The sequence below is a fragment of the Sarcophilus harrisii genome, chromosome 1, assembly GCF_902635505.1.
Source record: "Sarcophilus harrisii chromosome 1, mSarHar1.11, whole genome shotgun sequence".
Lineage (NCBI taxonomy): Eukaryota > Metazoa > Chordata > Mammalia > Dasyuromorphia > Dasyuridae > Sarcophilus > Sarcophilus harrisii.
The window spans coordinates 584118962-584407319 of NC_045426.1; the positions used below are offsets into that span (position 1 = coordinate 584118962).

The following is a 288358-nucleotide window of genomic DNA, read 5'->3' on the forward strand; positions in this document are numbered from 1 at the left end:
TGTTTCTTTATAATCCATATACATAAAAGCTTTTTTAAGTTCTTAAAAATCAGATTTTTGATAAGCTTATAACTGTGTCTGGTGTGTACTGTTGTTAGTTTAAAAATATACAGATTACATAAATAAAAACTATTGTTTCTTCAATATAACTTGACATTTCTTCTGTAATTTCTTTATTTAAAAAAGTAAATGTAACAAGATACTTAAAAAAGGCTAGATACAAAAGTAGTTAAGCTGCTCACGAACATTAAAATTTTCCAAAATGTATCTTCAATAATCATGATCTTATAAAACATTTTACAGTTATCAGAAAGTGCCCAGGCTGAGTTTACATAACTGAAACACCTTAGTACAAATGTCTAATTAGAACTGAAGTGGAGTAACCTCCTGACTGACTGCCCATTGAAACAGGGATACAAAAAAAAATTTTTTTTTTAAATAAAAAAAAAAAAATGTTGATTGTGATATAAAGTATTGTGCATTGGCCCCACCTTATGTACACAAAAAACCCTCACTCAAATGAACAAATTACATGCAAAATATTAGTGATATTATCTAATGTCCTAGAGCTCAATGCAACCAAAACAAAACGCAATGAAAGTGGTCTCATAGGTAAAAAGTGATTTCAACTCTTAAGGTCTGAATGTCAAGAACTTTTTACAAGTTCAATATACATGATACACAACTGCAGCCAACCACAAATTAAACACCATAAAAAAGTTAAAAGGAAAACACAGAACATACTTAATTTTTTATTTTGAAATTCCCTACTCCCTCTATACAAGAACCTTTGCTGAAACACTTTCCACAAAGGCAGCAGTGAATTTTCAGAACATTTTACATTTTTCCCCCTCAGCAAAAAGATAAATCACAGTGTAAATTATATTGTTCTGCTGTCATCTTTGGCTGGGGTTAGGCCAAGAAGTTATTGACTAGCAAACAGTTACAGACAAATGTTGCTAGTGCTCCTTAGACCTATAGGTTACAAACTTGGTATAGGAATGTTTGCATTTAATCATTAAAGTACCACCAGGGGTATGACAGCATTAACTTTCATAAACTTTTATAGACAAATGGAAAAATCTACAAAACTTAGCTAGTAATATTACACAGCAATACACACTTTTTATACTCTACACAAAACCAAAATTCTTGGTCTTAATGGCGAGTAACAATTTTTGTTTGAGAATCTGTTTAGAGGAATAAAGTGGGACGTAAAGTCGAGAAATGCAAGTGTTTGCTGTAGGAAGATGTTGGTCATCTGGTGGTCTTATTGTGATTGACGGCATAGGTTGAAATCCCTCTTCACTGGCAGGCAATGATGGGCTTGATGTCCAAAAGTAAACCTAAATAGAAATAAAACTAGGATTATATTTTCTGGTTTTGTCATATTAGTTGTTACTAATTTACTATATTTTTATATAATTCTTACACACTAGAATTAATTTAAAATTTATTCAAAGTGGTGTTATTATCTCCCTAGATGTTTGTTAGATAGATGATACATACTTCCCTGCACTAAAAAACTAATATAGTGGAAATGTTTTGAACTAGCTTGGTAAATGAATATTTAAGGAATGGTGCTCCTCCAAAGAGAAAGATTAATAGAGCATTTTCACACAGTGATATGTTACCCTGCTACAAGGTACTCATTTAATTCTACGGTCAATTTTCAAGCATTTTCCCCTAATAGATGGCAGTGGTATGATAATGATTTCTCTCAGTCACTATCAAAAATGCCCAGAAACACTTAGGAAGATCGTCAAAAACAAGGGTTTCATATACACCAAAATTTTTATAGTATTCCTTTGTGTAGTAGAAAAGACCTAGAAAAGATGTACATCTACTTATATGAATTAAATAAAAATGTGGCACATGAATGAGATGAAATATTACTTTTCTATGGGAATAAGAGGAAATATTTCATTAAATAACAAAAGTATGAGAAGATTTATCTGAAATCATGCCAAATGAAAGCAAAACCAAGAAAATAGTATGAATGCCAAAGAAAAACAAACATAGCACAAGATAAAACAGATGTGGAAATCACCAAGTAGGGAATATTATTATTATGTCTTCCCCCCCCCTTCTTCCTTTTTTATTTATCTATTCATTTGTTTGTTTATTTATTTATTTCGTATTCTTGGTTATAAAGAAACACTCTTGAGAATGGAAAGGTAAAGGGAGGGCTAAAAAAGAGAATGCTGTAAAATAATGTTTTGGTCATGTATACTTATTGTGTATCTAAGTTATATTTTAATATATTTTAACATCTACTGGTCATCCTGACATTTAGGGGAGGGGGTGGGGGGGGGAAGAGGTGAAAAATTGGAACAAGAGGTTTGGCAATTGTTAATGCTGTAAAGTTACCTATGTATATATCCTGTAAATAAAAGGCTATTAAATAGAAAAAATTAAAAAAAAAAAAAAAAAAAAAAGAGAGAATGCTGTGAAATCATAATGAATGACTAAACTTCATGTCAAAGAATATATAAAAGAAGACATTTCCCAAGCTTTCATTTTAGAAGTAAAGGAATAAAGGTAGAACACTATAGGATCTGTTTGTTCATCTATCTATCAATCTATCTTGAATTATATAAATGTATTCCCCAGTTTTGCTGAAGTTTTATTTTGAGTTGGCAATCTGGGAAGAGGGAGAAATTAAACTGAAATATAGTAATACGAATTTTAAAAGAATATAAATATGTCAATTGTATGTCTAGTATCACGAAGTCAATAATAGATCCAGTTTTCTGGTTCTGACACAGAACTAATATCTGTAATATTAGTACATGCAGTTTACATATGACAAACCATATTCAAATTATGATTCAAATTAAAATGGGAGTTTTAAGGTACTTACTTCCATTCTTTGTATTTTTTGCATTCAATTGATAATAAATGCTAATATATCTGAAGATGAACTGTCTCTAAAAACTGGTTATGCACCCATCCTCTTGAATTAACTAGGAAGCGCGCATGTAGACTAATTTTGTTCTTTGCAATTCCAGTTAGGAATCAGATCAAGAAGCAAAGTTTTAGGGAATCTAGTCTGAACTTAGTCTGAACAAAAGTGAACAGTTGTTCTATTTTACAGAAAAAGATTAAAAACTGCATGGCTAGTTTACAAGAGGAAAGTGAATATATAGATAGAAAAATGAATTTATAGCTAGCAAGCAAAGTAAAATTTTTATGGCAAGAGCATCCTGTGCAGGGAGGAAGTAAAGGAAAAGAAGAGGTAAAAGGTAAACGTGTGAAGCATTCTTAAGAGCCAAAACATGTATTTTATTTAGATGTAATTTCTTTGGAATTGGAGAAAACAGAGAATGTTAGAATGGAAAGGAGAGCTTTTAAAAATCATCTAGTCCAAAATCATTATTTATAGATGAGGACAATGAAACCCACAGAAACGAAAAATGATTCACCCAGTTTAAAAAAACAAAGCTGGAGACCCCAGGTCTCTAGAGTCCCACTAGCATTAAATAACATTTAAATGTTTCATTTGCTAAATGGAAAGGATTCATTTGGATAATAATAAGTAGCTAACGTCTGAATTTATTACATAAAAGGGGTGAAAAAAAGATTGTTAGTGTTTTCTAAAGTTCAAGAAATATATGACCCTTTTTATACTTTGCATGGTAACAGAACTTTTAAAGACTAAAGAATTTTTCTCCACTGGACACATGGTTTTTATGTGTTATGAAATTTGTACACCTCGAGGAAGTACTAAGTTTAATTCTGAGTATAAATGTGCCCTAAATGGTTTGGAAGAAGGCAAGTCACATATTAAGTAAGGTAGCCTGCTATAAGATTAAACTGAGGGGTCTCTTATGTTGTTTAAGATAGGGATTGAATATTGCGATTCATAACTAATTGTTAATCATTTCAGTTGTGTAAGTCTTTGATTTAAGGGCTATCAAAAAAGCCTTAACCATTTTAGGGAAAGAGCTACCACTTGAAACTATTTCTGACTTCAAAAGATAAGATTCTTAGTGATAAAAATGTGACCTAATCCCTACTAAGGATATAAGGATAAAATATTTCATAGAAAGCCCCAGGCCTATGAGCTTAAAGTAAAAAACAAACAAACAAACAAACAAACAAAAAAAAAACCTTTTGTATTTGACAAAATCCTAGTTATCTTTTTTCGTGGTTTCCCCCCTTCCCTTGTGTGTGAAATGAAGAGATGAGAATTCTGCTCTAATCTGTTGAAATTCACCTTCAATGATCAACTGAGGTAGTATTAGCTATTCCATAAATTGTTTTTCTCAACTCTACTTACTGTAAGCAACTTTTCACATTCTGATAATTCTCAGAGAAATTTATTTGGGACTTATTCTAACTTTGTATTAGTAATCCGTGTAAAAGTCCCTTCTACCCTCAACTACAAGTCTGATCGAGAGATCACAGATTGTGCCTTAATCCAGCATTATTAGGCTTTATCACAGTGCCTTCTTCATGGTAGACTAATAATATCTGGCTAATATTTAAGGGAAGGAAATATATTTCCACAGACCTGAGACCACTTAAAAGGTGGTCCTAAGAAGTTATTAGTGAGCTTCTCAACATGCAATGGCAGAATTTAAAATTCAACTTGATAAAAGGATGAGTTTTTTAAACTTTCAAATTCCACCTTTGGAAGGAATTAATCCCAGGTCTTTTTCTCCAAGAGAAACGGAAATTTATGTGTTGACATATATATGTTATCTGGCAGTCAATTGTCTTAAAGAATATATTTACATATACAATAATTACTTCTACTTGGACTAAAATTTCCTAAGACAACACAGATGAACTATAGGTATATAGTTATATAAAAAAAAAAATAAGCATACGTAACTATAAAGACAACTATATAGTGAGCTAACTACTATGGCACACCCATAATTAATGGCATAAAAAAAAACTATCTATTTTAAGAATCTTTCTTAGGCAAATTACTCACATATTTACATATTTGAGGCTGAAAAAGAACATCTGTACAAAAACTTAGTGAGGTAAAATGGTGTCCATATTATTATAATCTTCTTTTGCATGTGAAGAAAGAAACATGCTATGTTTTAATGACTCACCCATAAGAACCCATGATTATACACAGCCTTTAAAAGGTTCAAGATTTAGAGAGGATAGTAATTATTTACTGTTTGATTAAAGGGTTCAGCCTCAGGGATCAAAATCCTGGAAATGGACCATGGAATGGGAAAAAGGTAGTAGAGGTAGTGAGGGAAGAAAGAAAAATATGGCTCTAGACCAGAATTTAAATGAACCGAAATGAATTGCTATTCTCTATTTTTTCCCAAAGGATAAGTAAGCAGGTATCACAACTATCAATTGTTAATAGTCCTCTAGTGGAATGTTTTTCTTGTGAATTTCTACGGAAGTAAGAATTTAAGAGTAATGAGTGAAGTTTCATACAGTAGAAAAGTTTCAACAAATTAGATTAAATACCAAACTTTTATACTCCCATTTTGGAAAAATATTCATTGAAACAGATAAAGTTTGCCATTTTCTACCACATTCTTTAAAAAACAAAACCAAAAAGAGCACAGAATGCCCAGTTTTTCATTAATGTCACTAGTATCTAGTGTATACCTACTTTATATGTGTATGTGTATAAATATCTACTGAATCAAACTATATCCATTAAATTCACTTTATCCTTTATAGACTGTAACATTGATTAAATTAATAAATACTAAAAATACATGCTACTAATCAGAAGAAATAAGGGAATATAAAATAATCAATCAGACCTATTTGAAAAACAGAAATGCACATATATTGTCAATGACAGATCATCACTGTTTTCTTATATCAAGGAAAACATATTAGTTAAGAATTGACTAGACCTATTGATCTGTAGTATACATTGTAAAAAGATAAGTCCAATAAATTTTTGGACTTTGTTCTGTCCTTAGTAAACATTCCTCACTCCCCCAAGGAAAAAACAGGATTAACATTTCAGTCTCTTATTTCTAGATTCCAATAGAAATATTATTCACAATCTAAATCTCACCTTAAATTTCCTTCTAAATATTTTATAATACATGCATTTGACTTACAAGGTCTTGCCGTTCTGTCATGCTCATCTTCTCCACTATTGACCAAAACCACCGCTTGAACTGTAAGAGTTTTTCAGCATTTTCTCCTAAGAAAAAATAATTTAAATGCAATTTTTTGAAACATACTATTTTTAGAACACTATGTATTTTCTCACAATAGAAACAGATTCAATAATGAAAATTATGCATGTTCATATGTAACATTTTAGGTACATGACCCACACAATAAAAGCTTCTGAAGATGCGTCAGAATCTAAATCAATTTGAACAAGCACTCTGAAAAACATAAGATTGTGATTTTTCTTGCATAGCATGGTAATTATGGAAATGTTTAACATATATTGGATTACTTGCCATCTAAGGGAGAAGATGGGTGGGAGAGGAAAAAAATTGAAACACAAGGTTTTGTAAGGGTGAATGTTGAAAATTATCTATGCATGTGTTTTGAAAATAAAAAGCTTCAATAATAATAATAAAAACCCATAAGATTATACTTGAAATGAAACAATGACTCTAATCTTACTTCCTAAATGCTCCAACCTATCAGGGCAATTGATATGTCTATTTTGGTTTTAGATTTGGGTTTTGAGTTCTGATGTCAGTATTAGTACTGATATCATAAAATATTAGGAGAAGAATGTTTTACTACCTTGATAGTAATTATTTACTAATATATTTAAACTATCTTCATTATCCTTCTCCAAATTCTCCTTTATCAAAAATGGGGAGATGGGAGAGTTATCATGATATACACTTAATCTTAAAAATACAGGTAAAATTCTTTACCATCATATGTCAAAATATTTTATTTTTGTTTTATTTAAATAATACATTGTTAAAAAACATTATTTCCAGTATGCAGAACCCAAAGATAGTGCTATTAACCAGTAGGAGAATGGAGATGTGTGCCACAATCATCACCTCATTCTTCCTTATAATTTATTACTCTGCATATTTTGGCAGTACATTATAAGTTAGTTTTAAATGGATGGCATATTGAAAGTGGAAAGATGAAGAAAGCCAAAGTATTATATAGCATGATAAAAGTGCAAAACAGATTGGATTCATTACTTTATGAGACAAGTGTCATATTCAAATTGTTGTGAACTCCCCAAGTTCAGTCTGAACCAGATAAAAATATGATGTTATTTTGTAGTTTTCTAAGTCAATATGCAGCCTGGAGGGATCCATTTCTATTTGAGTCTGACAACACTGATATAAGAGATGGGAGGCAGAGATAGCACTTAATATAGAAAATGTTTTGTATGTATATTATGAGTTTTCACCATAATGAGGTTCTAGCTACACTGATTCTAATATATTTATTTAAAACATTGGCATGAGTTGTATTTTTAAAATAAAAATATAACATTCAAATATATGGTACTGAATGAAAACATTCAAAAATATTTCTATTATACATTTTAAAAGCAGAGTGGTAAAAAAAATTCAGAGTGGAATATAATGAAAAAGTGCTGATCATTCAAATCATAAAATTCAGGTCTTGCTTTTACTAGTTTAAGACTATGACTAGGTCATTTTATTTTTAACAGCCCAAGATAACTTTCTAAGACTCTAAAGTTGCAGAACAGGTTCAAATCAGCTTTTAGTCACTGGAAGTTCCTTAAATCAATGAAATCATAAAAGTGGTCCCCAAAGGAGCTAACTACAATTTTTGGGAAGGAAGAAACAGGGCTTTATACCATTTGAAGATTTGGGAAGACAGGTATTTCTCCTAGCTTAATACTAATTTATGCCTTCCTAATCATGTGTGTAAATTGTGTGAAAACAGGAATGAAAGAAAAAAAAAAAATCAGAAGACTGTGCCAGAAGACATCCAAGAACAAAATCTCTTCATTTTACTGGTGCGAAATATAAAATTAAAAATCACATAGCTGTTAAATATTAAATTAAATTAAAAATTAAATATAGCTGTATTCTCAGTTTAGCAGACATTTTTTAGTAATTTGTCATTAAGATAAACAATTAATAAATGTCAACAGACTGATTACATTAGCAACAATATCTCATTTCTTAAAGAAATAAACAAAACTATACCTGATTCATCATTGAAAGAAGTGAAGCTGATCAACATTTGCACATTAACTTCACCACAACCATTTACCAAAAGTCTAAAATCTTCTGCTGTTAAATCTTCTAATGAATTCTTTGGAAGGACATCCAGCAGACCTTTCCTCATCGCCTATAATGAAAAAAATTATTACTTTCATTGTTCTCCCCTGAATATTAGTCAATTCAATTACTTATTTATGGGACAGCTAGATGGGACAGTAAAGAGAGTGTCAGGCCTAGAGTCAGAAAGCTCTGAGTTCAAATGTGACCTCAAATACATACTAGCTATCTGTGACTCTGGGCAAGTCACATAACCCTGTTTGTCTCAGTTTTTTCATTTGTAAAAGGAACTGAAAAAGGAAATGGCAAAAAACCACTCCAGTATCTTTGCTAAGAAAATCCCCAATGGGGTCATGCAGAGTTAGATGTGAAACATCTAAACAATCAGCGTTATCTATTATTTTAATGAGGCAGGAATGTATCGTAAGTTTAAGAAAAAGAAATAATTTTGAAGTCAAGTTGTGTTATGAACATTTTGTTTAAGAATGAACTAAAAGTTTAAGGTGTTGCAAAAAGTGAAAGATCAATTAGGCAACAATAGGAGGAAAATGGTAGATCAATTAAATTAATATACAATAGTCAACTGCCATAAAAGATGGCTTTAAGTCAAGTCATTACCCTGTTGCTTGGTGATTTTTAAGATCAACTAGAACATAGTTCTCTGCACTATGGAATTTAGAATACAGTGGGTAGAAACAACATTTACAAAGATAAGCACGTTATAAAATTAAATGCAAACGTAAACCAAATGCTATGCAAGGACAGAGAAGGGAAGAAGGACTTATATAGCACTTATTCTATGTCAGTCATTTTTTACAAAGTTGATTTCATTTGATCCACAAAACCCTGGGAAATAGATGTTATTATCATCTTCTTTTTATAGATGGGGAAAGTGAGGCAGAGATTAAGTAATCCAGGGTCACACAACTATTAAAAAGTCTGTAGTCAAATCTGTATTCAGGTTTTCTTGACTGAAGGCCCAAGGTCTAACTGCTGTTGACTTGTCTCTAAAGAAAGATTATCTCTGATTGTGGAATATCAGAAGTCTTGATAGTGTTTCAAATGGAAACTGGGAGAAGAGAACTGTATAAAGAAATAGGAATAACATCTGGCCTAAGCACAAGATTTTTTCCTAATTTTATCATCACAACCCTATGGATAGGACAGTTCTAAGAAACAGGCTTAAAGAGGCCTGGTCCTGGTGACAGATAGTGAGGGTCAATAGTGGAAGGCAGAGAAGGGAATCTCAGAAGATAAGCTGGTGGAGTCAAGCATTAGTTCCCACTGACATGGCTATCTGATGATCTTCAGATTTCTTAATCAACAACAAATGAATCTCATCACTCAAACGTGAAAATGCTTCTTTCCACTACAATTCTCATTTTAAATGAAGTGGACTGTTCTACAGATATTTACACAAAGCAAGTTATACATAATGTGACTATTTGTCCGTAGAGAGGGAGGAAGGGAGACAGAGAGGGCAGGCACAGAGCTGAAGGACATGATGGAGAGCTACACGAGGAGGGTGGGGGCTTGGAGCTAGGGACTGACACACAATATCTAAGTGTAGACCGACAGAAGACAGACACTTGAGACCCAACACATGGGCAGGGGGGCGGGCAGAGTAGGGCAAAGTTCTCAAGACAAGCCTTCAATCCAGTGCAGCAGTCTCTTGTTTGTTCAGCTTTCACTTGAAGGGATACATTTTTTTTAATAAGGATTTTTCAGGGGGTGCAGGGAGACACAGAATGTCAAGCTGAGGGGCACAAGTGATAGAGAAAGCAGAGTACTCTAAAGTTATCAGGTGTATTTTTGGAATGCAGATTTCTTTCAAAATTCTTTCAGTTGAATTTGAATAATGTGAATTTACATAGAGCTAAAATTGTTTTCATATTACTTGAGTTTAAAGAATGACGACACATACACTCCTGCCAAGATTTTACCACAGCTAAGTTAGAAAGCCAAATGATGGCACTGATTTATCTATTAATTATACCAAGTTTTTTTTTTTTTAAGGCAAATAGAAAGTGTGTCCCACAAGACCCTACTGGACCTCTCATGTTTAGCACTGCTTTTGAGGTGTTGTTCTCTCTCCTTTGTTTCTTGCTTTCAGTAATATATACAAAATTTAGGCAATGCTATTATTCAGCCTTGCATTAAAATTATAATAAACAAGAAACACCAAATATATCGCTAAGGCTAAATAGACTTTAGGTTTCTATACTTCATGAATACTAAGACTATGCAAAAAATTCTAAAATAATAATAACTTACATGTAGAGGCTGTTCAGCAACTACCAACATTCTGTGCTCAGCATATTTCCGTACATACTCATATACATTCTGAGGGGTGACGGGTATATTTACACCATTAGGAATTAGTTCAACCTGTGCAAAATGAAGATGCAAAGTTTTGCTTAAAAATTTGGAACCAAAAAAATAAAAAAATCTGATGTAAAAGATACACTAGCTCTTAAAAACAATTAATAGACTTTTTAAGTTTAAAAACAATTCAAAAGCCAATATATATATACATATATATAATAAAACCTACACTAGAAACATTAGAATATGTTCATTATTAATCATTTTATGTAATTCTTTTCAGGAATTCAATATTTTATGAATAATAATATACTTTTAATAAATACTTCAGACAGAATTTTACTTACCTGTCCTCCACCCTCTTCTTTGCACAGGTCTATTGCAAATGCCAAATCCATTGCTGCAAAAACAGCATCAGCATCTGCACTCTGTGAGGCTAGGATAAGTTGACGCAAACTTTCATACATAACAGGATCAAAGAATGCAAAATCATGCCAATTAACCTAACAACAACAAAAAAAAAAGATATTTCATGATATTACAAAAAAACTTCTTATATCACTACATGAAATTATTCATATTGCTGTTTAGAGCAAATAACTTAGGCCAAAGAAAAGAAAAGAAAAGAAAAATCACAATAGAGAGTGCAACAATAATTTTCCTCTGGAGAGGTTAAGTTTAATACACCTATGGTTCTAACAATGTGCTCTAGGGTCATGTGACACTATAAATTAATTTTTTAAATGAACTTTTACATTTCTTATTCTGTGCTTATTAAACAGAGAGAAATTTAGTTTATAAAGAAAATCATCAACATTCTTATGTTCTAGAGAACTGAATCCTTTTTCATTTATAACGGTATACCAAATAAAATTTTTGTTATTTCTTTTTGAATGGTGGCATATTAATGTAGATGAACACATATGAAGAGAAAATGCAATAAACTGGAGGCCTGAGTTGAAATGTCAACCCTAGTATTTGTTATCAGTGTTCCTTTGGATTAGCTCCCTTAAGTCTCTTAGGAATTTAGTGTCTTCACTTGCAAAATAAGTGGATAGGCCTAATATCTATGATCTTTAAGACCCTTTGTCCAATATTAAAATTTTAAGTCTAAATTACATTATCGTGGAATATTATAGCTAATGTTGAACTTTAGATGAATTAATTTTTCTCATTTTTTTTTTGTTATAAATGAAAGCTCTTGGAGAAGAAAGAAGAGGAAGAAGACTGTATTGATAAATGGTGACATAAAAAGGAAAGCAATCAATCTTATTTATAAGACATTAATATAACAAAATATTCACTAGGATACCAATTAATATGAATTTATTAAGTACCTATCATGTTCTAGGCACAGGGGATAGAGACAATAATATCCTGATCAGGGATACTAAATAACAATATTCTCTCTAAACTTAGCAACTAAAAATAACATTCTTGAATTATACATCTTCCTAATTTAGGAAACTCCCATTCTTCTTATCTTCCAGAATAAAAAAAAAAAAATTCCTCTTATTGACACATAAAGGCCTTTCCAATATGGTCCCTACTTTGCAAACTAATTTCCTAATTACTTTTCATCATATATCTGGTATTAAAACCAAACTACACATGATATTCTATCTCTCAGATTTATAACTTCACATGGACTGTATCCTCTTTCCCTTTTCAAAAAACCTTCTCTCTTCTTATTTACACTACTAGAAATTCCAAGCTCCCTTACAAGTTTCACACAAGTGTTATTCCTATATTCAGCCTTTCTTGAACACTTCCCCCTTCCCTCAATAGTTAATAACTTGTCTATCCCTTCTATCTAAAGCTTACTATCTTACTATTCCTTCCACCTGAAATTACTTTATATGTATCTAACTCCCCCTTCTTCCCCAACCCCTAGAATACAAGCTCTTTACTAGGAAAGTTTCATTTTTGCCATGGCATTTACTACATGGTCTGGTACATAACTCAATACTTAACAAATGCTTGTTGAATTAAAATATTTAGCTGTGCTTAGTAAATTCTATAACCTGGCAATGTTCACACTTTCACCCAGACTGGAATAATAAAACCAAATTTCTACATGTAACACTTGCTGATTATCAGGCTAATCATTTCATAAAAGTCTGTTTTAAGGAAATCTCCTCGGATATCCTGTTATTCCACTTGTAATTTTCATTTTAAATGAACATCTGTCAATTTTGTCAGCACATAAAAAGTAACTCTGCACAATAGTATACAGTACATTTGATTTTTTTTATATTAAATTATGTACAAAAAAAGATATGTAAATTATTTTATCAATTGTGGTAGAGTGCAAAAATGAACTTGGATTTCTACTCAGTGAATTCAATGGGTAAAGGCTCTACCACTTAGTAGCTACTACTTTAGGAAAACCACATCCCTTCTAAGCCTCCAAATCCTTATCTATAAAATGGGAATAATAACACCTACCTTTCAGGATTGTTGTGAGAATCAAAAGCATAATTTAATGTACGTAAAGTGCTTTGTGTACTGTAAAGCACAACATAAATGTGATGTATTATTAACACTATTGTTTATAAACATTAACAAAATCAGGCTACTTAGAATCACTTACTTTTCTACCAAGCAATACTTTAATTACATGCCTATTCAATGTGATAGGACACAGTTCATTCTGTAGCAAGCAGAGTCCAAGGATTCTGAAGATGAAAAATAAGAGGAAATTTATGAAGCTGCAACTTAAACAATACCAAAGTATGGCATTAACACATACTTAAATATTTTCTAAATATGAAACATTAATTTTACCAGGTAACTTCTAAGGGCAAAATTCATATTTAAGATTTGTGATGCAAGTAAAGTGTATGTGCCTGTATATGTATGTATGGCTTTATAAACCAACTGAATTTGATTCTATAGTGAATGTATGTATGTAATTAAATCCAAAACCCAACATTTTTTAATAATCAAAATTTAAAATTAGTTATTTTCTTACCTGCCAATATTTCTGAAACAATTTAACCTTGCTTCTGTGTTTTTGCCAGGTCTTGGAGTATAAAACCCCCTTTTCCCAGGCTGGTAAAACAATGGAGCATTATCATCACCATCATCAGTATCATCTAATTCCATATCTACTACACTTCTACTGGAGCCATGTCGTTTTCGGTTCTCCTAAAACCAAAGAACACACCAGAGATTAATTTATAGAGATTACTTATGGAAGGGCACACAAACTTTTAAACTCATATATATAGTAATAATACTAGAATGTTTAACCATTTGGGTTTTCTGTACTGCTGACTACATTCAATATATGGAAAAATCTCATCTCATAATCTAGCCTAAAGTTCCCTTTGTATGGAGACTATTATTAGGATAATTCTCCTCTTAAAAGTTATTCCATCAAAACAATTCAAGTTCTCTTAAAGCCATGGCAAATCAAATCCAATTTTGAGTTTGCTTTAAATTAGGGCCCATTTTAAGCAATGTTGCAGGATGAGCAAACAGTGTGGTCAAATTCTCCTCATTTGCTAATTTGCCTTTCTTCTAATATACTTACCTTTGTACCCTACTTCATTTATCTTTAACTATATTAATTTAAAATACCAATTTCTAAGTTACAGAGCTCCCTATGCATTATGTTCTAAAATGTACTCAAGTATACAAAAGGCTACTAATGACGCTATTAGTTGAAAGAGGAGAGAATAGGAAGAATGAATCAAGTAAACAATCTGAATTTTGGTAAAATAAAAAACAGTGAGAACAAAATAAATTCTACTGTTATTTTTTGGACATTCATTTAAAATATTAGGGAGAACAAGTAGTGATAACTAGCTAATTCCAAGTTTCTTTAATTACTTTTGCATAGATCCTGTTAATAAAAAAATAGATTTCATACCTGCACCTTTTCTGAAGAGTCTAGTAACCCAAGGTCTAGGATACTATCAGCTCCATTTTCCCTTGAGAGAAAATAATAATGATGTATATTATATAAACATGAAAAGGACACAATCAGAACATCTAGAAAAGATTAAATGCACAGAAAAGTCAGTAAGAATGCATAGCTATAGCTATAGAGTGCCAAAATGCACACTAGAACAAAAATTTTTTGGAACAACAAGACAGAATCAACATTGTCTTTGTGGAGAAGAAATAAACTGGATCTTAGAGAATGAGTAAGAATTTTCCAGGACAGTAGAATAGCACTTCATACAAGTGGGAAGTAAAAGGAAAATAAAAAATCAACACTTTGAACACAATGAGACCCTACTTTCTTTGAAAACAGGACAACAAAAAGGGATAATTAGGAATTTCAGCTAACAAGAAAACACTTTTATATGGAACCATCTCAAAACCAAGCAAAAATTTTATATTCTTATGCTGGAACTTTAGGCATCTGATTGTGAAGTTTGTTTAAAGTGAATAGGGAGGAAGAAGAAAGGAGACGAAAGGGATAAGACTTGGTGATAACTCAAGAATGGGGTTTTATGGTACAAATTAAATATAGTACTAACTACATAATATTTTAAGTAGAAAGTCTTCAAATAATATAAACATGAAATGGTTCCCTCCCTCCACAAATATATATTTACCTTCCATGTGCAATAATAAGTTCCATAGCCTCATCTACCCTTGCTCTCAAAGAGTCCTCACTTGCTAGTAGAAGTAGCAGCTGAGCAGGGGATAATTCCAAAAGCATACCTGTAATTTTACTTGCAAACGCCTATAAGCAAGAAAACAAAGTTATTCAAACAGTCCTCCTAAAGCTTCCATGTTTAGTCACAGAAGACTATTCATAATATACATATATTAAGTCTAGATACAAGTGACATAAGTAATAGAGGCTTTAAATGGCAAAAGAGAGAAATCTAGATCCTTTGCTTCCAAATCCAATACGATCACCCATATTTCATATATTTCCAATTGTATTTAAGGTTAAACATTTTTACTAAAACAAATGCACAACTTTCATAACAGAATTATAACTAAATGCTACCTCATGATTGGTGGTAGTTCTTTCCTGGAATAATTGTTCATCTTTCCCCAATAACTATATAGCTATACATACATAGAAATAGTGGCTGAGTAACTAACTATATCATAAAGAAATTTCTTTGACATTCTCTATTTGGAAAATTGGCTTGTATATTTATCTTTCAATAAATATACTTATTTACAAAGTTGTAAAATAAGCATTATCTGTAAACTTCTAGTTAATTACTTAAAATAGTAAACATTTGTACCAAATGAAATCCACAAATGATTTACTCAGTTAATTAGAATCATGCTTCAAAATCACTCATAATGAGAGAAGAAAAAACCCAAGTTGTTTGATTACTGTTACTGTATGGGCCATATTTCCCATAGCATTTCCATAAGCCTACTGCTTGATGAAAAACATAGATAACTCTGAGAACATATGAATGGATGACTTCTTGACAATAACAGATACAACTCTAAACCAAAGATATTGGGAAATAATACAATTAGTTACAATTTCACCCATGCATTCTGGTCTTACTGGTTGCATTGCTTGAACCCGGGGGTAAAGCCTCTCGCCAAGTGCCTGACGATGTGCTGGAAGAGGATCAGGGTCATCACTAGGATTGCCTTCAGATGCTGGCCTGAAAGGCCTTGTGTCAATGGAAAGCTGTCTCCTAAAATCCCTGAACACCAAAGAAAGCTACTAAATTTTCCATATAACTTTATGTCCCTCCAGTACAAAGTGAAATCCCAATACTAGAAGCAACAGTATTAGAACATAAAAATGCATTAATTCCAATTGTAGTATAAAAGGTAGTTTAATAAAATAAGTTAACTTGACTTTGCTAGATGAAAAATTTTATAAAGCACTACATGGCCAGTTTACTTTTGATTATGACAAGTATTTTTATTTAAATATCATAAAATTTTATTTCTTTAAAAATATACTATGATTCATATTTTTCATTAAATGATAAGCATATTATATACTTATTGGTTAAAAGCAGTGAGAGTACATTATAATTCAATAAAGAGATAATTAGTATACCTGTCTCTATCTCTTCGGGAACCTGCTCGCAAGCCACTACTTCTCCGCATTTCCCTTTCTCGTTCTCTTTCCCGATCTCTCTCCCCTCTGTTCCTTAATCTCTGCATCAAACCTAAATAAAAGTAATGCAAGTAATAAGCAAGTTCAGTGATCATGAAAGGTCACAAAGATCTACTTTTGCTAACACATTAAATCTTCTCTAAGAAAAATGTAGAAACAAAATGCTTACTCTATAGATCATACTAAGTTCACAATTGTGGTTGAATGGTATCACGAAAACTTCTCAATGACACTCCAATTTATATGTTATTTTTTGCTAAATAGATCAATGTTCCAAGATTTGGCAAAAAGAATTTTTGTACACCAATTTTTGCAAACCAAAAAGGGATGCTGGCTCATTTTCTGGTTAAGGTGCTAGATTCAGGGATAAAAAATTGTACCTCCTTCCCCACAAAAAAGAATCCATCACTCCTTATAACCCAGCATAATGCTGGCATACCTGACAATTCATATTTATTACATCCATAATTTATGCCCTTAAAATACTTATTTATGTTCTTCATCCTAGTTCTACTACTTAAACTATTACTTATATAAGAAAAAGATACTATATATTCTGTAGTCACCAAATATATATTAGAGGCCATTTTGTTTAATCTCCTTTAAGAGTGTCATAAAATGTGCCAAAGAGCAAAATCTGCCTCTTGCTAAGAATATTTTCTTCTGACCAGGTTTACATTCTTGAATAAACAGAAACAACTATACTATTTAAGAGACCATTATTGTTTGCTCAAAATATCAGATAACCAAGGTTATTTTTCATAATTAATTTTAAAATTGGACTAATTATGTATTTTTTATATAAATATTCTGTGCAGAATACTGGGAGAAGTGCCCAAGTATTTAAGAATGAGTAAAGCATCATCCCTGCCCTCTTGAAGATTACAATCTGGTTGTATGATGCAATACATTCATAGATATCCATTTCTTAGAAAATGGAACAGAAGCGGTATACAAGTAAAGTAATGTGAACTGGTATATAAGTTAAGAAAGTGTTATATGAACTCTAAAAAGAAAAAGATAATTTTCAAAAAAGAAATCTTTAATTTCAAAATTTCAATCTTTCCTCCTGTTGCCTAATTAATCCTTCCTCTATTTTTTCCTTTAAATTAAATAATCAAATAATCTTCCTCTACTCCCTTTGTTATGTTTTTAAAAAATCGTACCTTTTTCCTAAAAAGTATTTCCTCCATCTCTCTCTTCTTTAATAATATAGATTGTGCTTATTATAGCAGTTAATAGGCAAAGAGAAAAGAATGCTTGGTCTAGAGTCAGAAAGACCTGAATTCAAATCTGATTTTGGACAATTTCTCCCTGTGTAACACTGGGCAAGTCACTTTCTCTCTCTTAGTTTCATAATTAAGTGATACATAAATGCTAGCTAGTAGCTATTATTATTATTAATCATCTCTTTAAACCTCAAGTAATTAAATTAAAAGAAATTCCTTTTATACTGCTAGAAAAAATTGTAAAGTACTCTGGAAGAAATTAGGTTTAGCCCTACATCTTCTATGACATTCCATAAGATATTCAGAATAGATATGACCTTAGAAAATTACCATTCACAACTGTGGGGAGAGGTTTCAGCAAACAAGGGATAAAAACAATCACCAAAGATAAAAAAGATGACTTTCATTACATGAAACTGAAAAGCTTCTGAACAAACTAAATAAATACATGTAAGGTAACAAAATATACATATGTGTGTGTATATATATATACACACACACACGCAAACACACATATTCACACTTACTGTCCCACCCCAACCTCCAAAAGCCATTCCCCAACAAGTGGTCAAAGAATATAATAAAATGAACGTTAAAAAGAATTGTAACCTGTTAAACAAAGGGAAAAATGCTCCAAACCACTAACAAGAATATGCAAGAAAATGAGAACAACCCTGAGGTTTCCCTATACACTTTGCAAAATGACAAAGATAGGTACTCTCAATATGTGAAGGAAATGTAAATAGGTGGTACAGCTGTGAATCCAAATAACCATTTTGGAAAGTATTTATAAGTTTAAAGCTTAAAGTGGAAGGAGGAGAGAAAAGCTAGCAAGCTGTCTCAGAAAGCTAACTGAAGAACTTCAAGTATATCACAAATAGAAATTCTGGACCAGAAAAAACAGAAAGAAAACCTTGGGAAAAGCATGTTTCATTTGACCTTTTTTCTTAACTGTCAGTTCAGATTAGATAGGATGCTTCACTTTTCTCTTAGAGGGGAATAAAAATGAGGTAAACATATTTTCTGAACTGGAATGAAGGTTGAGAGAGTACAGGAAAATTTAGAATCTTAGAATTGAGAATTTTAAAATTTAAATAGATGCCAGATAGTGAAACACCTTATTTTACAAATGAAAAACTGTAATTCAGAGAAACTGAATATGTTAGGAAGGAAGGAATAAAGAAAGAAAAGAAGGAAAGAAGAAAAAAATATAAAATATCTCATTGGAAAAACAACTGACCTGGAAAATAGATCTAGGAGAGATATTTTTAAAATTATTGGTCTACTTGAAAGTCACGACCAAAAAAAAGAGCCTGGATATCACTTTTCAAAATTTTATCAAGGAAAACCATCCTGATATCCTAGAACCTAAAATAGAAAGAATCTACTGATCACCTCCTGAGATCCCAAAATGAAAATTCCCAGGAATGTTATAGGCAAATTCCAGAACTCCTAAGTCAAGGAGAAAATATTGCAAGCATCCAGAAAGAATTCAAGTACAGTGGAGCCACAGTAAGGATAACACAAGATTTAGCAGCTTACATTAAAGGATGGGAGGGCTTGGAATATGATATTCCAGAGAGCAATGGAGCTAGGATTGCAACCAAGAATCATGTACGCAGCAAAACTGAGTATAATCCTCCAGGGGAAAAGAGGTGAAAAAGGAATGTACTGGGAGAAAGGAAAAGGGAGAACTGAAATAGTATAAATGATCTGCCATAAAAAAGACACAACAAAAAGCTTTTATAGAGGAGGGGAAGAAGGGGAGAAGATGGTGAGGAAATGAGGCTTACTTTCATAAGAATTGGCTTAACAAAGAAGTAACATACACACCTAATATGAATATTGAAATCTATCTTATCCTGCAGGAAAATGGTAGGAGACTAGGATATGGGAAGGGGAGAGGATAATAAGATACTAGAGGAGGGAGTGGTTAGTAATAAAACACTTTTGAGGAGGAACAGGGTGAAAGGAGAGAGAATAGTATAGTATGGGGGGGGGGAGGGGGGAGGGGGGAGAAGGGGGAGAGAAGAGAAGAAATACAATTAGCAATAGTAAAAAAAGAATTTTGTATCAAGTTTTTCTGATAAGGCTGTATTTCTCAATCATAGAGGGAACTAAGTCAAATTTATAAAAAATAAAGAGACATGCCCCAATTGACAAATGATCAAAAGACATAACCTATTCGCAAAGGGGTATAAATTCATGCCTATCTTTTGATCTAAAAATACCATTACTTAGCATGAATACCAAAAGATTTAAAAAGAAAAAAACAGGGGGTGGGGGCAGAGAGAAGGGGGTCAAGGGTGAAAGTCTAATGTTCAAAAATATTTGTATCAGCTCTTTTCTCAGGGAAAAAAATTGAAATTAGAGGGGGTGGCCATCAATTGGAGAAGGCCTGAATAAATTATGATAGGTGATTGTCATAGAATAATTACTGTTCAATGGGAAATGATGAGTAGGATGCTCTCAGGGAAAAAACAACCACCTGGATAATCCTATATGAGCTCAAACAATTTGTACAAAGTAATATCCATGTTCTGGGATGGGAAGCTAAATGACTCTGTTATACTCAGCAGAACAATGATCCACAACTACTCTGAAAAATTTATGTTGAAAAATACTATCCATATGGTTTTTATCTATAGAGATTGAAGCATATGCATTCTCGCCTGTTATTTTTTCTGGGTATTTGTGTGTGTGTTTGCCTTTGTTTTTTAGGATGGGAGATCTATGTTTTCTTTCACAACATGACTTTTATGAAAATGTTTTGCATAACTTCAGTGGAAGGGAAACATTTAACTAAATGAATGGATGAATAAATAAATAAGGCTGTGACTTCTTGGCATGAATGGGAAACATGTTTATTTTTGTGCATGTTAATGCAAAAGTATAGAATGTCACCTACCTTAACAGACACTACTGATGTAGTTTTGTACATAGTTTTTGGTCTAAAATTCAAATATAATGACTTTTAAATCCATAACATGTGTTGATAAGTAAATAAAAATTAAAATACCATGTTTTTTTTGAACATAGCTGCTTAAGCTAAAGACAAAACTAAATATCTGAATGTCCATATTTTAAATTATTATGTTATATTTCATCATCAACATGGACAGAGTTTACAATGCAAAATACTTACTGGTATGTGTACCCTTGTTGGCATTTTGAATACAATCTAGATTTGGCAGTTTTTCATTTGATAAAAAAGCTTGTGCTATAGCAGTATAGAAACTTCGCGCTACTCCGCTGCCCTCTCCTGGTTCATCTTTAAATGTAACTTTTACTCTATGTACAGCCATTGGAGTAGTAGCACATCTGCGACCAAAATGGTTGTTAAGCTGCCTCATTGTCTGCTGAATCAGAAGATCTCGATCTCGATCAACCTAATGAAATACATAAGCCACATTTAGTGATCACTTTTCCTGGGTAAAATGACTGAAGATATAAGTAAATGTTTTCTTTCATTAACAATTTCGAGTGTTTTTTATATATAACTAAAAGTTATCAAAATTCTTAACTTTTCCAAAAAGTACTATCTCAAAACACTAGTCTTTGGTAAACTGGTAGTACAGCAAATAGAATAATGGGCCCAGAACCTGGAAGACCCAAGCTCAAATCTGGTTTCACTTAACCTCTGTTTGTTTCAATTATTTTGATTGTAAAATGTAATATAGCAGCACCTACTTTACAGGGCTGTTTTGAAGATCAAATGAAGTAAATTTTGTAAAAGAGCCTAACAGATGTCTAGCACACAGACATATGTCATATGTCATAGCACATTGTACAAATGCTTATTCCCCACCCACCCTCATACAAATTAGAACAAAATTATCTCACTTCTAAAGTTTCTCACAACTTAAATAGTAAATGTGTTTCTCAGACCTATTATCATTTACATTCAATCTCAGTACGTTGACAACTGTCACAAAAAGTATAAAACTTATACTAAATTTATATTATGAAAATGTCACCATGTAAAATTATTAAGCTTCTTTTAGATCAATTTTTTTTTCTTCAAGTTGAACTTTCAGAAATATATGCTGTGTGTGTACCTCTAATGTTAAATCTCTTGATTGCTGATTTCTCAGTTTTTCCATCTCTCTACGGAATTTTGATTCTTTTACTTCAAAACCACCTAATTCAGTGAGAATCTGAAAACAAATGCAAAATGATGGCATTAGTTTCTCAAATGACTCTGACAAAAGTAAAACAGAATCTTCAAATGAAGAAATTACATACTGAACCAGGTTCTGCTCCAACATCCTCCATGAACACTCTGCCAAATAACTCTAAAGAAAGGCGCCAGCGTCCCAGCAACATATCATGTGAGATAACCATTCCCATGAAACTACACTGAGGCCTGAAAGAAAAAAGGAGAAGTAAGAATCATTTAGCTAACACTATAGATCAATGAGGAATATAAACTACAGATTAAGACTTCTGCTTCAACTTCAACAATTCAACAATGCTCTGCATTGGTCATTGCAATTCCAAAAGACTTACAAAAAAGCACATTACCCACCTGTAAAAAGGTGATTGAAGAATGCAATTCGAGACTTTTTAAAAAAACATGCCAGATGGTGAAATTTGTTTTGTTCAACTACATATTTAAAATGGTATTCCCCTACTATTTTTTTCTCAATTGAGGGTGAGGGTAGAAGGGAGAGAAGATAGATTTTTATTAACTGAAAAGAATTAATTAAAAAAACAATTCTATATTCATTTATCACTAAGGAAACACACAAACACACTCAACACAAACTGACTTTTAATCCACGAACTCTCGGAGCTACCAAAAGTGAAAATGACTTGCCTTGGGGATCACAAGGTTATTAAGTTTTAAGAGTACAGAGTCTCTATGAAAATTATATTCATATTTTAAAAATACCTGAATGATGTTAAAGGAGGCCCTTCACTTTCCGTCAATCCTATTTCAGCCAACAAACTACTTTTCAATTGTGCTGCAAGGTCATGAGCAGATGGCCCTGGCTTTGAACTCTCAGATTCTTCTGTCAGCAAATTTTGTTCTTCCCCTTCTTTCTTTTGCCGATTTTGCATGTTCATTACATTTTTCAGGTTGGCAGCATAAGACATTTTAGTTGGAAGAACCTGAAGAATTTCAGAATGAATGATAGATTTCAAAATAAATTCAAGACATCATTTCAACTTAATAATTCTCTAAAGTAAGTAGTCAAAAGAAACAATTCTCATCAAATCTGATTATAGTAATTCCATTTACTGACCATCCTGGCTACTTAAACTTACCTTCTCTTTTGGATATCAACTACCATTTTAAAAATTCACATTAGCATCTCAGAAATTAATAAGATTTAAAATGTGGTGGTCATTCAATTTTAAAATTTGTGGTCATTCAATTCCCCTTATCATTCTTGTCATTTTCATTTTGTACCTTTTGTTCTGTCCCTGAAATACTGGTTACACCAAATCCTGAATTCATTAATTATGAGTATTTACTTTTTTGACTGCCAAATATACATATCAGCAATGTGTTTTGTTTTTTTTTTTAAAGCAAAAATTTACACAATCATTTTATACAGCAAAGGAAAATCCTTAGCGGTAAAATATATCAAAAATCTGTGTTTAACAAAATTAGCTTGGAAAAAAAACCTGGACAAAATTATAATTAATATAAACTGTAAGTACTATTAAAAGTGAAAGTGGAGGAAATCTCCTGTTAAGACAATTTCAAATATAGCAGAATTTGATTTTAAGACATTTAAATTTCACAACAATTTTCCAAGGTAAACACATCTTCACTCTCCAGAAGATGTGAAGGCCAGAGCCAAGATTACAACTATGGTCTTCATACTCCCAATATAATACTCCCCCCACTTCCTGAATATATCATATTATCAGACTCCTATTTTATGGATCATGTTTCATTTATCTACAATTTTGAATCTGACTTCACTAGTGAATATTTAGGTAGCTCTAGAAGATATTTGTTTAGGTATAGAATATACCTGAAAAAAAAAAATTCATCTTAAGAATTATAATGCCATTTTTTTTCCCCTAAAAAGGTAGTAACCTTTTCAATGACTGACACTCTTTTCATGTCAGTGTGGAATTAAAACTCTTATGCCCTTGCTTTATACTTTTATGGCAAATTCTACATTTCAAAAGATATGCCTAATCCCATTTTAATGTAACATTGAGGTGTCAAATTCTAAGAACATCCCCTTTTAGAGAGTTGGTACTTAGTAAAGAACAAACAAAAAATAAAAACAACCAAAAAACCCACCCAAACCCCACAAGATAATAGATGTTTGATGATAAAGGGAAAAAAATAAAAAGTTGCTAACAAGTTTCAATCAATTTATTAGAATTCTAACACAATCTATTTACTTTTTTATTCCATATGTAATGCTAAAAGTCAAAGAAATATAAATTCACCCCACTTTCTAATAGCTTCACCTCCCAAACACTTCCACTGATAACAAGAAAAAAAAAAATCAAGATTTAAAGAAGTACTACCTGTAGAGAATGTGTGTAAATGTAAATAAACAGTACTTTTGAACACATTCATTAGTTTTTTGGGGTTACTTCACACTTTCTTTAAAAAAGGTGCCCAAGTAAAACTGCATTAATTTCTTTTAAAAAATGGTTCAGATTATTGCAGCCTTACCTCAAGGCAGTTTCTATCCACTGTAACTTCCATTAAGCATTTCCCACTACTGGCAGATGATGAATAGAGACCCTGACTGGGGCGGCCAAAAAGATCCTCTTTTCTAGCATTTGGCTGTAATTTTAATAGAAACATTCTAGTTATGCTACACATTTAATTTAGTTAAAATTTAGACAAACCAAAAAGATTTTAGAACTGGCCTTTAGTTTCACCTGTAGTAGATGTGGCTGATCAGCCAAAGGGATGGCTTCAGCCAAAGGTACTTCAAAAGGATTTGGAGGTATACATCCAAGGAATGTCATGGAATCTGATCGTCGGAAAAATGGATGATTCTGCCCAGTTTCTGCAGTAAGAGTATCATCATCTTTATCATTTAATGTAGCACCTAAACAGAAAGAAACAAAGTTTTGTTTTTTAAAGTGATTTATGACCTGTTGCTTTTAAAAATCAAATTTCATTTTAAATTTCTTGATCTTGTTAGGATAGAAAAGTGACACTTAGAAATAATAGACAAATAGTTCCAAAACTTCAGAAAATAAAGTTACTACAAAGATCTGAGTCTTCAGTATAAATTATTCAAACTCTACTAAGAAAGTTTTCAATAGGCCTTTATAGTAACAATGGCAATGGCAATGCCAAAAAATTTTTTACTTGTTTCTTCTAAAATTGCTATAATTCTCTCCCTTTAGAGGAGACAAGAAAGCATGTTCGACAATTTAGACCTAAAACCTGAAAGAAATGGAAAAACTGCTAAAAACCTTTACATGTGTCACCCTATTCCCTCTGTCCCTCAAAAAGAAAAACCCAAATAGAAAGTCAGAGGCAATTTGTGCAAAAAAAATCACCCAAGGACTATTGTGTTCATAATATGTGCTTACATGGTATTGTGATATGCCCATGGAACAATACTGAAATAATAGTGAATTGGGTGTTAACTACAAATATGGGAATATCCAGTTGCTTTACTCTCATTGGCAGAGAAAATTTCCAATAAAAAATTGATAATCAGAATTTCACAATAGTGACATTCTTGGACTAAAAGTTATAGTTGAATGTACAGAAGTCATGATTCCCTGACCATTTTCACTGTCATATAATTTATAATTATAACACAGTAAACTAAACTTAGATTTTTATACTTGGGTATTTTTGTTCTTTTATATTTTTACTTCATTTATAAGATAAATTCATTAATGGAAATAATTCTGTTACTTTTCTGTTTCAATTAATTCCTTAAAAGCATGCCCAAAGGAGAGGCAAGTTAAAAGAAGAAATACAAAAAGAGATGTAAAGGAAAAATTAGGAAATAGGGAATTTTGGAAAGATAGGACATACTTCCATATTAAAAAAAAAAAAAAAACACTCAATAAAAGTAAAAATACCCAAAAGAGGCATACAAGTAAGAAAATAGTTGGAATAAAGAATGAAGAAAAGGAAAATTCCCAGTCAGACAAAAAAATGATGAAAGTTAAAAATATGAAAGAATAATACTGAAGCAGTCATTTCTTGAAATATATTAGCGGTTTTTCTGTGCACTAACTTTGATTCGTGTCATCGTCATTTTCATGCTCTGAATCTTCATTATCAATACCTAGTTCCAAGAGCTCCCGTGTCCTAAAAGAGAATGAGTCAGTCATTTAGCATGAACTTTTTTGGGCTGCATTAGCACCAGCTAAAGTGAGGTCATAGCAAGTAGAAAGGATTGGAAACATCACTTTGAGAAAATACTGAAGACCATCAAAACATGGGAAAAGAGTAACAACTTCAGGAAGGAGCAAAAAAGTTAAGTTTGTAAGTTTGCTGATAGCATTTCGTTGGTTGGCTGGATTTTTTTTTTTTAATTTGTTTTGTAAGGGATTTCTTTATTAACTTTAAAATATTTGCATTTATGATTTATATCATGTCTACAAACTAGTTTGGTCATTCACTCAACTGACAAGTTGATTTAACTTTTTAAAGGCAATTCCTCCCATAACTAGCAACTCATTGCCTGTGTAACGAAATAATATTATTTTGTTCTAATTTATAATGATTCTTAAATTTGTTCCAAATCTTGAAAGAGAGTATATGCTAATCAATTATGAATACTAAAAACCTCATTTCTTCTTCTAAAACAATGACACTGTACAAATCATAAATCTTTTGAAAAAAAAATTAAAAAATTTCCTATATTTTCTATTAAAAAAAAACCCCACCATTTTAATTTGAATTTTTAAAAAGGCAGGCAGTTGATTAAAGCTTTACAATGTTAAATTTTAAATCAGGCATAGATAATAAACGAGCTCATATATATGTTAGTAAGATTAAGTATGCCTAAACCTCAATCAAGTAATAAGATATATAACCTATCAACTGTTTTAGTTTAACAGAAAACTAACACAGAATGAATATCTAACATTACCACAAGTTAACTATAAATATATCCTTTAAAAAACAAAAAAAACTTTGTACTTTTAAGTCTGTTGGATTTTGCTTATCTCAATTAACAGAGATAAGAAGAGTCTGATTTTATGTGAAATTGAAAATTCAAATCTTTCATTCTCCTTAGAAAACATGAATTATAACATACAATATAAAAGATCCTGCAGTCAAATATTGTATTCTAAAAACAGAAATAAACAATTGTCAACTTTGATGTTCATATAGAAGTGTTATTTGACTAAAAGACGTTTATGATCACAAAAGGTTTAAAAGTAGGCTCCTACTTGTTACTATTTTTTCATTGATTCTAATTTAGAATTAACAAAGATAATTGTGTTGTAACCTTCTCCTTCAAAGTTTTTTAATACCTCTACTCTGTGACTAAGGAGTGAAGATTAGGATAAGGAAAAAAAAGCATATTAAGAATATGAGCTTTGTACTACTGGATAACAAAGAAGTAATAAATATTTGTGTCTAAATGGAGGCAAAACCATAATACAATCACTTCAAACAGCAAACTCAATACAAAATATAATATTATTGGCTAATGTATTAGGTATAGGAGAAAGTGAATAAGGAATATGGTCCTGTACACAATCAAGAATTGATGTGTAGCCTACTTTCCGTGCAACTTTTCTTCAAGATTTTCTTTGCTTGATTCTGTCTCCTGGCTCCAAAGTCTGATGACATATAACTTTTAAGACTGAAGTAGTTTACCTTTTACGTTCCAGTTGAGGTGTATCCAAGGTTGTCTGTTGGTTCATCGCTTTAATCCAATAAATAAGGGCTTGAAAAACATATGCTACATGTTTCAGTGAACAAACATCCAAAACGGGAAGAACATCAGAATGTTCATCATTATGAGATCGCATTAAAGAAAGGGCGTAATTTAAGAAGTCACCTCGAGCAGACATCATTCCTTGGCGGGCACTAAGTAAAGTGGCACGCCTGTAGAAACAAAAATAAAACAACTGAAACAAAAAACTGTGAAATTATAAGGACCAAGTGTGTCTACAAAGTAGATATATAAGAAGACAACACTCCCAGGTTGTTTGCAGAGATGGGAAAAGTTATGAGTCTAGAACACTAAATATACTGTCAAACTTTGGATATATTGATTAACTTTGATGAACAGTTTTGTATTCCTCGTTTTTATTCTATAAGGGACTGTTCTCTGGCAGTAAAAGGAGAGCGATAAACTTGAAAATATAAATGATGTAAAAACAAAATAAATCAATAAAATTTACTCAGCAAAGAAAAATGTATATGTGATTAGCACAATTTTCTCAATTAGTAGACTAAAAACACTCTTTAATAACAAGAATATAAATATTTTTTCATGGCAAAGGCTTTTTGGTTTTGTACCCCAAAGATAGAGCTTTCCTTAAACACAGTAGAGACATACTAGATACTTGTTGAAATAAATCATTCTATCTCTCTAAATCTGCTTCCTGATTTAGTAATGTCTATTTTTATGGCCAATGCTTATCACATAGTTAGCACTTAATATGTTTTTATTCATTGACAATATATACTTCCACATCTACGTAGGAAGGAATTTTCAAGTGTCTATTTTGTAATGGATCTCATATTCTCTGAAGGATACTGATGAACTGTAGAGTAAGAAGGTAACCAGGATATGAAAGATCGTGAGGATAAGCTGAAAATAAATTTAAAAAGAGAGAGAGAGAGAGAGAGAGAGAGAGAGAGAGAGAGAGAGAGAGAGAGAGAGAGAGAATGAGAATATATATCCTTGAGGGGGAAAAGAAAAGGGAAACTGATATAGTATGTGAGGAGGGAAGAAGAGAGATTGGAAGACCTGATGTAAAGAAAATATCTAAACACATGGGAAGGAATTATTCCTATCTACCTCTTTGGAGGAGTAGATGGGATTATTCTTTCTCAGGTATGGATTAGATAAGTGTCTTCTAACTCTTTACCTTGAGTACTGTGTTAATGACAAAGAAAATATGTTCCTGCTCAAAAAGAAAGTCCAGCATATTACATATTACAAACGAGTCAAACACTTTAAGTTAAGCTTTCAAATTGCTGCTATTTAGTGCTTTCACTCCTGTTGACCTCAGCTATGGCTTGCCTGGCAAAGATGCTGGTAGCGAGTGCTCCAGCTTCTGGGCCTAGCACATGACCTACGACCTACTGCACTAGACCTGGAGTCGGGAGGACCTGAGCTCAAACTTATGTGTGACTGTGTGCAAGTTTTAACCCTTTCGGCCTCAGTTATTTCAGCTATGAAAAGATCTGGGAAACTAGCATATTATTTTGCCAAGAAGAGCTGGAAACAACTGAATAACAAAAATTTTATGGAAAAGAAAATGACAAACTTGTATCTCTGTCCTGAAAACCCAATGTGAGGTCAAAAAGTGTTGTGGTGACTGGAAAGCAAACACTCTGGCCAGCAGTTGGTGGCACAGTGGCTAATATGCTGGGAGACATGAGTTCAAATCCAGATCTAGACATATACCAGCTGTGTGACCCTGGGCAAGCTGTTTAGCAATCTCTTGGGGACAATAACAGCATCTACCTCCTCCAAGGGCTGTCAGAAGGTTTAAAAGAGAGAATAGCTACAAAAAAGTGCTTAGCCTAGTAGCCAGCACATAGTAGGTACTGTATAAATGCTTATAAATCCACTTTATGAATATTTATTCTTCACTAAAGCTATACATATTCTCATGGCCAGTATTTAAGTTCCATGATGGAAGGCAATGTATTTGCTTATAGTTTTTCTTTCTCTAATACTTGCACAATGTTTTGCACATAAAGTGCTTATTTAGAAAATATGTTTATGAAAGATGTTCCTCAATTTAAGCCCACTACTAAAATTCCATCCTTTTCTTCCCCTCTATACTTCACTACAAAGATCATTATCAATATGGCTAAAATTGACCATTTAATGCTGTCAAATATCCTTGCTAAGACAAATGAAAAATCGATCCAAGTTTAGGACACAATTATATATCGTTTTATTCTAACCCCATACTTTACATTTTAAAGTAGTCAAATATTTGTTTTCTTGATCACAAGCAAATTTAGATTATTAAAAAACAAAAGTATGAAAATATTCTTAAATTCCTGTCTACAAAATTTTCTCTTTCAAAACTGAGGTGAACTTTAAAAAACAAAGCAAAACAAAACAAAACTTCATACCGTCTGCCTTCCAGTGTTCTTAAACTGGCCTCCTCACGAGCAGTCATTCTTTCTCTCCTGGTTGAATTCTGAGAAGCATGAAGAGGATGGTTTGGATGCCCAGGATCACCAGCAGATGCTAATGCAGAACCGTAACGCAACTGGGCTTCTGTAGAATCCATAATACTGACCATCCAATTCCATGTGGGAATCAATTTTTCTTCTACATAATTCTGTTTTAAAAACAAACAACAAAATGATGATCCAATGAAATAAGACACAGTAAGGCTAATTCAAGAAATATATTTATAGTCTTGAGGATTGTTCTACATATTAAGTTGACTGAATAATATGCCTACTGACATTTTAATCATTTATAATATCCTATTAATAGTAAGTGGTACAAAGATAATGTACATTTTAAGCAGACTCATACCTGTAAGTTTACTGCATCTTGATAAGTCAGTTTCACAGCTGCTGGGATCTGAGAGTATACAAGGTGGTTGTATTTAGGAATAAGACCCATCAAGTCAGAGATCTGTCTGATGACAATGCTATATGCCCTTGCTAAACTGCTTGCAGATGTTAAGTAGCTGCTGGCATTGCTGGCTTCAAGAGCAGCTGCAGCAGCTGCAGCACTTGTACTGATGGTACCACTCCGGCGTAAGTTGGATGGATCAATATAAATCAAACCTGCTGAGCTGGCTAAAAGGAAGAAAAAAATCCATGAGGAACTGTTCATCTTTTGATTGTTATCTTTTTCTTATTCTTTAAACTCATATATAATATTAAAAGTCCCACAACAAATCTATCTATACCAGTCCCAGACATTCAATGAGGATGCTGATCATATGCTGATTTCTATCTTGTGAATAAACTACATAAGCTATGAAAACAAATTTGGATTTTTTTTTTGTTTGTTTTAAAACTCAAGCCATAACAAAACAAGTCACAACACAAACTATTCTAAGATTTCATTTTTCTCCCATAAGATAAAAATGTTTTAGTAAAAATTTATTTAATCACTAATTGGAAAATACAGCATTTAGACTTGCCTGCTGGTGCTGATGTACTGGAAGGAGTTGTGCTGGTAGTTCTCTGATTTTGGGTGTTGCGTACAGCCCACTGCATAGAGCGGGGTGCCTGGGCAGCACCATTAGCATGAGAACTATTTGTGGTTCTTTCCAGCGGTTCATCAAGCATAAAGGTTTCCTGCTCTATGTCATCACTCTGGCTACTGCTGCTGTCTGAATCACTGGAGTCATTGGACTGAGAGTCATCTTCAGAAAAAAAGGCTGGTACACTGCTGGCACCTAAATTTATTTAAAGAAAAATCTGTCCTGAATTTGTTGGTAGACTTAAATGTAATTATTTTACTATTACAGCATATTTGCTTTTGAGAAAAGATACATGTACAGCAGAATACTCAGAATGTGACCAGTGGTTTATAAAACCAATTGCTAATAAGTGCCGATTACAAACTTTTTAAAGCTAATGAGAAAATAAGTCAAAGTATGACTGGCAACATAAAACTAAAATACTGCTAAAATAACTTCTAATACTAAATAAGTAACCCATTTTACAGATAGTATAAATGAATCACTGTCACATAACTTGACATATATCGATCAGGGTTGAGATGCAGTAACACCCAAATTTTAAAATAGCAATTATTAACTATATTAAAAACATATCAGATGTTGTAGAGCACATGATCCTGGAATCTAGCCCCTTGGCATCACTTAGGAGCCACATGATGCTCACAGGCAAGTCATGAGGCTTCCCCAAATCTTGACTCTTTATGTGCAGAAAATAAGGGGGATAATATTTAGCTCTTTCTTTCAGGGAGCTGTAGGGAGAAAAATCACTTTACAACTGCTAATGTACTATATAAATCTGAATTATTATCAAAAATAATAGAGGAGAAAAATAATGTAAATATATGTGTGCCATTCACTGCCAGTGAAATGGAGGAAAAAAGGGCTGATTAACCTTAGGAAATTTTTGAAGGATATTATAGCATATGTTCTTTACCTCATAAAAGAACAATGAGAAAATGAAATCAGTAATATAAATAATAAAAAATATCAAAAATTGTGTCTAAATATTATGTATGATGACTACCATTAAACAATCTTTAAAGATGACTGAATTAGGGAGGAAGAGAAAAAAATTTCATTGGTACAATTCAGAGAAATAAAAATATGACCAAATATTTAACACAGTGTTACTCTTCACTAACTTTCCTAATTCTAGCACAAATTATATAGAATTAAGAGATCAATGCAAACCAAACATTTAAGTTAGAGTTTATCTTATGCAACCTTAGTCACAAATGGTCTAGATGCTATACTTCTTCCACTGGCTCAAATGCTCAATACAAGATCATGTTGCCATCACTTCCCCCATTCTATGACTCCCTTCAATAAATCAGTGCAATTGTCAGTAGTCATTTACCATCCAATTTACCTACTTACCACAACCCAAGTATTCTTAGAAAATATATTGAGAATATCCCTTGAGATTTCAACTGTGCTCTCTTCTGGCCCTACATAGTATCCTATTCTCTTTAATACCACAAAGACTGTCTTCTTAAAAACAACAAATGGGGGAGGTATGGGGAGAAATTTAACAAACACTAAAAATAATTAAATAGTTTCAAGAAGTGAGAAGTCTGGTGCTCTTCCCCCATGAAAAAATAATGCTAATAAGATAAATCTGTAAAATTATCTGAACTCTTAAAATTAAGATGGGGGCTGGATCCTTCAAAACTAAATCTAGTACTTATTTCAGATAGGAAATTTTCAGTTTGATTTTGTATATATCATTAAAGAAAAAAAATTTTTAAAAAGGACTCAAATTAGCTGTTGTTGATACAACAAAGCTGTATTCGAGGGTTTTCAGTGCACAGGAAAAATTGATTTCCCAAATTAATCATTCTTGCCCACTCCCTAACATTTTTCCAAATTCCATGGATAATATGGCAAAAGAATAAAAAAGTGATGAAAACAAGAAAATGATCATTAAAATGACTAAACATCTTTTCTCTGAATTTAAAGAGCTCTTACATGAATGTTAGAACAAACAATTAACAAAATTGTTTTTCAGAACAAACATTTTGGAGAAAAAAAAAAATCAAAGGCATCTATCTCATTTCAGGGTTTGATGTAGTTAAGTGTGTTCAGAATGAAAAAGGCAAAGAGGAAGTATGAGGAAACAATATACCTGCTTCTGAACCTGCAGTAGCTGCAGTCACAACACTTCTTCGTCCACTAGCATTATCTTGGTTGCTGTGATTACTCTCACTGTCACTTTCTGTTTCAGCGGCTGCTAATAAATCCAGTTCCATATCACTCCCTAATAATATTTCAAAGGAGAAATATCAGTTATTCTATGGAATCAAATTAAAGACCAGGAGACACAGGAAGAAAAAAAATTAAGGGAAAAAGACAGTCACAGAAAAAGATGGAAATAAATTTAATAATAGACAACCATAAGCTCAAAGAGATTAGATAGGAACAAAAACAAGGATCTGAGCATAAATGTGCATACATTTATATATGCATCTAACACTAATTTATATGAAGAACTATTTAAGGGCTTGAATTCAAGGTATTCCTAAGATCCTTTATTTTTATGCTCCCTATTCCAACCATTTCAACAAAATAATTCCATTTTTAAAGTGTTTTTCAAATATTAAATACAAAGAGTCCCTCCCCCCTTCCCACTCTACTACAATAACTACAGGAAAAACTCAACCCTCATACCATCTTCATCATGCTCATCATGCTGACCCTCTGCTTCAGCATTTTCTTCCCCATGTTCTTCTTGCTCGTCATGATGATCTTCCTCTCCAGCAACACCTTCCACAACTTCAACCTAAACACAAAGAAAAAAATGCATCAACACTAATGTTCCTTTATAATAATTATTCAAATGAAAACACATTCCATGTAAAAAATGAATTGTATAATAAAGTAGGTATGAAAGTATACTCTGCTATTAATATCTTTGTTTCAGAAAGGGAAGGTCTTTCTAATTATATGAAAAATACTGCTTTACAATAATAAATTAAAATCAAGTTTATTGGTATTTATCTTCAGTCAGCACCTTCCAGAAAGACACAGATGCCCTAAGACAGGGGTCTTCAAACTATGGCTCATGGACCAGATGCAGCAGCTGAGGACGTTTATTCCTCCTCACCCAGGGCTATGAAGTTTCTTTATTTAAAGGTCCACAAAACAAAGTTTTTGTTTTTACTATAGTCCGGCCCTCCAACAGCCTGAGGGACAATGAACTGGCCCCCTATTTAAAAAGTTTGAGGACCCCTGCCCTAAGACATCTAAATAAGAATAACTATTTTCTATCAAGTCATGAATTAAGGAGACCAGGTATTCAACAATATATAGGATGGTTATATCAGAAAGCAAAAGCTTAAACATTAGTCAACAAGACAGCTGATTCATTTATGTGATTGCATATTACAAATGCTATCATATTAATAAACCATTTAAAAATTAATCTGATAAAACAAAACAACCTCTTCCACATCTGCTGAAACTATGTCATCTTGCTCTTCATCTCTGCCTCGAACAGGTTGGGATTGACTAATACGTCTCTGTTGAGGATTTCTTATAATGTAAGACGACTGAGATTGACTAGAACTGCAAAGAATTAGAGAAGTTTAAATATAGTGCTAACACAAACAGTTTACATTTCAACAATTGTTTAAAAAGCATATTAATTTATTTGGGGTCATAAGAGAAAGATCATTAATAGCCCAGAAATACTATTTTATATATAATATATGTATGTATATAAAGACTATTTTTACTTCATTAATAATCAATCTAGAAAATCGACTTAAAACATAAAATCTTTATATTCAATATCTCAATAAAGGTATTTCAAATACAATGTTTTAAATTCATAGAGCCAATAAATCTACATAATATGCCCTACACCAATCTGACCACAGAACTTGGCCCAAAATATATTGAAAGAATTAAAAAATAACAGCCAGAGTATAAATGCACTAAACATCCACACAAAATTGAAAGAGTGGGGCTCTAGGGAAGTGATTAAGGTATTTTTATAATGAAAAACTATAACAGCATTTAATTTCATATTAAATATTTTGGAAAAGAAATTAAATGTTAACAACAAAAACTTCCCCAAAAGTCCCTTGATAAAAGACACTAAGCTATTATCTTCTTTTTTATATTAGTATATCAACCCTAAGCATAGTGCCTGCATAGAAAGATTTAATACATGATGATGGATTTGGGAAATGTTAAAGAACTTTGATGATCTGAAAACATAAGATATAAATTTTTATCAACAGATAAAATTATGTTCTTACAAAATCATAAAAATATTATATGCTAATCTCAGTGTTTTTATTTTTATGTGGGCAATCTTCCTTTCTTAATGGATATTAGATTTTCATGACCTTCAAGCTACCTTCAAGGTAGTACCTGCATACTTCTTAGGATAGTAGTTCTGTCAGTGAGAGCACGTCTATTCCTGATGGAGATAACAGCACCTTAAGATTTTCTGAGTTGCTAGGACAACTTTGCAACTAATGCTTTGTTCAGTTGTTAATCAGCCGTGTCCAACTCTTCATGATACCACTTGGGATTTTATTGACAAAGATACAGGAATGATTTACCATTTGCTTCTGCAGCTCAATTTAAAGGTGAAGAAACTAAGGCAAACAAGATTAAGTGAGAATTTTCTGGGTTTACATAGCTAATAACGGTCTAAGGCCGTTAACGAACAAAAAATGAACTGCCTACCAGAAAACATGTATTTTAATTTTACTTTTAAGTTACTTTTTTTTAAAGTAGTTTTTGAGGCAACTAAAATGAATTTATCTTACTAGTTAACCTTCCACTGACTAATAATAGAGCTGGTTTGGTCCTTAGAGGGAAGATTTTATCAAGCATCAGGTATTTAAAAGTCGCCATCTTTATCTTCATATATTATACTACATTGGTATAGCTTTAGAGATTTCAAGGTCTTCCTAATACCACAATAAATTATATAAATATATATAATAGAATTATAAGTAAATTTAATGGCAATTTGGAATAGATTGTGTTCAAGATATAATTACAGCAGCATAAGAACCCTCAAGAGATGATGGACTACCTTCCCCTTTTCAAGGTTTTTAATGATGTATCTCCTAAATTCCCTTTCTTCTTGCTGAACACTTCTTTGCTGGCTTCATTACTTACTCCATGCCTTTTTCCAAATCTCTGTTTTGCACCTTCTTTTCATTTTTCTCAAAACTATTTTTGGGAAACCTAACCAATTCCCACTGGTTAATTATCATCACTCTGCAGATAACTCAAATATATATTATAGCCCAAATTCCTCCCCGAGATGGATATCTTAAATTGGATGCCCCTGAAACACCTCAAATCTGATGTCTTAAAAGGAATTCATTACCTTTGCAAAAATTCAATTCCTCTCTTTCTCTCTTTAAAATTTTCCCATTTCTGATGGACCAAGTTTCATAGTTCATTCTACTTTCAAGTTCATAAAATTGTATTTCTTTTTTTTTTAATTTTATTTTTTATTGTAGCTTTTTATATACAAAACATATGCATGGGAATTTTTCAACACTCATCCTTTCAAAACCTTCTCTTCCATCTTTCCCCCCCCCCTTCCCCCAACCCTCTCTCCTAGATGGCAGATAGTCCATGTATTTATTTTCAACCTCTCATCCCATATATCTGATAAGTTGTCAAATTTTATCATTCCTACTTCCACATCTCTCTGACCTGAGCTCTTCTCTCAATTCAGTTATGCACTTTAACTCATAATTAAGATCTCCAGTTCTACCCATTCTGCATACTGTTACAAAAATGATTTGCCTTTACTAGATAAAAATTATTTCTTTCCCCTCCTCAAACTTTAATAGGTCCTTGATAGATTCCATGATAAACTATAAAGTCCTCTGTTTATTTATTTTTAAATCCCTCAAAATGAGACCAGAATCTTTTTTCTCCAAGTCTCATTGTACACTGTTGGCTTAAGGACACTATGTTTCATCCAACTGGTATTTTTTTCTTTTCCTAAAACAGTTTTTCATTTCCTGCTTCACAGCTTCCTTCTCATCATCCCCTTGGTTGGAATGTATTCTCTTAGGGAGAAAGGTAGCCCAGTGCAGCCAGCCAGCAGTAGACCTGGAGTCAAGAAAACCTCAAGACATAACTTGTATACCACTGGCAAGATAGCTCTAGTTTGACTATAAAATAGGGATAATAATAGCATCTCTCTAGGCAGAATTGTTGCCAAGGTTCAAATGGGACACTATTTGTAAAAGTGCAGGTAAATATAAAGTATTTATTAATGATAATTTCCCTTCCTTTTCCATTCTAAAACACTACTTCCTATTCTTGGTATCTAGTACCTCCCCACTCTGAATAAGGTACATTTTAAAAGACCATTATATTCAAATACATACATATGTCATCTTTGAAAGAACATAAGCTCCTTCAGAGCTAGAATTGTTTCATGATTTGTATTTGTACTTCTAGCTGCTAAAACAGTGTCTGGTAGATAATGAGAATTTGAAATAAATGTATATTGATTGACACACGACTATATCAGTAAACCAAGTTACTATCTTTGTACTAAGTATCTGGCATGACATTTTTCTTTTTCTAACAATTTCACCAAGAATCTTTGAAAGGAAAATAAAACAATGTTGCAAAACAATGTGCTGACTGAAAGTAATTGTAAAGAGTCATTCCATGTTTGTGCTTAAATTCTTTCTTATCAAGTAGATCTGAAAACTCTGGACTTAGTGATGCTAACAGAATGTTATTCTCCACTTTCATAGATAAAAATAGTCTACAAAAATCAAAGATAACCTAGATGTAAAAGGTGATATACGCTAAGATGATAGATACTCTCTATAGAAGAGAACTAAATACTTTTAAACACTCTTGCCATTTAAATATACAAATTGTGATTACTACACTAAAGAGAATAATGTAAATTATTCCATCTGAAATTAGCACACAGATACTAAATGGTTGTTAAATGCAAGATTTTTTAAGATTTACTCTTTTACGGAATAGATAAAAAATATGTCTCTACAGAGTCAGAGTTTTTATTAAATATATCTCTATAGAGCTTTTATTTTGCAACTCCCTTTCTGTTTTGCACTTTGCAAAAAAAAAAAAAAAATCAAACCAAAAACTTTCTGGCTTTTTTTTTTTAAAACAGTCTGAAAGCCTAGTAATGTTGGATCCTTAAAACAAGAAAGCCTGATGAAATTAGAAACAATTAAGGACAAAAATGCCTTCATTATGAAAGATGAAATAGAAAGTCACTCTTGGCAAACTAAACACAAGATGGGTGGTGCCCTAAGAGTTAAGAGGGAGGGGAGGAAAAGGCCAAACAACTAGATGGAACTTAAAACCTTCTAATGGCCAGGCACTATTAATGTGATATTTAAACACTGGAAAATTGACAATTTATTTGATAAAAAAGTGAAATGAGTGAGATCTAAACAAAATGGCTCTAAGGAGCCTACAAAAGATTAACATATACTCTCCTTATCTTTAGGGGAAAAAAAAGCAAGCAATCTTCAGACTCCACAGAATGCCCACAAAGTGATATTATTTGTGAATAATAGGGTGACTCAAAGGCATTGAACTTTATAATCAGGAGTCTGCTAAAAGACAAATAAGAGGCAGCTAGTTAGTATAGTGGATAGAGCACCAGTCAAGAGGACCTGAGTTCAAATCTGATCTCAAGACATTTAACAATTCCTGGCTGTGTGACCCAGGCCAAGTCATTTAAACTCACTTGCCTCAAAAGACAAACAAACCCTATTTGGGCTTACCAATCAAGCAACTGGTACTTATTAAGCACTGATTGGGATTACCAAAGTCAAAAGAAAAACAGTACCTGCCCAATGAGAAATTTTAAAGTCATCAAGATGAGCAATTGAATATCACTTTGTAGGAACAGTAAAAAGATCAGTTTGGTTAAACCTCAGTATGCAAAGGGCATAATGTTTATTAAGGTAGGGTAGAACCAGGTTATTAAAGACTTTCAAGTGTCAAAGAGAAAAGACTTTATCTTTGGTTCTAGAGGTAACAGGAAATCCTGACATTGTATGCGAATATATGTAGCTACTTCATCTTTCTTCCTCTTGGCAGTCATATAGTCTAATTAAGACAATAGTTTTGAAGACCTGTGTGTTATGAATAATTCATGATGACACATGGGATTTGGAAGACTGCTGCTGCTGTCACCAAGCTACTGTGATAGTGAGAACAAGCACCAGAAGTGTAATTTACCTGTTGGACTGGTCAGATGATGGTCTTGGTGGTAGAGGCTCTACAGAAAAGAGCTCTTCACTTCCTTGCATGGCATCTATACTTGTACTAGCTAGAGTAAATGGGGCAGTGGGACGAGCAATCCCCATCCTAACTGGAATAATCAGGGATTCTGCTACATTACACAGTTCTTCCACAGCATATGGCAACAATGCTTGAAATACTCGCTTACACTTCCCAATTGGTTGTGGAATAAAGTTGCTGAAAAAATAAGAGTAAATTATTTTATAATCCTTTGAATATAACAAGCTTAAAAAATATATGCCAAAAACCCCACAAAGGAATACTGAAAATAAACAGAATCTTACTTTTTCTTTTTAGATGAGGCCATTTCCACACTAAGAATAACAAAAACTCTTGCCACTGAACGAAGAAACCTCATTGTGACAGCAATAGCTTCTTCTCTACGACCAGGTGTGTATTTATTTTGTAGTTCTTTCACAAGAGTGCCAAGCAGTGTATCTAAAAGCTAAACAAAAAAGAGTGCTCCAGTTATAGCCACTCTTCAAATGCTATGAAGTTCTCATATATATATTTTTTATTAATCACTATTATGAAACACAGTATAGAGTTTTCATTTGATCATGACTTCAAATAAAAATGAAATCCAATTCAACCATAAAAGAACTATAAAACTGGCCATTAGTTGTATGACAAGAAAGCACTTTGATTCAACAGAAATCATCTAATTTGGAATCCACCACAAATAAGAACTATGGAGGTTTTTTGTTTTGAGATGGGAGACAAAGGCTAGAGAGGTGAAAGTCTGATGAAAGACAATTTTGGAAGGGTATGGCAAATGGGGGAACAAAATCTATAAGAAAAAAATTAACTACAAAAGTACTACTAAATATTATATAAAAAACACTTTCCAGGGGATGTTCCCCGAGAAGTATAGAATCAATCCAATCTTAATACAGCATCAACATTTATGATAATATATACATAATAATCTTGAGGCTCTACAGAATAGTTCAAACATTTTTCACAAAAGTACACTAATTTGTAAAAACAGACTTAGTATCTATCTCAGAAGAATGTCATTAAGTCCAAAACAGGGAAGCTCCTGTTTAATTTTAAGCCACTTAGAATATCTAACTTCAAGCAACACTTCTTACAAGAGGCTTCTTCCTGGCTAGCTACTCCACTCCCTTGAAACTACATTAGAAATATCTATACGACTAAAAATTCTTTTCTGTGAGTTCCTTAAGGGTAGATAAGTTCATTTTCCTTTTTATTACCAAGTCTGAGAAGTTCTCTGGTTAAGAAAAGTTTTACTCAACTTAGTGCTTAAATTAGTAGCATTTTTCACTGAGAACCGGCATATAACTCATTAAGTTAATATTTTAGGCAATAAATTCCTAGCAAAGATATGAATGTAAACATTCAAGTTACTCACCAAAATGTCTGCTGTACACTTAACTATAAGGCAGTGTGTGAAACAATCTAACCGAATTGTGCCACTTTGCTGATTAAGGTATACTTGCTCTTCAGGCAAAAGGTGCCCTATTCTACTGCTGGCACTGAGACTTGAAAAAAAAAAAAAAAAATAATAGATTCAAGTATCTTATATAAATACAAATTACTAAAATGAAAATTTACTCATTAGTACATACGGATCTTTATTCTCTTGTGAACCAAACATAATCATAGATTTTAGGGCATTCCAGTCCTGTAAAACTCTCTCCAAAGCAAGCTGAGCAAATCTTGGTGGCTCTAAATCATGATCAGGCATATCTGAGTCTGGAAAAAAAGTAAAAGTAGAAGTTAAGAGTGATGAAGACCTGGGATTTTACTTTTCATCCTCAAACCACTTGTTTTGCTCACCCTCAGGATTTGCAGTTTTCCTATTGCGGTCTTCTCGGATTCTAGGTGGCCGATACTGACAGTGCTCCACTGTTTGCCTGGCTACAGTCTGGACTAAAAACAGCAGAAGGTGTTCTCCCCTAAGGTACAAGAGAACGAAGAAGCCACATAACACACTAAAATAGAAAAGGCTGCCTTTACTATTTCCTGGTTGTCTATGTGTATACCGATTTCTATACTTGCCTGCTATTTGGCAGAGTGACCAGGTTAGTGGTAGTGAGCAGCCGGTAAAGCAGATCAAGACGTGCAGACTTCTGCCCAGCAATAAGGGTTTTACATTTGCACTTCTCCCAGCAATCACAGTAAGCTGTTGGGGAAGTCCGCTTGAGTCTAGAATGAAGCCATACAGAAGTTTTCAAACTAAATTTCTGAAAATATTTCTCAAGTAAATGTCATTTCTATAAGTACATATTAAAAGTAAAGAATCCTGTAAAACTTTTGAGCTCATTTTGAAATATGCAGTGGAAAGTATTACATGTACAAGATGAAGAGGTAGCAGAGCTGCACACACTGCACAATTGGGTAACCATATACAACTCTTGCCTAAGTAGTACTGATCAACTGCCTGACATTTTAATCAAAGAAGCTGGTAAGGAAAATTCTACAAAAATCACAAAAATACTTACTTGTAGTCATGCCCTTTATGACAAACTCTTGCACATTCTGTACAACAGCAAAGTGATTCTAGCAATCCACAAGTTCGGCACTCAAAAATATCCTAGAATCAAAATGTACAATATAAAAATAACAATTGTCTTAAAAATCATATGGCTGTAAAAGACATCAAGTACTTTTTTCCCAATGTTTGATAACTGTTCAAGGACAAGGAGAATAGAAGTCAAATTATAGGATCATAAATTTTTATCATCTCAAAAGATAAAGAGAGTTGGGCCCTGGAGATTCAGTGACTTGCCATAAATCATAAAAAATATATATCACAAAAGTGTAATTTGAGCTTGGGTTCTTAAGACTCCAAATCAATTCCTCTTTCCACTAGAGAAAGCCACTGTTCACGTATTACATACAGAGAAATAAATGAAGTGTTAAAGCTAGCACCGTAGTTTTCTGAAAACAGTTGTTATGCTTGCTAGATGGAAAAATGAACATCAAATTACCTAATCATGTTATACAGACTAATCTTTGTAATATAACAGTATATGGCATGAACTCAAGATTTTGTTAGCATCACCTCTCAAGGAAATTGCATAACTTGCCCTATATCTACAATGAAAATTTTAAAAAAAAAAAAAAATTGAGAAGGGAAGGGGAAGGAGAAGGAAGAACTCATAACCAGATATTAAGCTAAGAAGGTTTTTTTCCTCTTCCTTTTCCCCCGAGGGAACAAACTAAATCACTAAGAATTCTAAAGTGTGGCTGAGTTATAATCTATACTAGTCTGTCAAGACAGAAAAAATCATGGATCCTTTAACTACAGAAGTAAAACAATTCATTTTTTTGTGAAAATTTTTAATATCTCTTAAAAAAAACTTTACTATTTGATATCCAGTTTATGAATTTCAACTGTAAATGGAGAATAGAGAAGCAAATTGGAATTGGAGAAATATTTTTTTTTAAATCTTAATTCTGTTCTACAAATCAGTATTTCAGGTTCCATGCTAAATAGTATTGCTTACCTGATTAATGTGTTCTGTTCCAGTCCAGGTAAAACTACATGTATCATTGCAACACAGGACATATAAAGGAGAATCATCAGGATTTGTGCCAGAAGGACAAACCATCCCCATGAATACATCATCTTCTTTTTCACTTGAAGATGCCTCTGCTACAAGGATTGAAAACAATGATTCATATAAAAGGATTCTATCACTAGAACTAAGTTCTTTCCTCAAATGGGACAGTTAAATATATAGTACAAATGTTAAACTATTATGTATGGAAGTCTAAAGAATATGTATAACTCAAATAGAATAGCACATCATGAAATAGCAGTGGTATATAACAGTGGTAGGCTAAATAATTCATTTGAAAAGATGAAGTGTTTGACTAAACATAACTGTAACAAAGAATTTGTTTTTCTTTTCTTTCTTTTTATTCCCAATGGAGTGGGAGTGAGAAAAAAAACAGATTCTGTTCATTAAATTTTTTAAAATAAATTCTCATCTAAGAATAGAATTCTGAATCTTAAATTCCTTATTATAACTGCATTAATTTGGTAATGCAAAAGCCCTTTAATTATATTTAATGCAAATGTTCTATTTTATCTATCTTTCATGGTCCTCTCTATTCCTGTAGTCATAATATCCATATAACAAACAATGGACATACCCTTCATCTTCCCATCATCCACAATGCATTATCTTTATATTCAAGAATTCTAAAATCCTCTTATGTGATCATAATCTCCTGGCTTTTCCTTTCTTTGTGTCTTTCCTTACATAACCCTCCCCTCCCATCCACCATGATGTTCAATTCTTTGACCCTCAGTTTTCTCCCAGTCAATCTCCTTAAAACGAACACTCTTTCTACTTAAAGGGTGAGGAAGATACACAAAAGAAATTAGTTTCACTCTTTTCTTTTCTTTTTTTTTTTTTTAAGTTTCTCCATTATAGCCTAAATGCAACAATACCAATAGAGAGGATTACTAAAGATAAAGTATAAAGCTGCAAAAGGCTGAAAGATCCTTAATATTTAGATGAGCAACACTTTAGTATGGGGTTTTTGTGCTCCTGTTTCTGTGCTTTACAAACAAAAGTGAAAGAATATTACACAAATGGATTTTGATATTAGATATGATATTGAGGATTTTTTGTTTGTTAATTTTGTTAACTATTAATAGTTTAATTTGTTCATTTTTTACACTAATTTTGCTTAACTAGTGCTCCTTCCTCCTCCTTTATCATTAAAAGGAGCAAGAACTGGGGAGAGGGAGAGATAAAAACAAAATTTAACAATAAAATGTATTTGCAAAAGAGAACACAATGTAATAAACATGTTATCTTAAGGATACAGGAAAAACAATTCAGATGAAAAGAACATTCATAACTCAGTACATTTAGGAAATTTAAAAATTTTACCTTTTGCAATTTTCTGTGCTGTTTCTAAGATAGTGATTGCAGCAGGATAAGCTCGGCCACTTACTGCTGACATAAATGGTGTCATACCTCTTGCATCCCTGGTATAAGAAGAATTTAACGTTATAAAAAACTATTGCTACTAATTTTTGAAACATTTAATTGATTTCTCAAAAGAATTACATTCAATTTCAATGGAATTCAAAGAATTAAATTTAAATAATAAATATTAAGTGCCTACTACATGCACAAGACTAGAAATTCAAAAATTAAAAAAGCAACAATAGTTAATGTTAACAAAACTATACAAATAGAATAGATAACTATTCAGAGGAAAATAATTAATATTCTTTAATAATTAAATAAGTTAATAATTAATAGCTAATACTTAAATAATTAATACCCTTTCTTCTTCCTTGGATTTGATGACTCATTATCATAGTTATTAATTTAACTTAAAAATGTAGACACACATGTTAGGTACCAGGCCTCTTCCTCATTTTTTCTTCAAGGACTAGAACTAAATTATTTGCCACTTTCTCTGTATACTCCTTTCCCATTCAGAGATTTAATACAGCTGCAATAATTACTATGACAGAAATAAAGATTTTGTATAGATCATCTGCCAAGCTCTCATCACGTACCACATCTCAAATTGTGATTTAAATAATTCCACTCTAATGAACATCTACTTGAACTTAATATGTCTAACATGAAGCTTGTAAGATTTAGGATTAGACCTGATGGAACAATTTCAGATTCCTATCCCCTCGTTTAACAAATGAGGAAACTAAAGTACAGCAAAGGGACAAGTGATTCTAAGTCCAGTACTTTTCCCACTGTAATAGTTCAACTTTTTTTTTTTTTTGATAATTCCATGGTTTTGCACATAGGTATAGAATTAGTAACAAAAAGGAATATTAAGCTCTCCACACCAATTTTAGTATTGGTGACATTATGACAGAAAATTCAAGTTTCCACCACTAAATTAAAGTGAAAATAATTCAGTGCTGGGATTTTTTTTTTTTTTTAAATAAAGGGAATGAGAACCTAAATATACAAAGAACACTCAGTTATAAGTATATTAAAAATGTATGCTAAAATATCAGTTTGAATATAAAATTAGATTCAAGGAAAAGTAGACTGCCTCTTCATTTCTTTCTTATAGAATTTCTCTTCTTTATTTTAGACACAGATCAAGCATCATCATCTAAATGAAGCACTTTTTTATACCCTCCCAAAGTTGTTATTGACCTCCCCAACTAGTTTATCTTATTTTCTATATATCTTCCTATATATCTATATATACCTATATACCTCTATATAGCTTTTGTATATCATATGAAAGATTTGCAAAGCACTCTACATACATAATTCTTATTTGATGCTCACAATTATATGAAGTAGGTTCTATTATTATCAATGTTACAAGTGAAGAAATTAAGCTAAGAAAAGTTAAGTGACTTGCCTAGCTAATAAATATCTAAGGGCAACATTTGAACTCAGGTTTTCTTAAGGCTTACTAATATTCTAACTACCATGCTACCTCATATATGACTTGTCTTTTATGAAAAACTTGATATAGTTTCATTTTTTATATTTGTATCCCCAGCAATTAGTATAATTCCTAAAATATAGCAAATATATTTCCTGACTGAGATGTCCATATATATATATACACACACACATTCTTATGTTTGTCATAATGCATGTCAACAGCAAACACAGAAATAACTCAAGTTTATCCAAGTTATAAAGGGTCCAAAAGCAGACAACTGTCTTTAAAACTTAATGATTTAGTTTAAAGGTAACTGTTGCCATCAAGAAGGGCAGTGAACACACAAAAATCATGTTTTCTACAATCACAGTTCAAGTAAGCAAAGGAACCATATAAGTAATGCAATCCATTTCATTAATTTTAAGGGAAAAATACCAAGATCCATAGATGATAAGTAACTTGCCTAGTATCATACCAAGAAGCAGAGGTAGAACTGAAAATCAGAAGCATGAAATCTGAAGACAGAATTATAACTATTCTCATGAACCTAGCAAACAATAAACTATACTCAGTTTGCTTTTGATAAGCAAATTAATTTGGATTTTTTAGTGTACATTAAATAAATAATGGCAAGAAAATAAGAATTCTGAACAAAAGACAGGAGAACCATGATAGAAATACAAGATTAGAAATTTTTTATAAACAAAAGATGTTAAGATACAAGAACTGCTAATATTTCATATAAAGACATTTTAAAGAGTTAAATTAAAATCTCTTACTTGGCAGAGAGGAGTTCTCGTAAATAAGGCTGTAGAACAACACTGTCACATAACAATTTTAGTATAAAGTGAGCATTTGCTTTTCGATCCTTTGACTCTACTACAGATGGCTCTGTGGAAGGACCTGTAATTAAACACATGAGATTTGTAACAAAACATCAAAATCTGTGTTATATAAAATATAACCCAGAATTATATATTAAATCAAATGGTTAAATAAACCATTTTACGGGGAGAAAAAAAAAAACTAATATTAGTAGTGAGTTGTTATTTTCATTAAAAGAATTTTCATAAGTTCAGAATACTTTTTACAAACCTGAAATAAATTCTAAGAATATCTACATATATGCCCCATTTTTGCTGGAGTGTAAAATGTTAATTTAGAGAAGATTAGAAACTTTTCCAATCAAGACAAGAGAACTACTAATATTTATGTATATTTAGAAGCTTCTATGCAAAGCGAACCCTCTCTCTCTCTCTCTCTCTTTTTTTTTTAATAATGCCTATGCAGATAAACAGTGGATTCTCACCTGGGATGGTGGAGGTGCTTGGTCCTTGACCAGTGCCAGTCGCTGCTGTGGTAAGAGATCCCACAGCGGGGGCCAGGATAAAATCAATGTCACCATCTTTCAGTAAACAGAACAGCAGGATGTACATCATTATATAAAACATATCCCTAACAAATTGTTTTCTTAATTGACCTTAAGGCTTTTTACTGCTAGCCAGTGGTCGAGTCAGAGGTCAAAATGGATTTAAAAAAATACAATAAAATGAATCCACTTAGATTAATGACTGTTCTAATTTACTTACATATAAAGGGTTTAACTTTTTAAGAAAGAATATAAAGAAAATATCCTAATAGAGAAGTGATGCTTGAAGGGCTTTAAAAAAATCTATTTCTAGCATTTCAATAAATTTTAAACTTAATCCCTTTCTCATAGAAATTATTAGATTACTAAAACTGTTGTGTTTTAACATAACGTAAATCAATGACATTCTTTACTCCAGAGAGGACATCAGTTTCTTTAAATATCTTGTATTAAATACTATATAAAAGTAAGAGCTCTTACCAGGATCCATGGCAGGAGGATCAGGAACCCAACTGGGTGGAGCTATTGGGGGAGAAACTGGATCTTGATGGTCACTAGATGAAGCTCCAGCTTCATGTCTACCCAAACCCGCTGCTCTCAAGGAACGCCTCATCATTTCCCTTAGTCTCATACTAGAAACAACCAGATAAGAAAAGAGGTGAATGCTAACATCTGGCTGTCAAACTACAACTTAATGAATACTCAACTTTTTTTTTCTTCGAAGTTCAAAAGATACTCTACAAATAAGGATTATTCCAATTTAAGAACTCTAAAAGTACATAAAATGTCAGAGCTGGAAAGAAACTTGAAGACCATCTAGTCCAAATCCATAATTTTGCAGAGGAGCAAAGTTGAGATTAAAGGGACTAAGTGCTTTGCTCATACAGCAAGTTAGTGGCAGAGTTAGGAATAAGAAGCCAGGTCTCCTAGTTTCTAGACTTGTGCTTTTCCCATTATGTCATATGCTGCTTCTAGATAGATATATAACAGCTCTAGATTCACAGAGCAAGAAAGAATGTGTGGGAGTAAGAGCCGAGTTTCCAGTTCAGACTTAAAACCACTGTGTCATGCTCCCATATTAAATAGATAAGGGATTATAATTAAAAACTCCTTTTACAACTTCAAGAAAAGTGAAAAAGATCCAAGTGAGAAAATGAAAAAGATGAAGTCAAATACTGTATTCCCTGCTTTATAATTACATACAACAGGGTACATTGCCTCTATCTAATCTAGTTTTATGAAATTATATAACACCACATCTTTGTGTTCTAAAAATAATAATGATGAGGCAAATTATTATTTTAAAAAAATTCTGATCAATTTTCAATAAGGAAGCTTAGTTTTTGAACCTATACAAATATCAGAAAGAGATGATTCCAATCACAAGGACATGACCAAAGAAATTAGATCTTTGAAATATATTTTTAAATGCTATTATTTTTAGTACTTGGTCTTCAAAACTGAAATTGTATAAACATAATCCCCCAAGGAAAAAAATTAAAATAATCACAAAGGCAACAAAATATTTACAACTAATTAATCTATTATAAACAGCAAAAATCCTTAGTATCCCTAAAATCTTTAAAGCTTTATAGAACAGAAAGTCAAACTGAAGGGCCAAGCAACATGATTTTAAAATAGTAATAGTAAATAGTAATTTAAAATAGTAAAAATAGTAATATTATTTGTAATGGTATTTTATGTTGAGACTACGTATCTCCCATTACACCACCAAAAATTAAAAAATTCTTACAGAAATTCTGATTGTTGCCAAATTTTGAAAAAATATCTTCTGTAACATTTCACTAAGTTTTCCTGTATGTATACGTGTGTGAATATATGTATTCTGAAGTTACATGGAGGTATCCATGCAAACTGAATAATTTAAAATATGCATAAAAGAAACTCAGTGGCTAATATCTTCTGTAAAGCAAACAATTCTTCTGTAATATATCTTGTTTTTTAAATGATTAAATTGTGATCTTAAGACAACATAAAGACAATGTAAGAAATTATGTCAGTAAGTCCAGATGACCTCAACTCCTTACTAAGTAAAATACTTACACAGAAATCCTAGATAGGTATCACAGCTCTATAAGTAGGACATTCTATCAGGACAATATTTATCTACTTTTTTTTTTTTTTAAACAATGACATTTTTACAATTTTAACTTATTAGAAGTAGACCTTTGGTGTCTTTAAAATGCCTCAAGATACAATGAACAATAAGTAGGAAGTACTGCATATCTGATTCACATATAGCAAATACATGATATCATTTTATCAACAAGAGAAAAGCTTAAGAGTGTGTGAAGAATGCATGAAGCTTACAAACCAAGAACTTGTAAATTCCCACTTTTGTTGTTCTGATGTAGTCAAATGCTTATAAAAGAGAGGGACAAGAAGTCATCCCTCCCCCTACTTTTTTTTTTTTATTTTAAATTGTCCTTAGCCTCTTTTCTTCATTTTCTTTTGGGTAAAGATTTTAACAGAATGCCCAGGTCCTCTTACAGATTCTTAAAAAAGAAAATTATTCTTCAAGACGTTGTACACAATTCATGAAGATTCACCTGGATCCTCAGTGGCTGAGGATTATACTGAGGAGATACCATCTTGGCTGCTAAGATTCAGAGTTTTGAGTTTTCTTCTTATAGGCTTGCCTGCAGTCATCGTATTTTCTGACAATATGGAAGAATTCAAGGATGGTGTAATTTCCTCTTTGTAACCACGTTATATCCATACTACAGAAGCCTTAGTATCCAGTCATGGTTCAAATACACCACTGTGACAAAAAAGCGAAGGTCATGTGTCTTCGAGATTAACGATCTCTAGAGTAAATACACCTGCAATCAGATGCATCAATCATGTTTTCCACTAAATCTGCCCTTTGTACTCAAGGACCTATCCAGTCACATAACAAAACTTGAGGTAAATCATCATCTGAAGAAATATAACAGTACTTAACACTGAGAGTACATCAGTTTTGGGCATACAGCTCATGATTCTCAAACCTGCATACACATCAAGGGGAAACTCATATATAATCCATTGTTGGCTACATGATGACATCAATGAAGTCTGTGGATTTCCTATTGTCAGACGTTGGTTAAGATTCCTGTGCTTTCATCTGTTTCAACAGACAGCCCTGATTTTGAAACTGGTTAAAAGAACTGCAGTAATATCTTCAGCAAATTCCTCAAAGGAGCTTATACTGCAAATTATTTCTGTGAGCCATTCGTTACCCACTCCTGAAGCTCCTTTTAGTGTTTGCCTTCAAAATAATCCTCATATGAACAAAGGATGGCAGCAGTGGCATTTGGACCAACCATATCAAAGAAGCCAACTTGATTTGCATCAGTACCTTCCCCGAGGAAGTAAAATGATTGAAATAATTCCAATAGTAAACTTCTGAATAATCTTTCTATAAATTTTAGACCCAAATCTTTCCTTTAATCTAACTTCTAAGCGTAAGTTTTAGACAAAAATCAAAATACTTTTTATTTTGTACATTTTACTTTCTGTGCCTCATACTGAAGTCATAATATGGGACACAGAGAGATAGTGTAGTAGTGGAAAGAGCAAAGGATGTGGAATTATACAACTTGCTCCTCTCTTAAATTTCTCTGACTCTGGCAGGGCAGTACGGGATGAGGAATGAGGGAAACAAGTGGAGAATGGGGCAGCAAGTGACATAAGCTACCTGAGATTCAATTTGCTCACCTGAAAAAAAGAGGATAAGACTTCCACTTTCTATTTCATAGGACTGTTGTAAGGAAAATTTAGTAAAATGTGTGTGCATGTCACAAACACCTACATAAAGGTACAAATGGGTGTTTATTTCTTTTTGTACCTAAAAAATTTATTTATAGGGGCTGGGTTTTTGATGCAATTAGGGATTTAAAATTTTTAAACAGAGGTTTAAGTCCTTATGTTTTATAGTGACAGGCACACCAGTAATCAGAATTTTTTTTGAACATGCAACACATTATCACACAATTTAGAGATACTAACATGGAGTGAATAATTTTTGCGTAACTAAAGTGCTAAATTAAGTAAATTTTCCTAGTATTTTCTTTCATTAATAGGATATGTTAACAAAGACCTAGAATGTGCATAAAAGAATAAATAATGGGAATTATTTTATTTATGAATTATTTATGAAAAAATTATTTTCAATTTGATATCAATTTCTCCTGTGCAACAATGACTAATTTAGTGTGTTGGATTATATCCGGATTAAAAAGTCACTAGATTATTAAATTTGGGACTTTTTTTGGGAGGAAGGAGGAATGGGGGTGGTAAGAGGTAAGATACAAATAAGGTTGCTCTCAATCATGTCAGACATTCCTTTCTATTGTAAAACTAATTAGAATTACAACCGTTTCAAAAAATACGATACTATTTGCTTCTATTTTTCTGTTCTCTAAATCAAAATTTCTGGTTGAAAATCACTTTACCTTCGGCTACTTGATGATCCAGTCCGATTACCTGGGCCATTACTTGAAACCACGGATATGGCATTTGCAATAGCCTCAACTGCTGAAAGTCTTTCTGCAAATGTATTTCTTTCAGAGCGCTCTGCTTCTGAAACATAAGAAAACATTTGGTACCAAAGGCAAAAGATAAAATTTTAATTAACTATAGCTAATAATTTTATTTATTAATTTTTAAAATCAATCTAACATAATAAAAATAGAAAGTGTTTCTATTCTTTAGGAAATAACATCCAGTTAAGAACAACTGTACTACTGTTATCTTAAGTTAATTAATATTTATCTGCTTTACTGAAACACTAAAATTCAGAAATTAGCATATGTACAAAAACTAGGCTACCAAAACAGTACTCAAAATGAAGTAAAAGCTCAAAATTTTTCTCATCATTTATACCCTGAATATTCTCAAGGGAGTAAGGATGATATGTTTAACAATTAACATATTACAGGTATAACCTTTTCCAATCAAAGTAATTTCAATACCAATGAGTTGAACCTCAAAAAATTTTGTAAAACAAAGCCAGGCAGCAATGATAGATAGATATCAGTGGTATTCACTGGCTATCAAGTACACAGTATGAATTGAAATGTTCCTACATATATAAACAAATCTTTATTTTGTCCCTCCAAATGAAAAGCTACTACTTTTATATACTTTTTATTAGATAAAATAATCTTTACCTTTTAGGTAGTTTTTAAACTTACCTTCTTCTTCCTTGGTTTCTTTGTTGCTAGTTGGAAAGCATACAGATACACAAGCATGCAAAATATTACGATTTCCATCACATCTATGACTGAGGAATGTCTGCAGGATCTGTGGATTCTGATCCAAAACAACTGCTTGCTCAAGATTCAAAAGATACTGTCGACAGGCCTCATAGTCACATCGGAGAATATGCTGCATTAAGGTTTGTTTCTGTACTCAAATAAGAAATAAAAATGATTACATTAAGTATCAAGACTAAAATTTTAGATCATATCTAGAAATGAAAATAAACTGCTGTAGTACAGGAAATTCCCTCACACATATTAAAAAAACAAAACAAAACAAAACAAATCAATCTTTTCCCTAATGATGTTAGGGGGAAAATTAAGATACTGATAAAGGTAAGATCACTAAAAATTGTGTCTCATGTATATTCAGTTATTACAGTAATAACCTTGTTTATCCGACATCTAAAGTGACTAATATGTTCCCCATGATTTTATTTTCTGGAACCTTTTCTTCCTGCCCCTCCCCTTTCAAGCACCAAAATGATCTTAATCATTTTGATGCATTTGCTTAAGCAGCTCCAGAATAAACAAAATACTCCATGTCCTTAATTATAAACAGGACCATGATACCATGGGTGGCTTTAAAGTAGTCACTAAACATCTCCACAACACTATGCTTTCTTTCTTTGATTGTTTTCTATTACCCTCCTGTTATTATGAACACCCTTGTCATTAACAACAAACAGTATACCTCACTGATAGCAATGTTACGTTACCAGAGACCTTTTAGAACTCTCCCTGAAAAATGATTCAACAAGGGCTCAAAGTCAGAGAAAAGACAAAGACAGAATCTTAGAATCACCTACTTGTCCTATGAATCACGAGAGATCATGAAGCATAACTGCTTTATTTATAAATGGGGGAATTGAATCAGAGAGGAATACAAGGTTACATGGAGAATAAATGGCAAGATCTAGACTTGAACCCAGTTTCGGAATCCATATGAAGTGCTTTTTAAATTGGGCCATGTTATCCCTGAGAGGCTTATAATAACTGATGTAGAGGAGTTTTGATTTTCAGATTTAGTAGCTCAGACATTTGGTTCTGGTGTTCCAAATAATTGGCTTCAATGTGAAACATACTGCGTCTTGTTTGATTTCTTTTAATTCAGTAAACTACACTTTTCTTTAATTAACATTGATCAGATTTATTTAAAAGTGTAGCCCTTACTAAGAGCCCAAGGGACAAATACTTTAAAGAATTAAATATGTGAACTCTTCACAATATCAAAGGAAGCATGAATGGAGACATGCTGGAATTTCAATCATAGCCAAATTTATACAGATTTAATGATTTTAATTAGACTTCAAGTATCAATGCTCCAAAACATTAAATATTTTTGCCTCATAGTGGAAATTCCAAAAAAGATTCTAATCCACTTTAATTACATTTTTTTTTTAATGATTGCTGGAATAAAACAAAGATGTGAGCAAACTCAACATTTAGGTATTTTACGTGTTGCCAAGAAACTTGTTAAACAAAATACTTCTAGAGATAGGTTTCTATTTTAAATATCTAAACAGATTCTCCTTTCTTGTAGAAAGAATATCAGCAAGCATGAACACCAGATTGAGAACATTCAACAAATAGTTCTTAGTGACTTTTTAAAAAACCAGGGCACTATGCTTAGCATTGGGGGAGAGAAAACAAAAATTGAAATATTTCCTTCCCTAAAAATCTATCCTTAATTTAACCTCATCAACAGTTACCTACAAATCAGGACAATTAAGTGAAAAACAGTGGAAAAAATTCAAACATTGGTAGAGAAATAAGAAATACTAATTCCTAATTAATGAATCAAAAATGTAATAATAAATCAAAATTATCTGTAGAAATGGTTATTAAGTTAAAAATAAACATTGTTTACTGAATGTCTATTATGGTAAATCACAGTTCTAAGTGTTGGGATGGGGGAAATACAAGAGTATAATTCCTATCCTCAAGCAATTTATAACCTAACTGGGGAAATAATTGACAATCTGCAATTTGAGGGTATGGGGATTGTGGAGAGGAGAGATAAGTAGCTTCTAGGCAATAGTAAGCACCGTCAAAAAAGACAGAGTTACGTTTCAGACCTGATTCCTCTGGAAGATGACAGAAGCTGGGAGGATGGGAGAGTGTCCCTCTATCCCTAACCTGGTTCTTTAATTCTCTTTGTCCAGACCAGGAAGAGCCATAGGAAAAGCATGTGTTTCCTGCTGCAAGAGAAATTGGAGGGCTGTCTCTACAGGACAGACAGTGGGGGATACCCAAAACACAATATACTGCACATGACCTGTGATCTAGGCATAAATTTCAACTTGCCAAAAATCAGGTAGAAGGCTTATCCATTAGCGACAACCAATGCACTTCACTGTTCAAAGAATCTGAGAATACTGATGTAATTACTTGCTAAACACATTCTCCTAAGCCTATGGGATTTAGCATTAGACAATATGGATTCTCCTGGCTCTATCACTATTTTTATCTGACCTTTGGCAAGTGATTTCACCTCCTAGGCCTCAGATCTCTCTTCTTAAAAAAGAGTTTGATCTAAATGGCTTTGAAATTCCTTCCAGCTCTAAAAAGTATGCTAAAAGTAGCAGAAAACAGATTCAGAAGGTAAAAGTCCAGTTCTTTCTATGGGGCTTAGAAAAGCTAAAACAACTTTTACAAATTCCTTTTAATTAAAATTTCGTTTCCACTTAATAATTATCTAGGAATTATAAAAATACTGAAAAGCATCTAAGTCACTGTGATGTCTCTCCAATATTTTAAATACCCTACCATATTTAGTCACGGCAATTAACACAACACAATAATCAGGTCATTTGATACACCAGCTAGTACTGTCAAATGAGCACTTGCTCAACTGCAAGAGGCCCCAGTGTGGTCTAAGATAAAGATTCAAGACCTTTACACAAGCTATAATTGGTCACATCCAAAATAAGGCCAAAAGGTCAGGAGATTCCCAAATATTCAACCCAACAAGTGCTTACAAGCTTTCCTACTATATTTCAAGACTACTCTGACACAGAGCTATTATATTTACACAGTAAATCTGAGGCATTCTGAAATGTAAAAACTTCTATACCACTTCCTGTTTCTAAAATGAACCATACCATTGTTGGATATTCAATAGGCATTTAACACAGAGTTGAATAAATGAATTTTTTAAAAAAAAGTGTTCAATTTGAAGCTCAATGAAGAAGATAATTGTAAATGTTTCATTATTTAGCAGAAACTTAAGTTATGACTTAACATCAACCAAACTTTTTTAAAAAAATATTCTTTTTATTATTTTTACACTCAAGATTAAAATTACTATAATGAAAAAGAACCAGAGAAAAGTGTGAAATCCCCCCCCCAAACAAACAAACAAACAAACAAAAACCTAACACCAAACCAAAACAGACAATCTAAGTTTTCCAAAACAAATTTAATACATCTCTGGCAAAATATGCTACCTGGAAATGAAGGTAGATTTGCTAATAGACTGATACTATAAGGAAGACTCTGTATACTCCTAGCTTAAATACAGTAAAAATAACTAAACACTACTTGACTATTCTTTTATTTGTTAGGCATGTTCCTCACATGAAATTTTAATCAAATGACACGCTTGAGATTTCTTTTTGAAAATTTAAACTAAAGAGAAAACCCATTACATACAGTTATTAAGAAACCTTAATATTTGAAGAGTCAAAATCCAGGTAACAATATTAAAATAAATGAATAAATAAAGATCACCAGCAAAAAGGATCTCAAAATCCCCTGTACAAAAGCTTGTGAATATTATTATGAGAGACTACATTCATCGTCACATTCACGGTTGCTCAAAGTCTACTTGTTAGGCAAATCTAACTGACATGACAATTGGATTTTTCAACCCACAGCAAATTAAAAGTGGGCATGTATCAAGAAAGAATTATTTAAGAAAAGGATGTAAAACATTGCTAAGATTTAAAATGACAAAATAAAAGCAATCAGAGTCAGATAAACAAATTGATCAGTCTAGGGAGCATATAATACAGAAGTCCCAAGACCTCAAAAGCCCCTGAAAGATATGTTTGTACAATGAAGTAAGATGCCTCAAGGGCACATACAAAAAACTGATAGTCATCAGAAAGAATATGAGTCACCAAGAAAAGGCTAAATAAATAGTGCAATGTAGTTCTGATGAAAGAGTAGTTCTATAATACCCTTAGAACTATTTCTATCCATAAAATTATTCTCAATAGGGTAAACATCAATAATCTGAGACATTCATATAGATAAAAAGTCTAGTGGCACATTTATGATATTAGATTAAAAGGATATTAATATAGTTAGAATATAAGAATACACAGAATTTGGTACTGCCAGATTTAAACATCTAAACTTTAACTTATTCAAAATTTGTAGAGGAAGGGAGGTTATGTTCTACAAATGAAGACTTGTTATAACATGTTAAAATGTCAAATTATTTCTATGGATGTACTACAACAAAATAATTCTAATTTATATCTCAATTTCAATTATTATTCACAACTTAGTTACATCTAAGATTTTATTCTGATCATCAAGTCCTTTCTCAAAATGTTGACCAGATTTAAATTAACTTCAAACTGATGAAAACGATGTCATTGTCACACAAATTAAGTTCCTGCAACAAAGCACTATATCACACTGCTTCATTAAATTCTATATTTTAAGAAATGCTACAAAGGCAAAAATGTTAAACCAAAGAAAATAAAGAATGTGCTGGGTCAGGGGAATATCTTCAAACTTTACAAGAAATATTTCATAAAAAGAATATGAAATATTACCTCTACAGCCATGATGATAATAGCAGCTTTCTTTTTGATGGTTGAATTAGCAGGAAGATTTGTTAAAGAATGCACCCCCATTCCAAGACTACTGATAGGTGGAAGATCAAGCCAGTCGGGATCCCTTATTCCTCCCATACAATCTTTTGCCATAGGATAGATAGTACCATTCCCATCTCTAAGAATAATGGGTGATTCCTGTATTGAGGAGAGAGGAAAGGGAGAAGAAAAACAAAAACAAACAAAAAACAACCTTAAGTTATGTTTTAAAAGGCTTAAATTCAAACTGAATGTTAAAATGAATGTAAGAGTTCTATATTAAAATATGCTAAGGATAAGGAAGGGATAAGAATAGCAATTTAACTTGTCTCAGAAATGTCCTGGGCCAGGCACTTTTACTGTCAGTAGAGGTCAGTACATTCCCTGCAATTTTTAGTCTTAAACATTTACCAAGAGACTTTTCCAGGGTCAGAAAGAATGTCTACTTCAGAGGCAAGACTTGAAACCAGTTCTTGTTGATATTAAAGTCAACATTAAATACAGTATACCTCTTGTCTCTTATACTACTGATATTTGTGAACACAGGAAAGGGGGATCTTAAATTTTTAGCATTTGCGCATTTGTAATTGTTGAAATCAAGTCACTGGAGAATAGGTTGGAAATCATTTTTTTCTTTGAATAAGGAATACTGGTAAGAACTAAACCCAAGATTCCAGAGCACATATAAAATAGGCTGATTGCTTTTTTAAATGTTGCTACAATTTACTAAGAAAGCACCCTGAATCCACATTAACTTTATAAAGTATCTATGTTACTCCAAATTCCATGTCTCTTAACTATTTCACCATCTTCATACCTGTCCAGCAGTGAAAATAGCAACATTCCTCTCATTCTGACCCAGGAAGGCAATACTGCTAGTAGGAAAATTGTTTTCTTGTTCTGCTTTTCCTGTAGCGAGGTCAAAGATACAGTATCGCACCCAATTCCCAGTCTTTAAAACAGCGTGCACACCTTTAGTAGCATATAAATGAAGAAAAAAAATTAAATACAAACATTCATTGATTTATTTAACATCAACACCTTCATTAGAAACCCAAAAATCTCTAGCTAGTCAATATGAAAAACAATTCAAACAAAAGCAAACATTCAGTAGGCTTTAGAACAATTTAATAGCACCACCACAGTATCCCATATCTGATACCCATCTCAAACATCTTTTTTTAATTGCCTAACTTGATCTTGAAAACAACCACTTAGGGTATTTTAGGTGGGTAATATTCCAATTTGCAAAGACAGAAACAAGCTCAGACTAAGTAGCTTATCCAAGGCAACATTAAAAAATGATAGTCAAAACTGAAACTGAGACTTTAATCCTATTACAATTTTCCTTTCACTACACTGTCCCTCTACTGCTATGGAATGCTTCAAATCAGTCTGAATTATTTCCCCATATTACAAAACTATTCCCAATGACTTGCTTCAAAAGCATTAAGAAGATAAAAAGAGAGATCAGCTAGGTGGTGCACCAACCCTTAAGTCAGGATACTTGGATTCAAATCTGGCCTCAGACACTTAACATGGCCTAGCAGTGTGACCCTGGGCAAGTCACTTAACTCCAATTGCCTCAGGGGGAAAAAAAGATAATGAAGAGGCAATTGGAAATAGTGAAATAAAAAAAATTATAGGGGTGAAAAAAGCTTTACCTTTTGAATCTACATTCACTGCTAAAATTTCTGTCTTTTCAGGAATACACAACTTCTTAGGGGTTCTTTGGAAACAATCGGGAACCTTGGGTGTACCACCAGTTTTGACCACCTACATGGTAAAAAAGAAATTAAGTTTGAGTCAATATACAATCACAAGATAAACCAGAAACTTCAGCTAAAATTAGTTTCTAAAGTTACTACAATGTGACTTCAAACATACCTGTAATTCATCAATTCTTAGAAGCCTACAATCTTGAAGAAGAGAAGATGGATCAGGATCCGAACTAGAGCTGCTCTGACAATTTGTATTACTGGAAGTGCCTGGAAATTTCACAGCAACATAGGCACCATCTACTTTTAGTACCTAGGTGTGTAATATATTAAAAATGTTAAATCACTAAATTGAAATCAATATACAAATGCTACACATTAATACTATTTAAAATTAATAAAGTTATGATTCTTTGTCATTTTTATAAAAGCAAACAAAAAAAAAGACTACAAAATTACTTAAACTATAATTTCAAACTAAAAAGAACATTAGAGATCATATCTCTATAAACCCTTTCATCTTACAGATTAGAAAACCAAGTCTAACAAAGGAAAAGTGTTTTGTCTAGTCACACATGTATTAAACAGAAAAGCTAAGATTATTCTAGTTCACATTTCATTTTCTGGAAATCTTAATGAAAATACAAAATTAAATGTTTAATTGTAGACATTCAGTCATCACTAAACAACTGTAAGAAAGAAATCCACAAAATTAACCAGCTTTTTTTTCTCCATTAAAAAGCAATCAAAAAATAACCATTCTTTCTTTTAAACCAAGGGATCATACCACCATGCAAACCTGCACTGAAGCTTTGTTTAATTCCCTATTGTGGCATAGGGGGGTCAGTGGCCCCCAGCTTTCAAAATCAATGGCAAAGAAGCAAAAACTATCCTAGATCCTACCAAACTGTAAATAAAAGACTTTGATAACAGGTCTGGTCAAATGCTGTTTGGCTAGGATTTTTGGTTTGCTTTGCAATAGCAGGGCTCAAAAATCATCTATCAAAATTGTAAAGGAGGAAGGGTCAACAATCTGCTTTTTAGTCACATCTGTGCAATGATGGATCCTTTTAAAAGCTCAAATGAAAGGATAATATCCCCTTTACAAATTGAATAACAACATAGAGCAATTTGACAACTCAGCATATAAAAATGATAAGCAGAGAAAATAGTTCCTCACCTCCTCCAAAACGAGTTTTAATAAATTCAATGAAGATTATTGCAAACTGCAGAGACCGTGTTTTATAGAAATTTCAACATTTTTAAGATGAAATACCAAATTTTAAAAAAAGTTTCGAGCTAAACAAATTATTTTGAAAGCAATGTGTTTGTATTCAGTAGCCTGTCACATTATAGGTCAAACCTAAGATATAAATAAAATTTGATAAAATTAAGATAACTGAATTTAAGATAAAGCTGAGATCATTAAATGTATATATGAAGAAAAAGTTTTCTGTTTATAATTATTTCCTTTCCTTTCTTAAAAGGACAGCTAGATAGTGTGGGGTCTAGAGACAGGAAGACCTTGTCTGGAGTCATCGAGTATCTGTTTCCCCTGTTTTCTCAACTGTAAAATGGATACAAAATGGAAATAACAGCACCTAAATCCCACAATTGCTGTGAATATCAAATGAGATACTAAATTATATAGCACTTAACACAGTACCTCCTCTATATAAATGTTAGCTGTCATTACTATTAAGCATTATTATCATTACTACTACCAACACCATTGTAACTAAAACTTCTCAGAAAATTTTATTCAGTGCTGAAATAGTAGCAAAGGGTTGCTAGGTGGCACAGTACATAAAATGCTACACCTTGAATCAGGAAGATACAATTTCCTGAGTTCAAATCTGCCCTCAGACACTAACCAGCTATATGACCTTGGTTAAGTCACTTAACCCTGTTTGCCTCAGTTTCCTCATCTGTAAAATGAGCATGAGAAGGAAAAGGCGAAGCTCTTCAGTATCTTTGCTGAGAAAACCCCACATGGAGTCGTCAACAGTTAACTGTTTTTTGAATGTTCAAAGTCTTATCTTCAAAACAATGTGTCAAGTCAGGAAGCTTTTTAGCAAGCACCTACTATGTGCTAGACACTATGTTAAATGTGGGGGAAACAAAAAAGTTTAAAAGGCCTTGCCTTCAAAGAGCAATCAATCTTATATGAGACAAGAAGCAAATATGTATGAACAAGATTTATACAGAATATATTGTACTATATAATCACAAACGATCCTAAGATTACCTGTAAGATGATTATTTTAGGGATTGTCTGCTTTACAGAAAATTAAACACTGAGAGGGCAAAGTAATTTGCTTATGGTCACACAGCCTTTGAGTATTGGAAGCAGGATTCAAATCTGGTTTTTATTGTCCAGAGCCCTTTATGTTATAGAAAGTAGCTTTGCATCTTAAAAGATTTCAGGGATCCTTGTTTGTAAATTGTGACCAAATATTCAAAATACAAAATAAAATTACATCACTTCAATGTAGATACATCCATCAGCAATTGGTATCAAAGTTAAGAAAAGCAAGAATTAAATGTAAGAAAGCAAGAATTGCCTACCTTTTCTTAGTTTTCTTTAATAGCCTGCTCCCTATTGGTGTTTGTCAGAGATTTGGTATGAATAGCAATACCCAGGGAATAAATTAGCAAACACTCATTTTAGCCAAGAATACATAAGAGTTGAACCCAAATGCAAAAGCACAACAAGAAATCACTGTTGTTGTTCAGTTGCACCTGACCCTGTGGACCATACTATCCAAAGGATTTCCTTGGCAAAGATGCTGAGGCAGCTTGCCTTTCTTTCTACAATTGGATGAAGACAAACAAAGATAAGTGACTTGCCCAGGCCCAGCTAACAAGGGTCAGAGGATGGCTTTGAGCTCAGCTTTTCCTGACTCCAGGCCGGAAGCTCTAGTCACTGAACGATCTAAATGCGACTGAATATAAAAGAACAAATCTCAAAACTATACCCAAACAGTTGGCTCTAAGTTTCTAGGGAAAAACAAGCACTTCTAGGAGAGAAAGGTTTTTGTAGAAACACAACTCTACCAACCCTAAACAGAAGGGACCATAATAGTTTAATTAAAATAAAATAACCCCAACATTTAGGCAGCTCAGAAGACTAGCAGCAACCAGGGCAAAATAAACCAAAAAACCACAAGTCAAAGGTACTATTATCTTACAGACAAATTAAAATAACAATGTAGTCAGACCACTTTTGTTTGATTTCTTGCATTTATTAAGACCTTTTAAAATTTTATATTTGTCACTTCCTCCTACATTCCCCATCCCATACAGTCTTTCCTGGTAGCAAAGAACAATTACATAAAAACACACTGGGGTGTGAGTGCACGGTGTGTGTGTGTGTGTGTGTGTGTGTGTGTGTGTGTGTAGTCTGTTTTAACATTCTACAATTATACGTCTCCATCCCTCTACTACAGGAAGTAAGGAGTTTCTGATTGGACTTTCTGAATAACTTTATTTTATAAAGTTGACTAAAACCTTTTATTTTTAGATCAATCTTTTTCAAAAACAGCAATTTCCCCTACAATTAATCAAGCAACAACAACAACAACAAAACACCTAATCCTGATAGTATACATGATCATTCTGTTACTTCTCAGCTGAACACAGAAATGTTGATTATCTGTTCTCCAAAAACAAGGGATCATTATTCCTGCTCCTTTTAATGTTCTTGGCATGTAAGATGCTTTTTCTGGTTTGCTTCCTTTTCTTTTCATCATTCCTTATGTCACAGTGTATGAAGATATCAAAAAATTTGATCACATAAATTCAATTTTGCAAAATTAATTATTTCACACCTAATACTAATATTAATAGCTGTGCTTCCAGTACCCTCCAACAATGATTACATCCATCTTTTCCCACTGAAAAGTAGGAAGTGAAAACTAAGAATTGTTTAAATTACAATTCTCTTGTTAATGATTTAAAACATATTTCAAATATAGTTGTTGAAAATTTGTAGTTCTTTAAAAAAATATGTACTTATTTTCTGGGGTATAATCCCTTAACATTTTCTATTATTATTTTCTACTTTTAACAACTGAGCTTTTTTATTCTGGTTACACTGCAAAAACTTTTAAAAATTTAACCATAAAAACTGTCTCTAATTTCCTGTAAATTTTAAGTCAAGAATTAACAAACATTTGTAAGTGCTTACTATATGTACCAAAAACTGGAATAGGGTACAAAACCAAAAACAAAACAGTCCTCTCAAGAACCTTACATTCTGGGGGGACCAGGGGAGAGGAGAGCAAGGAGAGGGGGGAGGAAAGGAGGGAGTTTTTTTCTCTATATATAGAATGTTCAAAATAAATAAAATATAAATGCAACGGGAGAAAACATTGTACTAGTTGGGCAAGTAAGGGCTAAAAAGGCTCCATGAAGATACTTTTAAGCAAACTATAAGATGCCAATAAGTTAGAGAAGGTGAGTACTGAGCATTCTAGGCATGATGAGGCCAATTAATTAAGTAGACTGCCATGTAAGGAAAACATCTAGAAGAGCTTATGGGCAACTACATTAAGTGAAAAAAAGATAAGTAATTTATTATGCTGATTATGAATTCTCTTACTAACTAGAATTCCAAAGCACAGTACCAGTTTCATTCTAAAAATGTGCTATTTATTATCAGGACATTTTATATATTTAGAGCTTATGGGATACATAAAATAAATTGCATGGTTAAATTTATTTCCTGATTCATTGATTTTAGTTTCCCTGACATTTTCTGTAAGATACTATGTGTTCCAGAGTTAATTAAATTTTGAAATATTATGTTAATTTTCTCTGGGCCTTGCTTATCTATTTTGTTCCAATGATCTGCCATGCTACTATTCACTGAGTACCAAACAGTTCTCATGATTATTGCTTTATAATATTCCATGATAACTATGCCCTCTCCCTTTGGATTAACCTTACAAATTCTACCCCTCCCCCATAATTTTCTAGACCTTTTGCTCATCTATATGAAGCTATTATTTGTCTAATGTTTAAAGTATCACCCTCTGGCAGACTGAATGATACAGCATACATTTCTAATTTGATATATCTGTGCAGTGTTACCACAAGTAAGCATTTCATAAATTACTTATTCCAGGAGGGACTAATTTATATTTTTCTTTATACTAAGCTTTGATTATGTCTTCATGGGTCAATCCTAATGTTCCTCTCACCCGCCATTCTCAGCAAACCCTGATATTTTGGTGTATTTTGTAAAAAGTTTGTATTCATGACTAATAGCACCTAGGAAAGGTCAAATAATAGGGAAGATGAAATTGATATAAGAATAACAATTAAAAAACTGAATATTTAAAAACCTAGAGAAAAGACCAAGTAGTAGTATAATACCTATCTTCCAACAATAAGTGATGAACAGCAATATGTAACAGGAAAGGGAGGATATTTGGGGTGCAAAGATAAAACATTTGTAGCAATTCAAAAATGGAGGCAAAATGTTCTCTTTGACACTAAGTCTTTAGAGATTACAGTTACTCATTTCCCAAATATTTATGAAGCACAAATTTTACGAAGTGTTCAATATACTGTGTGAGTTCAGAAGGTAATGCAAAGTCTATGTTAAAAAATTTCTTCCATCATGGAACTTTTTCAAACTAGTTAACTCAATAAAGGTTTAAGGAGCTCATAAAGCTAACTAAAATCAATACTAATAATAGGGAGTTGTCAAACAAAAGTAAGATCATTTCTGACCAGAAGTTTCCAGAAAAGTTCATGGAGGCTATGAAGCTACTTTTGCAGCAGGATTCACAAACTGGTTGAAATACTGTGCTAGATGCATTCTAAGGGTTCATTTCAACTCTAAGATTCAAGCAGTAAATAAAACACCAATAACAGAAAACAAAGGTAAAAATATACCCCAAAAAAAGTATAACTAATGTTTTTAAATTACTCAAAAATTCTTTAAAATTTGAAAATGGGGTAAATAATACTATTACAACATTTTAAATTATTAACACCAACATCTCAAAAAGAGAGAACAAAGGTTTCCTCCAAACCTTGCCAACAGGAACATTCTTCACATCTTCTACGAACACCACCTCCCTAAGAGACCACTGTTCTTCATTCACCTTCTCCTCTTCCTTTGGAGCAGGAGTAGACCTTCGTCGTTCTTAGACAACAACAAAATGGTAAGTACTACTACTACTAATAATAAAAAATTTTATAGATTTCATCTAAATATGAGAAAAGAATTATAATGCACATATATCCACACAATCATTACTAAATAACAATAAGGTATAAAAAGATGAAATGTCCAGAGCAAATGTCTAATGAACTGTTGTAGACAATGTCTTTATAAAATGGCGTAAAGAGAAAAAATTCCATTGGCAGCCAATGGAATAAACTTGTCAATTATTTGATTACAAGAAAAAAATTTTTTATTATTTGATAAGAAATTAGAGGGAAAAATAAACAAACCCAAGTAAGATTTAAGGAGTGGAAAATCTAGTAACTGTGTCACATATTTACTATATAGAAATTAATGTTTCACTAAACACATTCCCAAAAGTTTTTCATAGCCAGAGCCTAAAGAAACTACCTGTGTGAGATAGAATTTGAAATGCACAGCATTTACTATATGTGGTTTCAGATTTTTCTAATGCTTTGATCAACTTTACTGATTTTTCTTTAAAAAAAAAATTTTTTTTTTTTTTAATGGGAGAGGTACAGGGGGAAATGCTGATAATGTAAAAAGAATTCAATAAAACAATTTCTTAAATTTCTATTTTCTAACAGTTCATTATATAGATTACATAACTTCTACAAAAATCCAGAAACCTATGAAAAATTACTAGATAGCACAGAAACAGTTGATAGAGCCAGTCTTTCCTTCCCTTGAGGATCAAAGAATTAGCTGACAAAATTTCCTACTACAAATTCTATAAAAATTATATGGTTTTGAGAATTACAGCTCAAAACCATGTTATATTATCATGTGCCATTCTAATTCATATTATCCTACAGATCTAGCATAGAGAATCTATGTAATATACTTAAAGTCATCTTCTGGACTTCATACATTTGCATTTTAAGTTATGCTTCTTCATTTCTTATTTTTCACTCTCACATGATTAGCCCGCCTTGCGATTCCCTTGATGAAGTTTCCTTACACCACTACTTCTTAAACATAGGTCATTTAAAGAAGTACAATAAAAATCTACTTAAGCCCATTACTCACCTATTACTTTTTGAGTAATTTCAACTCTAAGTTAGATTTTCAAGTTAGAAGCCTCATAAACAGAAAAGAGGACAAAGTTTTTAAAAACAGGTTGTAGGTACAGGCAGCAGTTTGGTTCATTAAAAGCCAAGCACAATTTTCCAAACGCATTGCAGCCTACTTTCTTCCTCCATAAAACCAACTTAAATTTTATTAAGTAATACCTGTTTCAGGTATTTATATTATTGGATACAGTAATTCAACAAAAGAAACATACAACTCTAAATTGTGGGACAACAGAACTTAATCTAATTTTTAGTTTTTTTCTTTAGGAGATTAGGTCAATCTCTTGAGTCAATTACAGAACTCCCCAAAAGAGGCCAGAAACATCATGCTAAACTATATACAAAAAAGTAATGCACCATACTTTGGAAATTATTCCTTCATTTAAATCCAATAGAGAGAAATACTTAAGAACAAACTTTTTTTTTCTATTTCATCATTCACATCTGATATTCATCAGCAGAGATGATGACTGTAACTGAAGACTTATCTATGTGATTGGTAAGGAATCCTATATGGTCTCAACATGTGAGAAAAGAACTACTTTTTTTGCCTTTTACCTTACCAACCCAAGTCTTTTGTCACAGAGTGTAGAGGGATGGAACTCTGGAGAAGCATACTTAAAACAAGGTTACTTACAGCAAGGTTTTAACTTAGTGGAATTGAGGAGATGATGGTTTTCAAATATACATATACTTAGTACTTAGCATGGTGGTGTAATGGTTCTCTAGTTCACACACAATCAGTATGCTGTAATGATGTAATTACAATAAGGTATATAAGGGCTAAGAAGGTACTAGAAATGGGACATTCTATTTTTTACCATCCTCCTGGTAGCTCTTGAGCCTCCCCACACTAAAATCAAGACTGGGCCAGAATAAACTCTAGATTCTGTTCCTGATCATTCTCATGATGTCTATCCTGCTGAGACCAAGGCCTATCCGAAGGACCTCCAGAAAGTTAGCCCAAACATTACAACAGAGAGCTAGCATTCTTTAACTCTATGTAACTTGTGAATATATGGCATGATATAGAGAAATGTTTCTGAAAGTCTACTGGTTCGTTTCTGACATTTTCCATCTGGAGTTTTATCATTAAGAGGCAAATGGATTATATTTACTCATTTTTAAAATTACTTTTTGTTTCTAGCAGTAATAATACTTGCTTTCCTCCCCACTGCTTTTTTAATCTCCTCCCATCCTGACCTATGTAGTGAAATGATACAATATTACTTTTAAGAGTGTATTGCATATACCACCTATTTACTTGATGTACGGTTTATATTCTCTGGATGATATTCCTGATTATACTTTTGATACCAAAAAAAAAAAAAAAACCCACTAAACTAAATTTATAATCACAGGTCCCAAGTTCAAATCCTAGCTTTGTCACTCTTTTACACTATGGACAGTCACCATGCCTCTGAGTGTAAGTTTTCTTATCAATAAAATTAGGAAAATGATTCCAATAATCTATGAAATCCCTTCTAATTTGAATCTATGATCCTATAAACTTATTAACAGAATATCTAGCATTGAGACTTGACAATAAATAATTGAACCCTATCATCTTGGACTACATATGCCAGACATTTGTTCAGCTGTGTTCAACTCTTTCTGACTCCATTGTGGGGTTTTCTTAGCAAAGACACTGGAGGGATTTGTCATTTCCTTCTCCAGCTCACTTTTCAGCTGAGGAATCAAGGCAAACAGGGTTAAGTGACTTGTTCTAGTTACACAGATTTCAACTCAAGAAGACATTGGTTCATCTAGCTGACCCTCAAGTCATAGAATACAAAGAGAAAACAAAACAAAACAAAACAAAGTCCCTGTCCTCAAGGGGACATGATATATATTTATGAGATCATATATGAAAGCATATATAACTATACTAACCAAAATTTCGGGGGAGCAGATAGGGGGATGAGAAAAGGTCTCATTTATTAGGAGGTGGCATCTGAGTTAGAACTCTAACGAACACTAGGGATTCTAAGTGCTTATGGGAAGAACTGAGTTAATTCCAGGCAAAGGAAACAACTGGAGCTAGGACAAAGCAAAAGGAGATTTTAAGATTGCCAGGTCATGTGAATAATAGAGTATATGAATAAAAAGTAATTGAATGGAATAGTACAAGCCCAGAAACTGAGATTGGAATGGGCTTTAAATGCCAATCAAGGTCAGTGGAACTGAATTAGCAAGGGAGGCTCTGGAACCTATGCTCTAAAAGTTAACAGCCATAAAAGATAAATTATAGGGGGATATACTTAAGGTAAGGGGGACCAATAAGGAAGCTATAATAATAGACTAAAGAAGAGGTAATAATGTAATAAAGTAAATAAAGAAGTAAAAAAAAAAAGTGTGCATGTGATTAGAGAAAAAAAAGATAGGTACAAGATGTTGGAAAAGTAGAATCAGTAAGACATAGCATATGATATGGCAACCTAATTCAAGATTCAGCTCTACACCTGCCCTTCCCTCCTTTTCCCCCTCCCCTCTCATTACCTAGCTAGCTATAGAGATTATGAGTATTTGACAAGTCTCAGGCTGGCACTCTTTGCACTATATAATGATGCCTCAAACTCAATAAATCCTTTCTGTCCTATTGATGACAAAGTATCAGAAGGAGCTTTTTAGAGATGATTCACACAAACTCTCCCATTTTCTGGCACAGAAAGGTTAAGTGACTAGGATCACATGGTTACCACAAAAGCAAGCCAAGATCTTTGATCTGGAGCCTGAGTGACTTGAGAAGCTTTTAGACAAAGTCCCTCATTTCCATATAAAGAAAATTGATGCCCTGAATAATAAATATGCTACCTAAGGTCATGCAGATGACCCAAGTCTTCTAATTCTAAGGCATGGTTTTTGCTAATTTGAAATGCAGGCCCTTATCAAGTTCTTCATAAACTTTTTCTAGCTCCCATAAAATTGCAATTGCTTCTTTTTCTCTTTTGTTTTTCATAAGCACTAAAAAATATGGGCCCATGAATGGTATTCCTTTTGAACCAACAATTTAGTCTGCCTGTGAAGCATGATTTAATTTAGGTACTAATTAAACCAGATTAAATTTTCTTTAGAAGAAGAGAGGGGAGGGTGGAAGAAAAATTTGCAACTCAAAATATTGTAAACATGGAATGCTAAAAATTTTCTTGTAATGTTTCTGGTGGAAAAAAATAGCGTACTATTATAATTAATTTAGATATACTTAACTAATGGTTTTACTTTATCCCTGAATTATCAACATCCACTCCACTATTATAAATAAGAATATTGTCAAAATTATTAAACCTTTTCTTACTTTTAGATTGCTTCTAAGTTATATTTATGCCATTAAAAATATTACAGTCTTTGTTAAAGCCTATGCATCATTTAACAAGAAGTAGACTGAATAGTTACATAAAAATAAAAAATAAACTTTTTAGACAATTTATATGAGCTATATAACTTACTATATGGCATTGATGCACTGCTTGCAATTGAAGATGCATCACTACATGTGGAAGCTGGAGAGGGCGGGGGACCCATTTCAGTTTTCACAGGCTCCTGTTTACTTTCAGGTCTAAAATTCAAAAATAAGATTTTATTTCTCAGTAAGTAAAGAGATACTGGAAAAAGAACAACACAAGAATTAGATAAAATGGCTTTTGAAAAAGTAATTTTGTGTTAACCCATACTTCCTAAAGCTTTGAAATTTGCAAAATCTACATGAACTTTCAGTGAAACTGGTACTTAGATGAGAAAACAAATAGAATTTGCCTACAAATCAAAATACAGGCCAATACATGTCATTGTATGCATGTAATACGGCATTATCTTATTAAGGGAGACAGTATACTAAATTCATCAGTACTTTCAAGGGTTCAAATGGAGACATCTGGCTAATGCTTCATGACTCCCATTTAGGGTTTTCCTGGCACAGATAGTATAGGGGATTGTCATTTCCTTCTCCAACTCATTTTGCAGATAAGGAAACTAAGTTAAGTAGTATTAAATGATTTACCCAGGCTCACACAACTAGTAAGTGTTTAGTGACCGATCTGAACTGAGGAAGATGAAGCTTCCTGACTCTAGGCCCCAGCACTCTATCTACTGTGCCATTTAACATTCCTTTTAGAGAATGACTAAGGATCAAATTATGTAGCACTTACTCTTTAGCTTTTTCTTAATCAAGCGATTCCCCCCATTTTGATCATACAGATCAAGCAAATTCAATGATTTCTAGCTTTGTAATCTATACACCAGCAATACAGAACCAAATGCTCAAGAGTTAGAATCCACCACTCATACAACATGTGCAAATAGATCCAAAGGATGTCTAATAAGGGGTTACCAAACATTTCAGTGGACTAAAGAAATAAGACTTGAATTCAATCATTTCTAACTGAATAGCTTTAAGCAGTTTATTTAACTCAAGTATGTGAAATCAATAGTCTATATGAGGAAAAAAAGCTTATATAATATCCCATTTTTATGTTCATTAAATAAATGCCATAAATGAATTTTCAATTCAAAAAAAAAAAAAAAATTACCATTTCATTTCTTGAACCATTCTAACTATCTAGAACTATATTCTGGAAGCTTAACTGGTAAAAGACTTCACCATTATAAACAAATTAATAACATTGTTCTCCAGCAGAAAAATGAAATAAATTATTCTTATATCTGCAAGGCTAAGAATAAGGAAAGAAAATAAGTCCAATTTTCACAAAAAGTGTAATGAACTGAACCCTGAATGTTTCCAAACCCAAATATCAGGTAAATATAAAGTTTTAAAACTATACAACAATTGAGAACATTTTTCATCAATATTAGAAAATAGACCAAAATAATTATCAACAAACTTTAGAATAAATACCAAGTAAATACACACAGCTGCACCACCACCACCACCACCACCACCACATAACTATGATGGTATATCAATGATGAGTAGTGACTTGCGTACTTCTACAAGAAAGTAACATAACAAAGCCCAAGTAGAACCCAGTTCTTTATTTTTCAACTTAACTACCTTTTCAATTGAAATTAACAAAACTGAAGAAAAGCAGTTATAAAACTCTGCATTTGCGAGTCAACTTTAAAGATTCAACAATAGCTTTAGATGAACACAACAATCTCAGATTTTGGTGTATTTGGTAATTTCCTAAATAAAGTAGTATTTATTTTTATTAATGTCAAACAGTTGGCATATAAATAGTTCAGATGTGTAACAAATGTATCTAAAAATATAGAGAAATTGAGAAGTAGGGATAAGGATAAAGTTTCAGAATCTTAAATTTTCTTCAAGATCTTCTATGATTGAAGAAGGCTGAGTAAGGAATAGAGGCATCAAATAGCCTATTTCTTTATTAGGTACCCACATTTTAATAGTTGATTTCCACAAGGCAAAAAAAATATATAGTATTTCCTGCAAAGCAAACAGTTCTACAAATTGTAACCTACCATCTGTGAACAAGATATATTAAGAAGGGTAGAGGGGAAGAAAACAACAACAACAACAACAAAAAACAGGCTCTTCAAATTTCCCCCACAAATATCACTTCAAAGTGAAGTTAGAATGTGGCAGAAATAATTAAAACTCAGGGTGAAGTAGTTGTTCTCTTCAGACAACTTAAGAAGATACTTAGGAAAGACATAACCCCTCTCCAGGGGAACAGAGGCTTGTCCAGTGCAAAAAGGGAAAAGTGAAAACACTTGAAGGAAGACTGCTGAATCAACAAAAAAGTCCTACAGGTCTCTGTTTACCCACCTTTAAGTTCATAGAACACTGGGCTGACCAACTAAGCCCTAAGTTGTAGCTGTGGGTAAGTAGAAGTAAGCTCACGTATGGTGGGTGTAGCAGCACAAGAGTGGAACCCCTGCTGGCTGTAGCTACTTGCAGGAGAGCAGAGTCCCTGGTATTGACTCCAAAGACAAGGGATGAGCAGTGAACTTGAAGCCTGAGGCATCATTCCTCACAACTCAGAACTGGAAGCTGATTATAAAAGCCACTAAAAAATTAATGACTAAGCAAAGGAGAAAGAACCAGACTATAGCAACTATGGGGATAGAGAAGTCTGGATTAAAACATAGAAAAAGATAATAAATTTTTAAATGCCAGAAAAACATCAAATGTCGATGGCAAGTCCAAGATAGTTTTAGAAGAGCTTAAAAAGTACTTTAAAAATCAATTAAGAGAGGTGGAGGAAAAATTAGGAAGAAAAATTAAGTTTTGAAAAGAAAGCAAACCAATTCAAAAAAGAGATCCAAAAGCTTATAGAAGAAAATAATGCCTGGAAAATTAGAATTGGGCAAGGAGAAGCTAATGTTGTAAGACACCAAGAAATAAGAAAACAAAATCAAAAGAAAAAAAAATAGAAGAAAATATGAAACATCTTATTAGAAAAACAACTGATCTAGAAAAGAGTTCAAGGAGAGATAATATTAACAATTATACGCTTATCTAAAAGAGATATTTTTAAAAAGGCTAGATACAATATTATGAAAAGTCACTATGGAAAATTGCCTTGAAATTCTAAAGTGAGAGGCTAAAACAGAAAAAATAAAACAACCATTGACCACCACTTCAAAAAGATTATTCCTATAACTATGCAGTTTTCCCAGAAAAAGTAATCAAGTATAAAATGGAAATGAACCTTATTTTTATGATGTAGTGAACATGAAAATGTTTTTCCTGGGAACTTTTTTGTTTTAAGTTCAAAATGAATAAAAAATATATTGATAAAAGATTGTGGAGATGAGGGGAGGAGAGGAAGAATATAGTAAGAAGCTGTAAAATGACTCAGGAGAGTTAAATTAGGTGAAAGAAATCACTCAGTGTTAGTCTAAAATAAAGAATATTTTTAGCCAAAAAAATAGTTCTGATCTTATTAATTGTTCTTAATCCATTCTTAACAGTTCTATTTTAATAGGCAGACTACAAAGATTACTCTAAGTTAATGAAGGCCCAAGTGAAAATAGCAAATGACTAATAATTTGGTCCTCACAACATATACTCACTGTACATAAACTTTTAGGTAAATATACAAAGTTGTTCCTAGGTAGTTTAGTATTGTCTTTCCTTGATTTCATAAGACAAAACACAGACATTTGATTTTCACTTGGGAGTAAAAAGTTTTGTTTTTTGAAAATAAGTTTTTCAAGAAAAAAACGTTTTCATAGGATCTTTTTAAGGGCCCAACATGTGAAGTTGTTGCAGTTCCTTACAAGGTTCTTAATTTTAAAAAATGTTTTCAAATTAACATTTCATCAAATTTACTTACTTAGTTTCTGTAGTTTTGCTAGCTTTTTCCATGTTTTTCAAGCTTTCAGGTGACCGAAGTTGGAATCTACAGCTGTCATTCATATTCCAAACTGACTCCATTAATACACCAACTTTAGGAATTCCAGCACTAATTGAAAAGGCAACTGCTCCAGCATGATAGAGAGGATTATTTCTTAAGCACACCTGATAAAAGAAAATTAACATCTAAATCAAGACATTATTTTAAAGACCATATTACAGAGAAAATTAAGAATGTGAGAGAGAACTACAAAGCATCTCTTTCCAAGTTAAAGGAATATGAAAGGAAAATAAAGACTATAGATAAAATTATATAGCTAAGTAAGTTAAGTAACTTAAGCAATCTTTACATAAGCCTCAATATTATAGTATAATACCAAGTTTTTGTTGTTGTTTTTAAAAGGAGGTAACAGTAAACAGGTGAGCATCTAACTTTTTTTTTAAAGGCAGTTTTATAAACATCACAGAAGGAATAAGGAGAAAGAAATATGAAAACAGAGAGGCAAGTGATACAATTTAAAATTATGCCTAATATAATAAAACAGTACAGTATTTGGTTAACTGATTTTTGAAACAAATAGGTCTTCTCTTTGGCTTTATCATGTCTGGTACTGTTTAACACTTATTGCCCTGCTTTAGTTTTCTTGATTCTAAAATGATGACAATATGCTTCCTAAGGTCATTGTGATTTGGCAAACCTTAAAGCCTATATAAACATTAGTATGAAGAGTTTGTGAATTTCTTGAGAGAAAGCGAGAGGTACAATGGGGCAAGGCATTAGAGCTGGGATACAATACTGATACAATAACCAAGGTGAGAAAACTTCCCTAACAAAAAGAAATGGGCACATAGGAAGTATCCAAAAATTTTTACAAGTTAGTCTAGTAAAGACCCCATTTCTCAAATGTATAGAGAACCCAGTCAAATTTATAAAAAAACCAATCCACAAATTGTCAAGGGATACAAATAGGCAGTTTTCAGAAGGAAAGCTATCTATAATCCTACTAAATCACTTTTGAATAGAGACACACAAATTAAAACAACTCCAAGGTATCACCTCATACCTATGAGAAATAACAAAAGATGAAAGGAAAAATAGGTACAAGAATGAACTGTTGGTGGAGGTGTGAAATGCCTCAACCATTCTATTAAATAATTAGGAACTAAGAATCTGTGATGAAGTAATACCACAACTAGGCCTATAAACTAAAGAGATTTTTTTAAAAGGAACAAAGCTATATGTTCAAAAACTCATATTACAACTCTTTTTGTGGTGGTAAAGAATTGGCCATGGAGGGGGATGCTCAACAAATGGGGAATGGTTGAGTAAGTTTTGGCACATGACTGTGATGGAGTACTATTGTACTATAAGAAATAATTAGGAAATAGTTTTGGAAAAACACTGGAAGATCTATATAAACCAATGAAAAGTGAAATAACCAGAACCAGATTATTGCATATAGCCAACACAAAAATTTTAATGATAACTAACTGTAAAGAATTAGCTACTTTGATCAATAAAATATTCCAAGAAAATTCCAAAGGACTCATGATAAAAAAAAGTTATCTACCTCCAAAAAAGAACTGATTAACTGAGTGCAAGATGAAATATACTTTTCTCCCTTTATTTTCCATGCTTTTAAAAAAAAACAAACAAAACTGAGTGTTAAGTCTAATATAGAAATGTTTTGCCTAAGTACACATCTATAATTGTTTGCCTTCTTGGTATATGTTGGGGAGGGTCAAGAGAAATAAAAATTATTTTAAAAACTATTAAATTAAGTAAAAGGAAAAAAAAAGAGGAAATATCCCTATCTTCCCAAAGCACATAATTGCTGAGCTTATTGCTGAGGTTATAAAAATGAGAAGCAACATAACAGTGAAAAGAAATGATCATGGTCTGATCCAGGTTATAAAACTTAGTAGCTAGCTATATTACTTAACACGAGCCTAATTTTTTCCAATCTATAAAACAAAATCAGGTTTGTCTAAATTACAATTTGGAGAAATCTGTGGGAAGGTGTTAACTGGTAGAATTTTGGAAGAATAAACGAAGCTAATGCTGAGATTAGTTTAGTTAAAGGAACCAAAAAAAGGAAAGTGATTTCAATAAATTTAGAATTATGTGGGCAAAAAATTTTGAAGGTTCAATAAATATTAAATTTTAAAAAAAATTAAGCTTGGAAACTTAATTTAGAATCTGAAAGAAGTAATTTATTTTTGTTGTTTTTTCACTTCGAAGGCATGACTGAAAATTGCATTTTCTATGAATGCAAGTATTGTTGAACATAACAACCAATATATCTCTTTTCGTATTTGCAACCTAGAGAAATGTCTCTGGTAAATGACTCTTGTGGAAGAAACTGTTTCAATTTAAGTGCTTTAAAACCTACTTTACCAAAGAAATTTTTTAAAAATGCTATTTTATACAAGTTCTTTCTCTGGGTAGATAGCATTGTTTTTTTTTCATTATTAGTACTTTGAAATTATCATGGGACATTGTATTGATCAAAGTACCCAAATCTTTCACAGTTAATTATCATTAAAATATTGATGTTACTATATACAATGATTTGATTCTGTTTATTTCATTTTTCATCAGTTCAAAAGATCACCAAATGTTTTTCTGAAACTATCTATCTGTTTCTTATATTCATCAATCTGATCTAATTTCTTGCTGATTCCAATCTATCAAAAACCATTCCAAAATGTTTAATACTGTAATTTCATGAATTCCCTAGGTATTATTTCTGGTTTCTCCAAATACAGTTACATCATTTAATTTTATAATAAAAAAAAGCTACTTTGTAATTTGCTACAAAATAGGTCTAGTTGAAAAAAAAAGCTGAAAATATTAAAATTGTTTATTTTGATTCAATCAAACATATATTAAGCACCTATTCTATGCAAATCTAAATCTGAAAAGCCAAAAAGGGATATGCATGATTGATTTAAAAAAAAAAAAAATCACTATAGCCAGGCATAGCATGGAACAGGTATGTGCTATACAGAAACCAAGAACAAAATTCGGTGAGATTAATGTATAAGACTAGAAATGTACAGCATTACTTTTGAGATTTTCTGCATAAACAAGCAAAAAATAAGAGTGGCACACTATATAAATTAACAATGAAGAAAGCTTCCAGGAGAAAAAAATTCATAAAATTAAAATTATTTTAAAGCTGTAAATGACTTTAAGGTTCATCTAGTTGATAATCAAAATCATTTATATAATACTTTAAGGTTTGCAAAATATTTTATGTATGTTATCCCATCTGATCCTCACAACAACTTTTTGAAGTTTATGTTATTATCCCCATTTTTAGATGAAGAAACTGAGATTCAGTGAAGTTGGGGACTTGTTATCAAATTTAAATGTACCTATCAAATGAAGCTAACCTTAAATATATATTTAATCTTTTGACTAAATTGCTTTAAAAAGTGTAAAGAAAAAAGCAATTTTTAAAAAGAGGTCCTCTTCTCTCTGTCAAACATACTCTCTAGGTGGAGGCAACATGACAGAGTAACAGAGTAAAGGCAATAATGTGCCCCACTTCTTCCCCCAAACTGCCCCAACTATCCTTTAAATAATGACTACAAAAAAATTTAGAGTTGGAAAACCCCAAAGATAGAATAGAACATTTTCCTGCTGAAGGTCAGCAGAAAAGGTCAGTTACACCAAGGTGGGACTAAGTGCAGCCTCAGCCCAAGTGACAGCAAAGGAGCACCTATGAATCAGCAGCAATATTGGTGGTTTCAAGATGTCTCAGCCCAGAGACACCAAAGAAGAGTTGAAGGTCACCAGAAAAGGTCTTTGGAACGAGGGTGCAATCCCATCTCAGGCTGTACTTGGGAAGACTCAGACCCAACCCTGGGAAAAAGCAGGACTGCTGCTTTAAAACATTAGATCTTCCACTTACAGTGGGACAAGGATGCACCTAACTATTGCAGGGCAGAAAAGAGAGTTTGTGGTCAGGTGGCTAGAAGGATCTCTGAAAACAGATGCACAAAACAGAGCCCTACTATAACAGAGTTAAAAGCCAAGCAATAGGCTGGAAAATGAGCAGAAAGCAAAAGAAGTTTCTGACCATAGCAAAGTTAATATGGTGATAAGGATAATCAAAACACACTCAGAAGATAACAAAGCCAAAGCTTGTGTGTGTGTGTGTGTATAGCCACCAAGTATAAAATAAGAATGGGGCTTTGGTTATGGAAGAGGTCAAAAGGGATTTTCAAAATCAAGTAAGAGATAGAGGAAATATTATAAATAGAATAGAGTGGCAAAAGGAAATTATTGGACTGTCTCAAAGTCATGATTTTAAAAAAAAGAAAAAAAGTCTAGACAACATCTGTCAAGAAACCATCAAGGAAAACTGTCCTGATATCCTAGAACCAGAGGGCAAAATAGAAATTGAAGGAGTAAACCGATCTCCTGAAGGAGATCCCAAAATGAAAACTCCCAGGAATATTATAGCCAAAATCCAGAAATCCCAGGTGAAGGAGAAAATATCGCAAGCATCTAGAAAGAAATATTCAAGAACAGTGGAGCCACAGTCAGAATAACAAAAGATTTAGTGATTTCAACATTAAAGAATGAGAGGGCTTGGAATATGATATTCCAGAAAGCAGTGGAGTTAGGATTACAACCTAGAATTACCTATCCAGCAAACCTTCAGAAGAAAAGGTGGTCATTCAATGAGATAGAGGATTTTCAAGCATTCTTCATGAAAAGACCAAACCTGAATGAAAATGTGATTTTCAAATACAAGAATCAGGAGAAGCATAAGGAGATAATCAGGAAAATGATATCAGAAAGGACTTAATAAGGTTAATTTGTTACATTCCCACATGGGAAAATGATACTTGTAACTCATTAGAATGTTCTCATTACTATGGGAGTTAGGAGTAGTATTTATAGACCCAGGGCACAGGTGTGAGTTGAATATGAAGGAATAATATCTAAAATAAATGATGGAATTAAAGGGTGAAAGAAGAATGAACTGGAAGAAACGAAAACGGAGAAGTGGCATGATGTAAATGATTTGCCATAAAAAAGAGATAAGAAAAAACTTTTTTTACAGAGTAGGGGAAGATAGGAAGAAGATGGTGAGTGAACCTCACTCTCATCAGAATTGGTTCAAAGCAGGAATAATGTACACACCTAAAATGAACATAGAAGTCTATCTTATCCTGTAGGAAAATAAGAGGAGATTGAGATATGGGAAGGGGAAGAGGGTGATAAAAAATACTGGGGGAGAGAGTGGTTAGTAGTAAAACACTTCTGAGGAGGGACAGGGTAGAAAAAAGAGAGAGAATAATATAAATGGTGGGGGGAGGGGGAGGCAATAAGAGGGGAGGGAGAGAGAAGAAATGCAATTGGCAATAATAAGAATTTTGTAGCAAGTTTCTCTGATAAGACCTCATTTCTCAAACATAGAGGGAACTGAGTCAAATTAATAAAAATTTTGTCCTAATTGAAAAATCATAAAAAGATATGATCTATTCTCAAAGGGCTATAAATTCAGATCTATCTTTTGACCTAACAATACCACTACTAGGAATGAACACCAAAAGAAATTTAAACAAAAGGTAAAGAATCTATATTTACAAAAAATTTTATAGCAACTCTCTAATGAGGGGAAGAATTGGAAATTGAGGGGATATCCATCAATTGTGGAAGGCTTGAATAAATTATAGTAGATAATTGTCATGGAATATTATTGTTCTGTGAGAAAAGATGAGAAGGATGCTCTCAGAATAGGGAAAAAAAACCCAACTTGGACAGTTCTACATGAAGTCAAGCAACATATACCAAGTTATTAGCAATTTTCTGGGATGCTTTGCTATTCTCAGTACTACAATCATCCACGACTACAAGGAATTATAATGAAAAATCCTATCCATATGCACAGAAGGCAATGATTGTGTGTCAATACAGATTGAAGCATTTTTTTTAAAACTTTATTTTTCTTGAAGGTTCTTTTTCTCAGGGTGGGAGATATGTGTTTTCTTTCACAACTTGACTTTTATGGAAATGTTCTGCATAATTTCATATATAGTTTAATAAGGTTTGGGGTAGGGATAAGGGAGAGAACCTGACAATCTAAAGTTTTTAAAACAAATGGTTAAAAAAAAATTGTTTTAAATGTAACCAAGGGAAAATGTTTAATTAAGAAAAACAAAACAAAACCCATAGTCTCAACTCTTACCTGAGTGCCAACTGTGATATTAGGCATTGAGGAGATACCAGCACTGGACTTGGGCTTTTTATTTTTTGCCCTTGCTTTTTCTAACATCTTCTTCCTCTGACTAAATGGAACTACACCCCTAGAAAAGAATACAAACACCAGACAAATGGAAGTTAAAAAAAACCAGGAAGGGTTATTTTAAAACACTTTATTCCAAGAATTTTAAAATCAACTGAGCAAAGGCTTGAAAGATAAATTCCAGAAAAATAAGAAGGAAAACTGTTGTAATACCGAATAAAATTTTAAATATTTTAATAAAAATGTGAAAACCAGTCCTAGGCTCCTGGGCCATTCAAAAAACAAGCAGTTTGGCCAACCCTGCTATGGAGGAAAAGAAAGAATTCATGTGTTAAGCATAATAGAAGGCCATATAATAATGTCACATTTTTGCATAACATGGACACTATTGTCATATCTTCACTAGCTGATAATCAGATATTTTCTGCTTCCTTCCATTATCAGGATGTTTTTTAAAAATAATATATAATAAAACAGAACTTGATTTTTAAAAGAAGACATGGATAAGAATCTCTCATTAATGAATTAGCTGGCATCTCTAATCTAAGTCGCTTAAAATTAATTCATTGTTAAAATTGCCAATCCCTGGCCAAGATGACAGAAAAGGATAATGATTGATATTAGAGGGGATGTGGATAAACTGGAATAGTAATACACTCCTGGTGAAGCTGTGAACTGTTCCAATCATTCTGAAGAGCAATTTGGAATGAGGCCCAAAGGGCTATCAAACTGCATGTCTTTTAATCCAGCATGTCTCTATTGGGTCTGCTTCCCAAAGAAAACATGGAAGGAAAGGAAGGAAAGAAGGGAAGGAGGAAAGGAGGAAAGGAAGGAAGAAAGGAAGAAAGTAAGAAAGAACCCGCATTGCAAAAATGTTTGTAGCATTTTTTTGTAGTAGTGAGGAATTGGAAACTGAGCCATTCCCACTGGGGAATGGCTAAACAAGCTATGGCAAATGAATGTTATGAATTTATTATTTTTCTATAAGAAATGATCAACAGAATGATTTCAAAGAGGCCTGGAGAGACTTACATGAATTGATGCGAATGAGTAAAACCAAGAAAACATACACAGCAACAACAAGATTATGTGATGATCAATACTGATGGACTTGGGCTCTTTTCAACAATGAACTGACTTCAGGGCAATTCTAATAGATTTGTGATGAAGAGAGCCATCTACATCCAGAAAGAGGACCACGAGGACTCATACTATTTTCATCTTTTTTGCTGTTTCTTTGCTTTCCTCCCCCCCCCTTTTTGAAATGTGGAAATATGTTTAGAAGCACTGCATATGTTTAACCTATATTAGATTACTTGTTGTCCAGGGATGGGAGAAAGGGAAAAAGAAGGGAGAAAAATTTGGAACACAGGGTTTTGCAAAAGTGACTATTAAAAACTATCTTTGCATGTATTTTGAAAATAAAAGACTTTAATTAAAAAGAAAGATCATAAATAACATGGGAGGAAAAAAATTACCAATCCCCAAATCACAACTTCAAAGTGAGAGAGGTCCCACAGGTCAAATAATATATCATTCATTTTATTATCTATATACCTTCTAGAGATTCATTAGATGACCACTTCACCTCAAAGCAGAGCTACCTTAGAAATCTGTATGATTTTAAAATGTTGACAAAAATCTAATCTCATTTAAAATCCATTACATTTAGAATGCTAAATATAAATTATCAGGCCCCAGGTGTTTAGAAAACTTAGATGTAAGAAATCTCTGAACCTTTTAAACAGCTACTCAATTAATTACTTTTGAAATTTTAATTCTTTATTTTCATTTACATTAAGATTAAGTACTATAATTAAACTTAAAGGGTACATAACCCAGTGTCAATAAATTAGGTTTTTACAATTAAAATTAAAACTTTTTTTTAATAACTATTTCAATATATTGTTTTCTTTGACTCTATGTGTTCTATTTCAGGCATTTAAAAATATTATGCTAAGAAAGGATATACAACCTTTGCCAGACTGCCACAGGAGTCCATAACACACAAAAAAATTTAGCTTAGACTCATCAGTTAAATTTGAGAAGTGAAGCCCCTATATCATAATGACATCTTCTAGATCCACAAGTTGCTGTAGCCAATGTTAAGACTATCTCTTATTCTCAGGTAGCTAAAAAGTGAGTAGTAAAATATGGCACAAGAATGATATACAATAAATAAATAACAAAAAATGATAAACAATAAAGACCATAGGGGGACATAGTCATTTCCAAATGAAAGGTCAGAAGGAAAAGCATGAAAAAGAATTTCTAAAACAAATACAAAGTAATGGGAGTATTCTAGATATGGAAAACAATATGACCAAAGAGAAGATAAGTTACAGGGAATATAGCAGAAGTGGCAGATTGTCCAATTTAGTCATTATATAAAGTGTGATGTGTTATTACAAGTTTGGTAGGAATACATTATAGACTCTGAATGCCAAGTTTTGAGTTTTATTCAATAATAACAGCTTGAACACAATATCTAAAGTATTCATAAGGGAAAATAGTTTGGCAACAAAATGAAGAACAGATTTGAGGAGAAAGAGAAGAAAAGGGAGAAGGAATATTGGAAGCAAGAAGAATAATGAAAAAGTTAACATAACTCAGATTCAGATACATATAAGCCAAAGTTAGGTATGACAGAGGTAAGGATAAATGAAACATTTAGTTAACAGGATTTGATTTCTGGTTAGATGATAGTAATGAATAAAGATAAATCAAAGACAAAATTGGGTTAACTGAAAGAAATGAAATTAGAAGGAAGAATTCTAAGTGAAGTTAGGAAAAATCAGTAGCAAAAAAAAAAAATTAGACCTATGTTCATAAATTATCAAAATGCTTGTGTTACGTAACATAAGCATTTTGATAATTTAGCATATCATATTATAGGCACTGTAGAAAAAATTTTTAAAGAGAAATCTATTATACTGACTTGTTTTGTAAACAATAAAAGTCTAGTCATCTAATCATTATATTCTATCTTTTCTAGAAACAAAAACAAATAGTTATTCCAGTTTAAACCTAAAAAAAGTTTATAGGCACTATAAAAATGTTTGTTATATATATGTACTCATTATTATTTCATGCTCTTCAACAACTAGCAATAAATCAAAAAGTCCTTATTAATTTCATACACAAGTCTGAAAAATATTGTTAACTTTTTTATTGTTGTTTTCTTAAATATCAACTCAGCCTCCCAAGGACTGCAAAATGTGTAAATTTTCAGGTGTGATATTCACTGATAACATAACTTCATCTTTTTACTTACCACCAATACAGATTATTCTCTAGTTGAGCACAGGTGTAAAGAGCACAACAATGTAATGAAACTATCCGTTCTCCCTGAAGCTCTGAATAAGTTTGTGCAGTATGCTCTAGCTTAGAAGCAACAGAACTTAAAGTTTCATCCACCCATGTAGCAACCTAAAGAACAAAATATAGCTTGTTTAGATAAAAATTTCTATGAAGTTCCTCACAAACATATATGACTGACCACACTTGATTAATTAACAAGAAAGAACATAATAACTGAAGTTCTACAATGAGTCTGACTAAATGCTTCAAAACAATTAAATTGCAATTCTTTCATTATATAAGCAGGAAAAAAAAATTTTTTTTAGTTCTTTTACATACCAGAAATTCAGACATGCATCTAAATTACTTGCAAATTATTGCAATTTCCAACTGTTTTTGGCATTAACTCTAAATGTTCAAATCTGTTGCATTAGTGTTAAAAATATGAATTCTTCAAATATAAAAATTTTACATGTATTATGTATAATTTTTATATGCATTTTGTACATCTTTCCTTCTTTTCTCTCCTTCCCTCCCTACCTTATAGCAGAAATGTGTTGGTAAAATCTTAAATAGTTCAAAGATAAATCAAATAACAGAATTGTTGTTAGAATCATACCTAATTTTAGCCAAAAATCTATTTCAGATTTTTCACAATACAGAAATTTATATAGCAAAAACAATGAATATATATTCATATCTGATGGTAAAAAAAAAAGAAATAAAATGAGTTTAATTATGAAATCAATAACAATGTGAAGGTTTCATACCTTGTTATTGTCTGTAGCTACAGTTGCTCTGATACTATTTGCAGAAAGGAGGACTATCTTTTCATTGGTTAACCCCAAAAATGTTGCTCGTGGATGATGTAATGAAGGATTCTTTGAAAGCATAAAAAAAAATGATTACTAATTTGTAAACTGATTTGTAGGACTAACCAGAATTTGAAAAGGTCAAGTACCTGTGCATTCCTATAAGGCTCTGATTCACTCCATTTCCATTGATAGAGCTCCCCTTTATTGCTAACTGCTAAAAGCTCAGAATACAAAGCTCCAATAGATGTAAATTTTGTTCCATCCTACAAGATAAAAGAAATTAAAACAATGCAATGTTAAAATGAGTAGTTTGCACTTTAACTCATCAAAATATTATCAATCAGGGAAAAAAATGAAACAAAAAGGAATATACTTGAAATGTAGAAAGGAAAGTTGGTTTATATAGCAAAAACAATTTATTCACTATTACCACATTAAAGAAGGATAAGACAGGAATATCCCTATCAGCTTGGAAAATTGGGAAAGGAAGGGAAGCAAGAAAGAGCTAGAAAGCATGAGCTTCTGGGAAAAGTCCTGGATTTGAAGCATAGAGTCTGCATTCAAATCCCACTGTTAATGACTTATGAGCTATGTAACACACAAATTACTACTACTCTCTGGGCCTCAGTTTCTAATTTATAAAATAGAGCTGGGGCTACAGGGGAAGATGGTACATTAGAAGACTACCAAAGTCCCTTCTATCTCTTCTACCATCATTCCTTCTATCTCCTATAAATACATGATCCTGAAATAAATTTCATTTATTCCAACTCTTATATTTTATAGGCACAAACTAAGGCCCACATACAAATTAAGTTGGCAACTGCCCAGAAAAAGTATCAATATTCTAGATCTTGAGAAGAGAAACTGAGGTTCATATTAAAATACCAACAGCACTAGGATAATGGGCCTTAAGTCTCACAGGTTAAAGTAATTATGGATCCTTTAAAGCAAAGGAACAAAGATTTCCAAGCAGTACAAGGAAGCTTGTAGGACATTTAAGTCTATTCTCAAAATAGGGATAATAAATTTCCCCAATACCCACTCCTTTCAACTAGGTTATAACTATAACAGCTGACATTTATGTAGCACACCAAGTTTGCAAAGTATTTTATGTGAATTATCTCATTTGTTCTTTACAGCAGCCTTGTGAGATAGTATTATAGACATTATTATTCATATTTTACAAAGGAAGACACTGAGACAACTGACTGGCTCTCCCAGTATTGATACTGATCTCCCAAATACTAAAAAGTATTTCTAAGTCATAGTGAAGACTTTTAAAAAGAGCTATACTACGTTATATCCTCTTGCCAATGAACAAGACCTATTTGCTCTCTGAGTTGGTGGGAATATGATGATTGTTATAAAATGAGACTCTTAAAAGACATGTTATAGCAAGTGGTCCAAATACAAGGACAGACATTGAGACTATTGAGAAAGTTGAAAAAATGGTTTGATTCAGGACAATTTCAAGACTAGCACAGAGATTTTTAATACATTAGGCACCAGCCTGCAGGGAGGTAGGAAAGGGGTATAGTGAGTGGGAAAAACAAGATAAATACATGAATTTCCTTCAAGCATCATGAGTCTGAGTGATACACACACACACATATATGCATGTATCAATACATACATGTATGTAACAGAATTCTGTGTGGGAAGCATTGGTTTTAAGGTGAAGATTATTACAAATAGTTTTCTGAGCAATTCATCTGAAATCCAGAATTCTTTTCCTAGAATATTTTATATTTTCAGGAGAATAAAACATTGTTGATTTAAGTTCTCCTAGTTCTAGTTCTTCCTTATCTAGTCTGTTCTAATATCCTACATTTTTAACTTGTAAAAAATTGTTTTGTTTATTGTTTAATAAGTTTGAGGTCTTACAACAAAAAAAAAGTATATTAACTTAGAAGAAACTTTTTTGTTTTAAGACTCCATTTTACAACTAAGTATTGATTTAAGCTTTAATTTTTCTGTATAAGAAGTGGAATGATATTAGGTGCTATGTGTAGCCTACAAATTAGAAGAACTACTACTAGTGTTTTAGATTTGATAAACACCTCATAATGACATTAGCTTTAACTGAGAGTTTCCTTTAATTGTACGCTTAGGTAATTAATCACTAATAGGCGATAACTTGCAAAAAACAAAAACAAAACACCCAACCATTACAATCTGCTTTTGAGGTCATGACTAGAACATAGTCCTGAATTCTCAGCCTGGACAGGTAAACATCTCATTTTTGCTCAAAAGCAATACTAACTGATAAGAGATTTTCTAGACTGCCATCTCAAAGTAAGACACAGTTCAACATAGAGAGAAACCTGGTCTTAAGTACCAGTGCAAGATATGTTTGGAAGAATTTTAAAAATAAGATTAGTGGTGTTTATAGACACTTTGATGTCTGGATTTCTGGAAAACTCAATAAAATTTGGCTGCATGTATTGTTGTTTCTAAGTCTGTACTGCTGTTTGTAAATCTTTTACTAAATGTACTATCAACTCTAATAATAGAAAAATTGGTTTTATATATATATGTCACATGTCTATAAACTTTTTCCCCACCTTTATCCTTTTTTTTCATTATGTTCCTTAATATTCTAAACTTTTTCTTCCTGTAAATGAATACTGTTGTTACACTAGCTTGATAAAATAAAATCTGTTGTATCATAATTTCTACCATATCATTGTGGCCATTAAAAAACTGACTAGCAGACATTTTATGTCATTTCTAATTATTTTAAATGGGATTTTTTGTCCAGTAAGAGTGAGTATGTGTGTACGTGTATATATATATATATATATATATATATATATACACGTACACACATATAAGTCAAAGCTAGTTTAGGCTTAAAGAGTTTCAAAACAATAACAAAAACCTTTTATGATTGACCCAGAGAATTAATTTCACTTTGTGGTGGCCTAAGTATAAAAGAACCAACAACAATTACACTCATGTATATGTGACTACTAGACCATGAGGGACAACTCAGGAAGAGATACTTTATTAATCAGCTCAGGTTATTCCCAGTGCATATCCTTGGTGAACAGCTTTCTCTTACAATAGCCAAGTAAAACAATTATTCAATTACCTCTAAGTTTCTCTTTTTGTCTCCTAACTATCAAAAGATTGGCATAAGTCAGGCCCAGATCTTAATAACTTCCTTTTCTATTATTCCTTTTTGGACAATATTACTGTTATTTAGAAATGCTGTAGATTTTTGTTAAGATTTATAACCTGCTAGTGAAACTGTTATCTTTATTAATTTCCTATTTCTTGTTTTTGCTTATTTTTATGTATTTATTCAGTATCTTATCTTAATGGATTAGTACCATTTGAAGAACTATGTTAAGTAATGGTAAGCAAAAGAGTTTTCTTTTTAATAGGACAACCTCTAATTTTCATAATTGCATAATTATGCAATCAGTTTCACACTGACATTTACTTTTATTATATTAGAAAATAATCCTTCTAAGGTCATGCTTTGTAATTATTTGTTTTAAAAAACACAACTTAACAACTGACTGGATATAAGAAATCAGAAGAGTCAAATAATTGGAGAGAAAAGTTGAAATTCAACGTGGACGTACTAATTATAATTCAGGCAGACCATCAAGGTGAAAATATCTAGTAATCATGAAAACGCATGAATGGAATGGAGTTTAAAAACAGAAATCAGTGTTACAACAGATTCAGTACATATATGACCTCCAGATTTAAGAATCATTTTCATAAATGTGACTATTATTGCCATGTGTTCACTGGAGTACATAAAACATGGGAAAAAAGAGACACAATAAGCAAGCATTTATTAAGGACCTACCATATATCAAAGTCTGCAAATTAATGAGACTACAAAGACAAAAGCAAAGATTCTTCCTTTCCAAAAACTTAGATTAAATGAAGAAGCAACATGCACACGTGTAACTATAGATAGGAAAGTAGGAAATTAGAAATTTGAAGTGTCACATAAAATTTTACATAGGCCATGAGTCTGAGTAAAATCTCAAAAGAAGTTAGAGCAGTCCACCACTATGCATAACCAGTGACAAAAATGTGGGGAATCCCCACAATTAGGAGAATAGAAGAAGAAACATAAGACACATAAAATCACCCAGGATAAAAGTGTCATAGAAATCAAGTGAAGTGAATATTGAGAAATGTACAATTAGAAGAATAGTGTGTGAAAATTAGAATGGATCAAATGATAATTAATGACTCATGAGACAACAGAAGTATTGTTTAAAAAAATAAAACACCAAAAAAATAGAAGACCGAGAAATAATTTAATAATTTTCAGATCATTGAAAACAATAAAAAGGCTACACGCCACATTTTCAGAATTACAAATGAAAACTGCCCAGATCTACTAGAGGACAAAATGATGATAGAGTTGACCCAAATGCCTGTTAAGTCTTCTGAATGTTACAGTCAAAATCCAAAAATCCCATACATCAAAGAAAAAACAAAAATACCAAAAAACCCTTCAAGAATCTAAAAAGTATGCAAATGTCAAGTAATCTCAAAGAGGATGAATAAAGATCATGGTTTGTTTGTTTAATTTTAAATAAACTACTCCTTGAAATGCAATATTCTTGACTATCATGAAAATTTGATTCAATGAAATAAGTGTTTTCAAAACATTTCTGATGAAAAGACCAAAGCTGAAGATCTCTGATGTCTAAGCACATAACTCAACAAATCAAGCCAAAACCTCTCACCACAAAAGGACTAGAATAGATAATCCAGCTGAAATTCCTTTCAAGTTTAAAAATATAAAATTATTCATATTTGATCACAAGTTCTTAATTACTAGATATTTATAATGATTTTCTCAAATTGCAAGTGATCACAAAATTCAAAAAATTGCTAAGTACCTGATCCAAAACGTATTGATTTACAGATTAGGAAACCAATGCCCAAATCACCAAAAAAAAAAAAAAAAAAAAAAAAAACACCATAGCCCTAATATTAGAATTTTATTATTATTATTTTTTCCCTATGTATGTTCTATGTCTCAAAATAGATCATGAGTATCACAAATCAGGAGTATTATCTCATATACAACACTCAATATAAAATAGGGATCTAGTAACTTAATGGTGCTGTTGGAAATGTTAAGTAAAGCAAAAGTTGTTTACTTAAATTTCAACTATAATAGATATTCCAATTATAAATATAAATAACTGAAAATTTAATTTTTTAAGTTGTTCTTTTTTGCTTCAAGTTTTTTTCCACAGGAGCTAACTATAAAGGAAAATGAATCAACTATATCTACATAAAATTTCAGAATAATTTGAAAATGGCAGGAAAACACTAAAACTTGAAGATTGGCTGTTTTTGTACAGATTTTATATACATTAAAATCTCAAAAGTAATATTTAATATGCAATTACTCTACGTTATCAAAATTCTTAATTACATTAGTTATACATTTCCAGTGTCCTTGATTTTGCCTTGAGAAAATAAAAGCCACACTTGAGCTATATGTAAAAACCACCTAACTTTCCAAAAGAATACAAGATTTAGATGATTTTTAATAGCCAGGCACATAGTAGGTGCTTAATAAATGTTTACTGACTAATCAATGGAATAAGAATGAAGATGTCATACCATTGTGTAGAATTTCTTTTTTGCATCAAATGGTTCTCATTCATTTTAAAAAATATATTTAAAATAAAACAGAAAAGCCTTCAGAAAAATAAATGGAACATAGTTAAGTATTATATAACAAGTATAGGGAAATTTCAATACCTTATCTGGCCACCACTGCAAATCTTCTCCTAGAGATACTGGGCTTTGCACAGGTGTATTCTTCTTATCCAAATTTGGTTCTCCTTCCTTGCTTGTAGAGCCTCTTTCATTATCAAATGAGGCTCCATCAAGCCACCTTCGCTCACGCAAACGTAAAACGGATTCACGTTCACGCAACAGCTCAGAGTCTCTCTCTAAGGGAAGAAGGAGAACTGGTATGCAATTGGGTCACACCAGTGGGATAAAAGTAAGCCACTCTCTAGTAAAGACCCTTCAGGATGCAACTAACAGCAGTTTATCTACTGACAAAAATTTAAAATAGACTTAGGTCTCAGAAGTCTGACATGCAACATTCTCAGTATTAACCCTTTCAAGTACATGTACCGAAAATTGCTATAAGTGGCAAATTAAAAAATTGTGGAAGGACACAATTGTTCCAGCAAACACAATGCTTTTTTGGTGAATTTTTTAAAATTACAAATATTGTGATACATTATACTAAGCAATTTTATTAAAATATTTATCAGCCTAAAGGCAAACTAGCTTAATAAATCAAAACTCCAACTTCTGTTAGATAAATTTATGCAAGCCAAAAAGAGTGTTTAATAGAGAGTCTCTAGTAGTAAAATAAAGCTGCACAAAAAAAAAAAGTATTCTGAAAAAGTTAAAACAAATCAAATCACATTAAATTTATATAAAACTTTGATAATCCAACCACTTTCTTTAAAGTAGTATTTTATAGGACTGGATTTATAAAAATTTTTAAATAATCAAGAATATTTAATAATTCAAATTAAAAAGTCCCAAAGAGCTAAACAGGTTTTAAAAAGGATCCTTGTAGGAAAGAGTTCCTTACCAAAATGCTTCCCCTCCAATTGGCCTACAAACTGTCTAAAGCCAGTACTCTGCAGTTCGCTCATGCAGATTTTTTTTAAATGAGGTAATCAAAACTAACTTGCCAAGAGTCAACTATGCATGGAAAATAAGGATTAGAAACAATTCGTAGTAACGTCTTATAAATAACCTTAGGAAAGGGAAAAAAAGGAGGGATTTAGAAGGCGTTATGTCAAATGTCGAACATCTGAACATGCACATGATGTACATTAGCCATTATGGAAACACTAACTAAAACCAAGAGGTATTACATATTGATATCATACATATCAAGTAACCATCATTTCCTCTTTTAAAAAGTAATGTTTAAATCTTGGGTCTTTTTACTAAAAGGGAACAATCTCTAAAGATATAAAATAATGGCTTATCATAATGTGACCAATAATTCCTGGAATTTTGACCCAAGCAGTTATAGATATACTTACTGGTGCAATATTAATATAGTTAAAATAAAAGTGAAAACAGCAACACTAAATCAAAAAACAGAGGTTGGATTAACAATTTAAAGCTGCTCTGTTCACTACTGTGTAAAAAGCACAAAAAGACTTAGAATCTCCAAAGGCAATATTTTAATTATTTGTTTTTAGCAATTTATTATCATTTATAAACTGTTACTTGCAATCTAGTTCTAAGAAGTCTTTCATGGGTTTAAACATTCCCCAGTCTCTTCTTCATGATAGTGAGACTAAAAGAAATGAAATTATCATGCAAACCTAAGAACGATGGAGAAGGGCTTTCTGAATGCTGCATGTCATTATAAAATAGTATTTGGTTTTTAGCTCATAACTAGTATTCCTAATGAAAAATATAATTATGTAATGAAAACTTGATTATAAATCACAAATAGTCCTAGATCATAAAACCACAATCTAGATAGATAAAATCATGAACATAATACTACTACTACTACTGTGGCTCTTTGAAGAAAGTGAGAACCACCTACCTGTTCTTTTCCCAGAATCCTATGCAAATGCTAGTTGACAATAATTCAATTTGTGATGATTAGAAAAAAAAATTAAAAGGAAACCATCATGCATTGTCACTAATGTTCTACCATGCTAAATACTGAGCAAAAAAAAAAAAAAAAAAAAGTGCAAAATTACCTCGAGATGAGCCTAGCCTGGAAAGTGATGAACGACGAAAGGAAGGATAACCAAAGTAGCTAATGTCTTCTGAAAACATAGCATCAGCATCAATAATAACACTTGGGTGTGCAGAATGAATATCAGCATCAAGAAGAGACATAAGATCCTCTATAAGGAGAATAAAACATTTAAGTCCAATATTCACAGATCCTACTCAATTAGAAAAATGGATTGATAAAAACAATTTTATAACAAAATTAACCTAAATTTCATGAGTTGTTCAAGTAAATATATACAAAATTTGAAAAATAATCAGCAGCACACAAGCAATATTCAGGGCTCCTTTTTACTAGTTATCAAAGTAACATTAACTAAGAAAAACCTGAATGATTACACCACTAACATTTTCTCTTCAAAGTGAAATTTGTAAGTAAATCAATTATGCCACTTCAACAAGATGCTAAAACCCATAAAGGATTCAAGAGAAAACCTGTGCATGAGCAATCAATTAGGATAATCTACTAACCTCCAGGTAAATACGATTCACTTGCAGTATCATCCCCATCATCTCCATCTTCATCATCACGGCTGAGCAAATTATTTACAGCAAGGTTTACATCAAGATTTGTTCGCTGAAGTTCCCGAATAATAACACTTCTAGACTTCCCCTGTAAAACAACTTGAGCCTTGGGAGAAAATACATAAGAAATCATCTTTTCAGTCTTTTTTTTTTTTTTTTTTGGGTGGGTGGGGGAGGCATTTCCCCATTTTGTTATACTGAATTAGAATACCAAAGAACATGTATGTGTGTGTGTGTGTATATATATATATATATACACACACAACACAATTTTTAAAAAATAAACTATGAAATATCTTTGCTTGCCTTTAAAAAAAGAAAATTCACAATAAATTCCAAATTTATAGGTATTCTTTATTCTATGCCATTTTTCAATAATGGCCCTTTTCAGGGGGGGGGGAGAAGAGTTATACTAATCTACCACTTTGTGATGTTAAATCTTGCAAGAAAAACGTTTGGCACAGGGATTAAGAAGAAGGGCTTGGAGCGAGGACCATCTGGGATCAACTCCTACCTCTGATATCAGATGACTAACCCTTGGCAGGTAACCCAATCTTTGTGTGCCTCATCACACAATTCCCTGTATTGATGAGTTTTCTCTAACTCAGTGCACCTAAATACCCTTGAACATAATCAATATACCTGTGAAATGAGTTCTTCTGGAATGACAGATGCAGGAATAACAGGCTGGGGCTGACTGCCTAATAGGCCAGACCCTCGATCTCGTCCTGTCCGAATAACTCTGGTCTGTCTTCGTGAGTCTCGAGCTCCAGCAGATGACCTGCCAGAAGATCCTCCTCCACTTCCACCCACTCCTGAACTCCAGCGACTTCTAAATATTTGAAAAATGATTTATACAATCAGTATCTTTAATTTTTGAAAAGTTTCAAAAAAGATGTCTATTTCATTGAATTTAAATAAACTTACTTATCCACATATCATGGTAGTTCATCCTGAGAGAAGAATCAACTGAGGTTTAAATTAGCTTTGTCCCAAGACAGGGAAGGTTAGTAAAGGGAAAAAAATGTTTTTAGTATACAATTTGTTTTAATTAAATGCTTTTACAGCTACCATGTAGTGCTTATTTCCAAAAGCAACACTAAGATATGATTAGGAGAAACAAAATTTATTTTCCAAAAAGTTTGAAATATTTTCTATTTCTTTTAATAAAATATAAGGTAAGAGTGTATAAGAAAGTGTTTTGTACTTAGCAAGACTAGAGAAGAAAATGGCAAGTGACTAGTATTTGCCAAGAAAACCCGAAGTAAGTCATAACATGACTGAAAAACAGCTCAACAATAGTTGTTATAATGACTTAGAAACCCCAAGTAAGTCACAAGATGAGTGAAAAACAGCTCAACAAGTTGTTATAACAACTTAGAAAGATACTCCAAGGTGCCAAAATACATTTTTCCATCTAAACTAAACAAAAACTTCACAGATAAATACAAAAACAGTGTTCAAATGAGTGATTTCATGATTCCTATATTAAATTTCTAAAATTAATCTCCCCCCATATTTCTGGAAACATGACTTCGAGATATGAGCAACTTGTAAAGGGTTGTGGGGTCAGAAATAAGGAAATAATGAGAGGCTACCCTAGAATAAATGATTTAAATTTTACTATGAATTTCAGTATTTTTTTTTGCATATGGATTGACACTACAAAAATATGTGCATTGTTCATATTTCCTTTCAATTAGATCAGAAGAGACAGGCGAGAACAAAACAGAAACTACAGAGAACTCAATAGAAACAATAATCCCTCTAAAAGTGCTAGACAAAATTTGCTCATTTTAAAATAACAATCAAACAACCTAAATGAGAATATATTCAATTTTTTTTCCAGCTTTCTAAGTCATGTTAGAACTTACATTCTATTGACATTTTCTACTTGAACTTCCATGCCATAATTATGCATTTAAGAATGACTTGAACAGTTTATATTTCACATTCAGTTAAAAAAAACTTCAAAGTTTACAATGCTAATGAATGTGAGAATAAGACTCTGATACCTTATTTTCTGACTCAAACTTGAATGTTCTTTTTCATTATATCATGCCTCCTAGAGCTATGTCACCAATACTTCCCTCTTCTTGTCATTCAGACATTTTTCAACTGTGTTCAACTCTTTATGACCCCATCTAGGGTTTTCTTAGCAGAGATACTGGAGAAATTTGCCATTTCCTTTTCCAGCTTATTTGACAGGAGGAAACTGAGGCAACAGGAATAAGTGAACTGCCCAGGGTCACATAGCTAACAAGAGTCAAAGATCAGATCTCAACTCCAAAAGTCTTCGTAATTCCAGGCCTAGCACTCTATCAGAATTCTGCACAACCAAGTTGCCCCTCAATATTTTCTAATTGAGTTTAATTCATTTCAAGTCTCTCTCGACAACAAAGCATTACTAACAAACCAACAGGTGGCAATCTTGTCAACACAATGAGATGGACACGTGTGCCTACAAATTATATATACATGTATGTGTGTATATATGTATAAAACATATGTTTTGGAAATCTCTGTTGTCCTAATGAATTTTCCTTTTCTTTTGTCATTTCAACGTCTATCTGTTATCAAAAGCATTTTTTTCTTTTCTACCAAACAAAAACAGAACAAAAACTACTGAAAATAGTTTTGAGCACAGAGAAGAAATCTATACTAGAATCAACATCTACTTTAAAAAGGAGAAAAACCAAAATCTGTCAAAACATCAATCTTGGGTATTTCAAAGTTATAGTCACTTTAGCATCCATAAAAATATTTTGAAAGAGTTAAAACAAGACTCACAAAAAAGGAACACATTTAAATTTAAAAATTAAGTAAATATATTAAGTTGGCCTTAAAAGTAAGAAAAATCAACATGTCTCCATTTTTGTTACCGATTCTATTCTGTATCACCACTGACATTCTGTATTAACTGCATTTCTTTGTCTGAATTAAGTTCAGAAGTTCACAGGTTCAGAAGTTCAGGCTTCCTGAGTTAAGTATAAAAGTTCAGTTTCCCTATAAATCATTTTAATTAAAAGAAATTTGTTATTTCTATAATACTAGCTGCCCTTGACCAATTAGAAGAAATGTGTTATCTACATACCATTACTTAATTCTTGCAGGTGGACTAAATCAATCGGAATTTCTAAGTTTATAATAAGGTGGAAAAATGGATTGCTAGCTCTGCACTCCCAATTTCCACCCAAACATATTGTCCCACATACCAATGATCTTAAAGGCTTTGTAGCCACTCACAATGTTTTCCTACCAATGATGCTGCCTTCTGTCTATAAACATGTTAATTTTTTAAAAAAAGTAAAATTGGTCAAATGAAAAAGGTGATACAAAAGCTCAATGTAGAAAATAATTCCTTAAAAATCAAGAGACTGGTGATGGAGGGAGTTATCTTCATCCAGAAAGACGACTATGGGGACTGAATGTGGATCACGACATAGAATTTTCACCTTTTCTATTGTTGTTTGTGTGTTTTTTTCCATTTTTTCTACTTTTTGATCTGATATTTGTTGTGCAGTATGATAAACGTAGAAATATGTTTAGATAAATATGAAAATGTTTAGAAGAATTACATGTTTAACCTATATTGGATTACTTCCTGTCTAGGCAAGGAAGTGGGGAAAAGGAGGGCAAAAAATTTGGAATACAAGATTTGGCAAAGGTGAATGATGAAAAATATCTTTGCATGTATTTTCAAAATAAAAAGATATTTAAAATTTTCAAAAATATATAGCTTTTCTACCACTTTATGTCTGAGGAGCATAAAAAAAAATATTTGTTTGCAATTATCTTAAACTACTATGTGACAGGATACTAAGTTTAAATTTTGAGCTCTAAAACCAAAATTTCAACATAACTTCTATGGCAAAGTTAATTACAAAAGATTGTCATTTTCCCTTTGTTGAAATAACCATTCAGTACAGAGATCTGCTCAGACTGCTTACCAACACACAAGTGAGAAGGGGGGAGAGGGGAAAGGGGGGGGGGGGAATGGAAGGAGATTAAACAGACTATTTACTGAAATATATTTCATAATCCAAGGATCATTTTTTACTTGAAAATGATCTAGCAAGCATGATATTACTAATAGAAGAACCCCATTTTTGTAAACATATTTTTAATAAGAAAAATAGAATACAGTGATCACGAAAGTAAGAGATAGTAGGAAAATGTCATACGATTATCAATAAGATACCAGGGTATTTGCAAATCCAGAAGAATGAAAGCCTTTGGGGAACACAACAGTCTTCAAATATTTGATGTAAAAAAATTTTTAAAGAAATTAGAACTGTCCAAAAATGGAATAGAATGCATCAAGAAGCATAATTACCCTGAATTCAGGTCTTCAAACAGAAAACCAAAAGAGATATTGGAAAAGAGAGCCTTTTGGGTCACATACAACTAAAAGTCTCTTAGATTTTCCAGTTTCATCTATAAATACTCTTAAGTAGCCCACCTTAATTGGATTTCTTGCCACTATCTACTTACCAATCTATTTCTATATATGTTCATTTCTCTTCAGCTTTTCAATGTTGGTAGTTTGCAGGACAATACTACTCAATCTTTTGTTAAACTTCCTCATTGTAGCTTTTTTTTTTTTTTTTTTTTTTTAATTAACAATATTGCCCTTGACTATACTGGTAAATCTCTATTTGGCAAATAAATAATGATAAAATAATAATGTATTTGCTGGGTACAGGAGTCATAGGAATCAATTTCTTCTTTATGCTGAATATTTGGTATTACTTAAAGCAAATGTCTTTACCTTTGTCCATTTCTGACTTTGTGCAGTTGGGCTCAAACTACTATAATCAAATACCTCCCTTTATTCCTTTTAATTTCTGTTCATTCAGTTTAACTATTTGGTGGATTTTATTTTATATATATACATATATCACTGATTCTGAAGTTATTATATGTGTTGTGTATGTATTCATTTATTTTACTGTCAAAAGAAATGAGTAATTTTTCACTTCTCTTATAAATTGTTCTCTATTTGCAAGGCATTAACTTGCAACTCTATTTAAAAATTTACATTCTTCAAGATAAGACGTTAGAAAATTCCACAAACATTTGATCTCTTTCAGTTCTTGATCTCAATTGATATCAATTGATTTAGTCATGAGGCCCTTGTCTAGCTTTGCATAACATTTCTATTCTTCAAAGGTATTTTTTGCAATGCACATATTGTTCAATAAGCTGCAATAGCATGGATGACAAAGCTGAGTTTGTGACTAACTGTAATCCAAAATGCCCAAGCATGGAATGAAATGATTTTTATACCATTTGAAAGCAAAATGAAACAATTATTAGTACCTCAAAATCTTCTCAAATACCATTGGGGGTCAAATAAGCATTTCACATACCCTCAATCCTTCCTTGTCTATCTCTCCCTTATACACACACAAGTGTGTTTCTATAGAAAAATATCCACCAGATAAACCACACCACAGGAGATAGCAAAGAACTGTCTGGAAGAGTGAAAACCATTCTTGGGTGAGCAACACAATTTCAATTTTTTCCAAATTTTCAGCATATACAAGTTTATGACAGAATAACTTTAATGATATCTTTAAATGTGAACTATTCTCTTTCTTCCTATATTCCTATCAGAACATTTCAAGTCTTCCAATATTTCAATGACAATAAGAACAAACAATAAATGTGATGCTTTCAATCTTGATTCTCAAATATTCGCTGACACCAGCCTCTACATAAACCCTTCTGCAATGCCATCTGGTTTTTCCTCAGGTTCTATTCCTCTACCAGAGACAATCCAATGATCATATGAATATCCACTGATACTTCACTATGTCTGTAGAATATATTAAAATTTATTTTTTTGTTGAAAGTATGTATCACTGATGGAAATCTAGTGGAGTTTGCAGAAGGCAATTTTAATCATCTAATTTGTAGAGTTTTTACTAGAAAATATTACTAACAAAAATATATTTCTGGATATTGCGATCTGTTAGTCTACCTTCTACGAGGATAATATTGTTTCTCATAATGCAGGGAACAATTAGAAGCCAATGAAGTTTCTAGCTCTAAATTTGTGGTAGTCTAGACCTTCATAAAATGCAATTTTCCTTTGTATAATGTATAATTTGTATATTTGTATAATATATAAATGTATAATTTTCTTGTCAGTAACAGAAAAATGTACTTTTATTTTTCTGCTAAACTAAATCTAAGATTATTTTGATACCTATTCTTTGGCCTTAATTTAAGACTTTCTCTCCTCCAGTAATGCTATTTGTAAACAAAAAAATTCCAAGAAAATTCCCTTTGGACAAATACTAGAAAGTGAAAAAAGGATTGCATAAATTGTCACTGGTTAGCTACCCAACTTTGACAGAATTATTCGATTTTTCTGGGTCTGTTTCCAAACATGCAGAATTGTGATACCATTCATTATGTATAATCCATGCCTACCTTTTAAAAACATATTTTTAATCAGCAAAAATCTAACTTTTCCCACCTCCTATCCTAACTTACACACCGCCCCCTCCTAATTTCAAAAGAAAAATAAAATCTTTGTTACAAACATGCATACTATTCAAAAATAAACAGAATTCCCCAGTGGCCATGTTCAACTAATTCGATGTTAATTCTGTGCTCTATATCCTTCACCTCTAACAGGAGGTAGGTAGAATATTTCATCATTAGCCTTCTGGAATTGTGTTTAGTCATGACACTGTTCAGACATTTTTCAAGTTGTCTTGTCTACAATATGGATAGCTAAACTGTGCAGTGGATAGATAGTTTTGCATAGTAAATAATTCTTGGCTATATGACTACCTATATGCTTTACCTTCTGGAATATGGTATTCCAAGCTCTCCATTCATTTACACTATGTACTGTATGATCCTGGCAATGAATCCTTGGTTTTTAAATTCCTTCCTTCTGGATACTTGCAATATTTTTTCTATGAGTTGGAAGCTCTGTACTTTATCTAGCAAGTTTTCCACTTGGAGTTTCTTTAAGGATGTGACTGGCAGATTCCTTCTACTTCCACTTAGCCTTATGATTCTAAGAAATGAGAAGTTTTCTTTAAAGATTTCTTGAAATATGTTGTCTAGGCTTGTTTGATCATGAAACTCAAGTAATCCAATGATTCTTAAATTGATTTTCCCTTGATCTATTTGCCAAATAAATTGTTTTTTCCTTAGTCTTTTAACTTTGTTGTCTAAATGCCTTTTAATTGGTCTGATCTTATTGTCAGAGTTTTTGGTACTTGGGCAAAGTTCTGTGCCTCCTTGGCTAAACTATTAATTCCTTTCCCAATTCTTTTTTCCATAGTTATAGTTTAAATTCTTTTTAAAAAATTCTTGTTTCACCTCTTCCAGCTGAACTTGGGCTCAAGCCGTATTTTTCAATCAGTTTTTGCTTGTGTTGAAGTCATTCTTTTGTTCCAACCTTGTGTCTTCAGCATCACTATCACCAGAACACCTTTTTATGAAAATAATTTGTTTGCTCAACCTTTCAGCCTACTTCTTGATTTTGGACTTAATGTTTTAGCATTCTCAAAATAGTCTAATCCAAGATAAAGTCACAGATTGTTCCCCAGTCCCCAGACTCCAGATTGAACTGTTAGTTCCTGACCCAAATGTGAGTCTGAGAATCAGGATATGTTACTGGACTCAGCCACTCTCAGCCACTTGGAAAGTTCTGGTTCAGTAACAGTACTACAAGTTCCCCTTTTGTCCTAAGATTCCTGCCTAGTTATTTTTCTACAAATTTCAGGTTGGGCTGGAGACTGGAATTAATACTTCACTCTACTTTTGAGGTATTGGCCATATTGTGAATGCCTGCTTCTGAATTTGTTCTTGTTGTAGTAAACTCTCTAGGGCCTAAGACTAGCTGAAGTGTGGGAATACAAGCCCCTGTCAATGTGTCCTGGATCTATGACCTAAAACTATGTACTGGGCAAGAAAAATGTTAGTTTGCACCTAGTCCAGTAATAGTGTCCTGTTATGACCTAGGATGCCTACCTGCCCTGATTCTCAGTACACTTCTGGGTACTCATCCCTTATAGGGAGAAAAAAAAAAGTTATAGCTTTTTCTTGAATTTCCCTAATCAGGATTCAGTTTAAAGTTCTAAATCTGCTCCTCCACCACCAACTCGCTCCCCCCCAGAGTCACTGCACTGCTTCCTCCTAATGTACCATCTTGACCATCGGTAATCCATGAATACTTTACAGCATTAAGAAACTCTCTACCAAGAAACAACACATCATGGAACTGTCAGCTACTAGATAAGTTTCTTGAAAACCAGATTATCCAATTTAAATTTTTGTTTTCTAAGTACTTTCCATGGAGCAAGAATTTAATAACAATTTGTTAAATAAAAAATTGTTTTTAGAGAGAGAGCATCAAAATACAGTGAAGAAAAGCACTGACTCTGGAACCTGAGAATGCAAGCTGAGGTAATAATTCAGCCGCCTCCTCTCTGTGTGAATTTGGGCAAATAATGGCACTACTCTGGCCCTCAGCTTTCTCTGTGAAATGAAGGTCCCTTACACATACACATACTTTTTTTTTTCTTTGCTGAGGCAGTTGGGATTAAGGGACTTGCCCAGGGTCACACAGCAGGAAGTATTAAATGTCTGAGGCTGATTTGAACTCAGGTCCTCCTTACTTCAGGGCTGGTGCTCTATCTACTGTGCCATCCAGCTGCCTCCCCATATATATTTCTAAAAGGCTCTTTAAGTTTATAGCACAACCTGCCACTCAGTAAAAACAACAGAAAAAAAGATGAAAAGATTACAGGAAAACAAATTTTTATTATTTAGGGTGGCACAAAAACAATTCGCCAAAACAGCAATTTATCCATGATAAGAAATGTAACAACAATGTACAAAAGTCACTCATCCTAGTCTTCGAAATTTATGAATGCTATGATATTGCCTCAACATTATACATCTTTTCGTTTCAATCTCTAGACATAGAATGATAGGAAGGTGGTCCAAGTCAATGAGAAAATTCTACTCATCTTTTGAAAGTCAAGATAGAAATACCTAAGTTGAACATTTCTAGGCAGGCCTTGTATTTTGTCAATTATACTTATTTTATTTTACATGCATACATTATAATTATACACAATTACTTAGTTTCCTTATATAATTACCAACTGTAGCATAAATAATTTCTTCATCAATGTAATAGTACTGTCCTTCCATAAAAGTGAAAATTAATCATTTATGGGTCCAAATTGTTCCAATTCAAGGAAAAAACTATTTTTTAACAAATATTACTGAGCCTCAAAATAGCTCTGAACAGTAGGTTATTTTACAGCTATTATTATACCTATTTTACAGCTGAAGAAACTGAGGCAATTTCAAATGAACCGTCCAGGACCACATAGCTACTAAGTTTTGAAAGATGGATTCACAAGTCTTCCAAATCCAGTGATTTATCCCTTGCACCACCAGCTGAGTATTTTGTACAGGTGAATTATCAGCAGTAAGAACTACTTTGAATCATAGGACCACACATTTAGATCTAGATGGGATGGTGAGAAGACTAAATGAGATGGGATGAGAGAATAAGTATTTTCAATGACGCTATAGACTGAATAAAAAAAAGTAATGAGGTTACAGAGCAAAAGTAGAAAAGTAGAAGTAAAAAAGAAAAAATATTTTCACTGACTTAGGAAAAGAAGAAATGCAGAACTGATACAGTAAAAGCCTTTACTGAATTCTAGTAGAAGCAAAATTTTGAAAAATAAGTCTTTCCAAAGTCTATTATTTCTTCAGAATTAGTCCTACCTTGTTATGACTGATACAGATTTTTACTTAAAATAGCATATTAATTTTGATTATGTTATTATTAAACTAATTCCTTTCTTTGAAAATAATAAAACTCCACTATAATTCTTTCCATAACTATTTTCTAAATAAAATGAATAGGGACAAATGCTCCCATGCTAAGGAGATTTTACAACTCTTCTTCTTAAATTTTACAAGTTTTACAATATTTAGATTAAAAAAAAATTGTGACAATTCATAATTTTAGGCAGAAATTAAGATACATCTTCTTAAAAGGCAATTGTCCAAATATTGTTAAAACTGAGTTTACATGAACAATACCACATTTACAAAATGTTCTACATTCTATGCCCTCCTTAAGACCAGGAAACTAAGATATTTTAAGATTACAGTGTTAAACTCAGTTTTATAAAAGCTTAGAGAAGAATTATGAATATAAGAGGTCATATACATTTAAATACAAGTGTTCTTAAAGTCAATCAAGACTGCTGAGAAAGAAAAAGCATTTAATATCTTCAGTTAAAATTTTAAAAGCTCTTTAATAAAATCTGGTGGAACTTATGTCTATTATGTATAAATCATTGTGCTAAGGAGGAGAAAGACCATGTTCAAAATATCATATTTACACTAGCTATATGTTTTAAATATATTCAATACTCACTTTTCTTCTAATAAAATATTCAACTGTATATTTTAGTCATCTTCAAATTATGTTTTTTAAGTTAATTTTATACTCTCACTTTTACCTCTTCAACCCCATTATCAAATATATTTAAGCTATTTTCTTTGACCTGTCTCATTAAAATCAATCTTATGATTCTTTATCAAGATATTTCTCTTCTTCCTGGATTATTTTTAATTTGTTAAATCCCTCATCTCCTAGTATTTCTGATCATTTCTTCTAGAATTCACCTCATAAAAAGCTATTAAATATATCTTAAAGCCACAGAATTGATCAAATTCAGAATTTTTTAGTTTTCAAAATCCAGAATTACTCTTATGATTTTAAAATGTATTTAATATATTTTTAGGGATCTTATTTATCGACTGCTTAATACATTAAAAGTTTTCATTACAAATCCATCTGTCTTTTTTATTCAAATTGGATAGTTTTGTCTTTCATCTAGGAAATTTCTTTTGAATGAAAATGGCCTGACAGGAAGAAATTCATGTGGAGAAATAATGTTAATAATTTAAAAAAAAAAAAAATGTTGGTTTACATATGATAGAGGTAAAACACTAGGGTCACTTGTTATTTTGGCTACAGTTTAAACCTTCAATAAAAATAAAGCAGTTACTATTTAGCATTTGAAAACCAAACTGTTTATAAGACAGATGGTTAGAGAGAAACTTAAAAAAATAAAAAAAAATAAAAAAGAACAAAGGTAAAACTTGTCTTTATTTGTGGTTCAAATTATGGAAACAACAGAGTATCAGTTGTAGAATTTTAGAATGCTCAATTAACTGATCCAAAATAGCTATAATCCTTAGATGATAAAAGAAATTAATGATTGGCTTGATCCCCATATTAAAAAGGTAAAATGAAGGGCACACAGATCTTATCATTATTTCTTAAAATCCTTCTTTGGTTCATTAAGTCAAATACCGATCCTTTTTTAAAATTTTTAAGAATACTGCTAACACTAACAACCTAATTGATTTCACTTCTACATATACTGTTAGTTTTTATCTAAATGTTCTAGAATTAAACATAAAATCACTGCCTAGATCTCTAATCAATAAATTGACTCAATCCCTAGCTAAACCATTACTGACTATGAGTGTTTTTTATGCATATGGTAAAACAGTTTATATGTGTATAGACACATACAAGACTATGATACAAACAAATTGCAGCCTCAATCCTATCAAAACTTACCCAAGGGTGTTGCCTGCCAGTCTGCCCAGAGTTTCAGAACCAGACAGAAACCATGGGGAGTCACTAGTCCTGCCTGGCCTGGATGTCCTTCCTGCCCCTGAGCCACTGCTCAACTTTGAACTGAAAATAAAAGACGGTAGATCAGTCACAAAACAATCCCATATGGGTTAGGAACAAAACCTGGAATCCCAGGTCTCAATTTTCAGGGACTTATTCTGGTAACATACCAGCTTAAGCAACACCCTTGGGGATTATTCCATGCTAATCTAACTAAAATTACTAAAATTTTAACTTGAAATGAGAAGACATAGCTAACATTTTTTATTCACATTAGCAATTCCATTCTGTTCTCACTATAAAAATGTTCAACAAAGTAATTACAAATAAATGTTAAATGTAACATTTAAGGTTAACCGTTTGATATTCAATAAAATAACATACAGGCCATCACCCATCAGTTTTTAAGACCCCCAAATTTAGGGTCCATTTAAGCACTCTATAGTAAAATTAGTTTTCTATGTCATTTAAAAAGTTAAGGCAAAATTTTAAAGTAACCTACAACGTCAATCCAGTCAAACAGACTGACACCAAAAAATTTTTTTTCTATCTTAGAACTAATAAAAACTTCAAAGCATTCCTTTAAGGAAGTGATTCTCTGCTGATTTTAATTTTACTATGCTAAATACAAAATTAATGAACAATCTGCTGAAAAACACACACACAAAAAAAACCTATATCTCTGTTTAGATATAATGCCTCACTTTTAGTTATGGGAAACAAAAAAACAAAAGACTATTCAAAATGCTATTCAAAGTTAAAACATTTAGAAAAGATGGACAGACTTACCCATCATTATTATCAGGTTTACCCAATTCCAGTCTGTCTGGCTGTACTGAAAAACCAATCCTGCAGACTCTGCCATCCTAAAATCAAGAGGGAAAAATGAAAATTTCAAAACAAAAGTGTCAATATATAAGCATTCCTTCAATGAGCATTTATACTGGCCCACCTGGACCTCCAAAATGAGCTAGCACTCTGAGAGAACTTCTGCCCAGTCTCCCAAAAAGAATATCCTTTACCTCAAAGGACCTTATATACTTAAGACATGATGAACATATATGAAATTACAGAATAAAAATATCAAAGTGTCTTAAGTTTTGTAGAAATGCACAATAAGAAAAAGACAAGGATTTTAAAAAGCTCTGAAAAAATGTGGTTTTGGTAAAATGAGGTATCAGAAACATGCTCAGTCCCTTTTTTTAAACTTAAAAAATTTTTATATGTCTTTAATTGAGGAAAGTGCGGAAAGCAGTAATGAAAGATTCAGGAAAAATGTAATTTTACTGGACTATTATGACTTTTACTAGATAAATGGAAATAATACAAAATGACAGATTATTTTCAATAATTCTACATAAACATATTAATATTTACCTCAAGGAGAAATGCAGCATGATTTGGTCCCACCACACACTGTTTAATTGTAGCCTGTTCCAATACATTCAATGGAGGGTGACTGAAAAATTTAAAAACAAATATAACATTAAGTAAATTTTAAGCTGGGGGAGAAGGGAAGAGATTAGTAGAAAAGAAAAACTGGCATTCAAAATTACTATATTACTAAAATGTATATATCAATTAATAGTACTTTAAATATTTATTTAAATGTATAAAATATAAATATTTATGCATATGGTAAAACAGTTTATATGTGTATAGACACATACAAGACACATACAAACAAATTGCAGCTTCAATCCTATCAAAACTTACCCAAGGGTGTTGCCTTTAAATATTAATATTAATTTATTAAATTTAAGATTTAATTTTAAATATTAATAGTGATGAAGTCAATATGCATGACATCACACATTTCATTCTTTCAAACAAGACCCAGGGAATCAAAAGATCAAACTTATAAGATCAATGCCTACATGACAAATACCTTATATTAACTGCTAGTTAAAACTCGAACTAGTCTAAAATGAACGAATTGGGGAATTCTAGGAAGCATGCTACTGTGGCTTTTTTACATGGAAGGAACAAAATATTTTTAGATATAAAAAAGCAAGTAAAAAGTCTTACCTGTTTAAATTATATTTGTTCAGTTTCTCTGACACTTCCCGTAACCTGGGAAAAACAAACAAACTTCTATAGTGAATATGTGCAATATAAAAACTTATTACATGAAAACAGTAGAACATTCCCATATGACAGGTAATTTATCCATTATTCCGACGACACTCAGTGTAGTAGAACAAACAGGCTGATTTGATTGAGTCATGGCCAAGCAAGCTGTTGTTCCATAAGGACAACCAATAATAACTAGACTCTTTCTCTGCTCCTCCTACCATTGTAAAACCTTTTTTTCCCCACATCTACTACCAACCCTTTATAGTACAGCAATACATGCCATGCCAATTATATGGTACTTTTCCCTAGGTATATGCCTCACATAAGATTTAGAATGGAAAAATAAATAAATAGGAAGAAGTTATGGATATTTTTGAAATACAGATCTGATCTAAAACAAGGAAAAATGAACTTTAAAAAATTTGGGATTCTGGTCTAAACACCACAGTTTACCAACCTTGTGAACTTAAAATCATAGGCTCAATTTCCTCATTTGATAAAGATAGAATATTCAAAGATAATATAAATGTATTTAGACTACTGTAAACCACAATGTAGAAGAGTATTAATCTATTTTCCACAAAAATAAGCAAAGATACTCAAATCAATCAGAATAAAGTAACTCAACTGTATCTTTTTAACCTATATTTTATGTTAACATTTTAAGGAATGTCATGTTTTAGCTCAAGATATCAGAAAGTTGATTTTAACAAATTATATTTTTAAAGCTATTACTTCATGAAAGTAGTTTATTGACTTTATTTTTACATTTGGCTTAGCAGAAATTACAAAGTTTCTATTACAAAAAACTTAACTCAATTGTCTTTATCAATATGGGAGTAGGACTGACAAATAAGGCTGCCTCCAAACGATGCAAAACAAAGAAAATATAACTTTAGGTAAACAATCTGCCATGGTCTCAATTAATTAATTGATAAGAATTTACTAAGCACTTACTATTTGTGCCAGGAACTGTGCTAGATAATATTGGGGACACAAAACCAAAAACAGTACTTACTCTCAAGGATAGCAAGACATTCCCCCTTTCTTAGTGGAAAGTGAGAGAGAAACTGAACAGAACCTGTGATATTATTGGTAGAGGGAGCCCACTGTTACCAATGAAGGTCTGTAACCGAGAGTGACCTACAGTATTTTGAGATCTACTAGGAAGTAGCAGAGGCTTCACTGAGAAGAGGCATTTCTGGATTTAAGAACAATTCTTTACCTAGTATACAACTTTGGCCTTTCTAAGTGACAGTGCTGATAAAAAAAAATAAATACAAAGTAATAAGTCAAATTATGTATATTCTGGAGCTGAGCAGTGAAGAAAGCTAGGAGTTCTAAGAGGAGATACTGAAGAATGGTAAAGTAAATTAATGATCAATACCCAATTATCCTAGAAATGGGCAGAAATCAATTTAAGATGAAAAATTTACTGAAAATCTAAGTGTACTCACATACTCTTCTGGATACTCTCTTCTTTCTAAATTTTCAGAGACTGCTTTTTCCTGGTCCTTCTACCTCTCTGATATTACTCCCTTTCCATCTCTTTTGCTGGCTAACCATGGGTGTCTCCCCAAGTCCTATCCTGGCTCCTCTTCTTTTTTCCAATATACTTGCTTGACTTCAACAGCTGCTTATGGATTCAATGTGATTGGTTGCTAGATATAGTTGATAGATACAGATACAGATTTCCAAATCTATTTGCCAACTCTAACTTATTTCCTGACCTCAAGTTTCACATCTCCAACTGCCTATTGAAAATCTTACTGTGGATGTCTGGCAGACTACTTAAATTTAATACACTCAAACTTTCTCTATTACTATCAAAGATACCATCTACCATCCTCCTACACAGTTATCCAGGCTCACCAACTTAGGTGCTATCCTCAGTTCCTCACTCTATCCTCTCACAGCCAATTTATTGCTCAGCCCTTTAAACTCTACCTTGATAACATCTTAATTATATGTGCCTTCTCTCCTGTGATATTACTATCATTTTAGTGTAAGTCTTTATTACTTCATGTAAAGATTATTAATAGCAGGCTAGTTGGTTTCCCTGCCTCGTTTTTTTTTTTTTTTTTTTTCCATCCCGGTAAATCTTTTACTTAGCCATCAGTGATCTTCCTAAAGTCTAAGTCTGACTCTCATTATCCCTCTTTCTCCTACTCAATAAACTTCCCTGGCTCTGAATTATCCCCAAGATCAAGTATACAAGCCTTTGGCCCTTCATAATCTGGTCCATTCTTACTTTTGAAGTCTTCTTGTATCTTACCCTCCCCACTCCCTCCTTTCTCTCCCCACCGCCCAACTCTGCCCACTACTCCAATTCTATAAACACAATCTTGCTTTTTTATTCCTGAGACATCACTAGGCATTTTCATTGGCTCTTCACATGAGAAATATTTTTCCCTACTCATCTCTACCTCCTGGAATTCTTTAAGTCTCAAATAAAAGCACACCTTTTTAGAAAAAAATCTTTTCGAATTCTTTTCTTAAATGCTAATGTCTTCTTTTTGCTATCTCCAATTACAATCACAATCACAATCACAATCACAATCACACAATCACACACACACACCCTTTCTTGCTGTATATAGCTGTTTTGCCCATTGTGGCCACCATTAGACTGTTAACTCCTTAAGATCTGGAACTAATTTTTTTTCTTTTCTTCGTATCTCTAGTGTTTAGCACAGTCCTTGGACTTTAATGATTGCCTATTTGACTTGTGATTCTGTATAAAAGTCTAGTTTTTTAAAACAGAGCCTTCCATCCAAATTACTTTTTCTCAAAAAAATAAATTCAAATTCAATAATGATTCTCTTCTCTGAAAGAAGATGCTAAATATTCTATTATGCTGTTGCTTCTGATATATGAAATGAATGACCAAATTATAGATTAATTTTTTCTCAAAAATCAGATGTGGGTAGTTTGTAACGGATACTTCTATGTACTAGCTGCAAAACCCCATCACTGGCCTAGATTTTTTTTTATATATACTTGCATTGGGGTTTTATCTACAATAGTAAAATAAACAGTAAAAAGTCACCACAAACTCCCAAAATTTATAAAAAGGCATCCAAATAAAAATTATTTTCTGGAAACTCAAGTATTTTTTTAACCAAACTCTAGCCTGATGAATTAATAGCTAGGTGACTCTAGCTATTGTTTAATCATCTTTCACTTCAATCATTAATTAATCATAACCATAGTTGAAATAATACCAGCAGTAGAAGGGGGGAGGGGAAAGTAGAGAAGCCAAATATAGACAGTTTATTAGAAAGTCAGGATATGTGAGCTGTAGTCTCAGCTGCAAAATTACATTACCAAGTAACTATATCACTTTAAACAAAATATAACCTATCCAGGATCTGTGTGCCATCTGTAAAGGTGTTGGGACTAGACCATTTTTATAGTACCTTAATAATTAAATATTTATGATCCTGTAATTACCAAAAATATAATTTGCTAAGAGCTCAAGCATTCTATGATTCTCTAAACAGTAGTCAATGACATTTTCATGGCCTATGGCACTTTTAAATTCATGAGAAACCTGGCAGAAAAGACTCAAAATTATGGGCTCAAGGATAGCCCAGTCGGGTAAGTTAGTCAATAAACATTTATTAAGCACCTAGTAAGTGAATCACTGTGCTAAGCCCTAAGGATACAAAGAAAGGCAAAAGATAGTACCTACTCTGAAGAAATTCACATTTCTAATGGGTAGAATATGCAAACAACTATGTACACACACTACTTTTTGAATGACCACACTAAATGTATGTCAATCAATGTATTGAAATCACCTGGACTACTCTCTAAGAGCCTGCCATTATAAACATGAGATAGAAAGACAGGACCCTTTACACAGGACAATACTATATGTCAATCAATTAATAAGCATGTATTGAGTGAGCCCCCTATTAGGTACCAGACAATTTAGGATACATACCCTCAAGGAGTTTACATTGTATTGGATACCTATAGAACATAAATATAAGATAAGTGAAGGATGAGGCAGGGGATGAGAAGAGATTAAGAAAGGCCTCATATAAAAGATGATATTTGAGCAGAATTTAAATGGAAAGAATAAAAGGGAGAGAGGATTTAAGAGTAAAAGGAGAGGAGGGAGGAAGCAAGGAAATGCATCATATACTCTACTCACTTCACATAGTGAGTTAGTTGCCAAATCTTGCCATTTTTTTCCTTCATAGTATTTTTAACATCTGACCATCTCTCCCCCCTCCTTTCCACTATCACATCTACCATTTCAGTTCAAGCCCAAATCACTTATCTATTTCTGTGGAAATCACCACCATCCTTCCAGGGTCCCACAATCATAACCTCATCATCCTCAAATCTTCACTGCCCCCTCACTCCACAAATTCAATCAGTTGCCAAATCTTAAAATACCTACCTTCATTATGATCTCTCATCTGACCCCTTCATGACACTCACACAACTATCACACGACCTAGTTGAGGCCCTCATTACTTCTCACCTAGATTATTACAAGTTTCCCAATTGTTCTCTCCACTTTAGTCTATTTTACAGTTGCTAATCCCGCCAAACAGAACTTTTCTGTTTTCCTCTCATGACACTTCAGCTCTCATATTCATGCTTTTGCACAGATTATCATCCCTCCACTCCTAAAATGCAATCCTCTGATCATCTATACCTCAAGAAATCTCTCTTTTTTCCAAGACAAAGCTCAAACACCAACAAGAAACCTTTTGCAATTTTCCAAATACAATGGCCGGTCCTTTTTGCCAATTTGTATTTATTCTGTTTAAATGAATTCTATATGTTTATATGTGTACTCTTTGTCTCTCCTATTGGAATATAAATTGCTTCAAAATAAAGACTGCTGCATTCTTGAAACTCCTTAAGGCCTAGCATAGTGACTGATATCTATATATTATGTTTTTAAAATGCTTGTTGAAAAATGCTTCTATTTAAACTTAATTTTACTCTTTTGCTTTTCTACTATGTTCAGATTTTTTAACTCTGGATAGTGGGTAAAATGAACACATAAATGTAATAAATAAAATCTCTCCTAGTTAATAACATTTCTATAGAACTATAAAAAAAAAGAGGGATGTCAGTTTGATAAGATGATTTTTTAAAAATGATGTTTAAGTGTTTTATCTATGCCCAACTAAATTACTGAAAGAAAAAAAAACTATATGCACAGTTTAAAAGTTATTTTGAAAGAAGGATTGGGAGATCACTAAAAATTATATAGGTTCACGAAAAAGTTTGATGTAAACAAATTACATCAAAATATGTTTCCTCTTTTGATATACTTATTAGACTAGTAAATCATAAAAACTGTATAGGCATAACTTCTAAATTTCACCAAGTCAAGTGCTAAAATTCTCCCATGATATCTTTGTATAAGTGCCTAGCATACAGTAGATATTTAAATAATGCTTGTTGAATTGAAGATAAAAAAGATTGGGATACCAGGTACACATATACACAATCTTAGCTAGATAAAGCATCATAATTAAAATGTTTTGACTTCTCTATTAAATGTCAACATGGAGGATGATATCAACTCCGAGATTGATTCTGTATCTTTTTAATTATTTCTACTGTATGGATGATGACCTAAAATACATGTTTACCAAAATGTAGAAGACACAAAACTAAGAAAAAATAGATATGATAGGTAATAGAATGAAGGTTAGAAATAAACAGAAAACACTGGATATCAAAATCACTGAGATGACATAATAATAGCAAATGTTTAAATCAGCAATTAAAGATGAACAATTCAACTGATCAAGTCCAATGTGTGTTAAAAGCATCAGTAGTAAGAACTAAGGGATTGCATAATCTGATTTAAGATTTAAAATGGGTCAGAATGAATGCCGTTATTAAACTGTATTAGCAGAAGTAGAGTGTTGACAAAAAGGACCCTTTGAAAGGTTAGTGGAATATTCAGCAATGAAAATGATCTTAATTAGGACACCATAAAACCTGAATCACCACAAAAGTAGTCTAATTTAATGAAAATCTAATGAACATGATAGTTTTCACATTTTTAAAAGACCTATCATGTAAAATTTTTAACTCATTCCATGTAGATTCAGCAAGTGGAAGTTAAATTATTTTGTAAATATGATACTGAGCAGATCAAAAATATAAATGTCTGCTTTATGAACTGCCTGGTACCAGAAGATTTCAAGCAAACAAATTATTGGAATGCTGTCAGAAGTCCTGCACATAAGTGGATAGAGTTAGGCTATCTTACTTCTCAGGTCTTTTCCAACTTTTAAGATTTTAAATAAATGAAGCAAAAATGGATTTTAATGTTGAATACATTTCTAATAGACACTAAGCAGTTATATGAAAAACTTATTTAAAAGTCTTGCTTAAATACCTATCATCCTACAAAACCAAATTTCCGAAGTCTCAGATATCAATTTGGATAAAATGTTCTTGGTAGATTAGTAATTACTAAATGAATATAAACAGGAAATTTCCTATATGCATAACAGAAGTAAACTATAAAACAGGAAGTAGCTTATATTAGCAATGAAAATTATGAAATCATTAAAGACCTGACACCAATTCATTTAAATCTCTAATTATCATTTTTAAGTGTTATTTTATATGGCAAAAAAAGAAACTTATCCAGACACTTAAAATGCTTTAAATTATGAACTGTTTTCCAACAGCAGCTTTTGGAAATATCTCCTCTATATACACAGAGAAAAATTAAAAAAAAAAAAAAATTTGTGTCCCCACAAGTCAAATACCATTTCACAGGATATCTTTGCATTCACTTCTAATGGAAAAAAACACTTGAGAGATGAATTTTGCTGTAAAGCAATGTCAATTCTGCATTTAATCTCATTGAAGCACAATCAATAAAGTAATAAGATAGTTGGATAAATTAGCATTAAGCTTCTAACAATGTTCAGTACTTTCCTGGCAAAGATTTTGTGGATAGATTAAATAATACATTTTATCCCTTTAAAGTGATTTAATAGGACTGCTTGCCATCTGAGGGAGGGGGTGGAGGGAGGGAGGGGAAAAATTGGAACAGAAGTGAGTGCAAGGGATAATGTTTTAAAAATTACCCTGGCATGGGTTCTGGCAATAAAAAATTATTTAAAAAAATAAAATAAAATAAAGTGATTTAAGTTATTTCAGAAGGCTAAAGAGGTAAGGGGGGAGGGGAAACAAGGGGTAGAGAAAAGAAAGTATCTGAATTAAGAATATTTCATCAGAACTCAATCCCAATTTAACATCCTAAAACGTTTTCTCAAAGCTGACTTAAAGCTTACAACTTTTTCTTCTCCAAATTGCAGACAGGGCAAACAGATATAGTCACAATTTTCAAACGGAATCAGTGATGTCCACCTTAACATTGTTTCAAACATGTTTTGTTTAGTTTTCAAGTCTCTCTACCACATTGTTAGTATAAAACAAAACCTATAAAATAAAACAAAGCGCTAGGGACTTATAGAGTGAATTCTTTCAGAGTATGACCTAAAAAAATAGCCAAAAGCTCCAACTCTTCAGAAAGGTAAAGACAACACATGCTAATGCATTCTTTCAAGATCATGATTTCTTTTTTTAATTTATTTTTAATATAACTTTTTATATACAAAACATATGCATGGGTAATTTTTCAACATTTGACCCTTGCAAAAACTTCTCTTTCAACTTTTCCCCTCCTTCCCTCCACCCCCCTCCCCTAGATGGCAGGTAGTCCCATACACGTTAAATATGTTAAAGTATATATTAAATACAATATATGTATACATATTTATATAGTTATCTTGTTGCACAAGAAAAATCAGATTTAGAAAGAAGGTAAAAATAGCCTGAGAAGAAAAAACAAAAAATGCAAGCAAACAATAACAGAAAAAGTGGAAATGCTATGTTATGATCTATACTCATTTCCTAGTGTTCTTTCTTTGGGTGTAGCTGGTTCTGTTCATTACTGATCAATTGGAACTGATTTGGATCCTCTCATTGTTGAAGAGGGCCACGTCCATCAGAATTGATCATCATATAGTATTGTTGAAGTGTATAATGACAAGATCATGATTCTTATACGTCTATATATGTCACATTCAATCTTGATCACTTCATTGTATCAAAAGGTTTCAACTAGTACAGCATATGCATTAAGTGGTTCCTAAACTTTTTTTTCTTATGGTCCAATATTATTTTCTGCTGTGAGAAACCTAGGTAAATTACATACAACATACACTCATACATTCATGCACAGGTAATTATAAAGGTTCCATATAATTCATAACATATTTGGTGCCATGGCACATTATCTAAGAATCATGGCCTACACAATAGACTTACCTAAGGCAGGCATCTAACAGAGTTTTCCTTTCATGCTATGCTAAGAGTAATTAAGAGTATCTTACTATCCAAACATCTCTACAATGTCTCTAACCACCATTCCACTATTAGCTCACACTTCACATATAAATTAATGCAATGACCTCACCAAACTAAACTACTTGCTATTGCTCAAATAAAAAAAAGTCTTATTGTAGAAGAAACACAAGATTTGTTGCCAGACATACTAGTTGTTTTCTGTTCGAGGTCACATAGACATAAAATTAACTTCTGAACCTCAAATTCAACATTTGTAAAAGGAGTGAATAAGCTAACTTCTAAGGGTCTCCTACTCATGCCTTTTACTTTCCAAGGTCTGAACTTAATTCACAGAGCTGAATCAAGCTCCTAGACTACCCATCTGTACTTGAAACCTTTCATAATCTCTCATTCATTATTGTCTTTCCTTTTGTTATTCTTTTATATACTTACCATATTCCCATTTATATTACAGCTATTGGGGCATATGCTTTAATCACTGTGTAAACTTAATGAACTTGTTTTATTTTTTTACTACTCCAAAACCTAACAGTGTGCAAATTATAACTGCACACTGTTGTATGAGGAAAAACAAGAAATGTCAACAAACAGAAAAGGTTATCAGAAACTACATTGATGTGAAATGCTTTTATAATTAGCATTATTACTATTACTTATGTTTGTGACAACAGCAAAAGACTTACACGAACAAATAACTAGCCTCCAAACTGTTTCATGTAAGTGGTTTTTCAGTCAAGATACCCTACTTCCTATCCAATTAATTTGCAAAGAAAAGCAAAGTGATAATGTCTTTATTGATTTGGAGTTAAGCTCTTAAAAAAAAAAAAAAAAAAAAAAGTTACAAAAACATCTATATCCTTTAACCCTGAAATTCAATTGCTAAGCACATACCCTAAGAAGATCAAAGACAAAAAGATAAAAAGTTAACAACACTTTTTTGTAATAGAACTGAAAACCAGATTCCCATCAATTGGAGAATACACAAACCAACTTTAATAGAAGTATTTATTCAATGCCAAAATTATGACTTTGCCATAAGAAATTAGAAATATTAAGAATTCAAAGCAGTCTATCTTAAAAGACAAACTAAAAATTCACAAAGTTTACAATGTAAATAGAAAGAACTTAAGGGGAAAAAAGCAGTCCACTAAACAAACACAGTATGTATTTCAATGATAACCCTGGCCCTAGAATATACCTTCTCTTCTTCGCAGAAGTGTGTGGGGGTCCGATATACAAAATTGAACATATCGTTTAACTTGCTTGATATGCTGTTTAGTTTTGAAGTACTACCCTTATCCTCACCCTCCCCCTTTTTTAAAATTCTCTTTCAAGGAAAAATTCACTATGAAGTGGGAATACACTAGGAAATTATAGTGATATAAAAATAAGAGAGAAAATTAATAAGTGTAAATGAATATAAGGAAAAAAAGAAAAACCCAATTCCATTGAATGGAAATTCAATACTTCAGTTAATATCTCATTAAGTAGATTATAACTAGAATTATAAATTATTTATGGTAAGTTTTATTACCTTCAAAAGTAATACCTAACTACAACTAATGAAATATAGGGTAAAGGCTAAATACCTAAATTTTACCCCTAATATTTTAATTATAAACTAAACTCAAATCAAAAATGATCATCTTCCCAAATAATTTTTTTTGCCTCGTTAGTCCTCCTTTTTAACCACTCTATATCAGATACCACTTGATTAAGAAATGGGTTCTAATTCTTATTTCCACCCTAGACAAGTAAATGAAAATCACTGGATCTCAATTTCTATTATGTATTCTTAAAAGGGGATCTGAGGAGAAGGGAGGCAGAAAAGGTCAGACAATAAATGTTCTCAAATATTCAAATGAATTAAAAAAGATTTTAGGAAGATACTATCTACGTCCAAAGAAAAGAACTGATATATATATATAAATCAGTATTATATGTATCGTATGGTTTCACATATATATTCACATCTTCTGGAATAGCGCTAGTTTGCATACAACATTCCTAAAATAACAATACTTGAAAATTTAACACAACAATCAAGATATGGTCTGACCAGGACAGTAGTAGTAACTATCATTTTCTTTATTCTGGACATTATACTTCCCAATCTAGTCATAATATAACAGCTTTGATAGTTAACTTGTCATAGACTTATTTTGAACATGTAATCCACTAAACTCCCTGGACCTTTTACACATGAATCCAATTCAACTTAGCAATGTCTTTTATATCTTGTATCTCTACAATTTATGAAACCAAGTTAACAACTTTACCGTTATCCCTTCAATCTAAGTGAATTCTGTCTCTTCTTATATAGCCTGGGAAGATCTTTTTGGATCGTTCTTCAAGCCAGTTTGCTAATCTTAAAATATGTTCCTTAATGTTTAGGGTTCACGAATAAACTCCTTGAGTTAACTATATCACTGTATTTATGCTTATTGACTCCAAGACTCCCTTTTAATCCAGTATAATATAAAAACTTGACAAGCAGCCCATTGAGGTCTTTATCCAAATTAATGATTAAAACGTTGAACAAAGAGTCTGCCAAAGGCATACATACTTCTAGAAAACCCTACTGAAGGTTTCCCTTTAAACTGACCCATTAATGACTACTCTTTTGGTACAATAGTTCAACCACCCAACTCCAAATTAACATACATATGCTATTATCTAGTATCTCTTAGCACAAGTAGCCACAAGTGTAGAGCATGAGCATGATTCTATTAAATGATTTACTGAAATCCAGATATACTATATCTACAAATCTAAAATATATAGCCTATTTCCCAGTTAAAAGAAAAATCTAATACTAAATGCAATCTAGTTGGACTTTTCAAGTCCTAGGGAACTACTGGAAATTCATAGAAATTGGGCGAAATTGGGCGACTTGCAGGGTTGCATTACTAGTAAATGCCAGAAGTGAGACGAATACAGCACCAAACCCAACATTCTATCCCCATCATGCATCTTATCTCTATCAATCTATTTATCCTATCAAAAAATCAATGAGTTTTTAGTATGGTATGACTTTATAAAGTCATCCTGATTCAGTGGTTTTCCTAAGCATGCTCATAAAAATCCTTTTAATGTTTTAGAATTTTGCCAAGAAAAATCAAAAATTAAGGTAATATTTGCCTTTCTCCATTCTTATAATATCTGTCCCATTCTTCATGATCAATATAGGAAAGGAAGCGCAGTAGACAGAAAACTGGGCCTTGGAATTAGGAAATCTTGGTTCAAATCCAGGTTTACATACTTGCTATCTTTATGACTAGAGGTAAGTGATTTAATCTGTTTGCCTCAGTTTCCTCAAATAAAATGGGAATACTAACATTTATTTCTCATAGTTGTCAGGATAAAATGAGAAAAAAATTTTAAATGCTTATTAGCACAATTACCTTGGTACATAGTAAAGATTCTTAAAATATTTGTTTTCCTCCTTTTTTCTTTCCTATAAAATTGTCAGTAATTTTTAGGCACCTAGCTGAGAGATTGTTGAGCTTGAAGTCAAACAGATGAAATCAAATCTAATCTCAGAAACTTACTGGTTATGGGATTTCCATAAAAATCAATTAATCTGTATGCTTCAGTTTCCACAACTGTAAAATGGGGACTGATAATAATAGCAAATTTTGCACAAGGTTGTTGTGAGAATCAAAAAAGGCATTTTAACAACGTTTAAACTGTGCCTGGCACATAGTAGGCACAATATATTGCCTAACCTATCCCTCCAGATGCTTTTATAGCTCCCTCTTAATTATTTTGTCCCTTGTAAAAAAAAGTATATATTTCCTCAGTCAAATGGCAATTAACAATAGGACTGAATGTTTTGCTTATTTTTTGTAGGCTCTCTTCCTGCATTACTTTCTCTAGTAAATTGTTCTCTATTTTCTTCCTCTATCCCTAACAATGGTTGTTTATAAGAATAAATCATTACTCTTCTGAATTTTTTAATAGCAAGTATTAATTAAATGATTTGATCCTGCCTTAGCTTTATCAGTTCCATTCTAACATTCAATCTTTCAATCTCCTTCTCTTCAGAGTATCCAACTTAGAAATTTTTACATGTGGGAATCTTTCTCTTTTCTCTCCATTTTCAGGTAAAAGACTTCATTAGATTCTCAGAACTCCAAGAAATTCCATTTTTCCTAATTTTCATTAAGTGGATTTCATTCTGAACCATTAATCTTATATTTTAGGATGTGATTAGAAATCTGAATCCTGACTTCTGTTAACTATTACCTATTTGCTTCCTCTATTCCTAACAATGGTTGTTTATAAGAATAAATCATTACTCTTCTGAATTTTTTAATAGAAAGTATTATTTACTTCAAGGATTTGATCCTGTCTCTTAGCTTTATCAGTTCCATTCTGACACTCAAATTTTAATTCAAATTTTAACCAAAGTTCCAGAATTTCCAACTACCAAAATGTCCAACAAAACCATCTCTCCTTTGATATTGCAGACCATCTACTCTCTCCCTTCACTTCACTGCAACTTCTTTAATTCTATCAATGAACCAACAACTCTTCAAGTATATTTAGAGAGTAAGAAAGTGTATTTGCATAGCCTCCTTTACACATTTTCTGTCACATGAGCAAAAACCTCACTTTTGTCATCACTATAATCATGCTTGTCATGTAGTCATATATAATTCAGATATACAGACAAAACTTTTGAGGAGAGTCAAGTCCTCTATTAAAATCAACATATCTACTCAAAAGTCACATTTTATAATTTCTGTATGGGGCGGAGCCAAGATGGCGGAGAAGACACACGCGACTTTCTAAGCTCTTCTCTTACCCTCTTTATCAATATTATATCGAGCCTCAAAAATAGTCTTGCAGACGGGGAGAGAAATTAGGTTCTGAGGAGAGCCTCAAACCGAAAGTGAAAGCACAGATCGCCAAAAAAAGGTTGGTTCCGGGGCCAGGGGGGAGATCAGCGCAGACGGGGAGAGAAATTAGGTTCTGAGGAGAGCCTCAAACCGAAAGTGAAAGCACAGATCTCAGCACAAGCGCACAGCCCCAACCCGCAGTACGGGGCTTTTCCTTGGGGCAGTTGTGATCCTCCACGGCAGGAGGACGCAGCCAGGGTTAGCCTCCAATCTGCGCAGTGGGGAGCTCGGCTTGGGGCCATAGAGCTTTTCCAGGGCCGATTTGCATTGGGCAGAGACACTGGGGCAGAGTTCCGGGCGGTCTGCGGTCGGCGGTCTGCGGTCTGCGGTCTGCGGTCTGCGGTCAGCTGCTAATACTCACAGTCCCACAAGAGGCTCCGGCCTGGGGCGGTGACACTTTCACCACTTAGTCTCTAGCCGAGGGCAATCGATAATCCACTCAGCCCTACTAAGCAGTTTGATAGCTCGGCCAGTGCTGAATCCACTTCCTGTTGGGGGAAGGGAAAACTCTCACTCAGAGCACTCCCATACCTCGGAGCCGGAAATCGGTTTACATCTTTCCCTGCTCTGCAGAGGAAGCTGGTAACCCCCTTGCCTAGGAGACCTACCCTAAAGGCTTTAAAACATGAATAAAAAGATGAAAAGAACAATCGACAGCTTCTATGCAGAAAAAGAGCAGGTCAGCAAACCTGAAGAGACCTCAAACAGCAAAAATGCATCAGACTGTCCTCCTTTACATGATGCTCTCATAGAAGAGACCATTAAAAGTCTCAAAAGAGAGTTAGAAGATAAATGGGGAAAGGAAAGAGAAGCCTTACAAGAGAGCAACAACTTCCTGAAATACGAATTGGAAAAAGTAAAAATCTCAGGAAAGTAAGAATTGTGAATTGAAAAATAAAGAATTCACTAGAAAGTAGGATTTGTGAATTGGAAAAGACAAAGAACTCGCAAGAAAGTAGGATCCGTGAATTGGAAAAGACAAAGAACACGCAAGAAAGTAGGATCTGTGAATTGGAAAAAGAAAATAATTCACTAAAAAAAAAAATTAGTGAAATGGAAAAAAATTCCACAGACCAAAACAATACATTCAAAAACTCAATTGGACATATACAGAAAGAAGTAAAAAAAGCTAATGAAGAAAATAATTCTTTAAAAATTAGAACTGAACAAATTGAAACTAATGATTCATTGAGACAGCAAGAATCAGTCAAGCAAAAACAAAAAAATGACAAACTGGAAAAAACCATGAATTATCTACTTGCAAAAACGACAGACTTGGAAAATAGATCTAGGAGAGATAATCTGAGGATTATTGGACTTTCTGAAAACTATGATGAAAAAAAGAGCCTAGATACTATTTTACAAGAAATCATCAAAGAGAACTGCCCAGATGTAATAGAATCAGAAGGTAAAATAGGCATTGAAAGAATTCATCGAACACCTTCTGAAAGAAACCCTAAAATAAAAACCCCAAGGAATATTGTGGCAAAATTTCAGAACTATCAGATTAAGGAAAAAATTTTACAAGCAGCCAAAAAAAAACCATTTAAATACCGAGGTGCCACAATAAGGATCACCCAAGATCTGGCTGCCTCTACATTAAAGGAAAGAAGGGCCTGGAATATGATATTCCGAAAGGCACAAGAACTTGAGATGCAGCCAAGAATAAACTACCCAGCTAAGCTGAGCATTTTCTTCCAGGGAAGAAGATGGACATTTAATGAAACAAATGAATTCCATTTGTTTCTGAAGAAAAAACCAGAACTAAACAAAAAATTTGATCTCCAAGCATAGAACTCAAGAGATGCAGAAAAGGTAAAAATAACTCTTGAGAATTGTATTTCTGTTGTGGATATACAAAAAGAATACATGTATAATTTGATTGTACTGATATAACATAAAAAAGGGAAGTAGATATGGAAAAGGGATGATGGCAGAATAAGGTGGGAAGGAGGGATAAAAAGAGGGAAACCACCCCCCACAAAGAGGAAAAGGAAACTTATCATATCTGAGGGAATTTAGAGAGGGGGAGGAACATTGTGTGAATCTTACTCTCATCAGAGTTGGCTCAAAGAAAAAATAATTGACATTTGTTTTAGAGAAAATTCTCTCTCGCCTCATTAAAAACGGGGGAGAGGAAAAGGGAAAAGAAAAAGAGTAATAAGGGAAGGAAGGGGGAAAGACTCAAAGGGGGGGAGGGAGGGATTATAAAGAGGATAAGTATCGTGATACAAGAGGGGTACATAAGTTTAAAAGGGGGAAAGAGGGTTGGGGGAGGCAAGAATAAGTAAAGCACAATCTGGGGTTATTAGGATGGCAGGAAATACAGATTTAGTAATTCTAACCGTAAATGTGAATGGGATGAACTCCCCCATAAAGAGGAGGCAGATAGCAGACTGGATCAAAAGTCAGAACCCTACAATATGTTGTTTACAAGAAACACATTTAAAGCAGGGGGATACATATAGAGTAAAGGTAAAAGGCTGGAGCAAAATCTATTATGCTTCAGGTGAAGTCAAAAAAGCAGGGGTAGCCATCCTTATCTCAGATCAAGCAAAAGTAAAAATTGATCTAATTAAAAGAGATAAGGAAGGAAACTACATCCTGCTAAAGGGTAGCATAAACAACGAAGCAATATCAATATTAAACATATATGCACCAAGTGGTATGGCACTCAACTTCCTAAAGGAGAAGTTAAGAGAGTTGCAAGAAGAAATAGACAACAAAACTGTAATAGTAGGAGATCTCAACCTTGCACTCTCAGAATTAGACAAATCAAACCACAAAACAAATAAGAAAGAAATTAAAGAAGTAAATAGAATATTAGAAAAATTAGGTATGTTGGATCTTTGGAGAAAATTGAATGGAGATAGAAGGGAATATACTTTCTTCTCAGCAGTTCATGGAACCTATTCAAAAATTGACCATATATTAGGACATAAAGACCTCAAAATTAAATGCAAGAAAGCAGAAATAGTAAATGCTTTCTTTTCAGATCATGATGCAATAAAAACTACATTCAACAAAAAGTTAGGGGGAAATAGACCAAAAAGTAATTGGAAACTAAACAATCTCATCTTAAAGAATGATTGGGTGAAGCAGCAAATTATAGATACAATTAATAATTTCACTCAAGATAATGACAATGATGAGACATCATACCAAAATTTGTGGGATGCAGCCAAAGCGGTAATAAGAGGGAATTTTATATCCTTAGAGGCTTACTTGAATAAAACAGAGAAAGAAAAGATTAATGAATTGGGCTTGCAACTAAAAAAACTAAAAAAAGACCAAATTAAAAACCCCCAATCAAATACTAAATTGGAAATTCTAAAATTAAAAGGAGAAATTAAAAATATTGAAAGTAAAAAAACTATTGAACTAATTAATAAAACTAAGAGTTGGTTCTATGAAAAAGCCAATAAAATAGATAAGCCTTTGGTAAATCTGATTAGAAAAAGGAGGGAGGAAAATGAAATTAGTAGTCTTAAAAATGAAAAGGGAGAACTTTCCACCAATGAAGAGGAAATTAGAGAAATAATAAGGAGTTATTTTGCTCAACTTTATGCCAATAAATTTGATAACCTAAGTGAAATGGATGACTACCTCCAAAAATATAGACTTCCCAGACTAACAGAGGAGGAAGTAAATTGCTTGAATAGTCCCATTTCAGAAAAAGAAATAGAACAGGCAATTAAACAACTCCCTAAGAAAAAATCCCCAGGACCAGATGGATTTACATGTGAATTTTACCAAACATTTAAAGAACAATTGGCCCCAATGCTATATAAATTATTTGATAAAATAGGGAATGAAGGAGTCCTACCAAATTCCTTCTATGACACAGACATGGTACTGATACCTAAACCAGGTAGGCTGAAAACAGAGAAAGAAAATTATAGACCAATCTCCCTAATGAATATTGATGCTAAAATCTTAAATAAGATATTAGCAAAAAGACTACAGAAAATCATCTCCAAGATAATACACTATGATCAAGTAGGATTTATACCAGGAATGCAGGGCTGGTTCAATATTAGGAAAACTATCAATATAATTGGCCATGTTAATAACCAAATTAACAAAAACCATATGATCATCTCAATAGATGCAGAAAAAGCATTTGATAAAATCCAACATCCATTCCTATTAAAAACACTTGAGAGTATAGGAATAAATGGACTTTTCCTTAAAATAATCAGCAGCATCTATTTAAAACCATCAGTAAGCATCATATGTAATGGAGACAAACTGCAACCATTCCCAATAAGATCTGGAGTGAAACAAGGTTGCCCACTATCACCGTTACTATTTAATATTGTATTAGAAACGCTAGCTATAGCAATAAGAGCTGAGAAAGAGATTAAAGGAATAAGAATAGGCAATGAGGAAGCCAAATTATCACTCTTTGCCGATGACATGATGGTATACTTAGAGAACCCCAGAGATTCTGCTAAAAAGTTATTAGAAATAATCCACAACTTTAGCAAAGTTGCTGGTTATAAAATAAACCCACATAAGTCATCAGCATTCTTATATATCACTAACAAAATCCAACAGTCAGAGTTACAAAGAGAAATTCCATTTAAAGTAACTACTGATAATATAAAATATTTAGGAATCTATCTGCCAAGGGAAAATCAGAAACTTTATGAGTAAAATTACAGACCACTTTTCACACAAATTAAGTCTGATCTAACCAATTGGAAAAATATTAAATGTTCTTGGATAGGGCGAGCAAATATAATAAAGATGACAATATTACCTAAACTAATCTATTTATTTAGCGCTATACCAATCAGACTCCCAAAAAACTATTTTAATGACCTAGAAAAAATAACAACAAAGTTCATATGGAAAAACAAAAGGTCAAGAATTTCAAGGGAATTAATGAAAAAAAAAATCAAATATAATTTCTGTATCAGTCAATTACCTAACTCTAAAAAAGTATTCCACTGCATAAAATAATTTGAAAAGGTTTTGTTAAAAATTGCCTAATCTCTTATGAGATCTATCATGGTACAGTAACCAACATGGCAGTTTCCAGAGCCAGAAAGTCTAAGTTCAAATACTGCCTCTAAGACTTATTTGTTGAATAAATACAGGAGTCATTTCATCATTTCTCTAAGATTTCTCTCATTCATCAACCAGAAGCCAGTTATGATTACTCTAATCAAATAATATAATGGGCTGAAGTTCAAGTTGATGCACTGAGGTCCAAAGCACGTGAGGCTAAATAGTAATTGAACCATACTCTATTAATATTTATGCTTGGAGAAAGAATGGCCCCACCCACTCTTTGTGCAAGTCCTGATGTGTTGTATAGGAAATGACGATTTTGGTGGGTGGAGGCAGAGGGGCAGGAAGAGAGGCGGGGAGAGACTGCTGACTGGTTCCTGCTGCAGCTGCACACATTGCGATCGTGATCCCCTGTTCACCTCTGATCCCTCTTCACCTCTACTAAGAATAAAAAAAGATTTTCCCTTAACCTGAATTCCTAACTCTGGCTTTTTTTTAAATACCCGGTCATCACATTTGGCACCCAAGTGTGGGAACCAAGGACCCTACCCTTCACTGAAGAAGTCTCCAGTGACCAGGAACTTGGGTGAGTATTGTAATAGATAAACAGGGAACTTATTTTCTTACAGACTAAACTAGTAACCTTTTTTGGCTGCAATAGGACAGATGCTAGCTAAAGATTCCCCATCCCCACCCCACCCCCAACCTCCCCACCCCCACCCAGGAGTGGGGTTATAGAAAGCATGCTTAAGCTGATAGAAGAACAAGGGCTACTTATAACTTAGGAACAGATAGCTAGACTTCTGGGTACATTAAAACGCACCTCCCCTTGGTTCTTAGAGAAAGAGCAAATCTCTAGAGATAATTGGCCATTAATTGGGTGACAGCTCTCTGCATATTACAATGAGGTCCTCATTCAATTTCCATCAAGGCATTCTATTTATACAATATAATACAGTTGGCCTTAAAGAACCCTATGATTTCTAGAAGAAAGAAAAAAAGACAAATGGGGAAGCCTGAGATAAAGGAGGAAGACAATGAAGAGATTAATGACCATATCCCTATAGGGCACCCTAAAGTGAGCAAGGGTGTGCTGACTTTCCACCTCAGCAGGCAGCTTCAACCCCACCTCAGGGGCAGGTGATTAACTCTCCATCAACTCCACCCTCCGGGATAGAGGGAAGAGGGGACCTCCCCCCAGCATCCAACTACTCCTATGACTAGATTGCAAAAGGGACTAATTAAGGCCAAAGCGGAAAGGAGAGATGTAACAGAACTTCAACATCACATTTTTTCTGTAATTCAACAGTTTAATTCTTCAGGTCAAGAAAGTAGAAAATACGCTCCTTTGATATAGAAATCCTCAAAGACCTGAAAAAGGCTTGCACTCTTTATGGGGCTACATCAGCTTATGTTAAGATGTTATTACAGAATTTGGCTTTTGAAATCTTGACCCCTAATGACTGGAAATCTATAGCAAAGGCATATCTAGAACCTGGACAAAACTACTTGTGGCTTTTTGAATATAGTGAGCTCTGTAGCATACAAGCCCAACAAAATAGTCAAAGTGCAGTTCATGCTGCAATCACCTGTGATCTACTAACAGGTATAGGTTCCTATGCACACGTCACAGTACAAATTAATTATTCCATAGCAGCATATGAGCAAATTGCTGCTAATGCTTTCAAAGCGTAGGCTTTGTTCCACAATAAAGATGACAAGGGTGAGGCCTACACAAAAATAACACAAGGGCTAAATGAACCCTTTGATGACATTGTGGGATGTGTGCAGACTGCTATCACAAGAACTAATGGTGAAAATGCATCAACAGATGTTTTGATAAGGCAATTTGCTAAGGAAAATGCTAATGAGATTTGCAGAAGAATTATACTAGGACTGCACAAGGATGCTCCTTTAGAGGAGCTCATAAGACGCTGTGCTACAGTGGGCACAAATGCCTTTTATAGCCAGGCTATGATGCAGACTTCCCAAGATCCCAACATGGGAAGAAGACAGGGTCCCTTCTGGCAAGGGACTTCCAGAGAGAGACTCGTCAATGCTTTCAGTGTGGTAAAATAGGGCATCTGAAAACTCAATGTTGGCACAGAGACAGAGTGAGAAAACAGGGTGGGAGAACAAGACCCAATACCCCATGTCCAAAATGCAACAGAGACATCCATTGGGCCTCAGAATGTAGACAGATTCAGGAAAACGGGATGAGGGGCCCAGCCCCAGGGCCCCAGACAAAAAACACTTGGGGCATGATGGCAGCCAATGGTGCACCCAGAGAATGCCTATTAGTCCAACACCCAGACATGACCAATCAGCCAGGAAGCCATATGATGGGAGAAAGGGATTACACAATCAATCAGCCAGGAAGCAACCTGATGGGAGAAAGGGATTACAATTAGGGAGAAGAGAGTTTTATGCAGCTGGGAAAACTGAGATACCCCCTGGAGAGATGAAATCTGTTCCTCTCCAGCCTATGGATCCCTTGCCTCCAGGCACAGGTTGGCTTGACCGTTTCACCTCCTTTTTGTATGTACAAAACAGTGTCCATCCACACACTGATATAGGAAACTGGGAAATGTGTAGATAATATCCCAGTCCTTAATACAAGTAGACAATGTGTGATTTACCACCAAGGAGTAGTAACATCAGGTTTACTCATACAGAATCCTAATAAGCAATCTAGTGATAGTCACCCAGATTCTGACTCCAGACCACAAAATCCAGGAATATACTAGACAGCAGCTGTAACAGCTGACCAAGCTATGCTCACGATCTATATAAATGGCCTTCCATTGGAAGGATTGGTAGAAACAGGTGCAGATCATACAGTCATTAGCGGTGCCAATTGGCCCAGTCACTGGCCAAAGATTAAAGCAGAAACCTACATGTCTGGCGTAGGAGGATCAATAGCAGCTGAAGTTAGTGCTGCCCCTATGAGATGGACTTTTGAAGGCAAAACAGGAGTTTTTACTCCTTTTATAGTTGAAAAAATCCCCAGCAATCTGTGGGAAAGAGACTTTTTTTTTGTTTGTTTTTTTTTTTTTTTTTTACAGCAATTAGGGTTAAAAATGAGTACTTCGGTTTTTTAAGCAGGACTGCTGGTGAAGGCCTGCCAACACTTTCACCTGTTCCTATCCAATGGAAAACTGATACACCAGTGTGGATAGAGCAGTGGCCCTTAAGTAAAGATAAAATTCAGGCCTTATTAGATATAGTACAGGAGCAGCTTGATCAAGGACACTTACAACTTTCTCTTAAGTCCTTGGAATTCCCCAGTGTTTGTTGTAAAAAAGAAATCTGGAAAATGGAGGATGTTGACTGATTTAAGAAAAGTAAATGAACAGATGGAAACTATGAGAACTCTTCAGCCTGGACTTCCATCTCCTACTCAATTGCCTAGAGAATGGCCTCTTTGGATTATAGACATTAAGGATTGTTTCTACTCTATCCCTATCTCTATCCCTACTCTATCCCTATAAGGAGGATATGAAAAGATCTGGCTTTTCAGTGCCCAGCGTTAACTTAGCTGAGCCTTATAAAAGATATGAATGGACAATTTTGCCACAGGGAATGAAAAACAGCCCTACTATGTGTCAAATGTATGTTACTGCTGCTCTTGCTGCAGTAAAAAAATTATTTCCAAAAGTTATGCTATTACATTATATGGATGATATATTGGGATGTGCACCTGAGGAACAAATGTTAGAAGCATGTCTACTACCAAAGACCATAGAAACACTAAAGAATTACAAATTGTATATAGCTGCAGAAAAAATTCAAAGACATGCTCCTTTTCAATATTTAGGATATGAAGTATACCCTAAGGTACTACAGTACAAAAACTGTCCTTAAGAACAGAGAAGCTAAACACATTGAATGATTTTCAGAAATTGAGGAGATATTCAATGGATGCGACCAGTGTTAGGCCTGACTACCTATCAATTGCAACCATTGTATGACATTTTAAGGTGAGACAGTGCTTTAAATTCACCACGCCAGCTTACAAAAGAAGCTCTAGAAGCTTTGAGAAAAGATGAACTGGCTTTATCCAATGTGGTTGAAAGAGTCACTCAAAAACCCTTGGAAATATCAGTTTTTGCCACACAAGAGGCACCCACAGCAGTCCTTCATCAAGGAGACAGTGTGATAGAGTGGGTGAATCTCCCGGCACAACCAGAACAAAGCCTTACTCCTTACCCAGTGCTTGTGGCTAGAATTGTAATAAAGGCCATTAAGCAAGCAGTACAATTATCTGGGACAAGACCTGACAAGATATACACCTTTTATACCAATGCACAAATTAATGTATGCTGTGAGACCATCCCAGAGTGGCAAATTTTATTAGCCATGGCTCCAAATTTTACACATGAGTCTCCATTAAAGATAACCAGACTATTACCAACTATCTTCACAGATGCATCCAAACATATTTGTGCTGTATACTCTCATGATTTAACTATAAAGAAGAGTAGTCAGAACTCCTCAGTCCACTCAGCAGAATGAATTGTATGAGATCATTCTAGCTCTTACTTATTATCCAGGAGACATAAATATAATATCTGATTCGGCCTATTCAATAGGTGTGGTAAAAAGAATTGCCACAGCCCAAATAAAATTTGCAGCCTCTAATATAGATCAGCTCTTTAAGAAACTTCAAGAGCAAGTGAGAAAGCATCCAGGTAAGATTTATATCTTGCTTGTTCACTCTCATAGTGGACCTTCCAGGTCCCATTTTTGATGGTAATTCAAAGGCAAGATAGCCTTTTAACTATGTTGGTCAATACTCCTTTATTCCAAGAAGCTCGGGCATCTCATTTTAAATATCATCAGGACGCTCGAGCTTTACATTTACAATTTGGAGTAACAAGAGAGGAAGCTAGGAGTATAATAAAATCTGTACGGCTTGCCTTCCTTTCCATGCTCCTACACTGCCTCCAGGAAAGAACCCTCTTGGTTTGAGACCCAATGAAATCTGGCAAATGGATGTGACCCATTATAAATCTTTTGGTCGTCTGTCTTTTATCCACATTGTGGTAGACACCTACCAGCAGCAAAAGAGACAGCCCGAGTGGTCACTGAATTCCTCACACAAGCATTTGCTATTATGGGTGTGCCACAAGCAATAAAAACAGACAATGGTCCTGCATATACTTCCAAACATTTTGCACACTTTTGTGCACAGTATAAGATTTTACACATCACTGGCATACCTTTTAATCCTCAAGGACAGGCAATAGTAGAGAGGAGAAACAGAGACATTAAGACACTCTTCCAAAAACAAAAGAAAGGGGGAGCCACAGGTAACCCTAGAGAACTTCTAAATCTAACCCTTTATACTATTAACTTCTTCATTTTTGACAAAGATGCACTGGCTCCGGCAGACAGGTTTTATAACCCACCGGAAGGGCAGTGTCCAGTGCGAGCAGCTCCACTATCTTTAGATAATCGCCAACTGATGTGGAGAGCCCCAGAAAGTGGTGAATGGAAGGGACTGGATAGGTTAACTACTTGGGGGAGAGGTTTGCTTGTATCTCTACAGGTGGAGAAGGAATCAGATGGGTGCCAATGAGCCGTATTCACCTTGTCCATCACAGAGACACGGAGCAGACCCTTGAAATGAAGGAGAAGACCCAAGAAATATCAGGTGGTTCTGTTGCTGATTGTGCTCACCATTGAAAGTGTGTGGCAGTTATGGTGTTTGACTCATGGACATCGAAAATTGTAGGACTTGAAAACCCTCAGGAATCATTGGATTCTCTGAGAAATGATAAGACTGTTACAGGACTTCAAAAACTTGGGGGGATCATTGGATTCCCTGACATGTGAAGCAATGGACAATAGATTGATTTTGGACTATCTCTTGGCTGCTGAAGAAGGCGTATATGTGACTGTTGTTTACATACCCTCCTTCTAGGACTTCTGGCGATCTTTTACAATATCATGTTGATTTTTATTGTTTGCTATTCCACTACTTGCATGTACAATTCATGTTTGTTACACCACATCGAGCATGCACTAACTGAGGAGAGGGTCATCACTAATAGCCTCTGCGTTATTGCTATGTGCTTGTGTAATACCTCCCATGATGATGGGTTTGTGCATAATAAGACCCTTCAGCCCAGAAACCCACTAGCAACCCCCACTTCCCTTTGTTGCTTTTCATCTCCCTTCCTGAGATGTCAGGGAGGGCGTGATCATCTCCTGTTTAGTGCTTTCACCTCCCTTCCGGAGAAGTTAGGGGGGGTCGTGATCACCTCCTTTTCGGTGCTTTCACCTCCTTTCCTGAGAAGTCAGAGAGGGTGTGATCACCTCCCCATGGGGGCTCTGACCTCCCTGAGGAGTCAGGGATGGCATGACCACCTGTGTTCTAAAACAAAAGAAAGCGGGAGATGTAATGGGCTGAGGCTTGAATTGATGCACCGAGGTCCCAAGCACGTGAGGTTAAATAGTAATTGGCCCATACTCTATTAATATATATGCTTAGAGAAAGAATGGCCCCCGCCGATTCTTTGTGCAAGTCCTGATGTGTTGTATAGGAAATGACGATTTTGGTGGGTGGAGGCAGGGGGGGCAGGAAGACAGGTGGGGAGAGACTGCTGGATGGCTTCCTGTTGCAGTTGCACACATTGCGATCCCCTTTCATCTCTGATCCTTCTTTACCTGTACTGAGAATAAAGATTGAAGATTTTCCCTTAACCTGAATTCCTGACTCTGGCTGATTTTAAAATACGCAGTCATCACAAAATAATATATGCAAAAATGTTTTGGAAATCTCAAAATAGATAGAAATTTTAACTCCTCATGTTTTCACCAAGAATGACCATAATTTGTACAATAGATAATACTCAAAAACAGAAATATAGATTTTTGAAGTAAAATGTAGGTAAAAAAAGAATATTCACTTTTATTTTTAAAAAGCTTTTATTTTTTCAATTACATGTAAAGATATTTTTCAACATTCATGCTTGTAAGATTTTTAGTTCCAATTTTTTTTCTCCTTCCTTCCCTCCTCCCCAAGACAGCAATCAATCGGATATAGATTACATATGTACATATCATTCTCAAAGAAAAATCAAAACAAGAGGGAAATACCACAAAAAAAAAAAAAAAAAATCAAACAAAAAAGATGAAAATAGTATGCTCTGATTGATACCCACTCATTTTCCATAGTTCTCTCTCTGAACGGGGAATAGCATTTCCCATCCCAAACTATTGGAATTGTCTTGGATCAGGTAATGCTGAGAAGAGCTAGGTCTTTCACTGTTGGTCACAGATTTCACATAATCTTGCTGTTTCTGTGTACAATGTTTTCTTGGTTCTGCTCACTTCACTCAGTATCAGTTCATGCAAGTCTTTTCAGTTTGTTTGTTTGTTTGTTTGGGGGGAATCAGCCTGCTCATCATTTCTTATAGAATAATAATATTCCATTACACTCATACACCATAACTTCATCCATTCTCCAATTGATGGACATCTCCTTAATTTCCAATTCCTTGCCAACACAAAAAGAACTGCTGCAAACATTTTTTGTATATGTGGTTCTTTCCCCTCTTTTAAGATTTCTTTGGGATACAAACTCAATAGTGACACTACTGGATCAAAAAGTATTCACAATTCTCTAGCCTTTGGGGCATAATTCCAAATTGCTCTCTAGAATGGCTGGATCAGTTCACAACTCCACCAACAATGGAATGTATACACTTTTAAGCTGTTTTTCTTTTTGTGGAAAAATTTTGAACCTTGCTACTCCAAGAGAGCTCAACAATACATGTTCAAGTTCTTTTACAACTGTCAAAGCACAGATTTCATTTGAGTGTTTCTGGAGAACAAGATATTCTCGTCATATAGAAAACAGACTCTAAAAGTGAAAGTATCCAAATAGGGATCCACTATTGTTATAAATGAGAAAAAAAAATTCACTATTAAAAACCCTAATGGAGGTGAGGAAAAGAAGGAAGGTGAGGTACGGAATAATTTACATTAGATGAACATCAACTGAAGACGTATTTTCTTCAATTGTTTTTCTGTTTTGTTAAGTGATATTTCTCAAAAGCTCTGTACCTGCTACTCTTCTGTTTTTGTTTTTTGTTTTGTTTTGTTTTATTTTTGGTAAGGGATATATTTAAGATGGTACTTTCTACCTGAAATAGTTTCATTCTGGCAACTACTTTGTATCGGGGTAAAACCTACCTAGAAAATACTAGTAACTCCATCTTTGCTCATCCACTTAATTATTCAAAAGGATCTACAACTGTATTGATTCAGAAGCTGCTTTCCACAATCCTTCTAGACCCACCTAATCTTGCCCATATTCTGTACAACATGTCCAATTACTTCCAAAAGTTCCACATATGAGTCCATACAACAAGATGGGTGCCTTCCCGACTCTTTCTACATATTATGGGACTTATCAATTGATTATTCTGGGTATCTACCTTTCATTTCTCATTCCTGTCATAATCATCTTTAGTCATTTGGCAAGCGTTATCTCATATTTGATAATATTTGCCTGAGCAATTTTTCCTTCCTCATAACTATACTGGTATAACTTCTACATTAATAATAATGTGATTATCCATATTCCAATTTTTATTTTAATTTTTTAAATTAACTTATGAACAACCAAAAAAGTTATTTCAATATACAAATAACAAAGGGATCATACATCAAACCACAAACTCAAATTTTTCTTGATTGATGGCTAACGGCAAAATCAATCAATACATCAAAAAAAGTATTTTTTCACAACTATGGAGTTCCCATCTCTGCAAATGAATTATTGGAGGTATTTTCTAATGGCTCTTATTTGGAGCCAAGCTTGTTCTCATTCTGGAACATTCATTTTCAACTGGTTTCATGATGGTGGTTCTTTCTACTCACATTGCTCTTCTAGCTCTGCTTGTTTCACTTTAAGTTCATAAGCAGTTTTCCCCTGTTTTTCTATATTCATCATATTCATGTTTCTTATAGCACTCTAATATTCCAGTATGTTCACTCTCCATTTGTTTAACTATTTCTCATTCAATGGGCACTTATTTCTAACTCTCTGCTATTATAATTGCTGCTATAAATATTGAGGTTCAGAGCTTTCCTTTTTGTCAATTACCTTCTTGGGAGGTTTATACCTAACTAGTAGAATCTCTAAAACAAAGAATATGGCTTATTTGAGTCACTTTATTGACATAACTCCAAATTGTTTTAGAAAATGGTGGTACTAATAAAAAGCTCCATCAATAACATATTGTTATTCCTATCTTTACAGTTCCCCTCCTCAAATACTGAGTTTTCCTATCCTTTGTCATCTTTGTCTATGCTGTTTATGAGATTAAAACTTTCAAGGTTCTTTTTATTTACATTTCTCTTATTAGTAATTAGAGGTATTTGTTCATATTGCAATTTACAGTTTGCAAATTTTTCTGAGAATTGTTTGTTTATATCCTTTATTCATCACTTATCTATTGGGCTTTTGGGCATCTAATCTAATTCCATTAATTGTTTCTATATTTTGGGTATACTCTTACCTAAGAAATATGATAACAAAGAATTTTTCCTATTGTTAATGAACCAATTTTATTTGTAAAGACGCCTTTCAATTTCACATAATCAAAAATATCTTTTCTAAATGCCTTTACCTCTAGTTTGATTAAGAATATATATATTCTTTAATTTTCTAGTCATGTAATATAATCAGAATGCATAGTGTCTACCTTAAACCCTAACCCTAAAAAGCCTAACTTTTGCCAGAATGGCTTCCAGTTTTCCTAGGTTTGATCCAAGAGAAAATTATTTTATAGTAAGTAAAAATGTAGTTTTCCAGTTTACTGAATACTAGATTACTAAGCTCCATAATTTCTGATTCTCCTTTTTTTTACAGAACATTTCTGATCAAGTTCTCTATATTGATGCAGTAGGTGGTATGCTGGACCTGGTTGTTAAGAAAGACTTGAGTTCAAATCTAGCCTCAAATATTTACCTATTATATGACCCTGGAGAAGTCTCTCTCAAACTCCTGCCTTTGTCTCTTCTGAGAATGGGGGTTTGGGGGTACAGGGAGGAGAGGGGGTGTATATGTGTGTTGTGATAATAATACCTACCTTCAGGGGCTACTATGAGGATCAAATGAGATGATATTTGGAAAAACTTTGTCAACTTTAAAGAACTATATAAATGCTAGTTACTAGTAACCAATATCAAAGGGTTATGACTGTTTTTATATATTTTGAGGTCTGAAAATGCCCTCTTCCTTTCATGTCCACACTTCTTCATAATTTCCTTTGGTATTCTAAGAATTGTATTTCTCCAAATACCATTTATTATTTGCATCCACTTCTGCAAAGTATCCCTTTGATAATTCAACTGATGTAGTATTAAAGCTAAATGAACTCTGGTGGTATTATATGGACATGATTCAGCCACGAGCATTGAATATTCTTGTAGTTATTTAAGTTGTTCTTTAAGGAACATTTTGTAACTGAATTTATACAAATTCGGTATAGTGTACTGAATGTACCTTAGATTGAGTGTACTTTAGTGTACCTTAGAATAGCTCCCACATATTTTATACATGTTTGTAATTATTTTGAAAAGGATTTCCTTTTCTAATTTTCTTCTTAGATTTTATTTATTATTACTCACTTTCATCATATAATGACCCAATGCTTTTTTGATTCCATTTTTAAAGGCAATCATTTATTTTAGTTCTAATTCATAGCTCCTTACTTATAAAATTAATTTATAAATCCTTTGAAAAACAATAAACACAATAATAAATAGCATTTGTCTACACGTTAAAGTTTACAAAGCACCGTTTATCTTTTTGATCCTCACAAAATCCCTGTAGCAGAAATCTTAATACTATTCCCACTTTACCAATTAGGAAAATGCAAGTCTCAGAGTTGAGTTGCCTATAGTCACACAGTTAGGGCAAAAATGAGATTTAAACCATATCTGACTCCGAGTACATCTTCTTTCCACTGTATCACAATGTAACATTATTTAACCCATCTACTAAAGACGGAATTTAATTAATATAATCTTTATTATACTGAATATTCCTACTTATTGTTTGAGCTAAATAAGGTTGATAAATAACTGGATTCATAAATTCTATGCAATAACTTCATTGGCTACCACCGTAGGGTCCAATTACAATATAGAGCTGTAGAGCATCCCAAAAATCTTAGTGCAATGTTAACTTTAATAGCTTATACAGTAATTTTTCCTTAATCCCCAAAGGATGCTATTAGTCACTCATCCAGTCTAACATCTCACAAATTTAGTAGTCATCTCCCTGTATCTATTTGCATTCTCTAATCTTTCTTAAGTAGTAATGCCAGTCTTCCTAAAACTTCCAATTTCATTCTATCAATCCCCTGACCAAGAACCTCAAACTTACTCCCCACTGTCTCTAGGATAAAAGTCAGAACTGTTCAGTGTCTAGTAGTCATGGCTATCATTTATTAAGCACTTATGTAGTAGACACTGTAATAAACAATGAAGATACAAAGCAAAGAGCAAAAATAAGTACTTACTCTCAAGGAGCTCACGTTCTAATGAGGGAAACAATATGCTAAAAACTATGTACAAATAAGATACAGCATAAATACAAAGTATTTATTTGTATTTAAGTTCAGAACTTTTTTTTTAAGATGGGAAGCAACAAAGGGAAGGGAAGTGAAATACTAATGTATTTGTAGGTAGTAGAAAGGAGTCAGTAGATTTGGAGAGAAATAGATTTGAGAAAGTGGGGGTAAATGTAGATTCAATACATTGGCTAGAACATACATTATTGGAGCACTCTGTATGCAAATGGAAGAATATTCTTTTAGTTTGTGCCTTTAAAATGAGTTACCATGTTTAGTCCAGTCCCCCAATAATTTCCTTAGCAAATAATATTCAATTCAATAAACATTTATTTAGTACCTATCATGTCATGTACCAGGCAATGTGCTAACCATTAAGTAAAAGGTAAAATTTAACATGATTCAACTGACCAAAAGTTGCCAATTTATAATGATTTTTCTTTCATGTTCATATTCCAAGTGATGGCTTTAATTTGATATCATTTAACAGAAAATTCTCCCCCTCCTCCACTACCAAGTGCTATACCTCAGAATTATGAAATTTGGAGAATTGGCAGTGGTCCCCTCCCCATCAAAAACTCTCATCATATAGACTGCATAACTTAGTTGTTATTTGGTATTAGTACAGATGCAAACATAGCTGCTTATGTCACCATCACTATCAAATTAAATATCAAACACCAAATATTTAATTTGGCATTAAATATCGAATTCCTCAAATAGATTCACAAATATGATGGAATTTAACTTAACCACAAAACTACGCTAAAAGAATGATTAGCAACAAACTCAAACAAAAATAAATAGCAAGCTTGATGGATTACTATCCCAGAAAGAAAACTAATGTCTATAAAGTATCTAAATTTTGAAACACATATGTCAAATGAACATTTGAAAATCAAACATGAATGATTACTTGTATAATTGTTCCCTTGCAGAAATAATTAAGATATCTTGTCTCTACCCCAATTCTATTTCTATGACTTTTTCCTATGATAGATTTTGGAGAACACTACAAGTACTCTAACCATTTTAAAAATAATTAATTTTTGTCCATTTAAAAGCACTTCATAAATTTGTTCATTCAACTTAAATAATGTCATTGAGACAAAATCTGTCGAAATTTGGAAGAAGTATAAATAAACATTCTTGGCATTTCTTCAAAAGTCACTTTTCCTTCTTCACTTTTCTTTACTAAGAATAGGAAAACAACACATTATACATCCACCTTGTGAATAAAGTGAACAAAACTTATTAGCCTACATTCAGAAACTTATCCTCCTAGAGTGTCCACAGATAGCTAAATGGGGGAGGGAGGGAAGAGAAACCTAAATAAAATTTGTATTCTCCAACTCCTTCAAGATGGCTTAACTCACACAAGAACTACTCCGCCTCGAGGAGTCAAATTCTTAGGAAACTTGGCTATAACTGGTAATATAAAGGCAGATTGATGTGGGAAGAATAAACAGAATTATTTTACTTCCCCAAAGGGAACCAATGAGAAAAAAAGTTAAGCAGAGCTCACCCCAAACTCTCTACTCATATTTTCAAACAATGTGATGATTCTCTAGTTTATATCTAGTTCACCTATTTCTCACATGTCTGATGGAAAAGGTTTTAACTTCTGCTAAGAGTTGGGAGAACTGTACTTTGATCAATGCCCTTCTGGTTTGTTTATAATATTATCATCAAAAAATCTCAATGTTATATTTTAGGTACAGGGTTCACTTGCCACAAAAAACATCTCTTACTTTCCCCAAAAGCCGATATCTAAATATAAACAAAAAATGCAAACAAAATTAACCAGAAAGATGAGAATTGGCATTACTTCTAAGGAAATACCAAATTTTAAGGATATCATCAATCCAAAATTTTAAAAAAAGACATCATGGTATTAAAAATGGTGAGACTACATGAAAACAAGTAGACTTTTTAAAAAATCACTAGGAGCTACTCAACCACTTCTGAAAACAAACATAGTTTGAGAAAAGTTTTTAATTTCAAATAAAAGACTTCTCAGTATGAAACACCAAGTTCAGACACTCTTGAGAGAAGAACTTTGCTTTAAGTACTAAAATCCTTTCCATCAAGAAAGTATGTGTTCCATATTGTTCAGCTTTAGGAAAAGGGTGAGCAGAGTAAGAGAGAACAGAACAGTTAATAGTTTTCCAACATCTGCCGAGTCAGAACTCTGAATTAAAACTTGGTTAGTTTGTGATAGTATGAATTCCCACCACAAGAGCACACACATAAAATAAACTTGCCCAAAACCAAACATAACAATTTATTATTTGTGCCACTGTTTTCTGAGGAAAATAATTCAGATATCTTGTCCTCTTGTTCACTTCTAGTTTTTGTGATTTATGTCCTATATTAAATTTCATATATGATGCTACTCTAAGTGAATAGGGCCAATTGACAAAGAGTGGAAACACACCCACACACACCCACCCACACACACACACACTCTCTCTCTCTCTCTCTCTCTCTCTCCCCCATTACTAAAAGTAGCAATTTAAAATACAACAAATATTATTTGTCCACTTAGAAAGATTTCATTTGTTCAATTGTTTAATCTAAAGCAATCATAGCAACTTATACTACTATTGGGTCTTTGAATGGGATTCAGACCACTATGCCAACAAAACCTAAAGCAAAGTAAAACTACAAAAATAGCCTAGTTACTGAAAATGCTACTGGTAACAATACAAATTATTTTAAGCACCCTGCAATCAAGGTGTTCCTTAATCTCCTTAAATATCTATATTGTCATCACCATGAACTTATGTCAATTTTTATTCAATTATCAAAATGTTTTTTATTTAATGTGCAATAGGTCACAGATCATTAAATGATAAGAGAATAAGAGAATAGCAGGATAGTAATTTGGCTTGGTTTCATTTTTATTTGAACAAGAGATGAGGAAAGAACAAGAATAAAAATAAACATTTATATAGCACTAGGCTTTCAACAACAGGAACAAAATTGGCTTTAGTTATTTTGACACTACAGAACTCTTATTGTATGCTAATCTATGTAAGCTAACTTTCTATTAACAAAGAACTAATTTCTTTCTTTACCATAATTGTCACTTTGTTTCAATTCAACCTCTTTCCCCCTTCCCAGTCTATTAAGGCCAAATTGAAATATTGCTTCCTACATAAGACTTCCTTCATTTTTCCATGTAGAAATGATCTTTATATGATCTCATCTCAAAGCACTTAAAAGCGTTTTAATTCAATTTAGATATCAATATTTTGGTGACTGTAAGAGAACACTTCCACAGAACATGACAAAGAATAATAAATTGTCTACTACAGTACATTAAGTAGAAAAGTATGAATCCTGGACTTGAGAGCGGGATGACCACTTATTATGGTTATGGGATGTTGGACTAGTCACTTGAGAAAATCAAAGCTCAGATTTCTAAACTAGAATATTTCAGAACAGAATATACAGTGGCATATTACTAAATAACTGCATTTGTATTTCTACTAGTAGCTCAGTTCCTGAAACAAAATAGGCACTTGATATTTACCAGCATATACCTTACAGGTCTATTGGTCAATAAAGTACCATATAAGTATGAATTATTATTGTTAATTTTATTCCTATACATCTAGACCTTAACATCACATATTTTGGTTTGGGTTTTTGGTGGGTTTTCTTTTTTTTGGAAGGGTGGAGTGGAGCATCATATTTGGCTTATGTTTAAATATGTTCATAGTCTATCTAGTCTTTTCCAATTTTTTGATTATTTGAAGAAAAATACATTACTTAAAAACCTGAAGATATTTAACTATAAAAGACTTAACTCATACCCTCTTTGCTAAACTTATTTGTATACTGCTAAGGATCCATAATGAAAAATTCTATCCATTTCCAGAGAGATGTTTTTTTCAACATGGTTAAAATGGAACTGTTTTGAATGACTTCACATATATAACTGATAAGCTTTCTCAGAAAGTGGGGGAGAGGAAATAGGGAAAGAATTTGGAACTCAATTTTTTTCCCCAAAAAGGGAAAGAATCTTTTTAGGAAATAAGTCTGCCTCTGAAGTATCACTACACAACTCTCAGATTGGCTAAGATAATAGAAAAGATAATGATGAATGTTGGATGGGATGTGGGAAAACTGGAATACTAATACATAGTTGGTGGAGTTATAAACTGATCCAACCCTTTTAGGGAGCAATTTAGAAAACTATGCCCAAAGGGTATCAAATTCTGCATACCTTTTGATCAAGCAGTATCTCTACATGGCCTATATCACAAAGAGATCATAAAAAAAAAAAAGGTCAAAGTGCAAAAATGTTTGTAGCAAGGAACTGGAAGCTGAGTGGATGAATGGAGCTGAAGCTCTATCAGCTAGAGAAATGGCTGAATAAGTTATACCTTATACATGAATGTTATAGAATATTATTGTTCTATAAAAAACGATCAGCAGGATCATCTCCAGACCTGGAGAGACTTATATAGACTGATGCTAAGTGAAGTGAGTAGAACCAGGAGAACATTGTACATAGCAACAGCAAGATTATATGATGATCAATTCTGATAGATGTGGCTCTTTTTCAACAATGAGATGATTCAGGTCAGTTCCAATGGTCTTGTGATAAAAAGCCATGAGCACCCAGAAAGAGGTCTGTGGGGACTGAGTATGGATCACAAGATATATTTTTGTTATTGTTGTTTGCTTGCATTTTGTTTTCTTTCTCTTTTTTTTTTCCCTCTTGGATGAATTTTCTTGTCCAGCTTGACAATTGTGGAATACATAGACATATATAAATGTGGAAATATGTATATAAAAACATTGGATTACTTACCATCTAGGGGAGGGGGGAGTAGGGAAGGGAGGGTAAAAAATTTTGGAACAAAAGATTTGGCAAGAGTGAATATTAAAAATTATCTATGCATATGTTTTAAAAATAAAAAGCTTTAATAAAAATAATGGAAATAAGGTTTGCAATCAGCATTTTTTTTTTAATTCTAAAATACAAAACTTCTGCAGCAGGACTTTTGCACAATGTCAAAAATACAGTTTTGTCTAGCATGTCTATACATGTTTTTTAAAAGATTAAATTTTAAAAATACTGTTCCATTTCAAAAGTTCATGTCACTACAACATTACTACTCAACAAACAGAAAGATTCTTTTCCTTTAAAGCTTTATTAAAGTTTCATTCATAAAAGGAAAAAGGAAACAATACATATATCAAAACAATACATATCAAAGTATAAGAAAATTAACTTTTTCTTAATTTGCAAAATCTTTAAGGATGTGAGCATTTTGGGGGAGGGGGGTATTCTACCATCTCTCATCCCTTTAATGAAGTTTAAGGGAAAGATAATTAACATATTAAATAAGCTAGAAAGGTTAAAAAAGGTAATCTTATAGAAATGTTTAGTATAGACAATTCTCAAGAAAAAATGGCCTGTTTTCCAAAAGTTTAACTGCCAGTCAGTTGTTTGTAATATGAAAAGTTTCTGAAATATTATATTAGTACAATATACTTAACCCCTAGGCTAGCCCACAAGACTTTTTAATCTACAGAATCATTTCAGAGTTACAATGGAACCTAGAAATCACCTAATAACACTCTTCATACAGAGAACTAAACTGACTCATAGAAATTAGCCGAAACCCAAGATCTTCAATACCTGGGCTAGGAAGGATTTACTATCAACATTGTGAATAGGCTCACAATATACCGATTAGTTTTTCATTACAAGTTACTGTCAATCAACAATGAACAATCATTTAAATTTAAACACAGCCTGAGTACCATGCACTATATGAAGGATACATAAATAAAAATGAAATATCCTGCTCTCAAGATCCCACATTGTAATAAAGAAAACATACATGTATTTAAATATATATATATATAAAATTCATACAAAGTAAGGAGGAAGAGGGAATACTAGCCGGTGGGAATGGGAAAATTCACACTTTGTAGCATCTCAGTAATATTAGATGTAACAGAATCTGCCATTGATAACCAAAGTTTCTATGGGAAATTTATTGAATTTAAATTTGACTTGCCAGATGTAGCTTTTCTTTCTTTCTTACTATCTCACTATATGCCTGAAGTAGTAACATCATCTACTCCAAATCACTAATGCTGGGCCCTGATGAGGAGGAGGAAATGGTTCAGGATAATCCTAAAATTTCTCCTATTCTATGTACTCTAAAAAAAAATAATAATTTTCAAATTTCCTAACTAGAAATCAGGTTATTTCTTCTTTTTTAATAAATAAATAGATGAATAAATAAAAGTTTTTGGAAACAAGATAGGCAGTATGGTATAGAAATCACACACATACACACAAAAATCAACAACTACTGATTAAGTCTCACTGTTCAACTATCTGTAAATACAAGGACCAAAAAAAAAAAAAGAGCACTCTGCTCATAAAAAGCTTACTTATGTTATTCTCTCATGTGAGATGATATGTATGCCTACAAGTACGTGTACACACACACACACACACACACACACACACACAAGATAGTTTGGGAAATAATGGCAATAGCAGCAACAGAGGAGGTTTCCCATACAAAGCAGAATTTGAATCTTAAAGAAATAAGGAAGTCTACAAAGTGGAGGGAAGACAAAGCAAGGTAGGTTGAGGCTAAATTGTGAAGGGTTTTAAAAGACAAAGTTCTGGGATTTTGGCGAGTTTTGTTTTGTTTTTAAATCCAACTGGCAATAGGGAACCATTGGAAAATTCACAATCAGACGAATAATTAAGGAAAAATCATTCTGGCAGCTGGGTAAATCATGGATTAGTATATAAAGACTAGAGACAGGGAGCCCTGAAATTAGAACACTTGCTGTTGACCACTAGGCTAGAGATTTTGAAAGTCTTGAATTAAATTGTCAGCTGTATAGGTAATGAGAAGTAGATGGTCAGTAGATGGCCTTTTTTTTTTAATTGGCTTAGAGACACATGGATGTCCTTTGTATACTTCAAAACTTGATATATCCATCTTTATAAAATCTACTTCTTATTCCCAGTCCAAAATGCTGTCCAATATAGTGCGATTATAATGAAAAAAGCACTGGATGGAGGCAATGGATATCAGTTCAAATTCTTCCAATTTTTTATTTCCTATAAAACTTCTGGCTTCTGTATGACTAACTAGATGGCTTCTAGTGCAATTCCTACATCCTTTTGATTAGAAAAGTAATACTCCATTTCCAATTGATCTGTAATCAACAAAACCAGCTACACCCACAGAAAGAACACTGAGAAATGAGTATGGACAACAACATAACATGTCCACTCTTTCTGTTAATGTTTGCTTGCATTTTCCCACCCCTCAGGTTATTTTTACCTTCTTTCTAAATCTGATCTTTCCTGTGCAACAAGATAACTGTATAAATATGTATACATATATTGTATTTAACAGACCTACCTGCCATCAAGGGGAGGGGTGGGGGCAAGGAGGAGAAAAGTTGGAACAGAAGTTTTTGCAAGGGTCACTGTTGAAAAATTACCATGCATATGTTTTGTATATTAAAAGCTATAATAAAAAATAAAATTTTAAAAAAAAGAAAGAAAAGTGATACTCAGAAAATTACCTGCCCAAAGTTATGCAGCACTAAAGGTGAGATGTTAACTCATGTCCTCTTTATTATAGAGACAGTGCTCTTTCACTAGGCCATACTTTCTTTTTACCTTTTTACCTCAGTTTTCTCATCTATGATTAAGTAAAAGTAGTTGGCCTAGATGGCTACTAAATTCCCACCAACATCCACATTTCTATTAATACACTATCTTCCCAGTCACTGGCCTCAAAACATCAAAATCATCTGATTCTTCATTCTCTTTCTTCATAGGGGAGTAAAGGAGGGATAAATTAAGGAAAAAAATCTTGAAGATTGAAGTGGCATGTGAACTTGACTTTAAGAGCATTTTATTTAGAGTTGGAAAGAACCTAGGCATAAGATATAAAATTCTTGTTCAATTCTATTTAATTCAATATTTTTTCCATCAGGGAAAAAACCCCAACTAGATAGTATTTTTCGTCATAAAACAAAAGTCATCCAAGAAATTTTAATAACTAAATATACTAAATTTATTTTTTTTTAACTTTCATATGGTATCAATTCAGGTAAAAATTCTTCACCTCTAGTGAACAGTTCATTTCTATATAGACATAGGTATTTGCCATTATAAATAATGCTCATGGGATATGAAAAGCCCTATTATACTAATAAGCTGATATAATGGACCTAGAAAACTCTAAGGAATAGGAAAAAGAATATAAAAGACCCTAAATGACTCTAAAACCTCGTGATCACACAGGCAACATACAGAATTAATAAAACCCTATTTATTGTACAATACTACAATTTCTCCATTTATCTATTCAATATCAAAAGGATCACAAAAAAATGAGAAAGGGAAAATCAAATATGTAACAGTATTAAAAGTATCCTAAAATAACAAAAAATGATGGATTTTTAACACTATACTTAAATACTTTCCTTTGAAAGAGTATATGCACCCAATCAAAACAATACTGAAATTGCTTTATCATAAGTTTCTTGAAAATCTGTGGCAGTCATTTAAGTTAACAGTGGCAACTTTTCAACCTTTGGGTGAATTTGATTTTCAACATCATAGCATTCAAAATTAAGTCTGATAAATTAGATGCTCAATCTAGTTTTTGTTTTCTTGAGCAAAGAAAATACATTATGAGCCATTATACTGTGATGACAAGCCAATAATTCGATAACCTTTCATTTTTTTGTATAAAAATAATCTCTCATTAAAATATCTATGTTAAATTGTATGTAAAAATTAAAACTGTCTATGTAAGTCAGACTGACCTTTTAAATTGTAGGATAATTTATTATCAACTCATGATTACAATGAAGTAAATTTTAATAAATTAACAGTCTTCATTTATGGTGTTGATATGGGTTCTTTCTTGTGCTAATCTTTTTTTACTATAAACTTTGATACTTTGATACATTATTTTCCTCAAAAAAATTCATACTTTGTCAAGCTCTTCTTCAAAGCATTAAAACAAAAAAATATTGAAGTTTTAATGATGTTCTGGTTTTCTTTTAGAATAAACTCTTTAGCCATTGTTCCCCTAATTCATCAATTACTGAAGGAAAGGTTTCTTGGTATTTTGTAAAATATTCTCTGGTACCAAGGATGATTCTAATAACCATTTTATGCATATAATTATGGGTGAAATTTTCTTTAAACCATCTGTGCCAGTAAAGACTTGCTATTTAGTATCATTTCATTCTTTTGAGATTCTTTCAATAGGTCACTTATCTCACTTGCAAATTTGCTCTACTTCCATATAAAACTAAGTATTAATTCGCAATGCTAAACAAACAGTAACTACTTTTTACACCAAAACATTTCTTTTCATTATGTATGCTACCACAAAATTTAACCAAGCTTTAAAGATACTGCTGTGACAAACTAAAACTGTCCTAACATGTCTCTCCTATATAACCATACTTCCAATTCTATAAACCCCACGCACAAAAAAAGAAAATTCATTGCTACTTCATAATTACAGAAACATGCTTCACTAGTTTGTCTTTTTGCACTTATAATTCCGCTAGATAGTACAGGGACTTGAGGCAGTTAACCCACCAATAGACTACTACAATCATCTAGGCATGAGATGATGAAGGCCTGAAGCAGAGTGGATAGAGAATGGTATGTATTGAAGGAAACTGCAATGGTGAAATCAACAGGCCTTGGCAACAGAGTGGATGTGAATAAGTGAGAAATAGTGAAGAGTACAAGAAGGATCAGGAGGATGGTATCTTCTACATAGTAAAAGGGAAGACAGACAGGTCAGGCAGAAGGTTTTAAGGAGAAATATAAGTTCTGTTTTAGATATGCTGAGTTCAAGATGTCTACTGGACATACAATTTGAGAGATCCGAAATGCAGCTAGAGATGTGACATCAAAGTCAACAGAGAATTTAAAACAGTATGGATAGATTTGAGAATAATAGGCCTAAAGATGATAATTAAAGGTTAAGTGAAGTAGTATAAAGGAGGGGTAGGGGAAAGAGAGCCCAAGACACAACTCTGCGGGAAACCCATGGTTAGAGTGTGACATGGAAGAAGAAGCCAGCAATGGAAACTAAGTAGGAGGGATGTAACAGGCAGAAGGAAGAACTACAAAAAAAAGAGTGGTATCTCAAAAACATAGAGAAAAGAGTTATCAAAGAGAGAATGATCAGCAATGTCTAAAGCTAAAGGAAGGTCAAGAGGAATAAGGTTTAAGAAAGGCCATTAGATATGACAAGTAAGAGATCATTGGTAACTTTGGAGAGCACAACTGATAAAGGTCAGAAGCTGGATTGAAATGAGCAACTGTAAGAAGAAAATGAGTAGAGAAAGCAGAAATACCTATATAAATCTTTTCAAGAAGTTTAACCACAAAAGACAAAGAGATATATCTCCTTGGTAACTCTTCTCTATATTTTTGTGACATCACTTTGTTTTTCCTACTTCCCCCTCCTGTCTATTTTGGCATTGAAATGGTAAATCAAGGCAAGTAGAGAGATGATAGCATAGATTTGTGAATTAGCAATATAGAGATGGATAAGAGAAAGATTTGAGGTAGGGAGAAAACAATTAGGAGGTGCAGCAAGAGTCCAAAAAAGATTATAAAGATAGAAAGACCCCCCCCAAAAAAAAGAGATTATAAAGACATTTTAAAAAAAAAACCACTAAGTTTAATGAATGAATGGTGATAATTTTATAACTTTAAGATAACTATCAATTCCTATGTCTACTTTCTCATCTCTCAAAAATTTTTAGACTTTGTATTTGCATACCGTCTCAGATAATGCAGGAATCTGTTTATTTTAAATTATGCAAACAAGTATGAATGTTAAATAAAGGTCTTGTTTTTCTTTTTTCTTGATGAGAGAAGTAGATGAGGAAGATCTAAAGAACTGATTGCCCAAAACAAGAAAAATAGTAAAGAGGTTCAAACTTTTTAAAAAAATATACAGAAGACACCATAAACAAGCAGCATAGTTTTGCAAGTACCATTGATTATATTGTATTCTTATGTGAAACCCAAGTTATTCATAGTTTCATATACAACTTGCCTGGCACTACTGTTCATGTCAGTTGATGTATAAATTCAGAATTTTAAAAAATATGCTCTACTAAGAATTCTCAAGTTGGAAAAAAAATAGAGTTTTTGCAAACGTTTTTCTAGAACCAAGAAAATCATAGTAATTTGAGGAGGTATCTATAACCCTAGTGGAACCTATAAACAAAATATTTAGCAAGTGATTCTTTTTCTTGAAAACTTCCAAAGAAAGGGAGATCTATTGCCTTTTTTCTGGCATTCTGGCATCTACATTCTTTTTCTGAATACTCAACAATTTCTCATGTCCTTTCTCACCTGTAGTATACAGAATTAAACAATACTCCAGATGAGTTCTCAGGGCAGAGTAAGAGTGGAACAAATGCTCTTCCCAAAAGTTATACCTCTCTTAGTGAAGCCCCAAATCACATTAACTTTTTGAATGCCACACACACCTCATCCTAAGCTTGAAGTTCAGTCCCTTACAATAGTTTTCAGATAAACTGCTTTATAACTATGCCTTCCATACCTTTTATTTGAAAGTTGATTTTTTGGTACATAAAGTTTAAAACTTCATTATTTATCCCTATTGAATTTTACCTCTTTAGATTCAGCCCAATGATCTAACCTGTTCAAATCTTTTTGGATCCTGACTCTAGCCTGGTTTGTTAACCAGTTCTCCCCTCCTTTTATCACCTATTCTGATGAATTTATGCCTTTTATCCAGGTCTCTGATAAAAAAGTTAAACAGTACAGAGCTAAGCTTTAATCCATGGAATACTCAACAGAAAATCTACTATCATGACAATGAAATAAACCAGCTACTATGAGTTTAACCATCTGATCAATTAATTAGGAATCTAATTGTATGATCTAGTTCACATCTCTCCACTTTCCTCATAAGAATAAGAGATAAATTTGTCAAAATCTTGTCTACAATCTAAATGAATACAGCATTACTTTCATCATTCTGTCAAAATGTCCATATTATATCTATATCTATCTATATACATATACAGACAGACTGACAGACACACACAGGAATAAAACCTGTGCAAAATAAGGAAAACAAAAAAAAGTCTATTGTGGAGTATGACATCTCAAGCATCTGGCTAACAGTTGTTCCCCACTACAAAATAGTGTTCCCAGCCCTGTTCTCCGCCCCCTTCAATTTAGTTGTTGTATCAACTGCATGTCCAGCAATTAGAAATTCTTTTGATTTTAACAAGCAACTTCTTTTAAAATCCAAATACTGGGGCAGCTAGGTGGTGCAGTGGATAGAGCACCAGTTCAGAAATCAGGAAGATCTGAGTTCAAATCTGCCTCAGCCACTTAACACTTCCTTGCTGTTTGACCCTGGGCAAGTCATTTAACCCCAATTGCCTCAGCAAAATAAATAAATAAAAATCCAGATATCTCTGGCAGAAGAGTTGAGTTAAAAAAAAAAATTAAAAGGATTAAGAGTTAATTCACAATTTGTCAATGGAAAGTGATTTAAAATTACATTCAAATAGTTACTACTTTTATATGTACTTTTAGACATACTAATATTATTAGGCCTGTATCCCAGAAAGATAAAAGAAAGAAGAAAAGGACCATTGGAATAAAAATATTTATAATAGTTCCTGAGAACTAAATGGAGGTACCCATCATTTGGAAAAACCGGACAAATGATGATTATAATGTAATACAATTATTACATTGTGATGTAAAAAGGCACAATCATGCCATAAGAAATGAAGAATTTACTGGAAAATATGAATCAATACAGAGTGAAGTATACAAAATCAGAACAATTTATACAATAATAATAGTATATAAACAAACAACTTAGAAAAATTAAAGAACTGAATAACAGGAACCAACCAGGATTTCCAATGATGGAACTTGCTTACCTTGGAGTAAAAAGACACATTTTTTGGACAGGCTAGCTAGCATGGGAATGTTTTATTTGACTACATATTTATTAAGGTTTTGGTTTTATTTTTCCCTACCTGGGGCAGAGGGGAACAGAGGTAGGATGAAGAGAAATTTTTTTATTTCAAAAACAGAATTGTAAAAACTTAAAAAAATAATAATAATAATTCTGTCAAAAAAAACAAATTTAGTCCAGTACAAACCGTTCTTGATGAACTTTGCTGGTACTCTGTAAATACTACATCTATTTCTCTTTTTGTTGCTCAGTTGTTTCTACTACTTTTCATGACCCTTTTGGGGGGTTTCTTGGCAAAGATGCTGAAATAGTTTGTCATTTTCTTCTCTCATTTTTTTCATGGTATTCCAATGTAACTTTAATTTTTAAAATATTTTAATAGTATTTGATTTCTCCAAATACATGTAAAGATAGTTTTTGATATTTTTGCAAAACTTTGTATTCTAAATTTCTTTCCCTCCCTCCCTTACTTCTCCCATCCCCAAGACAGCATGTAGGTTAAATATGAACAATCCTTTTACACATATTTCTTATATTTGTCATGTTGTGCAAGAAAAATCAGACTAAAGGGGGGAACAAAAAAGCAGCAAGTAAGAAAAATACAAATAAAAAGATGAAAATACTATGCTTCAATCTATAGTGAGTCTCCATAGTTCTCTCTCTGGGTACAAATAACTGTCTTGAATTACCTCATTGTTGAGAAGAGTCAAGTTCATCACAGTAGTAGATCACATAATTTTGCTGTTACTATGTATAATGTTTTCCTGGTTCTGCTCACTTCACTCAGCATGAGTTCATGTAAATCTTTCTATGCTTTTTTGAAATCATCTCCAGTTCATTTTACAGATGAGAAGTGAGGCAAACAAAACAGAACTCTGTCACTCAAGTGACTTGTCCAAGTCATACAGCTAGTAGTAAGTGGAGCCAGATCTGAACTTGGGGAAATGACTCTTCCTGACTTCAAGGCTGGCATTTTACCCAATGAGACACCTGCCCCTACTTCTCCTTCTAGATATTCACAAGTGATTTGTTTAAATGAGTACTTTTAGAATTTTCCTAGGAATTGAAGTCAAGTTCACTAACTTAAAATTTTCAGATTCTTTGCCTCAGAAATCTGCCTTTATGTTATCTCTCCCAGTTTCCATGACCTTTTAAATTACTGACAGGAGCTCAAAAATCACACTTGCCAGTCTCCTAAGTACATGAGGATACAATGAGATGATTTAAGTCAGCAGTTTCATAGTGACTTAGAAAACTACAAATGAACATTGTGTTATAACATTTTTATTCATTTTGTTAAACCATTCCCAATTACATTTTAATCTGGTTCAGGTTACACTTGAGAATTTTGCATGTAGCCATGATGCCTCTACTTTAAAGGGCTCTCCAATTGGCAGAGTATTTCCCATGCACATGTTAAGATCACATACACATACACATGAAGAAGTATGACCCAGAGAAAGGGTGTTAAATTTCAAGTCAGAGGATTCAAATTTTAGCTCTACTAATTACCACCTATGACACCTTGGCTTAAGTTAAGCCAAGTTACTTAAACTCTGAGCCATTTCTTCATCTATAAAATAAGAGGGTTTAACTAAATGATATCCAAGACTACTTTATAGATACAACCACAAGGTATAACTTTGCTCAATAATTCTTTGTTTAACACCCAAAAGGGGATGAAACAAGGAAAAATATTTACCAAATGTGTTTGCCAGTGTCATTCAGAATTGTCCTAAACAGAAGAATCCTAATGTAAGTAGGATATCTATAGACTATAAAGTATTCCAGATGCTCATTTACAAATTATACTATGACAACTGCATCAAACCTCAAAACTAATTACAGGGTGCTCTAAATGCGATTTATGGTCTTTAAAGAAATAAATAAATAAATAAAAACAAGAATACCCACACAAGAGTAAATTAATGAAGGATACCCTGTGCAACCCAGTGAGGTAGCCTATCAACACATATCTCAGAAACTGCATGTGGACAATGAGCTACATTCAAAATTGAAGGGAGCAGACAGACCGGCTTACATTTGGAAAACTGCACAGTACATCTACAGCTGCTGCTGTGTTTACCCATAATGGCTACTAAGCAAGGAATAACAAAAGATTCAAAACTGTATATGATCCAACAGGCAATAAAAAAAGATACATAGTAGGTTTAGGTTCCAGTACATTAGTAATATTAAGATTTCAGTACTGATGTCTTACATACAAATAATATAAAATGCACCATCGATAATATGTCTCATTGGAAAAGCTAGGGTTTAGCAGTAGATAAAAAACCCATGTTTACACCAGTAGCCAAAAATTAGAAAATTTTGGGGAAAATTGGCCTCCAGTGCACTGAGATGATCCTCTGTGAAGAAATCTATGTAAGAACATGGAAAAGAATCTTATAGAATATGAAAGCATGGGTAGTGAGGGAGTACAGAAGGATGAGATCATCATCAAAAAAGAAAGTATTACATACTTCATCTAAATATAGTCACTTGCCCAACTACACAAAATTTCTCATTCTAACCTTTTTTTATTACAGCTTTTTATTTACAAAATATATGCATGGGTAATTTTTTCAACATTAACCCTTGCAAAACCTTCTGTTCCAAACTTCCCTTTCTTTCCCCCTACCCCTTTTCCCCTAGATGGCAGGTAGTCCAATACATGTTAAATATCTAACATTTTTTTAAGACCATACATTTATGTTATATATAATTCAATTAAAAAAAAATAGTACTATCCTTCATTCACAATTATACTGCTGGGCATAGATTATACCATTGGGGTATAGAGCAAGCTTTTTCCCCATTAATGATGATAAATTTAAACTCATCCATTCAAGTTGGTTCTTTCTCCTTAAGAAGATCATTTATTCAAATAATTTACTGAAAAGAGCTGGAAATACTAGGATCAAACTCCTAACTTTGATCTAATGGTCAAGTACTTTAATAACCAATCTAAGTTAATCGATCACTACAATTTGTAATTCTAAGAACTACCCACAGGAAAATTTAGTAGCATTAGTCCAACACTAAATTACTACTAATTAATAAATGCCATTTTCTGAGTGGATACCCATCAATTGGAGAATGGCTGAATAAATTATGGTATATGAATGCTATGGCGTACTATTGTTCTGTAAGAATAAATGGCTCTCTGAACAACATGAACTGATGCAAAGTGAAATGAGCAGAACCAGGAGATCATTATAACAAGACTATATACAACAGTCAATTGTGATGGACGTGGCTCTCTTCAACATTGAGATGATTCAAACCAGTTCCACTTGTTCAGTGAAGAGAGCCATCTACACCCAGAGAGAGAACCATGGGAACGGTGTGGAACACAACATAGCATTCTTACTTTCTGTTATTTGCTTGCATTTTGTTTTCTTTCTCAGTTTTTGTTTTTCTTCCTTCTTGATCTGATTTTTCTTGCACAACAAGATAACTATAAATTTATATACCTATACTGGATCTAACATGTATTTCACATATTTAACATGCACCTGCTAGCTGGGGGGGAGGAAGGGGGCCAAGAGAAATTATGTAAGGGTCAATCTTGAAAAAATGACCCATACATATGCTTTGTAAATTAAAAGCTTTAATAAAAATTCAAATAATTAAATGCCTTTTCCACTCTTTTTTGTTGTTTGCTTGCATTTTATTTTCTTTCTCACCTTTTTCCCCATTGATTTGATCTTTCTTGTGCAGCAAGATATAATGTATTATTATTGTATAATGTATGCATATATTGGATTTAACATATATTTCTACCATGTTTAACATATATCAGATTGCTTGCCATCTAGAGGAGGGGTTGGGGGAGGTGGAAGGCAAATTGGAACACAATTTCCAATTGTTGTTAATGTTGAAAAATTATCCATGTATGTTTTGAAAACAAAAAGCTTTAATTAAAAATAAATGAAATTCACCTGTAAACAAAAATGCTGAAAGACAAAACATGAAAAGTCTCCAAATGATATAAAGCTCTAAGTTTCATCTATCAGAAATGAAACAACGAATTTAGACAATGAACATGCATTACAAAGTAAAACTATTCAAGTATCAACAGTTTAGAAAAGATGGTAGAAATAGTTTGTTTTTAATACATTAGAAAAAGTGATGGCCTCTGCCTCTCCACTTCCCTAAACTCAAACTTAGTTTAACTCAGGTTCTAGTTCCAGTTTTAACACTAACTAGTCAGGCAACAATCTTTACTGACTGTCTTAGGTCTATTTGTTTATCTGTAAAATAATGAAGATAACAAAGATGGTTAAGATTCTGAAATTCTAGGTGATATACAAAACATCCTGACTCATAAAATGACTTCTTAATAATTTTAAGTCAAAATAAGTAAATGATAAAGCAAAATGTGGGAGAAAATGTTATATAATCATTACTTAAAAGAATGAAATTAAGAACCTTTCTTTGATGAATCTTTGGCAGTTAAAACCTCAACAAACCCTCTAAGAACCCTCTCCAAACGTCTAAAAATCGAATGAACTCCTAGCCAAAGGAAAAGATTCATATTCTTATGTTTTTTCCCCATAGAAATTTCTTTTTAATTTGTACTTTCAGCAAATTAAATTTAAAATTAGTTTGACTAAGTTTAACTTTACTTTTTTTTCCTTTTCTGAGTAAAGTATATTAGTCTTTTAGAATATTAACATAAAGGAATTTCCCCCCAGCTAAAACAGATAAGCAATAAGCTTTAGGAAAGCCTGCATTCTGTCCTCAAGAACTTATTAAAACTAATGCAAAAAGAAATTGCTTAAGAATAGTTTTACTACTTGTCTTGTACAATATATAAAATGGTCTATAAATGCTGAACTAGTCGTTCCTTGAACAATCTACAACAGCTAGAAAGGGCCTTTGAAATCATATAGTCCAATATTTTACAAATAAGGAAATTGTGTCCCTTAGAGATTAAATGACTTGCCCACACTGATTAATAGCAGAGTAAGGACTAGAATCTTCTGGACACTAGGCCACCTCCTATGGTGTAACTTAATTCAATCCTCAACAAGCTAGGTGATAGTCAAGATATCAGCGGGACCAAAGGGGATGTTCAAATCCTTATCTTACCTTAATAGGGGATAAGAATTGATAAGGAAGAACCTTAAAATGAAGACTTTTAAAAGCTTAGGACAAGATAAAATTGACATATTTATATACTAAAATTTACATAAGTCATCTAATTTGACCGTTACAACCTCTGAGGTAGATATTACAGACATACTTATGTTAGAGGAAAAAAAAGAGGGGGTCACATAAATTAAGTCATATGCCCATCTCTCACATAGCTAGGAAATGTCAAAGGTTAACCATTTGAACCAAGATTTTAACTGATTTCCAAGTCTAGCACTTTATCCAGAAAGCCCCAAGGCTCTCTAAATCCTATTCATGACTGGGAGTGGCAAAGGAGAAAAGATTGGGAATACTTCTGACAGTAATCCATCTTTTTCTTCTCACCTTACCCAGAAAAGGTGTTGGTTTGGGAATTTTATTGTATGGGGAACTCCTATGCTGAAAATTCTTCTTACTGATACAAATCAGTAACTCAGATTTTGAAAGATTTATCCATAGAGTATTTATACCAAATAGGCACACAAAAATGGTCCTATTAAACCAGGGGTCCTCAAACTACGGTTCGCAGGCCAGATGCGGCAGCTGAGGATTTATCCCCCTCACCCAGAGCTATGAAGTTTCTTTATTTAAAGGCCCACAAAACAAAGGTTTTGTTTTTACTATAGTCCGGCCCTCCAACAGTCTGAGGGACAGTGAATTGGCCCCCTATTTAAAAAGTTTGAGGACCCCTGCATTAAACTTTAAAATATATACAGCATATTGTCTACCTAAATTCTGATATGTATGGGGTTTTTAGGAATAACAAGTTTTTCTGAAATGCAATTCTACATCAACTAAGAATAATAATATGAACATTAAAATAACTTTGAAATATTTATTGACTTTATAATGAGGCATAAATATTTTAAATAACGATAATATTAACATTAAAAGGAACTGTTAAGATAAACTGGCAATTGTGGCCTCATACCCAAGTGGTTATATGGCGATTGGTATCCCCAGGCAGTTGTAGACTTGAGGTACATGTTAATAGTCTGCAGGGTGAATTCTCTAAAAATACTGAGGGGAAAAAGAAAATCAGTCCTACAAAAATCCCAAGGACTTTTCCCATCTTCCATTTTTGTTCCGAACACACATCATTAAGCTTACTCAGCAATGGACAAAGAAATTGGATGCATCTACCCACTGCCCACATTTCCAAATGGAAAAGGATATTCTCAGCTATACCACTCTGGCTCTGCAAAGAGACTGAACCTCTACTCTAAGTAATCCCCAGGGTAAGGAAACTTCTAGTACCAATGCAGGAGGCTACCTTCTCTGCAACTTAATCCAAGAGAATTGCCTAGTACAGTGGTGTGAAACTCAAAAATAAAGGGATCCTAGGTGGCCATATATTGACTTAGAAGACTACAAATTCATAACATTTATGTTGCATTTGTATTTCTTTTATTAGACATTTCCCAATTGCATTTTAATCTGATTCAGGCCCTAATCAGGAGTTTTGCAGGTGATGAGTTTGACTCTTTTGGCCTATAGCACAAAGTTAGTGTCTTACCTGGGTAGCCTAACCAATAAGCGTCAGATGTGAGATCAAAACCTAGGTTTAGTCCTAACTTCAAGACCTACTTGTCTTGAATCACCCCAATGTCTCTTGGTTCTTTATCCTAATATTATATATTTTGCATACAAAAAAACTTACTCAAAACCAAAGTAATACAGTGTTGAAACTATTTTCACTCAAGTTATAATAACTAGTATTTATACTTTGAGGACTTTTACTTATTTAAATTAATCCACAAAATAACACCGTGTGAGAGATGTTATTATCCCCATTTTACAGATTTAGAAATTGAGGCTGAAAATGTTGAGTGATCTGTCCAGTATCACGCCTGTTAAGTGTCCCAGGCAGGTTATCCTAACTCAGATCAATACTTATTCATTATGGTGCCCATATTCAATCTCAGTACATAAAATGCCGACTTATATATGAACACAAACACCTGGTTGCTGATACTGTCTCTGATCCTTGTAAATCTCAACTTTTACTAGCAAAATAGGTAATGTAAAGACAACTCTGGCCACTGTTTTCTATTACAAGTCAACTACATTAAGAGGCAGCAGTTGAAGATTCTTTTTCCCACCCTTCACTGTATGACCAATTAAGAGGGAAACTTATAAAAGGACAGACAATGAAGTCTACAACCTCAGATTTCTCCTTCACATAGATCAGAACTAAAATAGATATGTTTTTACTTCTACATCCATCACACATTTATGTTCTACTTTTATACTCCAATTTACATTTTATCCTATTTTCTCCTGTACCCAGAACCAGACTGATAAAAAGTTTCAGGGTTTAATGTCTTTAATTTGTGCCAGGCATTCAGGGTGTTAATTTATAGAGAGTTTCAAAGATATTTGTGGGAAAGAGAGAAGAAAACACTATTTATTAGCAGGACACTTTATGCTTACAGTGGTTCATATAACAACTTCAATTTGTAAACAGTTTAAAACCAGGGAAACCACTCCTGTTCAGGGTCTTTCATTATCTGTTGTCATCAATAAAATAAAGCAATACCATAAAGAAATCCCATGCTTTGGAAATAAAAGTAGTAACCTCTCTACTCAAAGTTAAATGCACAAGTCCATATTTTTCAGTTAAATGTTGTTATATTTTCCAACACTATCCAAGGATTGAATTTCATAAAATTGACTTAATTATACCATTTCCTCTATCAGAAGTTCCCCGCCTCAAAAAACTATTATTCTTTAAAAATGTCCTAAAATGTTCAAAAGGAAAGTGTGTCATCATAATGCAGATTAAAACAGAAATCTCTGGAAACTTTTTATTTGTTACAAATAATAAAGTAGTATAAGGAAAAACCAAAAAAGAAAAAAAATTGCATTAGCATCAACTCTACTCATGAAAGCTATATAGAGAAGATACAAAAATTTAAAAAAAGAAAAAGAAAAAACAATATGCTCAAGGTTCTTATCTTTTTCTTCCCATAATAGAATATATATATATATTCAGAAGTATGCTGACTCTTAAATAGGAACCTTGACCACCATGTCATAATAATTATTTGCACAAGTGTTAAGGAAAGGTCCTAAGAAAAAGCTTGCCAATGTTATAAATATGTCAATGTCAATAATATAAAATATATATTAATATGAATGTACATACACATAATGTGCTATCTCCAATTTTCTTTTTGCCTAGTAACTTATTACTTTGGAATTGTGATGTAGAAGACAACTGTGGAGTCATGTGCCTTCTTTTGGAAACCACAGAACAACAAAATAGCTTTCCACTCTTCCAAAAAGAGCAACAATAAAACTCAAACTTAACATCCTGAAAAAAAATTTTTTTTAAATATTTCTTTCCTCCCCTCAACCGAATCCTCCTAAATATGTTGTTGAACTAAGGAATAAGGGATAAGAGGTAAAACAAAGCAATCACTGTTGAAAAAAAGATTTGCAATTGTTCACATTTATGTAGTAATTCAAAGTTTACAAATAGCTTTCTTCACAACCACCCTCTAAATTAAGCAAGCATTATTATCACTTCACACCCAAGAAAAAGTCAGAGAGGTCCATGGAAACAGAGATAGCTGACATAATAGAAATATAAAATCAAGTACATGCATATAGTTCTCAGACTTTTTCTGTCAAAAATCTACAATCCTTAATTTTTTGTAACTAATTTCAAAATTTAGACATTTAAGTAGTTCCATGCTAATTTCTCTACATCAGTTCAACTTTTAACTTCTTCCACAATTCTAAAGTTTGCTCTTTTTTAACAAGGTAATAAATCATTGCAGATAGAGCCTACTAAACAAGCCATTTTTCACACTGTGATGTTTTAAGTGCCAACAGCAAAGCAAATTAACTTGGGAAAATGCCCTGGCAAATTCTGCCTTACCTATTACATACAAAGGCAGCCTTCAGGGTTTTGGATTACTCTAGAGAAAACCCAGAAACCTCATTTAGCTTAAAATTCCCAGATCATCACAGAATGAGCTACATCCTTAAAGAAGCTAGAAAAATTTAAGGCCATCAGATTCCTGACCCACATGTGATTAAGGAAAACATCAAATTCTACCAAATACCTTGTGCAAAATCATGTCCTTAATTATTTTGCTTCAGTCTTTATGTCATCAAGACTAGACTAAAATAAGAGTGATCAATTGATCAAACAATGCTCAAGGAGAAGCAACAGAAAAATTCTTAATTAAAGCATTCAAGCATTCAAGTGGTTTATCTAGCAATTCAGATTCAAACTGAAAAATCTACAATTTTTCGGTTTACTGCATTTGCAAAGGTTCACTCTCTAAAAATCAAGCAAGAATCTGTATCCAAAAAAAAAGTCTTTTTTTTAAAAAAAGGATGCCCAGTATACTTGCTGATAAAAGACTTCTTAATATTAATAACAAGAAAATTAACATCTAGAAAAGCTGAAATCATTTTAATAAGGAAAGAAATCATATCAGCAACTAAAAGAGGTACTATTCAAAGCTTTTTTTTATTTAACTATTTATTTATCATTTATTTATATTTATTTTTTTAACAATTATTAATTGTTAATTAAAAAATTGAATATTTATTTAACAAAAATATTAATATCTAATATTAAAGCTAAGATGCTCCAAAAGTGCAGTAACTATCCATGTCATGATTTTTATGAATTTATTGCTACTAAAATAATTAGGAAAGTCACAATATAAAACAAATTTCTCTTTAAAAAAAAGTTTTGCAACAAAACTAAATTTATACTGATTTAGTCAAAGACATAGATTGATATGAATTATTTTTAAAACTCTTTTTGAATTACTCAATCACTAGATGAAACCATCATTTTTAATCTCCTATACTGAACCATCATAACATACCCATTATAAGTAAATGCTAATAATACACACTGACGTGAAACCTTTCAGAACAACAAACTGAACTAAGAGTGGGAGAGCACATGAGGGGAAACTGTAGAGAATCACAGAAACAAAGATAGAGACTTCAAGAAATTTTCCAAGCGCCCTTTACCTTTCTTCTGGGGAAGATCACATGTGAACTTGATGAATGATACTGTGTTCACAGAAATATAGACCTAGACCCCTGAAAGGAATATTAGAGACCACCAAATCCAAACTCTCATTTTACCAATGACAATGCTTAAGCCCAGAGTTGAGAATCTATAATTATTTCTTTGCTCTTCTGCACCCCCAAAAGGCTATTTTCAAAAACTAGCCCAAATAACCGCACCTTCCAATTTAGAAGAAATAAGTGGAACTTATAAAAAACTTTCTCTTATACAAAATTTAACTGACACTTAAGACTATTCTACTAGCCTTATAATAGTGTTCCCTTAAATACAAACTATGTGGTTCCCTTCAGTGTAATCCAAAATAGTCTTAAATGGCTCAACTTCCCTTTGGAGACTTTTCCCTAACCCTAATCATTAGGTCAGGAATTTTTCCTTTCCTAATCTTATCCCATTACTCCTAGATATTATACTCCTGTGTGTATTGTATTAATTATCCACTCAGTTTTGTTTACACCTTTTTTATTAGGCATTTACACACTTAGGTTTCCTTTGGTCAATTTTTTATTTGCAAAACTAATTTGTATTTGTCTTTTCCAATCTATAAGTTATACATACTATACTTGTTTTTTAATCTTCTTCTCCTGACCAACTTTCTTTAATTTCTAAATTCTCATAGGCCCAACTTCTTTCCATACCAAGGAACCACAAATTAAATACTATTAGATCCCCTTTTTTAGGCATATCACATTGTGGAGCCCCAGAATGGAGGGGTATTTTTTCATAATACATGACTATAACAAGGCATTAAGTTTAAAAAAAATTTCTCTAATTCAAAATTTAACTGATACTTAAGACTTAAGACCTCCTTTACAACTTCATTTATTTCATCTTACAGCAATGTATCTTACTGGATACTATGCATTTTGTTTTCTGTTATTTCAATATCATCTGACTCTTCATGATCCCATTTGGGATTTTCTTAGCAAAGCTACTGCTACTGGCATGAGTTGCCATTTCTTTTTCCAGCTCATTTTACAAATGAGAAAACTGAAACAAATAAGGTTAAGTGACTCAAGCAAGGTCATATAGTAAGTATCTGAGGCTGGATTTGAATTCAATCTTCCTAATTCCAAGTTCAGTGTTCTACCCACTGTCCATAATAACTATATATTTACTAAGGGAAGGCCCATAATACGCTACATATCATCCCTTTTTAAATTTTAATACAGACTGAGAATCAAGAGTAGAACAAAATTACCTATCAAAAAACATCCAGTAGCATGTCCACACTCAATTTCTTCTCAGAACAGGTATCAAAATAAAAATTACATTATATTGTTTTAATACCCTTGCATAAGAATTTTAGTATAGTAAGTATGGGACAGTGGTTTTCAAAGTTTTGTTTTCCATCTTTACACTATCAAACATTATTAAGGACCTATCCAATTTACTATTACTAAAAATAAAGCATAATTTTGAATTTCTGAAGACCCTCTGAAAGGGTTTCAGAGACTCCTAGGATTCTCTGGAGCACACTATGAGAATCACCAGAACTCAAAAGTATTTTTTCATGTGAGTGGTGTAATGTAAATTTCTGAAGCAACCATTTAAAGTAATTTCTTCCTTTAGTTTTTCCTCAAAGGTTCAGGTTTTCTATCAAACCACTAACATCAAGTTTTAAAGCACTAAATGTCAAATCCCCAAAATATTATTTACTAACAGAAAAAAAGGCAACATCTTAACATAATTTTGACAAGTAGCAAGAGCAAAGACCATTTTGCTCTAAATTGTAAATTAAACCCACTTAACTGTGGCAATAATTTAAAATCTTACAATTACCTATATCTGTTTGAAACATAAATCTGAATTTTAAGCCCTTGTACAATACAAAGGAGAGCTAGCATCAGGAATGGGAGCTCAAGTCTAAAAATGACAATCTTCAAAAGTCTCTCTCTGGGCTCTGGTTCTATATGGAAAAAATGAAAAATATACCACCTGTTATCAGTTCATCTTAGTTGAGTATTGTTAACTGGAAATAGAGATAATTCCTCAAGTGTATATTGTTTATACAAAAATCATTAGGGAAACCTTGTAAAAGTATCTTATAAGTGAAATTAACTTATAAAACAGTATCATTCTGGCACTTCAGTAATTAAAGTCTTTGAATATACTCTAATTTATCATTTAAAAAAAAAACTAAATTCTTTTCTATCTCGAATACTAAGGCATTATAGCTTACTGGGAAAAGTGAATTTGCTGAATTTGGAATCAGAGGATCTGAGTTCAAATCCCAGGATCTGCCATTTAACCTTAAGCAAAACTGCCTAGAAGCCTGGTGTTTCCTTATCAATACAAATGAAGGGATTTGGATTAGATGACCTCTAATTTCTTTTGACTCTAAATCTACATATATCCTTGTAATCTTAAAAAGAGAGCTTTTAAAAATAAGTTATTCTAAAAATTCAAATTTTCTTAAAAATAACAACATATTTCACTGCCCAAAAGAAAAATTACTTTCTGCGTTGCATTTCAAATAATAATTTCACTGTTTGTTACTAAAATTCTAAATTATTTTCAATTCATTCATGTGCCTATATCTGTATCAATCACACTCCTTTCACAAATTATGCATTCCTTAAATTATCTTTGCCTTTAACCTAGGCATAGAAATGCTTTAGAAAAATACTTTAACCATCCCCAAATATGGGCACACCTCATCCCCTACTTCAAGAAAAGGATTAACAAATCTAATCTCTAATTCTTTGATCAAATTGTGAAACTGTCCCCAAGAACTTAAATGGGAAGTATAGGATCATAGAAAACACTCCAAGAAGAGTCATTTATTGGCAAGATCACTAGACTGAGTTTGCAATTGGTTGCTAGTTCTGATCTGGCCAGTTTAAGACTGTGTTATCTTCTACAAGTCACTTAACCTCAGCGTACCTTGATTTCCAGTCTGCAAAATGAAGAGGTTGGATTAATCTCTAAAAGTGCTTATTTATTACACTTTTAATTTTTTATATGATCTATACTTTACTCAAACTTGATAAGAAAAAACTTCTAATTATTCCTCTGAAATGCCTTAGGCATTTGAGGCTTCTCTTAGTAGTCTACAATTTGTTCTTTGCCTAAACCAGGAATTTTTAACAACACAGCTCTAAACCAATTAATTAATCAGGGGAAAATCTAATTCAAGGTATCAAGTAAGTATCTGTAAGCATCTGATTCCCCACTTTAAGAACATGACCAATTCTCTCTCCTATTCTTTCCTCACCAAGTTATTTTCATTCTTGTCTCCCCGGTTAGAATGTGAACTCCTCCAGAGCAGAAATTTTATTTTTGCCTTTATTTGTATTAAATCAGCATTTTGCACAGTACCTGGCACATTTCTGCTGTGCCAACAATTTGCACAGAGTGCTTAATAAATGCTTGTTGATTGAAAAGCTTCAAAACATGACAAGATATCAGTACAAGGCATCCTCATTGCTTATGATGGACTTTTAATTCACTCCAAGACCCACTTCCAATTAGCCATCAAGAATTAACATTTAGGTGCAAGTGACAAGAAGGTAATCTGTTACAGGGCAGTTTTAATCAAATCTGCTGTAGAACTTAGGTGGTCCAAACTATTGTTTCAATATGTAAAAAACTACATGCAAGAACCAACAAATCAGAAAAAAGAAAAAAAAAAAATCCGACATTCTCCTTGTTCACTGCAATATGTTCCCCAATTCCTGAAATTTCAGAATAGGCCAAGCAAAATGTCTGACTTATAGGAATCTCCAAAGAATATATATTTGTAAACAAATATATAACTATATAATTGAAGTTGCTATGACAAGTGCCTTTTTTTAGGTGATTAGCTCTAATTTTGCTGCTTTACAGAAGAAATTTGGGTATTTTTAAAAATGTACATCTCTCCACCCAAAATGTCAATGCTGAATTCAGTATTTGTGCTAATTAAGTAAGATATGTCTATAGAATCAAGTACCACAGTAGGAGAATAATTATGGCCAATGATTGTCCTTTTTTATAAAACTACTAAGTGAACCCTAATAAAAATTCACTTTAAGCTATGAAACAGTATTTTCAGTTAAAGCCTCCTTTTAACTTAAAAGAATTCACAAAACAGAAGTCTTTTTTACTTGAAGTATTAGATTTTAACAAGCAATGCCACAATATGTTTGGTCCTAAAACTTGCCTGAAACAGTCAAATGTTTCTTTCCAAAAAGTTTCTCTAGACTTTTCCCAACAAAGTCAAATACTTTAAAATTACACACACACACTATATATATATATATATATATATTGTGTGTGTGTGTAATTATATATACTATACACTATATTATACACTATATATATACACACTATATATATATATATAATGTGTGTATGTATATAGTATATATATGTATATGTATATAGTATATATATATATGCAAAAATGTACAGTGTGTATATATGTTTGACTGCTATCTCAAATGCTGACAACTGCAAAGAAAAGATTCACAAGCAAAACATTTTCGTAACTATTAGCTATGGCTTTCAAAAATTCTACTTACAGCATTGTATGTCTAATGTTTGTCAAGTCTGTAAATAATGTAAAAACAATACACAAATATTCTATGCTTAAATTACATCTACTTTCCTTTTTAATCATGCGTTTATGTGAGATAAAATTCTTTATGCTCAGCATTATATTCAACAACAAATTTGTTGAAATTTAATACTTGTCATATTTACAGTAATAATTACCGTAACAAAACAAGATACATTTATACATTTTTCACATATAAAACAAAACAAAGCCTTAAAGACTTGCTCCTATAAAAATGATTGAAAAGCTTATTTAAAGTGTTTTCATGAAAAAAAGAGTCAAAATTCTTGGAATAAATATAACATACAAGAAAATATCCATCTCAAAACTCCTCTTGGTTCAAACTTGATCATAAACTACAAATCAAAAGTACAGAAAATTTACAGGATAATCTTACAGCTGTATCTAAATTTACCAAGCACCTTTGAATCTTTAAAAGCTTCTTGATAAAAATAACATTTAAAATGTTGGACCACTGATAGAAGCAAGAATTCAAAATGAGCAACTTGGGAAAGTTCTGACAACTCAATGTGATCAACTCATTTCCTATCATAACCTTAAAAACAAAAAAACAAACCAACAGCAACATGGCTTCAGCAAAATTGGACAGATTTTTATCTAAGAAATGAAACATCTTGCCTTCTATAACCCAAGAACTGCTGCTGGCCACACTGGAAGTGCTTCCCATACATACAGAGAAGGAAGGCCAATCTCTTAGCCGCAAGTTAGGCAGGCCTCTTCCTCCCACAGGGAAGCGCATGACAAACGCGGCGTCATGCGATTTGTGTCACCGGGTCACCGGCAAAAATTACATGCAACTCTCCAACTTCGGTCCGATCCGGCCTCCTGAGGCCCGCACAAGTACCTCCAGGGCCTAACACACTAACAGGGGAAAGCTTAAATTGACCTACTTTCTGATCCAGTAAACACTGAGCCCAGAGTTGGACCTAAGACAGGATTTAATGGAGGCCTCTTCTCAATCTTTTCCGAGCCTCCGTGGCCAACAGCGAAGGAACTTTTCCTGGTTTTCCTAGGTTCAAAATGAGTATGCAGCCCAGCAATTCTGCATCTTATACGCTGGGCCATGGGGAAAGCAAAAAAAAAAAAAAAGGGGGGGGGGGGAAATCCAAACCCAACACATTCCAATTTTTAAAAACAAAACAATATTAACTACCCCCACAAACCCGCGGCAAGCCCTTCTCGGGGTTAAGAAAAGCAGCGATAGAAGAGTTTTGACTAGACCAAGGTTTTTTATCGGCTCCATTACAGCTAGGGAAACCCCTCCCTCTACGATGTTGGAAGAGACCGGAGAGGGAAAAAAGCCAACATCAAAAGGCCGGCCCGGGAGGGTGAGAATGGGCCTGCCTACCCATTTCGGGATGTGCTACCACCTCCATCCCTTTCTCTCGCTTGGCTTGGATTCGGCCCCCTCCCCGGATCGGCATGCCTCACCACAGCAGGGGCTCAAATTAAATAATCATAATCATAATCATGGCGTTTCCTCCTGTCCAACCCCCCCCTGTTATCCCCCCTCCCGAAACTGCGAATGGGCTACTCCCCTTTCCCGTAGTGGGCCAAAGCCTACATGTAACCTCCCCTCCCTCGGCTCTCTCCCGGGCCCTGGGATCCGGCCCACCCAGGGACCCGGGGAACATTTCATCCTCCCTCTCCAGCCCTCGCCACCCCAGAGGCCCGGACTCGTCGGTCACCTTCCCTCCCTTTTCACCTCCACCATCCCCCATCCGCATTGTCTGTCTCAATTCAACTTTGACTAATATGGATTCCTCGGGCCTGGGCCCGGCAGTAATTACAACCTACTTCTCCTGGGGAAAGGGACTGCTAGGGTAGCTCCCCTCTTTCCCGTTCAATCTAATTCCCACGGAGGGGCTGGGATGAGTCCCTCGGTTTCCCTCCCCTCCCCCCAATCCTCTCTCCTTCCCCAGGACCACAAGTTTACCCTGGACAGGGCCTAAATACGAGAGGCAGGAAGAGAGTTGAACACCTACAACCTCCCCTTCCCGTGTAACCCCCCCCAAAAATTACATCCCACCAGCCCACTCCCAGCACCCCCAGGCCCCGTGGCGCCGCACTGCCCCACCTCCGCCAAAGAGGAGATGGGAGGGTAGGGGGATGGGAAAAGCAAGTTGGGGGTTCCCTCCCAGTCCCCCTTACCTGTCATTGAGCTGGTCCTCGGTGCCCGGCAGCGGGTGAACGACGAAATGGATGGACGTCATGGTGCTTCCTCCTCGTCCTCCTCCCTAGGACACCCCACCTCCCTCGCGCTAACCCGTCCCCCCCTCCCCCCAAAAAAACAACCCCTCTTCTCGTCCTCCTCCTCCTCCCAGCCCCCAAATGGAGGGAACCAAATGCGCAGGGGCCGTCTCCTTCTCCCCTTCCTCGGATTTCTCTTCCTCTTCGTCCTCGTCCTCGTCCTCCGGCCCCCCCCGGACTGTGTGTGCGGGGCCGGCCGGCCCGGCTGGCGGGCGGGCGGACTGGCGAGCAGGCGGACGAGCCACCCGCCAGCAGCTCCCCCTGCGCCGAGGGGGGAGGAGGAGGACGAGGAGGAGGGAGGGGAGAGAGGAGGGAGGCGAAGGGAGAAGGAGGAGGGAGGAGGACGGAGATCTGGGGAGGGGGCGAGGGGGGGTGCGGGAGTAGGCGGGAGGACGAGATCGGGGCCGCGGCTGGGCGGGCGTCGGGAGCCGGGAGGGCTTGAGGAGGTAGCCCAGAGACGTGCTGGGAGGGAATGGGCTACCGGGACGCCGGGGGCTGGAGGGGGGCGGCGGACGGGGGGATCGGGCGTGGGGGGGAAGGTGGGGAGGGAGATGAGTCCGCACCGCGCTCACAGGCGAGACGCCGCTACCGCCACCAACACCGCCGCCGCCATCTTCACTTCTGCCCCAGTTTCTCCCTCTCGCAGGCTCCGCTTCCGAGGGGCGGGGGAGGGGGGAGGAGGGAGGAGGGAGGAGACGGGCAGGCGGGGGGGGGGGGGGGGGGGAGGGAGGGGAGAGAGAGAAAGAGGACGGGGGCAATTCACGTTACGGCTCTGCTGATTGGTCGGCGCCGTGCTGGCCTGCCACGAAGCTGTAAGAACGTGAGCGATTGGTCCGGGTGTATCTCCGCCCTCCTTAGCCCTCGCGTGTACGGGACGATAGGGAGCGAGCATTTTGGCCGGAGCACGTGTTCCTGGGGAGGAGGGAGGAGAAGGGAAGAACCCAGACGCTTGGGTGAGAATGCGAGAGGGAATGCAAAAAGGGTATCCCCGGGTGGGAAGCGCAGAGGAGGGGCCTGTTAACGTGTTTTCTCCCAGATTTCCCCGGAGCGACCCTGATCATTTTAAAAACTGTAGGTCTTTTATCTCCTTTTCTTGATCTGCTGTTGTCTTTAAAGTGAACTCGAAAAGACAGTTAAGGGGGAGGGGAGAACTGTTAGAATAATAAGCAAAACAGCGAATGTTTTCTGGGACCTAAAAATCATAGGAACTAGAATTAGAGACATTCATACTCTGAATAGTAGGGATTCTTTAGTTCAGTGTAGTGTAATTTCTCAAATGAGGAAGCGGGGGCCCAGGGAGATAAAGTCAGCCATGACTAGAACCTAAGTTTCCTAGTTTATTCCACTATTCAAATTATGATGTCTGCCTGTAGTTTTATTTTTTCTTTTTACAGGCTTAATCCCTTACCCAAAAGAATTTTTTAAAAAAATTTTATTTAAAAATAACATTTTTAAAGAATTTTTTATTTAAAAATAACATTTTTAAAAATTTTTTTATTTAAAAATAACATTTTTTAAAAAATAAAATTTTTAAAAAAGTTTTTATTTAAAAATATTTTTTTTAATTTTTATTTAAAATTGAAATTTTTAAAAAATTTTTTTATTTAAATATAAAATTTTTTAAAAATTTTATCACTTTGATCCAACAGCACCACTACTAGTTCTGTATCCCAGAGAGCTAAAAGGAAAAGGACATATACATATACATACAAAATACATAAATACATATACATATATATATATACATATACATACAGAATATACATACAAAAAGCAGCCCTTTTTGTGGTGGTGGTGGTGGGATGCCAATCAATAGGGGAATGACTGTACAAACTGGCATGATTATAATGGAATACTGTTGTGCTATAAGAAATTAGGAGGAGAGTGGTTTCATAAAAACCATGACGAGATTTAGATTAACTGATGCAAAGTGAAGAACAGAAATTATTATGCATAGTAAGAGTAATATTGTAATGATGATCAACTATTTAAGACTTTTGACTACTCTGATCAAGACAACAATTTAAGACAATTCTAAGGATCTCATGAAGAAAACTGCTGTCCACCTCCCCCTCCCCCCCCCCAGAACTGAATTCAAATTAAAATATAGTTTTCTCACTTTCTTCTTATTTTTCTTACTTTTTTTAAACACGGAAATGTTTTGCATGATTTCATATGTAGAACTGATGTCATATTGCTTACCTTCTTAAGTGGGGAAGGGGTGAGAAGGAGAGAGAGAATTTGGAATTCAAAATTTTAAAAGAAAATGATAAAAATGAAAATTTTAAAAAAATTAAAATGAGATTGGCCTATCCCCCCAGTTACACTGGACGTATTTGGGAACCCTTGTTTAGTTAATTCCTGGCTCTGGTGCTACCCATGTCCAATAAATCAATTATTAAACGCTCACTATAGTAGAAATTTAATAAATGCAAATGATTGATTGATTGCCAGGTACTCTGTTAGGCACTAGGGAAGTTGAACACAAAAATAAAACAATTCCTGCCTTCAAAGAGCTTACATTGGGGATTTTCCCTGCTCCATTACCTTCTACAGTAAGGGCTCATCTTTTGAAGCCCTCTCCCAGTAGTGTCTTAGCACCAAAATATATTACCAGAACAACTAGTACTAAGCATTTACTCCATGGCTGGCAGACATAGAGGAACTTCTGGTAATTCTTTTCCATGTTAAAATAAATATCCTAACCTTCAAAGGATTGATAAAGTTTTAAATTACACATCAAGTGGATAAATGTTAAAATCATTAGTCTTTGGCAAATAAAGAGCAAATGACTCATAAAAATTTTATGAATTGGAAATTTAAACAGAAATTACAAATTTTCCCACTGAAAATGGTATTATAAAGGGAAAAGAGGTAGACTAAATTAGACCTCAAACCACAAAAGTGAATCCTGAGTTTTAGTAAGATATTTTAAATGTGTTTCTAAACAAGCATCCTGTTAAACTAAGCTGCTTTGTAGAACTTTATTTTACCTTTTACAAAGATTTAGTGAAAAGATTTTCAGCAAAACATGGACATCAAAAATTATACATAAAGCAGGGTAGTTTAAATACTCCATGGGACTAAAGGGACACTTTCATAGGTTACCATTCCAATTGACCCAGATTACTTTAGGTTCAAAAAGTATTTGACAGCTGTTCCGTGAAAGCCCATGTGAACTGAGTCTTGAGATGCTGATCTATTTCCACAACACAGAAAGTGGTATGCAACTAGTTCTAAATTTTACCCCTTGCTGGCACTCTCAGTAGAAAAACTAAAAATTTCCTAATCCTTAAGGATTCAACTAGCAAGGCAGTTTGGCAGCCTCATATGTCCAGTCAGGTCAACAAGTATTTATTACGCTATATAATATGTTATTTTGTGCCAGGCACTGTACTAAGTGCTGGAGATACAAAGAAAGGCAGGACAAAAATAACCATCAAAAAGTAGTCTCTGACCACTTCGAAATTCAGAATATTGGTGGGGGGGGAGGAAGAGTAGAAGGTGGGATTAGTGAGGGATATATGCAAAGAAGTAGATCCAAACAAACTATACACAAGATAAATTAGAAATAATTTCAGCAGGAAGATACTAACATTAAGAATTGGGGATATCTTATAGAAGGTAAAATTTTAACTAAAACTTCAAGGAAGAAATAGAAGTGAAAAGAGAGAGCATTCTAGTCATAGAGGACAGCCAATGAAAATATACAATCTAGAGATGAAGTGTCGTCTGTGAGGGAAAGCCAAAAGACCAGAGTTATCAGATTTTAAAATCTATAGAGGAGGATGAAGTATGAGACTGGAAAGGTAGAAAGGAACTAGATTGTAAGGGGCTTTAAACACCAAAGAGAGTATTTTATATTTGATCAATATGCCACTTGAATTTACTGAATCTGGGAGGGACATGGACGTGAGTTTTAAGATCACCTTGTTAGCTGAATGAGGAAGGGACTGAAGTGGAAGAGACCAAACCAGCAGCCTATAATAGTCCAGCCGTGAAGGTATCTGAATGATGTAAAAAGAGGAGGAAAGGAAGAGCTCTCAATGAATTGTCTCAATTTCTTTAGGGAATTCTGAAGCAAGTTTCTAAACAGAGAGTGAAGGGAGGCAGCCTTACCCAAGGTTTGAGAATAGTCATTGTGGTGAATGGGATCATGAATTGATTAAGGAATTGTAAAAAGGTTTCCTTGCAAATGGGAAGGAGACAAGTTGATATTATGTAACATAGATTTGTAATGGACCAAGTTAGTATGGTTTTATGATTCTCTCTAATTTCATTCAACAAGGCATGAATAGGAACAATAGCAATAGATGGTAGAAGTAATGAAAGCCTGGGTAAGGTGATAAGAGGGAAAGGGACTTGAAAGAAAAGAACATTGTAGAATTGAACTTGTTCATGAAGGGTCAAGAATGGAAAAGGAAGGAAGATGAAGCTAAGATAGAAAGCCAGCCTCTAAGTCAAGAGGACTTGGATTCAAATCCTGCTTCTGACACATAGCTATTGATTATGTACCTCTCTAAGATCACGGTAAGTCACAGAGCGGTTAGTCTTCATTCATAAGGAGAATTTCCTCACTAGCAGTTTATGACAGATGAAATTACTAGTCTGGATCCCCCCCAAAAGGAAGTGAGTATAATATTAAGTTTGGAAAATAACATACCTGTTTGTTCTGAAAGCAGAATGTGTGAAGACAAATAATATGAAACAAGATTGAAGAGTTGTTAGAACCAAATTGTAAAACACTTTTACATTCTAGAGTGAAAAAATTGTCTTTTATTTTCTAGTCAGTAGAGAGCCAGTGAAGGTTTCTGAATTAGGGAGTAACATGGTCAGACCTATTTATTGATAGAATTATTTTAGCTCTATACTCAGGATGAATTGAAGAGGGAGAAGATTGGAGGCACAGGAGAAGTTCTTATCTAGGCTAGGATGCTAAACTACAGGAGAATGCATTCTACTGGAATTTAAGTCCCTGACCTTGAAGACAGGGAATTTTAAATTTTATATCTCAAACTTGATGAAATACATTTATACACAGTAGGAAATGTTTGTTGAATTGTATTATCTCTTTACATTTTTTTATTAAAACTTTTTATTTTCAAAACATATGCATGAATAATTTTCAACATTCACTCTTGCAACACCTTTTGTTCCAAAATTTTTCCTTCCTTTTCCCTTACCCCTTCCCCTAGATAGCAGATAATCCAATATATGTTAAACGTGCAATTCTTCTATATATATTTGCACAATTTTTTGTGCTGCACAAGAAAAATAAGATCAAAAAGGGAAAAAAATGAGAAAGATAAATTTCAAGCTAACAACAATAAAGAGTGAAAATACTATATTGTAATTCATACTCAGTTCCCACAGTCCTCTCTCTGGGTGTAGATGGTTCTCTTTATCACAAGACCATTGGAACTGGGCTGAATCATCTCATTGTTGAAAAGAGCCATGTCCATCAGAATTGATCATCTTGTTACAGTGTACAATGTCCTCTTGGTTCTACTCATTTCACTTAGTTTCAGTCCATATTAAGTCTCTCCAGGTCTCTCTAAAATAAGTCTCCTGATCATTTCTTATAGAACAATAATATTCCATAACATTCATATGCCATAACTTATTCAGCCATTCTCCAACTGATGGGCATCCACTCAGTTTCCAATTTCTTGCCACTACAAAAAGAACTGCCACAAACATTCTTGCACGTGGGATTCCCTTTCCCTCCTTTAAGATTTCTTTGGGATATAAGCCCAGTAGAAACACTGCTGGCTCAAAGGGTATGCACAGTTTGATAGCCCTTTGGGCATAGTTACAAATGGCTCTCCACAATGGTTGAATCAGTTCACAACTCCACCAACAATGTATTAGTGTCCCAGTTTTCCACATCCCCTAAAACTTTCTTCATTATCTTTTCCTGTCATCTGAGCCAATCTGAGAGGTGGGTAGTATTAACTTAGAGTTATCTTAATTTGCATTTCTCTGATTAATAGGGATTTACAGCACCTTTTCATATGACTAGAAATGGTTTTAATTTCTTCATCTGAAAATTATTCCTATCCTTCAACCATTTATCAGTTGGAGAATGGCTTGAATTCTTATAAATTTGTATCTCTTTATATTCTGACAATGGTTTTTTCAATATCTTCTACCTCAATGTGAGCCTAACAAGTACATAAGAAAGTAAGTGTGAGATGTTACAAATACAAATACTCTCAAGGAGCTTCCATTCTAATGAAAGAGACAAGGGCATATGTAAATATACACAATATAACTATAAGAGAATAAATATAAATATATGCATAAAATAGATAATAACAACAATAATAGCTAGCATTTATATGCTTTAAGATTTGCAAGTGTGCTTGATCATTTTCTATTCTGACTTTTCCTAAACCCATCTGGGGTTTTCTTGGCAAAGATACTAGAATAATTTGCCATTTCCTTCTCTAGTTTATTTTACAGATGAGGAAACTGAGGCAAAAGAGGTTAAGTGACTTGTCCAGAGGCACACTATTAAGTATCTGAGACTAGATTGAACTTAAGTTCTCCAGACTCCAGTGGCAGCTCTCTATCCACTTTGCCTCCTAGCTGCCCCAACATTTACTAACCATTTTTCAAATATCATCTTATTTGATCTTTACAACAAACTTGGGAGGTAAGTACTACTATCATCCTTATTTTAGAAAACTAAGAAACTGAGCTGTGGAGAAGCTAGCTTATTTGCCCAGGGTCACACAGCTATTAAGTTTCTGAGACCAAATTTGAACTCAGATTGTACTAATTCCAGGCCCTACATTGTATCTACTATTTCACTTAGATAAATACAATGTATTACATGTTGATCTTTATCCCAATTTCCACTCTCTCTAACTAGAGAGGTCCTCAGAGCTAAACTACATTTCTTTTTTATGGTTCTAAGAGTTTTCTTGAAGGACTGAGGCATCTTTCTAATGCTATTGACTTGAAGCAGAGTGCCCCCCACCCTCTCCACCTTGGTTCCTGGGCAAAGTAGGCTCAAACTTACATTAATGGTTACAAAATGTTTTTCCCAACAAATTCACTTAGATGTGTTGTAGTAAGGATCTATATCTCCCTTGATTGTGTAGCATATCTTGAGTGACTGAGTCAAATTAGTGATAGGTCAAGCAAGCCATTCCTTTCTTTCTTTTTTTCCCCAATATATTTTTATTTCTTTTGCTAAAAAATTTTTGACATTCATCATTTTTGAAAATTTTGAGTTTCAAATTCTCTTCCTCTCTCCTGACCCTTTCCTACCATGAGAAAGCAAGCAAAATGATGCTGAAGTCATGAAAAACATCTTTCCTTGTTAGCTATATTGCAAAAGAAAACACATGAACACACAGAAAAAAAATAAAGTTTTAAAAAGTAAAGCAAGTCACTCCTAACAATAATACTCCATTTTCCAGACATCCAAAGACTCATACAACCTTTTGAGGTCACATGATCATGGTCAAATCAATTCTAAGAACTCATCCAATCAAAGAAAAGGCAAGAATGATAAATGAGAGCACAATTCACTTACAACTTCAAGGCAAGAAGATGTTCTGTCATAACTTGGCAGCCAATTAAAAGACTTTTTGTTTGCCGTATAATAAGTGTATAGGAAACAGTCATAAAATACCTGTACATGCTCTGAATGGAAAACAGGACTCTACTATTAGATATCATCATACATTTCTGGAAGCAAGTTTCCCAAATATCTTGGTGGGTTTGCATTAGACAGAACTGGATGTATAGCCTCAAGGTTCTGGACTCCTACTGGCCAGTTCCCAGTTAACATAGCTTATGAGGAGGAGCAGCCAAGTGATTTAGTGAATTGAGTGCTAGACCTGGGATCAAGAAGATATCATACTGAGGTTCAAATCTGTTTACCTCAGTTCTTCATCTGTTAAATGAGCTGGAAAAGGAAATGGAAAACAACTCCCTTTGGCAAGAAAACTCCAAATGGTAACATACACACTCAATGTGGGTGTAGAAATCTATCTTATCCTGCAGGAAAATAGAAAGGGAATGGAATACAGGAAGGAGGGAAGGTGATAAAAGACAGGACATATTGAAGAAGGGAATGGTCAGTAGCAAAACATTTTTGAGGAGGAACAGAATGAAAGGAAAGAGAATAAATGAGAGTGGGAGGGGGAAGAAGGGAGTAAATACAGTTAGCAATAGTAATTATAAAAAGAATTTTGAAGCAAATTCCTCTGATAGGCCTCATTTCTCAAGCATAGAAGTAACTGAGAAAAATAAGAGCCATACCCCAATTGACAAATGATTAAAAGATATGATCTGTGCTCAAAGGGCTATACATGAATATCCTTTGCCACTAGTAAGCATAAATACCAAAAGAGATTTAAAAAACACAAAAACAAATGGGATCAAGAAGAGTCAGACATGACCAAAAAAAAATTACAACAGAAGTTCATGAGAAAGGGTTCATCTCTCATTTGTCTCCAGGCTGCATTTCATCTTGGAATCTCTCCAAGCCCCAGCTCTTCAGCCTTGGAATCCGCCCCTATTGCTACCTCTTATCTGATACCTCCTCCCAGAACTTCCATTGAAGGAAAATGCTAAAGCTACCTTTGTCTCAAGGTCAACTTTTCAATGTTATCTTCATTCATTAGACTGTAAGCTTCTTGTGGGTAGAAACATTTTTTTTTACTTGAATTTTATTCCTACTGCTTGGTACTTTGTTTTTGTTGTTGTTGTTGTTACTGTTTTGGTCTGGTTTAGTTTGATTTGATTCTTTTGTTGATTTTATGAAAAAATAATTTTTAATATTCTTTTTTAAAATTTTGAGTTCAAAATTATCTTCTTTCTCACCTCTTTCAGAAGGCAAACAATTTAATATAGATTATAAATATGCAGTCATGCAAAATATATTCCCATTTAGCTATACTGAAAAAAAAAAACACAAACCATAGTACTCCCACCCCCACCCCCCAAAAAAGCCAAGAAAAATAAAAGGTTTTAAACTATATTCAGATTCCGTAAGTTCCTTTTCTGAGGTGAATAGCATTTTCCATCAAAAGTCCTTTGAAATTCTCTTGAATCTTTGTATTGCTGAGAATAACTAGGTTGTTTACAGTTGACCATCACAACATATAGCTGCTTGTTAACATGTACAATGTGTTTCTGGTTCTGCTCATTTCACTTCAGTTCATATATCTTTCCAAGTTTTTCTGAAACCATCTTGCTTATAATTTCTTATACCACAACAGTATTCCTTTACAATCATACCCCCAAATTTGTTCAGTCAATTCTCTTTAATTTCTAGTTCTTTAACACCACTAAAAGCCCTACTATAAATATTTTTGTACATATAGGTTCTTTTTCTTGTTCTTTGATCTCTTTGGGTACAGATCTAGTACTGGTATTGCTGGGTCAAAGGGTATGCATACTTTCATATTTTCTAGCTCTTTGGACATAGTTCCAAATTCTCCAGATGGTTGGATCAATTCACACCTCCACTAACAATGCATTAGTATCTCTATTTTCCCATATCCTCTGCAACATTTGTCATTTTCCTTTCCTGTCAATCTGATAGGTATGAGGTGGTAGCTCAGAGTTGTTTTAATTTGCATTTCTCTAATCAATAGTGATCTAGGGCACTTTTTAAATGAAAGTGCCCTAGTGAAAGTGAAAAGCATTTTTCATATGAAAACTGCCTGCTCATATCCTTTGACCATTTATTGAATATTGTCCTTAACAAAGGACATTCTTACTAATTTGACGTGGTTCTCTATATATTTGAGAAATGAGATATGTGTCAAAGAAATTTTCTATCAATTTTTTCCAGTTTCCTGCTTTCTTTCTACTCATGGTTGCATTGTTTTTGCCTATGCAAAAACTTTCAAATTTAATATAATCAAAATTCTCCATTGTATTTCTCATAATGTTTTCTATCTCTTATTTGATTGTAATTTTTTTTTTCTTATCCATAGATCTGACATTTAAGGTATTCCATGGTCCTCTAATTACTTTTTTATGTCATCCTTTAAATTTAAATCCATGTGCCCATTTTAACTTTAACTTGATATGAAGTGTAAATTTAAAGCCTGGATCCTTGTGTTTATTTAACATTAAATTACTATGGTCATTTACTACTGTGTGCTTTGTACTTAATCTTTTCTACTGGTCTACCACTCTATTTTTTTATTTTAGCCAGAATCAGATTTTTTAGATGATTACCACTTTGTAATATACTTTGAGATCTAATACTGCTAAGTCACCTTCCTCCACAATTTTTTCATTGTCTTGATATTCTTAACCTTTTGCTCTTCCAGATGAATTTTGTTGTTTTTTTTTTAACTCAAAAATAAAAGATTTTTGGTAATTTGATATTACACTAATAAGCAAATTAATTTAAGTAGAATTATAATTTTTATTATATTGGCTCAGCCTACCCATGAGCAATTAATATTTCTCCACATATTTAGATCTGACTTTATGTGAAGTCTTTTATAGCTATATCCATATAGTTCTTGTTTGTCTTTTCAGGGACACTCCCAAGTTTTTTATATTGTCTATAGTTATTTAAAATGGAATTTCTCTTTTTATCTCTTGCTATAGGAATTTGTTCAAAATATGTGGAAATACTGGTGATTTATGTGGGTTTATTTTATGTCCTGAAGCTTTGCTTAAGTTGTTAAATATTTCATGTTTTTTAGTTGATTCTCTAAGATTATCTAAATATACCACCATTTCATGTACCATCAAGAGTGATAACTGTATCTTTTTTGCCTATATTAATTCCTTCAATTTATTTTTTTCTTTTATTACTCTCTTACTATAGCTATCATTTCTAGTACAATAGTACAATTCTAGTACAATACATACAATATGGTAATTATGGATATCCTTTCTTCACCTTTGATCTTTTTTGAGGTGGCTTCTAGCTTTTTCCCATTACAAATAGTACTTGTGGATGGTTTTAGATAGATATTGCTTAGCATTTTAAGAAAAGCTCCATTTATACTATTTTAATAGGAATAAGTGTTGTATTTTGTCAAGAGTTTTTCTGCATCTACTGAGATAATCATATGATTTTTATTTAATTTTTTGGTTGTAGTAGTTATTGACATGGTCATATATACTAAGAGTTTTCCTAATATTGAACCAGTCCTGCATTCTTGATATAAATCCCACTTGGTCTTAGATTATATGGTCTTTGCAATATATTTTTGTAATCTCTTTACTGGTATTTTATTTAAACTTTTTAAAGCAATATTCATTAGTGAAAGTGTTCTATAGTTTTCTTTTCTAGTTTGGCTCTTTCTGATTTGGGTATCAGCACCACACTTGTATCATAAAAGGAATTTGCTTATTTTTATGAATAGTTTATATAGCATTGGAATTAATTGTTAATTAAATATTTGGTAGAATTCATTTGTGAATTCATCTGGTTCTTAGGGAGCTCATTAAGGACATTCAATTTCTTTTTTTATGGCAGAGGATTTTATTTTTTGCTTCCTCTTCTGTTAATCTGGTCAACTTATGCTTTTGTAAATATCCATCTATTTCACTTAGATTGTCTGATTTATTGGCATATAATTGAACAAAAAAGCTCCTAATAATTGCTTTAATTTCATCTCCATTGCTGGTGAAATCATCCTTTCCGTTTCTGATTTGATTTCCTCTTTCTTTTTAAAGTATAATTTAAACAATGGTTTATCCATTTACTGGTTTTTTTTCCCCCAATAAAGCCAGCTCACAGTTTTATTTATTAGTTTGATCGTTTTCTTATTTTTAATTTTATTACTCTCTCCTCTGATTTTCATGATTTTTAACAATTGGATATTTTTAACTTTTTCTTTTCCTAGGTTGTTTGTTGTTTTATGCCAAGTTCATTGTTATGTTCTATCTTTTTATTTTTATTGATATAAACATTTAAAGATATGAATTTTCCTCTAAGTGCTGCTTTGCCTTAATCCTATAAAATCCTATAAATCCTATAATATCTCATTGCTATGTTTCTATTTAATGAAATTAGTGATTGCTTCTATGATTATTCTTTGATTTACTCAATCTTTAAAATTTGATTATTTAATTTCCAATTAATTTTTTAGTCTATATTTCTCTGGCCACTTATTGAATTTAATTTTTATTACATCATGATCTGAAAAAGATGCATTTAATATTTCTGCTTTTCTATATTTTGCTGTGAGGTAATTATGCCATACATGACCAATTGTTGTGTAGGTACTATGTACCACTAAGAAAAAAGTATATTGAGGCAGCTAGTTGGTGTAGTGGATAAAGTACCACCCCTGAAGTCAGGAAGACCCGAGTTCAAATCTGGCCTCAGACACTTAATACTTTCTGGCTGCGTGGCCCTGAGCAAGTCATTTAAATCCAATTGCCTCAGCAAAAAAAAAAAGGAAAAAGGTATGCTTTTTCTATTCCCATTCAATTTTTTTCAGAGGACTAGCCTACCTAACTTTTCTAAAAATTCTATTCATCTCCTTATATTCTTTATTATTTATTTTTTAGTTATATTTATCTAGTTCTGAGAGGGGAAACTTGTAGTTCTCCCCCTAGTATAGTTCTGTTGTCTATTTCCTCCTGTAATTCATTTAACTTTTCCTTTAAGCATTTGGGTACTATACCACTTAGTGTGTGTGTGTATAAAAAACATATATTTAGTATTAATATTTGTTGTCTCTATTACCTTTTAGCAAACTTGTAGTGTTTTTGCTTATTTCTTTTAATTAGATCTATTTTTGCATTTACTTTGAGCATGATTGCCACACTTGTTAATTTTTTTATTTCAGCTGAAGCATAATAAATTCTATTCCAGCCTCTAACCTTTATTCTGTGTATATCTTTTCATTTCAAGTGTATTTCTTGTAAACAATTATGTTTTTTAAGCTACCCTATTATATTCTTCCATTTTATGGGTGATGAGTTCATTCCTTTCACATTCACAGTTAAGGTAACTGTATTCCTTTCCACCCTCCCTACCCTACCCCACCCATCTTTCTCTCTCTCTCTGACTCTCCCTCTCTGTCCTTTAAGCCTGTTCCTCCTCAAAAACAGCTAAATCTTGTGTTATTCTGACTGTGGCTCTATGATATTTGATTTTTTTCTGTCTATAATATTTTCTCCTAGATCTAGGAACCCTGGAATTTGGTTATAATATTCCTGGGAGTTTTCATTTTGGGGATCTTTTTCAGGAAGTAATCAGTAGATTCTTTTAATTTCTATTTTATCCTCTGGTCCTAGATTATTGAGGCAGTTTTCTCTGATAATTTCCTCTAAGATGATGTCTAAGCTCTTTGTTTTTAAATTAGGCTTTCAGATAGTTCATTATTTCTTGAATCATTTCTCCTTGATCTATTTTCCAGAATAATTGTTTTATTCTAATGAGATATTTCTCATTTTCTTCCTTTTTTTCATTCTTTTCATTGTATTTTTATTGTTTCTTGATGTTTCATGAAGTCATTAGCTTCTACTTGTCTTATTCTAATTTTAAGGAATTATTTTTTTCAGTAAATTTTTTGTGTCTTTTCTTCCATTTGGGCAATCCTACTTTTTAATGAGTTCTTCTCTTTAGTTAATCTTGGTGCCTCTTTTACCATTCAGTAATCATTTTTAAGGTATTCTCTTCATTTTTTTTGTACCTTCTTTACCAAGCTGTTGGCTCTCTTTTCAACTATTTTCTTGTACTTTTCTCATTCTTCCCTCAGTTTTCCTCCTACTCCTCTTATTTGATTTTTAAAATCCTTTTGAGTTCTTCCCAGAATTCTTTTTGGACCGGTAATTGTGAAGACCGAGTTAGCACCCTGGATACTTTAGAATCAGCTGGAGTCAGGATCAGCAAAAGTCCTTGATCTTTATTCTTTTTGGACGTGAATGGACTGGTGATACAAAGTGAGAGCAATTGCAACACGAATCCGGCCAGGAGTGATTCTGGCTTTCTCACTCCATCCTCTCAATCCTCCACCCAATCTCCTACACAACAGATAAAGCTTGCACAGAGTAGTGAGCAGCGCCATTCTTTCTCCAAGCATATACTAATAGAGTATTGTCGAATTGGTAATTAGCCTTAAGTGCTCTGATCTCAGTGCATCAACTGAGTTTCAGCCCATTACATGTAACCAATTCACCTTTTTTTCCCTTTGAAGCATTATATGTTGCTGTTTGACTTCATTGTCTTTTTTTTTTAATGGGTAAATTTTTTTTTTGCAAGAATTTCTTGATTTAATCAGAAAATAAACTATTTGATATGCAGTCATTATCTATTTTCAAATACTGATTATCTTTTTATAAAAGCTTATGTAAATAAATGTGTGCATAGATTAGATTGCTATTTTTAGGAAATAAGTTCAATATGTATTAATATTTGGCATCTTTGAAGCTTGCACTAAAGTGTGTAATTAGGAAGAGCTTAGACTTATTGTTAGAATGGTTCAAGACTAGTGTAAGGCTTTACATAATTTTTTGCTTTCTGTCTGACTCCTCAGTTTTGACTAAATCTTTTTTTTTCTTCTAACACACATTGCTTTATGATGCAAGGATAAGAGAAAAACAGAACAAAAGGGAAAAACCATGGAAGAGAAAAAAAAGACAGAAAAAAGAAGTAAACTTAGCAGGTGTTGATTTATATTCAGTCTCCATAGTTCTTCTGGATGTAAATGACATTTTCTATCCAAAGTCTTATGGGATTGTCTTGGAGACTTCCTTGTCTTCTTCTCAGTTTGTGCTGTGATCTTTCTTTTCAATATAGTTAACTTTCTTTGGTCAGTTTCTTTTGTTGCCATTGTTTGTTCTTTTCCTGCCTATTCCTTAACTTATACTTTTTTGTTATAATTGAGATTTGCTCCCAAAGTGGAGGGGACAATATCTCAAAGTTCAGTCACTGCTTGCTTCTGTTTTCAGAACTATCTCTGGGGCTTTCCAGGTTTTGGTTCGTCTAAGGTGGTATGATCTAAAGAGGGTTGTGGTCACTGCTTTCCTGGGCTGTATTCTGGTCGGTAAGTAATCATAAGCACTCTTCTACTCCTCAAAACCAAGACCAGAAGCCCAACATCCCTGCAGCCACAAGTACTAGTGAGCTAGTGCTCATGTTTATCCTGGAGCTGCAAACAAGAATTGTGTATGGTCAGTGCAACAGGATACTGCAACCAATGTCCTCCAAGGTCCCTTACAATCCACTTCTAAGTAGTACTTTCCATCGGTTGATTGAAAAGTCCAGAACTGCGCATGCAGCTGTCTCCAAGGCTTCCTGCTGTCAGCCTAGCTTGGCCTGTACTAAGTAGAGGTTTGACCACCATCTTGCTGAGACAGATATTTCCTGACAACCTCCTAAGTTGTTCTGGGCTGTAAAATTGTTTCACCTTGACATTTTGTTGGTTTGCCACTCCAAAATTTGATTTGAGGCATTAGTTCAAAGTTATTTGAAGAGGAATGGGAGGAGTTCCACTGAGTCCCTGTCTTTTATCTGCTGTCTTGGCTTTGCCTCCTGCTTGTCACTTTGTAAGGGTTTAATGAATGCTAGGTGACTGGCTTATTCATTAACATTTTAAGCAATTAGGAAATGCTTAGTGCAGAAGATGGTATTTGAGATTTGCCTTAAAGAAAAGTAGGAACTCTTTCAGACTGTGGTAAAGAAGAACTATGATCTAGTAGTGGATGATGGCCTATCAAAGACATGGAAATGAATGATGAAATATCCTATGAGAGGAACAGAGAGACCAGGGGCTAGATCACAGGGTAAAAGATGCTAGAAGTAATGTCTAATGAGACTAGAAAATAGATTAGGGCTAGGTTGTATAGGACTTTAAAAACCAGAGTTTATATGTTTTCTCAGGCATAATAAGAAGTTATTGCAGTTGATTAAGAGAGTCATATCAATAGATCTATGCTTAAAGAAAATTATTTTGGTAGCCCTGTGTATGGTGGATTGGAATGGGGAGAGACCTGAGGCAGGGAGAACAGTTAAGAGGGTGTTGCAGTAATCTAGATGAGAGGGGATGACCTGAACTACAGTGGGAGCTGTGGAAAGAGTCTGATAAGAGAAATGTCATGAAGGTAGAAGTAATATGATGTGGCAACTAATTTGATGTGTGGGGCAAGGAACAATGAGGAGTTCAGGTTAGTGCTAAAATTATGTTTCTGGGATAGTAAAAAGATGGTAGTGCCATCAAAAGAAATAAAGAAGAATGTGAAAGGAGAGGATTTGGGAAGAAAGATTATGATTTCAGTTTAAGATATGTTGAATTAAATTTAGACATGCCTCCAAGACAACTTCTTTGAAAAGTATGATAAATAGTTAGACTCAATCAGAACCAAATCAGAATTGAAAATCCAGGAGAGAGATTGAGGCTGTATGGAAATATATTATAGATATGTAAATATAAATGTGCATGGAAACACATATACACATGTGTATATATGTATTCATATTTGTATATTCAAATGCATATTGCAAAGTTAATTTATTTATATAAAAATTCTACCTGTAACATCCTTACCTATTAGGTAGTAGGTCATACTAAATTAGTACTATGAAATAAAAGTTCTTTTTTTCCTTATTTTACCTAACCCCTAGAAATTCAATTTAACCATTTGTGACACCAATCCAGTCTCAAAGATTGTGTGTATGTGTGTGAATAAATACATATACACACATAGACATGTATACACATATATTTTTCTATATTTCTTTATATTCTATACATGATATACATGTAAATACATATGTATGTCATAGATAGATAAATAACCTGCATTTGCAAAAGCACCTGCATAGAGATGATAGTTAAACCCATGAAAGCTGATAAGGCTATGAAGAAAAAATTTAGAGGAAGAAGAGGCTATGGGACTGGACCTTGGGAAATGCCTACAGCTAGAGGCGTGACATGATAAAACAGGGAGACTAAAAAGTAGGTGTCAGACAAGTAGGAAGAGAACCATGAGAAAATAGTCTCAAAAATCCAGAGAGGAGATAATATTAAGGAAAAGAAAATTATCAATAGTATTAAGTGCTAAAGATAGATCAGGAAGAAGGAAAGCTGAGAAAAAACCATCAGACTTGGAAATTTAAAGATTATCAATAATTTTGAATACAGCAATTTCAGCCAAGGGATGCTGTTGAAAGCCAAAGTATTGAGGAACAAGTGAGAGGTAAAATAGAAGCATCAAATACATGCCGCATTGTTTTGTTTTGTTTTGTTTTGTCTTCTTTTCTTTTGTTTTGAGGAATTGAGCTGACAAATAGAAGAGAATTTATAGGGCAAGATTTTGGAGAAATGGTAGGATCCAGTGAAGTTTTTTTAAAAGGATCAAAGAAATGGACATATTTAACAACAATTAAGGAACCACAGATAAGGAGAGGTTCAAAAGAGAGAAGAGATGATATATATAGGAGAACAGTGATGTAGGGATAAGAGATGTTGTAGAGGCCAAACTAACAAAATTTGGCCAAGTAATGTGTGGAAGGGGCAAGAGGAAAGAATGGTTTTTTCAGAGAATGGTAGTTCCTTCAACAGAATAGGTACTTCTGGAAGATGTGTTTATTAGTTAAGAATATAATCAGTTCTGTTTTAGCATGTTAGCTTGAGATGATAATGAAATATCCAGGCAGAAATATATATCAGGCAATTTTGGTCTGGCATTGAAGTGGAAGAGAGAGGTTTACAGCTGATTGTATAGATTTAGAGTTATTTGAGTAGAGATGATAATTGAAGCTATGGGAGCTGATGAGATCACCAAGGGAGAAAGTGCAAAGAAAGATGTCTCAGAAGAAAGGTGTGTATGGGATAATGATGGTAAGAGGTTGGAATATGGATAATGATCCAGTAAAGAAGCAATAAAATAAGGAGAACCAGTAGTGAACAGTGTCATGGAAACCAAGTAAAGAGAACACATCAAGGAAGAAGAAAGTATCAAACCCTGTTAAACTTTCTGATCCTATCATGCTAGCAACTCTGACTAATGAATTTACAGATAACATACTAAAATATAAATACATGGTCTACCTTTTTAAAGACAGAAGCATATTTATTACTTATTTACATTGTCCTTAGTAGTTAGCTTAAATTAACCCAAGTTCTTTTCTTCTTAACTATTTCCACCAGTGTAATAGAAATTTCCAAGGTCAATTGATTTTTACAATTAAAAAGACCCATGTATAACATGTCATAATATGACTTATTAGTCAAGTGAATGTAGGAAGTAATGAAATTACTACTGTAAAATAAAAACCAATTTTTTTTCTCAGTCTACCTAATCCCTAGGAATTCAATGTAACTATTTGTGACACCAGCCTTAATCTCAAAGAAATAAGATGGAATAGAAAAGACATTGAACTCAGAGTCAAGAAGATATGGGTTCCAATATTTTGGCCACTCAGCTTATGATCCCAAGCAAATTACTGCATCTCCTTGTATCTCGGATCCTCATTTATTAAATCACAGGGTTCAGCAAAATGGCCCAAGGCCCTTTCTAACTCTAAGTCTATGATTGATTCCATAAGTATTTGTCCAAAATAATATATTTATTAAACAGGATATTTAATTTAAAACAATTAATTGGAAAGTCATTTCAATGCCATGAACTCTTGTAGGTTAGAGAAGTCATTACCAAACCAAATGTTAGAAACTAAAGTTCTTTGTCACATTGTGAACACAACATTGGTCTGTTTTATCCTTTTCCTGGCCAGTTATCAGGGCTTGTCACCAATGCCAGCTTTCCTTCTTTTCAAGATCAATTGAATAAATCTCTTACATTGCCATTACAAAAAATAATGCCTGTGGTCACTTGATGTTCAATATATTTTGAAGGCCAGAATAATAGTTTTCTTTTTTTTTTTTTTTTACCTTCTTAGTATTTCCAAATACATGCAAAGATAGTTTTCAACATTCACCTTTGTAAAACCTTGTGTTCCAAATTTTTCTTTCTCTTCTTCCACCTTCCTCTTCCCTAAGACAGCAAGCAATCCTTCATAGGTTAAATTCTAGAATAATTTTTTTCAAAATGTACTCAAATCTGTAGTACTTAAATTTAACCTCCATTCCACAGCCTTTCTGACACTTAGGTTTTTTTTCTTCTCCTACATGGAGCCAACCCCTACACTCCACTATATTACAACTGATTTGTACCTAGATTGTGGCAAGAACAATCTCTTTGGCCTAAATGTGGAGTAGTAAAGAGAGTTTCTTCTCAGCTTTCAAGGTAGGCATCCCCAACTTATCCATTTCCCACAGAGGGTAATTGAACATCTCTAAGGACTTATGGCTGTATATATTTTTCTCTCATTAACAATAAAATTAATGCTACTCTCTATTTATACTACAGGGATGAGGAAGGAAAGACAATCATTCTCTCAAGGAAAAGAACTAATTCTTTATTTTAGACCACAGTTTTTTCTGTGGGAAAAGGGAAGGCTGTTTCCCAGACTTGCATTTTAGTTAGCTACTAATTAGTTTTTTTAAAGGAAACCCAAATGCTACTGTTTGAGCCAAAGTAGACCAGCATAATGTAGATGTATGTGACTAAATGCTCACTTCTTAAGTGTCTCATCTAAACCCCAAATCTGGTTTACATTAAACAAAAGTTTCTAACCTGAGCCCATATATTTAAAAAAATACATTTATATGTAGATTTCAAAAAAAATATGCACACACACATATATATATAGTCATATTTCAATGAAATTGACTTCCTGAGCACCAGGCCTGAAATCAAGAGGACTCAAGTTCAAATCTGGTCTCAGATACTTAACGCTTCCTAGCTGTGTGATCCTGGGCAAGTCACATAACCCCAATTGCCTCAGCAAAAAAAAAAAAGAAAAATGACTTCCTATGTAATCCTATATATTTCATTTTATGCATTTAAAAAGATTATTCTGAGGAGTCCATAGGCTTCACCAGACTTCTAAAGGAATCTACGCCATTAAGAAACCCTGTATTAAACTAAAAGATTTTTAATATTGAATTAAGAAATCATATCATAAAATTACTTTGAAAAATATTTTGACAATCCAAACTATTAACATTTGTGTTGCTTAGACAGGTTATTTTGCCTCCCTAGGCCTCGGTGTGTTCACAGAAGAGTTGCAAGAAGTCATCTTTAAAGTCTCCTCTAGTTCTGACATTCTATCAGTCACAAGAATTCAAGAAAGAGTTGTGGTTTCATCATTGTAGAAACCTCCCAGCCAGTAATTTTCTCTGTCCAGTTCTGGCTATGATTGAATAGATTAAGTCCCGGGGGGGTTCCTTGAGACTGACAAACTTACACAGAATCATACAGTCAGTATGATAAATAAGCATTTATTAAATGTCTACCATGTGCCAAGAACTGTGCTAACTGCTGGGGACACAAAGAAAGGCAAAGGAACACAAAGTCTAATGGGGGAGATAACATATAGAGAACAATGTACAAATCAGATATATGCAGCATAGATTGTAGATAAGAGAGAGAGAAGGAACTAGAATTAAGGAAGATCGGGAAAGGTCTCTTGAAGAAGGCCAGGTTTCATCTGAGACTTGATGAAAGCCAGGAAGGTCAGTTGTTGTTTATCCTTCATTTTCAAAAAGGACCAATGACATCACAGGGTGAAGTTTTGACTTGCATGTGAATTGGACTTAACTGAAACAGAGTCGCATAGAGTTGTCAGCGCCACCCCCGCCCACCCCCGCCCCTTCCTGAGATATCAAAGTTTAGTGGTAAGACAAAAATCAGGATTACTGGTGATGGTCCAGCAATCGATGGATGATCTTGGCATTTTCAATCTTGGCTCTACGTGCTATACAACACCTGCTCCAGGTGTCTTCATACCTCTTTGAATAAATTGTTCTCATCTACCTATTCTACCATGAGAAGTCTTTATATGCTTGGGGTAGATACCACCCCCCCCCCGCAACTTATTGATAGATTTGAGGCCTATTGATTATCCTTAACCTGATTTAGCTCATCTATCAAAATAGTTTTACTGAAGTGTGACTGCTGTACTTGCCACAGCTTCTTGGAGCTACAGTGAAAATTAAGTGAAAAGTGGACACCCAAAGGTTAATGGGCAACTCTGAAAAGGGATAGGTAAGCCCTCACATCAGAGATGCTATCCTTTCTGAATACCTTCCCTTCTTCCCCCTACCAACTCTTTGTAGCTACTCAATAATCAACAAATATTTTTTCAATTTCATCTACCACATAGCTGCCCAAACTGATTTTCCTAAAATCCAAGGTCTAATCAGGTCATGCCCTTTCTCAATAAATTCAGTGGTTATCCTAACCCTAGGAACAAATAAAAACTATTCTGTCTTCTTCAAAATGTGGTCCCCAAATACATTTCCAACCTTCTTAAATGGTAAGCTCTTCTATGTTTTCTACCATTTGGGAAGTCTGGTTTTTAAAAAAATTTTCCTTAATTATAGCTCTGTTTCCCACCTCTGTAGTCAACTAGCATTTATTAAGCACCTGTGTGCCAAGCACTGTACTAAGCACTGGACAAGAGAAATGACCCAAACTTGGCCCCTGTTAACAAGCAAACAAATGTTGGGAGTAATTGGACAGTGCAATATATCCAGTGCCCAATTATCAGTCTTGAAAAACTACTTTATGTTAAAATGAGGCTTAGAATTTAGCCTCCTAGCAAACAGGAACCATAGTTTTGTGTTTATTAACTCCTATTATTTCTGTTTAAGTGTGCTGTGATTCTTCCATATTTAGTAAATTATTTTCTATGTAAGAATAACTATCAGTCCAATACTCAATTTATTTTTACAAATTGAGTGTCTTTTTACTTCCTCTTTTATAGGAAAAACCTGGACTCACAGACCATAACTTTTACTAAATCAGCATTATCCCATTGGGATGCTGAGCTTAGGGTTTGCTTTTAAGTTTATCAGTTTAAGAAATGGCGTTCCCTTTATGGTAGAGGCATCCTCTGTTCTCCAGCCCTGGATCTAGTCCAAAAACTGATGTCTCTATATAAGAAGGGAAGGGCAAGTGTTCAAAACTTTGTGGGTTCAGTCACAATCATCTGGCCCAGGGAGAGAAGTATAGGCATAGGGGACATCTAGGGTAAATATCCAGTCAGGAATAAGATATTGTTTTGTGCTAAGGAATAGTAAGGAGGTCAGTATCACTGGAAGACAATTTTTCTTTGGTCAGGGAATAAGCTTGGAAAGGTAGGAGAGAACCATGTGATGAAAGACTTTAAATGCTAGAGGATTTTATATTTAATTCTAGAAGCTGGATTTTTTTTAATAAATCAATATGGTCAAACCTCTATCTTAAGAAAATGAATTTTATATCCAATGGTAGATATTCTATAGTGGAGAGTGATTTGAGGCAGGGAGACCAATTAAAAACTATCGCAATTCCACAACATAGCATTTTCACTCTTTCTGTTGATGTTTGCTTGCATTTTGTTTTCCTTCTCAGGTTTTTTTCTTTCTAGATCCGATTTTTCTTGTGCAGCAAGATAACTGTATAAATATGTATGTATATAATATATATGTTGAATTTCATATATATTATAGTATATTTAACATATATTGGACTACCTGTCATCTAGGGGAGGTGGGGAGAAGGAGGGAAAAATTTGGAACAGAAAGTTTTGCAAGGGTCAGTATTGAAAAATTACCCATGCATATGTTTTGTAAATAAAAAGCTTTAATAAAAAATATAGAAAAAAATTAAAATTTTAAAAATTTTTAAAAAATTAAATTAAAACTATCGCAATTGAAATGATGAGGGGCTACTTTGAGTAGCAATGGCAGGAGAGAGGAGGCATGTGTGAGAGCTGATATGAATGTAAAACTGACAGGACTTGGAAACACCTTGGATATGAGGATGAGAGTGAAGAGTTGAGCATGACATCTACATTGTGAGCCTGAGCTTATAAATGTGAGGATAATGGCATCCTTGACAAGATTTAGGGATAAAGATAATGAGTTCAGTTTTGAACATGTTGAATCTCAGATGTCTATTGCACATCCAGCTTTGATGTATCCAAAAGGCCGTTGGAGATGAGAGTTTAAAGTTAAGGAAAGAAGATAGCCTGGATGAGTAAATTTGAAACATCAGCATACAAGTAATTGAATCCATAGAAGATGAACTGAGGTAATATTATTGTTGTCCTTCATTCTTGAGGAGAATCAAAATGACATCACTATGCTGGGGTCAAGCCATAGCATGTCTGACTGGCTAATCATTGTGAGCTTGAAAGGTTCTGTCTACCCCCAAACACAATGGTATCTATGAATATTTGGAGTGGAGATGTCTCTAAATCTGTGGACTTCACTTTTCTTTTGAGGTACTGCAATTCTGCTTTACTGATATAATGTCTTCCTGAATGTGAATACAGCATATGGGATGACCCTGTACCAGTCCCATGTCTCACAACAGATTCCAAAGTTCTTCAGAGAGACTTGAGAGTGTCTTTGTAATTCCCAAGTGAAATATTATAAAAGAATTATTATAAAGAAATATATATTATAATTATATATATATATAAAGAAAAATTATTATAAAGAAAAACCATAAAAGAAGAAAAGAAATGCCAGAATTGAAATATGGACAACATCTACTACTGTTTGTGACCCAAGAGAAGATCCAACAAAGAAAACTGAGCAAGAACTGCCAAAATAGTAAAGAGGAGACCCAGAATAGAATCGTGTTACAAAAACCTAGAGAGAAAAGAATATGCAGGATAAGGGGTTGATAGTTTTAAAAGCTGCAGAGAGGTCAAGACCCTTTGCACAAAGGTCTTCCTGCCTTCATTCTAAGCACTCTGTCCATCATGATACACTATCTTTATTTTGTGAATTTTGAGTTAAATCTGAGTGTCTTGCTAAATAGGAAGAAAGGATAAAACTATTCATAAAGTGCCTGCAATGTGGTGGACACTGTGCCAAGCACTTGACAAATATTATCTCATTTAATCTTCTTAACAACCTGAAGAGAGAGATTCTATTTGCCTCAATCCACAGCTGAGGAAACTGAGGTAAGGAGAGGTTAAGTGACTTTCTTATTGTTATATAGCCCCTAAGTAGCTGAGGTCACATTGAATATAGGCCCATCATTCTAAAAATGTAGCTCCTATCTGGCTATATGAGTGCATAAGCATGTTCATCTTTTAGAGTACAGGGGAAGACCTCCAAACTTCAAAATCTCTTGAACTCAATGCTCCTTAAAATTTCTCTGAAGGGAATCAATGAATGTCAGCATTTCCTTTGAGCAGAATGTCTTATTCTGCTCCCTTAATTTGGGCCAAGAAAAATGCAGCCTAGGAAATGAGTTGGATTTTGATTATAACACTTACATGGATTATTTTGGTCATTTTTACATTTAAATATAAATATTTTACATTTAAATATACATTAAATATTAGTGCTGTACAGGACCTTAGTGTTGTGTAATTCATCTAACGCAAATCCCTTTTGAAAAAAGAAATTCTTCCTATAATCATATATTGTGGTCACATATTTTTCAGAAATAAAAACATTATTTTTTATGAGGAGTATGCTACCTTATGAAGCAGCCTGTTTCACTTCGGGACAAATCTAATTATTAGGATTTTTAAATTTCTTTTTTCAAGAAGAAATTGGGGAATTACACCTACCATTTCTGGATTATGTTCTCTATAAAATAATCTTGTTTTTCAGATGAAGAAATAGAGGCTGTGACTTTTGAAACAAATAAGTAGTAGGACCACTATCTGAATCCCAAGTCAGACAAACAAATTTCACTTCAAATAATGATATGGAACTCATTAACAGAATAGGTATTAGAATAGCCAATAGAATTAGGATTAGTAGATTCAAACACGGAATAAATGCTATGGGTCCAGATAGGATTTGTTAGTATTCTTCTCATTTCTTCCTCTTAAAATTCCTACATCATTTAAAAATTTGAGAGCTCAAGTTTTGACTCCTATCTCAGCACTTTCCTGCTGCTAGTCCTCCTTTTCTTCCTGGAAATTATCTATTTTTTTGAACAAATGATGGACTAAATTAAAAAAATATTTATTAGGTACCTACTTTAGGCCAAGCTCTGTGCTAACTGCCAAAGATAATCAAAATGAGAAAAAGAAAAAAAAAAGATCATTCTTGCCCACAAGGAGATTTTCCTTCTCCAGCTCATTTTTCAGGTGAAGAAACTGAGGCTTGTCCAGCGTCAGAAAGCTAGTAAGTAGCTGAGGTCAGCTCTAATCTATTCATGACATCATCTAACTGCTTTGGGATTTGAGAGAACTAATAACATGCCTTCTGCAGTGTCATGATTGTTGATGAAAATGACAGTAGCATCAACACTGTTTCCCAAACTCTCACTATTCTTAATGCTTTCCTATATGCCTGGAACATTCTCTCTCCTCAATCTTCTCCTCATAATTTCCCTGGCTTTGGCTAAAATCTCACTTTCTGTAAGATTCACCTTAATGCTAATACTGTCCCTCTAAGTCTACCTCAGTTTTTCTCTGTGTGTGTGTGTGTGTATGTATGTATGTATTGTACCTTATTTATATATGCAATAGTTTGTATCTGAAAATTGCCAGTATGGTGGCATATAGCTAACCATTGATAGCTCCTTCCTCTCATCCAGGAGCAAGGATTTTCTTCTGCAATGATTTCATAATCCTTTGAAAGGGGCAGAGAAAGAAGAAGTTGATCCTGGAAACCCAGACCTAAAGCTTTTCAACTAATCAGGCAGAGTAGCCTGCTAGTTATAGTAGACAATAGGACATTAGGGTCTCCTCCCTAGTTTGTATTGTGACTCTGTCATAAACCATTTGTGGGACCTTGGGAAAGTAATTTCTCCTTTCTGGATCTTAGGGTTTTTTTGCCTATGAAATTAATCAAAAAATCAGTCAGAAGGCATTTATTAAGTGTCTATTGTGTGCTGGCCACTGTGGATACAGATACAAAGAGTGATACTATCCCACTTCTTAAAGAACTGGCATTCTAAGTAGGGTGAAAGGGAGAGATGACAACTACATATATAATTACACATAAAACAAATATAAAAAATACAAAGTATTTTTTAAAAGATAGGTAAATACAAGGCAGAACATGGAATGCGAAGAGAAAGATGGAAACCAGGAAAGAGTCCAGTTTAGGAATGAGCAATAATGCAAAAAAGGGAAGATAGGAAATGAAATGCTGCATGTGAAGAACAGAGAAGATAGTTTGGCTTATGGGGAGAATTTAGAAGTGGGGTGATGCTCAATGAAAATGGTTGGATTGGGTTATTACTACTATCTTTTTTAGCTGCAAATATATAGTCCTATAGGTGGGATGGAACATTTCAGTAGGGCAATATTGCTTTGGAAACAGTAAAGCCCCTTCCATTATATTTCCAGGTGTTGTTCCTTGTGATTTTTCAGGTATCTACAGAGGAAAAAGGGATGTTACTTTGTTAATTTCATAATAAGAAAAAGTAGTAAGCTGTTGAAAAGCAACTAAGTAGTACAATACTGGGTTTGGAGGCAGAAGGATATGAGTTCAAATCCAGCCTCAGACATTATAAGCCATGTGATCTTGGGCAAGTTGCTGAATTTCTGTTTGCCTCAGTTTTCCCATACATATATATATACACACACACAACAAAAGTAAGTTGTTGATAATTGGGCATTTTAATGAGTTTGACTACAATGAGCATTTTTTGGGTCTGGGAGGAAGCAATGCTGACTAAAGTTTTCTAAAGAAGCTAAAATAGTCATCTCAAGGATCATTTAGCAAGGCACATGGGTGGGACCTTAGGATTTAGCAGGGATATTTAGATCTTATAGTCTAAATAAACGATAGCTTTGTAGAACCAGAAAGAGACAAAAAAATTTTTCCAGAGTATCCAGAAGACAGACAAGGGAAGATTATGAGCCAAGGACACAAAGCTAAGTAACTGAGAATAAGCATAAAAATGTATAGTGTAGCACTAAGAGTGGTGTCAGGATAAAGTTCACAATAACCAGAGTCTATCAGTGCTAAAGACACTCATAAAGGCTTTGTTAGCTATGGTGGGAACAAAAGATCAAAGGAAGGAAAAAACAAAGGAGAGAAGGCAGAATTACTGAATTACTATATCATGTCTGTTTCCTTTAACAAGGAAAGCGATTTTTGGACTGGATAAGACAAAGTAAAAGTTGTTAACAAGGAGCTGAAACATAAGATAAGGAAGAAAGATACCTAGCTGTTCTCCTTAAGGAGATCAAATCACTGGATCTGGATGAATAGCGTCTTGAGATACAGAAAGAAAAGACAAATGTGATTGCTACTCATAGTGATTGAGATTGGTGCTATAGAAGTAAAGACAAGTGTCTGTTCTGATTTTCAGAAAGAGAGAGAGAGGGAGAGAGGAAGGAGCTTTAGAAGGAGGGAGGGAAGAAGAGAGAGAGGGAGAGGAAAAAAGAGAGAGAGAGAGAGAGCTCTGATGGAGTACCGTAGTTCTTTGGTCTGGTTCTCTTCAATATTTTTATTAATTACCTAGATGAAGTCATAGATAAATTTATTCAATTTGAATGACTGAAAATATAGATATTACGTTGGATGATAGGATTGAGGTGCAAAAATATCTCAATAAGCTAGAAAGGGTTGAATTCAGTGATGATAAAAGTAAAGTCCTACAGTAGAATTAAAAATAAATAATTACATAATTATAAGTTAGCATTTGAGCAGCTTAATGGGACAGTCGATGGAGTGGCAAGGCCTGGAATCAGGAAGACATAGACACTAGCCTGTGCAAATCATCCTATTTGTTTCGGTAACTTATCTGTAAAATGAGCTGGAGAAAGAAATGACAAACCATTCTAATATCTTTGTCAAGAAAACCCTCCAAAATGAGGTATCAAAGAAGTGGACATCTCTGAACTATGACAAGTTAGCATCTATATAATACTTAAAGTTTTACAAAGTGCTTTTCATCTGTTAACCCATTTGATCCTCACAACAATCCTCTGAGGTAGATGCTATTATTATTATATTTTATAGAAGAGAAAACTGAGGCAAAGAGAGTTTAAGTGAATTGCCCAGAATTGCCCAGTAAGTGAGAAAGGATTCAAACTTCAGTGTTTTTAACTTCAAGCCCTATATCCTCTCTGTTACAGTAAAGAGAAATTTTAGCCAGAGAATAATTCGTATGAAAACAATTTGAGTTTATGTTTAAAATCTGAAAATTTAAGACATTTCACAAGACCTTTTCCTTTAATCTAGTCTCAGATAAAGAAGTGACTCTTTTTCTCAATAAGGTCAATTCTATTGCAAGTATCCTTGCACATTGCAGACACGGTTTGATCTTCAATCTTTCCTTGGCTATTGATTCCATCTATACTGCCTCCAAACATTCCCAAGTCTCTCTTGTTTTTAAAAATCCTTACTAGATGAGTAGAATGAGGAGATCATTGTACTCGGTGACAACAAGGTTATATCATGATCAATTCTGATGGACATGGCTCTTTTCAACAACGAGATGATCCAGGCCAGTTCCAGTGATCTTGTGATGAAGAGAGCCATCTGCACCCAGAGAGGTTTGTGGGAACTGAGTGTGGATCACAACATTTTCACTCTTTTTGTTGTTTGCTTGCATTTTGTTTTCTTTCTCATTTTTTCCCTTTTTGATTTGATTTTTCTTGTGCAGCATGATTATTGTGGAAATATGTATAGAAGAATTGCACATATTTAACATACATTGGATTATTTGCCACCAGGAGAGGGGGTAGGAGGAAGGAAGGGCAAAAAAAATTTAGAGTGCAAAGTTTTGCAAGGGTGAATGTTGAAAATTATCTATGCATATGTTTTGAAAATAAAAAGCTTTAATAATAAGTAAATGAATGAAGCAAAGGAAAGATTAAACAAATAAAGAAGAAAAAATCCTCACTAAATCCTCTCCACTAAATAGATCCTAGATGATCTCAGCCATCATCTTTACTCCTTTCCCATCATAACCTTGGACTCTACCAGAGTTCTTAAAATCTAAAGGACCAGTTTTTACTTTTATCTTGCTATGAAACCTGCCTCCATGCCACTTCCTGATCATCTCTATGTGCATAATACTTTCAAGTACTTTTCAAGCTTTCCTTTATGTGTTTTCTTCCTACATCAAGATTGTAAACTCCTTGAGGGACTGATTTGTTTGTATTTATTTCTATTAGGACTATGCTATCTTACATCTATTTATCTATTTATCTATCTAACTATATATTGACCTATCTATCTTGCATAATCCATATTATTCTATTTTTTTCATTTCTCAAGCAAAATCCTTTTATAAATATACATATATAAATATATAAAGATATGTTTATGTGTGTATATATATATATTATACATATAAGAGTAAGAAGAGAAAAAACAGCCATCAATTTAATATATATATATACATGTACAAATATGCATATGTATCAGTATACGTAGACACTGAAGCAACAGAACAAGGAAGGATATATTTAGAAATGAAGTGTGCGCATTAATACACACACATATATATGTAAGTATATACATGTGTGTAATTTTATCTCTATTTCCTCTTCTCTCACTCACTTCAAAACCTTCTGCAGTCTGACTTATGACCTCATCACTCAACCAGAGTTATTATGAATTTCTTGATTTTTCCATCTAATATCCTTTCCCCAGTTTTCAACCTTCTTGACCATTCTGTAGTATAGAACCTTGCGGATCATCTTCTTTTCTTGGATTCTTGCTCCTGTCTAAGTTTTTGAGACCTTGCTTTCTACTATCTTTCCCTATCAGTCTGACTACTCCTCAATCTCTTTTGCCAATTTTTCATCTATATAATAATTCATACTGAGTGTGAATCCTAAGACTATGCCATGTGTCTTCTTATGTTTTCTCTTGATTCTCTCTTGTTTTGTGCTATCTCTTCAGCCGTGAGAGGTTCAAAGACTTTCCCTAAGCAAATGGCACCTAGATCTATTCCTCTATCACTGACTGTTTTCTCAAGCCTCCCATGGCATGCCTTTCCCCAGTCCTCTCAGTTAAGGATACTATAGGTATACAATAACCACCTTATCGGGCATCATGGGAATGTCACTTGCAGATGGAACATAGGGCAATACAAAGAGCCTGGATTGCTACAGAAATGTTTCTTGTTTCCAAAAGCTAGAAGGGATTTCTACTACCTAGAAATCCCGATTTGTTCATCTCTTATGGTCCTTTTTGTATTCTTCCTTGAGTCAAAGTTATTTGTTCACCTGTCTCATATCTCCCACAGTACCTAGCCACAGACCACATAGTAGCCTTTGATAAATATTGAATAAAAATTAATAAATAAATGAAATCTATATTATTTTGGAAAGTTCACCCTTTTAAAAAACTATTTTAAAATTGTTTTTATTTTATTTCTCTTTTTAAAATCACTTTTATTTCCAACTATGGCCTGGAATCAGAAAGACCTAAACTCCAATCCAGTCACTTAACCTCTAATAGGGGATGATAATAATAGCATTTACCTCCTAGAGTTGTTGTGAGTATCAAATGAGATAAAATTTGTGAAGTACATATAGACATACACTGGCACTTAATAAATATTTGTTCCTTCTCTTCCTTCCTTCTAAAACCACCCTCTTCCCCCCATCACAAAAAAAAAGAGGAAAAAATGAAGTAGAAAAAAATTGGAAAACCACTTCAGTATTTTTGCTAAGAAAACCCTAAATAAAGTTTTGAAGAATTGGACAGAACTGAACAACAAAAACAGAAATGATAATACTAAGCAATATCTATATCATAGGCTTTTTCTGATCAAATATTATGTTTGTTGAACACTTTGTAAAACATTATATAAAAGTGAGCTATTATTATTTCAAATTCTCTTCTATCTGTGTTTTAAGAATCTAGTCATTCATTGACATTTCCTTCTATGGCAGGGAAATAAATGAGAAAATCATATCTGCAGTCCTATTATTTAGTAGTTCTGAGAGGAAATTGTTGGGAAAGAGAGAAGAAAATAAAGTTTATACTATATAAGGTTGTCCCTTCTATTTTTTTCAGGAGCTGAGAATTATATATATGTATATGTATAAATGTATATAGACCATTGCATATAATGTCAGGCTCAAAGGGACCTCAGAGCCATCTAAGCTAAACTTTTCCCTTTAGGAAACTGAAGCCCAGAAAATTTAAATGACCATGGTTTTTTATATATACACGTAAGGTATATATACATATATGTGTATTATGCATTTGTAAAATCATGGTATGCATGAGAGGTACAATTTGAAACTTGATCGCTAGAATCAGTCTCTAGAATCAGTCCTCTTTCAATTTCTGGTATTTTTTCAGCTTTTAATTTTATTCTAGTATTTCTCATTGTCTGCTAGAATAATTGATTTCTGTCTGGTCCAATATAATTTGCAAAGACTCTTACAATTTAGTAAGGTCTATATTTCTTGTACTAAGGGTATTATTCTCCTTCTAATTCTTTCTTCTCAGTCACTTATTTCCTTTCTCATTATTTCATCTAGAGCTTTTGTTTCATTTACGTTATTATCCTTTAAATTTTAATTCAAAATTATAGAAATTCCAGTAAACTTTTGAAAAATCTATGGTTTTCTTTGAAGCTTTATATATAGATATCATGAAGTCATTCTATTCTACATTTGTTTGTTGGGTTTTCTCATTTCATATTTCATTATCATTGATATTTTCTTCTGCTTACCCACTTTTCCAGCCATATTCCTTTGTGTTAGATACTCATTTTGTGTACTTCTGGAAGGAATGTTGGTGCTTTTTAAAGTTCTAATTATTTGGAATTTGATTAATGCTGTGTTTGTCAAGAGTCTCAAGAATGGCTCTGACCAATGAGCTGGAACAGTCTGATTCAAGGTATTCCATGATTGATGCTCTCCTGAGGCTAGTCCCACAAATCTCCCAAGACCTAGTTCAGTGTCAGAGTGACATAGCTGGCTGCAGATTCCAAGAGATTCTTAGCTAGAATTCTGGGCTCCTGTATTCTAGCTTTAGGTTCTGAGTTTTCCTGGCTTGCTCTTGGTCTCAAGTGTAAAAGCTTCCATGAACCATGATCCTAGAAAGGGCTTTTCTAGTCTGATCTTTTTTGCTTGTATCAACAGACTTCTGTCTGTGTTTGTGCCAAGATGAGCTGGGAAAATGCACTTACTCTGGCTTCTCCTTGGATTTCTTCATTATTACTCAATTTAGTGTTATTTTCTCATGCTTTCTGGAATAGTTGTAAGAGAGTTGGTATACTCTCCTCATTTAGCCATCTGAGGAGAATCTGAGCCAATTTTTCTGAATTGTTTTTCTTTTTTCTCTTTCAAAAAACTTTATTTTAGGCTGGTTCACTGAAGCAACAGGACAAGGAAGGATATATTTAGAAATGAAGTTGACTTAAAATGAAAGATGTCAATAAACATTAGAAATTTAAAGATTTCTTTATTTTTAACATTTAACATTTATTTTGAAAACTTTGAGTTCCACATTCCCTCTCTTCCTCCTTTCCACTCCCCCCATTGAGAAGACAATTAATTAAATATATGTTATGCATGTGTAATCATGCAAAACATTTCCATTATAGCCAAGTTATAAAAGAAAAAAAATAGATGAAAAAATCCTCAAGAAAAACGAATTTTTAAAAGTATGCTTCAATCTGTATTTAGACACTATCAGTTCTTTCTCTAGGTATGGATAGCATTTTTCATAATAAGTCCCTCAGAGTAGTCTTAGATTATTGTATTGTTCAGAATAGCTAAATCATTCACAGCATAGCATAATCAACTCCTTTTATCTTCAGAAGACCTAAGTTTGAATCTTAGCCTGGATGCTTAATAAGTATTACTTTGGGTCAGTCACTTAACCTCTTTGAGCATCAGTTATTTCTTCTGCCAAATGGAGATAATGAGATTTGTACTACATGAATTGTTGCAAGGGAATTGCTAATTGCTTTATATCTTCGAAGCAGTATAAAAATAGAAACCATTATTATTGTTGTTTGGAAGGCATCTTTGGTGTGATGGAACAAAAGACCAGGAATCCAAAAATCTGAGTTCTGGTCCTTATTCTTCCATTATGTCATTGTTCGGTACATTATGGCCAAGTGAACTTGTCTTTGTTAACCGGCTTATTTCATTCTATTATCAGACTTAAACTACTTCAGGGACCAGCCTGAGTCAGGTCTTAATGGCAGCACTGTGGGATATAATTTTTAAGCTGGGTTTTCATATAATAAGAAAGAATAAATCAACTAGGGATTTCTTGCTAGTTCCCATTTTTCATCCATCTTCAACTAAATTATATTTTCTCATTCCCTCACATTTTATAACTGATATCAAAATTCTCATCACTTCATAATGATGGGTGGTAGAGGCAGATCATTTGCATTTTAAGAGTCCATTTTTTTAAAATGCCCACAAAATATTAGTAAATTTCCATCATGTGACAAAACATGTGTTGAACAGTGTTATATAGGCTGCACTTAGATATTATGCAAATTTGAATGCAAAAAATTGAATTTATGTGAGGAAATGTTAAATATATATGAGTCCATGTAGCTCTAGGTACCTAATAACTGTTTGTTGAATTGACCTGAATTGTGACCAGCCAAAAGCAAACGTCTCCCAGAATATATGGCTCTGAGAGTTAGAGAATGGAGCATTTGGGGAAGATGTAAAGGCAGTGGCTTCTATTCTTTTTATTCTCTAGTTAATCATCCATAGTTATAACTAATAATTCTTCCTAACATTTCTATAGCACTTTACGAGTTCCAAAGTGCCTTCCATATATCATCTTATTTGATCTTCATAGCTCTATGAAGTAAGTACTATCCAAATCCCTATTTTATAGATAGGAAATTAGGGCTGAAAGAATTTGAGTAACTTTGACAGAGTTACACAGTCAACAAGTATTTGTGGCAAAATTTGAACTCAGGATAACACTTAATCCATTGTGTCACTGATTTACAGACTGTTCAGACTAGCTGCAGAGGAAATGCATGTCTTGGCCATAAAAGGAATCGGGTAACAATCTATTATTATCCCTGTAATAATATCAAAGGATGTGCTTTATTGATAGCAGGGCCATTGTATTCTCATTTCAGAAAGACACTATATCATCATGATGATCAATCCAGCCATGTCATCATTATACTCTATTTTCTCATGCATGATATCTCACTGATTCGAGGGCCCTCAGAGGCCATTTACTCTAATATACATCTAAACAAGAGTTTACAATATCCCAATAATCGGTCATCTAAGCCTTTGCTGGAAGATCTCCAATGAGGGTTAGTCACTACCTCTTAAGACCTGCAATTTCTGGAAGCAAGTCATTCATTAACATATTTCAAGTATCTACTAATAGTATTATCAACAAGATCTGATATTTCTGTATGGGGTAGACTCCAGAACAAAGTGCTGAACACAATGACAATTCTTAGTTTCTCAATTAAAAAATGATAGGGGTCTATGGGAAACAGATTGGGATGGCTGGCTCCCTTTGAGCAAGGACACTGAACAAATCACAGAGTAAAGTAAAAACAAAAATAAAAACTAGATGTTGACAAAGGGGAACTATACCTATAAGTATACCAATACTTATAATATCAGGCTCAAATTTGCAGATTGGAAAGTATTGCTAACCTACTGATCTTTTTTGACAAGTTTATGAGATCATTAATGTCATCACCAAAAAAACTAAGTTCAACTAGCATTTATTAAGAGCATACTATGTGCTAGACATTGTGTCAGTCAATGAGGACATAAAGAAAATAAAACCAACAAAAACAAAACAGCTACAAGGAACCATGCTACAGTGCTTTGCTAATAGCATATTGTACTGAAAAGGCCCAAGATAGAAGTCAATACATCATTGGAACTGAAAGGAACCTTATATATACTTTAATCTAACCCCCTCATTTTATGGATGAGGAAATTATGACCAAGAAATGAGAAGAGACCTGTAAAGTTCCTTAATATACTTTCAGCTTCATGATCAGCATCAGAAACTTGTCATCCATTTCCTCCATCTGCGTGAATGGTCTGTAATAAAAGGTCACAAAAGCATAACAGACATTTACTGAGTATCCTCTATGTGTGAAGGCCGATGTTATGTAGCATAGAGAATACAAATATGAACAGTTTGTGGCTCCATTCCTCTAAGTATCTTGTTTTTTAGTAGAATGAACAAGATGTCTGCACAAATGATTGCAACTCAAGTCAGGAAGAACTCATTGCAGGAGTTTTACAGATATTAAATGCTATCAAAATGCAAACAACAGAGCAGTCATTTTTGACTAGGTTCTAAAGAAAGAACACTAGACTAGTCAGAAACTTGGGATAGAGTCTCAATCCTTCTACTGAGTATGCTACTCAGGTATACTTAACTTTCTCAGCTCAGTGTCCGCATCTGAAAATGAGAACTAGATGACCTTTAAGGTTTTACCTACTAGTACAATTTTTTTTTATTTCATGATTTTGTGGAGTAGGTTGCACTTGAGCAGTCAATTTTAAGGGTCTTAGTCTTAAATAATAATTTAAATGTGAGAAACTTCTATTCCTAGAAAGTAACTAGCATTTTGGAATATGCAAGAGAAACATATAAAGAGAGAGAGATAAGCCCATTATAACCATGGAAATTATTACTAAATGCAAGAAATCTGGTAGAAGTTATAAAATATAGCTAAAGTCAGCATGGCAGAGTGCTAGATTGGGAATCAGGAAAAACTAGGTCTGAATCCCATCTCAGACCCTACCCAAGTCAATCAATCTTTTTGCCTTCACTTTTCCCACCGATAAAACAGTAAGAATAAGACCTATAGCATTTACCTCATAAGATTTGCATAAGGTTTAATTTAGATAATAGATGTAGTTGGCAAACCTTAAAGCTGATATATGGGGGCAGCTGGGTGGCACAGTGGATAGAGTGCCAGGCTTGGAGTCAGGAACATGTATCTTCCGGAGTTCAAATCCTGCTTCAGTCACTTACTAGCTGTGTGACCCTGGACAAATCACTTAATCCTCTTTACCTCAGTTTCCTTATCTGTCAAATGAGCTGGAGAAGGACATGGCAAACTTAGCTGTGTGACCCTGACAAGTCATTTAACCCTGTTTTCTTAAGTTGCCTTATCTGTTGAAAGAGCTGGAGAAGGAAATGGTAAAACATTCTAGTAACTTTGCCAAGAAAATGGGTCACAGAGTCAGACAGACTGAAAATGACTGAACAATAACAACAGCAAAGCTCATATAAATATCAGGCAACTTAACCAACTCCTTTGCAATTGTAAAACATGTAGTAAATAAAATGTCTCTTTTTCATCATAATTTAATTAGGGTGCTAGTATTATTACATTATTGAAGAAATTGTATGGCATTGTGGCACATGTACTAAGCTTAGAATCGGGAGTCTAAGGTTTGATTAGTGTCTGAGACAGGAATTATGGACAACTTATATAACCTTGTTGTATCTCAGTTTCCTCAAATGTTAAATGGGGAAAATAATACTTGTACAATGTATCTCACAGGGTTGTGAGGAAAGTGTTTTGTAGAGCACTATATAAATATAAGTTATTATTCTTACCAAGGGAAGGAGCTCCCTTTAAACTGTTTAGAGGCTGGGTTATGTTTTTCACCACAATTACAACACAGTATTTCCTTACATAGTTATCTCTTTGCAGTATGTTTCCTGACAGAAGATAGTCAGCTAATACCTAATTTCACTGTTGACTTCTCCTGCTTTTCCTTTAGAAACTTTTATTTTATTGATAAGTAGTTTGGCAGAATTAAGAGGTTAAATCTAGGTTTTAAAGAAATACTTTGGTATTATTAAGATGTATCATTTTGGAAAGTCAGCAATATCTTTAAAATTGGTTGAAAATATAAAAGAATATATTTGTTTTTCTCTTTAAGAGGTTTATAATTTAGTTGTTTTATTTTTCTAGAAATTAAATCAATTTAGACATTAGAAATTAGAATTCAACTATTTCTTTGAAGCAGTTTGATCTCTTAAAAAATTTTTAAAATTTAAATCAGCAAAAGTCTGTCTGCCTTTTCTTTCTCCCTCTGTACCTTGCCCTATCCATCCACTAACTGAGGACAAAAGAAAAACAAAATGCCATTATAAAGATGCATAAAGTCAAGCAAAACAAACTTCTACATTGGCCATGTCAAAAAAAAGTTTCATTCTGTCATAACGTTAGTTTCATCATTAGTATACAGAAGTCATGGTCATTCTGCTGATCAGAATTTCTGTGACTTTCAAAGTTGTTTCTCTTTACCATTTTGCTGTTATCATGTAAAGTGTTCTCCTGATTCTGTTCACTTCACTATTCGTTAGTTCATAAATGTCTTTTCAGATTTCTATGAAAACACCTGGGAAACTTCTAATGTTTGGTCATGAAAATAAATTTTTTTCTATCATTTAATATTTAAATCCATTATTGAATAATCTATACCTCTCCCTCTTAGAGCTAAAAATGCAAACATTTTCTGAATTACTAGTTGGAGGTTAAAAGAGACTCATTTTGTCATTTCAGTTCTCATCATATTCTTTCTTTGTTTTTTGTCTCCTACATTTTTTCCTCATTTAATTCTTGCCATTCCTTCCCTCTCCTTCCTCTACACATAATTTTGCTTCCTCTCCCAATTTCCTGTTTGTTTTCAGTACAGAGTATTTATAATATGAAGTAATAATTATGCTAATAATAATAGTAATAATAATAATAGCCTAACATTTACACAATGTTTTAAAGCTTTGCAAAGCATTTTACAAATATTTTATTTCATTTTCACAATAGCTCTGAAAGGTAAGTACAATTATTATCCTAATTTCACAGATGAGAAAAGTGAGGCAGGCAAAGATTAAATGACTTGACCAAGATCACACAGCTGGCAAATAGCTGAGGGTAGATTTAGATTCTGGTTTTCCTGACTCCAGATTTGGTGCTTTATACCACTTTAACATCTGTGTGCCTCAGATCAGCATCTTCTTTCACAATGCTTTTACTACTAAATCAGAACAGAAAATTTGTCTAGGCTATTGATCCAAAATTAACATACCTTTGAGTCATTTGGAAACCTGTACATCTGTTTACTAGTTGAAGTGGGTGCCATACTTCAATATTTAAAGTGATCTGTGATTTAATTGGTATGGATACTCTCTCCAATAATGTAGATCAATCAAGCAATCAATATTTATGATTATTATCCTTCTATATAATAAAAGAAAATATTCTTTACCAATGCACAGCCAACTTTCTGGTGTTAAACTGGTTCGTTGATTAAAGTCTCACTGGTCTGAATTTGAAGTCTTTTGAGTTCTCCTGACCATAAGTCTCTTTGAGAACTCAGGGTCACCTTCAAATGAAATAAGTTGCTAAATGAATGCTATATTGAAGTATGATAGCTTTAATCACTAATAAAAAGTTCAAGAAATAATAGTTTCTATGAGCCACAGGAATCTAATGGGAACCCAGTGAAAGCAAAGAACCATGGACTTGCTAAGCCTTTTCTGAGGAGAGACTTAGCCAAATCAGCAAGGATTAAAAGAAAGAATCCTGGAGGAGAAGCAGCTAGATAGAAAGTAGAATGCTAGAAATTGATTCAGAGAGACTTGAGTTTAAATCCTTCATCAGACAAGTGATTTACCAGCTCTCTGTTTCCTTATCTGAAAAATAGCCTCTCTTTCATAAGATTGTTCTGAGAATAAATGGAGGTAATTTATATAAAGTGCTTTGTAAACCTTAAAGCTTGGCATAGTTGGTTGGTATTATTGATAAAATCAACCAACAAGGATGTTTTTGCAAGCATTGGTAGCTTAAATGCTCCTCCTTTCTTTGATGAGAGGTCCTCTCCTTGAAGATATGAATTCCAGAAACTCACCTTCCTGCTTCTCTGATGCAAGTTGGTTAAACGAAGTCCCTTCCCCCAGAGTGAAGACAGGGCAATTAGGATAGACAGAGTGACTAATGAATTTCCCTGAGTGCAGCCTCTGATACCAAAGAAATTTTACCAATTCCCTGTGTTTAGCTCTTAGTTGACATTTTTATGACTGGTACCAAAGGTACTGGGGTGTGTCTACCCTAAGACAGATGCATTTGTAGGAGGATTCAGTTCTTTTTGTCTACCAAATCATAAAACAGCATTGCCCCTGCTTGGACCTTCTGGAGGTATGACTATGTTTAGTTAGGGTGAATTTCCCCGGAACAGGGACATCTGTAGCATCATTTCCCTGAGCCAGACTACAATGAGAACCTAGCTGATAACAGCAAGGTAGAGGATGGATGGGGTGTGTGTGTGGGGGGGGTGTTTTCTATGGATCTATGACTTACTGATCTGGGGCATTCCTGATGAGGAAGCTCCCATCAATTCACATTGTCAACTCTTCAGCAATTTATAGTCTTGGAGAATTAATTGGGACATTAAGCAGTTTAGGAAATGCCCAGGATTACACTGCTAATGTGTTAGAGGTAGTAGTCTCATGACTTCCAAAGCTGACTCTCTAATGGCTATCTCACCCTGCCTTTCTGCACATGTCAGTGATTAAGTACATAAATATGTCTTCTTGCACCTCTTCTATATGTTAAAATTGTAATTGTAGTGACTGAATGTGAAACTTTGGGATAAATTCTTGATCTGACTAGATCCTATCTAGTCCTATCTCTTTTCCATTCCTATCTCTTTTCAATTCTTTTCTTCCTCTTTCCCAAATTATTAGATTCTGATGAGGACCTATATATAGCAAAAGTGTGAAATCTGGAAGGAGGTGTGAGAGAGGGGAAAGAGGATGGGGACAGAAGAAGTTAAGATAAGATAAGATAAGATAGTGGAGGGAAGCGGATGTTTATGTGTGTAAGAGTTTTAACAACACAGAAAATACTGGAAGGAAAGCCAGAAAGAATCATAGATAAACTGGATAGCTTTGCAAATTACATATTGAATTTATTATATATTTAAAAAGAAAAGCATGATTACATAAGAGATTTGCTTTTTCAGGTACAATCTTTTTTGTTGTGACACACACACATACACACCCATTTTATTTGATGTTTGCTAAATTCAGATTATAAAGAAATCCCTTCCTAATCTGGTCTCTTCTAACTTTCCAGTTTTCCCATACCTTACTCCCCTCTAGGTACTCTGCTATCCAATGTCATTGGCATTTACTTTCCATTAAGTAATATACTCCACTTTCTGATTCCAGGCATTTCTTCATCTCTGCCTTCTGGCTCCTCTGGCTTTTTCAATTTTCTGCTAAAGTCCCACCTTCTGCAAAAAGCCTTTCTCAGCCTTCCTTAATCCTAGTACTTTCCCTCTGAGACTACTCCCACATATCTTGTCTGTACAACTGTTGGCATTGTGTTTCCCTATCTAGACTGTGAGCTCCTAGGAGATACCTAGGAGATACCTGGTTTGGGGTTAGTACTTCCTTTGTATCTCCAGTGAGCAACACAATGCCTGGACATGGTAAGCACTTAATAAGTGCTTGTTAACTTGTTAATAAGAAAGAAATCCAAAACAATCTAATCCAATCCAACCAACATTTATTAAGTACCTACTATGCTGAACTCTGGGAATTAATAAAAAGAAAAACAGTCCTTGCTCTCAAGGAACTTACAATCTAATGGGGAGCAGGGAGAAAACGCACCAAAGGAATTAGGAAAAGTAGAGAAGAAACCAGGAATGGAGTTGAGACCAGGTAGAGCAGCAGATGCAGAATGGAGTAAGCCAAAAAAGTCACTTCCATGTCTTTGAAGGAAAGCATTTAGAAAAGTTTGATTGGACTTGAACTCATGTATTTCTGAATCTAGGCCTAGTATTTTATACACTATCACCTTGATGCCTCTAAAATACTAGAAATAAAGAAAATACCCATTGATGTGGTTGAGTTATTTCAGTCATGTTCAACTCTTCATGATCCCATTTTGGGATTTTCTTGACAAAGATACTGGAGTGGCTCGCCATTTCCTCTCTGATGAGGAAACTGAGGCAAGCAGGATTGAATTGACTTGCCTAGGGTCACACAAGTAGTAAGTCTCTGAGGCCAGATTTGGATTCAGGAAGTTGAGTTTTCCTAGTTCCAAACCCAGTGTTCTATCTACTGTGTCACCTATCTGCTCACCCATCAATTGGAAATTGTGGTATATAATGGAATATTACTCTGTTGTAAAAATCAACAAATATGAATATAGGAAAGCATGGAAAAACTTATCTGAATTGATGAAAAGTGAAGGAAACAGAACCAGGAATACAACATACACAAATAATTATAGCATTGTAAATGGAAAGTCAGCCAAATTGTCCATAATAGTTTTTATGAAGTGTCAGTTTATTATGAAAAGTGTTGTTAATTCAAAAAGAAAAAAAAAGGCAGAAGATGGCCTCTGCTCTCAAGGAGTTCACAGTCTAGTGGGGAAAATAATATGAACAATCTAATGGGGAAGATAACATGTAAATAACTGTATACAGGCAAAATACATACAGAATAAATCAGAAATAATTAACAGGGAGGAGGCACTAACATTAAGAGGGATCAGGAAAAGTTCTCAAAGAAGGTGACATTTACTTGGGACTTTAAAGAATCAAGGAAAACCAGGAAGCAGAAAATTATAGGCACCTGAGACAGTCAGGGAAACTTCCCAGAATAGGAAATGTCTCACAGGTCGAAGAGCGAAGAAGCTAACTAGTACCATTGAATTGCAGAGCAAATGGGAATGGATAAGGTTTGAGAAGACTGCAGAAGTAGGATGGGGACAGGTTTTTTTTAAGGGCTTTTAATTCCAAACAGAAAAAAAAATTATATTTAATCTTGAAGATGATAGAGAGCCATTGGAGTGTACCAAATAGGCAGATGACATGGTCAGACCTGTACTTTAGATTAATTTGACAGCTGAATGGAGTCCAAGAACAACCACAAAACAAAAACAAAAAATTAATGTTGCAAAATGACCTCAAAGAAGAGATTTGAGAAGCTACCTCTCCTTATTTTTTTCAAGAGTAGAAAGTTCATAGATGAGGATCATTATGTATACTTTGAGATTGGTTTTTCCCCCAATGTATTGAGTAGTTTTGCTGGTTTTTTCCTCTTTCTTTTTCTTTAAAAAATTCTTTGTTATATGGAATGGCTCTAGAGCAGTGGGGTGGGGGAGGGAAGGGAGAGAGCTTTTAGAAGAAATTTAGGTGATATAAAACCAGAAGATATCAATAAAAATTTATCTTTAAAATCTTAAGACATAGTATATTATATTAAAAAGTCACCTACTTTATTCTTTCCTTTTTCAATGTGGTTGGGAAAACTAGTCTCAGAGAGGTTAATTGAATTGCCCAAGATCACACAAGTACTATATTGGACAGTCACACTCAGAAGCAGGTTTTCTAATTCCAGTCCATTGGATTATGCTGTTTCCATATAGACTTTCATTTTCCTAACTTTTTTTTTTATTAAACAACAAAAGTGTAGTAACCAAATGCTAATTCAGAATCTCAAAAATGAAACTGAGAATTCATAATGAGAAGCAGTGAAGCAATGAGTCAAAAGAACACGAAATAAAAAGGCTGAATCACAGGAAAATTATTGACATTCTGCTGAACAAATTGAAAACAATTATTTGTTAAAAGCAATTTTGTCATATTGAAATAATGTTTTTAAAACATTACTATGTATATGTATGTGTATGTATGAATGTACATAAATATATCCATGCATAATTATCTTCTTGGGGGAGGTAGGGAGGAGAAAAAAGGGGAAAAGAACAAAGTAAAAAGTATACAGCATAGAAAAAAGAATATCTATAACAAAGCAAAGGAAAGATGGACAGTTATGAATACAATGTGTGGTGTTTATCATATAGACTTCCTTGAAATGGAAATTTATTGTCTTATATTTTGAATCCTCTTATGTTCTGTTGTGCACTTGGCAATGTGTTTTTTCCATTCTATATGTAAGTTTAAAATAAATAAATAAATAAATACAAGAATTAGAAAATCTGATGGGTGTAATAACCAACTATGATTTCAGAAGAATATTGAAAAGAAAATAATACATATTTATATAGCACCTATTACATGACAGATACTGTGGTAAATACTTTACAGATATTACCTCAATTAATCCTCACAACCACTCTGGGAGGTAAGTGCTATTATTTTGTCTCCTTGAGGAAACTGAGGCAGACAGAGTATAATTGACTTCTTTAGAGTCACACAACTAAGTAAAACTAGATTTGGACTTATGTTACAATGCACTGCCAGCTGTTTCCAAGTAGTCTTCTAGAAGATTAATGCTACCTTCTCTTGATAGGAAAAAGATGCTATTATTATTTTCTGATAGAGAGGTGAAAACTCAGAGCAGGATGAGACTCTTTCTTTTTTAGACCTGGATAATGTAGACATTTGTTTTATATCTATGTAAACAAGGATTTTGTTTTTCCTTAGTTCTTTGGGGGGGAAGTATTGGGGAGAGGGTAAGAAAGTAGACTTTTGGTGATTGAAAAAATATGTAATTTAAAAAATACATTCCTATCCATAGCTATCTGAGGTATATGAGCATCTTCTTTTCTAATTTTTAATGTATGATCTTTAATACTTAGGTGACATATGCATTTAGAATTTAATCTGGAATATAATATAAGGTGTTAGTTTAAGCCTAATTTTTGCCAGGCTGCTTTTCAGATTTACTAGTAGATATTATAAAATAAAGACTTCTTTCATAAGTAAATTTTTTTTTAGCATACATTGAACTCGGGCTTAGTAAATTTTATTATTTTGATTCTCCCTTGTCTAATCTATTCCATTGATCTATTTTTTCTATTTTTCAACTAATGCCAAATGGTTTTTAATGATTGTTGTTTTATAATATAGTTTGAAATCTGGAAGTCTTGTTTCTCTTCATTCCAATGTTTTTTTTTCCCCATTATTTCCCTTTATATTCTAGATCTTTTATTCTTCCAAATGAATTTTGTTATTTTGTTTCATAAAATATACTTTTGATAGTATAGTACAGCATTTTTTATTAAAGCTTTTTATTTTCAAAACATATGCATGAAAAATGTTTGTGGCAGCCCTTTTTGTAGTGGCTAGAAACTGGAAATTGAATGGATGCCCATCAATTGGAGGATGGCTGAATAAATTGTGGTATATGAATGTCATGGAATATTGTTGTTCTGTAAGAAATGACCAGAATGATGATTTCAGAGAGGCCTAGAGAGACTTACATGAACTGATGCTGAGTGAAATGAGCAAAACCAGGAGATCATTATACACACTTCAACAACAATACTATATGAGGATCAAATTTGATGGAAGTGGCTCTCTTTAACAATGAGATGATCGAAATCAGTTCCAATTGTTCAGTAATGAAGAGAATCAGCCACACCCAGCGAAAGAACTCTGGGAAATGAGTTGTGGACCACAAATAGCATTTCTACTCTATCTGTTATTGTCTGCTTGCATTTTTTTTTCCTTCTCAGGTTATTTTTACATTCTTCCTAAATCTGATTTTTCTTGTGCAACAAGATACCTATATAAATATGTATACATATATTGTATTTAACATATACTTTAACATATTTAACATGTATTGGACTGCCTGCCATCTAGGGGAGGGGGTGGGGGGAAGGAGGGGAAAAGTTGGAACAGAAGGTTTCACAAGGGTCAATGATGAAAAATTACCCATGCATGTTTTGTAAATAAAAAGCTATAATAAAAAAGGAGAAAAAACATATGCATGGATAATTTTTCAATATTGACCCTCACAAAACCTTGTGTTCCAAATTTTGCCTCCCTTTCCCCTAGATGGCAAGTAATCCAATATATGTTAAACATGTTAAAATATATGTTAAATATATAAATACATATTTATCTTGCTGCACAAGAAAAATCAGATCAAAAAGGGAAAAAAATGAGAAAGAAAACAAAATGCAAGCAAACAACAATAAAAAGAGTGAAAATGCTATGTTATAACCCACACTCAGTTCCCACAGTTCTTTCTGGATGCAGATAGCTTTCTTCATCACTGAGCAATTGGAAATGGTTTGAATCATGCCATTGTTGAAGAGAACCATATCCATCAGAATTGACCATCATCTGATCTTATTGTTGCTGTGTACAATGATCTCCTAGTTCTGCTTTTTTCACTCAGCATCAGTTCATGTAAGTCTCTCCAGCCTTTCTGAAATCATCCTGCTGGTCATTTCTTACAGAACAATAATATTCCATAACATTCACATACCATAATTTATTCAGCCATTCTCCAATTGATGGGCATCCACTCAGTCTTCCAGTTTCTAGCCACTATGAAAAGAACTGCCACAAACATTTTTGCACATGTGGGTCCCTTTCTCTCCTTTAAGATTTCTTTGGAATATAAGCCCAGTAGTAACACTGCTGGGTCAAAGGGTATGCACAGTTTGATAACTTTTTGAGCATAGTTCCAAATTGCTCTTCAGAATGGTTGGCTCTGTTTACAACTCCACCAATATTGTATCAGTGTCCCAGTTTCCCCACATCCCTTCCTGTCATCTTAGGCAATCTGACAGGTGTGTAGTGATTTCTCAGAGTTGTCTTAATTTGTATTTCTCTGATCAATAATGATTTAGAGCACCTTTTCATATGACTAGAAATGGTTCCAATTTCTTCATCTGAAAATTGTCTTTATATACTTAGACCATTTATATGATATAGCATTAAAATTAATTTAGTATTATTGTCATTTTTGTTGTATTGACATGACCCAGCCATGATCACTGAATATTCCTCTAATTTATTTCTATAGAGAGCCATTTATAATAAAAGCTATTCAAGTATGGAATGTATTTTATTTAGTAGACTAATTTTCAAATATTTCACACATTTTTTTAGTTATTTGAATGAGATTTCCCTTTCTCTGGTTGTATATTGTTTGCTGATTTCAAATTCAGCCTCCTATACTTATTAGCTCTGTGACTCTGGGCAAGTCACTTAACCCTGTTTGCTTCTGATTCCTACTCTGTAATATGAGCTGGAAAAAAATAAATGACAAATTAGCTCAGTATCTTTTCCAAGAAAACCTCAAACAAAGAATCAGACATAATACAAACTACTGCACAACAATAGGATTCTAAATGTCTGGATAGAAAATATCCATAGGAAGATGACTGTGCTGTAAATTTATTTTAGAGTTGCAGAACTGCATCCATCGGAAACATTATAAACATTTATTCTGAATTTTACTTTGAATGTTTATGTTAGTCACATCTTTTCTTCACCTATTTCTCCCCCAAATACTAACATAAATTTTATTAGCACTGAGTTCGTGGTTTGCATGTGAAACGGGTTTGTATTCTTTGAAAAGCATCTTTTAAAGTCCTTGTCCCTATGTATATATTTCAACTGTTATGAAACATTCATATTATCTATTTGCAGGTCCATTGCAAACAGTTCATTTGATATATTCTTGTAATACTTTGCTCCTTCATGTGTTAACTGGCATTTTTCCCCTTAACCCTTTGTGATACTCTTATTTCTTTTTGAAAACACTAATTTCAAAATATACTCTGGCAATGAAATTATATCATGGAAAGCCTGGTAGCAGATTAAATTATATGAAGTTTTCGAATCTTAGGTGCAGAATGTGTAATCTTTTATGCAAGACAAGACAATATCAGAAGCAGAACTATAATTTAAGATATATTCTTGAACTTTTGGCTGGGCAATATCAGTAAAATTCCCTTACAAATAAATCCTGTGGAAAATTGCCTTGTCATGAAATTTAATTTAAATGAATGCTTTGCTAGAAATCATATTACCATCCCATTCTTCATACTCTTGCCAAAGTGATATATATTCCTAAGTATGTGTCTGGCCTTGTTGCTCCTGTATTTAAACACTCTCCACAAGCCTCTTATTGTTTCTAGGATAAAATGCAAACTGCTCTTTCTGTTGTTTAAAGGTCTCCAAAACTAGCTCTGACTCAAATTTCTAAGCTTATTTCACATTATTCTCCTTCACACATTTAAATCATCATGACTCTCTATCAGAATTTGGATTTAAGTCAGGGTTAGCCCTCGATGCTCAGGACTGGTCTAGGAGCCAGACACCAGGAGGAGGGAGGGAGCCGCCACCAGAAGTGAAGTCCGTGAATGTCTCTATTTTAAGACCTGAAAGACTTTGCAGAGAAGCACTTGGGATTTGCATTTCTCCATTCTCTTCTCCAAAGACTCGAGTAGCATTTGCTAGCCCAGCAGCGGCCACTCTGGTTAACAATACATACAGCTGAGCTGGCAGATAAGAGTGACCTGGGGGAAGTGAGACCAGGGCATCAGGTAGGTGAGAAGACCTAAAGACAAAATCTTCCCCACAGGGCTCTGGGATGAGAAGAAGATGGCCCTTTAAATGCAGCACTCTTCCAGAATTTATATTCCTGCTCTTTCCTGTGAGTTGAAGGAGCTAATACAGGAAAGCCTCAGTTCCTGAAGCAGCTGCACCAAGTCAGTGTATACGCACAAGGACTTCCCTTTCCTGCTTTGAGATTTCTATCCATCACTTTCTCTCTGTTTATTCTCGTGTTACATAAAAACATATTAGCAGCTATTAATCCTGCTTTGTTTTGTATTTCAGCTGTGTCAGTAGAAGCTGTGGGTACGAAGGAAAGCAAAGAACCCTCTAGAAGTTAGAATGAGGCTGGAGAATAGGGAGGTGGTCAATCAATAGGTTTTTCCCCAATGGATTTTACTCATTTTGTAGTTATTTAAAAAAAGATTTCCCTTTCTGCGATGTCTTAAGTTTCTAAATATCTATAAAAGGAATAGCCTTTGTACAAAGGGAAAAATCATCCATGTGAAACCAACTATATTAGTTTTGCAAGTCAGCCTAAGGTAATAAGTAGGAGGAATAAAAACAGATTTTTATTTTTTATTAACATCCCCCACAGGCCATACATATGATATATGTATGTATAGTTTAGAAGCACTTTTTTCTATCTAAATATATCTATGTTTATATATATATGTATATATATATATATATATATATATATATAAAACTAGGAGTTGGGGGAAGAGAATAATTGAATTCCCCATTGTCTCTTTACTGTCCCTTATTACATATGAGTGTAAATATGTCTGTACATGCATGTGTGTATGTCTACATCTATGTGTAGATATACATATACTATTACACTTATGTGTAATGTATACTATATATTCACACACATGTATACATACATACAAACACACACATATACATATAATATATACATACACACACACACACACACAGAAAAAAGAGAAGAGTTGTGTGTGTGTCTGTAACTTACTATGTACCAGCTCTATGCTAAGCACTCTTTACAAATATTATCTCATTTGATCCTCACAGCAATCCTGGGAAGTAGGGACTATTGTTATTACCATTTTACAGTTCAGGAAGCCGAGGCATCCAGAGCTCACATAGCTAGTAAGTATCTAAGGCCATATTTAAACTTGTCTTCCTCACTCTAAGCCCTTTATCCACTGCACCACAGCTGCCTCTGTAGGCTGGCAAGGTGGTAGCCAAGAGAGTTTGCACTTCATTGTGCCCTTGAGCAATGTTCATTCAAACTGACCTATTATTTGTTCTTCCTTGTATAAGAGATTCATCTCCATTCTCCATGACAGCTGACTGAACTTTCCTGCCTGGAATGGCTCCCTGCTTATGAATGTGCTCCATCCTTAGAATTCTCCTTCTCTTTGAGAGCTTTCTTGATCCTCCGAGCTATAGGTGCTACCCCCAAATTACTTTTTATTTATGTTGAATACACTTGGCGCTTGCTTATGTTGTACATGCCTAAGAGAATAATAGAATAATAATAGAGTGCTGGGCCTGGAGTCAGGAATCTTCCTGAGTTCAAGCCAGCCTCAGATTTACTAGTTGTATGACTTTGGGCAAATGACTTAACTCTGTTTTCTTCAGTTTTCTCATCTTCTAAGAAATGAGCTGAAGAAGGAAATGGCAACCACTCTATTATCTTTGCCAAGAAAACCCCAAATGGGATCACATGACTGAACAAGAAAGCAAGGGTCATATTTTGTTTATGCCTTTATGCTCCAGTGTCCACCACAGTGACTGAAATAGCTGTGTGTTTGTTGATTGGTAAATGTGAAAGAATGGCCTGCCCAGCTTTTCAATAGAATTCTTAATCTAGAACCAGAGGATGTGAGTTCTAGTCCTAGGCTTGTTTGTAGGTGCCCATAGTCAGTTCTTACATATGCAATGTAAAAGTTGGACTAGCAGGTCTCTAAGGTCCTTCGTAGTTTTAAACTCTATGATTCTATGAAAAGTATTTTGAATTCAGGATGTGAAATGGAGAGATTTTCAAAATACACACATCATTCTCCTTCGTGGCATATAGTATTTTAGGAAAAGGGGGAATGTTCTATTTTTCTGGATTAGTTGTCAGTTTAAACAGATTCTGCTTAGATAGTTAAGGATGTTAGAAAAAGGAAATAAATGGTGTGAAAATTTGATTACCACTTACATAATGGCAAGACAAAAGTATACAGAGTTAATTTGTCTGTCTTTTTTTTGGGGGGGGGGTGAATCTATTACAAAGAATATGCTAAATGGAAAGGAGAGTGACCATTCTTAAAGGCTATGCCAGCAAAATGTGTTTCTTACAGATCCTTCTAAGCTGGAAAAGCTTTCAGTTTGGGCATGGTAATGGATTGGGTGTCTATCATGTGAAGATCAGCTTTGCTCAGTTCAGAGAGTCCTATTACCAAATTGACTGCAAAGTAATGATTTTTTTTCAGCCACAGAAATTCAGGAAGACTGTTTATGGAGTCATCACAGAGCAGTGATCTGAATCAATGGAAGGAAGACGCATGCTGATAAAAATCATAGACGTACAGAAAATGGAGAAAGAAACAAAAAAAATCACTCCTATGGGATTGTGTTATATAGAATTTGATATGAAGGCTCACAAAAGTATTTTCCCCCTATGGCCCATACATTAGGATATAGAAATAGTTTTACTTTACAAACTGAAGGACTGACTTTCATTTGTAAAAAGATGCTATAGGACTATAATCAGGAGAGCATGTGTTTTGAGCTTTTTTTCTAGTAGAAGAGCTTAGTAGGTGCTGGTCCACTGATGCCCTTTCTCCTTTAGGACCAAGAGCATGCATTTACACAATGGCTGACCAGGATGAATGATGTCTAGCTCATATGATAATCATAGAGGACCATAATTTTGGAGCTAGAAGATGACTTCAAGGATCATCTTGTCTAATTCCTTGATTTTATAGATGAAGAGACTGAATACCAGAGGGGTTATTTACTACTGAGTATGCAAGTAGTATATAGAAAATACAGTAGTAAATATGAGTCAGGATTCAAACATGAACATGGTCTGATGAGTTCAATACATTGTCAAATTGAACTAATTAGCTGGAAACTGATTTGTAATAACAATGATATTTTGCTATTACATTTTGGGGCCTCTCCTCTCCCCAAAATCCTGGTTGTTAAATTTAAAGTGACTAAGATTATGGCAACTGGACCCATCATTTCCTGGCAAGAAGAAGAAGAAGAGAAGGAAAAGGAGGAGGAGGAGGAGAAGGAGGAGAGTCGGATTTTGTATTCTTGAGCTCAAAGATCATTGCAGAGAATGATTGCAGCCATGAAATCTCATGATCCTTGAAAGGAAAGCTATGACAAATCTGGACAGCATACTAAAAACCAGAGAAATCATTTTGCTGACAAAGGTTTGTATACTCAGTTTCCTCATCTGTAAAATTAGCTGGAGACAGAAATGATGAACATTCCAATATCTTTGTCAAGAAAGCACCAAATGGGATCATGCAAAGTTGAACACGACTGAACAACAAACATGGTTTGTCCAGTAGTAATGTATTATGGAGAAATTTAGACTAGAAGGAAAACTGAGAGCTATAGGATCAACACCTTTGAATTGTGGTGCTGGAAAAGACTTTGAGAGTCCCTTGGTTCAGCAAGAAGATCAAAACACTAAAAGAAATTCATTCATGCACATGTTTCATTATATTGGATTGTTTGCTATCTTGAGGAAAGGGGAGGGAAGGAAAGAGGGAGAAAAATTTGGAATACAAAGTTTTGCAAAGATTAACATTATAAGCTATCTTTGCATGTATTTTAAAAAATAAAAAAAAACTATTAAAAAGCTTTTTTAAAAAATTAATTCAGATTATTCATTGGAAGGTCAGATATTGAAGCCGAAGGTTAAATACTTTGGCCACATAATGAGAAGATAAGACTTATAAGAAAATATCCTTCTATTGGTGAAGATTGAAGGCAGGAGAAAGGGGCAGCTGAAGACAAGATAGGTAACTAGTGTCATGGAAGCAATGAACATGAGCTTGGACAGGCTTTGGGAAAAAGTGGAGAATAAAAAGCATGATGTGCTGTGATCCTTGGGGTTATGAAGAGTTGGATATGACCAAACACAGGCAAAAGATGATGGAGAATTAAAGATTTAAAGTGCAGAGAAGTATCTACACTTTTTTCACATTTATGAAATGGGAAAAGTTCTTCAGCCGACCTTGATGTCTCAGAGGTCGACTAAGGATTGATCAAACTCCTGGTTGCCCTTTAAAAAGATATGACACTCCCTATGTGTAATATTCTTCTCTAAAATGTTCTCTGTTGAGGTTTCCTTGGTGTCTCTGGAGGCAGCCTTCATTTCAGTTCAGTAATCACAAGTGCAGCCAAGTGTTTAAGTCCAAATCCTTTATTGTCTCTTTCCAAGGCTTGTCTCCTTTCCTTGGGGCTTAGTTAGCTTTCTTAGAGGCCTCTTTCCTTGGTTCCAAGAGCTTAAGCTCCTGCCTGCCCTCTCTGGCTTCTGGATCTCCCTATCTGAATCTTGGCTGAGGCTCTGAGAGCTTCTAATGCACGTGTGTTTTCTGGCCCTGAGAGCTTCTAGTTTATATGCTGTACACTGAGTACAAACCAATCATTATATCACTAGGAAACCATTATTTGTTGTAGGATTAACTCAATGCTAAACTAGATTTAACCATTGTCTCCTCAATTCCACTTAGCACCTTGTTTCAAGTTATGGCCCATAACACCCATGGGATTAGTTTTTATCAGGAAATAACTCTTAGAGTGGCCTCTGGTGTCAAAAAGAGATTTCCAGTTGTGGAAGTCCTTAGCTCTTGAAAGAGACATCTTCATTAAGGGAGAATTCTTCCCCCTTGATCCATCCTTTATGATTTCTTGTAGGTAAAAAACATCTTTCTTGTTAGGAAACATCTCGCTCATCAGGGAGCAAACCCAGTGAGTCAGGGCAGAGGAGTTTTGTGAATTGAGAACCAGTCCTTGTCATCCCCAGAATTGAGCTGTGGAGAGGAAAACATCCAAGAAAGTCTAGGAGAAATACTGTACCTATTTAGTGTACCTATTCAGGGTGTAGCTAAGAGGAGAAAGCATGGAAGGGCTCTGCAGTGCCATAGTTGTGAGTTTCCCAGCTGACATGGGTTTCTTTACATGTGTCTTCTCTTGTAGTGTACAACTACTCTCCCCACTGATGTTATGTGTATTTGTGGAAGAGTGCAGCCCAAATTTTGTTATCCTCACAATGCTATCTTAATAATTAGCTTTGCTTTTGATCCAAAACAATTCCAACAGACTTGGGATGGAAAATGCTGAGACCAAATGTGGATTGAAGCATAGTATTTTCACCTTTTATTTTGTTAGTTTGTTTGCTCTTTCTTTCCCATAGTATTTTTCCTCGTGGTCTGATTTTTTTCACATAATATGACAAAGAAAGAAATGCGTTTAAATGGATTGCACATGTTTAACCTGCAACAGGTAGATTGATGTCTTGGGGAAGGAAGAGGTAAGGGAGGGAGGGGGAAAAATTTGGAACACAGTCTTACAAAAATGAATGTTGAAAACTATCTTTATGTGTATTTGGAAAAAATAGAATACTCTTGAGGGAAAAAAAAACAAATTTGATGAAAAAGATAAGTAATTTGTTTTGAGAAAATTGTGCTACTGGATGACTATTAAAGGTTAAGTGTACTGGTAAGTACTCCTGAGTGATAGTTTTTGAAGTGGGAACTTTTAGAATACCTTGAATCTGGGAGCAATCACCACTTTAGGGATCCAAAGAATGAATTGAAAAGGGGTTATCTCAGAAAATTACTGGAGAGGGAAATGGCAAACTACTTCTGTATCTGTTCCATGAACATCTACAGACAGTATGGATGTGCACAAGGTCATGAAATGCCAGCCATGGCTGACTGAACAACAGCAAACCTCAGGAGGGGTACTACATTTACAATATTACTTGGTTCTTCATTTGTCCCAGTCTCAACCCCGAGTAATTTATTTAATAATATTCCATTCCACAGTAAATATTACCCCAACTAGGCCTGTGTTTTCAGAAAGTTAATTTAATAATATAACTCAACTTAGTTACTAAACAAACATTTATTAAGTGCTTACAATGTGCCAAGCACTGCTCTAACTGTTGGGAGTACAAAAATTAGCAAAAAGACATCCCCTACTCTTACGACAACACAAAAGAGGAAGCTTTAAGGCAGAAGTGAGAGAAATACCTAGCTAACAGGCACGGTGCAGAAATTTGGAGTGCAGTAGTCCAGGGAGAAATGAAGAAATGGATGGCCTGGGAGCACATCCTCAATGGTTCTGGTAAGAGCCATCCAATCAGAGGGAGATGCTTCAGAGGCAGAGGGTACTCCCAAGGTGTGAGTTCCAGAGCTGAAGTGATCTTCTAGGATTAAGAATTTTCTATCCCTGGAGACACCTGGAGTGCAGCAAAGCTGTGGGAAATGGGAATGAAGTGCTTTTGCCAGTCTTTATTTTGAACTTAGCTGTAGCTGGTTTGAAGCAGACAGGTCAGAGATGAGAATAAATGGTAATAAATGCATGAGACATTCTAATCTAATTGGCAAACTAAGTATAAAGAAATTACTGGGACCAGATGGCATCTGCCTCTAAGTTTTGAAAAACTCAAAGGTATAATTATAGACCTAATGGATAAAAGCTACATGCTGTTTCCACTGATCATGGAAGTGATTTTGACTGCCAGCTATAAGTACTCCAGAACAGATAGATGAGTACCATTTTTGTACTAGGTAGAAAGTATAATGAAGATGAGAGACATTGAATACTTAAGAAAATAAAACCAAAAGGCAGGTCTCAGTACAAAATATCTTTCACTTTAACACAAAGGGTCCTCCATGTTTGGAATGCAATCCTTCCTTACCTCTATGATCCCCAGTTTCCTTGAAAGGTCAGCACAGGCCCTTCTTACCCAAGGATTTTACTGATTCCCTCTTCCTATCTTCTCTCTGCTCCCCCCCCCACACACACACACCAGTTGTTAACTGCCTTGAAGTGCTTTTCCAAGTCTTTATTGTAAAAAAAAAAAAAAAAAAAAAAAAAAAAAAAAAAGTGTTTACAATAAAAAGCAGGCAGCTTTTTGAAATTACTTTGTTTACTTTGTATTTATTGACTTCAACACCTGTCATATTGCCCTTAGTAGAACATAAACTGTTTGAAGGAAAAAACTGCTTTTTTGGAGGGGAAAGTGGGGTGGGAATTTTGTATCTTCAGTGCCTAGCCTAAGATAACAGGTACTTAATAAATGTGTTATCCCAAATTCTCCTCAAAATAACAGCTAAAATCAACTTCTGGATCATAAGAACCAACCAAAGTTTGGGTAATACAATTTTTCCAGCCCAAGATAACCTAGGGAATTGAAAGGAAAGGTTGTGCTTGGGCCTGGAATAGCCCTGATACTGCCAGTGGTGAGCCTTTGGAAGTAGTTGTATTAGTGGCAGTAGCAGCATCAGGAACTCTCAGCCCAAGTATGATAGAAGGATGAGGGTGGAATATCAAATAACTGTTTGGAAAGAGAATGTAGGGTACTCTTCTCTGGTATTAGGTTTAGGACCCTGTTGCACGGCCCATACAGACCCAGGACCAAAAGGAGAGATAGCTCTTGCTGCCACAGGGGAGCAGGGACTTTGGGCAGAGTTCCATGACAGGGAGAAGTGCTTGTGGTTCCACATGGGTCTCAATTCCAAAATAGAAGGGAGCAATTGCAGCTGCAGGAAAGCAGAGGACCTGTTTACGGTCACAGGGCCAGGAAGAATGCTATAACTGCTAGCTACAGGGGAAGAAAGTTTCTTTCTGGGTAAAGACTGGAGCCCAGCCCAACGAAACAGTGACTACACCACATTCAAATACTTAAAGGAAGCACAAAAAGTTAAATAGAAAAGAGAAATCATAAGGGAATCAATTACGATAAAATGTTTATATTTCTGTATGGAAAGATGATACATATAATTCCTAAGAACTTTATCATTATTAGTGCAATTAGAAGGAGTATATATAGACAGAGCACAGTGAGTTGACTATGAAGGAATGACATCAAAAAAATTAAATTAAATTAAGGGAAGAGATGCAATGAGAGAAGGGGGAAGGGAAAAGAAAAATGGAAAATTATCACACATAAAAGAAGTACAAAAGGAAGAGGTTTTATAATGAAGAGGAAAATGAGGAGGGGGGTTGACAGATACTATTTGAACCTTACTCTCATTGGAATTGGTTCAAAAAGGAGATAACATACACACTCGGAGCAGTACAGAAATCTATCTTACCCTACAAAGAAATAGGAAAGGAAGGAGATAGGAGAAGGTAAAGGGAACTGAGAGAAGAGAGGATAGATTAAGGGAGGTAGTCGTCAGAAGCAAAACAGACTTTTCAGTAGGGACGGTAAAAAGGGAGAGAAAGATAAAGAAAAAAAAAGGTAGAGGAAAATAAACAGTAAATAATCATGAATGTGAATGGAATTGAATCACCTATAAAACAGAAATGGATAGCAGAATGGATTAAAAACCGAATTGTACAATATAAACACATAAAGTAAAAATAAGGAGCTGGAGTAGAATCCTCAGTTAGGGTTAAGAAAAAAAAAGTGTGGGGAGCAATCATGATCTCAGAGGAAGCAAAACCAAAAATATATGAAATTAAAAAATATAAACATGGAAACTCCAGTTGGCTAAAAGGTACCATAGACAATGAAGTAACATCGTATTAAACATATATGTACTAAATGACAGAGCAACCAGATTCTTAAAGGAAAAGCTAAATAATTTACAGGAGAAACTGGACACAACCATCTTCAGAAAAGCAGAAATATTAAATGCATCCTTTTCAGATGACAATGCAGTAAACCTTATATTCAATAAAGGGCCATGGAAATATTGGTTAAATTAATTGGAAAATAATCTAATCCTTAAGAATGAATGGGTCAAAGAACAAATCTTAGGAAAAAATCAATAATCCCCTTTGAGTCAGCAATATCATTACTAGGTCTGAATTTCAAAGAAATTTTTTAAAAAATAAGGAAAAGTACAAAAATATTTAGAGCATCTCTTTTTTTTTTTTTTTTTTTTTTTTTTTTTTTTTGTAGTGGGAAGAACTCAAAATTGAGGAGATGTCGTCCATCAACTGTGGAATGACTGAACAAGTTGTGGTATATGATTGTGATGGAATATTATTATGCTATCAGAAATGACAAGATGATTTCAGAAAAAATCTAGAAAGGCTTACATGAACTGATGCAAAGGGAAATGAGCAGAACCAGAATATTGTACACACTGACAGCAATACTGTAAGGATGATCAACTGTGAATGATCTATTTTCAGCAATACAATGAACCAAGAGGATTCCAAAGAATTTATGATAAAAAATGCTTTCCAGCTCCAGAGAAAGAAATGATGGAGTCTGAAGGCAGATTGATACATACTTAAAAAAAAAATTTTTTTTTATTATTCCTGGGTGTGCTTTTGATTTGTGTTTTCTTTTATATGGTGACAAATATTAAAATCTTTTGCATAACTGCACATGTATAATCTTTATCAAATTACTTGCCTTCTCAAGATGGAGTGAGGGCAGACAACAAATAAAATTAAATGATGCTCATTAAAAAATAAGTATCTGTTGAATTGACTTCCAGGAGTAAATAATATAGTTTCTATAATCCTCTCTTATGACATTAAATTTGGGATTATAAATATGAGCAAGACACTAAACTTATCCTCTGACAGCTCATGAATTTTTAAAGGAATTAATGATACAAAATAATCATGATACAAAGCAATAAAGGAGTGCAAAGGAAAGATGGAACTCTTCCAATTAGAGTGATTGGAGAAGGCTGAGATTTTCTTCATTTCCCAAACAAGAAACTTTGAAAAAAAATTTTTGATTTCTTCTTTTTCTTCACCCTCAATATATTAGTAGTTACCAAAACATTTCCCAGATTTATTCCTTTCTCTTCTCTGCCACTATGCTAGTCCAGGTGCTAGTCTAGTACATTGTCAATGTACATCCCAATGTAATGAGGGTAATTAAGACATTCTGACCGGATCTGGCTTAGAACACAATCAATCCATGAAATGGAATATTTTAAATACTTTTCAATGCTACATATTTTGTCCCTATAGCTGGATCCTTTGCAGTGGTGTATTTACCCTGGACTTATCCCTGGACCTTTCCTGTGGGCCCTTTAATAAATGATATGCAAAACTAGAATTTTATGATTGTGCAAACCCCATGTGTCCCATCCCCTCAATCCATTTCCAGGTATGGGATATCAGATGATTGCATTGAAGAGCAAGAGCTATCAACTCAGTAGACTTTAAAAGGAGAAATAACTTCTAGTCCACCTATGAGGGGAGAGGATTTTCTCACAGACTTAGTGAGCTATGTGGCTTTTCACAAATGACAGCAAGAACATGTGATGAACCTGATATTGCACCTCAAGTCTTTGACTACTGTATTTTTTTCTCAGCAATTCTGAGATTGTGAGCCTTAGCAGCAATCTCATGAATTGAAGAGATAGGGAATTTCTGGGTCCCTCAATTGTTTCTGGCTATAATGTGGAGGGCACTTCCTATAGATACTACAATGCTTTTCAGAGAATTGGTACTTCCTACAAATACTACAAATACTTCTAGGAAAAATGATTATCAATAGGAATATAAGCCCAAACTATGCCTTGACTTGCCAGGAGATAGAACCAAGATGAAAATGAAATATTTGTTTATGTATTTATATGTTTTAAATATTTGTAGATGCATGCTTATGGGAATTATATAGTTAAGGAAATAACTACTCTTATCTCTGATCTACTTTGTACATTGAATAACTTTCTAGAAGAGATCCGTGTGTTAATTCCTTTTGTGGTACATATGGGACATGAGCCAAAACTAAGTTTTAAGTGATTTTCCTTCAAGTTATACTCTGAATAAGCTGGAGATAACAACTGAATGAGCTCATTAACAGCTTTACAAGCTAGACTGTCCTAAGACTGAACACATTCTCCCTTAGCCTAAGGCTGGGATCCCTTCTTGGGAGAAGGCACTCCAGTCCTCAGGACCAGGGAGTGCTTGCTAAAAACTCCTACATGGATGACTGTAATAGCCTATTTAACTGGCTCTCTTCTTCCTACTTTTCCAATTTACTCTGCCATTGCCTAATTAATTTTACTAACACATCACTTTAACCATGCTTGAAAACCTACAATGGCTCTCTATGGCTTCTTGCATCCAATCCATCTATCTAAACTTAGCATTCAAGGCTTCCTATAATTTGTGTGCATGCAACACTGCCAATTTTATTTTTATCTTCCCCTATACAACCTCTTTGCTCAGGCTGCAGTTTAATGATTAACTCTGGGGTCTTTCTCTTAGAACTCACTCTCACCTGTGAGTGATGCTAAGATTTCATATGTCCCGTCCTCTACTAGAGTGGCTATTTGTAAAGCCAATTTAACATTTTGCTCAAGTTAATGGAGATAAACTACAGAAAGATGTGAGAGTGGACAGCAGTGGCAGATCAGCTTCCATACTAGGCTTTTTTTTTTTTTTTTTTGAACTAAATAAAGGCTATTCTGTGCCTTATTTCTTTTCTTAGCATTGAATGGGCATTACTTTATTCAAATGAAGACCTGTTAAGAACCTTAGCTGAAAAAGATTACAGATCTCCCCTTGTACCAGGGCCATCTTCAGGTGTCCTGTATATACCAGGCCACTGGAGGGGAAACTGAGATACATAACTTTGCACAGCTCTCCCCTCACTTAAATACAATTCACTTGCACCTAATGGCATCACCTCCCTGATGCTGTGGTTCTCTTTGAGAATGAAGGACAAACAATTGTGGGAAAGTAAAGTATTTAGAGAAAAATCATTAAAACTGAACTCCCAAGACAATGAACTCTATAATGAAAGGGATTTGAACTTCATTTTTTGTAACTTGGTATAATGGAATGAAGTCTGGCTTTAGATTGACAACATCTGGGCTTGAGTCCTGTCTCTGACAGTTGGGGAATGATAATGGACAACTCAATTTTTTGAGAACAGATTTAAACCTAGAAAGGACCTCTGAAGGAATATAGTCCCACCCCTTCACTTTTTAAATAAGAAAATTTAATCCTGGAGAGAGAAAGTGGCAAACATCACCCAAGGGCAAGTACCAGGGTTGGAACTGGAATAATAACAGAGATGAAACAATGGTTTCTGACTCCAAAGCTAGTGTCTTTTATACTATAGAACTCTACTTTTCTGAGCCTCCATTTCCTCAGCTATAAAATGGGTATTATACCATAAAATGGCATAAAATCAATATAAGAATACTGATATTATGAAGAGAGCACCAGCCCTGAAATCAGGAGGACCTGAGTTCAAATGTGGCCTCAGACATTTAACACTTCCTAGCTGTGTGACTCTGGGCAAGTCAGTTAACCCTAAATTGTCTCAACAACAAAACAACAAATGAACAAATAATTTCTCAACGTTAACCCTTGCAAAACTTTGTGTTCCAAATTTTCCCCTCCTTCCTTCCATCCCCTCCCCTAGATGGCAAGTAATCCAATATATATTAAACATGTTAAAATATATGTCAAATTCAATATATGTATACATATTTATACAACTATCTTGCTACATAAGAAAAATCAGATCAAAAAGAAAAAAAAAAAAAAATATATATATATATATATATTATTGACTAGGTAAAAAAGGCCATTCTTTGCCTCATTTCTTATCTAACCTTAATCATTGAATGGGTGTTGCCTCAGTCAAACTGAGACCTGAGAAAGACCTTAACTTAAAAAGGCCAGGGTCTCCCACTGGATCAAGGCCATCTCCAGTTCTCCTGATCTATATCTTGCTACTGGACTAAGATGATTCTGGAGGACAGAATCAGGCTGTTGACTTTGCACAGTCCACTCTCACTTAAATCCACTTCAAGTCATGGGATCACCTTTCTGATAATGAATGAAAGACAACAACAGTGGTGAAAAACTTGTCCAGAATAACAGAGCCATTATGAGTCAAGGGGAGACAAATAACAACAATAGTGAAAACTAGCATTTAGAAAAAAATCTGCTTTCCATAGAATCTTATCTGATCCTCACAATATCCCTGTGAGGGGACTGTTATCATTCCCATTTTTACAGATAAGAAAGATGAGGAAAATGATAAGGTGAAAAAGATAAGGAAACTGATACAGAGAGATTAAGTCCTTTGTCCAAGGTCATATTGCTAGTAAGTGACTGAGGTAGAACTTAAACTTGGGTCTTCCTTACTCCAACTCCTGTCTACTGTGCCTCTAGATATCACTGAGAGAATCATTTCTTTTCTTTCACTGACTACTAATTCTACTATAGATAATACTAATAAATACTAATACATATTCATTTGATTGCCATATTTGCTTATGAAGCATCCAAGTCTTTTTGACTCAAAGAATAGTTTTCTGTCTACCTTAATGCAGCACCTCTTTCAATACTATATTATTATTGTGGCAGTATTGCTATAATTGTCATTATTATTACTTATTGAGGCAATCCATTTTACTTTTGGTAGTTTTGACTAGTTGGAAGTTTTTTTCCTTATAAGGAAGTTATTTCCTTATATCAAATCAAAATCTGCCTTTCTATAACTGCCATCCAGAATAAATTTAATTCTTTTTCTGCATGGAGCTTTTCAAATATTTGATCTCAACCATTATGATTTTCCTAACTTTCCTGTAATACTTAAAAAAAAAATAGACACTCAAATAAATCCCTTTACCACATACATTCCAAGAAAACCATTTAGTGATTATAAATATAAAAGAATAATATGTCCTCATTGCCTCTTAAAGCTAGTCCCAGCCTTCTTTTCCATGCTTATTGAGTACTACTTTTTCTTCACACACTCTACATTCCAACAAACCTGGCCTACCTGCTATTTACTTCAAATAACATTCCATTTCCAGTATCTCTAGCTTTGTACTGGCCACCCCTCAGATCTGGAATGCACTCATTCCTTACCTCCATTTCATGGATTTCCTTTCATTTCATGGTTTCCTTCAAGGCCCATTTCAGGTGCCAACTCCTATGAGAAGATTATCCTGATCCCACATTTCCCCAGAAATTATTTCATGCCTACTTTTGTAAATATCTTGTATTAATTTTCTGTGTGTTTTTGTTTTCTCCCAATAGAAAGTAAGCTTCCTGAGAGCAAGGACTTTCCCTCCCTCTTTTCTTCCTTCCTCCTTTCCTCCCTTTTTTTCCTTCCTTTTTTTCTTACTCTCTTCCCTTTCTTCCTTACTTTTATTTCTTCTTTTCCTTCCTTCCTTCCTTTCTTTCTTTCTCTTGCAACATCCAGTATAGCATCTGACATATATTAGGATCATAGGTCATAGAATGAGAGTTATAAGATACCTCAGGGATCATACAGTCCAATCTCCATTTTACAGATGAAGGGATCCTAGGGAGTTTGATTTGTCAAAGATCAAAAAGGTAATAAGTATCAGAGAAAGTAATGCTTGCTTCTTCTTGCAAATATTAAAGTATAATAGGATTGTTAAAAAACAGAAAAAAATGGCTGAAATTATTTGCCAAAAATTTGTATGTTTATTTTTTAATTTTAAATTTATTTCCAAATTAGTCATGTTGTGAAAGAAAACAGATCAAAAAAAATGGTATTCTTCAATCTGCATTTAAACTCCCATCAGTTCTTTCTTTTTTTGGTCATAGATCCTTCAGAATTATCTTAGATCATTGTATTGCTGAGAATAGCTAAGTCATCCACAGCTGACTATAGTACAATGTTTCTGTTGCTATGTACGATGTAATCAGAGTTCTGCTCACTTTACTTTGCATCAGTTCATATAGGTCTTTCCAGATTTTTCTGAAATTATCCTCATTGTTTCTTGGTGCACAATAGTATTCTCCCACAATCATATCCCACAGCTTATTCATCTACTTCTCAAGTTGATGAGAATCCCCTCAATTTCCGATTCCATGTCATGCATTTTAGTAGATGGAATCAGCTCAATTTCATCAATTAATCAATCATAAGTACTTACTAGGTACAAGGAATGGAAAGGAAGGCAAAAATAGTCCCTAGCTTCAAAGAGCTTACAATCAAACAAAAGAGGCAATATGTAAATACATAGATACATTAAAATATATGCAGAGTAGATTAAAAATTACCTTAGCAAGAAAGATTCCTGAGTCTGAGGACTTAGGAAAAATCTCCTGCAGAAGATGGAATCTGAACTGAGTCTTGAAGGAAGCAAGGAGAGGGAGAGCATCCCAGGTATAAAATCCAAAATAAAATATATAAATAAATCCAAAAATAAAATATATAAATAAATCCAAAAATAAAATATATAAATAAATCCAAAAATAAAATCCAAAGGGAGATGGAATTTAATGTATAAGAAACCGCAAGAAAGGGATATGGCTGAATCATAAAGTTCTCAGAATGAAGTAGAGTTTAAGATTATAAAGGAAAGAACTAGGTTGTGAAAATTTCAACTGTCAAAGGACTTTGTAAACATTTTATTAATTATTTGATGTATACATATGACATCAAGCTATATAACCTTACTGAAAAACAAATAAAACAGCTTTCTTATATTGTGAATTATTCCTCCAATGATAGTAAAATGTTGTTCTTTAGTTTCAAAGAGGACCACAATGGCATCACTCTGTTAAAGTCGAGTTAGAGTGTCTGACTGTGGCTGATCAGACCAATATGAGCTCAGAAGGCTCTGCCACAGATCGGACAAGAATAGTCCATATGAACATTTTGGGGAGCTCTCTAATTCTACATATGTTGTGTTTCCTTTGAACTAATTCAATTCTGCTTTGCTCATAGAGCACAGTGCCTCCTCCAAGGAGGGCACACCATAGGGTGTTGGGTTTGTTTTGGGGAAACTGGTACCTTTGGTGTGAAGGTTGCAGAGCCCTTTATAGGGGTCCTTTCCATCTTTGGTATTCACCTGATTCACCTAACTCACCTGTAGCTCCAAGTAGCTGTAACACGCACAGTGGCCACAACCCAGTAACCTGTTTTGGCAGAAGGGCTACATCAGGTTGAGGAGTAACCAAAGGGTTTCAAACCCTATGGTAAATTGGGGGGGAGGGGGCAGGAGGGTGTCTACCTCAAACATGTAAAGATTTCCCCTGGTGGAATGGGTGGAATATGAGAACAATTTAATAAAATGTAATATGACTCAATAAGAATAAAACTCTTAACATATGCTAAAGAAAGATAGAAATTAAAGGCTTTGGGCTTGAATCTAGAGGCCAAATTTAATCACTGGGAGAATGCAATACTTACAAATAAAACAATTCAGGAAAAAGCTATAGCTTAATAATTAAGAGATTTGCAAGTATCTTGAAATCAAAGGCTAATGTAGGAGGAACAAATTTAAAGCAATTAATGCCTACACAATGCTGGTCTTAAAGTACACTTCTTAGAACTGTAAAATAGACTATAACAGATGTAGGAGGTATATTAACAAAGTCTATACAATACTAATGAAACACAAGGTCCTATGGCAGCTGTTGGAAAATTAATGCTTCCTCACCAGAAAGGAGGAAGTAGAATGAGAGATAACCTAGGAGTACTTGCTTTCTTGGACTAAAAAAAACAGCAAGTACCTTGCTACCAATATAGACTTCAAAAGAATAAATGAATAGAGCATTTTTATAGACTGAATGTTATTCACAATCACCTGTTAATCACAATCCACTAAAATTTAAGGGTGATATATTGAACAAATATCACTATATCAAATATTCATAATCTCCAGTTTGTTACAGAACAAAATATATAGAGAGGATTAGTAGAAGAAATCAAAATCATTTGAGAGGTGGTCTCAACTGCTCCTGTACTGAGTTTGCTCTATGAACCTACTGAAGATGAATTTTTTGTTTGTTTTGGCGAGGTAATTCGGAATAAGTAACTTGTCCAAGATCACACAGTGTCAGTTGTCTTGAGACTGGATTTGAGCTCAGATCCTCCTGACTTCAAGGTTGGTGCTCGGTTTATTGTCCTAATTGCCTTTGAATTGTATGAGAATACCTTTATTTAACTATGCAAAGCAGTTATTTTATGCATCCTTTTCAATCAATCATCTCTAGAGCATATTTTTTTAAAAATGTTGCTGGATAGTGAATTTATCCCAGACTATTTCTAGCTAAACTTCATTGGACAAAATTAGAAAATATCTTTTCCCCCTCATTTCTCCATTCCAGAATGAAGCAAACTCCCTCCACAGATTTAGACTGGCAATTCAATTCTTAAGTGATGTATAATATTAGAGAATTATTTAAGGATGCTAATGGGTCTATTGACTTGACACTGCTTATGAAGCTCATGTATGTCAAAAGTGGTGCTTGGATCCAACTTTTTCTGATTCCAAGGACAATTGTTTATGAGCTATGTCATGTCTCTTGTCAGTAATCCTTTACTTCATAATTTCCAAAGCATTTTTGTAAATATTATCTCATAGAATTATAAAATCACAGAAGCTAAGATTTGAAAAGGAATTCAAAAATGATTTCAAATCTCTCCATGAACAGGAATTCCCTCCAAGACATTCCCCACAAGAGGTCATCCAAATTCTATGTCAAGAGTTCTTTGTCTTTTTTGTGACCTGGACCTCTCTTGGCAGTATAGTAAAACTACAGACTCCCTCTCAGAATATGTTTTACTGCCTATGTTAATAATAGAAGAAAAGGTACAATTTCAGAAAAACCTGGAAAGACTTATATTAACTGATGCACAGTGAAGTGAGCAGAACCAGGAGAACATTGTATATAATAACAGTAATATTGTGTGATGAATTATAAATGACTTAGTTATTTTCAGCAATACAATGATTCAAGACAATTCCAAAGGACTCATGATAAAGCATGCTATCTGCCTCCAGAAAAAGAATGACATTGTCTGAATACACACTGAAGCATGCTATTTTTCACTTTCTTTCATTTTTACAAATTCAATCTTCTTTACAAAATGATAGATAAGGAAATCCTTTATATTATTGCACATGTAAAACATATATTGATCTCAGGGAGAGGGAGAGGAAGGAAGAAGAGAAGCATAGAATTTAGCATTCCAAACTTTAAAAAAAAGTTTTAAAAACTTTTAACATGTAATTGTGGAAAAAATTAAAATATTATTAAAATTAATGGAAGAAATTGCTAAATTGAAGTTAAATGTTCATGAAAATGAAGAGGTGATTTTTTTGGACCAAATTCATGGATACTTGAAAATTTACCTAGAAACCTTGCTCTACATAAAGACGTGTAGTAATAGACACCTAATGGACTTTAATATTTGCTTACATATTGTCTCCCCTTTTGATTGTATAAGCTCTTCAAGGGCAGGGACCCCACTTTTCTCTGTATCCCCAATGCTTAACACAGTACCTGACACATAGTAGGTACTTAATTATATAAATCTTGACTGATTAACAATTCAATGCTCCAGAGCTGAAGCAATTTACCATCCTTTGCCTCCCCCAAGGGGAGGGATTATATATTTACTTGGGCTCACTCAGTTTATTGACCAGTAGAAAAGGTGGGATATGTTCTTTAAATATAACTTTGTGGTACTAAGATTCAATCAGCATCCTTTGTAAATGCTTTCTCTCGATCTCAATGATTCAGATGATGTCTGACCCGGGCAACACAGTGTGAGGAACTCCCAACCTTCTTCATTCTACTTTTTATTGATGTAGCCTAAGATACTATTCATCTTATGATATTAGAATACATTTGGCTCATATTGTGTTCTCCTAAAGTTTCCAGGTCTTTTTCACTTAAACTATTATATAAACTATGCCTTCCTTCTATATGCTTTACTATGTTTTGTCTCAGTGGCTTTTCCCCTAACCATCCAAATGTTCTGTTTACTAGTTAGTGGCAAGTCTAATGTTTTATACATTTCTAAAGTATTTTGAATTATCTATGTAAAGATCTATTGTGATTGGATGTCCCCAGTTCTATGTTCTCATACTTACTTTCTCAGTAATTATTGTTTATTTTAGAAATGAAAGCTTTATTAAAAATAATACCCCTAGGAGAGTATCTTTATACTACTAGAGCCTAGCTTATGATAGATAATAAATGCTTGTTGAATTACATTGACACATTTCTCTGTTTCAATGTGCATTTCAGACTATAAGTCTTGACTTGAATACATAAATTCTTGAATTCATCCTAGGAAATCTTATTATTCATGCTTAAGATCCCTGCAACAACCTCACCATATAATTCCTCAACTTTCTTAACTCCAGTGATCTCTTTTTTTCCTGAGACTCTTTTGATTCATCTTGTTCCTCCCAGTGCATCTTCCCTTGGCTTCATTTACCTACCCATATAACCTTTACTCTGTTATGAACTTTCATGTTCCATTGACTGTAACCCAAGAATTCCTTGAGCCTTTTAGTCCTATTCATCCCATTTCTTAAATACCTTAAATCTGATGTGTTATTCTTTTACTCCATTTCAGCTATATGTAGGGATGGTCACACACCATAAGTGTTCCATTTCCCATTAGAAACTCTGACATTCTCCCATCTGGTCATAATCTGTTCTAATTCTACTTCTTCTTATGCCTTATAAGTCTAGTGCTTCTTCTGCCATTCTTTATTCTCACTGAAATCTCTAATCCCTCTGATGAAGTACAATAAGTCATAAAGGTGGGAAATTGTCTGGAATGAATTCACAGCTCAAACCATCTCCAGGTCAAAGAGCCAAGCTTTATTATAATACTTTTATCAGCAAGCTGTTTCCTAGCTAAATTAGCCAGAAGAAAGGTAGCACCTCTTATGGGAAAAGTTCCAGAGCAAGGTGTGCTAACTGTGCTAATTATATGTATCAATAAATCAGTAAATGATATAAGACAGCCTTGGATTATATACAGGATAGATTTGTTTGTACAAGGTAACTCCATAGGGTCAGCTTGCTCTTTACTGGAGCCCTCTAAGATACTGGATTACTACCAGGAATTGGATCTTTTGTTGGTGTCTGTTCATCCCATCATCCCACCCCCTCAATACTTTCTCTTTTTTTTTTAAGTATAAAATACTTTATTTTTTTAGTCAACAAAAGTCTCTTTCTCTCAGTTATCCTGAATGAAAGAAAGAAAACTATTATTACAAACATGTACAATCAAGCAAAATGAATTGCCCCATTGGCCATGTTCAATAAAATGTTTCACTCTGCATTCTTAGTCCATCTCCTCCATCAATAAGTGTGTAGCAAGTTTCATCATGAGTCTTCTAGAATAGTGGGTTAGTTCTTGCTTCGAGTAAAATTCTTAAGTCTTTCAAAAATGTTTCTCTTTACAATATTGTCACCATTCTTAGATCAGACAAATTACTTTTCTTTTGCTTTTCTAATTTATTTTATCACTTTATGGTCAAGTCATGTACCTATTTGGAGATTATCTTTGAATATGGTATCATAACTTGGTCTATACCTAGTTTCTGCCAGACCACTTCCATTTATCAGTAGTTTTTGACAAATAGTAAATTCTTACCCAAAAAGCTGGAATCTTTGAGTTATCATATGCTAGATTACTGTGCTCTTTTGATTCTATACATTGTCTACCTAATCTATTCCATTGATCAACCTTTCTATTTTTTATATCAAATTCCTTTTAGTATACCAATACCAACTACCTTTTAAAAATTATTGCTTTGTAATATAATTTGAGGTCTGGCACAGTTAGACCTCTGTCTTTCCCACATCCCTTGGCTTACAGTAAAACCTTCTCACTCATTTCTTCAATATACAAAGAAATACATTTTATAATTTATCCTAAGTATGCACAAAATAATTAATTTTTCACAAAGAAGACTTTATTCAGTACATCGCTTTTTTAATATAAAATTTTGAATATTAGAACAGTCAAATAAGTTAGTGAGAACTTTAATTCTGTTTCTTTTTAAGGAACAGTTTTATTCTCAGAAGTATTTGAAAGAGATACCTGAATATCTTATTTAGCCTTCAATTTGCTTTGAATTTGATTGAGAATTCTGATTGATTGAGAGAAGTTGTTATAAACAGAAATAAAATTTTGTGTGGACATTTTGTGAAAATAGAATATGCTTCTCTAAAGGTATACCAAAAATGTTTTAACTTTATTGACTTGAAACCAATTAGAAACTTCTAGGTATTGCAGAAATCAGTAAGTTCTTCTTTTACTGGGATGCTGCCATTAATTTCTTTCTAGCTAAATATGAAAAAGATTTTACATTTAAAATTCACTCATTTTATTTTAGTCAGTAAATATTCTTTAATGTGTGTCAAATTTTTCAGATGCACTATAGTGCCTTCTTCCTTGCCCACCTACTACTACCTCTTCCTTTCTGTGTCTTTCCAGTCTATAATTTTCACTAAAAGCACTACTTTTGTAATATTTCAAATATAGTTATTTAACAAATATTTCCAGTACTCCCTTGATAAACTTTTCATACTTCCTGCGGTTAACAAGTAGCCCAGGTTGGAAAACCATGTCTAATAATGATAGAAAATGCCTCTCCCAAGGTAATTACTTTTGTTAGAAATTAATAAGATCAAAATTCTAAAGCTGGAAAGGATCTCAGAGGTTATCTAGTTCAATGTCTCTTTTTAAAAATAATCTAGGTCTCCCAACTTTTATGCTCTCCTCCCAATAAAAATGGTTTGAGCATTCCTAAAGCATGTGTGTCTGTATACACACACACATATATGTTTATAAATTCTCTCTCTCTCCATATATATAGTCATGCTAAACACCATATAATATGTGCCAAAATAGATGAGAGAAGATAAAATTAAGATGAAATAAATAATATTTGAACACTGTATTTTTATTAATTCCACAAAAACATTGGTATTAAGATGATATTTTGAAGTGAGAATAATGTGATTGAATATGCTACAATGATATGAAAAAAATTTTGATCTAACACTTCATATTATTTGATACAGGGGCAGCTAAGTAGTGCAGTGGATAGAGCCCCAGTCCTCAAGTAATGAGGACCTACGTTCAAATCTGGTTTCAGACACTTAACACGTCCTAGCTGTGTGACCCTGGGCAAGTCACTTAACCCTAATTGCCTCAGTAAAAATAAAAATAAATAAATAATAATGGTAATAATATTTAATACAGTAATTCCAATGTCTTGTTCCAAGTTTAATTTGTTTTGATACTTGATTTTTATGGCTGTCATAGAAAGAAAAGCTATCTCATATAGATAGAGGGATGTTGATGGGAGATGTGTATCATTGGCTTCACTTACTGAATCATGAAACTTATTTCTTAATTCCGTCCACCAATTATACAAAGTATTTTGTTGAAATTCGTTTACTAAATTTACATCTTCCCTAGTGTTAGCCAATTGTTCTTACAAACTAATTGGAAGGGGTTGGTTGCATTTTTATCTCTTTATAAATAGGCTCACCACTTACTGCCACTTTTCATTGAGAAGATTGTTAAACAAGTTAGCAAATTCTGTTCCCATATTTTAAAGAATGCAGATAATTAATTTTAACAGCAAAAATTTAACTTTAAAATGTTTTGCTAATTGTGATGGCTCCATAATATCAATAGCTAATATCTTTTGGAGTTTAGGATAAAATTCATCATTCATTACACTGCATGTAAGTCCACATTAAAAAAAAAAAAAATCCTGGTAATTTTAAATTTCTTTGGCAGAGATGATTCAACCAGTCAATATTTGTGCAACTGATGAGACTATTCTAAGAGTAGAAATGTCAGTTTTGCCATTGTCTTGTTAATCACTTGTGCTCATGTTAGTATTACATTTAATTTGAGATTTCTTACAATAATCTTTTAAAGCTATGTCTATTTTATAGAAATTAGGTTATTTGGAAGTAGATAATATAATTTGTAAATCCACTTAACTGGGAACATGTCAAAAAAGACAAAAGGCAGTCCTTGCTCTTATTCTATTGGGAAAACAATTTACAAATAAATATAAATAAACAAGTTACATACAAGATAAATAGAAAAATAATTAATGAAGGGAAGGTTCTGGAATTGAAAGGGGTTGTAATAAGAGGGATTTTAGTTGGGATTTAAAGGAAGCCCAGGATTAGGTGGAGTTAAGGAGGGAGAGTACTCTAGGCTTGGTAGATAGGAAATGAAAATGTTGGGCCCTCAGAGTCTTGTTTATGGATCCAAGGATACATATCAGAGCAGAAGGGGTAAGAAAACAGGGAAGGTAGGGGTGGGGGATGAGATAGGAATGGCTTTGAATTGCCAAACCGAACATTTTGTGTTTGATCTGGAGGTAATAGGGAGCTACTATAGTTGGATGAGTATAGAGGTAGAGAAGTATCATTTTTGAAAGAGTAAGTTGCTGAGTGGATATAAATCCATGTTGGTAGAGAGATGATTTTCTAGTAGGAGTTCTCTATATCAGTGGTTTTCAAAATGTGGACCCTTTCAGGAGATGCAAAATATTTTCATATAATACATAACATATATTAGATTATTTATCATCTCAGGGAGGAAAACTGGAGGGAGGGGGAAAAAAGGGAGGGATTGAATTTGGAATCCAAAATTTTAAATATTGAATGCTAAAAATTGTTTTTATATGCAATTGGGGGAAAATAAAATATTATTAAAAGCATAAAATATTTTCATAACAATACAAAAGTTATTTTAGATTTGAATGTGGTAAATAAACATTAATAAATGTAACCAACATAAACAAAAGGTATTTGGGGCAATATCTCTTTTTAAAAATGTAAAACAGTCCTGAAACTGAAAAATTCAAGAATTGTTAATGAAATCATAGTGGTGATTTTTTAAAGAGTATGTGTGTGTATGTGTGTGTGTGTAGACATATGAGGATACTTAATATTTATTAATTTAGGAGAATATAAAAAATGAATAGTGAGTGAATAACTGAGGGGTTCAACATTGGGGAAAGTACGTGAACTTTATCATATACCAATTTTGTCTGCTTTAAGTCTGCTTTTAATCTGCTTTAAGAAAGATCTTTTTGCTTACTTTTTGGTACTTTCCTAGGTCCTGGAGGAGGGAGGAGGCCTCTAGCAAACTAATCCCATTTAAAAATGTTGTCTTAGGCTCATTCATCTCCCTAGTGTTTTCCTGGCCTTGCTCCCCGAAGATCTTTCCTAAGTTTTGGACCTTTTGTTCTAATACTTGGTTTATAACTTCTTGCTTAGAGCTCTGGATGGATTGCATTTGTGAGTCCTTGGCTTTGACGTGGGTCTGGCTTTCTGTTAACTGCTTGGATCCTATTTTAGACCACACCCTGCCTCCTTCTCCACCCTCCACCCCCTTCCTCCATTGAATTCATATTTTCCATAACCTGGACAATTGGCCCATGAAATACATATCAAAGGCAAGATCTTAAAAAACAACAATCGTGAAAAAAAAAAAACCCACTTGTTTGGAATTTGGAATTTTATTCTAAATCCTAGTCCCAAATAGATAAATATAGCTGTGGTATAGTAGAAAGACCATTGGACTGGGGAATCTGGAAATTCCATTTCTGTTTTTGTCACTATGTTGTTGTGTTGCTTTGTGTAAATTATACAACCTCTATGGACATCAGTTTCTTCATTTGTAAAATGAAGGTATTAGACTACGTATCGGCAGCAGTTCTGAAATTTTTGACCTAGGTAAGAAAACATTAAAAATGACCGAGGACCCTTCCTAAGAATTCTTGCTTATGTGGGTTACATCTATCATATGAGAAATCAAACTGTCTTTGCATTATTATGAAAATGCCTCAGACCTGGTGGAGCCCCAGACATCCCTATGCAGTGGGAAAGCAGATTTGAAAGAATTACCTGGATAGCAGACTAGTTTCTCCATGGAAAAGGCTTTATTGTCACATAAATCAGCATGGAATCAAGCATTAAGGATTGGTTGGTCCAAGGGGTACTATAGGATGGGTATTTTATAGAGAAAAGTGGAGGTGGGGAAAGGGGAAAAGACATTGACTCTTTGTTCTTTGTTCACTGGCTAGACTCTTTCCAGGGAGATGTTTACTTCTTAATCATTGGCTACATTTTGAGAAAAACAAAGGAATAGAAACATGTAGCAAGACTCAAGCTTCCTGGCATCTTGTGTACTAGGACTCAGGCTCCATGTCCTGTTTACCACAACTCAAGCCCCCTGCACCTGTCCTGGTGGGCAACAACTTGTTTTTCCTTTCCTGCTCCTAACTACAAAGGCCCTGCTGGGGCCTACTCCATTTCCCCACTTTTTGTTTTGGGAAGAGTAATAGGAATCAAGTAATGGGAATGTAGGCTGCATCACCTGTAACTCAAAAGCTGGCCAGGGACAGAGAGGGACACACAGGAGATCTTGATTATGCTTCCTGAGCTGCTCCAAAGGAGGCTGCTACTTCATCAAGAGAAATGGGATGGCTTGGGTTGCAGGAAGAATTGGTGTTGGCTTAAATTCCTGGAGAGGGAGTCTCATTTTTTAGAATTCACTGGGAAACAAAATGAATAAGGTTCCTCGTGGGATGGGAGAGAATACAGGGGACCCCAACAAGGGAGAAGTCTTAAATCCTGGATGGGTAATTCTGAATTTCCCAAGCTTGGTGGGAAGGTCCTAAAGGGTAATGATTGATCCAGTCTGCATATGGTGGTTTTTCAGATTTAAAGGATACCATTCTAAGGAAAGTCCTCAGTTGTCTCTTAGTGATTGGCAGGGGAATGGAGAGAATGGCTGCAGTTCTAGATGGTGCTGGAGAGGATATTGCAGTCTCGTGGGGCTATTTGGGCGATTTTTAAGATATACAAGGACAGGGATTACATTGAGGGCCTTTCTGAGTATGTCATCCTCCCAAACCTCCAGGTTTATAAGTCTTTGGAAAAGGGAGGCAGGACAGAGATAAGTGGTAGAAAGAAGCACCAGCTGGAGGCGTAATATTAAAATAAAGCCAAGTTTAGACATAAGGTGTTGGCTAAGAAGAGGACACAGGTGTTTGGAGAAGACCAAAAACTGGTGGACAAAAAGGAGGTCTTTGTAAGCACAAGCCAAAGCTCTTGTGCATCTCCCAATTTGGAGTTTGCCTTCTAGGCCCACGAGGAATTGAAGGAAAGGATAGGTCTTATCACAGAAAGAGGTAAGAACAGAAGAAGTGGCTCTTGTTTCTACCAAGAAGGGGTCAGACTTATTCTTGACATGGTTCAGACAGATGTTCAAGGAGGGAAGCAGGCTGCCTGATGCCCCATCAGTCTGAGTCTTGCGGGTCTCTGGTGGTAGGAAGCTGGGCAGCTGGCTTCATACCTCCTGTACATTCACCAATGGGGCAGTCCCGATCCCAACGTCCCTCCCAGTGACAGAAGGGACAAGGTCCAGGAGGCTGCCACAGACAGGAGCGGAGGACAGTCTCAGGGCCAATTCCATCCTTCTTAATTTAAGTAACATTTAGTGAGATGGGCGTCACGGTTCTGGTCAAACCCTAAACCTTCTGTCTAACCCTCCAAACCTCTCCTCTGTCATTATAGACCTCAAAGGTCTACCTCAAGCAATCACCAAAGGAGGAGTTGGAGGGTCTTTTTCAGGCTTTTGGAGCTTCCAGCAAATGTCTGGAGCTGAATGTGAAATAAAATACAAGACCAGGACCACGGCCTCTGCCCGGGAATCGGGATCCAAGTTGGTGAACTCGACCACAGCGTCCCAAAGTCTGTCCCTAAAAGGGCCTTGGTTTAACTCGGAGCCTGAAGATCTCGGCCTAACAAGTTCCCTGATGTATCCATTTTCCAACTTGCAGACATTTCCACATAATGGGGCTCACTGTTCCAAGCCACCTCCCGCTAAGGGTTTTAACGCGGCAGTGGTCCACACCGGCGGTCACACTGCAGAAGAATAATTCGGTTCTATCAGGGGGTCTGCGGTCTCAGAGAGAACCCAGTGTTTATCCGCTTTCCCCTGGCTTTCTGTAACGTCCTCAAACCTTCTAAACAATCGGTTTTTTCCATTTTTTGCATCTCCCATGGTCTGAAACTCCAAAACTGTATTCTCTCCTCCATCCTTTCCTAATCCTCCTTTCCAGCCTCCGTAAGCCTCGCTTCAGAGCACACGCTTTCCTTGGCTTGCTCCATGTATTTAGCCTGCTGAATATTCTGGGGGGACACATGGTCCCTCTCCTCCTCCCCGCCTCCTGCCGGAGATCTGGGCGGTCCCTTGTCCTCCCCGCCTTCTCCCGCGCCCCGCCCCCAGGGGGGTGGTCCGATCCCGAGTCTCCTCCCCAGCGGGAAGGCTGCTCCCCCCCCCCCCGGCCGGCCGTCAGACGGAGCTGCTGGCCGGAAGGGTCACGCTGGGAGGCCCACGTGTCCCGGGCAGTTCCCGGAGCTCCCCCGCGCAGGTGCAGCAGGGGCCCTTCCTGGGGCGCACCGCGCGCCTTGCCCCGGCGGGCTCTCCCTGGGGCAGCCTCTAGGGGGCTGCGGGAGGGGCCCAAGTCCCGATGCATGAGGGGGGGCCTGCCTGGGCCGGGACTGAGGAGGCGGGGGGCAGGGGAACAGCTCCGGGTTCAGGGGCTGGAGACTGCGAGGGGAAGGAGTGGGGGTGGGGAGGGGGCGGTCCGGAGAGGAGGAGGGCGGGCGCTAACGTTGCTGAGAGCATCAGACCCACGCCCAGGCCAGCTTCCCCGGTTTCTAAGCTGCGCTGTGGCCAGGTGGTGTTTGAGAACTTAGTGCACAGGGCACTCGGCGGGGGTGCCTCGGAGAACCCGGAATCGGGGGGCTGCGGGGGGAGGGGGAGGGGAACAGGCCCCCTTTTCCATCTCCTGCTTCAGTGCGCACCCAGGGCCCGGGCATCTCAGAAGGAGAAAGGGACAACCCACTCCAGACGGAGCATTTCTCAGGAAACAGGAAAGCGGGAGCGCACGGGAGGCGCGCAGGTGCTCCAAGCGCCCGCCCGATCGCTTCTGAGGCGCCGGAGGAGGCGAGGGAGAGGGCGAGAGGGGAAAGCAAGATGGAAGAGCAAGCAATTTCTAAGAAAGCAGTCCTGGGGGAGAGGGAAGGCTCCTGCCCTCAAGCTCTGCCCCTTCCTGCTTTCTGCGTCACAGAGACAGGAGAGGGCAGGTCGGACAGGTAAGAATTACCCGCACACCATACTGGTTTCTCAAAGGTTTTACTGTCATATAAAGCAGGCTAGGACCAAGCAGCATCGGGGACTGCTCGGTATTATAAGGGAGCGCGCTTCAGGACGGTGTTTTATAGGGAAAGATGCGTGGGTGGGTTGGGCTGGCGGAGGAGCATGCGTACTCCGCTCATTAGTTAGCCCTTCTCCAGGGACACGTTTACTTTTTAAACCGCTGGCTAAATTTTGAGAAAAAAAAACAAGGAGTAGAATAACAGGACCCAAGTTTCTTGGTATCTTGTCTGGATCCAAGCGCCGTGCACCTGGGCGTGGGGCTAATCGTGTCCTGTTGGACCATAACCCAGCCCCCTGAACCTGTCCTGGAGAGCAACAAAAACTTGGTTTTCTTCCTCCGCTGCCAACTACAAACAAGCCCACTCCGTGTGGGCCACATTTTGAGAGCTGCTGAAATTTTTTCTTCTAGCTGAGCTAGATGACCAGTAATTTTTAGCTGTCTTCTAGATCAGTGATACCTTCTTTAGTTGTTTTATTATACAGCTTTATTTTAAGTTTCTATTAGTCACACAGTATGAAAAGTCTTTTGTCCTTTTGGTGTGGGGCAGCTTTGCTAAGCCATGCTTAGTGTAATGAGGCTCTCTCAGTTTGGCTCTCAGGGAAGGCAGAGAAGATGCGTCTCAAGTAGCTTTTCCAACTTCCTCCAAAGAGGAAGGGAAGCAGGAGGTTAGGGTGGGAGGCTGATCACTCTGCTCTCCTCAGAAAGGGAGGATACCAATCTAAAATTTAAACTATGTGCTCCCTTAAATGTTATGCATCTAAGGGAAATAATTTTCAGGTTCAAGCCAAACTTGTGATTGCTGGTTATTCATGAAGGAGGAACCCCAAGCTCTATATCCAAGCTTCTTACCAAATACTAGTTCTATAGGGCAAATAGGAAAGAGACCTATTTGTAAACTTAATAGCAAAACAGAAATCAGGAAAAAAATATATATATATATATATATATATATATATATATATAAATCAGAAAAATATATATATATATATATACATATATACACACAAGACAATATAGAGGAAAATAACTCTCCTATTAGGAGGTAAATCAGCTTAACCAACAGAGAGGGAGTCCCTGATCTTACCTAAAGAGGAAATTTCTCTATAGTCTCTTGTGTAATGAAAGGGGATAGGGACATGGTAGATATTATCAACTCCTCCCATGTTAGCTTCTTCCCATTCCTTTTCTCTCTTTATCTGTGTGAGTGCAGTTGGCATCCTCCATTTTCTTTCTCAAAACAAAGTCACAAACACTAAAAAGACCCAATTTCTTTTTCCTCTCACACCTGCCAACTTTTCCCTCATGTACATTTTGGAGATTCACACAATTCCTTATACACAACAATCAATCAAAAAGAACCCAAAAAACTGTGGCTAACTAAAAAAGTAAAGTTAGCTAGCTTCAGTAAAACGTTCCCAATTGGCCTATGTTTAAAATTCAACTTAGCTATAAACATTAGTTTATGTCAAAACGATGTAACAGATGGACATTGCTATGACATCCGAACAAAACATAGTCAAGTGAACATAACAGCAAAATAAGATAACAGAATACTCAAATATGTTAAATGCTTGGGAGATCTGGGCAGGCCCAAGAAAGCTCCACCATGTTAGGCAATCTTTGCATGCTTCATAGACCCCATTACAATAAAACCATAGAACTTTAGGGATGAAAGGAATATCTTGTCTGAAAGGAATAAAGGAAAGGAAAGCCCTTTACTGAGGCTTTAGAGAGAAAGTGACTTGTTAAAGTTCAAATAGCTAATAAGCAACATACCCAGGACACAAAGAAAAAGCCAGGTCATCTAATAATTCCAAATCCAGGACTTTCCATGATGCCATGTTGCCAGCCAGATTACATGAGTTCAAGTCTCATTTGCAATATTTCTGAACTATGTGACTATCCTGTAGACAGGTCATTCAACTGTTTCTGAGTGTCAGTTTCCCTGTCTGTAAAATGCTCTTAATGATATTGTCCTACTAATTACATAGGGCTTTTGTGATACAAATGCTTTCTAAAACTTGAGGCATTATTATAGAAATATGAGCTATTATAATAACAATACTCAATCATATCAGGTATAATAGAAACAATGCTACGCTGGTGATTAGTATCTATGTATAGTAAAAATGATCATTTAAAAAAATTCAAATGATCATTTAAAAAAATTCTTTCAAAATCTGGATAATTTCTATTATTCTTAATAGTAGACTGGGATAGTGGTCAGAGAGCCAACCCCAATGGCAGGAAGAACTGAGTTTAAGTTCTAACTGACACATATTGACTGTATTCTCTTAGGTCAGCCTCTAACTTTCCTCTGCTCTAAACTTACAATAGTCATAAAATGAGGTAATATTTGTAATAAATAAATATTTGCAAACCTTCAAGCTCGACATAATTGTCTGCTGTTATGCTAGCTAAGTAACTCTCTTATACTATAGATCGCAGAAAAAGTGCTAACCTCCATGGTAGATTGAGTATCCTCAACAAGAGGTTCCCATGGCCAATGAAATCACAAGTCCAATCTCTGTCTCTGTCCCCAGTCTCTTGTTAGCAAAAATTTTCCTGAAATTGGTAGTAATCAATGTCAGCTTCAGGAAGACCAGTAGTTTTTGTGCAGATAGGAAATCTAATAGGAAAGAAATCCTATTTGCTCGTGAATCCCCAAGGATCAGTCAGGTCAGAGCTGATTCAGCTTTCTAAGGGCCAATAGCAGAGCAAGGACAGGGCTGAGAATAGTGAATGCATGTTGTTCACATTCTTCCTTGGAAGGGGGGGATTTGGGAAAAATCTGCCCTTTCTTTTAACCTGCCCTTCTATTTCAGCTGAGACACAGAGTGGGGGTTCAACAATTGATATATCCATGTGTCATTCAAATATAGAATACTTTAGATTTGAGATCCTATCACTCATGTTGTTTTATTGATGAATACATTTATTTTCCTTTTAGAATGAGTATGGCAAGATATAGGGAATAGTGCATTAGGCCTGGAGTCATGGAGACCTGAGTTTATGTCCACCTTCAGACATTTACTAGTTGTCACTTAACCTGTTTGCCTTAATCCACTGGAGAAGGAAATGGCAGTTCACTCCACCATCTTTGCCATGAAAAGGGTAAATAGGATTGTAAAGAGTCAGACATGATTAAACAACTAAGGAGAGCCTCAGAAGCAGGAAGAAGTGAGTTCAATTTAGCACATACTAGCTTAGGAACTCTGGATAAGTCATTTAAAGCCTCAATACTTCAACTGAATCCTAGCAATTGTGGTATACTGGATAGTCTTATGTTATATTACATTACATTATATATAATTTTATATTTTATTTATATAATTTATGATATATAATATATGCCATATATTTTATATATATATGTTTTAATATACTTGATTTTTTTTGTAAAAGTCCTTCCTGTTAGTGAGACATAATATTATACATTATAATCACTAATTGTTTTATATAATTATTAATAACTTCTATGTTTTGTTCTCTGGACCCTTTATCAAGCATTTCATTATGAAGTTTCTATTTAGATGACTTTTATATGTCTCCATGAACCTTGTTGCTATATGATAGTTTATAAAAGATAGGTTTAGCATTTCAGTTATTTTATATTTATTTAAATATATTTATATAATAACATAATATCTAAATATATTACTTTGTCTCTTAATACTTGAATTATTTTTGGTAAAAGTCCTTCCTGTTAATGATACCCCAATAGCTTTGATGTTTGCTATTGCTGTTTTATAGCCAGCATTTATATAGTGCTTTAAATTTTGCCAGTGCTTTACAAATATTATCCTTACAACAACCTGGGAAGCTAGGCACTATTATTATCCCATTTTATAGAATATAGACTAGGAATATAGAATTATAGAATATAGAGAAGGAAACTGAAGCAGACTGAGCCCAAATGATTTGCCCAGGATTACATAGATAGCAAATGTCAGTAATAGGATTAGACTTCAAGTTTTCTTGACAATTAAGTCCAGCACTCTGTCTATACCTACTCTATTTTGACTTAGACCTTTGATTTCATTGGTTAAAGACAACTCCTTCAAAAGAAATCCCCCCCCCCCTTTTTTTTTTGCTGAGACAGTTGGGGTTAAGTGACTTGCCCAGGATCACACAGCCAGGAAGTGTTAAGTGTCTGAAATCTGATTTGAACTCAGGTCCTCCTGACTTCAGGGCTGTGCTCTGTCCATTGTGGTTACCTAGCTGCCCATGCCATCTAGCTGCCCTGAAATTCCCTCTTCCAATGCAATATATAATGATAACAACAATGTTAATAACAACTAGCATTTGTATAGCACTTTAAAAGCAAAGTGCTTTACCTTTGATAATAATAATAGCTAGCATTTTGTATACAATTTTAAGGTTTATAAAATGCTTTAAAAATAACAAAAATACTTAATAGTTATATAGTATCCACTCTATACCAAGCACTCTTGGTGCTTTGTAAATATTTGATCCTGATAATAACCCTAAGGTATAGATGTTGTTATTAGCTCCATTTTACAGAGAAGGAAACCGAGGCAAACTGGCCAGCTGACTTACCCACGCTAATAAATGTCTGAGGCAGCATTTGAACTCAGGTCTTCCTGAGTGTTCTTCCTGTTGTCTATCCATTGTCTACCTAGCTGTCCCGAAGTATCTGACAATAGGGTTAGTTGCTATGATCAATTCTATTTTACAGACAGAAAACTGAGTCACAGAGAGATTAAGTGATTTACCCAGGATCACACAGCTTGTAATAAATGTCTGAAACAGGTCTGGCCTTCAGAGTTTCCTGACTCCAAACAACTCTATCCACTACAAGAGAATTTCCTGGGAGCCCAGAGAGGGTTGCAGAGCCAGCCTTCTTAATTCTGAAACTACACCTGCCTCTCCCTGTTAATTTGCATACTTTTTTTTTATATAAATGTTGTCCCTACCAATTCCATTCCCCAGTAATATATAAGATAAATAAGGATGGAGATTGATGCTTTTGTCTCCTACAGCCCTATCTCAGTGCTGCAAATACAAAATGCTTGTGGATTTGTATTGATTTGAATTGAAATCCACCGACAAAATTATATCCGACAAAGCTCAGGCCTCTGAAAACTTTCATGAGCATATATCAGCTCTCCTTCTCATTATCAGTTGAGAACACCTGTGATTGAACACTTGCATCTTTCCTGCCCCAGGCTTTTGCATGCACTTAGCATTACTTTCATGAGGTTACTGGGGGAGTGTGCTATTGAACTCCCTGGGAGCTTTGGCAGTGCCCTGCTGGAGGTGAGATCAATCATCAGTATCTATGCTTATGAAAAGCAGAATTTATAACCAGAAGGGCTTCCTTTTGCTTGTGAACTGCCTGCATTCTCTCTCTCGTGGCAATATCATGGATTTTTATTTGTTATCAACCCTGAAACTGGAAGACCAGTTAATTCAATAGTTTCAAAACTGGTAATGATAAGGGTTTAGGTCATTGCTTCAAATAAGTGTGGGGATAATCATTGCTTACCTTTGTTGCTATCTGTTTATCATTAGGTGTTATCAGTTGAGAGGAACTGGTCCATGGTCTAAGGAATATATGCTCCTGTCACTAGAAAGCTCCATCATATAGGGTTTGCCCTAGCACTTTAAAGAGTTGAATCAAAAGACGTCTGAGCGTCTGGATTGCATTTAAAGCACTTTGTCTGATCTTTCTGAACAGAAGGGCTTAGCACTCCTTATGGTATATATTAAAGAAAACCTATTACTCTCTGAGACATTAATTGAGTTCATGTAGTAGGCAGTAGATTCTCATCTTAAATAAATGTCTACATGATTAATAAATGTTCATATCCCTTTAAATAAAAGTTTAAGAATTAGTGTTGATGAAGCTCTTGATAGTGGTATGTTGCTGTACCAAAACTATTATTTACAAGGGCGTTAGATATAAAATGATTTGTCTCATGATGATCATTATAAATTTTTTTGGAGTGATGCTTATTCTAAAAATCATTATATTATGCCAGAAATTCATTCTTGTTGCTGAACCATAGCAACAATAATAATAGTTTTTAAAAAGCATATTAGAATACTGAGATAAAATGTCCACTACAACAGAAATGTCTTCTAAATAATATGGTTTTTTCTTTTTCAAATTTATTTTATTTTTAATTTATGCAATAAAATAAGCATTTCTATAACAGCATGATAAAAGAAGATGATTGCATATAAAACTGCAAATCTATGTATAACTTGCTTTTCCTTTTAGATATATACCAAAGTTAGCTTGGAAATTTCTTTTTTTCTTTTTCTAAATATGGTATGTTGTATTTTCAAAATGTTCACATCTTGGCTGTTTAACCTTGGCAAATTAATTTTTTTTGTTTTGGGTTTTTTTTTGGGGGGGGGCAGTCTATTGCTACTTTAGGGCCACTCTAATGAGACAGAGGTATTTAAACACCTCACTCTAGTCTGGTTATAGGACCATATCAGAGCTGATGGCTAAAAAGCTGGAGCATTCCTACACAATGGGTCCGGCCACATTCAGTATACTTTGATGCAATCATGGTTGAGGATGCAGCAAAGAACAGTTGGTGATGTGTTTCTGGACCTCTGGGGAGCTCCCACAGCTCACAGGCTGCTGACCTAATCAGAAGTCTTTGGGATAATACTCAGAACCATTCAGGGCTAGCGCCTGAACCTCAATTCCCCTCCTCCATCAGAGATGGGGGAGACTATGTACCACTCAGCAGCATCAGCACAGTATTCCAGACTGCTGATTGGCTGGAAGAGACTGAAGTCACTTACCAGCTTATAGCTGGGAGACTCAACTCTTCTTTGGAGATGCTGAGCTGAAAGCTATCACTGATTGCAGCTCTCTCAGCAAACTGCTAACAAGAGTCCCTGCTAACAAAAAGAAGTGGAAATTATCAAGACAGCCAGGAAGTCTTTGTTGTCAAGATCTTAGAGACGTGTTGGCAAGCTGGATGGGCAGAGGTAAACCTGCAAGAGAGGGTGAGATAAGAAACACTGGCAGTACATCCAGGTAAAACTCAGTCACTGTCTTCTCCATTGGTGGTCTGCTGTCCCTGTTCTAGCCCAGGAGCCCATCAAAACCTGGCAATATGATTCTGACTTCTTGACTTTAACTTTCACCACTTCATTTTCTCTCTCCCAGCCCTCATATTCAGTATTTTACTTCCTAGATGCTTTTTCTGCTTTCCCTAGAAGCCAATGGGCTTCAGGTTTTTCTATCTACAGTTTATTAACTTCACTTTCAAATCCTGATTTTCCCATTTACTTTACTGCTTCCATTCAAAATTCTTATCTCTGAACTATATCTTTACTCATCAGTTTGGCCAGAATGACTCAGAAAGAAGGGCCTTAGTATTAGTCCCCTTTCCATGAAAAAATAATCATTGCATTTTATACATTCTTATATATAATTTTAAAAGCACTTGGGGATCAGTTTTCAAGATAACATAAAGATGTAATGATTCTAGAAGAATGGAAAATATCATGGGTGCTACTTTTCCAAACAAATTTTTTAAAGGCAAATAAGAAGCATCTATAGTTGTTGATTCCAAGGTCCTACTTTTTTCTCTCTATAAAATTTTTTATGGGAATAGGCAATATATATATCAACAATATTCTTCATAAAAGAAGGAGAAGGGAACAGACTTTTATAAATAGTCTTCTCTCAGAGAGCAATATCATCACAGTCACAATCACTACTGAATAATGAATGAATAATAATGAAAATATTAATAATAATAGCTAACATTTATATAGTACTTACTATGGGTCAGGCACTGTGCTAAGTACTTTATAATTATTATCTAATTTGATTCTCCTAACAACTCTGGGAATTAGGTGTTATCATTATCTCTTTTACAGATGAGGAAACTTGAGATACACAGAGATAAAGTGACTTGGCCATGATTACATAGCTAGTAAATGTTCAAAGCTGAAATTAAACTCAGGTCTGAATGAATAACATATAACATAAAATCCTGCTACATTTTTTTTTTTAACATATTTGGCTTGGTAGGAGGAATTTGTTTTCAAAGGTGTCTCTCATGAATGTGTTAAATTCATACAATGTTCTATGACATGTAGCAAAAACACAATTTTGTTCAATGAACCATTGAATTATCAGCATAAAATAGGAAGTCTACTCACTAAGGTGTTTCCCAGTCCTGTGAAAAATGGTCTGCACAGACTCCAAACAGAAGAGGAATTCTCTTCTGATGTTGAGATTCTCCAGATGCTCCTATTAGTTGATGAGTTCGGGCTTATGATCTGAAAACTCTAGGTTGCCTGTCATAGTGAGAAGATCCATATGCATTCAAGAGAATTAGTCCCATCCACCACCACATCAGAAAAACATGGCAGATGAAGAATGCTTATTTGTCACATTATAATATGTAGTTGGATGGGCAGACATTGAGTTAGTATACCAGGAATCTTGGATAGCAGATGAACATTGAGTTAGACTTAGAATTTAAGAAGAAGAAGAGTGAACTGGCAACTGAGTAATGACACAGAGATCCTAAGTTGCTACAGGGGGCAGTGGACAAGAGCATTGGGCCTGGAGGCAGGAAGACCGGGTTCAAATCTGGTATCAGACACTTAGCTGTGTGACCCTCCCTGGACAAGTCACTTAAGTTTCCTCATTTGTAAAATGATCCGGAGAAGGAAATGGCAGAACCCCACTGCAGTATCTTTGCCAAGAAAACTGCAAAAGAAAACAGCAAAGAGCTGGTCATGATTGAAAAATGAACAATTAATAACTTAAATTGCTTCCAGTATCAAAAGTCCATCTTTTAAATGTTAATATTTTCCTAGTGATAATATATATAGCCTCCATGAAACAATGAATAGTATTATTTCAAAAGGATCACAATTAAGAGTGACCAGAAAGGTATGTGATAGGTTTGAGTAGGTTATGGATATTATCAATGCTAAATTGAGTAAAAACAGTGATATAGAAGACACAGTCAAGGATAAGGAGGCAAACTGATAGAACAGAAAGAATATTGAGAACCAAAAAACTTGGGTTGTAATGTCATCATCCGTTTTTATTACCTTTGTGACCTTGGCACTCAACCTTTCTAAGGTCCAAAGGATGCCATTCCATTCATGTAACATAATTTCTTTAGCCATTCCCACTTGATGGATAGTTCCTTAATTTCCCATTCTGTGCCAACACAAAAAGAACTAACTATATATTTTTGTACATACAGCTCCTTATATCTCTGGATATAGGCCTAGTAATGCCATTGTTGAGTGAAAGGGTACATACAGTTTAATAACTTTTGGGATATGATCTCAAATTGATTTCTAGCATGTCTATACCAATTCATAGCTCCACCGACAAAACATGAATGTCTAGCACCAACTTGTAAGAATATATACTGTACACTACTAGTCCTAGGACCAGGTATAGTTGCCACCTAGCAGCTCTATCACCCTTAGCCAGTTCTGGATCTAGGGTGGAAAGGAACAATGGATATTAAAAAAGGAGCAGGGGCCAACCTGTGTAAGGAACAAACTCCAGAACCATAGCTCTGATTCTGAACCCCAAAACAGACGAGGGACCCAGTTGTAACTTTTAGCCCATAGATAAGCCTACAGCAGAATAAACCAGGCCAGGAGGCTAAGCTGAAAAGGGAGGTAGTAGTTCAACTCCTCTGAAACTATCCAACCTCCCAGCAGCAGTCTATGGAAATTCAAATCATACATAAATCAGCAGACCCAAACTGGGCCCAGAATTTATAAAGCACAGACCAGAAGAGCGACCCAGGAGAAGAGTTCTGGGGAGAAGAGCAGAAGGATTAGGGGGGGAAAAGGCAGAAGCTTCCACCAGACACATAGTAATCAACAAGTAGATAAGCTGTTATTAGGAGAAATACATCTTATCAAACTTGCCATTCTCATTATAAATGAAACCAGAAGAAATAAGGAAGTGGCTTCTAAATGGAGAGGTGACTCACAAGTTCTACTTAGAGAGGCAAAGGAAGGAGTTGGTGATGTGGATTTTATCATGATCCCGTGCTGGAACCTGACTTTGTGTCTCTTCTCCCTTCCATGCTGGACCGAGCTTCTTTCTCTTATGGTGGGAGCTTAATTTTGACCTTCCCATGAAGAAATCTGGCTGCTCCCTATGTCAGAATGGAACATTGCCTCCCTGTTCTAACAGCAAACAATGGTCTCCTGTTTAGGAACTTGGGCACTTTCATAGGGCTGTATTACTTAAATACAAAACCCTACTCTTTACCCAAAGGTGGAGACCCAAGGACCAAAGATGCCAGGGGAAAAGTTTGGCTCCTGCCCATTGCCACACTTGGACTCACTCTTATGAGACTAGGCCAGGTGCTGCCTTCTCTGTTTAAGGCAATGCTATCAGTCACCAGTGCTTCAGGCCAGAGTCTCACTGCTTCTTGCTTACCCACCATAATTGATGAGGTAAGAACTGCCTCCACGTGGCTAATCAGGAAACTATGAGAATCTGATGTGTCACCCACAACTCTTCATGTCAGTGATCTACTTCTCCAGTGCAGGAGATTCTTCCTGATATCATTTGTCTTCCACTGGGGAAAGAGATGGTCAGCCAGAGATCGTTTTCTTATCCTCAAGGAAAGAAACACAAAATAAAAAAAATTTAAAAACAGACTCACATTGAAGGCTTCTGTAGGTCAGTTCTTGTGATCTGCTATGTGAAAGCAGCAGTCATTTTTGCTAGGTTTGGGGGAGAATATCTGGGGAACTCTGGGTTCCTACCCTGGAAATGAAAGACACACAAGAGACAGACAGACAAGGGAGAGAGATACACAGAGAGAGACAGACAACAGTCAGAGAATGACAGTTATAGTTCACTTATGGAGAGAGGGAAAATAGAATCTGGCTTAAAAATATTTTTTCATGTTTTAATATTGTTATTTACCCCAGTTACTTGGAAATTTTTTTTTATATTTGTTTTTAAAACATTGAGTTCCAGATTTGCTTCCTCTCTCCTTCTCCTCCCCCCCCCCCCACATTGAGAAGGCCCATGTGAAGTTATGCAAAATATTTCCATAAAAGTCATGTTGCAAAAAACCCCCATAAATCTCCCTCTACTCCCCACCCCACCCCTCAAAAAAAAAACCCTTAAAAAAAAGGGAAAAAAGTATGCTTCAGTCTGTATTCAGACACAATCAGTTTTTTCTCTGAGTATGGATGACATTTTTTTTTTATCTGAAGAAGTCCTTCAGAGTAATCTTGGATCATTGTATTGCTGAGACTAGCAGAGTCATTCACAGGTGATCATCCCATAATTTTTCTATTACTATGTACATAGTACATTTTACTGTGTTTGAAGGACTTTACAGGCTTTTCTAATACTTTTTTTTTCTGATAAGCATCATGCTCATCATTTCTTATAGAACAATAACATTCCATCATAATCACATATCACAATTTATTCAGCCATTCCCCAATTGATGGGCATCCTCTCAATTTCCAAATCTTTGACCTGAGAAAAGGGCTGGTATGAATATTTTTGTACCATATAGATTCTTTTCATTAAAAAAAAAATCTCTCTTAGATTCATGCCTAATAATGGTATTATTAAAGCATGTACATGACCTTATAGCCCTTTGGGCTTAGTTCATATCTTTTGATCATTTATCAATTGGAGAATGCCTTTTTTTTTTTTTTTTTTTTTTTGGTACATTTGATTTAATTTCCATATATATTTGAGAAATGAGGCCCTCATCAGGAAACTTGCTTCAAAATTTTCTTAATAGCTATTGCTAACTACTTCACCAACTATTTATGATATTCTCTTTTTCTTTTCACTCTGTTCCTTTTCAAAAATGTTTTGCTTCTGACCACCCTTTACCCCAATATGTCCTCTCTTCTGTTACTCTTTCTCCTTCTCACACCTTTCCCCTCCTACTTTCCTGAAAGGTAAGATAGATTTCTGTACCTATATTGAGTATGTATGTTTTTTCCTCTTTGAGCTAATTCTGATGAGAGTAAGATTCACATACTATTCCTCCCTTCTTTCCTCTTTCCCTCTATTATAAAAGCTTTTTCTTGCTTCTTTTATGGCAGATAATTTGTATTATTCCATCTCTCCCTTTCCCGTTCTCCCAGTACACTACTCTCTCATCGTTAAGTTTGTAATTATTCAATACACCTGAACCCTCTATCTACAGATCCTCATTCTTTCTTCCATATTTATAAGAAAGTTCTTGTGAGTTACAAGTATCATCTTCCCATGTAGGAATATAAATAAATAAAGGCCCTTATTATTAAGTCCTTTATGATTTTCATTTCCTGATTACCTCTTTATGCTTTTCCTAATTTTATATTTGAAAATCAGTATTTAGCTCTGGTCGTTTCATCATGAATGCTTTTAAGTTTTTTCTATTTCATTGAATTTCCATCATTTCCTCCAGTTTTGCTGGGTAGATGATTCTTAGTTATAATTCTAGATCCTTTACCCTCCAGAATATTGTAATCCAAGTCCTTCAGTTCTTTAATGTAGAAGCTGCTAAATATTGTGTTATCCTGACTGTGGCTCCACGATACTTGAATTGCTTCTTTCTGAATGCTTGCAATATATTCTCCTTGACTTGGCATTTCTGAAATTTGACTAATATTCCTGGGAGTTTTCATTTTGGGATTTCTTTCAGGAAGTGATTGGTAGATTCCTTAAATTTCTATTTTACCCTCTGATTTCCAGAATATCAGGACAGTTTTCCTTGATAATTTCTTAAAAGATAATGTTCAGGCTCCTTTTTTGATTATGACTTTCTAATAGTTTAGCAATTTTAAAATTGTTTCTCCTGGTCATTCCAGGTCATTAGGTTTTTCAGTGAGATATTTCACATTGCTTTCTATTTTTCCTTTTTTTTTTTTTTGGTTGTGGTTGTGGTTGTTGTTGAGACAATTAAGATTAAATGACTTGCCCAGGATCAAGCAGCTAGGAAGTGTTAAGTATCTGAGGTCACATTTGAACTCAGATCCTTCTGATTTCAGGGCTGGTGCTCTATCCACTGCACCACCTAGCAGCCCCCATTTTCCCCTTCTTTTGGTTTTGTTTTATTGTATTTTGATTTCTCATAAAGTTATTAGCTTCCATTTGCTCAATTCTAATTTTTAATGAGCTTTTGTACCTCTCTTTACTTGATTTTCAAAATCCCTTTTGATCTCTTCCATGGCCTGAGACCAATTCTTATTTTTCTTGGAGGCTTTGCAGATTTGGAACTTTGATTTTGTATCATCTTCTGAGTGTGTATTTTGAGCTTCCTTGTCACCATCGTAGCTTTCTATGGTCAGAATATTTTTCTATTATTAGCTCATTTCCCCAGATTTTAACTCTTAGTTAAGGTAGAGCTTTGTTTCTAGGATAAAGGGTCCAGTGACTCAAGATTCAAGGAGTTCGTACAGCTGTTTTCAGAGATCCTTGTAGGGATTTATATCATAAGCCAGCACTGCGACCCAGATCTGAGTATGGCCTGCCAGCAAAAAGGCCCCTGCAATCTCCCTCCGTCCACTATTGCCTGCCCTCTTACCTGTGGGCTGAGATCTCCAGGAGCGCTGCTGTCCCTGCTGCTGCCCCTGCTGCTGCCATGGTCACCTCTGCTGTTATTGCTGATTCAGTGGCTCTCAAATCCTGATCCTGCTCTGCGGGGGCTCCTCTCACACTCTGGGAAACAAACCTCCCTGCCAAGTAATTCTTGGCATCTGTGCACCGAGAGGTCTGGAGATTACTGCCCTGCTGCAGATTCAGAGGCCTCCCCTGGTTTCCTGGGACCTGGGCTGGGCTGGCCCAGCCTGCATCAAGATTGGCTCCAGACCTACCCAAATGCCACAGACCCTTCCTGCCAATCTTCTAAGCCTCCTTCAGCTGCAAAATTGTTCTACTCCATCTTTTTTTTGTGGGTTCTGACACTCTAAAATGTGTTTATAGTTATTATTTAAGAGTATTTGGTGGGGTTTGGGGGAGAACTTTGGAGAGTTCCTATCTGAAATTCACTCTGTCATCTTGGTTCCACCTTCCCTAAAACTTTTTTAAACTAATGTGGCACTTGTGTCTCCTTCCTGGCTCTCCCTTTATACCCTAAACCATACCTAATTCTAGAAACATCTGAGTTTCTGGGAAGGACCAAGATACAGTTCCTAATAGCTTCTCAAATGCCACATAAAACATCAAAAACATTTCCTTTAATACAGTTTTTCAAAACCCAGGTGGTACAGTGGATAGAGTGCTGGGCCTGGAGTCAGGAAAATTCATCTTCCTGAGTTAAACTCTGGTGTCATACCAGATGTGGGACCATAGGCCAGTCAATTAATTCTGTTTGCCTCAGTTCCTCATCTGTAAATTGAAGAAGAAAATGGCAAAGGTTCTTTGCCAAGAAAACCCCAGATGAGGTCATGAGTAGTCAGATGGGTGAAAAATCACTGAAAAATATTCGAGGATCAGTGTACCCATTTTATAATTATGGAATAACTGGACCAACTGTACACAACTGGGGGTGTACCTCATCAAAGTGCCATGTGGTGCTGGAGAAGCATTAAGGCTTCCAAAAGACAAAAGCGTAATTTAAATCATGAAGATACAAGGGGCCAAATTTATGTTATAGGCAACTAACTTCCTGACAGCTTTCTGGTATCTTTGCAAGTGGTTTTATTGGAGACAATTCTTGAAAAACATTAGCAATTCAAAACCATCTGATACCTGGGGGCATTATTAGAGATTTCATTCTAATGCCTCGAGGGGTTAGGGAGATAAACCTTTCTTGCATACCCAATTCACCTTCCCTGATTTGCTCTGTTCAGTCATTAATCTCAGTTCTGAGAAAATGCCTTGGAACCTGGAGGAAATTAAAATTTCCAGACTGGAAGACCCAAGGCTGATTCACCTGGAGATTGCAATTGCCCCCAAATAGAAGAAAATGTGCAAATTCAGCCACCAACAGAATTGTTGTTCATTGCAGTTTTCTTCAGGATACAATCAGGACAGAGCCAATCTGCATCAGACTCCTGCTGAATAGCCACAGGCAATTTACTCACTTATCTCCCTCGGGTGATGGAGGAAACCTCAAAGTAAAGAAACCACCATTGCCAAAAAAGTAGTAGAAACACCATCAGGGGTAGCTCAGGGCTCACTTCCTCTGCATTGTCCTTTGCAGCCTTCAAAGGATCATTTAGTTCCAATCCTGAAAGATTATGGCCAAATGGCTTGGGCTGGGGCCTAACTCAGGCCAGTGTCCTGGTAGTTTAGCTTCAAAATTGGATCCAAACACAACATTTGTAAATTTGTAAATAAGCTTATTTAGCCATAGGAGGGAAAGGACATTCAGAGGCAGGAGAAGGATTAAGCACTGATTTCGGTTGATCACAACTTCTTAATGAGATTAATGCTGTTGTTAAGTGGTCACAGGTCAGAGAGGGGAGCTCCAGCCTCCAAGATTCCTTGCTTAAAGCAATTAAATCTTTTTTTTCCTTTGAAAAAAATGTTTTTTAAATTCTTAAAAAAATTTTTTTTTTATTTCAAATTCTCTCCCTCCCTCTAGTTGTTGTCCACTTATGTGGGACAATGGACCCAAATTAAAGAGACTCTCGGGGCTTTATTATAATCTCACAAGAAAGGGCAACTCCCAGCAGACAAGAGGAACAGAGGAGTGCAAAGGGCAAACTGTGAACACAGGATTATATAGACCCTAACCAGAAGCCCCTACTCCATCTTCTGATCTTTCCTCGAATTGGATGGAAAGTTCTAATTTACCCCAAAACTAAATATGGACCTTAGGACATACTTTACCATATTAGGTACTTAAATACTAATGAAAAGGAAGGGGGGAGAGACAGAAGGGAAATGTTTGTTTATCTAAGATCATCGAACACCTGCAGCTTTTAACTATAGCTGAATTTGTTATTGAAAAATCTCAAGTCACAATTAGGGTATAGGTCTAAGCCATATCCTCATGAGAGTCCTTCACTCAATCTGTCCCATACACACTGAAACAGCCAGCAATATGATATCAAATACATGTGAAATCATGCAAAACATTTCATATTAGCCATGTCACAAAAAATAAGAAAAATAAAGAAATTGAGAAAATGAAGTTGTACTAAATTCATTAGTTTTTTCTTTAAAAGTGGATAGCATTTTACAATGCTAAATGACTCAAAAAGAGTCATTTTTAGTTGTCCTTGATTATTGTATTTATTGATCAGAGTAGCTAAATCTCTTAAAGTTGATCAGTATTATAATATTGCCTCTACTGTGCACTGTGATCTTCTTGTTGTACTCTCTTCACTTTGCATCAGTTCAGATAGGTCTTACCATGTTTTTCTGAAAACATCCCCTCATGATTTCTTATAGTAGACTAGTACTTTGTTAAAATCATGTACCACAGCTTATTTAGCCATTTCCCAACTGTTGGGCATATGCTCAAGTTCCAATTCTTTGACACCATAAAAAGAACTAGAAATATTTTAGTATGTATAGGTCCTTTCTGTTTTGATTTGATATCTTTGGGGTACAAATCTAGTGCTATATTATTAACTTAAAAAGCATGCATATTACTTTATTCCTTTGGGCCCAGCTCCAAATTGTTCTCCTGAATAGTTGGACAAGTTTACAACTCCATCAGTAATTCATTAGTGTATCTATTTTCCCCCATCTCCTCTAGCATTGTCATTTCTGATTTATATGAGGTAGTAGTACCTTGGGGTTGTTTTAATTTGCATTTCTCTAATCAGTAGTAATTTAGAGCATTTTTAAATGACTATAAATGGCTTTGATTTCTTCTTCTGAAAGCTTCCTATTCATAGACCATTTATCTATTGGAGAATGAGCCCATTAATTAAATTTTGAGTTTGTATACTTCTTAAGGAAAAAATAGCCTAACTTGTAGTGGAGGGAGAGGAATTCTTAGGATAGTGTTTTCATCCAATCATCAGATAAAACAACTCAATTCTGACCTATTCACATAAGTTATTGCTAATACAAAATGAATAGAAAAAAAAGATAATAGAAATAGTCTAGTGATTTCATACAGAAATTTACTTGCTTTAAATAAATTGCCATGACAAATAGACCAAAAAATTTAAAAAGTGCTTTAGTTCATTTATTAGTTTGTTTGTTTATATAACCCATTTGATCCACTTTGCAAACAGAGAGTTATAGAAGCCAAAAGCAATGTAAATTCATTTGCAGAATGTGAGAAGTATGATGAAGGCATGAAATAGGAGGACATAAACTTGCTAAAGGTATTCACCACTATTATGGAAGAGGTCTAGTGAAGAGTACTAGTTTTAAAAGAATTCTCTATGAAGAATTATGGATGGAAAGGTCTTCTTTGTATATGACATTAAACTGTTTATTTTTAGTTCTAGATTGAACATTTTAGCATCTCCTAGAAGAGATCCATAAGCACTCAGAAGAGTGCTAGTCTTATTCATCTTCACAGAATAATAACAAGAAGTATTAATTTAGGTGCCTACTATGTGCCAGGCACTGTATTAAGCACTGGGAATACTAATACAAATAGAAATAAAGGTAATTCCTGCCCTCAAGAAATTTACACCCTAATGGGAGAAAATAACACATAAAAGGAAGCCAAAGGGGTTAGGAGAAAGGAAAAGATGAAGTCAGGGATAGTCTGTAGTGAAGCTTTAGAAAGGAATGAAGGGGGAAAACCAAAATGAGTAAAGAATTGTCTGTTGTTTAGATTATGACATGCAGTTATAGGTGTAACTTAATTATTATTAATATATGTATATGTATATTTATTTTTTATTATTAATTTATTATTCTTATTATTTATATATACATACATAAATATTATATAAATAAAATCTTGGACAGATAGTATAAATAGGCAATCACTTGGGCTTAAAATTAAATAGGAGGTGAGTGAATTGTCTTCAGGAAATTGCAAAAATCAATATTTTGCCAATTTTGTTATATGTCTATGAGTTGTAGATTACTATACTCTCTGAAGAATTAGAAATAAATATCATTTCCAGAACACTGAAGAGGTACATGACTAGTGTGAGCAGGTTTTAATAATGTAAACAATAAGTAAGTGATTTTGGACAACTGGCAGACAGGGCACTGTATGAAAAAAAGAAGGATGATCATGGAGTACAAGCATGTGATAACATATAAACAGCCCTTCTACTACTTTATTGCTATTTTGGCAGACATGTTGGGTAGACATTCCTTGTTCCTTCCCTGCCACATTACTCTCTCCTCCCTCACTCCTATAAAGTAAAGGGAGGATATGAAATATGAAATAGTGTTGCAAAGAATAGGCAAGTATGGTTTTTCAATGTTGATGGAGCAAACACACAAATTGATGCAGTCATAAATCCATTTGAGTTCTTGAATATTTCTCTATTGAGAAGAATTTTTTTTAATGAAAAAGATGGAATGAAAATTAAGAGGTACCTGAATATTGACCTAAAAGAGAAGATAGTAACAGAATACCTCGATGTTCTAAATTCAAGTCACTTGATGTAGTCTGACCTATCATACTGAAAAATTTTGCAGATGAGATCACAACTGGTGATCTTTGAGAAATGGTGCCATATAGGAGGTGTGCTATGAGCCTAGAGAATAGCAAATGCTGTCCTATTTTTCAAAAAAGGAGGAAAAAGCAAAATATTTAGACTAGAGACTTTATGGCAATCTGTAGGAAAATTATAAAGTAGACTACTTATAGTTTGTGTGCTTTTAGAAAGGGAAGATGTGAACTCTTATGAGTTCATTGACAATGTCTTTCCAGACTATCATTTGAAATGCTATAGTGTAGATTTCAGCAGAGCATTTGACAGCATCTTTCACAGCAGCCTTGCAGACTACATGGTGATCTATGGGCTGGATTATAGAGCAGTTTGTTCAATTTGTCTCTGGCTGACCAAGTCAAAGCTGGAAAGTGTTGATTAGTGGATTGATGCCAATCTGGAATGTGATCTCTTTTCTTGGCAGGGATCAGTTCATAGGCCTGTTCAGCATATTTCATTAGAATGTTCAGAATCCATGGATTTTTTATTTTATTTATTTTAATTTCATCTATTTAATTTTATTTTTGTTACTAAATACTCAGTCATAAAGAATATCATTTATATTCATCAAACACTCTAAAAAAACTAAATTATAACTGAACTTATTTTGTAAATGAATCATTCACCATTACTTAGAAAACACAAAATTAAATATGAGCCCCAAATGTGAATGCTTTTTTTTTTTTGACACATTAGGGTGTATCTGGATATAACTAGTATACTATGTACATTCACCTGTCATACTGTTTTTACCTCTATTCTATTAGATATTTAAAGGAAGATAGATTCAATCCAATACCAGTGATGTACAATTTATACAATAGATTAACTGATACATCCTAGTTACAACTCTCAGAACGAAAGCATTTCTCTATCTGCCCTATTCCTGATTTTTCTATTGACTATAAAATACATGCTTCTTTACTGCTAGCTCATTCTGGTACTTCCTTCAGCATAAAATTTTCCTTATCAAGGTCAGCTCCCCTTCTCCCATTGGTGAATTTCTCTAGGAACCTCTATTTTGTAGAACCTCCCAAGCCAATTTGCTTTCATTCTGCTTCCTTTTTTTGCCCTAGACTTCAAAACTATGCTTGGTTGTCTGGTATCATTCATCATCTCATGTCCCTCAACCCCTTTCAACTTTGTTTTGTGTATTTTCCTCCATTAGAAGAACTTAGCATTGTGCAAGGCACACAATATTTAATAAATGTTTAATGAAGAACATTATTATTTATATTCATCAAACTAAAGAAACTAAGACATAGCTGAATTTATTTTGTAAATGAATAATTCACTCTGACAAAAAACAATGATTTCCTTCTTTTCTAAAAGAATTGGCTTGCTAGGTCAGTCAATAAATATTTATTCCATGCCTACTATGTGCCAGGCATTGGACTGAGCACTAAGGGTACAAAGAAATGTACTATCCTTGAGGAGTTTACAATCTAATAGCCAAAAACAACATGCAAATATGAGCAGGAATCCAAAACAAGCCAGTAATACATTTGAGCAGAAAAATGGAAAATCAGAATATAGTCAGGAAAAAAGAGTTCAGAATGAGAGACAGTTGAAACATATTCTAAGAAAATCAGTTAAACAGAAAACATTTAGGCTTTAAGAAATAAGAATTAGGGGAGATAATTGTATTGTTTTAAGTCATGTCTGAGTCTCCATGACTCCATTTTGGGTTTTCTTGGTAAAGATAATTAAATGGTTTGCCTTTTCCTTTTCCAGCTCATTTTACACGACAAACTGAAAGGACAGCGTAAAATGATTTGTCCAAGTTCACACAGCTAGTAATTGTCTGCTTTGGAGTTGAATTGAGGAAGATAATTCCAGAACTGGCACACTTTCCAGCTGCCATGAGAGAAGATAATACCGATCTTCAAACACTTCTAGAACAAGATCAGGGAAGAGGGAATAAACTTACTCTTTTTGACCTCAGAAGAAAGCAGGGGCCGATGGCATGGAAGTTCCAAGGAGATAAATCTCAGTTCAGTGTAAGAAATGGCTTTCTGACCAATCAAAGCTTTCCAAAACTGAAACCAGACCCATGGAGAGCTCCTCACAGACCCTGGAGGTGTCTAGTTGAAGTTGTATTTTATTTAATTCTGTTCAATAAACAAAGTCACTCTGGGGAACAACCTACAGTGGTAATTGCTAAGAGAAACACTGGCATTTAGAGGTCTCTGCCCTTATGGTGTTTATGTTCTATTATGAAAGCGGGATACCTCTATGAATAATTATATTTATTTTGACACCTCAGTGAGATGCTGCTGCAGGCTTTGTTTCTGCCTGTGCAGATTGCCTTTTCCTCCTGAATGATAACTTGTTGTTTCTTTCAGATACCAAGCATTCTGGGAAAGGGGGACCAGCTGTATCCCGGAGTTTGCAGAGGCATGCAGCTGCTTATGATTTCCCGGATCTATTTAAGGGTATCAGGAAATAGCCTAAGGGCCGGGGTTGGTTTTGGTGGTTAGAAGCTGGCTGGGCTGTGGGGAAGGAAGGAAGGAGTGTGGACTGAAAGCTGGCATTTGTGGTTAGAGAGACTTGAGTCAATGTGTGGAGAGAAAGAACAGATGTGTAAGTGAGAATTGGTTTGGTACAAGTGGTGGAGGACCGACTGAAAGCCTAGAGGGGAAGAGAGAATGTGTGAGTTAGTGGTGTACGTGTGACCCAGGAAGCCCGTCTCAGACGGGTGCAGAATGGCACTGAATGTTGATCACAGGGAGAGAATAAACGTGTAAAGGATGAGTCAGGGAGGGGTGACCCCGGTTCCCTGGGTCACACGCTGAAGGGATGAGCAGGGAAGAAGCTGTAAAGGCAGATCCTACAGTGGGCCTGAATGGAGGCTCATGGGATCATAAATCTATAGCCAGAAGGGACCTTAGAGGTGAAGCAGTCGGTGCCTTCGTTTTACAAATGAGCCCACACATAAACTTTAGTAATAATGATCAGGAGTAGAATTTATTGTGGAAAAACAAAAAACAGTAACCATTGATCTCGGACAAAGTTAAACCTGAAATAGATCTAATCGAAAGAGAAAAATAGGGAAACTACTCTGTGTCAGCCATTTTAATCAATGTTTTAGAAATGTTTAGAAACAGGACAAACAAGCATAGTACACCTTTTTATAGATGTATACAAATCTGTATATGTGTATGTATGTGTATGATTATCTATGTAGGTATGTCTGCATTTGTACATATGTACAATACATATGCACACATGTATATAAATCTGTTATATATGTGAGTGTGATTACATGTATATGTGTATCTGTACGTATACACGTGTGTGTACACAAATCTGCATGTGTATATATGTGTATATGTCTATGTATACATATATATAAATATATACAAATCTGTACATGTATATATGTATATATGCATATGATTATCTGTATATCTGTATGTATGCATATGTATATAGATGTATACAAAACTGTACATGTGTATATGCATGTGATTATCTGCATCTGTATGTATATATATGTTTATAGAGGCATGCAAATCTATCTGTATATGTGCATGTATGCATATGATTATCTGTATCTGTATATCTGTATTATAGGTATGTATATAGATGTATACAAATCTGTATATGTATATGCATATATATGATTAAGGTATCTACTTATATGTATATATAGGTGTGTGTAGGTATATACATGCATAATACATATATGTGCTTGTATGTATCTCTATCCTTCATTATAGCCTTCTTGGGGCAGGTGGTGGGAAAGATGGAGGAAAAAACATAAAGTAAAAAATGCACAATAGAGAACAAAAAACCTACAAGAAAGCAAAGAAAAAATGAACTCTGAACACAAAATAGGTAGTATTTATTATATAGGTTTTCTTGAAATGGAAATGTTTCATATTTTGAATCCTTTCATGTTCTGCTGTGCACATGACATTTTTTTTCTTTTTCTACTTTGCATTTAAAGTTTAAATAGATAAAAATTTTAAAACACAAATGGACAAACTGAGGGTCAATGAGTTTGAGACTTGCCCAAGATCATACATGTAATAAATTGTAGGCAGGATTAAAATTAAGATCCTTTGACTTTAAATATAGTGGTTTCTTCACTATATGTATATTTCTTTTAAAATATTTTCATCTGTTTGTAGCAGCCCTTTTTGTAGTGTCAAGGAATCAGAAACTGAGTGGATACTCATCAGTTGGGGAATAGCTGAAAAAGTTATGGAATGTTATGGAATATTATCATTCTATAAGATACGACTAGTAGGATGATTTCAGAGAACCCTGGAGAGACCTACATGAACTGATGCGAAGTGAAGTGAGTAAAACCAAGAGAACATTGTACATAGCAACAAGATTATGTGATGATCAACTATGATGGACTTGGCTGTTTTCGACAATGTGATGATTCAGGCCAATTCCAATAGAGTTGTGATGGAGAGCCATCTGCACCTAGAGAGAGGACTGTGGAGACTGAATGTGTATTATGACATAGTATTTTCACTTTTTTGTTGTTGTTGGTTTGCTTGTTTTCTCATTTTTTTTCTCTTTTTGATCTGATTTTTCTTATGCAGTATGATAAATGTAGAAATATATTTAGAAGAATTGCACATGTTTAACCTCTATTGGATTACTTGCTGTCTAGGGGAAAGAAAGACGGGGAAGAGTGGGAGAAAAATTTGGAACACAGGTTTTTGCAAGGGTGAATGTTGAAAACTATCTGCATATATTTTGAAAACAAAAGTTATTAAAATTTTTTAAAAATAAAAATATTTTTATCATCAATTAACGAAGCATTGATTTTCTCTCTCTACCATGGCCACCAATTCTCTTGCTAGGAAAAAAACAGCCAGAAAAACAAAATCCTTTGCACAATTATACATTGTCAAACAAAATATATTTGTATATTGGTCATGTCCAAAAGTGAATGTGTCACTTTGCATCTTAAAACTATTATCTCAACTCTGAGATACCACTACACACCTGTCAGATTGGCTAAGATGACAGGAAAAAATAATGATGAGTGTTGGAGGGGATGTGGGAAAACTTAGACACTGATACATTGTTGGTGTAGTTGTGAACGAATCCAACCATTCTGGAGAGCAATTTGGAATTATACCCCAAAAGTTATCAAACTGTGCATACCCTTTGATCCAGCAGTGCTACTACTGGGCTTATACCCCAAAGAGATACTAAAGAAGGGAAAGGGACCTGCATGTGCCAAAATGTTTGTGGCAGCCCTGTTTGTAGTGGCTAGAAACTGGAAAATGAATGAATGCCCATCAATTGGAGAATGGTTGGGTAAATTGTGGTATATGAATGTTATGGAATATTATTGTTCTGTAAGAAATGACCAGCAGGATGAATACAGAGAGGCTTGGAGAGACTTACATGAACTGATGCTAAGTGAAATGAGCAGAACCAGAAGGTCATTGTATACTTCAACAACGATACTGTATGAGGATGCATTCTGATGGAAGTGGATTTCTTTGACAAAGAGAAGATCTAACTCAGTTCCAATTGATCAATGATGGACAGAAGCAGCTACACCCAGAGAAGGAACACTGGGAAATGAGTGTAAACTGTTTGCATTTTTGTTTTTCTTCCCAGGTTATTTTTACCTTCTGAATCCAATTCTCCCTGTGCAACAAGAGAACTGTTCAGTTCTGCATACATATATTGTATCTAGGATATACTGCGACATATTTAAAATGTATAAGACTGCTTGCCATCTGGGGGAGGAGGTGGAGGGAGAGAAGGGAAAAATCAGAACAGAAGTGAGTGCAAGGATAATGTTGTAAAAAAATTACCCTGGCATGGGTTCTGTCAATAAAAAGTTATTATAATAATAAAAAAAAGAAAAGAAAAAGCTTTAATAAAAATAAAATAAAAAATAAGAAAATGCCAAAAAACAAAACCAAAACGAAACTGTTGTCTCTTGGTTAGAAATTGGATTGTAGAACTGAATTATGGTTGGTCATCACATCAAAGTCCTTAAAGTGAGCAGCTAGGCAGCAGTGGATACAGCGCTGGGCTGAGAACCAGGAAGATTTGTCTTACTAAGTTCAAATTTAGCTTCAGACACTGACTGACTGTGTTACCGGGGACAAATCATTTAATCCTGTTTGCCTGTGTAATGAGCTGAGGTAGAGGAGGGCAAACCACTCCAGTATCTTTGCCAAGAAAACCCCAAATGGGGTCATAGAATCAGATGCAACTAAACACAAAAAGTCATATTTTTCTCCTGTTTCTGCTTTCTTTACCCTGCATCAGTCCATACATGATTTCCCAAGTTTCTCTGACGCTGTCCTTTTCATCATTCCTTTTGGTTAGATAGCAGTCCATTCTATTCATAGACTATAATTTGGTCAGCCATTTCTTAATTGATGGGTATCCCCTTATTCTCCTATTATTTGATACCACAAAAATGTTTTATGAGCTATATATATATATATCCTTTTTTCTTCATCTTTTTTTTCTAAGTATATATAGCCTTAGTAGTGGTATTGCTAAATCAAATTTATATATGTATATATATACACACACGTATATACATGTATATGTATATACACACATATGTATGTATATATATATAATATAATTTAATGACTGAGCATAATTACAAATTACTTTGTAGAATGGCTGAGTCATTTCTAGGCCTATTCATGTGTCCATATTTCTGACTTTTTTCTATATTCTTTTGGGAACCTCATGCTCAGGGGAGTAGGACTAACATAAGGCAAGGGATGTGATGTCTTTCCATCAATAATAAAGCTTTTGTTCATTTTTAAATCTAGTGTAGATTCTAGTACAACAGATATATATAATAATGGGCTCTCAATGGGTAGCTTATCTAACTGCATTCCATAATCTGGGCATTATGTTTTGTTTTGTTTTTTTTTGCTGAGGCAATTGGGGTCAAGTGACTTGCTCAGAGTCACATAGCTAGGACATGTTAAGTGTGCTGGATTTGAACTCAGATCCAGTACTTTATCCACTGTGCCATCTAGCTGTCCCATACTATGCATTCTTGACCCACTTATTTTTTTCATGTGTGGACTACTACGTTTTCTTTGGGTTGTCATAGATATTGATGAGGTGAGCCTTCTGAGACTCAGTGCAGCAAGCATAATCATCTACACATATAGATTAATTTTCTGGATGAGTCACTTCTGGATTACTTGGCCTTCCTTCTTGTGGCAGTTGCTTCATGTTGCTTCAATTAAATTCCTCAATAATTAGAGCCAGAAGACATGGATTTAATACTCAGCTTTGCTCCTTTGGAGCTATGACTTTGAGCCTCAGTTTCTCCATCTGTTAACATTTGATCCTAATGGTCTGTGAAATAATGTTTCTTGAAGCTAACTTTTTTAATTGTTCATAAAATATGTGGGCCATTATTATCTGTAACTTTCTTATTTTTTAAAATTTCATTGATAATGAAGATCTAGCGCTGAAGAAGTTAAGTTCTTTCAGTATTCTTTTGTTGTTGTTGTTCTTTCAATATTCTAACAACTCTGAAGTTGAATAATGATTTTACATCAAGACCCATCAGCATCTGGAGAAGAGAAAATGTGCCTTCCTTCCTTTTTTCTCTTAGAGGTGATATGTGATATACTGCATGTGCTGTCAGATGCAGGGATATGTTGTTTAGTTAGGCTGAAACACCTATTTCCCTTGTTTTATAATCCTTCATTAAAAAGGATGGCACATTGGAGAGAAAAAAAGCGGAGATATATTTGGAAATGAGTGGTTAGATGACCTAGTGGATAGAGTGCCCAAGCTAGTATCAGAAAGACCTGAGTTCAAATCTAGCCAGACAATTACTAGCTTTGTGTCCCTTTCTTTGCTTCAGTTTCCTGAACTGTAAAATGGGGATAATAATAGCTTCTTTCCAGGGTAATATGAAGATTGAACGAAGTGGTATTTGCAAAGCACTTAGTACGTTGTTTAGTACATAGTAGGTGCTATGTAAATAATAGTTAGTTATTATTGATGTAAAAACAATGAAAATCAATAATAAAAAAGACTACTGACATTTAAATAAATGCTTATAGATGATCTAAAAACATGTCAGCCCTCTCAAAACTCTTCTCTGTCATTTTTTCCAGGACTGAGGACCATTCTTTATTTTCATATTTTCCACTAGTCTCTATGACCAAAAAATTCATCATCTACTTTCCTCCTGACAATGACTCTCTCCATATTTACTGAAGCTGGCCCTCACACACCAGCCTTTCACCCAAATTGTAGTCAAAGTATTCCAACTTTCTAGAATTTGTCTGAGCTTATACCCCTCAGGAATAGTCTTTGAGGATCTAGGATCTCATTGACGGAGACAAATAACTTTAATGCAAAATATTATATGATTAAAAAAAAACATGCACAAACAAAATGTGACATGAAATTGAGACAGCGGGTGGTATAGTGTTAGAGTGTTAGAACCGGAGTCAGGAAAACCTGAATGCAGATCCTGTCTGATATACAGCTAATGTATATCATTATACATTATACAGCTAATTCACCTGATTTCTCAAATGCAAAATGGAGATAAAAATAGCATCTTTCTCACAGGGCTACTGTGAAGATCAAATGAAAAATTAAATGTATAAAGTGCTTTGTAAACCTTAAAGTGCTACATAAATGGCATCTCTTGCTATTCAAGTGGGAAAGATCATTATTGATTTAAGAAAATCAGGCTTTCTAGAGAAGGTTAAATTTGTCTTAAATATAAAAAAATAAAAGTTCAACAAGGGACATAGATGAAAGAATTCTAGAGACAAGGAGAATGACATTGTGGAATGAGCATTGATTCTGTCCAGAGTCATGGGATCTGGATTCAAATCCTTCCTCTGATGTTTGCTGCCTGTATGACCTTGATCAAACAACTTAACCACCTTGTGCCTCAGTTTTCTCCTTTGTAAAATGAGGAAGTTAGATGAAAAGGCCTCTGAAGTCCTTTTCAGTTTTAGATCTAGGATCCTATAAGTGGAAACTATCCATATTATCAATGTTCTTCTTAAAATGTGACATATGTGATCTGATTAAAGCAAAGTGCAGTGGTCCTATCACCTCCTCATCCTTGACCATTGTTCCCCTCTCAATTCAGCCTAGGTACTATGCTAAACCCTTTATAATTATTATCTCATTTGATTTTCGTAACAACCCTGTGAGGTAGATGTTGTTGTTATCTTCACTTTACAATTCAACAAATTGAGGCAGACAGAAGTTAACTTGTTCAGTCACACAACCAATGAGTACCTGAGGCTGGATTTGAACTCGGGTTTTCCTGACTTTAATGGCAGTGTTTTATCCATAGATTTATACCACCTAACTGCCTCTACAAGAGCATGAAAGACTTTATCAAATATTTTTCTAAAATCCAGGCAAACTATATAGTATTCCCCTGAACTCCCAATCTACTAACACTGTCCAAACTGGAAAAATATTCAATATGGTACAATTTGTTCTAGATGAAGTGATTCTGATTTTATAATCACTCTCTCTTTTCTAGATTTCACAAACCATACATCTGATATGTTTGGGAATTTATCTGGAATTGATTTGAAGAGGGTCATAGTTTGAAGATTCCATTTCCTTCTATTTTTCAATCATCAAGACATTTCTCTTTTTAGAATTTTTCTGAACTTTTCCCATTTCTCTATGTTCTTCAAAGACCTGACAGTAGCTCATTCATCACATCTTCCCAGTCTTTCAGTACTAACGTACATAGTGACTTGAATTTATTGAGGGAAGAAGCTAAGTTCTCTCTTACTATCTTCCTTATTATCCCGGGTATCGACATTCTCTTAGTCATTTTTGTTCTGTCTTTTCCAATCCAAAGATAGTTCATCTTGGCAGAGAAAATAGAAACAAGATAAGCATTGAGGAGATCAGTCTTCTTTCTTCCATTGCTTATCAGTGTCCCATCCAAAATGAGCAGCAGTCTTATGCCTTCTTTAATCTTTGTCTTTCCCCTAGTCTAGTTTAATATATTTCAAGTTCCCCTTATTTTTTTTTATTCTGTAGTTTCCTTCAGCCTCCTCTCCCTTCCCCTTCCCAACTTCAACAAAAGGAAAGAAGAAGGAAAGGAAGGAGGAAGGGAGGAAGAAAAAAAAAAAAGAAAAAGCAGGACTCATTTTAAAGTTTATTATGTATTACTACTATTTTATCCATCACTTTCTTATGTCTAAATAACCAACAAAGCAATAAATTAAGATCTAATTTGTAATTTGCTGATTTCTGAGGTGTAAATGTTCACGCTGAAAATGTAACAATCTGCCTTTTCACAAGACCAAGCTAGGAGCTGACTTCAGCACACCCTGAATTTTCACTTAAGAAGCTTTCTATTTATCTGTGAGCATCTGATCCGGATTAGAATTTCCCCTTTGTTGGTTCTTCCACCTTTTGAAGGATGAAGTTATCATTAAGATAAGTAAAAATAATTATTAGTTGCATAATTGAAGCTCCTAATCTCCCCCATATAATGCTGCTGCACCAGGCTTGTAACCTATTTCTGAGAATTACTCTTTCTGTCCATAGTCTATAATATAAATCAATGACAACGTTCTTTCTATTTCCATCTTCATTGATCTTTACCCGATGTTTTCTACTGTGCTTTCTCTCTACCCTGCTTACCCCCCCTTCTCTCGCCACTAATAAAAACTCTCTCCTAAAATTACCACATATTCATTTTTGTATTTATGTACATATTTTCTCCCCATTGGAATATAAGTTCCTTAAAGGCAGGTCCTGTTTTTGGGGTATGTATGTATTCAATCCAATAAACATTTATTAAGCATCTATATGTTCGGGCACTGTACTAAGCACTGCAGATACAATTAATAAAGCAGAAAGACAGTCTCTGCTCTCAAGGAGCTTGTTACAACCTAATGAAGGAAAACAACACACAAAATGAAATGAAGAAAGGCATGGAGAGAAATGGCAGGCTGAGGGGGAATTCAGCATGGGGGCAACTTCTTCCATGGAGATGAAACCAGGTAGAGCAACAGATGCAAAGCAATTAAAGCTTACATTTTAACTCATGTCTATATTCTCCCCCAAAGAGGGAGAGTAGTAAAGTATTCAATATATGTACATTATGAATCAAGTATAAAAACTTAGACAAGTGGCAAGAAGGTGGAGGTTTAAACATTAGTATATGAAATAGTTTGGAAGAGAGCTGAATAAAATTTTTACATTTCACATTAACTCTGTACTAAGAGCCATTTTTAAAACTTCAAAGTCCATGTATCCTAGCTAGTCACAGAAGGGGTTGGGCTCCTTTCCCTGTTAGTGGTATTCTCTTCAAAGCAACAATTCCCCTTGCCAGTGATCTCTGACCCAGTGCCAGACAGAGGTGGGGAGGACAGTAAATAAAGGCCCTTTCTAAATTTCAGTTTATGATTTCTTTGGCTTGTAAGATCAGGAAGTGCATCTTAAATTAGTCCATCTCTAAGACCAGGATGTCCATATAGGATTGTGATGGGAGCAAAAGAGTTAGAGCAGTGGAAAGACATCTGGATTGGAACTACATTCTACCTGTGTGATAGCAAGTCACTTAAACCTTTCAGGTACTCCATTTCTTCATTTATAAAATAGATCAGATCACCTCTAAGATTCTTTCTAGTTCAAAATTTGTGATTCCATGGGGGGAAAAATGTTCAAAGTTCTTGGGATAGTTTGAATTAGCTTTTTACCCTGTGTCCCACTGATCTCTGGTGCCTGGAAAATAATGGCATTTGTCATGGATTACATAGGATCATTGTCACTGATTTGGGTGACTCCTGTAATGGGGAAACATCATATGACAACTTTTAAAACAAAGCTTTTGAGTAACTCTTGGATTTTCCATAAAGATTTCTAATAGTGGCCATACTCAAAATCTTCTCAAGCATCTATTGTATTAAGCAGTTTTTTGTTTTCCATCCCGGGTAAGTTCCACATATCCATCATAAGTTAACAAGAAATAGAAATTAATTTGCCAGTTTGTTGGACAGATTTGTTGGGCAGACTAATCTTCCAGCTTTGGAAGCTCTTGTTGAAGTAGAAGCTGAACACGTAACCAAATTTCTTAATGAAAAAAGAGTTGGGTGGACAAAAATCCAGTCGACGGCAGTTTGGGAAAGATCACGTAGGGAACGCAGTGTCTCTCATTTAGGAATTTCTAGTTTACAACATGAATATAAGCTCCTTGAAGGCAGGGGGAGTATGTCTTTGTATTTTTGGTACCTACCACAGTGCCCTTCACTATAGGATCAGATTATGATTTCATCGGTATAAGGAATTCACTAGGATTTAAGGAACCTCCCTTTACCAATGTGGATCAACAGTTTTTAGACTTATTATAGACTTATAGACAATTTTAGACTTAAAATTTGGTTTTAGGGAGTTGCCTGGAGGTATTAACAGGCTAAATGATTTATCCAAGATCACAAAGTCGTGTGTGTCAGCTGTGAGACTTGAACCCAAGTTTTTCTCACTATTCACTACCTCATGTTGTCTCTGCCTTTCACATAATAGATCAACTCAGTATAATGCACAGTAGAATTAATCTCTAGTATAAAAGTCCTATGAAGTGCTGAATTCTCAGGTTCCTGAATTGTTTCTAATAGGAAGCCACAACTCACAGCATGATTTCCTTAGGGAGTGAATGAACAGCTGGAGCTACAGATTCAACTAAAAGCAGCATGTTTTTTTCCCAGCAAGTAGAGCACTTTAAATAAGACATTAAATAATTCTTGCATTATTATACATCGACATCTAGAGTAGCAATTCTCAAAGTCTGGTGCAGGGACTCCTAGGAGTACCTAAGATCTGTATACAGGGGATCCATGAGGTTAAAATATTTTCATAATAATACTGAGACATTTAAATTTCTTATATAGCAAATATCTACAGAAACTATCAAGGGTATGCTGGTTACATTAAACTGGAGAATATTGGAAGGGGAATTCAACAATGAAGAGTCAGACATCAACGAATGACTGAACAACAATGAACGAATGAATGTGTCAAGCCCTGTGGTAAGCACTGGGAATACAAATACAAGATAGTCCCCTGCTTTCAAGGTGCTTACATTCTTTTATTTTTATTTTTTAATAATAGCTTTTTATTTTCTTTTTTCCTTATAGCATCTTTTTTTTTTCTTTTTTATTGAAGCTTTTTATTTACAAAAGATAGGTAGGGGTAATTTTTTTTTAAACATTTACCCTTGCAAAATCTTCTGTCCAAATTTTCCCCTCCTTCCCTCCACCCCCTCCCCTAGATGGCAGGTAGTCCAATACATATTAAATATGTTAAAATCTATGTTAAATCCAATATATGTATACATATATTGTTATCTTGCTGCACAAGAAAAATTGGATCAAGAAGAAAAAAAGACCTGAGAAAGAAAACAAAATCAAGCAAACAACAGAAAGAGTGAAATGCTATGTTGGGATCCACACTGGGTTCCCACAACTCTCTCTCTCTGGATGCAGATGACTTTCTCTATCACAAGTCTATTGGAATTGGCAAGATGCTTACATTCTAATAAAGATAAGAAAAGAGAATTGAAAACCAAATAGTAGGAGGGATTATGAATTTAGATCTTGAAGGGATCTGAGAGATCAGCTCATCCAAAAGCCCTCATATTATAGCTGAGGGAACTGAGATCAAAAGAGGCTAAAGAATTTGCCCAGTGTGATAGAGGTTTAAGTGGAAGAACTGGGATTTGAACTCGTCCTAAGTTCAATGTTTTTTCTATTATTATATCATAATATCAAGATTGGTCATTTCTTCAAATCTGAATTCTGATTTTTAGCTTTTGTTTTAGCTACATTATTATGGTCATTGGGCGTATTGCTTTCTTTGTCACACTAACTTTGCTTTTAATTAATTTATATAAGTTTTCACATGATTCTCTTAATTTTTCATACTGAGTTGATGTTTTTCATAGAGGTAGCCAAGAATTTACTTTTCTTGCACATAGATACAAATACATAGTACCTAAGTATTGTTAGTATCCCAGGGGCATGCTATTAAAAATGAAAGCTTTTTTCACTGGAGTTGGAGAAGAGAGGATCAGAATTTCTAAACTGTTGATTTTGACAATGTTGTTTTTATAGTACAAATTATTCTCTTGCTTCTGCTCACTTCATGCTACATCAGTTCATATAAGTCTTGACAGTTTTCTCTGAAATAATTTCTTTCATCATTTCTTTTGACATAATAGCATTTCATTGAATTTTTATACTATAATTTGTTTAGCCATTCCCCAATTTATAAGCATTCCCCTAGTTTCCAGTTCTTTACTAACACAAAGAGTTCCTATAAATATTTTTGTATATACAGGATCTTTTCTTCTTCCTTTGATCTCTTTGGGGTACAGGATAGCCTTAGTGGGTCAAAGGGTATGAACTGGTGAATAACTTCTAAGTCATAGTTCCAAATTGCTTTCCTAAATGGCTAGGCCCATTCATAAATCTACTAAGTGTGCCTTAATATCCTTGTTCTCCTGTATTTGTTCAGCCATTGTTATTTTCCTTGTTTGAAGGGTATGTGTGTGTGTGTTTCTGGTGTGTGTGTGTGCACATGTGAAATTTTCTATTCTAATCAGTATGGGTAGAGCCTCAGAATTTCTTTAATATGTATTTCTCTAATTATTAGTGATTTGGAGAATTTTTTATATGATTATAATAGTTTGGAGTTTTTATCTTGAGATCTCTGTTTACATCCTTTGACTAGTTATCAATTGGGAAATGACTCATTTTTATAAATTTGAATAAATTCTTCCTAACTCCAGATCTAGTGCTCTATCCATTGTACCAACTAGCTGATCAGAAATGAGACCTTTAGATTACAGAAACTTATTGCATAAATGTCTTTCCCACTTAACTATTTCAAAGGGCTCCTTCTGAAATTCTTGTTTAGAGACTCAGATTTTAAGCATGTTTCTATCTTTTTTTTTTTTTTTTGGTTGGTTTCCTTTTTTAAAAAATTTAAAAATTAACAAATACTCATTTTTTCATTAATTAACTGGCATTTATTAAGCACCTATAACTTGTCAGATACTGTGCTAAATCATGAAAGTACAAAAAAAGGCAAAAAATCCCAAAGTCTTTGTTCTCCAGGAGCTCACCATCTAATAGGGACATTCATGATGTAAATAGCTATGTACAAATAAGATATACTCAGGATAATTTAAAGGTAGTATCAGAGAGAAGGTGCTAAGATTAAGGACTGAAAAGCCTTCTTGAAGGAGGTAGCACTTGGGTGAGACCTGAAGGAAGTTAGAAAAGCTAAGAGGCAGAAATGAGGAGAGATATAGAGAATAGCCAATGAAACTGTCCCAAATTCAGAGCTGAAACATCTTATTTAAAGACAGTACCACTGGAATACAGAGAATGTTATTTTATGTGTTAGGGGAGTAAGATATAAAAAAATTTAAAAGGTAGGAGAAGGTCAGGTTAGGAGGGCTTTAAAAGCCTACTAGAATTTTAAATTGATTTTGGAGGTAATGTAAAGAGCCACTGGAGTTGATGAATGGGGGAAAGGGTATGATGTGATCGGATATGTTTTAAGACGACTTTGGTAGCTGAGTGGAAGAAGTAGGGCAAAACTTGAAGCAGAAAAGCCAACCAGTAAACCACTGCAGTTACCTAATCATGAAGCATTTAGAGTCCACATAATGGTATGGATGAGGAGAAAAAAGGAGAGGAGAAAAGAAAAAAGAAAGGTATAAATGGCAGTACATGACATTGATTAGATATTAGGGAGAGGGGACACCAAATTTTTGCGGATGTATGCTTGAGAAAATAATGATTCTCTTTATAGAAAAGTTAGGAAGAGGGGAGAGTTTAGGGAGAAAAAATAATAATAAAATTTAAAATAAAGTTTTGTTTTGGAAATATTTTTTGAAATGTCTGAAAAATAGTTGGTAATGCAAGACTAGAGGTTTGGAGACCTGAGAATCATCTTCATAGAAATGATAATTGAAACCTTAGGAGCTAAAGAGATCACCAGGTGAAATACTATAGTGGAAAAAGAAATTAGGTGGTGCAGTGGATAGAGTACCAGCCCTGAAGTCAGGAGGATCCGAGTTCAAATTTGACCTCAGACACTTAACACTACTAACTAACTAGCTGTGTGACCCTGGGCAAGTCACTTAACCCCAATTGCCTCAGGAAAGAAAGAAAGAGAGAGAGACAGAGAGAGAAAGAAGAATAAAAGGGTTCAAGCCAGATCTTTGGCAGACACCTAGAGTGAATGAGCTGAATAAAGATTGATAAAGGAGAAAGAAGGAGCAGTCAGATGGGCAGGTAGTAAACCAGGAGAGAGAACTGTACCCAGAAAACCAGAGACAGGAGAGTATCAGTAGAAAAGGGTGGTAGGATCTGAGAGGGAAGACACAAGCATTTATTAAATGCCTCTCACTCCCCTTTTTCAATTGAACAACAAAAGAAAAAAACTCATAAAAATATGCACAGTTGAGCAAAATAGAACAAATTCCCATGATAGTCATGACAAGAATCTATATTTCATTCTGGATTTTAAATCTATCCCTCTTTTTACAGCACGAGATGCGTACTGTGTTTAATTTCTGGTCTTCTGAAATTGTGGTTTGTCATTGTATTGATCGGAGGTCTAAAATCTTTCCAAGTTATTTTTCTTCATAATGTCGTTGTCATTGTATAAATTGTTTTAGTTCTAATCACTTCACTCAGAGAGTTTCTTTTGAAACTGTCCATTTTTTTCATTTCTTGTGGCACAATAATATTCTATTACATTAATATAACATAATTTGTATACCCATTCCCCAGCAGAAGGGCAATAACTTCTCACCTATTCCAAGTTTGCCCAAACAATGTGCTTTTAAATAAATATTTTTTAAATTCTTTCTCCAGGGCATGTTGCAAACACATGGCCTCAGTTTCTTGGATGAAATTTTTCTAAAAAGAATGTGTATGAATAAGAGTCAAAATAATGGTTCTCTTTGGTTTCTTTTTTCTTTGGAGTTGATCTTTCACCATTGGGATTATCTTAAAAATATTTAACTTTCGAGGATATGAACTGACAATAATATTTAATTCTAAGTGAAAGTAGTCATTTTAAAAGAGTAGGAGGAGGAGGAAAAGGAAGAGGAACAGAGAGAGAGAGAGAGAGAGAGGACAGTGAGAGAGACAGACAGAGAAAAAGACATAGAGAGAGAGAGATAAAAAGTCAGAGAAAGAAGGAAGGAGATGAAAGGGGAGGGAGGAAGGGAGGAGAGGAAGGACTTGTTTAGTGTTTAGAACATACATCTTGAATGTTTTAAATCCCCAATTCCATTCTTCAATCTGCTCTTGACAGTGAGGTTTTGATAAGATTACTGACTCTCACTGTGCCTGCATTACCTTATTATAAAATCAGAAACCTCTCTCTGCCATAGTTGGGAAGCTTAGTCTGGGAGATCTCTTTGAAGGAACAGGATGATAAGGTAAATAAATGTTAAACTTTAGGAGATCTGGCTACTGCATATCAATTTACATTATAAATGGTTTCAAACCACTCAGCTAATTTCCACATGTGCTTCTTTTCAAAGGGCCCTTCTTTCTTAGGGGAAATTAAACATTCTGAAAACAAATATGTAAAAATATGTGTTCAGAAGTGATTTGGAAACACAATGGATGGAAATTGAGTTTCAGAATGGCTGTCAGTGATGCCCTACATTTGTCAATAGTTCCTCAGAAGAGCCCAGGATGGGCTCCATGTTCTTATTTTTATTTATAAATTCAATCTCAAGAGAGCAAAAGGCACACTGACTTCCCTGTTTCATAGCTTAATTTGTTTATTTCTCCAAAATGAATGACACTTAGAAATGGCAGGATTTCAAAATCCCCTGGCCTTGTAATAAAAAAAAATTCTTACATGTTTCCCAAATGACAAGACTACTTAGCCTCCCTCTTACCATATGCTGAATATGTAAGATATTATATTTTTTTATAAATTAATATTTAATGGGACACAAGTCTATGGAACCTTCCCTCTCTTAATCCTACAGTCATTTTCCACCCCCACCATCTAACATATCCTTTCTTTGAGACTCTGTCCCCAATCAAGCTTATTTGCTAATTATTTTCACTCTTTCTATGGTGGATAAAATAAAGTTAAGGGTCTGGGATTAGTCAGAAAGACCTGAGTTCAAACCCAACCTCAGACACTCAGTAGCTGCATGATCCTGGGCAAGTCACTTAACCTTTGTTTCTTCAACTGTAAAATAGTAATAATAATAGCACTTACTTCTTAAGAGTTGTTATGAGATCAAATATAAAGCACTTGGCATAGTTCCTGGCACACAATAGGCATTTAATAAATGCTTGTTCCCTTTACCACATGGATACAGTAGGGAAAATAAATATTCTGTTATTATTGAATCACCAGCATATGTCCAGTTGTGTGTGAGATACTGAGGGATCTTCAGGGAATTACCCAGTGTAGATTACCTATTTAAGATTACCTCAAGATCCCATCTAACTCTAAATCTATGTTCCTATGATCTCATAACCTCGATAATGCATCTGTGTTTCCCCAATATGAATATGTCCCTGTAATATGGACAATTACAACCCCCTCAAGCCAAGCCCCCCACTTTTTTCTGAGTTAATATTTTCTATGTCTTCCCATAAATCTTCTAAAATAGATATATTTGACATTCTAGGATCATCTTGTAGATCTTTTGTCATTGTATGGATAATAATGCAACATATGGAAAGTCTGTTGGTTGCCCTTCACTTTTTCCACAAGAACAATTCCTGGTTGCTAACATGTCACTGCTCAAGCAAACTGTTATGGGTTGAGGAGACATGAGTTAATTCCCCCTTTCTCTTTCCTTCTCTGCTCCCCACCTCTGTTTCAATACTAATTGTGATTATGGTGAAGAAACAAGATGTGTTGTCATCCTGGCTCAAATTAAGTTAGTTTTGCCTCCAATTAGATTGATCTGGGACAAGGCTTGTGGGAAAGTTGGACAAGAAAAATATAAAGCAATTTTTAATAGAAATTTTAAGTTTAATCTGTATTATTGACATTTTCTCCATTACTTTCTTAAATTTAGACAATCAACAAAACTAAAAATCAAGTCTTGATTTGTCATGTTTTTCAATTTCTGAGGAGTATATGCTCACCATGAAAATATTTGAGCTGGTTCCAGCACATTCTTACTAAGGATCTAAGCCTATTGATGGGCTATATATATGTTTTCTATGAAATATTTCACTTTTTCCTTCCTTCCTCCTTCTCTCTATCCCTCCCTCCTTCTTTTCCTTCCTCCCTATTTCTCCCTCCCTCCCTTTTTCATTCCTCCCTCCCTTCATCCTTCCCTCTTTCCTATCCTCCCTCACTCACTTTTCTTTCTTTCTTTCTTTTTCTTTTGTTTTGATTTTGTTTTATTAAAATTTTTTAATGTATCATATTATTATCTTTTTAGCCAATTCTGATTTTTAAGGCGTTATTTTTCAATTTTTTTGACTCTTTTACTAATCTGTTAATTTTCTTGCATATCTCTCATTTCTTTCCCCAGTATTTTCTCTACCGCGCTTATTTGCTTTAAAAAATGTTTTTTTTTTTCTCATTTTAAAAAAAATCTCTTTAATTTTCCTAAGAATTCTTGTTGGACTTGTGTTCAGTCTTGGTTTTTCTTTGAGGCTTTACTTATAATATTTTCAAGTCATTGTCTTTCTTTGAGTTTGCATTTTGATTTGTCACCATAGTAGCTTTTTTATGATCAAGTTCTTTTTTTTTAAATTGCTGCTTATTTTTTACAGCCTATTTCTCAATTTTAGATTTTATGTTAGCATTGGGTCCTGCTCACCTCTAGGAGGAATTCTGGGCTGAGGTTCTGTCTTTTATTTTCCTTCTGCTGCTTGCATAGCTCCGTCTGGAAGCTTGTAAGTTTGGGGTACTTCCAAAGTAATATGATCCAGGGAGAGGTCTGTTCGTTGCCTTCTTGGTTTTCACTTCGAAAATTCCTGACTCAGTTTCAGTTTATTGGCTTTGTGTATATCTGCAGACAAATGCTTTTCACAATTAGATCATTGAGAGGTTCAGAGAGACTGAATTCTTCTTTCACTATGGTCTCTTGGCTTGTTTTACTCCTCTGTAGGCATATATGTGAGACTAAATGTTAGAACTGAGTACTCATTCTGCTTTTAGACTCAGAGCCATGTTCTGAAACAGTTCTGGAAATTTTTCCTTATTCATTACATAGGTAGGGCCCCTACTGACTCTTAATTTATAACTGATCCTCTTGTCCTTGGAACTGGGACCCAGAACTGGCTAATCAGAATTTCCAGACAGTACCTGTTCCATCTTCCAAAACAGGTAACAGGTCTCCCAGGATCTTCCTGCCTAGATCTATAATTCCTTTTCTATCCCTGGGCACTTTGTGGCTCCCCACCACGACTGCCACTGAGAGCCATCTCACTTTGTTGCCTTCCTGTACAGCCCTTCCACAGACTTTTCTATCTTCCTAAATTGCCTTGCACTGAAAAAAAAAAGACTCCATCTGCCTTTTCCTTGGGTTTCCTTATTAGAATTGATTTGGTGTGGTTTTTAGATCCATTGTAGAAGAGGATGTATAGGAGCTAAAGCAACATTTTTACCTCTCACTCTGTCTTCTTGATTTTGCCCTCAGGCTGTCTCCAAGATGCTCATCACCAGGTGAACCACAAGTTCATTTGCTAAAGCAAATCTCAATGTCAGTGAAGGTTTACAAAATGATTCTGAAAAGAAAAGTACTCTTACTGGAAAAACCAACGATCTTTGAAGTATTGAAGTTTACATTCACATAACTCTATGAATAGTTGAGATAATGAGACTTATAGAAATTTAGAGGAGGAAGAAACCATATGGGCTCTGTTTACTATCCATTTTTGACACATTAAAGTCATCCTCAACTCTCCTCTCTCCTTCACTCTCAGAGCCAATTAGTTGCCAAACCTTATTGATTTTACCATCATAACATTTCTCACCTTTGTTCTTTCCTTCCTGGTCATATTACAACCACCCTAATCTAGGTCTTCCCTATTTGCTTAGACTCTTGCAGTACTTCCTAACTGGTCTCCTTGCATCTGGTTTCTTCTCCCTCCAATCAATGCTCCATATTTATCAAACTTGATACTCTAAAGCAAAAGTTTGACTATGTCCCCTTCCTCTGCTTGAATTTCCCCTCATGCTTTAGTGCTCTCGTGATAAAATGCAAACTTTTTTTTGTTCAGCATTTCAAACTCTTCTGGCTCTAATCTGTTTTTCTAAACTCATTTCTCACTAGTCTCTTTCTCTTTCTTCTCTGAATCTATCTCTACACATCCTGTCAATCCAATCTACCATCCCCATACATGTCATCTCATGGCATCCTGCCTCTGTGCATTTCCCCATGCTATTTGTATTTTTGAAATGCACTCCTTCCTTATTACCACCTCTTGTAATCCTCACTTCTCTTCACAGCTGAACTCTGGTATCACCTCCTACAAGATGCCTTTCCTAGCTACCCCCTAGTGTTACTTTTTAGTATATTTCTTTTATCTCCTATGCTTGTCATAGGCAATGTGTGCTTACCTACAGGGAATAAGAAAGAAAGGAAGAAAATCAGGATGTTGTTTTTCCCCTCTTTCCTAGTGCCTCAAGTACATCACCAGTCAATTGAACTCTTTACCAGATTCTTGATGAAAATCACCAGAAGCCTTGACTAGGATATGATGATCCTACACAAAGTGAGTTGGGGACTTTGCTTACTGACATTGTCATTCTACTTCCAAATCTAGAGTCCTATGATGCTACAATGAAAAGTTCATTTGAAAATCTGTCAATCAATTCACAAGCATTTATTAAAGATTTATTATGTGCCAATCTTTGTGCTAAGAGGTAGGGATGCAAACAAAAGCCACAAAAAAAAGGTGCTTGCTCTCAAAGATTAGGAGATCCTTTTCTTAATGGGGGCACAATATAAAAAAAAAAATCACATAAAAGATATATATATCTTCTATATATCACGATGAAATATAGACCTAGGCAAGAAGACGTTGGGAACTCTGGTACTAGCATCTGGAAATTCTGAGTAGCCAGTTCTGGGTCCCAGTTCCAAGGACAAGAGGAACAGTTATAAATTGAGAGTAGTTGGGACTCTACTTGTATGATGAGCAAGGAAAAATATATTATTCTATACCATACATGATATCCATGTATAAAACATCTTTTTTATTGTTCAGTCATTTCAGTTTCTTTGTGTCCTCATTTAGGGTTTTCTTGTCAAAGGTACTGGAATGTTTTGCCATTTTCTTCTCCTGCTCATTTTACAATTGAGGAAACTGAGACAGATGGGAATAAGTGTTCAGGGTCATCCAGCTAATAAGTGTGAGGTCCAATTTGAACTCACATAGATGAGTCTTCCTAACTCTAAGCCCTGCACTCTATTCTGTCACCTAATTGTTCACTATAAATAGAAGGTGATCTCAGAAGGAAGGTGACAGGAGAGGACCAAGAATAAATATCTCATTCTTTGAGGGAATTGGGTGATTTAGTAGCTAGAGCTCTAGAGTCAGAAAAACCTGAGTTCAAATTTATTCTCAAACATTTACTAGCTGGGTAATTCTGGGGAAATTAGCTTCTATTTGCTCACTTTCCTTTAAAATACTGTAATAGTCTACCTCACAGGATTGTTATGAGAATCAAATAGGATAATATTTGTAAAAAGCACTTAGCACGGTGCTACATAAATCCTTATTCCCTTTTTCCATTCTGGGTTACTTTTAATCAGTCAATCAGTCAACTAGAATTTATTAAGTACTTATGTGCTAAACATTGTATTTCTCTGGAATGGTTCAAACTTTAGCCACATTTATACATTATATTGTCATTAAATAATTAATTCCTGGAGACATCACCTCCTGGAAGTCATGGTTCTCTTCAAGAACTGGGACAAACAACAATTAAGTCCTGTATCTTGCAAGTAAATTAAGTAGAGAATACTTATCAGCAGATTATAATCTTCTCTTGTTATTGACATACCAGGAAGGAAGGGAGAGATAATTTTAATCAGATTTCTCATTAGTCCTTTTATACTTAGAACTTATTTTTACAGAAAAGATTGCTAAGTATATGTAGATGATAGAAAGTGGGCTCAGAGTCAGGAAAACCTGTGTTCAAATTGTGAGATATATTGACTGTGTGACTGGGCAAATCACTTAACCTTTCAAAGCAATTCTTTAAGACTTCATGTTAAGAGAGAAGATGCTGACCTATGTTGGTCAGAATTTCTAGTCTTCCTCCTATCTCCATTTTTTTCCTCCTGAGTTAATTCAATCAAAAAAATCAAATAAAGATGTAGCTAATTTTAACAGAGTTCACTGAAGGACCCTCAAATACTAGATGTCATCCTCCACATTTGGAATTATGGCTTCTGTTTTCTTCATTGATAGAAAATAACCAGTATATCGAGAATGTGTTCTTTCTCTTCTATTCCTCTAAGAATCTTAACTTCCATAAAAGACTCTGCTCAGATGCTCTGTTCTATAGGAAATCTTTTCTGATTCCTCCAGTTATAAGTGGATCTCCTCTAATACCCACAAAATTACTCTGTGTTTATTCACTTTAAACCTAGCTTAGCTTCTGACTGTTCTAATTTTCCACCTTGCTCTTATGGTGGAGATGTCTCCACTCCTGTGGCCTCCTCTGAAGGGCGAGTCCCTTCTCATAATCAACATATGAGGAAACACCCAACCAGTCATCCTCCTGTGTGACCTGGCTCTGTTCTGAGCTTCCTGGACTACTTTTCTACTTTACTCTATATAGCACCCCACTTTGTTTTTCAGTTTCCCTTTTATATGTTGTCTTCTCCCTTTCTAGGAAGTGCTTAATTATGTGTTTGAGGTTCAGGCAGTTGGCATCAAATAATGGGGTTTGGTCATGGGAAGAATTCTTTGCCAAAAGGGACATTTTTTTTTAGGAGAAGTCAAAATGAAGAGATGCAATATATACCAGAAATAGTAAATATGAATAGAGTTGGGAGAGCATATCATTAGATAGAAAAGTAGTTTTTAACAATTAACAATAGAAAAGACAAGTTTCCTAGTGGAACTGACATTTAACCAGGAGAAAGGGAATACACCATGAGGAATATGCCATTACAGGTTAAATCCTAAAAGAGATTTAGCATCCTAAAAGAGTTAGTTAGCCATAAGAAGGAGAAAGACTCCATGAGGAATGATTGAGGGGGTGAGAGGAAAGACATCATGAGGCAAGCGGGCTACCCCAAAAGGGAATCAGCAAAGATGGTGTGGGCTGTGGACAGATTAATTGGGGAAATTTAACCTTGGAGGTTTGGCATAACTTGGTTTTCTGACTGCTCACAACCAGATGAGGCTATCCAAGACTTTCATAGTGAGGAGTGAGTGAAATTAAAAGGTTGAACTGATCCCTGTGTGATTCAGAATGGTGAGTGACCATCATATAATAAAAAATGCTGGAGATATCTCTAGGAGAAAAATAAAGGTTTATTATATATTCCGGTGAGAATCAGGCTTCCCTCATTATATATAAAAAATATAATGATGTTTGGCGCAGGGGAGAGAGTTGTGGGAACCCCTCTCTGGTCAGCGCAGGTCCAACATGAAAGAACTCACAAACCTGAAATATTAGACTGGCAAAAGGAAGTTTCTTGGCACTGAGAAGCCAGCTTTTTCTGGGAGACTGACTTCTTCAGTGGCAAGGTCCTGATAGAAAGATAAAGGTCTAGCAGAGAAATCCTGACAGAGAGATAAAGAGGGGTTAATGCTGAAAAGAGAATATCTTCTCAGTGGGCAGGGGTCCTGGTAGGCAGCTGTGTCAAAGGGAGAGAGGTCCCTTAGCATGGCATGATTCCTACTTTAGGCCTCTGCAAAGAAATGAGCGCCCAAATTGCCCTTTAAATAGGAAATCTGAGATTGAAGTTTCCTTCAATGTTGTTACTGCCCCCAGGCCTAGATTTCCAGTTGAATAAAATCACTTCAATTCAAGCTAAATAGGAGTGGTCCTGGACTAATTTTCAGCTCAATAGAGGGTGCAGCTACTCAGTAGATATCAGGTCCAGATCTCTTAGCTAGATGAGACCACTTAAGTTCCAGGTAAGTAGGAAGTAGTCCTGGACCAATTTTAATGAAACCATTTAACTGCCCCAAGGGTGGGTCCCTGTTAGGAGAGCTTCAGGGCTCACTCCAAAAGTCAAGGACAGTTTCAGGGTTCCCCTAGCATATATAGTATTTTTTATTGGTCTAATATTCCTCCCAAGAAAACATAAACACCTTGAAGGTAAAGACTGAATTTCATGTTTAAAACTTTGTATCTGGTCCTCTGAGTACAGTGCTTAGGCATATAGAGCTTAAATAAATATTTGTTGGATTAAACTGAGTTCATACAATGAGCAGAAAAACTCAGAGGACTTTCTAGTTTTGGGGGAGTTCACGTTCTAATTGAACCTGAATATCATGTGGTAGGAATAAACCAGATGATTATATTCTTAATGATATAAGATTATCCTATTTGTAGCAAAGTCGGTAGTTGTTTATTCAGTGACAGTTGAGGGATGAGGAAGGATCTGCCTGCCCCAAGCTCTTTTTTGAACTAGCCATGGTAATTGAAATTCAGAATGTTAAATGCAGTCTTTCAGGTTGAGGCAGTGCTCCAGAAAGTCCACATTGAAATGCAAAAATATTATTCCTAGAGGGGTAAAATATTCATCCCTTTTCTGAATCACTTGTACTAGAAAGAACACTAGATTTGGAGTCCAAGATATATAAAGAATATATTATTCACTATGTACCAGAATGCAAATACAAGTAAGTGTAATCTTTGCCTCAAAGAGCCAATTGCAAGGGACTCTACTCTTTGGTGAAAATTGATTACTCAGTGACATTACTCACACCAGAGGAGGTTAGGCTAGGTGGTATAGATTGACTTTTGGCTTAGAGAGAGAAAATGCACCATTCTATCCTCTCTTTAAGTAGCTAAAGGGATAGAAAAATCTAAGAAACCGATATGTAGAGATTCCTAACTAATAACACGGGAGACTTCAGAGCCTTTCCCCTTGGGTAATCTCGGTAATTCTCTTGGTTGAGCTGAATTATTTTGCTCTTGTGTAGGATGGGTGCTGGACCCCCTTCCCCAAATTAACTATTTAGAGACATCTTTAGGTACACAGAGAAAGCACTTATTTAGTCCCTGCAGGGAGAGGCCCAAGCACTAAAGGAAACTTTAGTTGGATGGACTAAAAAGGAAGTAACTATTATTGACCAATGGTCACCCATGCTGTCTGCTTCCATCACTTCCTGTGGCTAACCCTAAGGTCTGATCTTTAGAGACCTCTAGGACTAGAGATCATCTGACTTCCTGCAGTCTGGGCCCAGGGCCTGATCTTCGGGCTCTGCACATGACTTAGGCCTAGTCTGAACTACTCCATCTTTGGGAAAACATCACCTGTCTCACTCATTCTCAGTGGGCAAGCTCCTTCTCTCAGTATCACCTACTATATATTCTCCTTTACTTTAATTTCTATTGCTATTGACTCAGGTAAATGGGTTTATCTGCTCTTTGCTATGTGTATTCTTTGTGCACTTAGCATCCAGTGGGAAGGAGCTCAAACCTTGCCAAAAAGATCTTCCCCATGAAGGAACAGGGATCAGGAATTATGACTTGAATCTAAAAACTCCTTTCCCTTGTCTAATGACGTTTAAAGGAGCAGATACTTCCAGCCCACTACCCCTTCCCTTTGAGGAGAGCAGAGGCAAATCAGGGGCCGACCTCTTACCCACCATCTAACTTTTTCTTCTAGCAGAATCAGAGTCTTTTTTGGAGGAGAGGAGAGATGTCCCAGTGAGCATTTAAACAGCCCCTTCTGGAAATATACTGCCTCCAAAAGCAAAACAAAACAAGTAACTCAGTCCCTACTTTCTATTAGGGGAAGGGGAACTGAAAGATGAGGAAGGGCTACTCTCAGAGCTTTGGCCTCAGTTTCTCATTTATGAAAATTTGAGGTTGAATGTGTTTTGTATTTTCCCCCTATACCATTTTTATTTAAAACACAAATATATCTTTCTCCATGATCCAGTCAAATGATGTTGATCATGAATGATGCAGATGCGGATGAATAATACAAGTGCTTTAAATGAGATACAAACAAAAGCATTAAAAAATGAAAAGAATAAAAGTTATTTACCAAAAAAATTGGAGATCTTGTGCAGATCTCAAGAATGAAATAAATGGTGAAGGAGAAGGGGAGGAGGCAATTTGAATAGGGCCAGAAGACTCTCACACAACAGATACTTTTCAATTATAGAGGGAGAGGGTGAAGATTTTTGTACATAGAGGTCTTTCTCCTCTTTCTTTTCCTTTTTTTGGGTATAAAGCTCATTGTATTAGCACTGGGTCAAATGGTATGCACAGTTCGGCAAATTTGAAGGCATATTTTTAAATTACTTTCCAGAATGGCTAGAACAAATCATTATTCTACTAACAGTACATCAATGTCCTTGTCCTCCCATTGTCCCTCTAACAACTGTAATTTTTGCCAGTCTAACAGATATGAGTTAAAATGTCTGAGTTGTTTTAATTTGCATTTCTGCCATTTTAAGTGATTTGGAGTATTTTTTCATATGTCTGTGATAGCATATGTCTCTTTGAGAACTACTTGTTCATATTTTTTGGCTGTTTTTATCTACTCGTGACTGATTCTTATTCTTATAGATTTCTATCAATTCCCTATATATCTTGAATATTTGTAGAATAATCTTAAGCAATCATAGAATCTTCATAAAATATTTTTCTCAGTTACCTGGGAAATTATCCTTTTAACTGCATTGATTTTCTTTGTGCAAAAAGGGCTCAATTTTATGTAACCAAAATTGTCCATTTTTATCTTCTATCATCCCTTATCTTGATCTATTCCCCTATTCTGAATTGGGAAGACATTTTTTCCCCTTGTTCCTCTAATTTATTCATGATGTTACCTTATATATCTCGGTCATGTATTCACTTGAAGTTTATTGAGGTTTATGCTATGAGATCTTGGTCTAAACCTAAATTCTTCAAGCCTAATAGTGAATATGAACCCGGGGTAAATGGAGTTTGGGAGTTTGTCAAACACTAGTCACTAGAAGCGTGTGTTCTTTATGTTGGGTATTTAATCTCTCAGATACGACTGAACAACAAAAACAACAAACAAATAATGTTTCATAGTATTATTCTAGTTCTTGTGATTGTTGAAAGTTTAAAAATATTTTAAAAATTTTAAAAATTGAATTAATTTTCAAAAATTATCATGAATTTATTTTTTCTTTTTTTTTCTCCCTACCTCCAAGAAAAAAGAAAAAAACAAAACCCATATAAAAATAAATTGCTAGTGTTGAGCTAAACAAATCCTCATATTGACTATGTAAATATATATATTTATTTATATGTCTCATTCTTAATAGTTCTATCAGTGGGTGGAA

At 34.3% G+C, this 288358-nt stretch overlaps 1 protein-coding gene across 6 annotated transcripts; it reads right to left on the minus strand.

Annotated features, from left to right (window-relative positions):
• Window positions 1-720: 720 nt before the first annotated feature.
• UBR5 (ubiquitin protein ligase E3 component n-recognin 5) lies at window positions 721-165960 on the minus strand. 6 transcript variants are annotated; one of them, XM_003760296.4, is made up of 59 exons: window positions 165846-165960; window positions 105967-106011; window positions 105316-105397; window positions 104728-104804; window positions 103882-104001; window positions 92868-93057; window positions 92172-92331; window positions 91664-91813; window positions 89667-89860; window positions 84053-84169; window positions 83862-83972; window positions 83066-83220; window positions 79735-79852; window positions 73506-73690; window positions 69693-69802; window positions 65019-65131; window positions 59144-59287; window positions 58921-59032; window positions 58074-58228; window positions 57218-57415; window positions 52362-52572; window positions 51621-51747; window positions 47644-47795; window positions 47104-47199; window positions 46574-46697; window positions 44300-44397; window positions 42899-43047; window positions 41891-41982; window positions 41448-41594; window positions 41226-41344; window positions 41015-41141; window positions 40798-40927; window positions 39707-39867; window positions 39360-39599; window positions 34577-34700; window positions 33804-33915; window positions 33262-33393; window positions 31092-31349; window positions 30473-30741; window positions 30058-30269; window positions 27610-27840; window positions 26012-26085; window positions 24684-24856; window positions 24472-24585; window positions 22714-22934; window positions 22065-22185; window positions 21878-21976; window positions 20965-21208; window positions 16531-16642; window positions 16021-16165; window positions 15092-15222; window positions 14398-14458; window positions 13495-13670; window positions 13114-13198; window positions 10868-11023; window positions 10470-10583; window positions 8121-8265; window positions 6063-6148; window positions 721-1346 (listed from the first exon to the last, which is right to left on the minus strand). In XM_003760296.4, exons 1-59 carry the CDS (start codon window positions 165905-165907, stop codon window positions 1134-1136), a joined length of 8379 nt encoding a protein of 2792 aa, XP_003760344.1. In that variant the 5' UTR covers window positions 165908-165960; the 3' UTR covers window positions 721-1133. The 6 variants fall into 6 exon arrangements, with proteins under 6 accessions (XP_003760344.1, XP_023352197.1, XP_003760343.1 ...); XM_023496429.2 differs by having other exon boundaries at window positions 51621-51744; window positions 89667-89878; XM_003760295.4 differs by having other exon boundaries at window positions 89667-89878.
• Window positions 165961-288358: the final 122398 nt, after the last annotated feature.

Coding starts and splice junctions, on each gene's coding strand:
- UBR5 (XM_003760295.4), bottom strand. CDS start 165,907: ATGACGTCCATCCATTTCGTCGTTCACCCGCTGCCGGGCACCGAGGAC. Junction 69,803..73,505: donor AGCAAAACTACAGAAACTAA/GTAAGTAAATTT, acceptor TTTGAATTTTAG/ACCTGAAAGTAAACAGGAGC. Junction 47,200..47,643: donor TCCTCCTGCCATGGATCCTG/GTAAGAGCTCTT, acceptor GTTTACTGAAAG/ATGGTGACATTGATTTTATC.